Below are 218718 nucleotides of genomic sequence, written 5' to 3'. Positions count from 1 at the left end.
GAGGGTATGAAAAGGGCTGCCAAGAAACTTTGGAATAAAAGGAAAAAATATCAAGTCAAAAATCCGGGAGCCATGGACAGTATTGTCCCCATGGTTTGACCTGTCTCTCGAGGCCTCTGAAGGTTTGGTATTGATCGTTTGTTTTAAGCCTTCAGAAGACACATACTGCACTGACTACAAAATAACAGAATGGTCGTGTTTTTTAATATGACTCGATTTGATAACAAAATGTCCGATCACTTTTCAAGTTAGTGCGACAACGTTACATTATGTATACAAAAAGCAAGTGCATACCTTCCTGACTCTTTGGAGAGGGGGGATGGGGGTGGGGAGGAGTGAATAATACTTGCGTGAACGATAAAGTTACTCTATATCAAGATCAAATTTCATTCTGCTACAAAGCAAAATGAAATTAATTGATGGAGACAGGCTAAAGGCTTCTTCCCACAGGCTTCTTTCTACCAGTAAAATCCAACAGGAAAAAAAAGGAAAAGGAATCGAATTTCTATACCATTACAGTATATATATTTCAATCTACAATATTATTATTATTTTTTATTATTGTCATCTTTAATGAGGGTAGTCCTGCTCAGTGCAGAAGCACTGCTTTCCAGAGCTAGGAGTACTCAAAATTAGCTTTATTTGTTTTCTCTCATTGCGGCGGTTATTGTATGCAGTACATTAAACTTAACTGCCAGTGTAAAAGTATATATGATACTAATAATGCAATCGTTTCTATATAAATTGAATAGCCTTGTCGTAAAGTCTGGTTTTGTTAAAAGCTTTAATAGTTCTCTTAATCCAGCTGGCTGGCCGGGTTTGCAAAGTAAAAGCAGTTCGCGACGGATAGAAATCTGAATAAGGACAATATCAAATAGCTGTCATGTCTTGATTATGTTCAATTGAGATATCGACGTAGGTTCTCTAATGATACTACATGCATAATTAAAATGTCATAAATACCAAAAGAATCACCTCGACTCCTCCAGGCGTTTATCAATGGGTTTACTTTTATACAAGGATAAGCAAGACAAATATAAAGCAAACTGTAAATAAGTAGGTCTTGTTAGGCAGTTTTCCATCAATGGTTAAACCTTTAACCGGGTGTACATTAATACTTCTTTTTTTTAAAGAAAAGTCACTCAAGAAAGTACCTCGGCACGAAAAACCAAACGGTTGATCCCATCTCAATCCCAGTCCCCTTGCATCGAGACTGCGACTGTGTGATCATCGTCAAGTGTGTATCACGATTCCCCATACAAGGGGAACATAATGCTGCACATGATCTAAGACAAAAGGCCGGAAGTACATGTTAATACTATGATGCGGCACCTGCACAGCTTTAGAAAACCCTGTCATATACAAAACATTGGCGGTATAACCTTATCATCACAAGTTGGAGGTCAAAGAGTCAGAAGGTTTCCAAGACAAGCACTCAATTGGATTACAGTTGAAACGAACGTTATACATACTGTTCATGGTATGTTACTCTTGTCATGCAATCAATAAGCTTGCCTTTGTATTTTATGCATACCTTAAATGTCTCTTTTGTATCTTTGGTGTCTGTTTTGTATCTGTCGTTTAAATGATATAATAACAGAGGATCGACGGATAGGAAAATAAGGCGTTGGTTGGAAGCGGACGCACAATACGGAATGCATATAAATGGGAGAGTATAACCCTCAGTTCGACTTGACTTATATTTCGTTTACATTTCTCATATATCCCCATTCGCGTGACAGTACTGTAAAGTTCGTTTATCAATAAAACAATAAATCAATTGTGCTTGTTTTTATAGATGTATCTTAAAATATATTACATGTTTAGTTAACGTTCGTGACTTATTCCAACATATACGCAATGACATGTTAGTATACCTATCAATATTATTATAATAAATTATATAATAATTATTATACTATATTCCAAATAGAGAAATCTTTGCAAGATAACTAAAGAGTAAAGCTCAGATGGGCGTCATACAGAATTACCATAGACATATAATTTTATCCGGTATGATAAATAAAAACAATATAAAAAATAATTGCATTTTTCTTAAAGTATTCTATAGCTTTTCTCTCAACAAAATCTCATGTTAAGTGAACTTCAAGTCAGAAAACTGTTCATTTTTGTAATTCTCTAAAGAATACGTCACAGTTTAGGCCAATTCACCGAGCAGCGTTGCTTGGTTACGATACTGAAAATGGTATGAATGCAAGTTTATCTATAGTTACATTATTATGCTGGTACTGAAGTGAAGCAATTTAAGTAAAGAACTTTGTTTTTTAATTAAAACACTGGTCATCCGAGGTTTGTAACCCAAAAGTGTATTTTATTGAAATCACGACTAAACTATTTTATTGCTATTCAAGTAGGCTATAGCCCTAAGCAAAATTCATTCATTGGAAGATGTTTACTGGACGGACGATTCTGGGACGAAATGAAGAAACTTAATATACAGGTTTGAAAGTATTATTATAAACTGGAGTGTATAATTACCGTTTCGGCTCATTCTTAACTGAGAAAAATTTAAATTACCTTCCTTGTTGAAAACTAGTTCTTCAGATTCTCGAAGATTTCATGTAGTGACCTATGCTTCAAAACTCGCTTGGCAGGTAGACGGTAGAAAAACCAGCGGAATTTCAGGCTGTTTCCGAAGATATTTTACTTGATTTTTCTGACTTTTTAGTATTTTTAGTATAGCTAATTCATGTGTCTTACTGTAGTATAGGATATAAATACATCTCCCGAAGATAGTTCATTATGAAGTATTTGAGACTAAAAAAAAAAGTCATTTGATTTCCTTGCGCTCTCAGCTGGATACTTTTCCAAGTGTCCAGCTGCATTATCCATCAACGTGTGGTGGAAAAGTTACAAACTTGGGAGAGAGGGAAAAGCATAATCTTGTACCCCTTCACTCCCAAAAATTGGCTCAAGAGACCAATCCCATCCGCTAAGTGACTACGCTTATTAACTTATTTTATTATTTTAAATGTAATATATAAGAAATTTGACAAATAATGGCAAACACGTAGAAAGCAGAAAAATACACCAGTGCAAAGTAACTGATTTAGTTGTCACTGTTAAACTTGATTTTAAGACTTTTTCCTTCATTAGTTTTTTTTTTAAGGTAGAAGTTAACATGGATAGCTTCAAAGAAAACTCCAAGTAAAGTCAATGAAAATGACTTCTCAGTTCCTCGATGAAACGAACGCCTCAGTAGGTGGAACTAACGGCATTGCGTATGATGATGAGGTCATCTACGCAAACATTATTCTGTCCATTTGCTCGAACTTTATTTCAATTTTGTTCCTTTTTGGAAGCTTATGGTGGAATAACACTTTCAAAAGTTCCCCAACATCATCTTTTTACCTGAAATACTCTGGCCATGAATTCCGTTGGATTGCTACGTTTCTCCTGCTTCTGCTGCATCTCGCGATGGTCTTGGAAAGTTTCTTAGCTGGTAAGTATCCCTAATTTATCATTCTATTCTCTGTTTCGAAATTTCAGGTAAACGATGTCGCAAAAGTGAGCTAGCAAGAGATAAATAATGAGAAATTTAAACAACCGTATATTTTCGTGAATTAAATGACACGTCGGAAATAAAAGTGATGGTGATGATGATGTTGGTGGTGATGATGATGATGATGATTATTGTGATGATGATGATGTTGGTGGTGATGATGACGACGACGCTGCTGGGATGATAACGATGATGATGATAATGATGATGATAATGTTGAAGATGATGGTGATGGTGGTGATGATGGTGATGGTGATGATGACGATGACGATGACGATGACGATGATAGTGATGATGACGATGACGATGATGGTGGTGATGGTGATGATGGTGATGATGAAGGTGGTGATGATGACGATGATAACGATGGCGATGATGATGATGGTGATGATGATGATGATGATGATGATGATGATGATGATGATGATGATGATGATGATGATGATGATGATGATGATGATGATGATGATGATGATGATGGCGATGATGATGATCGTGGTGGCGACGACAAAGGTGATGATTACTATGATAATGACATTATTCCCAACCAATCATGTATTTAGTGAAATTTACGAACGTTATACACATAACGTATCTTTATTTCCCTCTGAATTTCTTACAGACCCAGAAATACCCTTTTCAGCATTTCGTCTCAGTCTTCATATATCCGATGTAACACCCGTAGCTCTGGACGTTGTTACACTATTCGTGGCAACCCAAATGGAAAAACTGCACTTGCCATCTCTGTCTTCGGCTTTAGCGGTCACGTGGCTTGTGCCTGGAGTAGTTCAAGTAGCTCGAGTTTGTTATGTAGTCATTCGAGTGGATATGTTCTACACATTCGTTCGTTTCTATGGTTACATAATAACTTTGGTCTTGTACGTAGGTCTCTTCGTTAACGATGTGCGCATTTATTTTTTGAAAGTAAGTTTGCCTTCCTTCACATCTTTGCTTTACAAAAACTATTAAATGATACCTCCTCTTTTCTGAGATGTAGGGAGGGGTGATGGAATAGGCTAAGCTATTACCTAACTTTCCATTTCCGTTCACCTTTTGCTGTATTGTAACTTGGTTTTGATCATTGATGCCACTATGTCCATCTTTTTTACGAGGGATATGTCTGTTAGAAATATTTGAAAACCTTTACTGTAGGTTTTTTGTCTGTCTTGCATCGTATAGGACTAAACGTGGGAACCATTGGGTGATTCTCAGTGGTTGAATAGCAAATTTATTGCCATATAGCTTTATCGTAAAGGGTATTTTAAAATGGTCATTTTTAATTTATCTTCAAAAGGTTTATAAGAATCCGCTGGACAAATACGATAGACAACGTTTCCAAAAACAACTGGAGAAAGAAGGTGTTAAATTCGTAGATTCGTATTCAATCTTTCCGATCAGAATGTCATTTTGGTGGGTCTGGCCTCTATTGAGACAGACAAAGAAAGCTCCTCTATCGAAAGAAGACATTGGTTCCATTCCACAGAGAGAAAGAGGGGTTTTTATCCATCTGGAAATGCGTAACAATCTCAGAAGACTGCAGCAAGTAAGTGGTCAAGATTGACATTTTGCTTATGCCTAATGGTAATGCGAATGGTAAGGCGAAGGTCAAAGGTTATTTTTCTCATATCACACGGGTACATCGACTATTGAATAAAATTGAAGTGTTGATTAAAATCGAAAGACTGATGGAAACCTGTAACTGTTTTAATAATGCTTCTCCATCCTGACCGTAACCGTCTACTGTGTTTTTGTAAATTTCAATAAGTCTGCCTGAAAAATGATCTTTGGACACAACATGAATCTTAAAACACCAATTTATGCTGTTACTATATTTTCACTTCTTTATTCCCGATTCTTTTGTTGAAGCCTTAACATAATTTATGTAACAGTTGCTATTGCTATGTATATGTTTATCAGAGAAAGAATCAGTATGGGTCTAAGATTTGGTACGTCTTACTAATGAAGAGTGGGGGCGCTCTGCTTCACTCTGCGGTTCTCACCATGCTTGCTGGAGTTATGAGTGTCGTGCCACCGATTGCTCTAAAAAGAATAATTACCATCTACGGAAACCATTCTCACGAATCTTCTGTTCAAGAGGTACGTCAGAATATCCATCCATCCGTCCATCCGTCCATCCGTCCATCCGTCCGCCCGTCCGCCCGCCCGCCCGCCCGTCCGTCCGTCCGTCCGTCCGTCCGTCCGTCCGTCCGTCCGTCCGTCCGTCCGTCCGTCCGTCCGTCCGTCCGCCCGTCCGTCCGTTCGTCCGTCCGTCCGTCCGTTCGTCCGTCCGTTCGTTCGTCCATTCATCCATCCATCCTTCCCGCCATTTATCCATTCATCCATACATTCATCAATCCATCCATCCCATCCACCCACCCACCTACCCATCCATCCATCCATCCATCCATCCATCCATTCATCCATCCATCTATTTATCCATCCATTCATGATTTCGTTATCAATAACAGTCTACAAACAAATCGTTTTGCTCTTTCCATGTTCTCGTTGCTCTGTTTTCAGCTCACTCACGTTAAAGGAAACTACTTTACGTCAGTGGAGGATTATTTTGGTAACGGATTTGTACTCGTGATGGTCATGACGATCGCTCAGCTTTTGGTGCAGATTTGTGAGAGTTGGAGTATGCACATCAACCTTATCGAGGGATGTCGACTAGCTGCTGGAATACAGGTAACACGTACAGATGTGCCTCGGAAAGAGACCTTAGTTTCTCACTTTCGGGGAAAGATTTACTTCACCGCCCTTTTGGACTACGTCTTTGGCTACTGCCTGAGATCTTGTGATAAGGTTTTTCTCATTTAAATGAAAAGTATAACACTGTAAAGGTAAAGGAGAGTTGTGCGTTACGATCCGATAATTCTAACTCGCTTTTTGGAAGCAACGTAAAATAGATTTGCCAGTGATGAAAAATGTTGTTACATCAGTGATAGCTAAGAGAGAGTGTTCAACCAGTTCAGACTAATCTTATAAATCTCCTACTTTTTCCTTCCGAGGATAAAAACGTAAAACATATAATCACCAAAAATCCTTCTCATTATTCTCTCATCATGATATTCTTAACGCTTGTATATCCGTACTGAATATTAAACACTATAAGAGCCCTTTATTATGTTTGTTCGATTGATAAACAGGGTCTTATCTGCGAGAAGATGCTGTACCTTTCAAGAAGTAATTTGAACATTGGCAAAATAACGAACCACATGACCGCGGACTTGCAAAGACTTCGATTTCTCGCCCTAGCTGTACATGCAATGTGGTCTGTACCATTAAAGGTAAGACCGCATGTATATGTACGTTAGAAGTGTTCTATGGGTCTCGCATGACGTCACAACTTTTAGTCACGTGATGACTATGGTTGTCATTACGCTAAAGCAATTTGTCTTTGAAAATAACATTTTCTTACGACACTATACGTTTTACATAATTATTGACAGTGTACAAAATATTTGTAAGATTGAGTTTTCGTAGTGTGTCGTAAACATTGGGCACTAGTTGAAATGCTAACTATGATGTATCAAAATACACAATATTCATGTTTACCATAATGCACATAGATACATTTACAAAGTTGTAGCAATATTTGTTTTCAAATGTATTATTTACTCAGTAAATATCGTTCAAATGGTTCTTGTAAGATATTGATGGTCTTATCAACATGATAATGAGCATGTATTGTACAAATTAATGATGAATAATGATGTATATATATATATATATATATATATATATATATATATATATATATATATATAAGTACTTAGTTTGCAACACGATAAAAATCTCAGGATATGCACTTAGCCATATAGCCTATACTTCTAGTCAAAACGAGGGGTTTTGGTCAATATCGATCTTACGTATAAACGTGTGATTATTTGTAAAAACAAACATACATACAAACAAAGAAAGAAACATACAAACAAACCAAGAAACGAATTCTCCATAGATCGTGATTGCCGTTGTCCTTCTCTATGGAGAGCTTGGCGTAGCTTGTTTCCCTGGTATTCTGCTGGTTTTCTTTTCGATATTGTATCAGTTTGAATTTGCGAAAAAGGCCGCCAGGTTTGAAAAGGAAAAATTGGTGAGTTATTCGTTACTTATACATCAGAAAGAAGCATTTTGTCATTTGTAAAAGACCGGAAATTTACTCTATAAAGTTCTTTGGAGAGATAGAAAACACATCATTAACTGCTAGAGATCTTTAGCAATCACCTAGTTTGAAGACTGCTATAATTGAGAGGACGCTCCTCTCTGATGATGAGAAATCATTGTTTTTCTGTGTTCCTTTCTTTGTTAATATTTCCAGTATTTGCTTCTGCTAAAAAATTTCATTCGAAATTCAAAAAGTTGAGTATTTTTCTGAATTCTTTCAGAAAAAACTCTGAAAGTAAAATTGGTTTTCTTGTCAGGTTGTGGATGATTGAGATCGATATGTGGTTTTAATTAGTAATATTAATGATATATTAATAAATGATATTAGCCACCAATTGTGCACGACTGTTATTAACCTCATGGTCAATAGATTACGCTCTTAATAAGCTACGTGACCCAACTGCTAAAATTGGGAATCTATTTTTTTATTTTATTTTTTATCAGGGATTGTTCCAAATAATACAGAGAAAAAAAAATACCATGTCATTGATTGTGCTGCACTTAAAAAAATATTTCTACGTCAATGATGCATTAAAATATCATTTCATGTGGTCATTTCTTGTTGATAGAGAGTGTCCGATAGCCGAGTTAAACGAATCGGAGAGATGCTTTCTGGAATGCGCTACCTCAAAATGTCTGGATATGAAGACTTCTTCTCTGAGTCAATCTCTAAGATAAGAGGGAATGAATGCCACCATCTGGGCTTAGTACAACTCTGGAACTTTATATTAAGTAGGTTCATCAGTCCTAATTATCTTTCTTTTAATTTTTTTTGGTGTTGGTATAGAACGGATGAGGGATAGGATGGGTCTGAATGAAGGGTTGGGTTGTGCCAAATTCGTTCCCTATAAATAACTGTGTCGAAACGGGACAAAGAGGGACGTTTTTGATCTGGTTAATAACTAAGTCAAAACAGATCCAAACTTTACTGGAAGTACATGTTAAGGCGGCTAAATGTCCTTCTGATACAATCTGGGCAAGTGGTTTTGTTTCATTTACATAATTTAAATATAACTAAATTCCATTTGCCACCTGACTCACTCACGTGAGTGGATAACTATTAGATAGTTTTTTCCCCCTACCAGTCAACAACTTTAGTTGATAAAGGACAATTAAAGGCTACCTCGATACTTTCATGCACAATATGGCAGCTCTACAAATATCTGCTTTGAAATTTTTTTCAGGTCTTTGCAAAAGAAAACCATGTTAACTAAGTAGCATTGATTTTATTTCACGTTATTCAACAAGTTGCACTATTACAGTTACACACTATGTATTTTGTGATCAACAGCATTATTATTTATGACTAACTACATAACATTTCGAGCACAAATGATCTGTGTTGAACATTATACAGAATTATAACTACACCAGCACCACTGTGACTACTTTCAAGCAACCAAATCTTTCAAGATTGGTTGTTTCCCTATAGTGTAAATAAAATATTCTGTTTTCTGTATGAAAGTATTCTGTTTTTGTATGTTAAACAGGTGCCGTTGGTGAGGCGACTCCCTATGCGGTTTGCATCATAGTACGTATTCATCTTGTAATATTAAAGGAGATTTAAGTTAGTACACATCATTTGTGACCATGCGCGTAGCCAAGGGGGGGGGGCAAAGGGGGCAGCCGCCCCCCCCCCCTTGAGAATATTTTTTTATATATATTTTTTTATTTTTTAAATATTTTTTTTTAATGTTTTTATGTTATCGCTAGTAATTTTAAAAGAGAAAATGCTAAGATGCAACTTATTAAGCCTGGAAAGTGCCATTTCCAGCGATTTGGGAGGCATTTCAAGCCAAATATTTTTGGTACGCTTCGTGCCAACCATGGTGGCGCTAGGCTTAGATAGTTTGCCTACATTTTCGCCCCTCCCTTGGCACATTCCTGGCTACGCGCCTGTTTGTGACAGATGCAACCGACTCCCAACACCCCCCCCCCGCCCCTCTACCCCTTTCTCTCTCCCCCAGCATCATTAGTAAAGACTTTGTTTCGTTGAGGAGATTGGACTTGTGATTATTAGCTAATAAAAGCTAATAACATTTCTGCATATGGTTGTAAAAGCTTTCCTTCACTCATTTAGTCTGTGTCCGTAGTGTGGGACTAGCTGCAGGGGTAATTTAATATTAAATTTACTAATGAAAATATATTTCTTTGGTGCAAAGCCTAAAACATATTTAACGAAAGGTCAGATTTGATCGCAGTTGACGACTATATGATTAAGAACCAACACAAGGAAATGATACAAAACTGCTGGAAATCCTAAATTAATATGAAATTAGCACGCAGTACATATTGTCCTATTTCATAATGCTAAGCCACCAAATTAACAACGTCACCATCAGTCAGTGCACTGTGGCTTTGCAATTATTTTTGGCACCACGCGATTTATCTGACATTTGATATTAAAAAATATCGTTGACATCAAACCAAAGTATGAAACCATATTTCATTATCATGTTATAATAGTGAATCATATGACGAAAATCTTGACTAATTAACATCGACTTTTAAGCATTTTGTGATGTCACACACGAGAATAAGGAACACTTTTTATATCCACTTGTGGGAATCATTCTCTCAAATTAACTTCAACGTTACATACTTGATAGTATGTGACCGTGTGATGTATATGATTAATAAGTGTTGTGTCTTAATCCGGTCTTAGAAACCTGCATTCGGGGGGGGGGGGGGGTGTAACGTGATCCTTCTTCCGACCACCTAAAATTTTCAATCTTTGCTACCACCATGTTTTTGGTAGATGTTTTTCTTCTCAAACTGGTACAACGAAACGCTACTGACACCTGCCAAGGCATTCTTCACGATCACTGTTCTCAAAAGTCTACAAGAACCATTGACAAGCTTTTCCAGAGAAATGGGAACATTATATTCCTGCATAATCAGTTTTCATCGCATAGAGAAATACTTCGACTTACCAACCAGGAAGCATCACGGATACTTAAAATGTGACGTCATTGTAAGTAATATACAGTTTCCCATCATAATGAATCTTACATGAATGTTAATATTAAAGCTGGTAGGTATAGTCTAATATTACCAAGACAAAACCGACCTAAAAATATACCAATATTAGCCGCTTAAATGTCCTCTCATATAACTTGTGAAAAATATGTTTTCTTTAATATAATTGGTAATTGAGTGTCATCTGCCATCAATTGATTTAATTACAATTTACTATTATAGTAGACTGTCAGTATCATTGATCCACGTGTTTATTTTTCACCGCTTTTGTTCACTTGAAACGGTTTCCTCTTTACACCGAGTAAATAATATTACATTTATGAACAGCCTTTATATATGATATAAGCACGAAAGCAAGGCCATGTGTAGTCACCCTCACTGTATCATTCAAACATATTTGTGTAAAAGTAAGTTGGCCTGACGCTTCGATCCTAGCAGGATCTTCTTCAAAGTCTAAATGACAAGTAACAGTATAACAGAAGGGACAAAAACACGCACAGAATACAGACAGGTTAATGAGCATGGTGAACCTATACACAAGCGAACTTACATGGTGAACCTACACAGGCGAACTAAGCATGGTGAACTTACACAGGCTCTCTAGTGGATAAGCAGTTTGCTAACAGTTTTATTTTATTTAAATATATTTGTATACAAATATATACTGTGACGCCTCAATTGGTGTTACAACTGCATTTAGTGGATATCATGATATGATAATTATAAATATAATAGAATGATGTATAGTCCTGATTGGACGACATTCTATAGGCTAGTGACATCATAGTCCATGCAGAGATGTATTAATATAAATTGCTGAAGTTACACGTAAGATAAGATGTTTACTGCATGGAAAGATTGATCGATAGGTATACGGTAGCGTACACTATATATAAGTATAACTTATGTCTTCCTCTGACTCTCTCCCAGGTACAACAGTCAGATGTCAAAACACAATTACAAATGGAGAAAGTTGGTAATTTACTCATACCGGAAGTTGAGAGAAGTTTGATCGGTTGTTATGGAAGCAGTATGGGTGAAGAGAGTGGCTTAGCAATTAAGGTACATAATTAAAATGGAAAAAAAAGAAGGAAAAAAAAACCCACACAATGTCAATTTGGTGGAATTCGTATATAATATGTAACCTGTACAAAAGGGAACATATATGGCTAAAACAAACTAAATATATGAAACGTTTTGTTACATCCGCTGATTATTAATCCAGTCGTAGCTAATGTCAACATCAACACCGTCTGATTGTTATGTATAAGGTAGGATTATGACCTTCGTTTATGAAATTGTTGAATATCTAATCTGAATGGTGAGATCTGCTTTGAGAGTAGTAACACAAAATTCCGAGCTGTACAACAGGCAACAGATATGCTTGCTGCTCGAGTGCCGACCGACCGATCGAATACGATGTATAAAGATCTTGCAAATTGAATGACATTAATATATATACTCTTCCACAGATGACGAACGCAGATTTTGCTTGGGACGATATAGATAAGTCAGTAGTTCTAAGAGATATCAACGCGGTATTTCCGAAAGGTAACACGACTGTGATAACATATATATATATAGTCTACAGGGACTCATGTTGTATGTGTGACTGAGTGAGCGAATGGAAGGCCACGGGGAAGGGTTTGCTAGCCAGTTTGAGGGAATTTCTGACCACTAAGATAAGCTTTGATCAATCATGTTGTCCTATCGATTCTTCAACGAAAAACCTCATAACAAAGTCATACATTATGTCATACATTAAAGGAGTGTTAGCTCAGTGGTTAACGCCGGTGCCTTCCAATCATATAAGGTCCCCGGTTCGAGTCACTCCCAGATTAACGTATGTCGTCCAGTTACAGAGTTGTTGACAATTGATAATTCATAATCATGGACGTTAAATATGAATCTAAGATACTGACTTCGGTCAGCTTGCGGCTTTGATAAGCCAATGAGTCTTCTTCGCGAGTTCCTGCTTGCAGGAGGCTCTAAAATACATACATTATAAAATGTTTCGCAAACTCTCGATTCGAATTTGTCCATCTGGCATCGACGTTGCTAGTTCGGTCCTATATTGTATTCCTGTCTCAGCTCTTATCTTCGGATGTCAAGAGAGGGTCGCAAGTGTATTCACAACACCCATGTTAGCCAAGAAAGAAGAAAAAAAAGACATGATAAGCGTACCTTCCTAGTACACATAGATATTGTAATATATATTTAGAAGTAAGGGACCAAATCAATAAATAACACATAATTCCTCGCAGAGACCCATGAAATATGAATTATATATATATATATATATATATATATATTATATATATATATATATATATATATATATATATATATATATATATATATATATATATATATATATATATATATATATATATATATATATATTACTTAAAAACGACTATATGGTACTGAGTTTACTCTGGTAGTTGCTTCGTTTTCCTATAAGCTAGTGGATTATTGTGAACACGAATCACAAACGCTTATAAATAGAACCTTTGGCATCGACACGGTTTTTGTCCCGCATATACACATGCTGCTTCTCAATCGATCTTCGATACATCAACGAAATTACTAATCGTTATATTTCTAATTGAATAGTTCTTCGCCTTCCTTAAAGGAAAACTGACCATGGTTGTGGGTTCGGTGGCATCAGGGAAAACAGCCTTACTCTTAGCTATTCTCGGAGAATTGGAACCACTCGCAGGATCTGTGAGCTTCTCGACGTAAGTGATTCTATTCTGTCTGGTTGGATTTGTACGCTTTCTAGGATTTTACTTGGTATTAAATATCTAATTTATCGATATTGTCAATAAAATAATTACTCACTGCGTTGTGTACTGGACTTTTCCTTAATGTGAAACAGTAGCAGACTACATACAGGTGAAAGTTGAGATGTTCGTCACGGTGGTCATTCGTTACAGTGCTAAGTGACGTCACCTTTGTGACGTCAGAGAAATGTACTGAACAAATCTCTGACGTCCAGACAAAATATCCTAAAACCCACTACGTCACGACCACGACTCTTTAATCTAATCATCATTTTGTGGCATATATGTCTAGTATATCAACATGAATCCTTTATACATTATAGATCTAGGTTTGTAGATTCAGTACACGCATAGTTGGATGATGTGTGGGTTTTGGAGGTTTCTGTTGTTATGTTTTTTGGTCTATGAAGCAGTTGTCAAGAAGGGTTGTGGGGTAGGGGGGGGGGGTCGGTGAGGGGTTAAGCGCTAGGGCAGTCATCAAGGTTTCACTTTCATACATGACTAAAGCGATATTCAGTCTCCTTGTCTCTGCAAGCTTATAGCAATTACATACGCCACAATTTATCCAACAGGCATCACCATACAAAGGATTGCTTTCATGTTAGAAATCTTTCTATTTCTGCAGGATTCACCCTAAGCTAGCTTATTCCTCCCAAACCCCTTGGATATTAAACACGAGTCTTAAGGAGAACATTACTATGAATACATACTTCGATTATCAAAGGTTTGTATAAGGTCAACTTTATTAATGGCAAAATGAACATATAAATCATTACATAATCAACGATTTGTATATATTCAACATCATTTATCACACAAGCAGGGTTTATTGGACCTACAATAACACACTTATAGCCTGTCACATAATTCACGTCCTGGACTGATGTTAGGATTAAGAAATTCCGACGCTTAAAAGGAAGGAAAGGCAAACCCAATCATAATCTTATAAGCTTTATGATAAAATAGATCCCAATTATATGAAAGGATCTTGCTAGTTTAAAATGCCATAACGGGATCTTACGTGTACCGTGTGCTACCGTTCTGTCGATATATAAGTGACATGATTGGAGGTAGAATTTATCACTTTCCCTTTGTAGAAGCCGCTCTCTTTAAACAATCCTTGTTAACACCATAGCGTTAGTTATAGACGACCAGAGAATTGGGTTTAATTGTGGGCAAGGAATCTTTTAACAGGGCACAATAAAATTGTAATGTAAGGATCTATGGAAAATAATGTTCAGGGGTGAAACTTTATATTTGTCATTATTAATTAATTTGTCATTATTATTAATTAAATGGAACACGCGATGTTTTTGTAAGGTTGATAGGATGTTGTTTTGTAGATGATGTTGACGTTTCTGGATATTATAATGTAACTTTATGTGTGTTATTATCGTCACAACTCTCTGAGAACAGCACAAATTGAAGTCTTCCTAGATACTATTATTGCTTTATTACGTAGAACTCTTTGACAAGAGAATTTAATTTAGGCGTAGTTTCAAGGAAGGTATTCGTTTGTATAACCCTTTCGAGGGGAATGGTACACACCCGTATACACACCCGACGATGATCACACAGTCAAAGTCTCGATGCAAAGGGACTAGGGTTGAGAGCGGATCAGTCGTTCGGTAGTTTGGTTTTCATGCCCATGTTCTTTCCTGGATGACTTTTCTTAAAAAGTATTGGTTTGTATAACTTTTGAAACTGATGACATTAACTCGGTCGTCCGTATGTACAGGTACGAGAACGTTATCAAGGCCACAGCCCTGGAGGATGATCTGATCCTGTTCCCGGCAGGGGATCAAACTGAGATCGGTGAGCAAGGGATTAACCTGAGTGGAGGACAAAAGCATCGGGTTAGCTTAGCCAGAGTACTTTACAGTGACTGTGACATCATCATACTGGTGAGACACACTCCTAAATACTTTCGAATTTTTCATGAACAAATAAACACCCATGACAATAAATTGTTGAGTTGTTTCGTCACAAAAAATTATACCTCCAATTACACGGATCGAGGGAATGGTTGGAACGTACCACGTGACGTGACTCGCTCAGTTCATGAAGCTATTGAATGTACGATTTCCATGACTTAACAAACCATCGAATACGTCTGAAATTCTGTGCCACTGTCCATTCTAACTCTTCTTGGCGGAATCTTTTCACTTGTAAATTTGGTTTCATTGACTGTTATACTGTAGACGTCTGCAAATGTTAATTATGATAAAAAGAAGATAGATCTGTACATGAATCGTGTGTTAATGACTCAAAGGTAGGCATATACTAACTGTAGTTGCAGAAGTTGAAAAGCTGTATAGGTAACCGTTTTTTTTAGCGTTCACCCCAATGGTGACCTTTGACACGGTCAGTACCATTGTAAATTGTCTTTGTATAGCGAAAGTTTGTTGATTTTCAGACTTTGAGGTTGCTTATATGTTCATTGCATTGGATATTTGAGTTGTTATTGTTGTTGACCAATGTTTGTGTGTTAGAAGGTTCTGGACAAGATTAAACAAGTTATTCATATTTCATTGTTTATGTTATGTTTGCGAGCTTGTCTATTCTCTAACGACATATGTTTCTCACAAATTGAAACACACGTCTGAGACGCAACGCCGAATATGACCTTTGTTGACGTGAATCAACATAATCTTTCAATCTTCTCATCTAGAAATGTCCAAAATAAAGATCAAATATTTGTTGCGTAACGCACGCTCTATTATTAGATAGCCTAGTGTTATAGCCTACCGTTGTAATTCATATGTTAGTCGTTCCAACATGGTTCCTTTTTGACAGGATGATCCATTATCGGCTCTGGATGCTCACGTCGCTTCTTACGTATTCCAACATAGCATCTTGGATCTACTCATGCGTGGAGGGAACAAAACTGTTGTCTTGGTTACCAACCAACTGCAATTTTTATCGCATGCAGATCAGGTGCTGTATTAAGCAAGTTTACTCGTGCTAAATGATAACCTGTGGTTATAGCCTATACTAATTTAGTTAGTTTTATGTTTGAACCATACGGATTTTAGTGTACGACATAGTGACAACATGAACCTCTATCGGTTGTCGATGTTGACGTCGGGTGTTACCCTATGTTTTTTCAAGTGTTATCTTATCTTTACTCAAGATAGTGGAGGAAATTGCTGTATTGGTTACCGATCAACTGCGAATGGTATAAGACCCATAGTGAACACCACTATATTTAGATGCTATTAAACGTTATGTGAATGTCTTTTCGGAGGGCCAGTTGTTAATGTCTTTCCAAGATGCATTATAGAAATGAATATATGATTATATTCTGCTGTCTCTTTGATATGAATGGGCAGATAATCTTGCTTGAAGATGGCCATATATCCGCTACTGGCACACCGGAAGAGATGCATGACTTGAAAGTATGGGATGGCTTGAAAGTATGGGATGGCTTGAAGTCCTGGCAGCCGCATAGATACGACAAAGATAAACCCAGATTACCTGTATCAGAGAGTCTGTCGACGGAAAGGAAAACGTTAAAAATGCACGTGAAACAGTCGGAAAGAATAAAAGAGGCCTACAACGAATTTGAAAAAGCAGCAGTTGAGAATAAACTATTGGGCAAGGCAAACGGTAATTGTAGGGTTCTTTCTTTCAAATGACATTGCTGGGTTGGTCGGGAACAGCGAGGAGTTTTTAGTTGTAATAACTACCTACTTTAAAAAGTGCTTCAGTTTAAACTCACTGATTTTACTGATGAAACTGTTGCTAACTTTAAAGAAAAGAAAAGTTGCTGATAATAATCTTTCCAAATGGCTTTGGAAGGTTCACATTAGCAAAATAGTTTTTTTTTTTTTTTAAAGAAAAAATAAAACAAAAACTTTTGATAGAATGTGACGTCCTCGGTAGGCTATGCATAACCTGTTCAAGAACATATTTTTAAATCTTCATTCTTGTCAACTTTACTTTCCACAGACAAAGAAAAAGCGAGATTAATTGAAAAAGAAGACGAAGAACGAATTGATGTACGACTGTATTTATTCTATTTAAGTCAGTTTAATTCCAGTGTACTTATTGCGTTAGGAATCAGCATCATAGGGTTTGTAGTCTGTACCGTCGTGTTTGAATTTTGGCTCTCTGCTTGGACTTCTCATTCAGCGGATAAAAATACGGTAAGGACAGAATGAAACTTCCCTGATTGATGGGAGCTATATTGTGAGATGCGATTGAAGAATAGTTTGCATATGTCAATGTGTCATAGTTCGAGAGTCTGACGTAATATGACGTATTGTGACGTATTAATTGAATGTGTCAGTTGGAGAGACTAATTACTTGCTACAGTTTATTTTTAAATAGCGTAATAATAAATCAAATAATTATAAATATCATCATCATAATGACAATCAAAGTACATTATCATCATCATCATCGTCATCGTCATCGTCATCGTCATCGTCATCGTCATCGTCATCGTCATCGTCATCGTCATCGTCATCGTCATCGTCATCATCATCATCATCATCATCATCATCATCATCATCATCATCATCATCATCATCATCATCATCATCATCATCATCATCATCATCATCATCATCATCATCATCATCATCATCATCATCATCATCATCATCATCATCATCATCATCATCATCATCATCATCATCATCATCATCATCATCATCATCATCATCATCATCATCATCATCATCATCATCATCATCATCATCATCATCATCATCATCATCATCATCATCATCATCATCATCATCATCATCATCATCATCATCATCATCATCATCATCATCATCATCATCATCATCATCATCATCATCATCATCATCATCATCATCATCATCATCATCATCATCATCATCATCATCATCATCAACATCGTCGTCGTCGTCATGATGATCATGATCATGATGATCGTGATCGTGATCGTGATCGTCGTCGTCATCGTCGTCGTCATCGTCGTCGTCATCGTCGTCGTCGTCGTCGTCATCATCATCAACATCATCATCACCATCATCATCATCATCATCATTACATCATCATCATCAGTGGAATAGAACACAAGTCGAAACATTACAGAGTACAAATGGCTTAACCACTTCTCTGTCTTAAACTGCAATTGAGAACATTTGTACCGGACAGATGAGTGTAGTCTGTTAGTCTAAAAGTAGATAAAAGTGGGTAAAAACTAAGAAAATTGTGGGTAGGTAATTACCATTTACCTCTCGTGAAATAATACGGAACTGACTGCAAACGTAACACAACAATATACTTAGTGGAAGATATTTTTATATTTCGTGAGAGAACAAAAAAACGTACATGGTGAGGTGAATTTTTTTTTTTCGTTATCATCAAGTCACGTTTCCAGTCACGTTTTCATAGCATAGCTGAGTATGATAGAGAGGGCGTTTCGCTGTTCTTTTTGTTGTTGTTCAACGCACAGGACAACCTATCAACACACTACTACCTAACTGTATACGCCATTCTCTTTGTCTGCACCACTGTATTCAACTTCTGCCGTCGAGGTATTCTTACATATGGAGTTTGGCGTTCTTCGTGTAGACTATTTACAGCCTTGCTCGAGAACATCAATCGTGTTCCTTTAAGGTAAATGATTCGATTCAATACAGTTTTATATTGTACGTGACCATAAGTGACTATAAGTTCCATAAGTGACCCTTAGTGACCATAAATTCTAATTTTGAAAACATTCCATCTATTAAGCATCATCATTATTCTGCGACAATTCTTTTCCTTTTTGTCAATTTAAAGTCTCCATTTTCTGTCTTGTTTTTTACAGGTTTTTTGACGTCACGCCTAAGGGTAGAATCCTAAATCGGTTTACACAAGACGTAGCCATTGTAGACTTGGTAAAAGTTACATTTGACTTGCCTATCGCCTGTTGTTTCTTTCATATGTGCCAAATTGGCAAACTTTAAACCAGTGTGAAGGTACATTCTAACAAGATTTACCCAGACGCAGTTTTAATCACCAAATGAGCTGTCAAGTATGTATTTATGTATATTAGATCCTCCTGCAAGCAGGAACTCGCGAAGAAGCCATCATTGGCTTATCAAAGCCACAAGCTGATCCAAATCGTATTCTTCTGCTGTAGGATGGTTTAAAGTGTCCTGATGAATTAAGACCAAAAGAGCACAAAAAACCCGTAAACAATCTCGAAAAGAAACCAAGCACAGCCACAAAAAACTCTTATCCCCACCTCACCCATACATGTAATAATAGTTATAGAAATGACATGTTTTGCTGTTTCTCGACAGATGCTCCATTTTGTCTTATCGTTCTTTCTGGGGGTGTCATGCTTACTGAGCGTGATCTTCGTTATCAACATCATCATTTCACCTTTGACCCTGATTCTCTTTGCTACCTACGTCACTCTCTACATTGCCACTTACGTTTCAGTTATTAATACCACAAGGTAAGGAAGGAATCAACATTATTGAAAATATCTTACCCTCCCCTCCCCCCCCCCCAGGCCCCAGGTGAGCAATGCAGATAAAAGTGAGAATGGGTAAAAAAAAGCCCAAACACTGATTTTTGATTAAGGGATTGGGTTAAACGGATCATGCACCCAAGTATATGTATTAATCCGTTAAGTGTAGTGAAAGGGGAGTGAAGAGATGGAGCAAGATTGACTAAAATGGGTATTTTTAAGGTGGGATAAATGGAAATACAACCATAATTGCGAGGAGTATTCAGGATCACACATAAACATAATTTATTTAAAATTTAGATTCGTGTTAGTTAATCTTTATAGTATTGTCTTCGATAGACACAGATGTAAAACATATCGTCTTTTAAATGTATTCATAGCTGGTACAGTAACTATACCGTTCATGTCCTGTAACACAGGTTACACATGTTACGAAGACAAAGTAGTAATTACTGATTGCACTGTTGTTGGACATGAACAGTAGTTGCTGTACCAACAATTTAGTGCGAGTTCATTAATACGCGATTCTAAAATGAAGTCGTATCTAGTCGTTTCATGCTATAAGTATCTGGCCTATAGGGATAGACTCGAACATGGCCTTTCTTCGTTCTCGGCATGACGAATTGGCGTAATCTAAAGAGAGTTGTGAACTGGAATGAAGCGGTACCGTACCTCCTATACTTCATCTCGTAGGCATTCTCATCTTCATAGACTCCTTGTCCAGTCGCGCAGTTCTTTGTCTTACATGGGGACACGATAAAAGCTTTGCAGTTGTTACAGTGCCACCTGTAACACATGTTACCGTGTTACGAACACAAAGTAGTAATTACTGATGCACGGTTGTGATACATGAGCAGTAGTTGCTGTACCAGCTATGGGTATATCGGCTGATTCAAGATTAAACCATTTCAACTATTCCATTTCTCGTCTTCTCTTCTTGTGTTAACAGAGATGTTACCCGTTTGGAAAGTCAGAGTATATCTCCTATCATATCCTTGATCTCCGAAACTCTGGTCGGAATCGACAGTGTTCGTGCATACAGGTGATAGCCGAGAAAGAAAAAATAAATAAATATCGCCTATGTTTGGAGCATTTGGAATGACCAATAAGAATGCGGGGAATTTCCATCGATGACAATGTATACAGAATAAGTGTTGTCAATCTGTGTCCTACTTAAATGTGTTTCATAGGGCGTTGTGGGAGGTTCATTGTGGGAGTTCTGCCATGGAGGGATCATGAGTGTTTTGGGCTGTGATATCATAAGATAGTTTCCAACATCAAATATGAAATAGTACGGGAGTTGGAAAATAGTAACAACACAAACGTTCAGATGCCATATTACTCTTAAAAGCAGAATTGATACTCCTTGGACCGTCAAATAAGTGGTCAGTCTTGCTAATGACATAACTTAATGTAACTAAATGAACTCCTCATAAAAGACAAACATACAGCTAAGAAAGCTATACTAATAACATGATAATGACTTGTATGTTAGCTGTTGCTGTTCCTTGTCCTTTCAGAATGAGGTCAGCAGTTTATGTTTCTTTAATGGAGAAAATCGATCATACCATGCTCGTATCATTCTTCCAGCGAACTCTGAATCGCTGGGTTATGTTCAACTTGGTAAGTAAAGCCTGAAACAAAACAAAAATACTAACCCATAGCTTGATATGTGTGATAAACACACCGTGTACGACGGAACCATTGCATATGCCATCGCATTACGAGAACATAAGTTTATCAATGTGCATACAATTTTTCATTTCGCATAGATGTCGTTCTCGAAACAGCATGCAACGCGAATGAATAGATCAGTTTTCTCAAACTGCGAAACGCCACAAAATGTTACAAAAATATTTCTTTCATTACATTGTACGTATTCATAACCTTTTGAAGAAATTTGATATCACTCAACAGACAATTTTTGTTGCTTTGGAACAGTTAGTATTAATTTTCAACCCTTACTGATCTAAGATTTTGCGTGAGATTGTGCCATTTACAACTTGTATTACTTAAAAGTGTCGCACTATTTCAATGCATTGCAGTGTTTTAACAAACAAATCGTCGTACAACGACTATGTGCAGGAGCTTTCTTCATTGGTTGCTATACTCTTTGATTCTTTTTTAAGTCTTTGCTTTCAACACTCTCGTTGCTCGCGGTAGCTCTTTCAACGATCGTGGCAGCCAGTTACTTCGGGTTGTCTTCAAGCTTGGTTGGTCTGGCGTTATCGTCTGCTCTCGATGTAAGTATATAAAGTCTGATGCAATATAACAGCAAACGGGACTCTTTCCCTTCCCTTGAAATATGGACCAGATATAACCTGTCTTCAATAATCCAGATAACCCAAACCGGCGACGAAAGTCTCAATTTCGAAGTTGATATATTAATATGTCACTTTCGGTACAATGTGTTATCTTCCACTGATATATTGGTTAGGTACGTGGTGCATGTATCAGGTAAAGGTATGAACTTGTAAAGGATAGACAATCACGAATAGCTTTGGTTTACAATAGTTTCATAACTGCAGCTTCAAATTGAGGCGGATTTTCACCGTTTGCAGAGACCCGTATTTTCGGGACGTTGGTTTTTGGGGTCTGGGGGACTAGTGGGCCTACGCCCCCCCCCCATTTGGACTGTTGTAGAACTTGACGTCTGGTTTGTCGTGGGGGTTGGGGTGGGGAGATGATTGTGTTGCTGAGAGGTTAGTTTCTCTCGGGATCGGTTTTTTGGTTGTTACTGCCGTTTTTGGCATTGACTTTGTTGGGTTCCGTTGGGCCGATCACGTGAAAAGCACTAAATACTAACTGTACTGGCCAAATATCTTGATAAATAGCCAGCCGGAACTGTCACGAATAACCTGATCAATGTAAATGTCTCTCTGTCTACAGATCTCATCAGTTGTGATGAGCTCGATGATATGCTTTTTACTAATGGAAACATCTTTCGATGCTGTACAAAGAATCCATACATACTCGTGTATACCACCTGAAGATCTCTCAGGTAAGCTATTTACGAGGCGATCAGATCTCGTCAAAGAATATGCAGGCTGTAAAACAAAGACAACCAATCAGGTGAAGTCTGGTACAGTCATGCAAAACGGTTGGGTTTATTTTAAATATAGTATGATTTCTCAGCACTGTATAAAGGTACGGACTCACCAGCCGCGCAATCGAACAATGTCCGAGAGCACTTTAGAATCCACTATAGCAGCCACAATTACCTCCAACCAAATCCGCAATTTGATTTACCCTTCCAATCCTACAATACGCATGTATGTGTGTGTGTATGTTTGTATGTGTGCATGTATGTATGTATGTATGTATGTATGTATGTATGTATGTATGTATGTATGTATGTATGTATGCATGGATGTATTCAGAAGTGAGCCATACATTAACAACATGTCAATTTGGAATGGAAGTCAGGGATCCCTCACTTTTTATAGCTAGTACATCATCTACTGCATCTTTGTCCTACGGTTATAATTGTTATCCAAACGTTTACATTCGTCACATCTATAAAGGTGTTGAAGTTAATGACTATTAAATGTATGCGTTTGAATGGCTCGCAGCTTGGTACATGGTGTAAATCACGTATAGATTTAGGTTATGAATGAACGTGCAACAGCTCCACATATCTTTGTCACAACATGGCCTGGTTCCAGGCTAGCTTGTTACAGTATTAGCCTTTTACAATCATCATCGCAAGTATATTAACCATTAAAATGCGTTTTATTATTAAACTGAACATTCATCACAGAGAGGAATATTAACTGACTTGTTTATTTTGCTTCTAGTAATAATAATAATCATATTAATAATCAGGTAGTTATTTATTCTAGTATTATTCGCTATAATGTAAATAATGTAATAACTATCCCAATTCTTGCCTATACAGGCTACAGACAATTAACTCCTTTTCCATCTGTTATAAAGTTGAAATATTATATCACAAGTATGCCCCTTAGTCTCTACAAACTTCCAAAAGTTGAGATATTTCACAATTGTACTTGCCTTAGGGATTCTTCAGCCGCAATAATATATCTTTGAAAACCTCGCGGGGTTGCAAATAAACTTCCCCGTGATGTGTCACACGCTGCGAGCCCAAGTTTTTTTCCAACGTCCTGTGGTTTAACTTATACACAACCAAGGAATTTCCTCCCATACATAGGTTATTTTGGAATGTTTTCACAATCCTGATAATATTTTGCTTTATTTTACAGCGATATTAATCAGCAGTGTTTATTACTATTTTACATAACTATATGTGACGATAGACCAGAGAGAGTCATCCTGGCTGGCGAACTGAGTAATGTCACCTGTTAATTCCAGAACAACGTTTTAACCAATGAAACAGCATTTTACATAATGTACTTTATTTTCTAATTTCTGTATCAACAGGAAAGGAACCGCCTGCAAACTGGCCTAATGAAGGTCGCATCGTTGTCGAGAATTTGACAGTGAAATATGCAGTACACCTGAATCCAAGTATCAGGGACGTGTCCTTCGAAATACAGCCCAAACAGAAGGTAAGAATCAACAATGACGAGATGCATGGAATTATAGTCTAGCGCCACTGTATTCCGTTTATACATTGGATTTGTATCTTATGTAAGTATACGTGTTCTTTCGTTTTTCCAGAATTGTGAATTGCTAAGGAACAAATGGAACTGTCCGAGAGGCCAGGCTAGAAAGCTGGTTTCAGTAAATAGTCTCACCAAATCCTGTTTGAGAGACAAAATTTGTGAATTTCTTCAAAAGATCAATTTGAACGTTCGTAGGTAGGTCCTTGTGGAGTATAAGAAGAGAAATCCTAAACCCTCACGGCCAAAACGACCCCACAAAAAACAGAAACACACCATGAAGCAAATCCACCTTCGACTGGCCGATCCGCCGGCAGGCTAAGCAACGCCACACCCCAGGCAGCACCAACGCACCCTAGATTAAAACTGAATAAAAATAGAGCTTTTTATTGTTGCTTTTTTATGTCATGTTTTTAGATCGGTATCTGTGGTCGGACCGGAAGCGGCAAGTCTACGCTCATACTCAGCTTTCTAAGACTATTGTTGCAAACAAAAGGTTTGTCACCATAGAAACTGATATATTTTGTTTTTGGTAATTGGTAATTTTCTTTCTTTGAAGTAGATGTGACTCTACTCATGTTGATAAGATGCTGTTGTCAGATGTCATTGCACTTCCATTGTTATTCTGTCATATGATGTTTTTACTTGTCACAATCTTTGATTATGAAAAAGGTTATTGCCATATACTCCCATATAGTCATTATATTGTTTTACCTCCATTTTTAAGTTGTAACTCTAGGCATGGGACCCATGACATGTAGTGCCGTCTGGGTTCAGCTGGTTGGGTTATGTAAAGAAGTATACATTCGAGGAAATGATGGCTTGCATTGTACCCGTGGTATATACACTGCATGAGTTATTTAAAATGCAAACAACATCTATCACCCTGTGTTCTTACAAAGCTGCATGGGTGGGCGGCAAGTTTACGATAATGGAAATAAGTCAATATTTCCTTTTTCATAATTAATTTGTCAGGTCGAATTACCATTGATGGGATAAATATTGGAACCATCCCTGCCAGACGACTAAGGAGGTGTATATCTATCATACCACAAGACCCGAGCATATTTAGTGGTTCAATCAGGTATACCCTTCTTTGGAAATATCCAAAGATACCTACATAAGTCCGTGTATTTATCATATATGAGAGGATATCCCAACATGTTTTGTTATTTAGTTTCTTACAACGGCGTTCGTCATAGCTTTCCTTGTTATTTTGGCGTTCGAAGAACCAACTGAAGTGGCAGAACAAGAGACGGTGACAGTTTTGGTTCCGCTGGACGGGTCACATTAAAAAACAAAAACAAGTAGGCCTATTATATAAGGCAAGGTTTAAGCGAGGGAAGGGTTGATATTATTGTGTATACAGATTAACAATTGGGGGGGGAGGGGGGGAAGTAAACTAAAACAAAAGCATTCGAGGTTTGATCAAGAGCTTACGCCCTGAAACAAAAAATTGAAAAGAAAAGAATACAAACAGAAGAAAGACAATAGACATAAGTCAATTAAATAAGAAGCACCGATTGCAAAAACCCATCCTTAAGCTGACAATACCAATGCCCCAGTTTTTGCCCCTCCCCCTCCCTCCCCCCTCAATAAAATACATACACAGAGATAACCGTTATGATAATGTTGTAGAGATGATGGTTTATTAAGTAGTGTTTATACTTTTTATTTTATTTTAATATCTTTTATTTTAATATCTTTCAAAACAGGGACACGATAGACATCAGCAGGAGAGTAAGAGATGATGTTATCTGGGACGCTCTCGAAAAAGTGAAACTAAAAACCAAAATATCCAATCTACCGGACGGGCTAGGTACGTTACTTTATTAACACGAATTGAAATCAGTTTTATAAAAAAGAAGAGTCATTGTATCCTGTCGAAGTAGAGATGTATACAATTGTCAGAAAAGGAAGCGTACAAAATACGGATGACAGAATTACTTATACCTTTTGGTTTTTACACTAACAGCCCAATAATACACCTAAATATGGTATTATACCCTCGTCGATATGTCGTTTTATGTTCCCTGTCCAGTTGCCATGATTTGGTACTTCAGGGGAGAAGCTGCCATCAGGTGGTAGGAGCCGGGTGGGGGGTTCGGGCAGTGGGGGCACATGCCCCACTTTTTCCACAATACCAAATGTGCCCTGCTGGCAAATAAAATGTGCCCCTTTGATGAAGAACTGTCTTTTGGATATCTTAATCCTTTGTGAATTTTAATATTTTATTTTAATTATTTATTTTTAGTCTGTACATGCTATTTTTACAATGGCATCCCATATCTTTTTATAGCCCCCCACCTTTTTGGAAGCTTCCTACCCCCTGGATGTAATCATGTTGTTTGATTATTTCAGACAAAATCATATTCAACATATTTTAGCTGTCACTCGAACTGATCTTCTTCAATATATATGCTACATGGTCTAAATCTTTCACTTAGGATTTTTTTGATTTCGTAGGATCTCATAAGATCCGAAAATGATGTGAATTCATATAACACAAGAGTAATCGCCATTTTGAAACATTGTGCGTCTGATATTGTTCGGCATGTTTTAGGTTTGAACTTAAATTGTAACGATTTTGTGCTATACCACTCTATACTATATATAGATTCCTACACAACCGCGGAAGGCTCCTGCTTTAGTATGGGAGAGAAACAGCTAATATGCATCGCAAGAGCAATAGTGAGACGTTCTAGAATTGTACTAATGGACGAGCCTACGGCCTCGATTGATCTCGAAACGGTAAGGCATATGAAACACATTATTATGATGATGATGATGATGATGATGATGATGATGATGACGACGACGACGACGACGACGACGACGACGACGACGATGACGACGACGACGATGACGACGACGACGACGATGACGACGACCACGACGACGATGATGATGATGACGACCACGACCACGACGACCACGACCACGATTATTATAATCGGTTTGGTATACCTCAAATGAGAGAACTATTATCATTATTTTATTTTATAAAAAACTGATAATCCAATGTTCGATTTTACGGCATGAATGGGACATCCCTATGAATAATGGGTATCTGCACCCGACATGTACTCGGAAACGAGCCGGTGTTTTACCCTGACGTCACAGATCCTGACATTTCCTCTTACTAAACTGTTCAGGAATGAAGACATATACAGGTTCTGACAAAAAACATAAAAATTGTACCAGACTTGGACAAAGCTATTTTCTCGCTCTGGTATATGTCTCCACCTTAATGAGCATAAAGGGCAATGTCATGTTTGGTTTGGTTTAGGCAATCAATTTGATATTGTGAGGGTGCAAAGCAGTGGCGTAGCCAGACTTTTCCATCTGGGGGGGCAAAGGAGGGGGGGCGAAGGGTCTGATTGGTGGGGCAGACTAAGCTAGTACAAAAGACATACCAAACAGTTTGCATGACAAACTGTTGCAAATCGGGTATTGTGTCAGCAATGTAGGGTACAGATGGTCACTCTAGTTAGCTGACGTTTTATGTTATTTCCACATAGGTATTATTAACGATAAAACAGATCACTGAAAAAGTCATCGATAATTCTCTTTAAAAATCTGAATAGACTATGCTCTTTCTGTCAGTATTCAAAGATGATCAGCATGATATCTGACTTGCCTGGGAGTGTAACCACCCCCCCCCAATCAACAAAAGATGTGATCATTCCCCATTCGGGCCCTTCTTTTGCACTGTCTAGGGCTCACTCAAACAGTCTAGCGAAGGTTCATTCGCCTATTCTGATGACTGTCTGCGAACTTATCGACGAATTTGTCCAAATTGATCCCCCGGACAGTTCCCTCTCGGTCGCGTAGGCGTAGCAAAACTTGTAAGTTTCAGTCAAAATGCAAATTGTTTCTAAATACTGTGATATTCATTCTGCCATACACGTCACTCACGTGTGAATCATTTCGGAACACAATCCAGGGATCAGGGATAACCATGTGAACATAAACTGAACGTAGCCTCCGCTTGTGAGTGCCGCGGAGACCGTTTAATTAAATTGCCAACCCGTTTCCACATTTGACAATACAGAAACAGTGGCGTTTTTTGCGCTGCTGCTTGGGTCAAATTCTTTTTCAAGGCAATGTTCCCATGGAAAGTGATTTCTATTTTGGCCACCCAATTTCGCAGATAGAGAATTAGGTAAACGGTAAAGAATAAAAATTGCATAAAAACCATGGTAATATGCACATAGAACCAGCAACATATTTAGTGTGCATTCAAGTTTTTTTTCTCACTCAACAATTCCATTTGGGGGGGGGGGGAAGTGGGGGCGAGCATTTCAACTGGGGGGCTCCCGCCCCTGCCCCCCCCCCGCTGGCTACGCCACTGGTGCAAAGCATTACCTCACTGACATACACACACACATAAAAGTCCTCAGCGGGCAACCAACGGAACCAACTTATAACCTTCTAGACTGTTTTAAAACATGATAACAATCTCTTTTGTAAAATTCGTCGATAAAAACCGCGTGCTACTGAAGTCAATTACCAAACAACAATTTACAAGGAAGATATAACTTTATGAATTAAATTTTCTGCTCGCTTTCGTTTCGTAGGACGAAAAACTACAAGAAGTTATATCCAACGTTTTCCAAGACGAAACTGTGATAACTGTGGCGGTGAGTAACTCAGAATATATGTATATATGTATGTATTTATGTGTGTACGTATGTATGTATGTATTGTATGTATTTTAGATCCTCCTGCAAGCAGGAACTCGCGAAGAAGCCTCATTGGCTTATCAATGCCGCAAGCTGACCAGAGTCAGTCTCTTAGATTCATATTTAACGTCCATGATTTTGAATTGGTTATTGTCAACAACTCTGTAACTGGACGACATGTATCACATTAATCTTGGAGAGACTCGAACTGGGGACCTTATATGATTGGAAGGCACCTGCGTTAACCACTAAGCTAGCACTCCTTTAATGTATGACATAATGTATGACTTTGTTATGAGGTTTTTCGTTGAAGAATCGATAGGACAACATGATTGGCGTTAACCATTGAGATAACACTCCTTGGGGCTACTGATATGGTAGTAAAAAAAAGATATTGTTGGTGATGGCATTAGAGAATAAACAATGAACGCTATAGCTTCATCATCACACTAGACTTAAGAGACGACTGATGCCTCCTTTAGCTTGAATTTATAATTCTATTTCGGCACTTGGCAACTAAAAGAAATTTAACAGCTTGCTAGTTTTAATACGTGTCTACTCAAGCAACATACAATATTCAGGTATATGTACATTGAAAAATGCTTAGCAGATAGCAGATTGCACATGATGCTTAGCAGATAGCACATGAAAAATTAGCAAATGTATGCCTACTTGCATATATATCGTTAGCGAGATAATAAACATGTAGTTTTGGCTGCACGACTTACAGTGGGTGATTTAATGCAAAGCTTCATAGATGAATCAAAAGATGACAGAAAAGGGCGAAGGAAAATAATCAATTAAAAATCAGATATCAATGTTTTCATTTATTTTCAGCATCGAGTGAAGACTATCATCAATTCAGATAAAATATTAGTTTTGGATAATGGTCGCGTGGTTGAATATGACGATCCCGCAACGTTGCTGGCCAGGAGCGACAGTGTATTTGCATCGTTTGTGCGAGAAACAATCCAAGAATGATTATGAGCAAGGTCATAGATTGGCTGGTTGTGTGCCGCCTTGTCGTAGACAGTGATTGGTTAAGAATGGCCCCGCAGAGAAAAGACAATCGATGATGAAACTTAAGCCCGGGTCACATCTGCGCGATTCAACACGCGATTCAACTCGCAACTAAAATCACGCGAATCAGAAAAGTTGCTTCTGAGAAGTTGCGCTGATTAGGACATTGCTCTATTGCAAATCAACCCAAATCGACGGCGCAACTTTTATTGCGCAACAAATTGATACCCGTGTCTTACTACGCGATTCAACTTTCAATTGTATTGTGAGTTGAATCGCGTGTTGAATCGCGTAGATGTGACCCGGGCTTAAGCAACGCCAACGTATCAAAGCATACATATAGATGGAGACGTTTGCGCTTAAAACTTTACTAATATAACTCAATTTTTTCTTTCCTTCCGCGGTTTGTTTCTTTCCTCTGAAAACTAAACTTCAAAGGACTGAATACAATGGCTTTGATTTGCATGGTAAAACGGTCACATAGCTTGAAAACAACCAACATGGTTTCAATATTCTCTTGAAGTTGAAACACTAGAATATTCAATACGTTAAGAGACGTTTACCGAAATTGTTTTCCAATGATATAAATTGAAGAAGACATTCCTTGATAATTTGTATTTTGAAACTAGGCTTGTTTGGACTACATCACATGTAACTCATACATGTAGTTATCGTTATGCTGCATTAGCTACATTGTACCCAAAGGTGGTGGAAAGGTGAACTCTTCTTGTAAAACGCAAAGACTACTTGCCGCTTAACTTACATCTATAAAAAAAATGAATTGTTCGATAGTTGTGAACACATTGTGACTAACTATAGCAAAATATAGTATGGTAACTGTTACAGCTTAACCTTGCTCATTCCTCGCTCGTGTCACAGTTACCATAGCCACAACTTATGTTCATCACTAGCGACTGTTACCTTAATAATTGGTGAAGGGTGTCTGTTAATACGCAAGTAGTATGTCGCAAACTGCTACGAAACGAATGGGCCTGTTTTTTCCACGATTGGTAGCAATGCGCGCATCATGATGGGAACTGGTTTCGCCTAGACTTCCCACGACGAAAGGTCAACAAGTAATTACTTGCTTCATCTCCAAGGTACATCACCAAAGATTGTTTAGGTGTACATATATATATATATTGGTGTGATTATCTGGATGACTAAAATAACAAGTTATGACTCCTTCTGTTTAACAAATGCATTTCTGCCAAATGTCTTCTGGATGCTATAAGATTCAAGCTCATGTAACTTCTTATTTGGGAAGTATGGGCTGTGATAACATATTAGGGGGAGACGGGAGAGTTAATGAAGTGCTTCACCCAACAGGAAAGATGTCTGAATGCTCCTATACGGTTCGAAAGTTACTTCACAATAAACGTTTTCATATCTTTGCTGGTTATTGAAATACTGAAACTCACATGGTTGTCTTTTGATCCAATAATATATTATCTGTATATACAAATCCGGTTAAATACACAAAATGGGCATCCACCATGTATAAAAGATATATGCCAAATTTGCCATACAAACGTGAGAAAAAGAACTACATACGGTCCATGAAATAAACGTGTTCAAGTGTAAAGGTTGATAACAAAAACAAGTCTTCAACACGATTTTAATTAAGAAGATATTTTGTATTTAATCTTATTTACATAACTGTTCTTGAATACGTCAGTGAGGCTGAAAATCCTTCAGTGTATGCTCAGGCACCGTGCCCAAATATCTATAACTCAAATCTCCGGTCAGATGAAGTAGAATGTTCCCGGTTTCTTCAACGTGATGAAAATTCATACTCCGTCGGTTTTCGATGTTTCCGAACTTTCACGGACAAACGATGCAAAGATACTTCCTTCCTTTAATAGCAGGTTTGTAGGTGAGTCGTATTCCACAATGTGACCATCTTGTAGGACCATAATCATGTCTGAATTTAAGATTGTTGTGACTCGATGCTGATAATGAAATGAAGGTAATGCAATTAAAGTCGTGCTACATTCGAATTGCGGAAGCCTCCAGAAGTGACTTCAAAGCTGTTATTTGCCGAACGAGGCTAGGTCAACTTTTATGGGATACTCTCTAAAAGTGATGATCGAACACGAAGTTGACATCACCTCTTCTCCACAGTAAGTAATATCTTATGGCATTCCCTTATTATGAGAGCGGATCTTAATTTTTTATTTTAACAATCTAGGTTATCCACCAACCACGCATTCATCAATCAAACTGTGAATGTGCAGTGACTATGATATTTAGCCCTTATGGCCTTCCAAGTAAACTTTATTTTATTTTTAGCGTGACGGGTTTCCCAGTCAGGGACCCGTATAAAAGGAAAAAGCCATGTGTTTTTCGAAGTACACTATTGGAACCGCGAGTCAATCTATAAGTATAGCATTTACAGCAACTCGCGTTTACCTCCAATCCAGCCAAATTTAGTCTCCTTCCGCGAGCAATTATTTTCATATACCTATATAAGCAATCTATTTTATAAGTGACACCATCATACAGTCACTCGGAAGTAAAGTCTCCAACGCGCCCTAGGCCGTCCAAGTATTTATATTGTTGAAGTTTAGTTCCGCCATCTTAGCTATTCTTTCGCGTACGTAGCCTACCGGTATACCGACTCAACGGTTGGCCATGAGACTAGTGCTACCGAACGGTCGAGTATAGCCTAACGCACGACTACATCGTCGTTAGCTGGATATTTATCTTCGCGGGATATTACTTTTCAAGGATTTACGTGAGTGCAAATACCACTACGAGATAGTTCACCAGAAGTCACAAAGAACACATTAGGGGTAAGTCATAACCTCTACCCTTAATTATTATAATCATTATAAATGTTTGTAATTAACAAAATACGAGCTGTTTTTTTTTCTTTCTGGAAAGCTTGCTCTAGTACAATATATACTTACAGCTACTGTTATAACAGTTTTATCGTGGAAAACATCCTTCATGAAGCGTTGCAACTGATAACTCTGTTCAGGAATAAATAATTCAGTGAAAAAGTTTTTTGAATCACAATTTTGAATAACAATCAGTTTTTTATGCATATATGAATACAGGTGGAACATTCAATGAAACTTTACCTTAAGTTAAAAGAAATATATAGATCCTTCATCGATAAGGTATATTTTCCTCCAAATGCATTCCGTTCCACTGTATCAGGATGAAGTCTACACGATGTCTATTTGTGAATGCTGTAGCAGTAAAAGACTGAACCTAATTGTAAATGTCATTAAATTGGCATCGAAAAGATGTTTTTACACTCAGTGAAACCTAACAAGGTCAAGGATCCCCGATCCTCATAGAAACTAAAATTGTGGCATCGAAAAGATCCCAATAAGAAAAATACCACTATTTACCTAGGCCTATACAGAAACATTACAATATAGCATACTTCATGAGTTACTACACTAGACTTGTACAGGTACTCAATAGATTTCATGGCGATTTAATCAGTGGCGTTTGTTACTTTAGCAAGACCTACCGTGTTTGTGTCAATGAACGCCGTTGGTTCATCCAATACAATTATTGTAGACCCTCGGACAATAGTTCTCGCCAGACATAGCAACTGTTTTTCGCCCAAACTGAAGTTCGATCCACCAGCGGAGATAAATGAATCTGTCGTTTAAATATGAATAACAATTATCGTTAAGAAGAGACACTTGGTGTTGGACATTTGCAAGATAGCCGACGTATTTTATTGACCCTCACGATTCAAGATCCATTTACACCGAAACTGACATTCATCCCCCCCCCCCCTTTCGATTCTGCTCCGGCCATCCAAACATTAATAGAAACCATTACTCACGTGTCCCAGGGCTTGCTAGAATAATTAATCATTCTCTGTAGAATATTTTGTACAATAATGAGTACAGAGTATGCCCACTGTTTACTGATCTTTGATGAGGGGTGAGGGGGTATTTAAGGCTTGTGTTGTGTTCTGCATTGTGTCAGATACTGTTATTAAGGGTCGTTTGAGTTCATTTCATAATACATTACCTAGTCCAGTATGAAGACGAGCAATTTTATCTTTTAGTTGAACTTTTTCCAAAATGTCCCAAATGTCTGCGTCGGCCAATCTTCTATCGAAATCTATATTCTCCCTTTAGAAGGGAAATGAAAAAAAGGAGATATAGACAAAAAGAGTGGGAGAATAATAGTATGAGTGGTTATTTTAGGTGATCCGCCTAGCGGAGCTACAAGGCGTCGTGACTATGCGGCAATTCGAAATGAGAATGACCCCCGCCAAAAACAGTTACACAGTAACAAGAAACATTTCTAGGTTCCTACCACACATACGCCATCCAATCACCAGTTACTACAAACCCACGTACGGTATGAGTATGAAAAAAGATAAACATAATCATATCATAATCAAAACTTTTGTTACCTTATTGTCCCGTTGAACAGGATGGGCTCTTGAGGGACGACTGAAATTCTACTTCTAAGTGTTTGTAAGGGAACAGTCTCTATGTCTATACCGTCTATTGTTATCCTTCCTGTAATAAACAATAGCATGGTGTAAGAGGTTAAGGTCATCGACAATAGCCCAAACAGGACTGTATCGTCATGAGGGGATCTGTGCACTGCTTGTTTCCCTAACAAATAAGGGCGAAACTTCTTGTTGAGAAAACAATAGAGCAAGGGTTCCCTAACTGGGGTGCATGAACCCCCAGGAGGTGCGTGAGTCCATCCCAGGGGGTTCGTGTGACGTTTCTGAAAGTCAAAACTATAGTACTATTTGTTGAACTATCATCTGATATCATCTGACATCATATAAATTTAGTAATGTACAAAAGTCGTACCTATCGACAAACTCTTTTCCCGTTCCATAGGCATATGTTGCCATAGTAGTACAGTACCGTGCATGAGATAAATAACTGAATTATGAAACAGACACAGGCCGCATGACTTTGGTGAAGTTGGTGTACGCATGACAGTAAAATATTACACTATGAACTTGATCTTTTACGAAGCACTGTTATGCGTAATATAGTATAATAATGACTCAGATTTTGTCTCGAAAAGTAAGGGGTTCGTGGACAACTGTGACATCCACAGGAGGTTCGTGGAGGGATAAAGTTAGGGAAACCCTGCAATAGAGGATTAGGCCTACGTAAGCAATATCCGAAATAAACCATTTCAGGCAGAGTTATGATGTAAGTGTGGGTACCTAAGTGGAATCGAAAACAAATGACAAACAAGCAAAGACAGAATCACTGACCTTTTGTCTGGATCAATAACCTCAGTAAGCTCATGGTCAAAGTTGACTTGCCACTTCCGGTTCGTCCACAAACACCAATCTTGTGTGGATAAAGAATAGCATACACAGTGTGTTTTATGATATTGTAATAGCAATGACTTTTCATGGAAACTATGTTTAACATCACCAGAATACTTCCCTACTTTAGATAATATCATAACATATGATTGAGGGAGGTATTGATCCGTTTTTGCGGTACAACTCATCATGTGCAAACGGGAAATTAAACGGCACGACCATACGGCACCAAGGAAAGCAAACGAATCAACAGTAAACCAAACGAAATGGTTCCAAATATTACGGAGATATACTAGGCAGGCTGTGCACATCACAATTCGCACGACTTATTCCGTCGGGTCATCATTACAACACACCCTCTACACACAGCAGACATAAAAAAATGTTTTGTACTTATTCTGATAAAAGTATTAAACATTTGACGCAAATACCTTTTGGCCACCGAGAATTTCGAACGAAACGTCTTTCAAAACGGGATCGAGATGTTCAGCATATTTTATGGTGACGTTCTCGACAAGAACTTTACCTTTGGACGGCCAATCTTTTGGTGGTTTACAACCTGTTGGGAAAGAAATAATTACTGCTTGAAAAGGACGTGGGACTGAACATCTGAGGCGATTGTGGTGTTGCTTATTATAATATGTCATTATTATGAAATACAAATAACCAATCATAATATTTGCCGACAAACATTCTTTAGCTAGTGGCAACATCTCTTTTCTAAGGCTATCATACAATATTCTGTTCTTACATTACAAATAACCGTTCGTGGGTTTTTTTTCCGGCAGTCTATACATGATATCAAGAAGTAGTAATTTGATAAAGTATTTCTGCATTTGACTTCTTTTCAGCTGATTTGATTGGACCATACAGTAGAATTTGTAGAGCGCAATCTTATTATCTTTTTGAAAGTGTGCCACCACTATCCCATTTTCGAGATAGCTAAAGTCGGCAGTAAGTGATAAGAAGGAAGTTTAACAATCTTAAGTAAATCGTTCATAATCTTTATCTAAATCCACTGGATCCGAGCGAGATATTTTCTACCATTTATCAAGGAAAGCGTATATCGGTTCATTAGATTCATAATTTGTGTAGATTTCAACATCATATTCATATTTTTCCCACTTGAGAATTATATGCGAGTAGGACTACCGTATATTACCAGTAACTAATTGTTACGTCAGTGACGTTTTTGTTTAACATTTAGTTTAATTATAAACCTTACACTGTGCACTGGTAAACCTTGTCATAAATACGACTCAGTTTACAATAGCAGCATTTTAATTGCATACACGTCCAGCTAAATTTCTCGGTATTTTTGTGTACGCACGGCAAGGAGTGTGCGTGGATTTCTTTTCGGACTTGTATACGATCAATCTTAAGGAGGATTTCGTGCTTAGAGAAGGTAGCAGGACCAAGCCATTTATTTACCATTCAAGTGGATTCCTCTCACGGAATGCGGACCTTTATTGTGTAGCTACCCTCATGAAGATTATCGAACAATAAGTTGGAGGTAAGAAATTTTCATTAAATATCTATCCAACAAACTATGCCGACAATGAAATTTCATTGCAGTTCCATGAAGCAAATCGTCTACTACATAAAATTTATTCGCAAGAAATATATATATATATATAAATTAAAGCGGTAACGCACTGAAGTAGGTTAGGTTAACGTAGAAATGTAGCATTTGAAAAAAAAGCAACAACAACAGTGTATTGTACTACTTTCTTAAAATTCGGTTGCGGTTGCTTATGACGTCACAACAGACAACTGCGTGGAAAAGGACATTGACTCTCGGATGATGCAACACGTGTAGAGTTTTAGTTTACCTAATGTGTAAAATCAATGGAACTAAATGAATAATAAACCCTTAGATGGTGGCTTAAGTAGCTATAGTTGTAAATAGGAGCAATTGCTGCATACCCCGCAACTGACAAACACACACACCAATTTTGTTTTTATTAAAACGACAATAACTTATTTACTATAGGGACTTCCAGTAATATTCTATGAGATTCAAGAGTTGCGGGGTATTCTGCAATTAGACATGTAAATATAATAATAAAACTAGGGCCGGTACCATTTTGATTTTCAGTCTTGACATCGATGTACGTCTTGACTCTCTCCACAGAGGTCATTGATGACTCCAAATGAGCGAATGAAATCACAGATGAAGAGATAATAGATGACATCTACAAAAAGAAAATGAACGTGACCAGTGCAGACGGTTATTAATGTCGTGGAACTGATGTATATCGGTATGTATGATTGTTGATTAAATGGTGTGAAGACTCGCGCACAAAGAAACCTAGTTTCGAATGAGGTGTAACAGAAGTGTTATAGACACCCCCATTGATCCCAGATAATACACACACAGCTTGCTACCGTCGCTAATTAGACACTAGTGTACAGTCAGTACATACAGTTGCGGTCAATACCCACAGCACAGTGTAGAAACGATACAGCGATGGACATCCCAGGTCCAGCTAAAGATAATAAGGTATCACGTTTCATTACTGTCTGCATTTTGTAGCGACACGAACAAAACGTCACTTGCAAGCAACAGAAAGTTAACTTTTTCAGATGGCCGCACGCGGTTTGGGGCGAGTCTTCAATGCCTTTAATATGTTTGGTTGTAGTACATGCGACTCGATTCTACTACTCATCCGGCTTTTATACTGTTACATGAATATTACATGTGGCAATTATTATCAGTCGTGGCATGGTTATTACATTATGAATACAACGTATGTTGATAGAAACGTATAAGGAATGATATAGACATAACTTACTTCGAGAGCAGAGGCAATTGCCAACCCGACCAAACTCGGAGATAACTGGAAACGGTATGAGCCAAGAACCGCCAGGAAAGCAATCACAAGGAATGAAGCACACGACAGGAGCAACTGTGATGAACAAAAGATATATCAAATAAATTGATTGTCAAAGTTTCAATATATAAGAAGGCATAACAGGTCATAGAGATACACGACTCTAACCACTTAGTGTAAAACAAGTTTCAAGCATCAACAGTGAAGATTTGAAATTACATCATCTATAAGATATAGCAGGACAATGTATATTTAATTACAAGTATTGGGTGACTTTATATAAGCATACGGACTTTGTATAATCATTTAATTTGAGACTGTGTGTTTTATGTTATATTTTTTTATTGTAGGCCTAAGTTACTCAACCCTCTGAAACATATCTTTAGCCTGTTGTAAATCACATACCAAATTTAACACTACCCACTGGATGGTGACGATCGTGAATTTTGTAACCAGAAGGTAGTTATCTACTTTATCCAGGAATTTGAAGTACGCATCCTTCTCTCTCCTGACGGCAAAGAATAATAAAGAATCTCGGTTGAGTTTCAGCTGGTTAATAAAGTTATCAATTACATGAAGTAAGAACAATGAAATGAATGTTATATGAAGGCAATTTGGAAAGACATGGTAACGTGGATACATAATCCTGTGCACTCTACTCTGGATGGCAAGGCCCTGACCCTTGTCAATTCAGTAACTTGACTAATTGGCCAGGATGGCAGGACTGACCCTTGTCAATTCAGCAATTTGACTGACTATTTTGTATGGCAAGGCCCTGACCCTTGTCTATTCAGTAACTCGACTGAAACGTCAGGATGGCAAGGCCTGACCCTTGTCAATTCAGCAGGCTTAACTGAAACGTTTTTATGTTCTGGTGAAAAGTAATCGGTGCCACTTTTTGATGATACGCAAAGTTAATGATGTAATGACATGCAACGTATATCTGATAACTCGGGTCTCAACACAAAGTTAATTAGGGTTAAAACATATTCAAACTTTCCTGAACTTGATTTTAAAAATAACACAAACAGAAAATGGATTCACCTGTACGCCCGGGCACTGGAAAGACCGTGTAGAGCTTCAGCAGCCAAGGATAAAATAGGAGACATGCTCTTATTCTGCAGACGTGTAAGATCTCTTTTGAAATAAAAATGTATCAAAAAAATGTGGATTTTATTGATTACGTTACATAGATAAGGAGCTCAATGATCATGTAGTAGTCATTTGAGGTCCGTGTGAGGAAACAATGAAATATGCTATATTTGTTTCATGAATATTGATGAAACATGGGCAGATTGATTCTTGGATAATATAGCTATCATGGTTGGTCAATATCTTAAAGTTAATCTTAATCAGCCAGCATGTACAAAATTCACTTTCTCTGGAATTGTCAGAAGTTACATAAACTTATGAATATAGTCATGAATATTCATGAATATGGTCATGAAAGAGCTACAAATAGTCATATGCACATGCACAACTTGATCAGCAGTATCTTGCTTATATAGGTTCAACATTATTGCTATAAATACTAGAGAGCCAATGCGGTTAGCACGGATGCATATTATGTAATCGAGAAGACGTCTGTTACAATATTACATCGGGGGGGGGGGGGGATTCGGGGGCAATGGGCCAAAGTTTTCTTTTCAAATTTATGGATTAAGTAATGCCTCTTCAAACAAACAATCTGCCCCTGTAAGTTTGACAAACTGGCTACGGGCCCGATTACACCCCTTCCACAAACATTGGGACTTGAAACCTGGGAATGTTGCGTGAAAGAAAGGATTTCTTACCTCGATGCATCAATGAAATAAACGTAAACTCCACAGTAAATGATGATGTAAACAATAAAGAGCAGGATTAATGGAGGCGAAATAACGACGTTGGTGAGAAATACCACGCATAGGAAGACAACAACACGAAAGAATAAACTCCAGACTTTAGTGAGCATCTGTATGTATAAAGAAGAAGAAGAAGAAGAAGAAGGGTTTCTTAGTTTACTGTACTTCCTTTCACATATTTTACTTATTTGCAGTTCTATTGTCTTGTTCACCTTGTTATACTATGTGATAAAACAAATAATAATAGTAATAATTTTGGAGTTATCAAGTTATGTCCACCGAAAGTAACTGTGTGTACAGCTATAGTTGTATTCATGAAACGTATTATGATAAATTAGACTTGTGGTTGAAAATACAACATGAATGAACTTACTTCTTCTAAAATAGACAAATCTCTTGAAAACCTGTTAAAGATCCGACCCTTTGGTGTCGTGTCAAAGAACCTGACGAAGAAAAAGCGGTGTTAAAACGAAACATAAAAGGGGTCTAATAAACTCACCGGTTACCCCGAAAAGGCACACCAGAGGTAGCATTTACATAATCACATGATATGTAAACCGACTGGGCTGAGAGGGTAACATTTGACAATTGTGAAATCATGCTTGGGCTTCGCGCAAAGCTTGTTCCCTAGGTGACTTTGTTAAAGTGGTCTAACGATACATATTAAAGCCATTGTAATTATCAAATCACCATGTACTGAGATATTATATCCACTGATTTGGGTTCTTCTTTCGTGACTTTCTTAGAAAGTATAATACGTCATTTACAATGTAGCAGGCACATACTTGCACCAGTGCGACATTGGCCAACGTTTTACAGGAAAACATAGTTATGATGATACCTAGCTCACAAGTTGTGAGCGTCACATATGATCACATAATACGCTGCTGGTTGAAATTGTTTAGAATCATACTTTGAAGCCTTCGGAATGTTTCCTACCTCAGCGGTGCTCGGATGAGATTGTAAATCATCTTATCGTGTAGTTTACAGGCCGATGACCAACACCCGTAAGTTAGGAATGCTTCGGTAACATACTTCGTAAAGGTAACACACAGGAATAGAATTGTATAGACTGTGATGTAATACTGTGTTGATCGTTCCTCCTGTACAGACAAAATTAAAATCAAAACCGTTTGCCATAACATGCATCCAATTATTGGAAAGACCATTCTGTTCAGTTTAGATTCAAAATAGTGCAGGTATTGGAGGAGGAAACAACTATAAAGATGATAATAAATGATAACAAAATACACAGATCATAGTTGAAGAGTAGAGATCTGCTGGTAACGAATATGAATATTGGTTACGTGGAGGTTTATTCAACATCATGGATGGAAATATGACATGGCTATGTCAGAGTACGTTATCAAACGTTACTAATCGAACACATGATATTTCATTAACGTGCCTTTGTGTATTTAATTTGTGACAATCTCGATAGCCAATACCCATAATAATACTATGATACACACACTTTCGTTCTACAACTTTTTAGATGTGTCAAAAACTATGAGAGAACATAGAATTTTGAGCAGGACAAATCACTGATTGAAAATGGCTGGCATGGTAGCTTACAGTGTTTCTTGAAGTCTCATAATGAAATGACATTCTAGCATATAGTTAGAACCATACTGATCAGCAAAAAGGCATTGAAGACTCGCCCCAAACCGCGTGCCGCCCTCTGAAAAAGTTACTTTACGTTGCTTGCAAGTGAAGTTTTCTTCCTGTCGCTACAAAATGCAGACAGTAATGAAACGTGATACCTTGTTATATTTTATCTGGACCTGAGATCAGGGAGTTCCATAACAACTCCCTGCCAGTGGCGGCGGAACCGGGGGGGCTTGGGGGGGGGGGGCTCAGCCCCCCCAATGAAAAAGTTGAGGGGGCAAATGCATGATAAGCCCCCCCAATATTTACCAAGGCTCCGAAACGTGCATCTGCCCATTTTTCAATGCATACTTGTCGATCTGTCCGATGCAGACGTATACTATATAGGTGTAATAATTTTAGTAATTGCTGGGGGACCCTGGTTCCTTTGGACCGTCCCTTGCTATAGACCACATTGTCACCCCAACCGCGTCTTCACGCCCCGTGAAAAGTGGAAGCAGTTAGTGTGAGTACCGGTAAGCGTAACACAACTTCGTCTTAGGCCAATGACTTGCCTCATTTCAGCCAGTTCTCCAACATCCCCTTACTTAGTGGCGGAGCGTCCATATATACAGTCAGGGGGCGGATACCCCCCCCCCCTCCTGACGGACTCAAATGGACTGCTGGCGCCCTTTTCAGCTTTTCACTACTTTTAACTTATTCGCGATTATTGACTATTTTATTGCGCTCTCATATACCTATTGACATTTGTCATATTCTGTTGGTGTAATTTTCCGACAAAATGGCGACGACACCTATTTATTCTCCGTTTATCTGCAAATTAGCAAGGCCCGGAAAGGGTCATTTCCTGCAATCTAGGGAGTAACTTTACTCAAAAATTGTCTGTACGCTCCACGCCAACCTGTGGTGGCGCTCCGCTTAGATAGTGTCGAAAGCGCCCTTACAGACCATTCTTGCCCCCCCCCTGACCAATACCCCTAGCTCCGCCACTGCCCTTTCTACACTCAAAAACGTCTTTGCGAGTACACTACGAGTAATAGCTACTCTCTTAAAACACCATCGAATATACAAATTACAATGTTTTTACAGACTTTTACGTGCAATCTGAGAAATTGCAGGCTTGAAACCCATATTTTAGGGCTAGGTATTCGCAGCATAAAACACTCGGGAAGTGCCGTTTCCGGCCATCTGGGGGTTTGAAAAAAAACCAAATTTTCTTGTACGCTCCGCGCCAACCGATGGTGGCGCTCCGCTTAGATAGTCTCCACACATTAGCCCCCCCAATAATTTTTCCGTTCCGCCGCGCCTGCTCCCTGCTGATATGCCCATCGCTGCTATGTACACTGTGTTGTGGGTATTGACCGTAGCTGCATGTATTGACTGTACACTAGTGTCTTATTACCGACGGTAGCAAGCTGTGTGTGTATTTTCTGTGATCGGCTGTGGTGTCTAACACTTCTGCTACACCTCATTCGAAACTAGGTAAGATTACCGGCAGCAGAAGTTTCTTTGTGCGCGAGTCTTCACCCCCTTTAAGGTACAACTGTAAAAGGTTAAATAAACTAACGTCCTCTCGTACCTGCAAAATAGAAACACCTCCTCCGTCTGACGAGCTGGTCCAAACAGACAAGCAGAAGTTAAACAGAGCATTGAAGATGATAACGCAAACGAGACAGATGAATATGGAGACTAGGATGGAAGACCCAAAATGCTTGAAGTAAATCCAATAAACATCCCAGGTTACTCTGCCTCTTATATGCTTCTCCTTCTCAATTAGCTTTGCCTTCTCATTATCTGCGAGAAAAAGAAACATCCATTTTATATCCATTTTAGTCAAATTAGCTTTCGTTCACTTTCATATATAAAAATAAACCATATGCGCAATTTTTGTATATTCTTCTAGGCGCAACATTTTGCGTTTTTTTTTTTTTAATCAATTTGTAGGTGGATCAGTTTCAATCTTATTTTGTATATAAATGTGTACTTTGTAAACTAGCTACTTTGTAAAATAGCTACTTTGTAAAATAGCTGCAGACAAAAACGGTCAAAATGTACCACAAAATAATCTTAGGCAACGCTTAGAAATGAATACAAAGTAGAAGTTATATTCGATCGATGTTTACGACACATGATTTCATTTTACGCTTGTCATCGACGACACAAAAATAAAAATCGAAAGTATTTGAAAATTGTTGAATTTTTCTTTTAAAATGAAAAATGAAACAATACACACACACACATGTTTGTATTACATTCAGACCGAGGACCCTATTGTATTTTCAATTGTTCAAATCCACGTACCCTACCTTAACAATACCCCATACAATAGAATTCTTCCGAGGACGTGGTGATTCTTTAGAAATCACAACCGAGGACCTGAAATTGTTTTGTTCAAGTCCTCGGTCAGATAGCAAAGCAAACGCACACACACACGCACGCACGCACGCACACGCACACAAGACACTGACCTTTGACACTGAAAGTATTTTCAATGCAATCTGTTTTTATCAACTCAAAGTTCTGTTTCATTTACACCCAATTATACCTCATATCAGTTGCCTTTTTTTGCCTACCCTTATGGCCATGTTTCATTGGCGTGTGCTTCTTCAGAGTCACGTGGTCATCTTCCACATGATGGTGTTTACAATGATGATAATGACCCACGTTGTGCTGACTTCTCTTGAATTTCTTATTATTTTTCTGCGATTTGTGAGGTGTATCCAACTCTCTATTAACATCCTTCCAAGATGTGCAAAGATCAGAATCCGTGTCGAGGAATTCATCTGGTTTTCCAACGCGAGTCACTTTTCCGTCTGCAATCAGCACGATCTGTCAAAAGTTGGGAGACTTGTATAGGTAATTTTTGAAGTATTAAACGCTTCAAGACGCTTCGACAACTTCCTTGGAATAAAGACGTGTTGCTAAAGGGGTGCGTGGGCGGAATGAACGCCTACGGACGGTAATTGATGATGCAATTTCACACTGTGGGAGGGAGGCAAAGCGTCATAACTTCCTATATAGGCTTAATTAGTTCTGTTTCTTCTAGATCGCAGTATTGAAAATGGAGCATATTTATACATTGTTTATAATGATTATTTCCACACTCAACTATTCTTTATTCACCGATAGACATGCAGATATGTTAGAGGAGAATGAAATATTCTACGAATACTCTTCTAAACCAAAAGCTGAAAATTTAAAATGAATATCAGAATATTTTTGTTATATTTTGTCTGGACGATTGTGAAAATCTGTGGAATAGTATTATTAAATATCAATACTTAGACCGACTTACCTGGTCTGCTTGTGATATAAACTTCATTTGGTTGGTTGTAATGACGATAGTTTTCCCCTCTTTTTTCAAAACATCGATAATTCCATGTTTTAATACAAATGAAGCGACTTCAGAATCAAGGGAGGATAACGGATTGTCCTAAGTAATAAGAGAGTATAAACTACATTGATATGCATGTTGTCACATTTAGTGCCACCAACATATTATTTACATATAAATATAAAGTAATAAGGCGCAGTAAGCTTATGTGAGATTTCTTTCATCGTTGCGGCGGGTTGAAAGAAAACGAATGCTGAAGAAGATATGAAAGGAGTCATAACTTCGAACTTATCGCTTTAGATGACTAAAATATAATAAATTGCACATCCAACCGTAGTTAGTCTACCACACCACAGGGACGAATTTGAAAGGGGGGGGGGTGAAGCAGAATTTAAAAGGGGGCACTTCTCAAAAAGGGCGCATTATTACACTTAACGGAGCGCCACGATGTACAAAGAAACTCTTTGCCCAAAATGCCTCCCACGTTGAAGGAAATATACAATAATAAGAGTATTGTATTACATAGCAGACGAACTTTCGGGAAGGGTCGCTTAGCTTCTTCAACCTGGAAAGAGGGCTTTAATGATACTTCCTGCTTTTCAGTTAAATTTATTTTTTCGGGGTTCTCAAAGGAGATGAGGGCGATCACTCCCATTGCCCCCCCCCCCCCGTCATGGCTACGTCCCTGGTGTATCACGGACGCGTTTAAAGTGACAGTCACTGAAGTTGACATTGCGCGTCTATAGGAGGTATTAGTTAATGTTTGGCGGTTGCTAACAATAAACATTTAGCTAGGGTTGGTAGTACCCAAAATGCATCTTACCAATAGTATAACGTCGCAGTCACTGTACATCGCTCTAGCTAAGCTAAGCCGATGATTTTGTCCTCCACTCAGACGGATACCCTGCTCACCGATCTCCGTCTGGTCCCCTGCCGGAAGAAGACGCAGATCGTGCTCCAGAGCTGTGGCTTTAATTATTCTTCGATATCTTCAAAAAGTAAAATATATATCCTTCTTAAAATTCGGTCAATGACTGTAAATTCAGACATATTACCCAAATATGGGATACAGAATCAGTACCGATAGGCAAGTGGCAACAGAAGATAAAGACAATTTTTTTTTTAAATTACAAAAAATCACACGCACAATGGAAGGAGTGGCAAACAATGAGGTAAGAAATGACGTCACGGACTGTCAGCGAATCACCTGCCGGTACCCTCAACTTACTGTGGTACATAAGTTTCCCTTACATGACATAGAATATGCATATATGATATATACCTGCTTGTATTTGTATAACTTAACCTGACCTTGGCATCCGACACTTGAATGCATATTCTAGGTCATATACCTCGCCTGTATGAATACACCAGCCATCTCTATTCCCTTGTGGCCTTTTCAGAAATATACGATGAAAAACCAACCTTTCATAATTGAAAATTCTTCCCAGAGTGATGTTGTATTCTATACTGCCGTTTAGGATCCAGGGAATTTGGGCTGAAAACGCTATCTTTGGATATTTACTGAAAACGAAAGATACATGGAAACCATCGTGAGGTGGAATAGGTGAAACGGCATGTCATGCAGTTATCGACACAAATTATTATTAGTTTAACTGACTTCAGAACAATATAATTGGTCAACAGATAGTAACAGTTTTCTAAAGGATAAACGTTTCTTAATTCAAAGCCAGTAGTAAAGTTTATATAGCCTTGGTTGGATCTCTCTATACGTAATCCCCGGAGCGGAATTTAAAACGTCACGACTTACACTGCAGCTCGAACCAAATCCTTCCTTTTTCACGTATACACTGTTACCCCCGATTTTCTTAGAAGGAGGGACGGGCGAGGGGGAGGGGGGGGGGGCTGGTACTGGTAGCGTTCGGGAAAGATCTCTCGAAACAATGTCGTTCTCTTTGAATTCCACAACCGTTCAGATCTCCAATTTTAAACTTGAAACCCTTAATAAGTAGCGAATCAATTTTGATCGATACAAGATTATGGAAGTTTATCTTTTACACAACGAAATCAGATACATTCTCAATATCCAGATATAGGCTTAAGATTTCTTTTACATGTTACGAATATTGAGACCTTTCAACTACGAGGTTGGTTATGTAGGAAGCACGGTTCCTCATAAACAATGGAATACTAAATCTCACCAGGAAAAGCGAATATTCCCACGAGTTGTTTCCATCTCTCCTAGGATTGCACTTAACAGAGCTGTTTTACCAGACGCGACTGCCCCGATGACCATAGTTAGGTTGCCTGCAGGAGAGAAAACACAGCTGTTGTGTTCAGTTATATTGTAATGACATTCTATATATGAGATGATATGTATTTATGATAAGTATTCTTGAAGTACGCCCTCTGAAAGATGGCCGTACTACGCATATATGAGTAAGAAATAAACAGGCAATTAATCTTCATGATTCAAGGATATGTCATTATTCATAAAAACTAAACACTATAGCAACCGAGCTGGTAGGCCCTAATTAGTTTTTGCAGATACTAAGTTATCCGACTGTTTCGAATGTATTTGACTTAGTTGTGAACAGTGGCGTAGGAAGGTACTTTTGAGTGGGGGGGGGGGGCTGAAGACTGATGGCCGGCCTGGGGGAGGGGTCTAAGGGGAGGGGGTGTCCCACTCTCCCCTTCCCCTTAGTAATTTTGTGCATTTCCAGGTGGCCTCAGATGCAATTTGGTGCAATATAGCACACTTCAACCCACCCAATTCATTTTGTATATAATTTTGCATTTTCACCTGGCCTTAGATGCAATTTGGTGCTCCAAATGAGATTTTTTCTCATTTGGAAATGAAAAACGGGTTTTCTGACTTGCGAAGCGGGGGGGGGGGGGGCGGAATGATACTTCCGCCCTTCCAGTTTTTTCACTGGGGGCTGGCGCCCCCAGCCCCCCCGGTTCCTACGCCCTTGGTTGTGAATATCATTATTCCGAGCAAGCTATGTAATGAGTATCAAGGCCAAGCTTAGAGTGAGATCTGATCGAGTCTCACCAATGTGCCGCACTGACGTCACGTCTCGACGTAAGTCAGTCCTTAGATTCGAATGTTTTGGCAAGACCGGCCAATATTTCAAGCACTCTATCACAGAAACTACAATTCATGACAGGGCAAGGCTTAGTGTGATACAAGGACAAACGGATGATGTGACAGATAGGACTGGAACTCATTTTTCTCTTTAAAAAAATTCCTTTAACTGGTTATCCCTCAACATCAAGTAATGGATCAATAGGATTCCCGTGGCTCAAGGAGTGTTAGCTTAGTGGTTAACGCCGGTGCCTTTCAATCATAAGGTCCCCGGTTCGAGTCACTCCCAGATTAATGTATGTCGTCCAGTTACAGAGTTGTTGACAATTGACAATTCATAATCATGGACGTAAAATATGAATGAAAGAGACTGACTTTGGTCAGCTTGCGGCTTTGATAAGCCAATGAGGCTTCTTCGCGAGTTCCTGCTTGCAGGAGGATCTAAAATACATACATACACACATACATACATACATACAAGGGTTATATACCAACAACATCATTACTAGTCTCAGTGGCAATAGGAGATACCTCTGTAATGTTTGTAAGCTGCAAATTCTTGTGAGATAAGACTGCAGGGGACACAATAGACCTCCAAGAGAGGTGACTGTATCTAATATATTAGTATCTAGTGTATTATTGCTATTAAGATCCATGATTGAGGTATATGTAGGATGCTGGTCATCCTACAAGCTTATTCTTTTAAGTTGTAGTAGATATACCTGACAGTCCATTTAGGGCAATACAACAGGTACATCTATCATATTGGTGGGTAGGATGGGGTCTAGTGAAAGTGTGTTAGAGGAAATCACACACTGAATCTATTCCCTTTCGATTACGTGGACGTGTTCTAACGATTCTCTACACAATACACAATGTGCGCATTTCTGATGTGCTTTAAGAAAAAAAAAAAGGATTTTTTTGGCATTGTTCAACGAAGCACATTCATTAAAACAAGCGCTTTTTACTTGACCGATCCAATCTGCTATATGTGAAGAGTATTTGTGGTTGCATTCTTTACGAATTATGCAGTGGCGTAGCCAAGGGGGGGGGGGTGGGGGAGACAGCCCCCACCCCATGAAAGCTTGTCGCCCCCCAGTCGCCCCCCACTGGGATTTTGGGCGTCGAAAAAATATTACATGTGCGAAAAATATATCATTGATCTGAAAATTTTCGAATCTCCATGATGACCACTCATGAACGAACCTTCGACCGCGGACCGGCAGTAGGCTATAGTTGCTGAAAAACCGTACATGACATAGCGCTTATGCCGGGTTTTCACTTCTGGGACGTACCCTGATGCTCTTAAAACCGCTAAAAACCAAATTTTCAAGAAAGGAGACAATGCTATCGCTGAGAATCAGTCTATTACCCTAGTATAATGTTTCAGACGCAATCTTTGATCATGTCAGTTTGACATATAATTCGGTCATTCAGTATGTTACTTGGATGAAAGCCGCGTCAATCTATCCTTATTTTCCACGCGCAATTTAAAGATTTGTCGAAAAATGTCAATGCCGGTGTCAAACTCACAATTTAGTGGTATGACTCTCAGAACGGCAAGTCGAGAAACTCACATGCAGTCGCGGCGGATAGCTTCCTTCGCTTATAGTATCCCCGGGGACATTTTGGGGCATCGTTCCTATAGGCCTATATCTGAGGCCCTGGGGTCATTCATTGACCGACTTGGTGCAATATAATGTGCCTATTTCGAAGTAAATGTATTCACAGATTGTTAGTTACCATGGTTTAAAACAAATGAGGGGTATTCTATCCTGAAACATAGGGCAAAATGGGGCTGGGGTTTCCAGTTCGCCGCATCATTTGTCAACTTGCACTGGGTTCTATTGCTGATGTCAATTGGAATCACTGATAACAGAAATAATCCAACAAAAAGTAAGGCCGCATGAACTTTATTGCAGATTTCCTGAGTGACGAATTTGTAATTTTCTCCTGAAATCACGCAACTAGATGGTTGTTATCCAGCCTGGCAAGTGCCATCTCCAGCGATCTGGCAGATATTGAAATCTGAAATTTTCTTGGTACGCTGCGCGCCAACCGGTGGTGGCGCTCCGCTTAGATAGTACTTGCGGCCGGAATACTCATACTCGAATCAATTACGTCCCCCCCACCCCCACGTTTCAAATCGGATTGACGCCCCGGCTAACAAGACTCGGGAAGTGTCATTTCCGACGATCTAGGAGGCCTTTTTAGCTAAAAATTTCGGTACGCTGGGCGCCAACTCATGGTGGCGCTCCGCTTAGAAAGTAACAAGACGCCCTCCCTGAAATGGTCAAGCCACCCCAGCGCCCCCCCCCCCACTGAAAAAATCCTGGCTACACCACTGGAATTATGATACCGTCAGGTTACCTTTAGGTATCATCAAGTTGATATCTGAGAGAGCAATGGAATCTCCATCCCTGTTCCACGAAAAGGTAGCATCTTTAATCTGAAGAAGATGAGAAATGTTTTGGGACTGGGAATTTTGATACCAAAATTGTAGCTCGCTTCCAATCATGGTTGTTTTGTGAATTTGCGAAATCTTGTCAAATAAAGCAAATGTTCATTTTCAATCAATGTATCAGAGTAATAATTATAAATCATATCATACAAAACCGTTGCTTCTATATAGAATGAGGAGTATAACGTTGAACAATCATTTCAAGATATTTCCAACGTGATATTTCAAGATCTTTTCAATATTGTTTTTCCTCTTTTTTTTTCTCAAGATGTTTCAAGATCTTTCAAGATATTTCCATCGTGATATTTCAAGAAATTTTCAAGATTTTTTCTCGAGATTTTTCGAGATGTTTCAAGACCTTGCAAGATATTTCCATTGACAATTCCATCGTGATAAGTATTAAGCATAAGCATAATCCTGTAACAGGATTTATTCCTGTTGTGTTGTGGGTTATACCTGACCTGTACCTGTACCATACCTGTATTGATATCTTCTTTCCTGTTGTCGTATCACTGGTGTCTTTGTCGTAATCCTCAATAACACACTTTTCAATCTTGGGGAATAGATGTTGACCAATTCTCTCGAAATTATCAACTTCTTTTTCATCATCTTTATCGGCGAGCTGCAAGAAAATAAGGTATACAATTGGTAACATTCAATTTCGGAATATATCAGATCAATTCCTATGAATAGTTTATACTCTTATAACCAAGACATCCATAAAGAATTATAAGCTTATTTTGTAACATGTAATCTATACATAACAGCCAAATTTTTCATAAGTTCTATAGGGTCGTAGAGTTTTCGAGTGGTTTCCAACTCTCATGCATTGTTTCATAGCCAATAGAACAATTGTGTACAACTAGCACCATTGTGAACCAGCGGAAAGTTGCTCGCACATAACGCACACTACGATTACACAGTAGGCCTATAGAGTACACAGAAAGGATTGGAATTTTGGACACCTGAGAACTTTGCGGTAACAGTGCCCAGATCCATTTCCTGTTTATAGCTAAGGATGAGAATGTCACATTAAAGGAATGAATCTGTTGTCGTTAGTGCAGAGGGCAACATTGCTTTTATTTTTAAATCGGGGAATACGTTGAGACCAGATTAGCGGAGAGAATACCTTTAAGGGAAATATTTCATCGTCGTTTTAAAAGCTCAGATTGCAGTTTACAGAATCCAAAATGGCCGACAGGGGTAATTTTCCCAGAATATCATATAATCTTTATACTTACATCAGTTTTATGTCTAAGATATCTCTGCCCTGATATCACAGGAGCTGTAAAGAATATTTCTAGTCTCTTGAAACTAACGATACAACTGAGGGTGTGAGTTAAAGACCGCGAAAAGGAGAGCAAGGGACTCGATAAATTCTGGATGATCGTTATGGTGAAGAATGCTTTATCTGACGTCAGCGGAAGTCCGGTGTACCACGTGTACAATATGAACGTCTGCAAAAGGTAAGCACAAAAAGTTGTGTGCAAAGTCAACGTCATCTCCATCATCATCATGTCTCTTATATTTAACTTTAACACAGTTGATCTGTACGGTAGGCTGTTAGGTATAGGCTCGACTTGATACCTTCGAAGTTGACTATGCATGAATATGGGTAGAGTGGTTGAAAGGGAAAATGGGGTATACCTGTATGAGTCACATCTACATACGATGTGTACTTTCAATGTGATCGATAATAACCCTTCCCCATAGAGAAAAAGGTAAATACGTCTCCCAAAACAGGTTGTTTTTCATTTTGTTTTGTCTAATTTAATCAAAAGTTCACTAAAACTGTTAGTGGCATTTCGCCATATACGCAAATTTCAGAACTACGATCCCGCAATTAAATAGTAGTCATGTATGCTAAAGCATGGCTATTTTTCTCTTTCATCAAGCTCTGTGTTTACTGGCTAAAGCCAGAAGTGGAAATATTAATTCGGAGGAGGCAATAATTATCAACATGTAAAAAACTTACGATAATACACACGAAGTAAGGCATCATAGTAGCAGTAACCGCTGGTTATTAAAACAAAAGAAATAAATGGTGGTTGTTAATTAATAAAGAATAACAAACAAATAAGAAGGGCAGTGTTCATTTCTATTGACTAATTAAACAATTACATTCCTTTGTAAGGAATATACTGGTTATTCAAACACGACTATGGTCTTTTGTTTTTCACGCTACTGTTTTAAGGACCAAAAATGCAGTAGGTGCTTGCGAAATTGTGTTATTTCCTTCCATTGCAAGGAATAAACAGGTGTTTTCAGACGTTTACTCCGTGACATTGGGTCAATAAAATGGACGATACGAGTATATATAGATTGCATTTGTAATAAACATGCTGATAAGGGCGGTCGCAGTGATTTTTCGGTAAATCGTTCGCGCCATAAGGGCAACAGAAAAAAATTCCTTTCTTTCGATTACGACAGCTTTCCTCCATTAAACCCATCTGGTCATAGTGCGTTTTGAATAAGAAACATTCAATCTGCTTCGGAAGTTTGTTTTCCGAAATTCATCAGCAAACACGTATTGAGACTTTTACTTACATTCAATGAAGTTTCCAGTCAGAAACATCAACAGTTGCCAGCATTCGTTTCTCCTAATTTCTGCTATCGACTTACAAAATGACTCTTCACATCCACACATTTTCAGGAACCTTATCGCTGACAACATCTCACCGAAGCGTTTCAATCGCTTGTCGGAAAATTTCTGCCGAGTAACATCATAATCATCGTATTTATACATGATTAATTAATAATAAAAGAAATGGGTCGACGGTTGAAAATGCAATGTAAGGTATCAAATTAGCTTATCTGCATTAGTCCAAACCAAACTAGCATTAATAACTGTTGCAAGAAACATCAGACCTATAATGTTTCGGCCATTTCGTTTAAGGTTCTGTCATTTGGTGTCCTTGCTAGCTGGGGAGGGAGGGGGGGGTAGGGGTGTTACCGGAAATATTTGTGAAGTGTTTGAGAAAATGAATCAAGTGACCAAGAAACAAACAGAAAGGACTTACCAACTTTTTCCTTTTGAAATGTGCAACGATTCGTGAAAATTGGTACTGAACCGGAAGAAAGAGAACAGCCAGGACCATACCTGGCAAGCAAGACGCGCCCAGCTCTCCATACAGGAGAAATATGGATATCATAAGCTAGAAGAGGATCATGACAAACGACAAAAGTGCATGCGATTAAACTGTGTGAGCTATATTATTCGACTCCATAAACAATCCTAGTTTTACATGTAGGTGAAGTAACATGTGTCAAACAGCAATGGTTATCGCCCATTCCGTAGAATGTGAGGTGTTTCAATTCCACTCATCATAAATTACCCCAATTATGTTATCCGCAAGCAGCTATGGTATACTGAAGTCACACATACTAGATACTGCAACAGCCCCATGTAAAATAACATTATTCCTTCTACTTTCCGTTGCTTGCTAGTGACGTTTTGTTCGTGCCGCTACAAAATGCAGACGGTATACTACAGTAATGAAACGTGATACCTTGTTATCTTAAGCTGCACCTGAGATGTCCATCGCTGTATCGTTTGTATACTGTGCTGTGGGTACTGACTGCAGCTGTATACAGACTGTACACTAGTGTCTAATCAGGGAGCTGCTACTCTAGTAGCAGCTCCCTGGTCTAATTACCGATGGACGGTAGCAAGCTGTGGGTGTATTTTCTGGGATCGATGTTGGTGTCTTACACTTCTGTTACACCTCATTCGATACTAGGTCAGATTACCGGCATTAGACGTTTCTTTTTGCGCGAGTCTTCACATCCTTAAGCTTTTTTCTTTCATCAATTGAACGACGAAGACGCCGAACATTTGCAGAGAAAGATTCTTTGACAAGGTAAATCACTTTCTGAACTCTTTGCTCTTTTGCATAGTAGTTTACATGATACTGATTCTTACCTTCAATGGTACTGACCACACATTATGAATATTCACTGCCAGGTTGCCAAGGTTAGCGAGGTCAACTGTCAAGTGGTTGGCGATTTCCCCAATGGTAAGTGTTCCGTCGTCGATCACATATTTCGGTAAGAATAACATTTTCTCGAAAATTAAAGTCTGATGAGAGTTTCAAAATACGCAAAGAGGAAGAGAGAACAAAGATAAGAGGAAAAAACATTTCATTTATTGATAGCAATATTATACATATTTTGTTCCTATGACGTGTGACTATCATATATGGTCTACATGTTGTTTAAGACAGTAAAATGCATGGTCCATGTCGCGGAACCCCTATCAGAACACGTACGGGTATAATATACACATTGATAATGTAAACTGAATATGTTGAACTTAAACATATCTGTTATTGGCCTTTGATCGATCTCCAACGCATTAATTCTTATACCGTACTACTTTTCTGATGGAAGCAATGATGATCAACACACGTAGCAATGGATGTATTTTGCATTGATTCTGACTTGTGATGTGGGGTTGGATAGTCAGGGGCCTCTTAACAAATGTCCTTTATTTTATACAGTACATTGCTTAATAATAAGGATTCTTTGTGTTCTCATCTCCCTTCAGTGATTCTCAGAAACAAAACTGAGCAGACGACACAAGGGGCGATAAAAGACGCAGATGTTCATGTTACCTGAATTCCTGAAACAACATGACTGCACTGGATCCTGTTAATGTACGCAGGCCACGAAGAAAGGATTGATTGTGCCAGTTGAGCAACGAACATCACTATGACGAGGACATAAGCGTTCTGGAAGTATTCATCCACAGAGATAAAGTAGGTCGATTTGGTAGCGTTGCTCTGCGCAGCCAGCTACGGGAAATACAACACAAAAATAACCATGGAAGTAAGAGCATTTATAACATGTATAGCGTATGCAAGCAATCTTGTTAGCTAGACTCGTATGTAGTTAAAACTACAATTAAAACAACTTTCCGATTTAACCCACCTTGCAGCGATAACTAGAGATGCAATGTTGCCGAAGTTCAACTTACTTTGGACAGTGTTAAAAAGGATATTTCTGAGGCTGAACAATATTGCTAAAATAAATGTTAGATATTTAGCTGAAAACTGCATGTCACAAACACTAGCAAAGATAAAGATTTCTAAGTTATGGACAGCACTTCGATGACTTCAGAGCGGAAAATGAAATACTTAAGAGTTAAGCTAATCACTATGATTTGAAGCTCTATTCATAGCCACTTTTCAAGTGCAAAATCAGTACTGAAAATATTATACGTTTAACTTTTATATACAGTAGGCCTATATAGGCCCCATGTAGAAATAGGGACAAAAAATATATTTCCAAAATTGGTGAATTTTTTCCTACTCAGAAAAAGACCAGTTCTTTGTGTTTACTTGTGATATCGTACCTGGTTGTCAGTGACGTCACCATTGGTAGCATATAGGATAATTTTCTTGATTCCGATTGGTTGTACAAAAGTAAGAGCATCGGCCAGAAGTTTCATTATTCCAGAGATTATGATAGTCCTGTAACATTGTATCAGAGCCACTCGCCATAGTGGTGGAGATCTATTCGTTTCGCCCGCTTCTTTTTGCTGTAACACACAAAATGACGTCAAAAATTACTCAAAGAAAAAAATGTGTTAGGTATATTATATCTAACTGATAAATTGAAAGGATACTTCAGTCTACCATTCGATTGAATAAACGATGTTTTCATCAATATGGCTGCAAGTTAAGACTGATTTTATTCAATGGTATGCATTTTTGTTAGAACCTCATTTCTCTATCGACCGTACGTGTTGTAATGTATTTAAATCTTACACTAAATGTTAGATTTTGAACTAAATTATAGTCATACTCTGAATTGAATATAAAAATGCTAAATTTTCTATCTTTGTTTCCTTACCGGATTGAAGGGATTTGCTTTCCTATTAACCCACTATTTTAAGCACCCCACCCCCTCCCCCTCCAGCATGCAGTTTACAAAGCAGTACATAATTTTGTCAATATTACTTTGAATTTCCCGAAGTCATCACGCATGCGTAAATGGACTCTAAGTGTTCGACTTCTTGCTGCAATCGAGCCGACGTCATCAGACGTTAAAGTTCTTTTCCTTGCTTCTTTTAAGAGTGGAAACAACCACCAAATAAAGATCTTCTCAGGTAAAATACAGTAATCCTCTTTAAATTTAACGTTAATTTCTTCCAGCCTGATTTGCATTTTTCGCCGATATGATTCATCACACTCTTGCCCTTTGCTGCCCTGTATAAAACAAAAACAAACAAAAATACTATTTTCGTTTTTGATCCATGAGAGCTTATTTTATTCGTCCAATGCATTTATATTTCATATCTGCACAATGTATGTATGTATGTATTTTAGATCCTGCTAGCAGGAACTCGCGAACAAGGCATCATTGGCTTATTAAAGCCGCGAGAATTTAAACGTCCATGATCATGAATTGTCAATTGTCAACAACTCTGTAACTGGAGGACATACATTAATCTTGGAGTGACTCGAACTCGGGACCTTATGATTGTGAGGCACCGGCGTTAACCACTGATCTAACACTCCCTAATGTTAAACTCCCTAATGTACACTCCCTAATGAAAAAAAGCTATTGAGGGAAGACCTCGTTATTGGTCTCTTTTTTTTAACAATTGTAACAACCGTATGTGGCAAATAGCCCAACCTTCGTCTTATAAGATGGAAAGATGAAGCAACTCTTTCCCTCTTTAACATTTAATCGGGAATTTAAGATATCTTAAATTGTTTCTTATTTTAGATATCTAAAATTCTATTTCAGATATCTTCAATTCAATTCGAGATATCTGAAATTTTATTTCAGATATCTGAAATTGAATTCGAGATAACTAAAATAGATTTCGAGATATCTGAAATTGAATTCGAGATATCTGAAATTGAATTCGAGATATCCGAAATTGAATTCGAGATATCTGAAATTTATTTCAGATATCTGAAATTGAATTCGAGATATCTGAAATTGAATTCGAGATATCTGAAATTGAATTCGAGATATCTGAAAATGAATTCGAGATATCTCGAATTCAATTTCAGATATCTGAAATTCCCTGGTATTTCTAGATATCTGAAATTGATTTTAAGATATCTGCAGTTATTTGTAGATATCTTAAATAAATTTGAGATGTCTGTTATTTAATTTGAGATATCTGACATTATTTCGAGATATCTGAAATTCCTTATTAAATGTTAAAATGGCTTTCCATACGGGCCAGCATGCGTATACCCACTTCCGTCCAAACTACTAACGCACGTACTGCTTGGCACGTTTCTACACTAGCTAAATGGCGCCCGTTACAAAAAACAAAGTGGCGGGAAATAGCTATTTACTTCCATGTGAATACCTAAGTCTTACCTTATGGAAATAATTCCGTAAATCTACATAGGCTAATACTGCGTATAACAAGAAAGATACCAACAAGCCATCCATTCGAAGAGTTTGCAAGAATTCCTTTTCCAAGCACAGAACAGTCCAAAGACGAAGAAATTGGACGAATCCAGATGCAATCCAAGTGACTGCTAATGCCAAAGCAAAAGATAACCGGTGTTGTTTCTCCATTCGTGTCCCTACGTACAATGTAACTACGTTCATAACCATGGCAACGAGGTCTGGGGCGTACACGTGCCATCGACTTTGGTTACTTGCATCTTGCACATCTACAAACAAAAAAAAAAAAAAAAAAACGTGACGGAGATAGAATAATTCAATTGTCATCCGTACTGCATCCATCCATGTCTTAACCTCATGAAAAGGCTTCCTGCAAGATTTCAAGTTGCAGATAACATTTTCCCAACCATTACTTGTCTTCAAACAAAGTTGAGGCCAATGTTAATAACATTTAAACATCTCTTTCGATGATACAGGTATTTCATCCGCCATTGCTAACCATGAAACTGTATTTATAGGTTGTGTAAATTAACGCAACACCTTGCCAAGTGATATTTGCATATTAATTTGCATATCTAAAGATATCGCTATTGCATTTGACAGGCTATCATCATTTGGCAACTATTCATTTTAACTATACCTTTTCCAATAATTAATGTCATATTGAGTTTATAATTTCAAGTCTAAATCTTTATTGCCTAACTTGACATTTTTTCTGTTGCAATTATCAATCTTATTTTCTCAATGAAAATCATAAAAATCATAAAGCCATATCTTCGTAGCATTTTGTATGGCGAAAATATTACCTTTAAAGATTTCAAACGTCAGAGTAAATTACACCCTGACGGGAATGTATAATTTTGTCCTTAAGATCTATATACTATGATAATAAATGTGAACTGTAATTACGTCTGTACCTGAAATAAATCTCTCGGCAGCCATAAAAGTATGTATTAGTATGAGAATAACGGTCGCCATCCAACGAATTTCATGTCCAGGATACTTAAGGTGATAACTTGATTTCGTCGCTACCGTTTGCGACATATAACCCCAGCACAAAATAACACACAGCAGCGAGACGATTGCAACGGCGGGTACGAACATCGATAAGAAATCAACATAGAAGAAAGTGTTGTCGTTAAGCAAACGGCTACTTGAAGTTAGTGTATGAGTTGAGATATTTCCAGCCACACATTCTCCTTCACAAACTGAACACAGAAAGTCAGAAAACATTTTCGCGATGATTTAGTTATCTCTTTATGTATCTTTATTCAGTAACCGTCCAAGAATAATACTTGTCATGAAGGGTTGAAACCATTTTCCTTCCTCTGAACGCAGTTACGTGCTAGACAAGTTATTGCGTACCTAAAAATCATTCGTCGCAAATTTCCAGTAGTAAAATTTAACGACTGTATACGAAGTTCTCGGGATTTTCTGTTATTCTGCTGGTAGAAATAAAAAGACCTAACATACATTATGATAACAGTATTGCATGACGACAGAAACCTAGCAACCACTAAAGATAAGACCTCTATAGGAATACTGTCTTTGGCAATACAATAATTCTTATGTCAGAATTTCTTCCATATTTGTATAGTTTCTTCATGAAATCATGAAATCAAGATTAAGGAGCCTGGACATAACGGTCGAGAGGTCAATGGGGGGGGGGGGGGTTCGTGGAATCATATATCAGATATTTTTTGCAATTATTGTACCGTATTTACCAAACCTCTCAATGAAAACCTACATAGGCCTAGAGTAGATATATACGGCTACATCTGTAATATCCGATTCAGAAATTCTTTCCATAAGTGTGACGGTATGTCACGGTTCAATGTAGATGCGGGTTTCTTTATACACCTCGATCCGCTGTAGATATACTTCAAAGAACGCATAGTGAAAGCTCATAGAGATAACTATACAGTTTGTGTTTGCGTATACGTTGTGTAATATTGAACTCTATGCAAAAAAAAAATGCTAGACTTCGGCCAAGGACAGTGCTTTGATTGTGCATGTGACGGTAATGTGTCTTGAAGTTTGAACTTTCTATGTTATTTTGGGGGACACGTATACTATACGCTATTGTGTCACGACCTAGTCACCGCTGTATATGCTTCATAAGAACAGTCTTCCACAACAACTTCCACACATGTCACAGACATGCGGCTTTTTGTAGTGTAAAGATACGGTACAACATTAATCACACTTATACATCTTAACGAACTTTAAATCACGAAAGGGCCTATTTATAAAACTGTACAGATTTTTTTTCTGGCAAACTATAATCAGATCTCTTTGATGAAATATGTCTGATGTTGGATAATTGTCAAACAAAGCTGGGACAACCCCATTATGCCTTTGCTCATGGTATACGGTTACTCTACAGGTATTGTAACGTACCGGTCCCCATGCCGCAAACACAAACGGCCGGAGAAAACAGGTCTCGACACACTTTTCGTGAAGCCGTAAGTGCACCCTTCACCGCCGCAAGGACCGGCTCACACGGATGGGACCCTCCCACGGAACACAATATCACATCTGTTACGCCATGTCACATGCTAAAAAATCTGCTTTATTGGCTCCAATTATAGCACACTATAGCTAGGAAAGTTTTGTGATGACGTAATCGACCTGCAACGGTCGTAAATCGACCTCAATTAGCATACATAGCTTCTTAACACCGTTAGGCTCTTTATGTAAACACTGTGTGGAAATATGTTCATGTCTACAGTGTATAGGCTAGCTAATCAAACTGCGTTCACACAAAGACCCCCATACAAGAACAAATTGGTGGCAGGCGTTGCAGACTAATTGGTAGAAAGAGGTCATTTTACGAGCAAGGCAGGTCGATTACGTAATCTCAAGAAACTTTTTCCATGATAGCATGCTATAGTTGGGGTTTATATAGCAGACCTGTAACTAAAAGTGATAACAATAAATACGAAACACACCAGCAGGACAATTCGGGGATCAACCCCCGTATGAAACAAAACCATACCCCACTCACGATCATCAGTAATCCTGTCAGAAAAGAGCCTGAAGCCAATCCCATAACCCATGTGCAATGCTTTTAAGGCTACCGCTGTAAGTTCTCCAAAATAATCAGTCCCCCAGTCGCCGCTGGTGACCAGGGCCCCATGTACAATTTTCTACCCAAAGTCACGAATCCTAGCATTATTTTTAACCTTGAGGTTTTGTCAAATTGGACCTTCTGAATATCCCAAGCCGAGACAAATTCACGGAGAAGGTAACAAAGTTCATTACCCAAATATAAGGGAAGATATTTATTTTAGGGTCGCTATAGTACGAAATATTGTTGGGTAAAATTGACATATCCCTTTGTACGCGATGCTGTCTATGTACAGAGCTAATAAATAACTATTTTCCGGCGACACATGCAATTTGGTTATGATTTCCTGACTGACACTATACGGTATTAAATGTATAGGCATGCTATTCATGATTTGGACATGTTATATGGCTTTCACACAGGGGCGTATCGGGGGGGGGGGCGCAACAGGCGCGCGCCCCCCCTATTGGCCGTCACCAAAAAAAAAAAGGTTAGCAAAAAAAAAATTGATGACGACTTTTATGTGAGATGTCGGTGATTGCTCAACCCCCCCCCCCCCCTTCCCGTATGCTTTATTTTTTGTTTGCCAAAAAAAGGTTCTGGCGAAGTTCGGCGGCATAATAGTTTTAGAAACAGATGGTAATTGTGTTTGTATTATCACTATAAACACTAAGTGACATGCCAGCCATACTAAATTGTGCATTTTGTGTCCATATTTACTGGAAATGTTGCTTATTATTAAGGTCGAAAAATGGATCACATATATGGCCATGGGCGGCGATCCTGGGGGAAGGGGGGGATATATCCCCCCACCAAATGCCAGGGATAAGAATATTTTCATGCCTACATTTATGCATCATCGTTAATGTACGGCTCTTTTTTAGCTTCATTTCTCGCCTACCATAAACGCAGTGCGATCTTTTCAAATAAAGCGTCTTTATAAAGCAAGAATAGTTGACTGTAGGCTTCATTGGCCCTATAACAAAAAATGTATTATTGCGCCCACGGTATTGATATAGTACATATATGCACCCTCATAGTATTCATATAGGCCCTATAGTAGGCCTACACACGTAAATGTTCCCTCGAACAGCTGAGAATCTCATGTTACATGGGTAATGCTTAATACACGTTTCACCTGGATGCCCTAGCAATCGGTACCTAGGAATGTAACTATGTGTAATTGTGTATTGCATGTGTATAGGCCTATAATAGCCTGCATGAGGCCATTTTCTTCATCGAATAATATAAAAGAGCTCTCGAACATTCTAACGTTGCGCCTGAAACAAGATTGACAGGGGCAATTTTCCCAAAATAACACCCGAAATTAAAAAAAAAAGTATTTTGGATCCTGATTATGAGATATTTCGGACATGACATCCCTATTTTAAAGTTGGGCATATGCCGCTTGGAAACCTCGGGAAGTGCCGTTTCCGGCCATCTAGAGGGTTTCTTAATCCCAAAATTTTCTTGTACGCTTCGCGCCAACTCATGGTGGCGCTACGCTTAGATAGTCAACAAGGTCATATCCCCCCCCCCCCACTCGGAAGTACGGATCGCCGCCCATGCATATGGCGCCATTTTGCATTTCAGCCCTTCTTCGAAAGCAAAAATTGTCCACCCCTCCCCTTAGACCCATCCCCCAGGACGGCGATCATTCATGCCTGGCGCCCCCCCCCTTTTGGAAAATCCTGGATACGCCCCTGTTCACATATGATAAATAAGCCGTATTTCGTGCATCATGTTACGGTATACAACCAAGTAAAAAATGGTAACGGAGGTCATTCTTACCTTGCTCTCTAGACTAGAGCCCTATTGGTCGAACTTAGACGTGTAGGGTATTTGTAGGCCACAACCACACCCAACACATACGAGACAGCCAACTGCATTCTCACCTCGCCCTGCTTTCTCTCTATTGCTTCCATTTGAATTAGATCATTACAGTATAGTTACATGCAGGATACAGAAATGGTAACTACGTCACAGAGATAAGGATGAGTTACGGGTCTAAATATGTTGGTACCGGCACAGTTATGTTAAAATTGTAGGATTGACTCATCGCGTCTTGTTGTGTTCATATAGGAAGAACGTACCGTGACGTCACTGTTAACATACCAAGATACATGACTGGCATAAATACCGGTGCTCGGGATGTTACGTAACAGGTCGCTCCATTGATATAGTGACAGGTCTATGCTTGGATATTGGGTGTACACATATAGACGTATATGTTTGTTACAACCCTGCAGTATACCGCGAGCTCCGATCAAGATGATGTACCGACGCTTCTATAAGAGTGAAAAGATTGCTACTAATCGACAAATGTAATACATTATAGATCCCCATGATCATAAACTGAGACAACAAAACTATCAATATTCAATGAAGGTGAGTTGAACAATAAACGTTGAACACGCTGTCCCTGATCTACTAACACACTATTTCAGCCCAGTACTATATGATCCTTTTTTTCAAACTGTATGTAATTGTTCAACTTTGAACATCGAAGTAAAACCAACTTTGAACTTAATATATGCAGACTTCAAAGACTATAAACTGCAGACTTACTGTGTAGGCTACACATGTCTTTTGTATGGCTATCATTTGCCAGCTCTCATTCTTTACTGCTGCCCCCATATTACCGAGCCACCACGGATTTGGTCGTTTGGTATTTCACAACATAGCATATCAAGTCTAGCAACCGTATTTATCTGAAAGAATATCTAGTGTGTATAGCAATGACTCCAAACTTTAGGCACAAATTGTACATTGCGATTTGGTTGGCCTTTAATGTATTTATACTGCTAGTCTTCCAAGACCACCTTTTGGTTTTCGGGAGAATTGTCCCCGCTTCCAATTTCTGATGCACATCACTTCAAGGGTGTAGGACTACTTTGCCTAACGCACATACCATTACATAAGTTTCTCCTATGAAGTGAAAACCTCTTTAGCAAGGCACACATTGTCCTTGAAACACCCATTTTGCAATACATTCTAAAGTTGACCCTAGCGAAATGGTACTTTTTTTCACGAGATTTGTTTCTGCTCACCAAATACTCTACATGAATTCTTTGGAAACTACTTTGATGTATGAACTCTAATAGAGTCTTGGCTCGAGCTTGATTGCTAGTTTTGAGCGAATCAATTTACACTACAGTGACACGAAAGGAAAGAATGTTATAGTTGTATCAGTATGTTGGAAACACTTAGCCGTGAACGAGTTTTTTCGGGTGAAGTAGTTGACGTCACTGTTAAATCGCGAATGCTAGCAGTCCATCTCTAGTTAGAATGTCAGAGACAAAGTGGTGGCAGCATACAACTTCCTTACGTGTACAGAGGCGATGGTTAGACTAGGCTACAGCAATTTGCAGGCTACACTGCCGTTATGCCGTTTGCGAAGTCCTGTCGTGTCTTACGGTAGCTTTGACGATTAACAGTAGTCATATGATGTACAATCAGGATAGGTTAATCGGAAAAGACGACTATAGCATGATAGGCCGTCCTCTGAGAAGACACTTTCTATTTAGGAATTGGGTCGCTGTATGATTTGTCAAGCCTTAAAGGGTGTGAAGACTCGCGCACAAAGAAACGTCTCATGCCGGTAATCTGACATAGTTTCGAATGAGGTGTAACAGAACTGTGAGACACCACCATCGATCCCAGAAAATACACACACAGCTTGCTACCGTCGGTTATTAGACACTAGCTATAGTGTACAATCAATTCATACAGCTACGGTCAATACCCACAACACAGTATACATAGCAGCGATGGATATCTCGGGTCAAGATAAAAAGATAAAAATATATCACGTTTCATTAATGTCTGCATTTTGTAGCGACAAGAAGAAAACTTCACTTGTAGGTTTGGGGCGAGTCTTCAATGCCTTTAATTGTCACGTGAACTCAAATTCTTGGTCAATATGCAGAACTTTGATACATAGCGGATAATTGTTCAAAAAAAAATGTACACCTTCGTACCATGTCTATGAGATCACCATGGTCCCCCCCCCCCCCCCGCTGACTTGTTTGCAATGCTCGTAAGATATTTTTGAAGGTGCTGTCATTCATCTACATAAATATTATATTATTGTAGGAATGATGTCACAAGGATGTTATCTGAAACATCCGATCTGGACCTGTCCAGCAGCCACGGAAAAAAGAAAATAATAAATGCTAAGAGGTTAACATGAAAGATGTATGCATTGAAACCCCTTTGCTAAGTTTATGCGCACTGCTCCACAGATTTCTTATTCCAATAGCATATAAATTATTCAGTTTTACTAAAAAACTAATTATGATCCCAGGAAGAAAATATGGGCCAAACTGCCACTGTCTTATTGCCAAAACCAATTTAGTGGCGCTATGACACTAGTCAGCAATCTCCATATTTTGTATTGAACTTTTCTGTAGGGATTTTTCCCCCATCAAACGTTTTACTACTCAAAAGTTTTCCTACTTTGTATCGATTTTGGGAACTCAAGAATGTCACAATTACGAAATCAGTCCAAGGATTCAATAATCAATTTCTTGTAAATAAGAGACCTTGATTCAGTTTTCCAAACATAACCCGCAAAGTTAGTTTCGTCCTCCGCAAAGAACGCTGGCTCACCGAATTCGACAAACAGCGTCTGGAATATTTACAACCTATTAAATTGGTCAGGTACTCTGCAGTCGTATACGCCTGCTCCGCATCTATGAATAACGTTTCTACTTCGGAAAAACAACGAAACAGACATCGTCAAGCTAAAACTTACCCCTTTATCTCCCGAAATACAGTTGTTATATAATTTATCTTAATACAGTGGATTTTTTTGTTTAAAGAGTCGTCGAAGGATCCAAATATTTCAATTTAGTGTGCTAATTAATTTCCGGAAGCATTCGGATAATTGGGTACGCAGCATTCGCGCCTGTTGATGTTTCAGGCATTTTAATATGCAAAATGGCAGACAACGGCGTTGAAGAAAAGACAGGTGAGGCAATTTTATACATATTCATATTTTTGCATCATGGCCTTTTGAAGGTCTAATGTCCGTTTAAAAGTGGTCAAAACACTCCAGAACACATCTAACAAGTAGATTTAATGAGTTTATTGTGTAGAAAACGAATATTTCTGTTTTATTTGCCGGTTATCTGTAGCGTAGTGATTTCGGTATCACTGAGCGTAAGGAATGCAATGAAGTGTCGTTGCTGTACTGAACGATAGAGACGTGCCTTCATATTATTACTATGCTAACGAACAATATTGTGCCTTAGTTTGCTAACAGGTCCATCGGTACTTTGTAGGATTAGACGTGTTAGTATTCATCATATTCCAGCTTTGTCGGTCATTTTCATCAGCAATTTCTGTCCATGTTAAGAAGCCTTTCTGACTTGGATATTTGACCATAGTAAGCAAAGCCGTAGCGTGTTCAAAACTTTCTCATTGAAATTAAGTGATAGGCCTAACACAGTAAAACACCTACGACGAGTACAGTAACAGACTCGCAATTCACGTTAGGACAAAAAATGGACAAGCAAACAACCCAACTGCCTCTTCCAACTGCTAGATAAAAATTGCAATAACAAACTATAATGATTATAAATCGAGGTCTAAACCAATCACCTCAAAAAATACAGTTCGACCTAAAATCGAAACGACGATATAATTGATTGCCTATACTATTGAAATGAGTATCTTGAATGAATGTCAGTTGTTGTTTACTCTTGTATGGTAATTTACACTGTCAATACGTTATTACATATGCATTGTGTGCTACAATATGAATATTGAACAAAAAGTACGTGATTAGTCAACTACTTCGCTAGTGCACGTTGGAGTTCCCAAACCTTAGTTGACAAAAGGGGAGTTACTAGTAGTACATGAACTTTTTAGTTAAAGTTCATGTAGGAATGACTTTCATTGTATGTTAAGTGATGCACTTGCAATAAACAATACGACAAAGGGGATATTGAAAATGTTTCAACGTTACGATATGCCCTAACTTAAAATTCTTGGAAGCAAGCAACAATATAGACCATGCAGTCCAACTTGATCATAACTTCAGTGCTTTTTGGCAGTTGTTAGGGCAAAAAAGTTGACCTAGCTAGAACTTTTGGAGATAGTTTGGGGGAATATTTTCCTTAAAGCTATATCTTTACCATATGTTGGCACAAACAATTTAGTTAAAAGACAAAATACCATTTGGTATATATGTGCATATTGAACCATGCTTTTCGTATATATATTACTATTTGATTGAAAATTGGCCAGTAGTATTGGTCGCCGCAAACTGAGCATAAGCCTGTTATTCCCACATCTGGCCTAGCTGGGCTTGTGACTATGAATGAAGGAATACAGGCCATATCTGTCTAAATTTAACTGCAGGTGACCAATTCAAATTAACCCTCCAGTGAAACATGGTCCTGATGGGAGGCTAGCTTAATTACACTATGACTTAAACTTTTCATTTGGAAGCAATAATTAATGTAAGTTTTCAGATCCCTGTGCATCCTGAAACATACATTTTGGCAAAACATGTAACTTGCAAATATATGTGTGTATTGTATACTGTATGTTATGCAAAACACTTTTTTTTTAAGGAAAAAAAAAGGTAGGAAAAATGGGTATGTCAGCATTCCTTTACAAGAAATTAAAAAAAAAATTGATTTTGACAATGCCATTGGGTAAAAAAATTCCCAGCACAGAAAGATCAATATGATGATATTTGGCTGGTTTGCTTATCCTTCAAGTTGGGTTGTACGGCAACTTAAATCCTATACAACAGCATTGAGCCACCCGCTGTATCCATCCCTGATTTCTGGTAAAAGTCATACGTGCTGTTCTGCAACATTATCAGCTGTTTCGTAAAGCTATTACTTTCACAGACAATTGAGTTAAAATTGTTGAATTGGAAGCCACTCGACTTTTCAGTTACAAGTAATTCATAAGCACTTGCAGGTTTCTCCCACATTTGTGGTCGCTTGAGGGTCGTAAAAAATTACTGCTGATTACTTAAAAAAAAAAATTGGTGGATACAAAAGTGGCGTTTTTCACAACACAAACTTTTCATGTTGGTCAAATATTTGATGGGTTAGACTCTTTTCCTTTGTTGTATAGACTATATAGGCCTAAGTTTATACTGTGTAGTGTGTACACAAACCATGGTGAGCTGGGATGTAGACTGACTGGGTAGGCCTAAATGTTACAGTACTTTATACAAGCATGTACAGGTACATGTTATATGTTAATGATGGTTGATTCTCCAAGTGCGTAAAAAAAGGTTTTGATTGGCAATTCTGCATGAAAAAAATTTTCCAAACCAAATTGTAGTTTTCCTATTTTTTTGAGACGGCATTTGTCACATAATTACAGAAATGTGACTAAATATGAATATTTCTAAACATTAAGCCAAACATATACCAGCCATAGATATATGTACTTAAACAGCGACTATGAGTAACATTGTACTTTTCAACATTAAAGTATATCACACCATGTAGAGAATTGTAACATAAATTCAGGCTATGTGATATGAGCCTTCTACTGTATACTTAAGTGTACATAGTAACTAGTAACCCAAATAATTCAAACTTCTGACCCTCTCCTCGTCCCCACCCCCCTATCCCACTCCCTCGTGCATATATTGATAAATTAAGTAGATAATTTTGCTGTTGCTCTCCATGCATCTATACGCATACTGTACTTGTGTACATATCTGTGGAAGGCATACCGAATATTAAATTAATTAGCAAAAGTTATCATTCGCAAATAAAGCACTGTTCAATGTGAAGTCTTGATTGTACAGTAGAGACCGATTTTCAGGATGTGACCATTTCAGCCGATCCACTAGCAGTTCGTTTCAAATCGTTGAATTGCGAAGAAAAGATATATCGATCGATTTTTTTTCCGGCTTTTTGGTGAGAAGCGCTGTACACCCTACCCTCTCTCGCGCCTCAATTTGATCAAGTTGTCCAATCTTAAACAGTTAAGTTAGACTTGCGCCAGAGTGGCTGCCGATTTGCATAAGCAGAGTGAGACTTTGCATCCGACTGCGACTTGATTTGAAATTCAATCATAGATTTCTCCTTCTGTCAGCAATATGCACAGGCACACTGCTGTCTATGCATTAGTTGCACAGTTAATTGCTTTTAAAGGAGCTGGCAGGACCTACAGTCTGTTAACTGAGCTATTAAACATCGACAAAGTTCTTAAACCGATGTCGTTACAGTACTGTACTGTATGTCTTATGATGTATTATTAATAAATGAATTTTTTACTCTGTACAGTAGATAGAGAAGTTTCCCTGGTCTGATTTCTGATTTGTTTGTTTGTTGATTGTTAAGAGTTAGAGAGTGTTGACAGACTTGTGTATCATTTCCAAGATTTCAAAGGAAAATGGAGAGAGATAGTGGCCCTGAGGTCATTGAAGCAGAATTCCCATACATGTGGAGAGGTCCAACAGGGGTCATCCTGCAACCATTTAAAATGAAAATGTTAGACATGTGAAATGGTGTTATGCATACATTCTGAGGCATAGTTAGGCTATCAATAAGGTGTAACTTGGTCAACATGTTAGAATGAGCTAGTACTAGTCAGTTTTAGTATCTATGGGGATGAAAAGGATTTGGGAGGGGGGGGGGGTGAAGGGGGAGTGCACCCCCACTTTCTGGATCTGCATCTGGTTGACTGTTGGATGTGATGTGAGAGGAATATCTTACAAGGGAGATAATGATTGAAGCACGCTTGATTTCGACACAAGTTGCAAAACTGAAGTTCTCTGTATTTTACTGCTAAGATTGATCTCATTATGCCATTACAGTACAACTGTTTTTACCCATGTTACTAGAAAGACGAATAATACAGTATAATACTTCACATGACATCTGATTTTTAGGACATATGAATTATATACTGTTTATAGCATAGAAGACCCAGATTTGTACAGTGGTATACATACATTACCAGGACTCGTTAATTACCTGAAATCGTAAAATTCAAATTTTGTTTTTTTTACATACAGATTGATGACCCCCCTCCCCCCCATTCTTGAACTAATTTCCAAAATTGTGGGTTTCTTTGACTGTAGTGCCTGCTCACTCCTTTAAAGCCTGTGAATAGAGGGTGTTAACCATTACACTGCTCAGTTTAGGCTGGCTCTTGTGTAAAGAGAGTATTTTGGAATTATTCAACAGCTTCCCATTGTACCCTTGAGCCAGTGCAAGTTATTGTGTGGCTAGCTTCGTTTGCATATTTGCATTATTCAGAGCAAGTGAACTGAGAGTTTAGCTAGACTGGCCTCTATTACTACTAGGACTTATTGAATAAAGATGGCTTAATGTTTACAAAGTAGTTTGTAAGATTCAGCCGAGAAGACGGGATGAATACTTTGCGTAAGGAGAGGCAGAGAAGCTGAGATGCTAATTTGCACGCCTTCAAATTATTCTCCATAATTACGGGATGGAATGAAAGGGGTCTCTTCAAGGTGCATGTGGTTATGGCAGTGCATATATGAGACTTATTTATTTTAGACTTTTGCATTTTCTATGCATAAATGGGTCGGAATTTAAGTCAGATCATCGGAGCGGACTTGTAGGGCTACCGGCAACTTTTGAGTGAAACTTTATGTAAATTGTCAAACGATTTTGAAAAACAGGCATTTTTGCAAATTTGGGTACAGTAGTATTGCTGCGGAACAAGGTTGCAAATTAATGAAAGAAAAGAACTTATCCCAATGTTGGATGTTAATAAGTTTAATGCTAAATGATTTGAGACATTTTAGTCCAGATACGTAGAATTGAAGTGATTTGAACAGAGTTTAAACTAGTGTTGAAGTTGAAGAGATAAAGTTGAACTACAAATTTCGTCCATGCAATTGGTATTTTTGACATAAAAAACCTTGACTCAAAATAAAACAAAAACTGTAAGCAAACTTGCTTATCCACTAAAGAGCCTGTGTATTAAAGAGCATTTGTGAAAGTAAAAGTAGGCCTGACGTTTGGATCCTAGCAGGATCTTCTCAGAGGCCCCTGCAAGGATCGAAACGTCAGGCCCACATACAGGTACTTTTACACATAAAACTTGACTAACATATTTAGAGACAAGCTGAGCAGTTCACTGCATGTAATGCTAGTATTAGACAGAGAGGTAGTATATAATAATTGTATCAATAATAATTCATTTAACACAATACAAAAATTAAAATCATATCAAGAGAAATGGATTTTTTCTTCCTTTTTATAAAAAGAAAGTAGAAACCTGACAGGAGAAGCAAACCCTACCACTATCTGTGATTTGATTGTCAAAGAATAGATGACCGTTGAGATAAACCTGAACTTCCACAATCGGAGCTCTGTTGAAGAAAAATCTTATTTCATGGTGTATATTTATCACACATAACTCGGTCCCAACTGCCATTTGATTATTAAAGGGAATGAACTCTTGTCAGGTGACTCTCAAAATTGACCAGAATGTGGAAAAAAAAAATTATGAGTTGTTTAGATTCTTGAATTTGTTTGAGAACCAGTACTTATTGTCATGGTAACACAGATTGGATTAGGAGTGAATTTTTCTTTACCATCACTTACCTGTAATACTTAATACTCAGTACATACTTCAATTACTTAACACCACTTAACAGTTACAGTAGATACTTAATACTATTTAAATACTTTACATTAAATGGTCACATTATTTAAACTGCACTAGTAATTTTAACCTGAGCCTCTGTACCGAAACGTCAGGCCAACTTACTTTTACACAGGCTCTTACACAGACTCTTTAGTGGATAAGCAGTTTGCTAACAGTTTTATTTTATTCAGTTATTTTAACTGAAGGATTTGTTGAGAGATGGTAGATTTGTTGAGAGAGGGGCTATTTGTTGAAAGATGGTAGATGTCATAGATCAGATTTAACTTTTAACTGTTTACTCACCTGCCACCTTGGGATTGTGATGGTTGTATTGTGAAGACGGCCAACAGGGTACTCTGCTGAGCAGACTTTACAGTATGTTAGTCTTATCTGTTGGTGTTTATGGTGTGTCAGTTACATATAAACCCCAAGAGAGGATGCTTCCTATGAGCGCACATCAATTTTAAACTCACTGGGATTCTGATCAGTGGTGGGAGGTGGTGGAAGGGAGGAGAAGGGGGTAAGAGGAGGGAACAAGTTGTGGTGGGGCACCAGAGGGGTTAAAGTGGGTCATTCTAACTGAGTTTTAACTGTTAGTCTTATATGTTGTTCTGTATGGTGTGTCTTTATCTAGATTCTCAAGAGGGTGTTCTCATCATGAATACATCGGTTGGGAGTGAGAGCCAGGCAGCATCTCAGGATAATCCTGGTAACTTTCTATTTTTTTTGGCAGAGAAAAGAAAGAATTGGCTAGAACAGGAATCAATAATCCCAGCGGGATAAATACAGGGCCTGTCCTATTATGTGACCCATACTGTACATAGTTAGTAACCAGTGTAATTGTTACTTTGCTTGGGGAGGGGGAGGGGCAAGGAGGGGGGACGTGAAAATGGTGTCAATCAAAAGTTACAGTATACAGTAGAGTACTGTACAGAGTACTCTTAATAAAATTCAATAATGAAAACAAGAATGTACATTTCAGGCACTTCTCCATTCCTTTTTTTCTTAAAGGAACTGCACAGATAGGAACACATGACATTCATTTAATGGTTCAAATTGTACATACTGTACAAAAAGAAGAAGAAAAAAATACACCAAACAACAAACTAGTGAAGTGTAGAGCCATGTAAACCCATCCCATCCCCCAACTTGATTGCCTACTCTGTTGTTCAGACAATATATTGAAATTTATTCATTTCATAAATAAATGTATATTACATATAATAATTTATGATGCTATACATGGACATCACATGATCAAAATATATTTGATTTTCTGTGTTTTTTTTGGGGGGGGATGAGGGGGACTAAAGTAATTGGCCCCCCTCCACACCTCCACAATTGAAATAATCAATTATTTAAGTCTGGTGACGTGACTTGATTATATACAGTAACCATGGTAACATAAATTAACATCCTAACAGACAGTTGCATATTTTTTTCCAGTGAACTTTGTATAATGATCCATTTTCACTGGGTTTTTAGAGAAAAACAAAGCATTTCTTGATTAGTGCAGCCCATGATAAAAACACAGATTATTGCACAATTCGCTCAAGATTTCAACAGTGGAATTGTTCTAAATATTATTATGAAGCTGGACTTTGTATCATTGTGCTGAGAACATTTATAGAATTTATCTTTAAACTCTCTGACAATGTTATCCCTTTATCAACACCTACAGTAACTGTATATTTAATGGATGGGTGGAATTTTTCAAGGCAGAAGGGGTTCGATGGGTCGAGTCGTAAAATTTGAGTAGATAACACAAAATACACAACTTTTGGACTTGAGTTTTTAAAAATAGGGTCAATGCACTCCTGAAAAATGGTATTTAAAGAAAAAATGAAATTTACCCACAGGCCCAAATTGGACCCCCAATTAGGGCCAGAAGTGAGATTTCTTAAGTTTGAGGGCACTGTTCGTAAAACGTACGACCTGCTTGACTTTTTTTTTGCATTTTTCCTGTACAACTACCACTGGACAAGGATCCTATGCAAATTAGAACTCAAACATGCCTTTGCTTGTGAATATAGAGCACACTCAAAGTAGGGCCAGAAAAGGCCCTTATCTCATTTTCTGCCATTTTAATTACTTGTTACGAAAAATTGAGACTGTATATTTCCTCAAATTTAGTTAAATTCGAAGACTGGTCACATGTCTTCCACAATATCTGCAATATCAGACATAAAATACTTAACATTTATGCAAAAGATTGCCTCCAAACTTGACACAATCTTTGTGTCACAAAGATGTGTCAAAATCTTAGGGCTTTTAGGACACAAAGTTAGGGCTCTTAAAATGCAATCTGGATTTGGTTGCTAGACGGGGCCGTATCATAGCAACCAAATGGTTTTCAAAAATTCTTTTGCCCAATTTCATCCTTTGAGACATGTGACAAGACACCATATCAATTTCAGGCGATTCTGAGAGGGTCGACATGGAATCGACCCAAAATTCTGTTGATTTGGCATGGATTATGAATTTATGATCCAATATTTTTGTATGATACCATGTGAATTGGGTAACACTACAGCATATATGCAACAATATTATTGTGTTTACATATTATGATACAGTGTTTTCGTATGATATAATATGATTGTTGATGTACAGTATATTATTATGATTCAATGTTGTATGACACAATATTATTGTGGATATATATTATTATGATCATACAATATTTTTGTATGATGCAATATTATTGTAGGATGCTTTGTGTATCGGTGCATAAACTTATACATAGTTGCACTTATTGACAGTACTAGGACTATGTGGTACATACTGAATGTTATCACCGATACCTGTACATAACAGTACAATGTGGTACTGTATGGCACAGTACTGAATGTCTCTAGTGATTCACACACTCTCCTATATAGAGCTGTACAGCGGGATATGGTTTACAGTAGTTACAGTACAATATACCAGTACTGTCGGTACAGCGGTACTAATATAACCAAGACTCCATTTGTCTAGTGTTGGACTGGTCTTATTCTCTACCGCACAACCCCAGTGAAACCTAAATCAAAAGAACTGCATCCAATTTGTTGTTTCAAATATTTCACTTTAGATATAAATTGTTTATTTAACATTTTACATATTAATTGTCAATCCTGCATCTAGCCAAGAGTGAAAGCAACAGGTAGAAACAGATTGTACCATAGAAATAAAATGAGATATTCTCATCTCTCAGATCAGTTTAGGTCTTCACCTCTCTTTAAAGGTTAAACAATATCTGTTTTATTCTGTATGTATGTAGTCAGTGAAACCAAGTAAAGAACTCCATACAGTGTAGCACGTCATAAATTTTGTCACTTTTTTTTGCTTAAATTTAACATTTGACATACTTTTAACATAAATTTCTCATTTTACATTAATTTCACATTTTACATACAGTTCAGTATATATTATATTAATTAGCCAATTCTAGCCAAGCATTTAAATAATGAATAGAAGCAGACCGTTGTAAATTAGATTTATAACATGAGATGTTTCCTGCTTTCAGACTGTTTCTTTAAAGGTATTCTCTCCCTCGCTATTACATGACATTACAGGGAGAGGCTTAACTGGTTTGTGAGACTGGAGGGCAAGAGCATAACCTTAGGGGGAGGGGGTGTCTGGGGGCATGTTTGCCCAGAAAATGTTCTTAAACACCCTAATGTCAATCGTCCTAAGTTCCTAACAATAATTTAGATAAAAATGCTATGATAAATATGCAGAAGAACATTTCTATGTTGCTATGATTTAGTGTTCACAGCCAATTTTTCAATGGCAGGTGATGGCATGGGTAAAAGAAGTTGGATTGGAATCATTGCATTGTTAAATTCCTTCTCTGAAACAGGGAGGCGACTATGTTGGTAATATATTTTTGCGAGGGGGTCGCAAAAAACAGAGTGGCGGCCACCTCACAAAATGAATACCAGAACAAATCTCGGAAATTGACTATTCTTTAAAATCAAAATCTGCCCTCCATTCATATTAGAAACAAGGTCAGAAATAAATCACATTATTTACGTTCAGTAACGAGGGGATCATACTGATGTATGCACACCCCTTCTCATCGCTAATTTGTCAGCACGTTTTGTTATTAGTAGAGACAGAATATGCATATTGTAATGTACGTATGAACTAACGGTTAGGTACATTTTCGTATACTTCTTACACTGAGGACCCTGGTGGCCTCATCCTCACTTGCTTTCTCCCTCACGGCCGCATGCACATATGACAAGCTACAGTAGCTGGAGTACAACGTGTATGCAGTACTATACTGTGCATGTGGGGATACCACATGCACAGTTCTGTCCAAGATTCTCGCAGTCTATCTCCGTAAGACTAGTCATTAAGAGTAAGATGTAAGCCTCATGTCGATAGACTAGGCCTGCGTAGCCTAACATTATGGTACTCACCTATAAGGCTAAATCTATACATTGTAGTATTACTGTACTTACGCACAACTCTCGCACAAGGCACGCCACTTTAAAAATCCAAGTGTTAGAAAATCGCAGTGCGTACGTACCTAACATAATAGTCCCTGGGCATATACAGTATTTACTAACTTAAGTGCACACGATGTGTGTAATGTACCACGTCAGGTAACCCCAGAAGTATTTTGTGGTGCTTTCATTGGACGACCAAAAAATCCTTCGGACAACCTCTAGAATATGAAGGTAAGGTTTTTTAAGGTTGGTTCGAAGGACAACCATAACATTTTCTTAAAAATGAGCTCTGAGGTGTTATAACTGTACTGTATGCAATACAGAGAGAAATTGGACCAAATCATTTCAGCATTTATCAAAGTCTGGTGATCTCTTTTGTCTTCCTTCCGTCAGGTCAAGAGGTGATCATCACCCCGCAAGCTGTGGTCTCGACGGTCCAGCAACAACAGCCTATCCAAGCACAACATGTCCAGGCCCACCAGGTGCAACAACAGACTCTTCTCCCTGCTGCGGTCCAAGGCATCACCTCGTTAGCCCAGGGGCAACTGTCGGGCGTCTCTGTTGCACCCTCGGTCACCACTAGCCAGGTCTCGGCAGTATCACAGGCCCAGGTCCAACTTGCTGCAGCAGTGGCCCAGGTTCAAGCGGCCCAACAACAGTTGCAGCAACAGCAAGCCCCTCAGTTCTTAGTTAATGTACGTACATGTATGTACTGTACACGTATGCTACGCGTACTGGACATTGCATGGAATTTAGCTTAATATTAGTACATTTGACGTGTTGGTGATGATCAGTGACAATTCGAAGTACAGTAGCATTGATGATGTGATTTGATAATGTATGCAAGTTTGTTAGATTTGCTTAAATCACTTAATGTAATTACCTAAAGCTTCAAATTCTGATAATATCTTGGAAGTAAAGACAAACACAAAATTATGTTTTGATTTATGGAGAGTCTTGAGTCTTAAATGAAAATGTAATTGATTCAATTTTTTTAGTCAACTGTAAGAACTTCATTGTCAACAGTCTTACATGAGTTATTCAGAAAAACTACTCTCTCTAAATTTGGAAATTGATGGCAGGGAATAATTTACCCGGTATTGCATCGCAAACTGCTTTGCAAAATTGGCAAACTGCTATATAAGTGCAAAGATGTATTGCAGTTTATTTTGTATGTTTTTACGCAGCAACCATATTATTTGATACCAGAGTCAGAACCTTCAAAAACTGCTATGTACACAAAATATGACCATGAAATTATTCCCTTCCATGCAACATTATTTGATTTCAGTCATAGAGCTCTGAACTAATGAATTAATATTACTCATTTTGTGCTGTTATCTTTGTGTGTTACAGAGGACCGGTGCAGCCCCTCTGATTCTCCAGGGGGGTCAGGTGGTCCAGGCCCCCATCACCATTCAGAACCTACAGAATCTGCAAGCAGCCCAGCAAATGGCGGCGGCCGCTACAGCAGTGCAGGTAAGGTGCACGGTAATCTGGCCACGGTAATCTGGCCACGGTAATCTGGCCACGGTAATCTGGCCACGGTAATCTGGCCACGGAGGTTAAAGTCACCTCTGACGGACAAAAAAAAAACAGCCAAAAAGAAAGCTGAGCTGATATCTTAGTTGGTTCTTCAAATTCTGGGTTTGGTTGAAAGGTTATTATGTCTGTCTGATCAATCAATCACTCAATCAGAAACATTTACATTGCACCAATATCAACAAAGGTTATTCAAAAGGCGCTATGAGACACTTACGTGACATTAACTATCATACGCTTGTTCAAACAGGTAATGTTTTATCAGTTTCTTGAAAATATCAATAGTCTGAGCGTTTTTGACACGGTCTGGAAGACTGTCCCACGCTTAGCGACTGAAACAAGAGAAAAGAACGATCATTTAACGTCACACTGTGAGTTTTGGGTACGATGAAATTCAAAGGCTAAATTGTCTCTGGGATCAAGCCTATTCTCCTCGAATCTTGTTAAGGGACCTATGTAGAGCTCTATACCCTTTCTGCTGCTGCTGCTCATTAGTGAATTCTTGACCATTCGATCCCAAACCCCAAAAAATTTGTACCCCACAAATTTCTCTGTGCCACAAAATATTATTTTGATAGTTTGATATATTTTAAAGTGTCACTGTCTGTCTGTCTGTCTGTCTAACTTTACCATTCATGGTGTGATTTTAGCAGATTAAACTAACAGATTATCTCTTCATGTACGTGGTCTTTCCTTCAATGGCTGGATGTCAAATTAACAAAAATCTAAAAACGAGAAATAGATTAGCAAAATTCAAGAAGGAAGGCGGAGTGTATAGCCTAGTGGTTAACGCCGGCGTCTCCCAGTCATGAGATCCCCGGTTCGATTCCCCGCCGACAGCAATGTGTGTCGTCTGGCAAGGGTGTTGTTCAATAACAACTTCCCGACATGGACGTTAAATGGATGTGTGCCGAGAGATTGGCTACGGTCAGCTTGCGAGTCTATAAGCCTCCATGGCTTCTTTCGCGAGTTCCTGCTTGCGGGAAGATCACTATACATACATACATACATACATACATATATATTGTTTTAGAGGGAATATACTGTAGAGAAGCACTGCCCAACTTTGCTAGATATATGCAAAAATTGGGCCATAATGCATATATAAAAATGCACAATGGTGTGTACAGACATTTGAAAACTTATCTTTTTAGGCTTGAGTATGGGCATTAATCTTATTCGTTGTTTTATTCACTTTACTGTGCCCATTTTTATATATATATTTATAATTTTATGTTCTTTATTGTGGTTTATAATTGTGTCTTATATCATTTTTTACTTTTATTGCTGTTGTTATTACTTTTAGGTTACCAGGTATTGGTTCTTTTGTACAGTGCTCTTGAGCATGTTTTATTTCATGATAACAGCACTTTAATATACTGTATGGTATTTATTTATATATTTTATTATTTATGGTATTTATATTATTCTTGAAGTGCTGTGAGGATTCGACACTTTAATGATATAGTTTGTAACTTTGAGAGGCTCACCATCTGTAGTACTACTGTCACGGGTTAGAGACACGGGCTAAGCAATACTTTACTCTCCCGTAGTCTTGTTGTATTTATGTACCAGCAAGTTTCCCTCGGGGAGGCTTGCTACAGCTTATAAGGATTCTGCATTTTGAATATTTAGACCTAGCTCTTGGAATAAGAAAAAGACGAAGCTCGATTGCAATTATCATCTTGAGAAGTTCACACTACCTTTACCGGAACTGCAAAAATAGGGCTGTTATTTTGTTTCTTGAAATCAAAACAGAAAAGTCTGGTATTCCGCAACCTAGTGCTGTTACGATGACCTTTTACTATCTTGCTATCATTACACTTAAAAAGGTTTTACCTATTTATTTTATTGAATACAAAAAAATGGCTATTTTGAATTATTGAATAAAAATATTAAATAAAAAATATTAAATAAAAAAAAATTGAATAAAACAAAAAAATAAATAAAAATGTATTATTGAATAAAAAAAATTGCTATTTTGTTTGCTTTTGTTTTAAGTCCCAGCCTCAGCAAGCTCTGCAAGCATCTAACCAAATCAGGACCACCATCAGCCAACCGTCGATGGGTTCGTACGCAACCAGTCTAGCTCAAAACCAAAACAATGCCGTAACCTTGGCATCTGGCCTTAACGCCCAACAACTACAATTACTGCAACAGCAGCTGCAAGGCATACAGGTGGTCAGTGTGAGTAAGATAACCTCTATCAAGAAATTTCCTAGGGACAGCAGTGAATTTTTGATCGGCAAATTTAACGAAAAACGTTTACCCCCTTTTTTTTGGCATCCCAGTTTGCTCAGAAAAGTTTTTAACGTTGTGGATATGATCTTTTAGGCAGAGAAAAATAGAGGTAAGAAAATTGTGAATGTGGTTATAGCAAGTAGGAACAACCAAATCCTGATTAGAAGTGGTGAGATGATCTGAAACTAAAGAGCGTTTTGTGTTGTAGGATTTCTTTTTTACTTTTTTTTTTTTTATCGTTATTATTTTTTGTGTGTAAAAGTAAGTTGGCCTGACGTTTCGATCCTAGCAGGATCTTCTTCAAAGGCTATATGACAAGTAACAGTAACAGAAGTGACAAAACATGCACAGAAAACAGACAGGTTAATGAGCATGGTGAACACATCTCCTACCTCTCCTCTTCCCCTGTTGGTTTCTTTCTTTCTTCTCTCCATCCCTTGTCAACTAATCCCCTTACATCCATCTCCTTGTGTTCACCATGCTCATTAACCTGTCTGTATTCTGTGTGTGTTTTTGTCCCTTCTGTTACTGTTACTTGTCATTTAGCCTTTGAAGAAGATCCTGCTAGGGTCGAAAAGTCATGCCAACTTACTTTTACACATTCTCCTACACAGGCTATCTAGTGGATAAGCAGTTTGCTAACAGTTTTATTTTATTACTTTTATTGTCTTTTAAGTGACTCGTTCCATCTTCTCCTGAAGGTGTCTATAGATATAAATAGGATAAATTTATGAATTGTCTGTTTGTGTGTTTGTTTAAGTTAGAAGGGTTTGAAATTCTGTCAAAGTCAAATCCAAATGACAATATTAGTAAATCATGGTCAGTCACAAGACATGTATACATATATACATATATATATGTAATGTACCTGCAAGCTGTACAGAGTTACCAGACAGGTGCATGGTATATAGTGAAAGCCTTGCATAATTTACCCCCATCTTCAGGGAATCAGGAATAGAAGTCAAGGCAGGCTAATTATTTTGCATCATTGTTATTTCATGAATCTACCGTAGAGCACAGGTTTAGGTGATGATAGGCTGTTTTTAATATCTGTCAGAGTTCCATGTTTGTAACAGCGAAGATATCGTGTGTTTAGATCTAGAGGAGAAAGTTGCTATAAGGGAGTGGTAATGAGCTGTCAATGTTTGCATGTATGTAACAGCCAGTTATTCAGTGCCACACAACATTAAAAAACACCTTAAAATTAGAACAGTAAGTTACTATAATGGGGGATGTCATGTTTGCATGGATGTAACAGCCAGTTATTTAGCGCCACACAACATTAAAAACACCTTAATGTTAGACCAGTTAGTTGCTATAATTGGGGTTGTTGTCAATATTTGCATGTTTGTAACAGCCAGTTATTCAGCGCCACACAACATTAAAAACACCTTAAAATTAGAACAGTAAGTTGCTATAATGGGGGATGTCATGTTTGCATGGATGAACAGCCAGTTATTCAAGGACACACAACATTAAAAAACACCTTAACGTTAGAACAGTAAGTTGCTATAATAGTGGATGTTGTCAATATTTGCATGTATGTAACAGCTAGTTATTCTAGGACACACCACTTAAAAAACACCTTAACGTTAGAACAGTAAGTTGCTATAATAGTGGATGTTGTCAATATTTGCATGTATGTAACAGCTAGTTATTCTAGGACACACCACTTAAAAAACACCTTAACGTTAGAACAGTAAGTTGCTTTTTAGGGGTTGTTATTGTCAATGTTTGCATGTTTGTAACAGCCGTTTATGGACAGTAACAAGCCGTGGACTCCTTCAGGGAAACAGGACAGTCCAATGCCAGAAAGTCCAATGAACCAATACAAACAGGTTAATATCCATGGATGTCCATGTTTGTTTCATAACTATGTGTTTGTGGCTTTTGTGTTGTATTAAAAGTTGACGTGTTTTGTTAATTGTTTACTAATATCAGTGCAATTCACTGACATCCCTTTTGTTTTTCATTATGACTGTAATGAGATACGTGTCTTCTCATTACATTTAATGTGATACGGTGAAAAAAAAAAACATTTATGATTAAACAGTTTATCCGCTCTGCACCCACCATTGCTTCAGTGGACACATTTCAACACACTGTTAACTGCATTACTCTCTGGCGCCTGGATCAACTAACCATGTCATGCATGATGGATAATGTACCTGTAGAATGCCTGTCATGTACACAGTATGCCCAGTTCTGTCCCACCCCCACCCCAACCCCACCCCACCCCACCCCACCCCACCCCACCCCACCCCTCCAAACTGCATTGGGAATATATCAGGATCTGAGACCCACCTGGATTTGTATGACCTTCAGAGAGGTTTTAAGATGATGTGTGTGTGTGTTTGATTCTGTCCTTTGGATGGTTTAGTTAAGAGTTTGAGATTGGGTATAAGGGGTAAGAGGTGGGATGGGGTGGGGGTGTGGATGGGGTTTTGGTGTTGAATGGGGATGTTGGGCTTTATGTGTTTGAATGCTTTTGGCAAACTTCATCTACACTCTTGAAGTATAATCTTGACATTTTTTGTATTTTGTTTTTGTGTAATTAATCTTGTCCATTTTGCCTGTTACCTGTTTGTTAATGACTCTGAATTTATTGATTGGTAAGGCCGTTCAAAGCTGTACAATGTGATATACTGTAGAGTCTACGCAGTGACTAACCAGTTGGATATCCCAGACTCATGGATCCCCTGAAAATCAGCCTTTACGTAGTACCTCAGTACTCTTGTCAGGAAAACCCTGAAAGAAATGAAACTATATTCAAAATGGCAGAATGTTACTTCAATGTTGTTCCCTTGTGGAAAACAATTTTCGTTGGACATTTCGTTTGTTTTTCGGTACTTACTGTACCCTAATTTCCTGTAATATCGTAACTAATCAGTGAAATATGTCTTTATTTACAAATCACATACTATAGTCCAGATTATCCACTAATCCCTTATAATTAATCAATTAATTAATCAATAATTAATAGTACTAATTAATAGTTTATCCTTTGATTGTTCGCAATGATCCGAAATCATACTCACAGCTTGGAATCCAAATTGAATATTTAAACTATTTAAGAAAAAATATGTCAACGCAAAAGACCCGAACTTCGTTTATGTTTTACCGAGTGATGTGTTTATTGGTTACAGAACACCGTTTAGGGCTTTAAAGGTTAAACACTTTGATGGCGGTATTACTCGGGTGCACCTTACAGCACCATGTAATTACAATATTGTGTGCTGTCTCGATTCGTTGCTGATCAATGCGGGGTCGTTGTAGGTGGTGCTAAGATTCACAATACACCACCATTTAGTATAATGTGTCTTAATAAGTTGCAAATCTAACTGAAAACATTTATCGTACCAGAGCAGTGTCGAAATATTGTCTGCCTTCTTCATTGGTAGTACAGAAACTTAACATAGGTTGGTGTTACTAGGATACTTCATACCATTTAAGATAATATTGCAGGGCATAAATTATCTGTTATCGCATCCCAAAATGATTTGCAAAGAAATGTCAAATTGCTATACAATTCCAAAGATCTATATCACATTTCTTTACACAGGAAAACATAGTATTTTTTGTAAGAGACCAAATTCAGAGCCTTCAAATCTGTTACACCAAATAATAACACCAAATTAATCCCTGCAATTTCTACTGTTCTTATTGGTTATTCATTGACATAAGACAGGTCGAAGATAGGTCGTACAACACCGTTTATTATTTAATAATATCGTCTGGTATCATTCGTTGGTTGCAGGTCAGTCCCCATAAGGGTGTTGGTTTTGATACATAGGTAGAGCCGAACAACGCCACTTACAACGCCATTAACAACGCCACTAACAATGTCTGTTGTTTTTATTGTTTATAGATCAACCCTCAACAAGTTGGTGTCGGAGGTACGCAGATACAGCAAATATCATTACAGGATTTACAGCAACTACAGCAGTTACAGCAACAGAACCCTAGCCTACAGCAGTATGTACTCCTACAGGCTGGTCAGGTCAGTTTGAAAAACAACAGTCTTAATTAAATTTTTACAGTTATGTCAATTATTCTGTAGGTCTGCATGTAACATATTCAACATAATTTTCATAATTAAGTGATCCTGTGGTTAATTTGACATACTCTGCAAAATTCCAATTGCTTGGAGGTGAGGGGTGAAGTAAATTTGGGTGGAGGGAGGGGGGGTAGGGGGTTGATACCAGAAATGTAGTTGTTGCTAAGAAATGAACATCTGATTATTCCTACTGTACAGAACAGAGGGATGGGGCTTGTGGGGACCAATCAGATTTCCCGGTTTTAATTTTATGCTGAATTACATTCATGTAATTGATTAAAATTAAAATGTTTAATTAACATTTATTGCAGATGGGTAATAATGTCATCCTGCAACAGAAGCCCTCGGTGGTCCAGCAAGCGAACCTCCTCCAGCAGGTAAGGGCCCTCCATTGATCTAAAGCCTGGCGCATCTATAGCCTAGCTTGGTGCATCTATAGCCTAGCCTGGCACATCTATAGCCTAGTTTTAGTTTGCCAGTCCTCAATTACTTCCCTACTAATTATGCACTGCAATCTTTGATTTTCAGTTCGTTTCCATAGATTTTGAGCAGATCTATAAAAGAAGCCATATTTAACAGATTTTGGGCAATTTCAAAATTAAAAGAATGAAAACGGAGTTTTTCAAACAGTGTAGCCTTCGATACTCTCTTCCATTTCATAGTATTTGAGGTATAGGCCGTAGGAACCGATTTGTTTCGGTCGTATTCCGCCATTGAGCAATAATCTAACTACTGTCACACATGAAATGATATGCCAAAGAAACCTGCATTTGTTTTACCGTAACCACATCCAAATACAACGAATAAAACTTCAAAGTTTTACGTATATTCATTGGAACTGAACATGCAATCAAGGTGGGGAGGTTTGACAAATTTGTTTCTATCCAGTCGGGCTTGTATTACATATGTTCGTGAATTTGCAGACTTTGCAATACGCATAAATAATCTTGAGAGTGGAGAGGTACAGTTTTAATCACTGATGGCTTTATTCCTCTGTGTCTCTTTGTTATAGGTACAGGGCCAGTTGAATCTCTCCCAAGGTCAGGTGATAGTGGGAGCTGCTACCCAACAGCTACAGCAAGCCAGCAACGCTGTAGCACAAGGTGTAGCAGCCGGGCAGGTACGTAGAACTCCCTTCCGATTGTCAGGTTTCCCTTACTCAAGTTTATTTCTTTCCATAACTGTCAATTTCCTTACATTGGAAGATACAAGTTATTCACCTAAATATAAAAGAATTGAGCAGCATTTATACTTCAATTGTCACTTTATCAAGTCTTTTGACTGGGAACTAAGTTCCTTTTGAACATTTTTTTTCGACTTCTGTAAGCTTCTCTGAACATGTCTCTATTTTGCAAATGTTCTGAAATGATTCGATATACCCAAAAAGGTTGACAAACCTCACAACCAACGAATGTTGGTGATAACCGATTACCCTAGTTACAGAAAATTGAATGGAACCAATGGAATGTACATTGGTCTTGTGATATTTTAACCCCTTTTCTCTAGGAATTTTACCCACAAGAAACATATATGTTTATCTTGTTGATATACTAGGAGTGTTAATTTTCTGTTTTTTTTTTTATGATATTTTGTTTTGTTTCCAGCAGACCCTTCAAGCAGGGAATGCCTCTACCATTCAGGTACAACATGTCCCTAAAATTCAGACAGTTACCCCGGGAACCACCCACGTCATCCCCCAGTCGACCCCAGAGGAACAGATGGATCTGGAAGAGTTAGAACAGTTTGCTAAAACCTTTAAGCAAAGAAGAATCAAACTGGGCTTTACTCAGGTAGGTTCACTCTGTAACTTATATTATTAAGGCCACAGATGTCTCAAAGCGACTCATATTAGGTCAATTTCTCAAATCAGAGTCCCCCATATGTAAAATATAATTCCATTTATATAATTCAAACTGGGTAAATTTTTATTGGAACACTTGGAAAAACTTGGAAAAATTGTCATAACTGGGGAACTGGAAGTGCTAAATCCACACCCTCTTTTCACCCTCTCTCCCTCTTAATAGAAATAATACCAATCATAATGACTGTATTTGATCATACAACAATTGATAATGGGCCTCACCACCTCCTCCCTCACTTTGCGCTCCCCATTTCCTACCCCACCCCCCTTTTGCCCTTAAACCTTTTGATTTATTGGTTTAATTAAAACATTGTGTTTTGTTTCTCTTAACTCTAAGTTTCAAAATTAGCATTCATAGACATTAATCCTCTTTCTCTACATATGCAGGCTTGGTCAAACATGGTCTTATCAATTATGAAAGTACCCCCCTCTCTCCCCCTTCTCCCACCCCCTCCTCTCACAATGGGTCATCATATAAGAATCTTTCACTACAAGTGATGTTGTAGAAAGCTTTATTCCACACAGAGGTGTAACAGCAGTAGACCTAATCAGTTGACATTTAACAACCATATGTATCTTACTTATATCAGATGTATCACATATCTAAATATCATGTCAACCTTTTAACCATTATTGATAAAAGGTGTAAATTTTCATAAAATGGAAAGGCTTCATTTCTTGGAATCACTCTTCCCTATCGGTCTTTGTATTCTAGGGAGATGTCGGCCTGGCGATGGGTAAACTCTACGGAAACGATTTCAGCCAGACGACCATATCCAGATTTGAAGCTCTGAATCTCAGCTTCAAGAACATGTGCAAGCTGAAACCGCTCCTGCAGAAGTGGCTGGACGACGCGGACGTCACCATGGCCAACCCGGAGCTGCTGGGACCCCAGGCCACCGCTGATAGCATCGCACGCCGGAGGAAGAAACGCACCAGTATCGAGACGAACATCAGGGTGGCCCTAGAGAAGAGCTTCCTTCATAATTCAAAGCCCAGTTCGGAGGAGATCGCTCTCCTGGCCGAGCAGCTCGGCATGGAGAAGGAGGTGATAAGGGTGTGGTTCTGCAACCGGAGACAGAAGGAGAAGCGCATCAACCCGCCCTCCATGATGCTACCCGGTGGCATACCCATCCTGGGCCCGCTCTCGCCGGGTCTACCTTACAGTACCTCTCATACCTCGTCACCCACCACCCACTTGACCTCTGTGTCCCTGTCTAATAACTCCCTGGGTGGCACTCTTCCAACGAACATTTCGAGTATCACCGGGACCGGTAACACCCAGACCATCATCACCACACCGACCAAACAGATTCAGCAACCCAACATCCTCAGAACACCCACGAGTATTCAGAAAGTAGGCGGCCCACACAGTATAACTGTGTCGCCGGCGTTAGCGGCTACCCTGTCTCCCAGCCTGATCAATGCTGTCACCGGTAAACCCCAAACAATTACCATAAACGCTGCCAAAGTGCCATCCAAGATCCAACAACCACAGGCTTACACCATCACTACCTCCGTGGGCGGCACCACCGTCACGGTGGTGACCACCAAGTCGGTGGCTAACACCACCGGCTCTGGTTGTGTGGTGACCCCCGTGGCTCTGACCGCCATCAATGAAGCGGTGGAGTCTTTATCCAGACCGGGATTAGTCACCAACGTTGTTCAGGGTTCCAAGATAAGCAACGGCCTACAGGGTACGTTTACCATCGGGTCCCCTGCCATGATCAGCGAATCAGGAGACGGCACCTCGGACAACCCTGGTGAAGTAACAGATGGTGAGGTAACAGATGTCGGCCAGGGAGTAGCTATCCACGCAGGCGGCCAAATCCAGATTTCCGTAAGTTTTACCTGGCTAAATCCAATCCTTCATCGTTCAACATTAAGATTAAAAAAAAAATTTAACAAGGTTGGAAATTCTTATTATTATTATTATTTTTATGATTATTATAAATATTTCTTATGGCAAATACTTTATAAAGAGAACCATGTAGGCAAGAAAAAATGTTTTTTAAAACATTTTCAAATGTAATCAAAAAAGTTAAGGTTTGTAAATGATGTATATCTTAAGTCAAATAATTTATAAAGGAAACCATGTAGGCGAAAAAAAAAAAATTCAAAACATTTTCAATTGTAATAAAAACTGGAATAATCTATATTATTTGTATCATGTCTTATTAAGATTTGGTAATGAAAATTTTCTGTGGAAGCCAGATATAACATGAAGTTATTTGAAGCCAAAAATCTAATGCCTATGTCCCATGTTACCTAAGATGCCATTGACAATATATAAATGACTTCAATCACGAGAGAGTGAATAGAGAATGGATATATCCGCCTCGGAATACATTTAGAGAGAAGCTCACCTAAGCTTGGCGAAATAGCTGTATTTCAACATTCATGTGCTATGTTTTAATTTATATATATATATATATTTGATTTGATTTGATTTTACAGAACGTTAGCGGTAAGACGCCAATGGGTGGGATCCCGATGGTGGTGACTCGTCAAGGTAACGATGAGACTTCGGAGGGTACAGAAGTATCGACAGATGTTACCATGGCGGACGCCGATATTTCCTAAAGGCATCGCCGGTAGCGATACTCCGGGCCGACAGCCCAGAGAAGTATCAAGCCAGGAAGAAAAAGGAAGCTGAGGTTATGTGAAGAGTCAGTATGGTACATGTGTGACCAGATACTTACTGAAGGGAACTGCCAGGAAGATTGGACACACAGCCAGAAATGAGTGAAACGGGTGTGTGGATGAAACTACCTCGAACTGTTGATGTTGGATTCAACAGAAGGTGCCGATGTTTGTAAAAGATTCTGGATGATGGTCATACCACCATTCTAAACAGTCTTTGAGTGGGGTTGGTGGACATACTGGTAGAGAAAGATGAATGAATGTGGGGCCCTGCAGGGGGTGGCATAATAGCACCATTAGATAGCTGAGTTTGTGGTTACATGGAATCACATTTTATATGGCTTAGAAAGGATACCTGATAGGGTAGGCCAAGATTCCCAAAGATTTATGTCTTCTGAAATACAACAAGTTCATAAATACGTTCTTATTCAGTGTACTACTCACATTGTGGTATAATAACAGAGTCAGATAACCATGGGTGGATGGTTGGACTGTTGTCATAGTTTGTTACGGGTTCATACCTAATTAGGTCTACCCTGAAAGCACCGACATCACTTTTCTAAGAATATAGGCTCACCAGTCGATTCAGGGTTATGTTCAGTCAGGCAGTCAGTGTGTGGTCAGTTTTATAGTTTGTACATCAACATGAAATAACACTTATGTCACTCTCCAAGCATATCCACTGGCAGAAGCTGTCACAGTCAGTCAGTGTGGCCAGTTTTATAGTTTGTACATCAACATGAAATAACACTCACGTTACTCTCCAAGCATATCCAATGGCAGAAGTTGTCACAGTCAGTCAGTGTGGCCAGTTTTATAGTTGTACATCAACATGAAATAACACTTATGTTACTCTCCAAGCATATCCAATGGCAGAAGCTGTCACAGTCAGTCAGTGTGTGGCCAGTTTTATAGTTTGTACATCAACATGAAATAACACTTATGTTACTATCCAAGCATATCCAATGGCAGAAGCAGTCACAGTTCAAAGCAATCATCTGGTTTTAACAGGCAAACATTCTTGTGTAATGTGAGGTGTGGAAAGTGAGTACACAGTAATTTGATAGTTGATTAGTTGGTATAAGAGTGAAGAAAGAAAGACCCTATTAACTGAAGGGGTGAGTTTGAGGCAGTTTATAACTTTGGTTGCATTGGAGACATTGAAGTAGATAACAAATCCTCAAAGATTTGATCTCCATAGACATTTGTTTTCTGTGTGACTGGTGCAAGCATTGAAACTCATCACTAAGGTGACAGACCTTTGTTTTAATTTAAGAACATTAGTTTCGTTTGTTTGTTGAGATGAACGCCAGTAGGTCATTATTTCTTCTCTTCTATATTTATAACATCTAAGAGCAAATATCTACCAAAATGGAGTGTTATTAATTTCTTCATTTAATGGACTGATAATTGTTTTAGTGGGGACTTATATGAAGTACTCCTCATATATCATGCCCAATGCTTTGGCGTTAAATGTCAGCACATGTTTATGGAAGAGAGGGGCTGGTTTTGGCCTGACAATGGGGGGGGGTTAAAGACCCACCTGGGATGCTGAGTTGCTACACCACAATGATGTCAGTTAAGAAATCAAAATGACAAAGTAATCAATGAATTTTTGATATGTTTACCTTATATCGATTTTTTTAAGCTGGCAGAATTATTTTGAGGTGTCGTCCTTCAAGAAAGTTATTTCCCTGGATGGTTAAATGAAAATTATCATTTTCATTACTGAATTTCTGAATTATTTAAGAATATTACAGTCTGACCACTTGAGGTTTTGCTAATATTACTTTCATCTGTGGAAAGAAATAGTTAATACCTTTCAATTGTTACCAGCAAAAATCTTGACATTACTTCAGTTGTGTGCAGGTTTTGGAGGGGGTGTGGGAAGGGGGAAGTGGAGTGTAGAGCTGGTGTACTTAAGTTTTAAAGAAAAAGAGAAAGAGTTATAATGTATAAGAACGTTTACTAAAAAATGCCTTGATATGAAGTAACTCAGATTTCATAGGTTAAACTAGATTTTGTTTTTCATATTTTTATTCACTTTAAAGTTTTGTATCTAACCCCCAAAAAGTGCAGGTTGCCAAAGTGAAAGTAGATGGCTCATCAAGAGACAGAGATGGAGAGAAAGACTGAAAGGGGGGAGGGGGCGGGAGGGGGGTAGGTGTGTAGGGAATAAAGAAGTGGGTAGAGAAACAATAGTTGAAGCAAGGGGGAGGTAGGGTTAAAATACTAGTATTATTTAGGAAGGAGGATTGTAGGAAGAAACAAGTAGGGGGCGGGGGGTTGATAGATGGTAGGAAGCCAGAATAACAATGAAATAGTCCTTTTGTTCCCAATCACAAGGTGACTTTAATCTGTGTTGTTCATTGTTTGTGTATGGAGAGAGCATCTTGAAGTATAATAAAGAAACCTAAGTATAGGTCTATTCCTAACACTGAACATTTCATTTATATATATCATGGTCCTCTTTACTTTTTTTTTGTGTCTTTTCGTTTTCTTTTCTTTCTTGTAAATAAATTCTTAATGAAACAATCTGAAAAGCAAATAAATTTCATTTTCATGTAACAGTCCATCTTGTATTGTATGTAATTTTGTTTTAGTGTCTATCATAGAAGTTACTGAAATAACATAATACTTATATTAGGCTGTATATGATTCAATTCATTTAGTTTTTGGGAAAGGATTGGTGAGGGGGGGGGGGGGGGCTGAAATCTTATCAAAATGTGATCATTTTTATTTTATTTTGGAAAGTTTGGAAACTAACTTTCTGATTGAGATAATACATTTACCATTTATCTCTATAACATATATAATCAAAATTTATTATTAAACACAATATTGCATTTAGACCAATTTTATGACTTAATTTTTAATCTGCATATATGCACCCATTGATGTCAAAACATTCTATTTTCTGTGGGAGGACCACAAGAGTAGTCCTTTCAAAAGACATTGACAATCATCATTCTTACTTTCATTGAATTAATTTGAAAAATGTATATGTTTAAAGGTCTCCGTAAGATTTATTGAAAATTGAGGGGGCTCTCTCAGTATGTACAAAGAAGTAAACGTGAACGTATGTAATTCAAAATGGCGGCCACCACGGAGAAACCGAAGCACGACATGGAAAAACATTTTGCCCAACATTTGGCATCGAATGAGAAGAAAATTCGAGACAGAGCTGTCAAAAAGCTTTCTAAGTGGATGAAGGCTCGATCAGGCAAAGAGTCAGGTAACTAAGACTAGCCTATTGTGGTGTCAATTGATTTGATTAGACTAGTGTTATTGCTGTTTTAAGATCACATGTTAAGTTACCTATCGTTTCAGCTAACGTTATCATTTAACATTAGGCTGAGGTTCTTCGTACCGGAGTGGCAGCGGCACGAGGTGCCATGTTCAAAATTTCTAGCAACACACACGGTTTGTCACTGCCATTAATACATTATCCTTGTAGCCATTATAATGTTCATTCAATATGAATACCTCAAGACTTATTTTCACATGGTATGTAGTATTGAATTTAAAACTTAGTAACTAAGTTTTACAGAGTAGACAGCCTAGGCCTAGGCCTTAATTCAAATTTATTTATTTTTTGAAATCCACTTGCATTTAGCCAGCAATACTACTCACAATTTCAAGGCCTATTATTGTGCCTTTTTTTAAACTGCCCATTGATACAGTACCCTGTAACAGTGGCGTAGGAAGGTACTTTTGAGTGAGGGGGCTGAAGACTGATGGCCGGCCTGGGGGAGGGGGTGTCCCCCTCCCCTTTGGAATTTTTTTGCATTTCTAGTTGGCCTCAGATGCAATTTGGTGCAACATAGCACACTTCAACCCATCCACTCCATTATGTATAATTTTGCATTTTCACCTGGCCTTAGATGCAAATTGGTGCTCCAAATGAGATTTTTTTCTCATTTGGAAATGAAAAAGGGGTTTTCTGACTTGCGGAGCGGGGGGACGGAATGATACTTCCGCCCCTCCATATTTTCCACTGGGGGGCTGGCGCCCCCCAGCCCCCCCGGTTCCTACGCCCTTGCCCTGTAATGCATGATGCATTCCTTTGTGATTACTTTTTCATGGAATTTAGGTCAAATCCTCAGTTCCAGACCTGTTTTTATGTTTCATTATGTTAGGAAAAACCTAGTTTGATAAGATAAGACAATTCAAAGTAACTGCAAGCTAATAGCTGAGGTATAATCAATTCATAAAAATTTTCTTGTGAAAATTTTTGATTCCAATGACAACACTGAGCACACATCTTTAGCTAACCACAGGAATATTTTGGTATTGAGTTCCATTTGGCTTAATGTTAGGTTTGTCAATCTGGTAATGCAATCCTACTTCAGGTGTAAGTACAGCTGATGAAGACTGTGTAGTGAACATCATTCGAGATACTGTACCACACATCACATCACACCAAACCACAACACTACAACACCAAATCACATCATATCACATGACCACACCACATAATTATTCAATGCATCTGTGACATAATACATAAATACATCAAGATTGTAACCTTATGACCATGATAATGTTACGTCAAGTGAGTATCACCACTTCTTTGGAAAAGAAATAGATACTACGCATGATTAGGCTATTGGTTGAAGTAGGTGATCCTGTGTGCTGTTTACTGTATGTGTGATGACACCATGTGATAAATCCATAAGAATGTTACAATGGTGCAGTGTAAAGTAGCCTGAAATGAAAATACAGTAGGTAGTGCATCGTGGGTACATTGTAAGTATTAATGTACAGTGTATCCATGGAACTGGAAATAGCTTGTTCCTCATTTCATCTATGTGTAACATCTTGTCACAGGATTTGATCAAGAGGAGATGCTGAGAATATGGAAAGGTCTATATTACTGTATGTGGATGAGCGACAAGATGCTGGTGCAGGAAGATCTGGCAGATAGCCTCTCAGAGATGGTGCACAACTTTCAAACCCCTGAACAAGGTACAGTCCTCAAGTCCATACAGAGGGAAGGGGCAGGGGGGGGGGAGAGTTAAGGGTTGTGAGATCCATGACTGTGAGGGTTACTGGATGGGTACCAGTGACAAGATCTTGGTGGAATATGATTTGGTGAAGTGATACATTACTTACAAACTGCTGAGCAAGGTACATTGCAAGTTGCATAACCAAGGACTTGGCAGTGAGGGGGGGATGGGGCAGGGGGAGGTAGAGATAAGGTTGTGGATTAATGAGCAGGGGTTACGGTAGTGGGATAAGCAACAAGATATGATAGAAGAAGACTTAGCAGACCGCCTCTTTGAGAAAAATAATTTACAAAGCAAATCTTGAAGCAAAGTAAGGAGGAGTACATGACTATGTAATGAGCTGAGGTGGAAGAGCTGGTAAGACTGACAGTGTGTAAAGTATGTGGATGATCACAAGATTTAAAATGTGTTTTTCTCTGTTTAGGTCTGATGTATTTTGAGACGTTCCTAATCACCATGAGGAGAGAATGGTACGGCATCGATTACCTCCGAGCGGATAAATATTTCATGGTGAGATTTTTGCGTTCTTCTCTGTATATTTTTATTATTAAAAAGAGAACCATACTGTCATGAAATACTTATTAAATGTACATTGATCTGTTCAAGTTGACCTCCAATTAAAAGCAGGCTTCATGGTTTAAAAAATTCATATTAAAACATGTACGGAAAATATTGCAATATTAGCCGAAAATGTATATTCTGCACACCAGTGACAGGAAGTTTGCAAACCGTTTGGAAAATGAATGCAACTTTATACTACAGCAAGTTAATTTTGTTATTACTCTCTTTGTGTCTGTACTAGTCTGTTGCATTGTTAGGATGTTGAACATTGTTTGCCAGGCGACAACTTTATTTAATGAGGCATTCTGGTTTTATATTGCTGCATGTGTTTCTTAATGGAATTTACTTGCTCTTTTCTCAGCTGTACAGGAGAATTTTCAGACAAACTTTGATCTTGTTGAAGAAGCAAGGTTGGGAAGAGAGGTAAGATTATAGTCAGCTTTATCCTTCAAGATATTTGAATACAAAAGAGTCACTGTTTGTGGAACAAGCAAATACTGGCTCAAAGCCTACAGTATATATATATATATATATATATATATATATATATATATATATACAGTGTCCGTTATTTACTTTTTCACTTTCTCAGTGATTCTTCCGTAAATCAACAGCCTGATTGCCACCGAAACAAGCTTTATATGAGTCAGTAACTCCCTGTAGACCTCTCACTGTGTTAATGTTAAAAATAGTAAATACATTGATCATGTATAAGTCCAGTCACAATCCGGTAGATTATTTCCCGTAAATTATTTATGTAGTCCAATTACTATCTCACCGACTATTTATGTAGTCCAGTCACTATCCCATAGATTGTTTATGTAGTCCAGTTACTATCTCACAGACTATTTACATAGTCCAGTCACTATCCAGTAGATTGTTTATGTAGTCCAGCTACTATCTCGCAGAATCTCACGTTACTGTCTTTTCTTTACAGCATGTTTAAGGATTTGATTGCTATTTTGGAGCGTCATCCATTGCAAGCAAGCAAAGCCACCTGTCCTGATGGATTGAGGTTCTTTCTGCTTGATATCTACATTGAAGAAATCTCCAGGATTGGTGGAGAGGAGGTACGTGAACGTATTGATATGTAGAATAGAGAGATATGTTATCATCATACATGTATATCATTGGAATAAATGCTGAATAGAGAAAAAGGAGAGATAGTTAGATTCAATTCTTTGAAATGGCTGATACAAAAAGTAAAAATAAAATAAAGCAATTTTTAGGATTATAGTGTAAAAGAGAAAAAAAGATGACATGGCTGATACGCAAAATAAAACAGATTTTTTTTTTTTTTAGGATTTTAATGTAAAAGAGAAGCACAGATTGTGCTTCGTTCTCATTCCTGATGTCACTCTTTGGCAGACCACTTTTTTTTGCTCTTTTACAAGATATTGTGACAATTTCCCAGTCTCTGAGTTACGTACAGTATGATTTGCTTGAATACAGTTGAGTGGTATGCTCATCTTGGAATTCCTGCTGCTCTCTCTGTGTTATTGTCAAGTTATGTTGTATCAAGATGTATATATATGTTCCTTGGTTAATCATAACTGTATAATAATGTGCTGCAAGTTTTGCTGACTCCTCTAGCACTGGCCTGTGGCTACCATAGAATGTCATCAGTTATGTGCCTGTGGGGTTGGGGGGGGGGAACTGTATATCAAGGACCGTCCGTGATTAGTTGTGATATAAAAAGTTGTCATAATAAGTCTTGACACTCTGTAATATATTTAATCCATCTTATAGACAATCTCTATCGATTGGTCTTTCTTTGTTTGCTTGTGAATCAGAATGGACATGGTGGTTCTCTCTCTCTCTCGGTCTCTCTGTTAATCTCAATTTACCTCATTATCTCTTCATTTTACTGTAGCTCACAAGGGAGCAAGTCTTGGCGTTTTTGGAACCACTGGTGAAACTAGCATCTCGAACTAATGTGTAAGTGAAATGATGATACACAGTAAACCTCATATGAAAACCATCGTTTTAGCTTGAATGTCTTTTGTGAATGCTGTGTGTGGATTGATTTGTATCGATATCGTAGAAATGAAGAAGCATTCCATTTCTTCGTAGGTGTTTTCTGCATCAAATCTGCTGTAACTATGTGATATCTTAATCTTGCACTGTGGTTGATGAATTCTTTATAAAATTACATTCCAATTTCCGACTTCAAACTCGTAATACATCTCCAAATTGTGAATGTTAGGTTTTAACCAGTATGGTAGTAATATTTACCTCTATCATTACTGAAAAGTAAATTTCCTACTTTTCACTTTGGTCACAGCTATGCTAATTACTGTGACTAACAAGGCATGAATATTCATTAATGTTACCTGGTAACCAGTATGGTAGAAGTATTTACCTCTATCATCACTGAAAAGTAAATTTCCACTGAACTTTTCACTTTGGTCACAGCTATGCTAATTACTGTGACTAACAAGGCACGAATATTCATTAATGTTACCTGGTAACCAGTATGGTAGCAGTATTTACCTCTATCATCACTGACAAGTAAATTTCCACTGAACTTTTCACTTTGGTCACAGCTATGCTAATTACTGTGACTAACAAGGCACGAATATTCATTAATGTTACCTGGTAACCAGTATGGTAGCAATATTTACCTCTATCATCACTGACAAGTAAATTTCCACTGAACTTTTACGTTGGTCACAGCTATGCTAATTACTGTGACTAAGAAGGCATAAATATTTATTTAAACAACCTACAGACAGTCTCTGACATCCTCCATCATGGTGACGATATTTGAGGAGATTGTAAACCAGGCTTGGCTTGGCCTGGAGGAGGAGGAAGATGAGGAGGAGGAAGTAGATGAGGAGAAGCAGGGGGTATCGGAGGAGATGATGATCTTTGAATCTTTTGAGGAAAAAAACAAAGCAGTCCAAAAAGAAGGGGTGAAAGTCTTTGAAGAACTACCAATGTTGGAGGTAAGTGCATGTTATGTGAGGAATATAAATGTAATGGGAAAACAAACCAGCCAAGAAAGGTGAAAACCTTTCAAGGAGTATCATTTGTGAAGAGCGCCACCGACGTTAACTGGTAACAACCTATTAAGACAATGCTAGAAACAGACTAGAAGTCCCTGTTCTTTCTATCCTCAGTTTTCTCTATATTCTCCGGGTATACTGATCACCGTCCTGAGGCAGGGGTCTAAGAGGGAGGGGTGTCCCCCGCCCTTTTGAGAAATTTTTGCTCAGATGCCAAATGTTGGCACTTGTGTAACTTTTTAAGCACATACACAGTATAGTTTTGCTAACAATTTACATTTATAGTGAAATATATTACGTACCTGATTAAAGTTATTAGTTTGTATCCAAGAGATTTTACAAGGGACCGATTGAGAGCCGTAAGTAATGTTTCTCGCATGCGTAACTGATGCATTATTAGTCTTTATGATTTTGGCATAGGCTAGGCCCAATTTATGTTGAATATATTGTTAGGAATGTCGTGATTTTAGGTGAAAATAGTGCTGGGGGGGATTCACAATTTTTTAAGACAGTGCTGGGTGGTAATTTTTAATGCTGGGCGGGGCCGCCCAGTGCCGCCCAGCGTGGGCACATCCCTGAGTATAGCTCTAGCCTGGGCTCGGCCAACGTTTGTTTTCTGGGTGTTCACTTTCTTCTTGGATGCAGTCAACTTGGAACAACTAAAGTAGGGAACTATAAGTGTAATATTTGTGAGTGTGGCTGCTTTATTGTCAGTCTTGTTGCAATCGGCTTCAAAGAAATATTCGTAAATCGGTGACGCAGAGGAACAAGAAGAAGAAGAGTAGAGGAACGTTTTAAATAAATCGTTCATCCTGCAGTATCTCTGATGAGTTATGATGTAAGAAGAACAATGTGAGAAAGTTAGAAGAAAGAAAACTGAATTGCTTATAAATGATGCAAACACTTTTGAATATTTAAAGAGTATGATGTAAAGGAGGATTGCTGAAAATAAAAGGGAGGGGAGGGTAGGCAGGGGGAAGGGGGTAGGTAAGGGGAGGAAAGGGGGCAGGGGTAGATGAGGGGGAGGAGAGGTGGGCAGGGGGTAGATAAGGGGAGGAGAGGTGGGCAGGGGGTAGATAAGGGGGAGGAGAGGGGACAGGGGGTAGATAAGGGGGAGGAGAGGTGGGCAGAGGGGTAGATAAGGAGGAGGAAAGGGGGGGCAGGGGAAGATAGTGGATTAATCGGTATGTGTCAGTCTAGGTAGACTCTCAGGGATGGAGGTAGATGAGGGGGAGGAGAGGGGGGCAGGGGGAGGTAGTGGATTTATTGGTAGGTGTCAGTCTAGGTAGACTCTCAGGATAAGTCAGATATCATTCATCAGTCAGCTCACTATTTATTCCTTCATTTTAATTTCCATTTGTCTTTTTTTCTCCTCGTTAATTCTTGTTTTTCACAGTTTGACCATTTAGAGATAAAGAATTTGCTTCTGAAATATGCCAGTCAACCAGATATCCAGTCCAGGAATAGGAGGCGGATGTACAAAACCATCTTCTTGTGAGTCTTGCTTTGTCCTGTTTTGTTTAACCTCTTCCCATAATTCAGTTTTTTTTTAAATTTTTCTAAAGGGTGAAAAATCTAAGCAGGTTTTGCTATGTTAACACAGTAACATCTCTTACACATGATTGTGCAAAGATTACAGACTTAACTATTATGTTAATTTGTTTTTCAGTAAGCTCACAACTCACGTTGAAAACCTGCAGGAAGTCTGTTCCCTTTTGAGATATTAAGAAAAGCTCTGTTACTTCTTAAAACTGAATCACAAATCTAGTGTTTAATAATCCTGGAGACTTGAGTAAATTGTTTAAAAATCTGTGGTTTTGAGCTGATGAGACTGTTTCAATCAAACTGCATGCAACTTTAATTTGTAGCTGGTCAATAGCTGAGATAACAGCCTTGCTGTTTTCCTAGAGGCCTTCATATGTTAACCTCCCTACTGTAATGTTAGTTTTATATTCTTGTTCTTGTACAAACATATGAGAAAATAAATTTGAAATTGAAATTGATACTGCTTTGCTTAAGATCAGAAACCACTGAAATTTTCTCGCTTCGTGCTTCTCCAAACGTTGCTTAGATAATATATATTTGACTGTTGCCTACATCACTGACGTATAAGGGTAAGGTTATGGAAGTTGGTATGCTAGTGTAAGGAATACTTTAGAGATATAGTTATAATCATCATATCCGGTTATGTACCTAGTCCTCTACATAAAGAATTAAATCTGTCTGGAGATTGGATGAGTTGCTACTAGGAGGTGAGGATACTTCATCAACTTTATCAACTTTATCTCCTCATCATTTTTATCTCATCATTTTTATTTCATCTTTCCCAGGTATCGTAATCTCCTGAACGGGTTCCATCCGTCAAAACTGATCAAGGACGACACGTCCGAGAGGCGGGACGATGAGTTTCTGAAAGTGGACAACCCAAAGCTGGCGGAGAAGCTGAAACTGAGAAAGCAGCAATCGAAGGAGAGGAAGAAGAGGAGGAGGCAACAGAAACGACAGGAGAGGCAAGCTCTGTTAGGAGGAGGCAGCGGGAAGAAGGAAGTTACCGAGGGAAACAACAACCAGGAGGATGGAGAGGAGGAGGATGACAGCTCGGCAAAGTCAAAGAATAAGGAGGAGGGAGGAGGAGGAGATTCTGAGGATCATGCGGAGGAGGAGGAAACGATAGAAGAGATGGATGAAGTGGAGATTGGAGCGGCCGGAGCAGATCAAGAAGATGCCGAGGAGAGGAGGACAACAAGAGGTGCTCGCCAGGAGAGCGGATCCAGAGAGGGGAGCGACGTCATCCCAAGGAGGAAGAGTAAGAGGAAGTCTAAAGCTTCAAAGGAGGAAGAGAATGAGAAACTGGAAGGTTCAGCCGAAGAGATTATCATAATAGATGAAGATGAAAGAGTGGAGGCAGCGAGGAATGAGGAGATCCCAGCAAAGCAGAGGAAAACTAAACGAAAGTCTGCTCGGGGAAAAGAGGGCAAGAGGGATGAAGATGAAGGAGCCGAGAGGACAGTGATGTCGGAGGATGCAAAGGAACCGGAAGAGATTGTAGTTGCTGAAAGGAAAACGCCAAGGCGAAGAAAATCCAAGAGGATGACAGAGAACGAGGATGGTGTCGAAGAGAAGAACGTGGAGGAGGAGGAGGAAGAGACGAAGAAGAACGAAACAGGGAGAGGATTGCAGCAGCAACAGAAGAGAAGTAAGAGGAAGTCTGCCGTATCGAGAGAAGACGATACAGGGCTAGACATGACCGAGCTTAGGGAGGAGATAGAGACGGAGTTTGCACAGATGCAGGAAGAGAGAGAGGAGGCCATGCAGGAGGATGGAGCTGTCTCCAAGCAAGCTAAAAGAGGGAAGAGAAAGTCAACAGCAGCAGCCTTGAAAGATGGGAAGACTGGAAGAAGTAGTGATGAAATCAAAACTGTTTCTGTGAGTACATTAAATGTCGGCATTTTATGATTATTGCTGATTCTTAATATCATCTACGATGCGTGGTTTGAGTAGATTCAAAGCTCCCATCTTATTGTTAGTGGGAACCCCAGGAAAATTTGAACGGCAGTCACAGTTGTCAGGTCATTTCAATGCTTCGTACATACAGATAATGTTTGTTCAGTCAATATCATAGTAGAGGTTTCTGAAAGATAAGTTAGGTGTATTTGGGAATTGCATGGTTAGCATCATGATTGATCTCTATAGTAAGGCAAAATATGTCACCCAAACAGAACTAGCTTTGTTCCATACAGGTGGCAAACCCCTGGTGTAATGACGACCTTCCTTCCTGTTTTTGAACCTCATACAATCAGTGTCCATACCCTGGTTGGTTAGGTTGTCTGCATAAAAAGCGGGAGGCCCGGGTTTGAAGCCCGAGAACGTCCACTTATTCTCCAAAAGTCAATAATATTAGAAAAAAGCTTAGAAATAAGATATGAGTCTGAATTGAAAAATAAGGATTACTGTTTGAGAAAATATAGTGGAATTTTCGGTCCCCCTGAGACCGTCGAATTGCAGAGGAAGGTCCCAGGGGGACCAAAAAATTCCAATACATTTTCTAAGACAATACTCCTTATTTGTCAATTATGAGTCATATCTTATTTCTCTGCTTTTTTCAAATAATATATATATATAATTATATATATATATATATATGTAAATTAAGATAGCAGACCTTTGAACTTGATATATTTGAAAGCTACAATAGTGATGCAAATTTATTATTCTGACCTTTGACCCTAACCTTTTCAGAGTGCCTCAAAAACCAGTGCTTACACTCCTCCAACTCTCAGGAAGCGAGTCAAGATTGCTTTGGCTAAGAATGAAGAACTCCGTAAGTATCCAGCGTCGATTTCTCTTACGTCTAAAACTAGACAGACGAAGATGGTGATAACTTGATGTAATGCCCCTTCCATTTTATTCTGCATCCCTACTACAAACGTGACTGAATAGAAGTTTTAACACAGAGTTGTTTAGAAATTTGCTGACCATTTTTTTGGGTCTAGCCTTCTATCGATGGCTAGTTTTATCCATCTGCTCCGAAGTGATTTCTTTTCGATAATTGTCTGATAGGTTTAGTATTAAATTGTCCCCCACCCTACATAGTCTCACTGCTCTCCTCCTCCCCCCCCCCCCCTCTTTGCACCCTTATTAGTTCTTGATTTCTCAAACATATAAGTGGGTTAATGTGATATATTATATGGTCTGTTTACAAATGTAGCATACTCTCCTGCCCGCCCCCTCCCCACCCCCTCAACCTTCCCCCTCCCCTCAACCCATTCTAGTATTCCAGTTACCCTATGACAACATGTATCCATGAATATTTGCTCTGAATATCACAAAACACCAGAAAGAATAGAATGTAAAAAAAAAAGCATTGTCAGTGAGGTCTCTGTTAATACATTGAACATTCTGTTAATAAGTGTTCCTGTGTTTGACCTACAGCTTCTACCGACTATCACAAGAGGGTGCGAGCCAGTCCCGGGATTCCATTCGACGGGGAGAAGAAACCCGAGTCCCCGGCGATCAAAGCCATTCCCGCCACCCCAAGAACTCTCAGGAGTCGGAGAAACAAGAAAAAGTAAATCGTCAGTAGGATGGACCGTCTCTGAGATTGTCTACTCTAAAAGAGGTTCATAGAGGAGGATGATATTTCTCTGGTCTGTGGTAAGGACGGTGGACCCCCTCAGCGCCGAGTGGAATGGCGGGAATCAATTATTCTCAGTTAGAAATGAGTAAGATCAGTCGGTGTCATCAAGCCATTCCTCGGCTACTTGAAAACGATGACGGTTTGCGTATATGGAAGGAATTTGGTTCTTGCGTTGCCACTGCTGTATCAATGTCTACTACAGGGAGAAGTCTCAATGTAGGTAGATGAAATGTTATGAGGTGTCACTGAACAATATACGAGCTCAGTATCGAGTGGACGGCACAATATTTAATGGAAATATCAGACTACATTCTATGAAGGAGAATAGGCGGAATAAGCAAATCTTGGTTGCCCGTAGACAGAATCGTATGAAAGATTAAAGTGGTATATGTGAACTCATTACCTGGTAGATAAGATTTTAGCACAGAGTGCAGCGCTGTATGAAAACTCAGTATCATGCATTCAACACAATATGTCAATATCTAAATATCAGACGACATACTATGAAGGATCAAGACAGATTAAGCTAATCTCATTATAATCAGGAAGACTTGACTGTATGAAGGATAACATTGGTGTGCCTAATATCATGTATGTGTTAAATGTCAGTATGAGATTCAACATGGAACATAAAAGGGTTATTTAATTCTTAGTATGCATAAGATTGACCACATTTATGGGAAACAGAAGTGTTGATAACATTATCTTACAAACAACGGGAATTCCAAATATTGTATCCCTCAAACCTGTAGACGAAGGCACAGTATATAGCTTATAAACATGTTATTACAGTGTTTGGAGTAGAGAGGAATTGTTATAGCAGTACATGGAGACTGAATGGACCTAGTTACCTTTAACCTGGACTTAATTACCCTTTTACCTGGACTTGATGGACATAGTTACCTTTAACCTGGACTAAATAGACTTAATTACCTCTAACCTGGACTTAGTTACCTTTTACCTGGACTTAATGGACCTAGTTACCTTTTACCTGGACTTAATTATCTTATACCTGGACTTAATTGACTTAATTACCTTTTACCTGGACTTAATGGACGTAGTTAATAACCTTTTAAGTTTTTCCTTGAGATGTTTAACTTGTTGATGGTTATGTGATGAAGACAAACAATTGAATAATTCATAACAGTGTAGTTCTGAACTAAGTTTCAGCTGCCAGGATCACTTAATCAGGATAAAGATATTTAGGTTTTAAAAAGTTTCTTAGTATTACAATGTTTCTACTTTGCTTTGCAGACAATTAACAGTGTGTAACATTGTCACAGGACTCTGTTTGGTCAGTATTTTAGCCAGCAATAAACTCTTTGATCCTATTAAAGTACTCAGTATCTTTAATTATGCCACAAAGGGGTGACTTATATAATTGGTTTTGACCATTACTTTTCACATATCACTAAAATATCTCTTCTTTCATTAACAAGTTCCTAGTTTTTGACTCTATGCTGAATTCAAAAGGAATCTACGGGGTGGTGTATATGTCCCCTCTATGGGATGGTGATGATGTATATATCAGGCATGAGCAGGAATTCGCAGAATATCCGGGAAATCTATTCTACCTCGGGGACAAAAAGTATTATCCTAACACACTGTAGCATACACAAACTGGGGCCTATACCGCAATTTTTGCAAAGTTGTGTGATTTTTCTTACCCTGATATATGTGCCCTCTATGTGATGGTAATGTTGTATATGTGTGCCCTCTACGGGGTGGTGATTGTGGACTTGTCAGTTTCAACAGACAACAACCCCAGGGCCCACATCCTGGATCCACTACTAGATTCATTGTGCAAAATGTGTGATCAAACAAAACACATCTGCTGTCATAATTCAATCCAGAATACAGCATGACTGATATACAGTACCACAGCATGTAATACTAATATTCTCTTCTTCAAAATATGAAAAAAAAGTGTGATATTTTGTATATCAATTAATACAGAACATTGAAGCTTATTATTGTTCATTCTTGGACTTCCTATTTTTTAAAACATCTACAGTATCTCCTTGTGTTCACCATGCTCATTAACCTGTCTGCATTCTGTGTGTGTTTTTGTCCCTTCTGTTACTGTTACTTGTCATTTAGCCTTTGAAGATCCTACTAGGATGGAAACGTCAGGCCAACTTACTTTTACACTTTCTTTTAAAACATGTTTAATTTATTATTTATTCATGTATATGAATAAAGACAGTTAAGTCCGGTTAGCAACTGATATTTAAGGCCAAATGTTGTTAACTTGGTAATAATCACGAAATTGCAAGTTTTGTTGCATTCTATTTTAGACGCAATTGTGAGTAAATAATATTCTTACTATTTAAGTAAAGCCTTTGAAGACCCATCAAATAAATAACCATTCTTTTGTTCCAAAATGTTCAAAATTTTATGACAGAATTATTGCAGAACTGTATTAAAGAAGAGAAGTTATTCATGGCTTGCACTATGCTTTTGTCGACAACTTGTTTTGGGACAGGTAGTTCAAAGGTGTTTACTCTAGTGGTCAAGAAAAATTCAATCAGCAAACTGATTTGACTTGAAAAGGTTTATGCTGTGTTCAAGTATCCATTTATCAGTAAAATTATATTTTGAAGCAAATGTTGTTATCCTTCTCTAACAACTCCTTGCCCATACAAAGGACGGGCTAAGAGTAATAAACTGACTTCTTCTGCTTGGTTAAAAAAAAAAAAAAAAAATAACTGGATTCAATATTTTAGTAAATGTATTAAGCTTATATGTTTTATTTTTTCATGGATGTGTTGTTTCTAGGCTGCTAATAAAACCAGAATGCAATATTCATTGAGGTTTCGATGACTTCAGTGCACTACACTTCTGCTTGTTAAAACCAAAAGTAGCTGTTACAATAGAAATAGCCTGAACTACTATTTTGATGTACAATTACACAATGGCATGATAAACACAGGTCAGTATACTGTACGTGGCAATTCACAACTCCACCAAAAACAAGTATGAGAAGTATCCACGATTCCCAATGTTAGATATCATGTAAAAGGTTTTAGAGTTTGACCTCTGGTGACCTCAAATGAGATTTGACATCACAAGCAACAGATTCTTTCCTTTGAAAAGTTTGTATACTATAGTTTCAAATCAAAGCTTCGATGAACTCTTAACTCAGTACTTGGATCAACTTTACTGAGGACCAGAACCAGAGTGTTTATCATAGAGGTCAAAGGTCATTTGAGGTAAACCTTTGAAAGATTTGTCAACTCTATAGTTTCAAAACAAAGTTTGGATGAACTCATACCTCAGTACTTGGATCCACTTAAGTGAGGACCAGAACCAGAGTGTTTATCATAGAGGTCAAAGGTCATTTTAGGTCACCAGACGTTTAAGTTTGAGAACCTTGCAAAGTTGGATGAATACAACTGCAAAGTTTGGATTATATCTATAATTGATATGTAGATCCAACTTTGTATGTTAAAGAAATTGGCCTAGGGATCTGGGGCTGTAATCCAACTAACCTCCCCTACTTTCAGGCCTGGCTTTTAACCACAACGCTTTAAAGGATTAACTCCTCATGACTCGAAAAGATTTTCGGAATTTAAAAGGAAAGGTGAGAACTCTTTAACAACCAAAACAAGAATTGCAAGACAAATATTACAGTTCTATATTTTTTATTGAAAGATAAAAAGGAAATAAAATGTTGCACAACTTTTATCTGTATACAAGATAATGAATGACCACAATATGAATAAATGTACCATGATTCATTAAAAACCAAACAGAAAAAAAAAAGAAAAAGTTAAAAGCATTAAGACTTATGAAGGTATTTGTAAAAATCTTATAAACTACTAACGCTTAACCTATTAAATTTCTTCCCATTGTTGTCCATACTAGTTACTGGCAAACGCAAAACAAGATGTTAATGTAAACTCAGAGATGTATGAGGTCATTATTTTTCTTTCTTCAGTGAAATGAAAAAGAAATTGCTTGTGAATGAGCACATAATAAATGCAGGTCAAGGACGTAAATCAGGAGTTAACAAAAAAGAAAAATCGTCTTAAAAGTACCATTACCGTGAAATATAGATATAAAGATATTTGGTTCAAGAGAATACTATATTCAACATAAACTGAATCTATATTTTCTCGCTCTGAAAACAATGGCAGTGTTTCATAAAACCATGATAGTAAACTTTAAAAAAACTCATCATCATCATCTAAGTTATGGGATTATCTTGCTGATGTTATCTTTGTTGTTATATTCAATATTAAAATCAATTCTATTCGTGTAGATGCCAACCTTGCATGATAACCCCATTGGTTATATCATTCATATAAAAATACCCCAGCATTGACAAATCAGTAAATACCACAAGAACCAGTTCAAAACATTTATAAGTAAGTAAAGTGAATACTTTATTGAGTGGACCTTATATTTGCGTCCAAACAAGTTTTAAACTTTGGTTTAGTTTTTCTTTCCTCCTTTCGTACATTGCCAGCGTTCTGACAAAGAGTAGGACCGACGAATAAACATTACAATATTACTAAAAACATTATTAGCTACTCGTTATATACAACGTAGAATATGAACAACAAAATCTCATAAGAATCGAACCGTGGATACATTAAGAAATCTATTGGGTATTAATTTTAATTAATCAGCATAATTCGGAATACTTTTAAAACATCCTACGGATATACCTTCAGCATTTTAATTTTTGATTTGCAACTTTTTCGATTTATATAAGTGTGCACTTTGCCTTTAATTTTACCATTAGGCTGGCCATGCTTTGCTTGTACTATCAATAATATTATCATAAAAAAAAGAGAAATTTTTTGTTGTTGATATTAATCCAGTAATCACATAACTTTTTTCATGATTTTGGCCTTTTTCACAAAGACCTTTCTTGTGTCCATTTCATTACATTCCAGTATAAATATTAAAATATTTATCAAGAGGAAACAGCTTTTTTTTCTTACATGACAGCACAAAGAAGTATGGAATCACAGACAGAAATCACTTTGGTAGAGTTTGAAACTTTTGACAAGACAAGCTCCATTTTACATCTCCTTGACAACACAGACCTACCATGGCTATGAGTCATCACCACTATTGCCGTAAAACTGTTCTTTCCTCTGATGGAGATGTGGGATTTTAGGGACCGAAGTTATCCCTGAGCTTAGTTAGGAGCTACAAAGGCACTGCTGGACTAAAGATTATTTGTAAAAAAAGCCACCCAGGAAAGAACCTGGGCATGAAAACACCAAACAACCCAAGGACTGATCTGCTTCTCAACCCCGGTCTCCTTGCATCGAGAGTGTGACTGTGTGATCATCGTGAAATGTGTGTCACGGATCCCGAAAGCAAGGGAACAGGTACTACGCATCATCTTAGCCAACAGGCAGAGAAGCTAGACTAGATGTTAGACTAGACACTAGACTAAAGGTTAGACTAGACACTAGACTAGAGGCCGAGACTAGACAATAGACTCAAGGCTAGAATAGATGCTAGACTATAGGTTAGGCTAGAGGCTAGACCAGTGGCTAGACTAGAGGCTGAGACTAGACGCTAGACTAGAGGCTGAGACTAGACGCTAGACCAGTGGCTAGACTAGAGGCTAGACAAGACGCTGAGACTAGACTAGAGATAGAGACTAGACTCTAGGCTGAGACTAGACTCTAGGCCGAGACTAGACAATAGACTCAAGGCTAGAATAGATGCTAGACTATAGGTTAGGCTAGAGGCTAGACTAGAGGCTAGACCAGTGGCTAGACTAGAGGCTGAGACTAGACTAGAGGCTAGACCAGTGGCTAGACTAGAGGCTGAGACTAGAGACTAGACAAGACACTGAGACTAGACTAGGGGTCGAGACTAGAGATAGAGACTAGACTCTAGGCCGAGACTAGACGTTAAAGTAGACGTTCACAGAAATAGTAATTTACACACGAATCAATTTAAATGTGATATAAATTCTGACACCTGGGATTAGTGAATTAAGGCTACTTGGAATAATATATCAAGGTGATTGTCTACACTTTACAGAAAGTCATTTATATCATAATTTTCTCCACAATATCCCAAGCCTACCACCTTATTCCCTTGAAGTGGTCACGTTAATATTGACTGGTGATAAGATATGCATAGTATGGATAGTACTTGGAGAAAGTACACCTGTAGAGACATGAAAACTACTACTAGTACTAGTAGAGAGTACAACACACTAATATACATTAGTTGTTTGTACTGGTAGTTACTAGATATACATAGTGTGGATAGTACTTGGAGAAAGTACACCTGTAGAGACATGAAAACTACTACTAGTACTAGTAGAGAGTACCACACACTAATATACATTAGTTGTTTGTACTGGTAGTTACTAGATATACATAGTGTGGATAGTACTTGGAGAAAGTACACCTGTAGAGACATGAAAACTACTACTAGTACTAGTAGAGAGTACAACACACTAATATACATTAGTTGTTTGTACTGGTAGTTACTAGATATAAATAGTGTGGATAGTACTTGGAGAAAGTACACCTGTAGAGACATGAAAACTACTACTAGTACTAGTAGAGAGTACAACACACTAATATACATTAGTTATATGTACTGGTAGTTACTAGGAGAAGAACCATCCTAAGGGTTGTAAAACTACGCATGAAATATTTCATGCCATTGCACCGTTCTTCCAACAAATGTTCTAATTATTAAAAAAAAAAAAAAAAAAATGAAAGAAAGAAAGAAAACAAAATCAATATTAGACTTTCCCATAGTTATCTAAAAAGTGTGAATATTCATTACATTAATCATCTTCATGAATATTCAGTACTAACAATCTTCCCAGTACTCCCCCTTCCCCCTGTCCTCCCTATCATGAGTCCTGATACCCCCAGCACCATTGAAAAATATCAATCTGGCTATATACAATACTCATGAAAAACCCTACTTCAAAGTGTCTTGAAAAGGTTGATCAAAGGTCAAAGGTCTTCTGTTAGGCAGTAATGCATGTCGGTGTCTTCTTCAAGCTGTCCGAAACTCCGAAATCGTTTGTGTAGATGGTGAACACAACTGATTGAACTCATGACTTTACCAAGAATACCTTTAAGTTTCCAAGCGACTATTCTTATTCTTGTGAATTAGTATACTGACACGCTCTTGCGAATGTCTTTCCAAACGTCGAGGACGGCCAGTCACCTCATCTCGTTCTATCCGAGAGGCAGGGAGAGCCAGCTCTTTTTTTAGTAATGGCAGCACATACCTACATCATCCTACACTCACAAAATTTCACCACTTTGGCATTTAGGCAAATTTATATTCTTTGTTGATGAGATCTATAGAATTTTGTGTTTGAAAATGAGTTGTTCGAATATCTTCCCTCTCATCGTTTACAACTTCTTTTGCGTTATACTTAAAAAAATATTCTCAAGGTTCAAACACAGTTTTGGATAAAAAAAATGAAGAAACCTGGCATGATTGATTATCAGTTCGAATCGTTTTGAAAAAATTGTCAGAAGGCGGAAGCTGCTCGGATCATTTTTCATGTTCGTATTTTCTGTTTGCCGCCCTCTGTTAGTAACTGTATTCCTTTTTCGGTTGGTCAAATCCACCAAAGTCGCTTTCCGGATAGTTATAAGGTTCCCTGAGGAGTTAGAGACAAATAATGAAACGGTTGAAAGAATGTCGGTAAACATGGAAATTAAGTAAACGTGGAAATTAAGTACGGCCGACAATAACAACTTTGATCAGTATATCTCAGACCATCGAAGCATTAAAGCAGAATGATCTTGTATTTTTCCTCTAGAGTAGAGCAACTTCACATATGAAATATTTAGCGTGTTTGATCGACCTGAGTACGATCGTACCTAGTACCGATCAAACTGATAATTATTTCAACTGAACAGACTCAGATCTACACTTCTTAAAATCTCTCTCTTCACAGTATTCTAATAACGAAATGCTGCCCTCTATTGATGTCAGATTTTAAGTCGATTCCCATTTGAAGCCTCAAACCCACATGCACCGATACAAATATTTTACTGTTTTTTTGCTACTGTGCTATTTCAATGCCGACACCATCCACTATACGAGAATTAGCTCTCTGTAGCCAGTTCAGATAAGTTTCAAGCTATGCCCTACAGTAGCTGTGGGAATGCCTACAAATTCCATAAAATAAAAAATCTTCCCTTTTGGTGGAACTTACAACCATTGGGAGGGACCAAATGTTAGGTATTGGTGAAAAGGATGATTATTATATAAGACCTTTTCTTCTAATAAAATTGTAGGAATGATAAGAGAAACATTGGCAACTCTAGTCTGAATTAGGGCAAAATTTGACAGAATGAATCACATACAAGAACACACAGCCAAGACTCAAAGTAGGACACCGAGTCGGCTGCTGGATGCAGTGTATCACAGATGCAACCTTTCGTACTGTGTAGTAATACATACAATAGGCATTGTCTGTATCCCAATATACACTCTATTGTTTGATATTTTAAATTGGCAGATGTAACCTTTTGTACTGTGTAGTTACACACAATAGGCTTTGTACTATCTCCCATACTGAACTCTTTAGTATGATATTTTGAATCAGCATTGCTGCAGTGGGATCTTGCAGCTGCTGCAGCCCCTTTCATTTTTGGTGCCTTAATAACTGGCTCATTACCTGTGACACAGCAAGCTGTGACACAGTGGTACAGTGACAAGCTAACCAGCTGTACCTCTGTCACACTAGTGTCACCTGTGACACAGCTATGCATACCGACATGATTCACCTTTCAATTTCATCACTAGATGCTGTCTTTACTTCAAAACTGACTAGAGACCTGTTTCCCCAATTAACTTTTATAAAGAGAATAAAAATGCAACCAAAGCTTAGATATAAGACTGGCTCGTAAATCTTAGAAAGTTGGATAAATGGCAATCTGATGTGTGCTCATGCATATACATATAAATGTGATGTTTACTATTCATGAATTCGGTGATGATCTGACAATGATGAATATTTATGAGATGAAAATTAATGTCCTGCATCTAAATCATGCATGCTGTTAGTATACACTCTAGGGGTCTCCATACTGTGCTTGACTGATCCACAGAAATTGCAGGGGTAGATCAAGGGAACCGGCTGCAGATCGAGGCTCCCCACACTGAAATATTTTGGCACATTTGGTCCATTTTTTTTTTTATAATACGAGGGTTTATAGTGGGCAAACTTTTTGAATGATCTAGATTCTTGCAAATTAGTTCTTGCTTGGATATCATAAACCATCGCCAAATTAATGGCAGATATTGAGGGGGAATATTTAAATCAAAAAAGAAATATTTCAGAGAAAGAAATGCCACTGAGAGTGATAATGGCTGTAAAATGCTTGCTTGGACATGAATGGCCTAAACTGGACAATTATCACTGGATAATTATTGCAAGCAGACTTGCATATTAAAGAAATTCTCTTTTTTTCTAGAATTGCATTTTTCTAGTATTGCTTCGCAGCAGAAACACCAAGCTTTTTACAAATCACCCATTACATGCAGAGCATAGCATTAATTTCACTTTACTATGGTACTGTTAAAAGTCCTCTACATTTATGCTGAAGCTGAGCCTCAACTTTTGACCTCTGCGACCTGGGTGGCGAGAACACTTCTTAATCTGCCCTTTGCCAGATTATGAAGTGTTACATACCCGAAAGTTTTTATAAATAGAGCTGCACGATGAGCGACTTTTTCAGAAGTTGATTATGGAAATACTTATCATCTATGCCTTTTCTTGAGGGTAATTCACCTCAAGTCCCCACCACCACTAATGCTCACGCATGCCAATTTTTGCATTTGACCTTATGACCTCCACCGTATACAAAACCATGAGGAGAGAGGAGCAGAACTTTGTGTATAGGGACTACCATTCTTGCCGTATGTAACTTTGAACAATTCACTTTGAATCATTCCCTGGAATTGATAAATCCCACCAATGAATAATAATTACTTTACCGATCGTACATGACCTTAGACCTTCACGACACTGCATCACATTTACAAAAGTAATGTAACCTCATTTCACATGTTAATAACAGTCCAAAATTATATCCCTATTTTACAACCGTGGGTTAAAATCTATCCTCAGCTGAGACATGCAAAATTTTTTCTCCAATTTCTACCGTAACCTTCAACCTGTAACCTCTTCCTTTTAAATTACATATTCATGACCACGCATCTTATTCATGCCAACATCGAATAAAGGATCTCAGTGTTTCAAACTTTGACAATTTGCAATATTGAGACAACAACACCACTGGGTTCCCCCATTTGGGCCCCAGTCATGCAAATACCAAATTATGGTAAGTAATTGTAACCTATGACCATTTTCATATTGTTATTTCTTGTTCACCCTGTCTGTGTACAGTCATGCAACATCCAACAAACTTGGGACATAAAACCAAGGACTCTTGCTTTCCCCCTTTCCACATTCTTTACCTTGTCAACCCTCATCACTCCACCGCCCACTTCTCAAACCTGACCGTGTGGCGACTGGAAATTTCGGAAATATATTAGAAAGAGACGAGAATGAATATTCAGTGAAATTAGCTTTCCGTGTACAAATTAATACGTTAATGCATGTGATGTCACAGGTGATGTCACAGATTGGATCTTATTTTGATCCAATTTTCAGAATTACTGCTCTGTATAAATGATACGTAAATGATATGTAAATCATATAATGTCAAAGTTTACACAAAGAACACATACTCAATCAGTCACATTTGGAGAGCTGTATCTTTTGTTATGTAAATTATGTAGGATGACCCTGTAGTGTCAAAGGTTATTCAGGAATGAATATTCATTCAGTCAAATATCCATTGTTTTAGAATCTTTAATTTAAGTAATATGCTAATTATGCAATGCCAGAGTGCATGCATAAAACATTTACGTGGTCACTTCTTCAGGTGTGTCCTTTTGTATGAAAATGATTTGCTGATAAATATCTCGTTATAGCTTAATAAATACTTCAGGTTGCATTCACACAAAATTAAGCTTGTAACTTTGAAGTCACACACCTTTTCCAAAATGTTAATGAATTCCATAATACACCTCTCTGTTTACTGCATAGTGGTTGTCCTTTGGACCCCTTTTGAAACTTAAAGCAATATACTTTGAATTATATAAGTCAGTGTATAATTTTGTTAGTTTGGTGGCGGCCATGTTTAACCCAAACACAGTGTTGTTGTAAAGTAAAAGACAGGTGGTACAAAGGAACTGAAAAGAACAAGCTGCTGCTGGTGGTGGTCATTTCAGGTAGTCGTTGATCCGAAAAAAGGCCGAGGGGTAACAATGTGGGTAAGATAAAATTACCCAGACACACCATGCGGGGTAACCATGTGGCATATTGAAGGCCATCGTTAGCAACATATACTAACACTTCCGATATACACTGCTGCAACATTGAATAATCATGTTAGCAAAAATGGAAGTCAAATCAGTTGGTTAGGTCAACAAATCGACACAAATTTTCTTTAAATAATCCAACACCCAATGAGGTACATATTTCAAATTAAAGTCTGTGAAAATGATTGGCTTTGGGTAATCCTTTGGATAATCCCCAGGTTCAAACTTGGGTTTACAGTGGTCCATAATGACCATCTACCACCCTTCCCCCCTACCTCCTCCCCAAGCAAAAAGCAATACATACAAGAGGAAAGAAACATAAGTATCTTGGGAATTCTGTTGAAATATCTTATTTCAAAATTTGGTCAAGCATACCACACTAGAATAATTAAACACAACTGCTTAACACTACCCTACAATAAATTAAACACAACTGACTAACACTAACCTAGAGTAATTAAACACAACTGATTACACTACCCTACAATAAATTAAACACAGCTGACTAACACTACCCTAGAATAATTAAACACAACTGACTAACACTACCCTACAATAAATTAAACACAGCTGACTAACACTACCCTAGAATAATTAAACACAACTGACTAACACTACCCTACAATAAATTAAACACAGCTGACTAACACTACCCTAGAATAATTAAACACAACTGACTAACACTACCCTACAATAAATTAAACACAGCTGACTAACACTACCCTAGAATAATTAAACACAACTGACTAACACTACCCTACAATAAATTAAACACAGCTGACTAACACTACCCTAGAATAATTAAACACAACTGACTAACACTACCCTACAATAAATTAAACACAGCTGACTAACACTACCCTAGAATAATTAAACACAACTGACTAACACTACCCTACAATAAATTAAACACAGCTGACTAACACTACCCTAGAATAATTAAACACAACTGACTAACACTACCCTACAATAAATTAAACACAGCTGACTAACACTACCCTAGAATAATTAAACACAACTGACTAACACTACCCTACAATAAATTAAACACAGCTGACTAACACTACCCTAGAATAATTAAACACAACTGACTAACACTACCCTACAATAAATTAAACACAGCTGACTAACACTACCCTAGAATAATTAAACACAACTGACTAACACTACCCTACAATAAATTAAACACAGCTGACTAACACTACCCTAGAATAATTAAACACAACTGACTAACACTACCCTACAATAAATTAAACACAGCTGACTAACACTACCCTAGAATAATTAAACACAACTGACTAACACTACCCTACAATAAATTAAACACAGCTGACTAACACTACCCTAGAATAATTAAACACAACTGACTAACACTACCCTACAATAAATTAAACACAGCTGACTAACACTACCCTAGAATAATTAAACACAACTGACTAACACTACCCTACAATAAATTAAACACAACTGACTAACACTAACCTAGAGTAATTAAACACAACTGATTACACTACCCTACAATAAATTAAACACAGCTGACTAACACTACCCTAGAATAATTAAACACAACTGACTAACACTACCCTACAATAAATTAAACACAGCTGACTAACACTACCCTAGAATAATTAAACACAACTGACTAACACTACCCTAGAATAATTAAACACAACTGATTACAACTATCCTATAATAAATTAAACACAACTGACTAACACTACTCTAGAATAATTGCAATGGGTTTCAATTGTAGGATTCGATATTAACCAAACAATTGAATGAATTTTAATACAGGAAGAGGTTCTCTGTACGTAATTTCCAACTTGGACATTGCAAGCTTCCGATATAACAAACTGTTTAAGGAATATAAGCAGAATAATGTTATTTTTTTTTATCGTATTATACGGCATATTTCTAGAGATATCATCAAAATTTTGGTTACGATCGGATGGTGCAAAGCGTGAAGAAGCAATCGAATATATAGACAAAAAGAGAAAGCAAAAACGATTTATATTTCTTGCTCGTGAAATGTTTGAAATATTGATCAATCTTTGTAGCAAGGAGAGAGATGACAACTGAACCGATTCGATCTTTGCAAAGCAATTACTAGTAGAGTATACCTCGTGTAGCCGATTCCACAAGACTTATGGATGACACCGTGAAGTGATTGCGATAGAAGCTGAAAGCGATGTGGAATAACAAAAGTTTGAGAGAGAAAAATCTGGAAGATCATCGCCAAAGAATTTATTGCAGCAAATCTTTTTCACGGTGCCAAAAAACATTAATGCTACGAAGCTGACAGGATTCAAAATTACACTAACGGGTTTCCAAGTATAAATGCAGTCTTCACAACCTGAGGTTTCAATCATTTTTTTAAGATGTTTTACCCCGGGGGAACTATCTTATTTGTCATATTTCCTATTTGTCATTTGATATGCCAGTCAGATGCTAATAGACCGATAGAGTAGAGCTACGTATTAAACCAAAAAAAGAGATTGTTAGACAGTTCACGTGTGAGAGGAACCTTTCTTTTACTACGAAAAGGCTTTCAAACAACTCGTCAGATTCTTGAGACTTCAATATTGGCTTTGCGAATATCAAGGAACTGGTGTTTCACAAGTAACATTCCCAACTTACGCTGGTTCTCTTAGAAAGAGGGGGTGGGGGGGGACAGGAGGGCCGACTGGCACGAGGAATATGCAATGTACAACTGACGATTAGACAATCCTTAAAACACTCTCCCGTTTTGTTTTCAAAAGTGTACCTAGTCACAATTTCCATAAAAGAAATTTTGTGATCAGTACAGATCAGCTTGTGATTTCAAATCTGCCAGGATCTTAAAATTAGGACAGGAAATCCCCCAAAAGGAATGTAGGATTAAAGTTAGCTGAAATTTGAGTAAAGAAAAGTTAAAACAAACAAACGAGCTTTCATGGAGCCTTACTCGGTAGCGGTTATCGAAGTTGGCATTCTTCTTCGGCTTTTTAAATATTTACGTCTCTCACCTTACGTCGGCTACGGACCAGATATCTGCATAGCAACAGCTTTACCGACCAGATAGAACTGTGGTTGGCAATATGTTTTGTTAAACGACTCACAGATTTTTAAAATGCAAATACCTTGCTAGAATAAATTCCTTAGCTTACCTTAAATCACATTTTGTACTAGTTTTGGTTCATGCAGTACATTCTGTTGCTAGGGAGAGGGTATCATGCAATGTTTCAAGGGATTTGACTACAGAGACAACCACTGGTTTGTACACCGCTTGACGTATCAACAGTAGACTAATGTTTTAGATGTTACTGGTCACTGTTAACAAGATTTCAAGTTCTATAGAGAGGAATTTAGCTACAACATGGATTCCTATGGTGCACATCTTTACAACCCTTTTGTACTACATCTATGTATTAGTGGCTGTTCTATTCTGGCAGGTTCGATATCTCTATGGGCATGCATCGTTGCCGGGGGCAACGCAAACAAAATGGAGTACGCTCTCATCACGTAACTGGCCGCACAGATCATCTAGCCCTCTGAGATATCTGCAGTTAATATTGTATTCTGGGCAAAGATTAATAACTATGGACATGCATCATCAAACAGAATGGAACACAGTTTAGCACCAATCCTTTATATAAAATGTAACTCTCATGGGTCCATCTAGTAGTGGTTTAAAATCTCTGTGGATTGTTTCAATTTGGAAGAATCGATCCACCTATTCATAGACTGCTCCACACAGAATTTAATTTCAAAATGGAGCAGCACAGTGTGACATTTGGAGCAACACAGTGTGACAGTTGTAGCAACACAGTGTGTCAATTCGAACACCACTATGACAATTGGAGCACCACAGCGTGACATTTGGAGCAGCACAGTGTGACAGTTGGAGCAGCACAGTGTGACAGTTGTAGCACCACAGTGTGTCAATTCGAACACCACTATGACATTTGGAGCACCACAGCGTGACAAATGCATGGTGACTTCAGTTTTTTTTTTCTTTAGATGAAAAAAAAACACAGATTTATCATGATGATATGATACGGATTAGACAAAGCTGCAAATGAAGACTAACAATCAAGCTGGGGAAGAAGAAAGAAGATAAAGCGAATATGAGAATAAAAAAGTAGAGAAAAAAGAGGGAGACGATGGAGTTAAATTTGTTAGATGTCATGATGAGATCTTGTCAGACTATACCAACCCCGTCTTTCATTAGAGTGTCGGCCTCTGACGGTTCCGATGGTCTCGCGGTCGTATCATCCCCGTAGCTGGTAGTTACGTCGTCTCCCATTTGACTGCAGGCGAATGAATTGCCAAGAAGCAAGGGAAGCAATATGACAAATCTTTAGTGAAAACTTTAGGCAGATTAGAAATAGGGTGACAGACCACAACACTACCAAATGTGCAGATATTACTCTCTGACTCCTCCCAACTACACCCCCCCCCTACCACCATTCACCACCACCCCAACCTCGCCTGAGCCTCCTTACATCAGAGAGAGTGTATGGAGACAACTGCTGCTAGGGGGCTTAAAATAAACAATTCTTTACCACTTTCACTACCAGAAATTCATAACAACTTTAACAAGGATTACAACCAGCGGTTCAAAATGTCCACTGCTGTGGGTTTTTTTTCTCTCCATACAATCTTGGTTCAATAGGAAACACCTTTCTGATGATGTAGAAAAGTTTTAATCCTATTAATAGGCAAAAAGACAGATATTACAACGTTTTTATCTGGGCAATACTTATCAGTGACTAGTGTCTTTATAATGTGCGATGTCATATTAAGATCACTGAATATTCATCAAAAAATAATTATGCCCGCCAACTGAATATGCACTAATTCGATATATCATCGGTAACTGTTGAAGCTATACCAAAGGTTTTTTTTATACCCTCTTCCACCCCCCCCCCTCCCCCATCCAACCCACCCCTAACCTGAAATATTTCTAAGATTCTTTTCACAAAAAGGCATTCTTGTTTAATTCACTACAACAGAACTTGTGAAGATAATACCTCAAAAGTACATTTATGAGGACAGACCCTCACTGCTATCATATGATTTGCTTAAAACCCTTTTTCAAGAATTTTACACATGCTTATTAGATATATATTTTAAATTATTTCTATGATTGCATCTGGCAATTGCAGGATGAATTACTAAATCACAGCAGGAGTATCCAAACACAAAGCACGGCCATTATTTCTGTGAAAATTGTGGACATTTAGCAACATTTTTTTTCCAATTGCCAGGTTTTATTTTATTCTCATAAATGGATGACAATGGCTGATGAATGAGTGATTCCAGAAAGGAAGGCATGAATTTTAAAATATTATGCAAATAAAGAAGCACCCAGCTATACTAATGATATGGCTACGCTACATTAAAATAGATCTCGCTGTATACCGGAGCATTTATGAGTGCATCCATGAATTTGAAATGTGATTTTAGGTAAATAAAGTACCATATTAAGAGGAATGACAACCTTGTTGGTATAAATGCAGAAATTTTAGATGATTCTTTTTTTCAGTTTTGCCCCCTGTACGATATTCAAATTTACAGACCATCTGTGGTCTGCTCCATATATAACAGGCCTATAAAGTTTGTAACAGCTCCTGTGTCCTGGTTTCAAGGGATGTAACAAGGGTTCCTCCACAAGGGATCAACTCTTACGAAAAGTGGCCCCTGCAGGGTTCTGCCCAGGGTGGATTGAGTGCCGGCAGGACTATCTAAGCGGAGCGCCACCATCGGTTGGCGCGGAGCGTACAAGAAAATTTTGGGTTTTGGAAACCCCCCAGATGGCATGAGACGGCCCTTCCCGAGTATTCTGAGCCACATGTAGACAGCTTTGAAATGAGATCTCATTTCTGGAATTTTTCATAATTAATGAAAAAAGTTAGGTGGTGCCTATTAAATAAATCATTCAGGCTGAGATGATAATTTTAGATGGACAGTTATTTACGACAGTTATGATATACACACTGAGCGACTAACGCTGCTTCTCATGCATCGAGTAGTGAGTACAAAATCTGAGTGTAATTTCATGTACAAATAAACAGTAAACTAGTGAATAACTCCGATCAACTGCGCGATATCATGCAGTGAACCTGCGAACAGCGTTTATTACTGCAGTGTTACTGTACGTTCGACCCTCCGGCTATGGAGCTGTTTTTTGGAGTTCCTCTCGAAAATAAGTGCCGGTCGGAAAAGTCACTCAGGCAGATTGTGGCGGTCGGTAATTCAGCGTGCTGATCGGGCCCGACCGGCGCCGACCGGCAGCGGCAGAACCCTGCCCCTGATACAAGGGTATTATTGTTGAAAGCAGGGGGCTACTTTATTGCACCCCTGGAGCATTTTTTAAAATCTAACGTTAATACTCCTTTTTGATGAACCAAACTATCATGGAGCAACAAGAGTTACATGTATGTATTAGATATATAAGATGTATGTATTAGATATATTTACATGTAGGCACTACAGATATTACATGTATGTACTAGAGATATTACATGTAAGTACTAGAGATATTATATGTATGTATTAGATATAGGATGTATGTATTAGATATATTTACATGTAGGCACTACAGATATAACATGTATGTACTAGATATTGCATGTATGTACCAGAGATATTACATATGTATTAGATATATTACATGTTCATAGTAGAGATATTACATGTACGCACTAGAGATATTACATGTATGTATTAGATATATTCACGTTTGTATTAGATCTATTACATGTAAGTACTAGAGATATTATATGTATGTATTAGATATAGGATGTATGTATTAGATATATTTACATGTAGGCACTACAGATATGACATGTATGTACTAGATATTGCATGTATGTACCAGAGATATTACATATGTATTAGATATATTACATGTTCATAGTAGAGATATTACATGTATGCACTAGAGATTATATGTATGTATTAGATTTATTTACATGTACGCACTACAGATATTACATGTATGTATTAGATATATTTAAATGATTGTATTAGAGATATTGCATGTATGTACTAGAAATATTACATGTATATACTAGAGATGTTACATCTAGATATATTACATGTATGTACCTACTAGAGATATTACATGTACCTACTAGAGATATTACATGTATGTACTAGAGATATTATATGTATGTACAAGAGATATTACATGTATGTATTAGATATATTAACATGTACGAACTACAGATGTTACATGCATGTATCAGATATATTTACGTTTGTATTAGATCTATTACATGTATGTACTAGAGATATTACATGTAATATGTATGTACTTGAGATATTACATGCACATACTAGAGATATTACATGTATGCCCTAGATATATTGGCTAGTTATTTTAGCTCACAAACAAAATTGTGTTCAAAAGATACGGATTGCGCTACTAAAGATTTAACAGATCCTTACTGACAAATAATCTTCTCAGCGACCCTTCTACCCCTGGTCACAGCGCAGTTTCGCTCTTGAATTTATTTTCACTCATTAGCTTATTTTCACTCTTGACCTTTAAAACACAGATAAAAACTATTAATTTGGTCTTTTTGCAACATTTGAATCATCGACCATTGGCGAGTGACATAGCAGTGTCAACTTTACTCAAAAACACCTGGCTGTCCCTCTTAGTTTGATAATAAAACCAGAGGTAATATATACACACAGCAGCTAATCATTGTCTGCATGCATGAGATGGGGGGGGGGGGAGGGGGGGAGATGGAATGACCCTAGCTTTCACCCACCATCAAAGTAACCTCTCAGATATATCTGAGCAGCTTTGCCTTCTAATGAAGTATTTTTGTCATTCACTACAGACACACTAAGCAATACATCTTTTAGGAACTCATGAACACAGCGGTGATCAGGATACCTTCTACGATATTAATTGACAGCATTGGGGGAGCTGTTACTAATGATAAGAGATATATACCAATTATTCACACATCACACCGGTGGGGGTGGTGGTCACCTGGTTGGGGCTATTCGTTACTAGACGTGTCATCCAACAGGAGTCAACTAAGGTACTCGAAGTGAGTGTCAAGAGGGGCAACATTGAAAATACTACTAAAGGATGGACATTGACCGTTGATAAAGGCCAGAATGGGTAAAGACATGGTACAGCCGCACTAGTGCAACAACATCAGCCATTGATCATCAGATAAGAGACTAGAGTATCTTAAACAGGCACACTTGAGAATCAGTCACAGTGTTGGCAGCCATTGTCAGTGATGTTGCAAGAATCAAAATTATTTCATGGTTTCCATTTATGTCTTTATACATCATGGTCAAGAGTCTAGGTAAGTGTTGTATTTTCAAAATTGATTAAGCTAAGTGGGGGGAGGGGGTGGGGGTTGGGCTTGGAGGGGGGCGGGGCAGTGGTAAGACATCAGTGAGCAACGTACAAGTGGTAGCTTGATCACCCAGGGTTACAAATTAGGAGATGCCCAGCGACTAGTTAGGGAAGGTATTTGTAGGTGAGATGGTCTTAATCATAGCGATACATTAGAATACGTTTATTTCATAGCGAAGAGACGAGAACTTAACGGCTCATTGGGAATATGCAACGGTTGTATAAACCAGGTATGACTGCGAGCTATACAAAACAATAGCATAGACTTTGGCAGATACATATAGCTTCGCTTTCATCCTTGATACTTTCAACAAATCATAGTATTTCAATAAATTATGTAATATACGTGATGTACCACCTTCCTTACTGATTTCTAACCTCTGGACATACAATCAGTGTCCATAGCCTAGTTGGTTAGGGTGTCCGCATATAAAGCGGGAGGCCTGGGTTGGTATCCGAGTGGTGGCTAGAGGTTTTTCCACTGTTCTGGATTTTCCAACTCATTACCGTTTCAAATATATATGATCTATATACATATATATATATATGATCTATATACATATATATATATATATATATGATATAAGGCAAAGCAAAGAAATAAGATATAACTCATCATGGACAAATAAGGAGTACTGTTTTAAACTATAGTTATAACTATATAATAGCTTCTTTTGGAGTACCCCATGGATTTTCTTCATATGTATATACATATGGCTTTCACTACGATCATCAGGCAAGGAGATATAAATATATATATATCAACACAAAGTATACAAAACTCACTAGGAACATGAATGACCCTTGACCTTTACAGGAATCGTACACACACAAATCATACTTGCCTCTCGCTGGATGACGATGCGCCTAAAATGCTGGAATAGAAGAATCAATGCAGTGAAGAGGAATGAATGGAAGGAGACTTGCGTAAAACTTACGAATAGTCCGCGGCTAACTCCACGTCGACTTCGTGCGTGCCGGTGTGCTGGCCACAGCACTGTACGCATAGACACATTAGCAGGCCGCAGTCGTTAACACAGTAGCAACAAACATCGATGAGTATGAGAATGACAATGAAAGCGGCCACCAGGACGGCTACCACTACTTTGGCTTCCACTTTTAGAAATGATGGAGCTAGATGGGAATGAAGGAGAGCAAAGATGGATGGTGATCGGATTTTGCAAGCTTATTATGATTAGATGATAAATGAGGTCACCCTTCATTCTGGCCTGTGAGATTCCCAGGCTTTACGTTTACCGAGGTAAACGGAGCGCGATTCAATTCGCAATTTCATCACTGCTTTCAAAAGGTCTTTCTGTGTGCTCGCTGACCAATCTGCTTTACAGTGAATGAATTATGTCTGTGGATGAAATGTCGAACGATGTGATTCTAGCGAGCTTAAGCTTCCAAATTTTCTTCTGAATGACGAAACGACAGAAAAACTTGTCAGCTGCTTTTGGGCGCAGCGTGACTACATGTAAAGAAATGAGCTGAATGAAGCGTGGCTGGGAAACCAGATGTCTCTGAGACGGTTGATGGTTGTATGATCACAACTTACTCGTCGATCGATCTTTCATCCATCTCAATGTCTGGTTTGTGGGCCTCCCTGCCGCAACACTTAACGCTCAGGATGAAGAAGACCCCGCAGTCGTTAAGGAAGCAACAGGACACGTCCACAACGATTAAAACAAAGACCAATCCACCTACGATAACTCCGATCAGAGCCTCGCCCGACAGTTTCCCTATGTCGCCAACTACGGGACGATTACCTAGAATTAAAATCAAGACACAGCATTTTCGTAACATAGCTTAACGTATGAAGTATTTCAAACCTTTTTTTTCAAAATTTTTAAGTTCCCAAATTTGAAATTGGAATCAGAAAGGTCTAGTCCGTGATCTTCTTGATAGTCTGTGTAGAGAATCTGGAGGACTCCACAGCTTCGAAAAAGGATTTAGGAAACGCTCACGTGAGGATGGACAGTTGCATCACCTAACGACTTTCCTCTCATCTTTGAACCACTTGCTGTCCGACCTATCCATCCACCTCCCTCCCCTACCTCTTCTCCCCCATCCATACAACCCCTTTCTCCATCTTTGCTCTATTCAACCGATCATTGCTCTGCTTTTATCCTCAGCTAACGTCTTACATCTGCGAGTCTTTTCACTGGAACGTCTTTTCGTCCAACCGTCATTTGTCCTGGCCGGCTCGTCAGTTTTCTACAAACTTGTTCTATACATTTGATTAATGTATATGTGATAGATACATCGTACATAAATATATAAATATAAATATTAACCAATTATCATATCTGTCTTTTCTCAGATTGCAGATTAACACTATCGCTGACTAGGATCAAATCATCAGGCAATCCATAACTTCTATGAATTAAAGGAGAATTTTGTTCATCTATTTCCGAATACGCTACGCAAGGACAATGTAAAATTCTCTCTTATTTTGCAAGCAAGCTAAGTACGTTTTCAATTTTGTTTTGCATTTAATCTCAGCTCAATTCAGCTACTGACATTTGGCTATAATTGTCTGGCGAGAACCCAGACGGACGAAAGGAAAAAAGAAGGGGGGGATGTAGGGGGGGGAGAAAGGAGTAACAATCCAAAGAATAAATATTATACTTACTAGGTTTTGGAGTTGGATTCAGATTACCCTGAGCAGTTTTAATGATTTTTTCCGCTGGTTCTCCAAACCCCAGGGCACTGACTGCCCGAAGCTCGATAAAGTAGAGTTTGTCTTTCTCTAGGGGGCTGATGATGTGGGATCTAGCTTCTGCTCCTACTTCCGCCTCTTCGTAACGATCGGGAATCTCCTCGACATCTTCGCTACTGACCTGTTATAAAACACAAGAACTCTGCAATTAGTGTATGGCATGTTTGGCTTTCCAAGCAGATAACCAGATTAGGTCAAGGGTCACTGAGAAGACCGAAAAAAAAAAATCGTTCAATTTGTTCGATAAGTGCTAATCCTGACGACACCACATCAGATTTTTAACTGCATGAGGTCAAAGGTCACTGCAACTTGCAGCCAACACTGGCACTGTATACACTTAGGCATAGCAGTTAACATTAACACTAGGCTCACACTCTACCATGAGTGTTATTGGTAACCTACCAGAGCATGTCTGATGATGTACCCATTGATGGGACTGCCACCGTTATCTTCTGGTTCCCTCCATTCTAGATCATATTTGGTCGGATGGCTGGAAATATCAGGGCTCATAATGATTGGCTCTCGAGGGGTCCCTGCAAAGAGAAGGTAAATGTTGTTACTAAAAGAGCCACCGACTACTTGAACACCACAAAGGGGGTCCTCCTCTCCAATCAGTCAAAGGTAAATTTGTAATTTATATGAGGTAATGTTGGTTTGAAGAAATTAGATATTAATTATACGGGCAATTGTTCCTATGGCTGAAGTGTTCAAGCTGCCTATATCAGGTACAAGGATAACCAATCGTATGTTATATGGCTGTAGTGTTAAAGCTGCCTAATGATAAGTACATGGATAACCAATCAAAGGTTATATGGCTGTACTGTTAAGCTGCCTATGATAAGTACATTGATAACTCATTACATGTTGTATGGCTGTACTGTTAAAGCTGCCTATGCTAAGTAAATGGATAACCAATTACATGTTATATGGGTGTAGTGTTAAAGCTGCCTATGATAAGTACATTGATAACTCATTACATGTTGTATGGCTGTACTGTGAAAGCTGCCTATGCTAAGTAAATGGATAACCCATTACATGTAATAGGCTGTACTGTTAAAGCTGCCTATGATAAGTACATGAATAACTCATTACATGTTGTATGGCTGTACTATTAAAGCTGCCTATGATAAATACATGGATATCTCATTATATGTTGTATGGCTGTAGTGTTAAAGCTTTCTATGCTAAGTACATGGATAATGCATTAACCCATCCCATTTAAGGAGTGTTAGCTCAGTGGTTAACGCCGGTGGCTTCCAATCATAAGGTCCCCGGTTCGAGTCACTCCAAGATTAATGTATGTCGTCCAGTTACAGAGTTGTTGACATGGATAACCAATATGTTATATGGCTGTAGTGTGAATATTACTCTATTAAGTACACTAGTAACTCACTGAATGTAATTGTTTTGGCGGTAGCATTCTCAGACCACAAACCAAGACCGACATCATTCTCAGCAGACATCCTGAAGTAGTACGTTCTGTCTGGATTCAAACCTGTGAGTTTGACTTCCTCGGTGGCTAAATATTATAAAATGAATAAAAGCAGAAGAGATGTATCTTTTAGATTACTTATCGTGCACAAGAGAGGAGAGAAGTCAAGGAGATGAGAGGTGATGAGAGTAGATGAGAGGAGATGGGAGGAGAGGTGAAAAGAGAAGACATGATGAGAAGAGGAGAGGAGATGAGAGGTGACGAGAGTAGATGAGAGAAGAGGAGAGGAGATGGAGAGGAGAGGAGATGGAGAGGTTGGAGGAGAGGTGACAAGAGAAGACATGACGAGAAGAGGAGAGAAGTCAAGTGGAGATGAGGAGAGGAGATGAGAGGTGATGAGAGTAGATGGGAGGAGAGGAGAAGAGATGGGAGGAGAGGTGAAAAGAGAAGACATGATGAGAAGAGAGGAGATGAGAGGTGATGAGAGTAGATGAGAGGAGAGGAGAGGAGATGGGAGGAGAGGTGACAAGAGAAGACATGATGAGAAGAGGAGAGAAGTCAAGAGGAGATGAGGAGAGGAGATGAGAGGTGATGAGAGTAGATGAGAGGTGATGAGAGTAGATGAGAGGAGAGGAGAGGAGCAGAGAGGAGAGGAGAGGAGAGGAGAGGAGAGGAGAGGAGAGGAGAGGAGAGGAGAGGAGAAGAGAGGAGAGTAGAGGAGAGGTTGGAGGAGAGGTGACAAGAGAAGACATGACGAGAAGAGGAGAGAAGTCAAGTGGAGATGAGGAGAGGAGATGAGAGGTGACGAGAGTAGATGAAAGGAGAGGAGAGGAGAGGAGAGGACAGGAGAGGAGAGGAGAGGAGAGGAGAGGAGAGGAGAGGAGAGGAGAGGAGAGGAGAGGAGAGGAGAGGAGAGGAGAGGAGAGGAGAGGAGAGGAGAGGAGAGGAGAGGAGAGGAGAGGAGAGGAGAGGAGAGGAGAGGAGAGGAGAGGAGAGGAGAGGAGAGGAGAGGAGAGGAGAGGAGAGGTTGGAGGAGAGGTGACAAGAGAAGACATGACGAGAAGAGGAGAGAAGTCAAGTGGAGATGAGGAGAGGAGATGAGAGGTGACGAGAGTAGATGAAAGGAGAGGAGAGGAGAGGAGAGGAGAGATTGGAGGAGAGGTGACAAGAGAAGACATGATGAGAAGAGTAGAGAAGTCAAGAGGAGACGAGGAGAGGAGATGAGAGGTGACAAGAGTAGATGAGAGAAGAGTAGATGAGAGAAAAGTAGATGAGAGGAGAGTAGATGAGAAGACATGATGAGAAGAGTAGAGAAGTCAAGAGGAGACGAGGAGAGGAGATGAGAGGTGACAAGAGTAGATGAGAGGAGAGTAGATGAGAGGAGAGGAGACAAGAGGTGAGAAGAGAAGACATGATGAGAAGAGGAGAGAAGTCCAGATGAGACAACGAAGGTGATGAGAGCAGATGGGAGGAGAGGTGACTAGAGAAGACATGATGAGAAGAGTAGAGAAGTCAAGAGGAGATGAGGAGAGGAGATGAGAGGTGACAAGAGTAGATGAGAGAAGAGTAGATGAGAGGAGACGAGAGGTGACTAGAGAAGACATGATGAGAAGAGGAGAGAAGTCAAGTGGAGATGAGGAGAGGAGATGAGAGGTGACGAGAGTAGATGAAAGGAGAGGAGAGGAGAGGAGAGGAGAGGAGTGGAGAGGAGTGGAGAGGAGAGGAGAGGAGAGGAGAGGAGAGGAGAGGAGAGGAGAGGAGAGGAGAGGAGAGGAGAGGAGAGGAGAGGAGAGGAGAGGAGAGGAGAGGAGAGGAGAGGAGAGGAGAGGAGAGGAGAGGAGAGGAGAGGAGAGAAGTCAAGTGGAGATGAGGAGAGGAGATGAGAGGTGACGAGAGTAGATGAAAGGAGAGGAGAGGAGAGGAGAGGAGAGGAGAGGAGAGGAGAGGAGAGGAGAGGTGACGAGAGTAGATGAAAGGAGAGGAGAGGAGAGGTTGGAGGAGAGGTGACAAGAGAAGACATGACGAGAAGAGGAGAGAAGTCCAGAGGAGACAACGAAGGTGAGGAGAGGAGATGAGAGGAGTGATGACAAGAGGAGATGGGAGGATAGATGACAAGCGGAAAGGAGAGATGATGAGAGGTTGACAAGAGTAAATGAGAGGGGATGTGATGAAAGGAGATGGGAGGATTGGTGAGGAGAGGAGAGGGGAGGATAGGTGACATGAGGAGAGGAGGTTACGAGAGTAGATGAGAGGAGTAGTGACAAGACCATAAGAGAGGATTGTGGAATGTTTCTTTATCTGATTCAAATGGAGACTTACAATTGAAATCGTCCCTCATTGTTTCGTCATCATCGAATCCCCAGTACTCCACCGTGTAGCCGATGATGGGTAGGTTTCCATCGTATTCTGGTTCTTCAAACAGGATCTCCAGGGTTGTCGATGTTACTTCACCCTTCTTTACACCCAATGGCTCGGTAGGTACAACTGAATATGAGAGGGAACACGAGGAAAGTTAAATGGGCATTTATACTAATAAAAACATTTGGAGACATACTTGTGAAATCATGAAACATGGGCTGCGTAATGGAATACTGTCCACTTTGAGGAACATGAAAGCAACATGAGTGGTGAAGGGACGAATACCTTACATGATAGGAACATCCCGTTTACTGTCGTAATCAGATAACATTATCTATGTTACTCACTCCCACAACTACGCCGTAGCCAAGAGGGCATCGGCAATTGTAAGATTGGTACAACACTCATACCCAATAATGTGTCTGTACCCATGATTGTATCACCAGACTGGGTGAGAGGGGTACGGGCCTGACCTCCTAAAGGTACTCACATTCTAACCCCCCCCCCCCCGTCATCTCTCACCGTTAATTCTTCCAAACCGGAAATCATTGGAGATGCTTAATAACACAACCCTTCCTTACAAACTTCAAACATGAATCATGTGGGAAACCTGCCCAATCATCCAAAGCCCATAACTACCTCCCTCAAAACATGGTTCTCACTAGTTATTCACTAATCAAATGATCAGAGACCCACTGCTTTCTCAAACATGGATAATACTTGGCATTCACATGTGCAACTCTCATCAATCCACCTCCACCCCCCCCCCCACCCCCAACGCTCGCTTAAAAATACCTCATTTTGAGATAAAGCTAACTCCCTCTCAACATAAATCACACACTACTCGATACTCACATGCTTGGATAAGATCGATTGTATGTGTGTTTTTCGCCACTTTGTTGGTTGCTTCACAGACGTACGAGCCAAAGTCCAGAGGACCGGGTGTCACCTTCACGAGGGAGGAAGGACCATAAATTGATTAAAGGACCATAAATAGAATTAATAGCCAGATAGAAGATGATTAAAACCATGAATGGCCAGCCTACTGACAAACCAAGTATATGCTACAAAATCAATCCGGTCGTGGACTACGAGAGAAAAAACACATTTAAAGGTGATACATTGGCCATCTGTATCCGGTGTTCTCCCATTTGAAGGGGGGGTGGAAGGGGGGTGTTAAGATGATATGTTGTCCTGTGGAAGGGCAACCCTCTCCCCTTGTAGAGATTTTGGTAACAGTTGAAACAAAACTAGATGCAAGATGGTTTCATCTGTTGCAGCTTTTTAAACTGTGTTAAATATTCAACCATTTTCAGTTTTACTGTACATACATGTTTTATATTTATTGTGAACTTTTGAAATATACTGTCTATGGAGGAGTGGGGGGGGGAGTGCCGGGGGGGGGGGAGAGAGGGTACCCAATTGATATCCAGGTTGCACAAATAGTGAATCAAACATCCACCATTTTGTCAGCCAAAAACTTTTCTGCTACCACTATTAACCATTTGATGTAGTATTTAAGGAAATTTTAATTATTAATTTCGATCTACGTTACTTGATTATTTGAAACGAGGCAAGCCTAGCTAATGTACTATTTTTGCTATGAGATTGGAGAATTGAATAGCATCGCAAGTTAAACTCAGATGGTATCTCACCTCAGCAGAACTGCTTCCATTGCCATAGTTATAGAAGTCAGCATCTGTACTATTCAGCTTCCAACCTCCTTTCTTCCAGATGATCTTGGGAGTGGGGTAACCCTCCCAGTGACAGGTCACGTTGGCAGGGTTACCCACCCAGGAATAAACTTGGTCCTTGGTAATCGTGGTGTTGATGGTAGGCTCATCTGAGGAAGCAAATGAGGAGCAAAATGAAAAACTGGGCTGGGTGAGGGAAGAGACAATGTGTGTGAGTGTGTGCGAGGGGGGGGGGTGGGGGGTGGGGCATGACATCTTATCAAAATAAACTAGACAAGTATCGATGGAACGGTAGAGTGGTAGTGAATAAAGGCAGTGGCATTAGAGCAATGGATTCTACCATCTTTGAAGTTGAGTGTTTAACCCTGGCCCAGCTTTAGCTTTAGCCCTAGCCCCAGTCCTAGCTCCAGCCCTGGCCCCAGTCCTACCTCCAGTCCCAGCCTAAGCCCTAGCTCCAGCCTTAGCCCTTGCTCGAGCTGTAGCCTTAGCCCCAGTCCTAGCTCCAGTCCTAGCTCCAGCCCTAGCCCCAGTCCTACCTCCAGCCCCAGCCTTAGCACTAGCTCCAGCCTTAGCCCTTGCTCCAGCTGTAGCCTTAGCCCCTCCTCCAGTCCTACCTGCAGCCTATTTTTCAGCCCATTTTTGACAATTTGCCCAAATAATTCAAACTATCCTTTGAAGAAGGGGAAAGAACATAAAATGTTATCAAAGATGTTTAGGGAATCTTAACTGCCCTTTGAAGATTGATACGTTATTAACTGTTTCTCAATTCTTAACTAGGCCTTTGTAGTGCTTTACCCAGCCCCCCCCCCCCTCTCATCTGGAGAGCTGGGTCGGATGTATTAATAAGCTTCCTAAAATGGAAAGCCAGAGATCATGAGTAAACCCTTACATTCTACAAAGAGAAAGTGGGTGACCCTCGATATGCCCACTTCGTTCTCAATTTCACACGTGTAGCCTCCCTGATCAGAGCGTTGAACACCGGTAATTGTCATTGTCAACTGGGTGCCCTGTATGGATTGTGAGACTGTTATCCTGGAATTTGTCTGCGAGAGAAAGTCGAAAGACGTTGCTTTAAGCAATGATCCCAGACAAATAATCGCAAAGTATTAGTTATCAAACATGCATTGTTCTGCTCCCAAGGAATTTGTCTTCTAGTTCCAAGGAAACAAAAAGACAAAAAAGACAAAAAAAATAAATCCAAGGCAGAGATCTGTTTGAAGGTCTTTTCACATTTTGAACCTATTGTCACCTTCAATGAACTTTGACCTCCAACACTTGTACATCATGCATTGTCATTTGTATCCAGACCAGATTCAGCCTGAGGGACAGTCATTTTATAACGATTCAACCTTTTCAGATGACCTTTGACCCGCCAACCTTGACAAGTTTAAACGGTCTGCATTGACAAGTCTTTACAATTGAATGTGACAGGTGGATACGTGGATATACTGCTGCGACACAAGCTGGTTGCTTTGGAAAGCCAACTGAGCCAAAAATGAAAATTGTGCTAATCACGCGTCTAGAACATTATAAATTTGTTACGTTCTGGAATTCACTAATCACAAACCCACATGACATTACCAAGTACACGACATACACCCTCACTCCTAAGTCCTATTCGATTTCACTTTCATTCGCAAGGTTTCAGTTTTGCAGCGCTCCAAGTCACTATTTGGTTTACGAGTTATTCACCATCACTCCTTAGCTAACGCTGATCTTCCCACTCACCGGTTGCTGTCCAATCACCATCTCTCGCCCCTCGTACTCCCATAGCAATAAGCTGGACTCGCCCTGGACCACCGTGCACTGCAAAACTACCGTCTGCCCCTCTGTAGCTGTCCTGTTGTCCTGGTCGTTGCCTCTCGGCGGGAACAGGACGCTGAGGTCCGCAGCCTCCGAGATGGTGTTCACGCCGTTCGCCGCTGCGCAGAGATAAGCGCCGTCGTCGTTCGTGTCCAGGTTGTTTATGGTCAGGTATTCTCCATCGTCGCGGAGACGGTATTTGTCACCGTCGTCGACGATGGGGTTTTGCCGGTAAGTCCAGGAGTAGGACGGTTCTGGATCTCCATCTGCCTTGCAGTGAAACTCGACCGAGGTTCCTACCGCACGGACCTCGTCGGTAGGAGGAAAGAGCCAGGATGGAGATACTACAAAGGATAACAAAGGAAAAATAACAGGTCTTTTTAGTTTTTTTTTTTAAACTCGAATAAATCTATTTCTTAGCATAAATGAGTAGCTGGTAACTTGTGGTTATCAAGTAACTTGGCAAAAAATCATAATAATGTTCGATTTATGTAGAGCTTTAAACCAGCGAATGTTTTCAAAGAGCTTTATGTAGACGCTATATAACCCCTGGTCAAAGATAACCTGTCCCAGAGACAATCCCGCCAGACGGCCAAGCAGTCAAAAAACTTAACTCACAGTCACAACCTACAATATATGCAAAATGTATATTTCAGATTTTACCAACCTTGGGTTTGAATCCTGGTGGATGCAAAAAGTTCATATGTTGTTGCATATATAACTCCCTGCCTAGTTTTTGCATATTTTAAAATCTGTTTCCAAGGAGGATGGAATGTTCAGTGTTCCTAAAAGTGTGCTTCGTTTCACCATTTATCATGCACTGTACACAAACGGAATGTTCAGTCCTTTCTCAAAAAATTATCCAAGCATGTAACTAAAACATGCAGTACCAGTACCAGATATTAATTTATGTCTACATGAGGAATGGCTACCAGCATACTACTTCAATACATGGAGTGTATTGAATGTGGAGTGTTAGCTCAGTGGTTAACGCCGGTGCCTTTCAATCATAAGGTCCCCGGTTCGATCACTCCCAGATTAATGTATGTCATCCAGTTACAGAGTTGTTGACAATTAACAATTCATAATTATGGATGTTAAATATGAATATAAGAGACTGACTTCGGTCAGCTTGCGGCTTTGATAAGCCTACGAGGCTAATATATACATACATACACCATGTTATTACTATCTGTTAGCTACTGTACTCATTTGCATAATCAGGAATGGATAAAAACAAAAAAAACACTGCGGTATTGGTCAAGACAACACCGGTGAAGGTGTGGTGTAGTGATTTAAGTGTGGCACCATGCAAATACGTGGTGGAGTGGTTTAAATGTGGCACCATGCAAAGACTATGTCTCGGTTCGCACCTCAAAATCTTGCCAGGAACCAAAGTCTTTTAAGAATTTTTTCTTAAAAGTTTCTGCTGTGGAATGCCGCTGAGTGGAGTCACACACGGAAATGTCGTAAATTTCTCAATGTGCAAAATTGTGGTTTTGAAATAACTTGGTTCATCATAGCTGCACTGCAGTGAAGATGAATGAGATGAACAGGGTGCCACCACCTGGCTCCGTATTTAATGGCAAGATGCTTTGGTACACTCCCAACCATCGGATAGGGACGTTAAAGGGGGGCGGTCCTGGGAGCAGAGAGGGGGTGAGACAATTACACGCCTGCCATACCCTGTACTTCTTTGCATGTCCAATATAATGAGGTGTGACTGACCCGGGCTGGTGTTCGTCCACGATCATCAAATGCTCTACGGATTCATAACCAGCTTCTGTTGGCTTCCAAACCCTTCAAGGATTCACTTAACTGAAACCTAACTTTCATAACACTTACAATGTCCTGTTATGTTATCAGATAATCCGGTTATCCAGTTCAAGTCACTCCCAGATTAATGTATGTCGTCCAGTTACAGAGTTGTTGACAATTGACAATTCATAATCATGGACGTTAAATATGAATGTAAGAGACTGACTTCGGTCAGCTTGCGGCTTTGATAAGCCAGTGAGGCTTCTTGGCGAGTTCCTGCTTGCAGGAGGATCTAATATGCATACATACATACACACATACATACATACATAATGTAATAGTCATCATACCTTGTACATCTACTTCGATATCCATGGCTTTTGTTTCAGAGAGAGAACGGATCGTGGCTCGACACGTAAATGGACCCTCGTCGTCTCTGGTGATGTTACTAATGGTCAAGCCCACATCTGGATCAATGCTGTACTTTCCATCTGCGATGAGAAATCATGAATGGAAGGTTTCTCTTATAAAGGTACATGATTGAAGCGAGGCATATGAAAAAAAACATGAGGTTACCACTATTCATAACACCTAACCATCGCACACCCTGAAGTTACTGCTATCCATAACACTTAGGTACCATCAAACACCCTGAAGTTACTGCTATCCATAACACTTAGGTACCGTCATACACCCTGAGGTTACCACTATTCATAACACCTTACCATCTTAAACCCTGAGGTTACCACTATTCATAACACCTTACCATCGTAAACCCTGAGGTTACCACTATTCATAACACCTTACCATTGTACACCCTGAGGTTACCACTATTCATTACACCTTACCATTGTAAACCCTGAGGTTACCACTATTCATAACACCAAAGTACCATCGTAAACCCTGAGGTTACCACTATTCATAACACCTAAGTACCATCGTAAACCCTGAGGTTACCACTATTCATAACACCTTACCATCTTAAACCCTGAGGTTACCACTATTCATAACACCCAAGTACCATTGTAAACCCTGAGGTTACCACAATTCATAACACCTTACCATCCTACACCCTGAGGTTACCACTATTCATAACACCTCACCATCGTAAACCCTGAGGTTACCACTATTCATAACACCTCACCATCGTAAACCCAGAGGTTACCACTATTCATAACACCTTACCATTGTACACCCTGAGGTTACCACTATTCATAACACCTAAGTACCATTGTTAACCCTGGGGTTACCACTATTCATAACACCCAAGTACCATTGTAAACCCTGAGGTTACCACTATTCATACACCTTACCAACGTACACCCTGAGGTTACCACTATTCATACACCTTACCATCGTACACCCTGAGGTTACCACTATTCATAACACCTTACCATCGTACACCCTGACGTTACCACTATTCATAACACCTAAGTACTGAACCATCGTAAACCCTGAGGTTACCACTATTCATTACACCTTAGCATTGTACACCCTGAGGTTACCACTATTTATAACACCTTACCATCGTAAACCCTGAGGTTACCACTATTCATAACACCTCACCATCTTAAACCCTGAGGTTACCACTATTCATAACACCTTACCATCGTAAACCCTGACGTTATTGTGGTACCACTCGATGGATGGTTTTGGATTTCCTGTCACGGAACATTTGATGGAGGCTGATTCAAACTCTTCAAAGGCTTGGTATTCCTCTTCAGCCCTCTTGACAAATTCAATTCCCACTGAAATGTGGTGGGGGAAAAAAAAACATAAAAACAAGTGTGCATCATCATGGTTACTCTCCATAAAATGCTACTTTGAGCATTTAAAAGAATTGTCTGGTAGCCCTTAGAAGTTACCTTAAAAAATGATCAACAATTTCCCAAACATTTTTTTCATAGTATGAGAACGCTAATATTGCATTTGACAGAGAGACAATTTTTTAATCAGTTGGGATGGATAGTTTAAATCTATGGACTTTGAACAGTAGTGAACTTGACATCATCTTTGCAAATGCAAATTTTGACATAACCCATGCTGTGACAGTAATCACAACAAAAACTGTGTTTGAATACAGATTAATTTCTTCCTTAATTTTCAGTGAAATTTCTTATCAATTGGATATGTTTTGGAAAAGGGTGTATCTTCAGAATGATAGCTGAAATTCCCTACATTATACACTATTAATTAGCCTAGGGTACATCGCAGAATGCGAGCAGCAATTCCCTACATTATACACTATTAATTAGCCTAGGGTGCATTGCAGAATGAGAGCAGCAATTCCCTACATTATACACTATTAATTAGCCTAGGGTGCATTGCAGAATGAGAGCAGCAATTCCCTACATTATACACTATTAATTAGCCTAGGGTACATCACAGAATGAGAGCAGCAATTCCCTACATTATACACTATTAATTAGCCTAGGGTGCATCGCAGAATGAGAGCAGCAATTCCATACATGATACACTATTAATTAGCCTAGGGTACATCGCAGAATGAGAGCAGCCATTCCCTACATTATACACTATTAATTAGCCTAGGGTACATCACAGAATGAGAGCAGCCATTCCCTTTATTATACACTATTAATTAGCGTATAGGGTGCATCGCAAAATGAGAGCAGCAATTCGTTACATTATACACTGTTAATTAGCCTAGGGTACATCGCAGAATGAGAGCAGCAATTCCCTACATTATACACTATTAATTAGCCTAGGGTACATCACAGAATGAGAGCAGCAATTCCCTACATTATACACTATTAATTAGCCTAGGGTGCATCGCAGAATGAGCTCAATTCCCTACATTATACACTATTAATTAGCCTAGGGTGCATCGCAGAATGAGAGCAGCAATTCCCTATGTACTATTAATTAGCCTAAGATACATCACAGAATGAGAGCAGCAATTCCATACATTATACACTATTAATTAGCCTAGGGTGCATCGCAGAATGAGAGCTCAGCAATTCCTTTCATTATACACTATTAATCAGCCTAGGGTGCATCGCAGAATGAGAGCAGCAACTTCCTACACTATACACTATGAATTAGCCTAGGGTGCATCTTCAGAATGAGAGTAGCAATTCCTTACATTATACACTATTAATTAGCCTAGGGTACATCACAGAATGAGAGCAGCAATTCCCTACATTATACACTATTAATTAGCCTAGGGTGCATCGCAGAATGAGAGCAGCAATTCCCTACATTATACACTATTAATTAGCCTAGGGTGCATTGCAGAATGAGAGCAGCAATTCCCTACATTATACACTATTAATTAGCCTAGGGTACATCGCAGAATGAGAGCAGCAATTCCCTACATTATACACTATTAATTAGCCTAGGGTACATCACAGAATGAGAGCAGCCATTCCCTTTATTATACACTATTAATTAGCGTATAGGGTGCATCGCAAAATGAGAGCAGCAATTCGTTACATAATACACTGTTAATTAGCCTAGGGTACATCGCAGAATGAGAGCAGCAATTCCCTACATTATACACTATTAATTAGCCTAGGGTACATCACAGAATGAGAGCAGCAATTCCCTACATTATACACTATTAATTAGCCTAGGGTGCATTGCAGAATGAGAGCAGCAATTCCCTACATTATACACTATTAATTAGCCTAGGGTGCATCGCAGAATGAGAGCAGCAATTCCCTATGTACTATTAATTAGCCTAAGATACATCACAGAATGAGAGCAGCAATTCCATACTGTACATTATACACTATTAATTAGCCTAGGGTGCATCGCAGAATGAGAGCCCAGCAATTCCTTTCATTATACACTATTAATCAGCCTAGGGTGCATCGCAGAATGAGAGCAGCAACTTCCTACACTATACACTATGAATTAGCCTAGGGTGCATCTTCAGAATGAGAGTAGCAATTCCTTACATTATACACTATTAATTAGCCTAGGGTACATCACAGAATGAGAGCAGCCATTCCCTTCATTATACACTATTAATTAGCCTAGGGTACATCGCAGAATGAGAGCAGCAATTCCCTACATTATACACTATTAATTAGCCTAGGGTTCTCACCGAAGACATCAATAAGTATGGTTTGGCCGAGGGATCCGGACAGCCGACAAGTATAGGACCCTTTGTCCTCCACTTCTAAGTTAGTTATCTGTAGTTTGGTCTCTTTATTCACCGTATCTTCCTCCACAAAGAGATGAGTCGTTGCCCCTAGAAACAACAAATATTCATGAATCAAACGATCACTAGAAAGTCAGTTGGCTTGGCGATTTCCTGCCACATTTCGCATGTACAGTAAGGGCATGGACAGAGAAACTGAAAAAAATCATTTTAGATTGTAAAGGTGGTGACCATTTCTGATTTCATACGATCAGCCAGGTTCTTACCTATCAAGTGCAAAGTTACTTCAAGCTTTACCTGACAGTTGATCATGTTCACAAGCTTTTCAGACTTGTCGACCTCAAATGACCTTTTGACCTCCACCTATGTGAAGTTCAACTTCACTTTTCAAGGATATCATATAAAGTCATTGGTGTGAGTAGGAAGGAGAACTCGGTGTGGAGTACCTTGGTCTGGGTACATGTATGAGTGCAAAACCATGGGTGTCAGTACTTACTTATACTGTAGATGTACATTGTCTGGTGTACATATCGTACACATACACTTACTGTACAAATCTATGGGTACAAGTACCATTATGGCACATTTCCCAGACCACAAGTACATACATCTAGTATTTGTATTTTTATATACATATATATATATATACATATATATATATATATATATATATATATATATATAAACAAACACCATGGGTAAGAGTCCTTCTAGTGTGCAATTCAAATTTGCAGAAAGCAAACTTGTAGAAGTACATTCAGAGTAAAAGGTCAAAGTTGACCTGATCACCTGTACGCTGTTCATTTTCTTCTAATTCCACTTACGAGTACCAACCCACGAGTACCCATAATGCACCATACCAATTATAAGGATGCACCCCACAGAAGACTAGAATCATGGACTTGAGTAGTTTACAAACTTGTCTGAAAAACTATTATTTAGTAAGACGCCTCAACCTCACCTTGATTAATGGTACCGATTAAGTTTCCGTCTGGTGCGACCCATTCTGGTTGTTCCTGGCCTTGTCCGACATTTGTGCAAAAGACCGCCACATCCTCACCCTCAGCTTTGGTCAGTGGTTCAGACGGCTCAAGCACAAGTTGACCATCTGAAAATATTAAAACAGAAACAAATACAGTATTAATTATACAATTTAAGTATGTCATATTAAGTTTTAATACAGTATTGGCTTATTTTGCGGGCAAGTAATACCACACGGCTGGCATTTTAACCCCTGAGACAACTCCAAATAGCAAACTTATGTCCAATGCATTTCAGCTAGCCTTACAGTAGCTTTACCACAGAGCACACACCCGAGTGTCATGTTTGGGCCATTAAGCTATATCTTCTTCTCCTAAACATTTCCCCAAAGCAAGAACTTGAGTCATTTTTTTAATTTTAATTAACAATAAACGAGAAAGTTCTAAGTGCAATACTGTGGTACCTTATATTGATCATAATAAAATCAAACTTTCTCCAACCGATTTAGGTAATGTAGAGGCCTGAAACTTTATGGAATGCCCAGAGGTGAAATCAAGTATTTTATGAAGTGGGGATACTCGCCCTATGGTCATTGACACACATAGGGGATTTGGGGGTCCTCCCCCAGAAAAGTTAAAATGTTTAGAACATCAAATGTTGCAATTTTAGGGCATATGTATTCAAACTATAAATTAGATCTATATACATAGAGCTCCCAATCACATGGTTGTGACAATAATTACTTTGTGTGTGAGGTTAACGAAAGGAGGGTGATGGGGGCAGGGAGGGAGGGGGGGGAGGTGGAATGTACCTCCAAAAGTAGTGGGCCACTTCTTCCCCAGCTAAATGCAAACATTCCCAGACTGAACCATTTTCCTGGACTGACAATGGGTGGTTGGGAGGAGCTCATTAAGGCACACTACTTAAGAGTAAGCTTTATACACCATTCACGACTAACGACCATTACATGAGCATTAATTAACAGAGAGTTGAAAAAAAAATCAGAGAATATGTAACTTAATGTCCACCCAGGTTATACCATTAACAAGGTATCATGTGTCGCAATTTACATACCAGTGACTAACTAAATGTATATTGAGCTGAACATTACACTAAATCATTTAAGATTGCACCATCATAGTGCCACTCGATTACACCATGAAACAGTATTTTCTTGAGAATGAATTAATCTCACTTTCTGCCAAGTGAGGATATCCTGGTTCCCTCAGTGATACAGCATAACTTTCGACCTGGTGTAAGTAAGCAAGTTTCCATTGCTGCATATGATGAAATTACTGATTGTTCTGGTTCAATGAAAATAACTGACTTTGCTCATTACAACGGATAAATTTGGCTTGGGGATTCCTGTTTAGAATTTTTTCTTCCTCCAACTGTTGCAAGAATAAATTCCCCCACCCCCCCACCTCCCCCTCATATGCTTATATGCTTTATTTAGACTATTATGTTAGATATATAAACTATGAAGCATTTTTCAAGTCAATATCTGCCTCTGGTAGAAGCAAATAAACTGGCTCATTTTGGGTACATCTCCAAGCAATGATATGACTACTACACCTACCTACTCACTACTTTTGCACTTCTCATTCCCAAAAGTTAATCCTCTCGCTCAATGTGTGAAACTCTAGAGTAACAACTATTAGTGTTCCACTAGTCCCAACTCCCAACTAATTTCACCTACTGATAAATACATATAGAATAAGGCAAAATATGTCACCAAAACAGAACAAGCATTGGTTCAATACAGATGGCAGGTGCCTAGAGTGGACTGGTGACCTTCCTTACTGGTTTCGAACCTCTGGACATACAATCAGTGTCCACAGCCTAGTTGGTTAGGGTGTCCGCATATAAAGCGGGAGGCCCGGGTACGAATCCCGGTGGAGGCTGGAAGTTTTTTCACTGTTCTTGATTTTCCAATTCACTACAATATATATAATGTACACATACAACAAATTGACATGGGCACACTCACAATCACTAAAACAATTTATACTAAAAGTCAACATTTATCTAGTTAACTAGTTCTTTTGACCCCCAAAAAAACTTGTTTTCCAACTTGCAGGATTCACGAATATTCTTTTAACATGCATTCTGACTGATTTATTTATTTATATTTTTTGGGGAATAACCTGCTTAACTTCCACCCTCGCCCCCCCCGGGATTAGATGCTAATTTTACTCAATAATAGGAAGTGAAAGTGGCATATCCAAGCTTCCTGATCTATTCGAACACAGGAAACCTGGGAAATGCTAAACTACTTTACACAGAAATATGCGGTACATCTAATAATGAAGAAGGAACAATGTACCGATTAAGTGATGACCTAGATGATATTATTCTAAATAATAAAACTGAAACAGGTGGATACAAATGGTCATCGAAACCAGGATCAACCTGTTTTTTTGTATAACAAGTTTTAAAAATTAAGCTTCATTTTGTTTTTATTACTTTCTATCTTTATCTTCTTCCCTGTCCCATGAGAGGTTTTGTTTTCTGGCATTTATTGGTCGACCAACGAACTTTCATTTCTGCTGATCTTGAGATTCCATAAAACAGGAATCATTTAAGTGCAGTATTTTCAATACTTGGCTTGACTGCCTATTTAGATGATCCCCAATTGTGGGTTCTATAGGTCAAAGGTCAAAACAACACTAACAGTCATGTGACATCATTGGTACAGTTCAATCTTGCTATGGGACAGGACTTTGCCCAACATCACCCAAACTTACTAAAATTCATACCATAATTACTAGAAACTGGTATATTTATTTCTTTTTATTTATTGATTAAAGTATATTTACATATTTATATTCATATTTATCTTTTGTTATGTTTATGTACCCATCTCAATATTCTTTATTAGCCAGCAACGCTATTAACTACCATACTTTTCAACTTGAAAGAGTACATTAAAAAAAAAAAACCTTTCTAAAAGTTGATGTCTTTATGCCATTAATTCTATTGTACATGTATGTAGTATGGATGGATTGCTATCAAGGATAGATATTATACAGTAACTGTACATTTGTTTTCAGGGGTACAGTACCTTACCCATATCAAGTTCCAAGTGTGATGTTTAACTTAATGACACAAACTTCTAGTACTCTAGTGTGCTTCTAAGCTTTATAGAGGTATCTGGAAATTACCCAATTGGTATATATAGGTATTTACTTTCAGTAAAATTACTTTCAAACACAAAATGCAGAGTCTTGAGTTGTTGACCTGAAAGGCCTACACTTGTGGTCCACCAATCTAAACTAGTTTGCTAAACCTCAAAAAAAAAAAAAAAAAAAAAAAAAAAAAAAATTGGACAAAGGTAGAAGCTACCAGTCTATATTTTCTGCTTGATTTATTCTAAATGTTTTACAGAGTTTTTTGCAGTTACTCTGTCTTTAAGATCACGTACTACCACCCATAACCTATGACCTACATATACAGTACATACCAGTGGTGATGTTATCATTGATCAAACAAACTTCCTCATAACAGCTAATAATACTTAGGAACATCACCAGTTTAATGCCATGGCAGTGCTCGATTAAAAATCCTTTTGTCATTTAAGTTCCATTTTGTAGGAAAGACACATAGTTTGCTATACAGTAAGTATACAGTACTATATACTAAATGCTTCTGTACATTGACGTAAAGTATTGGAACATAAAGTAAAACAGTTTGACGCAAAGGACACTAAGTACATATATATTTATTGGACTGTAAATAAAGTTGTATTGTATTCAAGTGTACAGTGGCCATACACAGTTAATGTTAAAGGATTAGTTCAGGTGTCATACATGTTTATCTTATATGAAAGAAGACAATAAAAGAAACACAGTGATGAAGAAACTGTTCAAATATCTTATTCCGTTATGGAGATATTCAAGTTTAAAGTTCTATCTGATTGTGTAGAAACTGCTGAAATCAGACTAGCTGTGATGTCACATCCTCACATTTCTGAAAAGTCTTTGTTATTTTATTAAAATATTTTGTGAGATTTTATGACTTACAACCAAAAGATATGTCATGTGGATCTCATATTTGTCGAGGGAAGTATCAGAGACTAAACATCTGAAGAATTTTTGATTATATTTCTTTAGATTTGTGAAAAAAAATGTAATTAATTTTTATTGAAATATATTCACACATGTTCAGAAAGTGAGGATGTGACATCACACCCTCACAGTTAGTCTTTCTACACCAGTCATTTGCAAAGAAATTTTGAAATCTTCAAAGTGTAGTTTCTTCACTGTTCTGTTTGCCTTTTTGAGCTCTTTCATACAAGACGGACATGTCAGACACTTGAACCAATCCTTTAAGTATATTACGACATTAAGCTTCAGGAAGTACTGTACATGGTAGAATGTCCTATTAATACGGTATTGACTACATTGCAATGCAGGACCTTGTCACAACATCTTAAAAGTACAGTAAAGTACATATTTCACTTAAAAAGTAAATCTACCGAGTCATCTTTAAAGCCGATGATAAGAAGACGGTAACAATACAGTGATCCTCTTACCAATGTTTAAGTACTGTGTACTACTGTATGTAGTCGGCAGCTGTTTCTTTAGCCGAGTTCATTCTTTCTCAAGTCCCCCCATTAAGTCTGATCAAAGTTCAACCATTTGTAGAGTTTTGAAACATTTCAAGGAATGAAGATAACTGGTGTATGTGTGTTGTAGTCTAAGGTATACATACAGTGTATACATGTATAATATACTGCACATGTGTATGTGATACCAAAGATAAAGCAGAGTGGTGATGCACTATATGTTAGATAACAGGGGGCTGCTGCTAGTAGTACTACTATACCAGCAACCTGCTTATAAATCTTGATATTACAGTGTAATTGATTGCACACTGTCATTTCAGCAGGGGCTTGCTGAAAGTAGATTAATGGGCCGGACACAGCACTCTATGTCAGCTGACATGGTGGTTATAAATGCACATACTGTATACACTGGGGCGGGGGAAGAAGACTGAATCTGGAGTAGGGGAGGGGGGAGAGGGAACCACAAAATAATCTCAAAGCTTCCAGAAAATATGAATGCTCTATGTTTACCCACAACGTCCTTTGCTATTAACAAAAGAGCCCATTGTAGTAAACCAGTTTAGATAAAAGTATCCTTAAATTATTTTTAAAAAAAATTAACAATTGTTCTTTGAGATCTAATTATAGACACGTTTTGAGAGTGACACTTCATAAAAGTGAATTGAAAGAATGGGGGGGATGGGGAAGGGGGACCACTTGGAGAACAAAGGCACTTCTGTTTTACCTTAACAGTATGGCGAGGTGCAATATCTTAGTCACTATGTGACACGCTCCACTATTAGCGTGGGTACTGTACTGTATGTGACATAACAGTTACATCACTACACTTACCTTGTAGCTACTGAATAGAATGAGAGATACTGTACAATACTATCAATAAATTATAAATGGTTAATGTATGATTCCAAGCAGACAAGACTAAAGCAATCCACATATCTAAATTTCCAATTTGTAGCTGAGATGTCATTCATCCCCTTACTGCAGGTTCCTGCTTATAGAGATTTAGGATTTAATGGCAGTTCTTACTGTATATATGACAGTTATACTGTACAGATGATTAGATAATCTATTATTAGTTAAGGACAGACCACCCAGTAATATAAACATCTTATAGTGGTCCAGCAGGGCTACTATATAACTCTTCCCATACTGCCATGAACAGCTAGATAGTAACTGACGGGTACTTCTGCTACCAGGGAGATGTTCCTCCCTAACAACTCCCTGCTGCTTCTACCATCTTGGAGTACTTTGATGGAGTAAATATCATCTCGATCAGAACCAAAGCCACTCTTCAAATACTGTCCTCCTTATCATCAATATTAATCACCTCCAGTGCTATAGCCCAGTTAAATTACAAATATAAACTCTCTTTACATGGAGTGACACAGAAGACCCTTTGTCTTATTTTAGCAATTTCTGATATTCTTCCCCCCCCCCCTTACTTACATATATTCATTGACCATTTGGTCAGCTAATAAATACCAGGGCACATATTTCTGGTGATTGCAAATTGTAATTGTTGGCTCTTAACATTTTACAATGTCAGTATATATACTGTACAGTGATAATGATGACAAATTGAAAATGGAGGCCTCTTATTCATCAATCTTGAACAGAGCAGTTGCTTCCTGATTGAGCTAGCTTTAGGTCAAAGGTTAACATGTTTCCTATATAGTATATAGCAGTGTTGTACATTTTCTTATACTGTTGGTGTGTTAAATATGCATATATGGTGTTGGTGTCAATACAAACGGTATTGGTTTTAGAACAGTGCAGTGATGTAATTACAATTAATTACAGTTTTACAAGTAATTAAAGTGCACTGCATTAGAGGTAGTATATTACTGTCTAGAGTATGGTACTACAACTTGAGGGAATAAGTTACCTGGCATCACAAAGCAAACTGCTGTGCAATATTGTCAGGTTGCGGTTATATACACAAACTGTGTTAAGTTGCATCGACTCAGATTGTGTACACAAGAACCATTGTATAAATATATTTTATGAGAGAAAACATTTCAAAGCCTTGAAAACTGTTGTTCAACACAGGAATTATGCCTTCCACTTACAGTTTTTACTACATACTGTAAGTTGTACCAGTGTCTTGTTGGTGTTATTACGTAGAGTGCTGGGGTATCTGCACTGTACAGTATCATGGCGTAACGTAAGTTGTCAATAAATTTCCCATATTGTTGGGAAGCTATTGAAAGGTGTAGTTTCATGCCTACTGTCTTTCAAGGACAGAGCTGTAAATATTTTTAATCATTGATTAATTATTAGTCATAATTAGGAAAATAGGTTCGGTTTCAGATTCATATTTTTATCGCTTTCAATCAACCATAATATTAAAATCAGTCCGAGCTATTTTTTATACATTTAAAAACAAAAGGACCTAGCATGCATGCTATAGTACGTTTATTTGAATTAACTGTCACAGGAATAACAGTGCCCAGGGTAAAAGCACTTTGTTTTTATATTTTGGAATCAGCTTATTGAATTTCAAATGAATTTGAATTAATTGAACTTCATATATTTTTTTATTCCCACTGTTATTCCAGCTATCATATAACAGAATTTAGAATTAATTGCTAAGGAATGTAACCAAGTCGGTAAAACAAAAACAACCTGGAGCCCATATTTACAGCTGAGTTATTTCAATGTCAGTCACTCTTTATTTGAGCTTTCTGCCCCCCTTCCCCCCCCCCCCAAATGTTACATTCTCATGTTGTTTCTTTAAAACCTACAATGTAAGTAAATACCACTATATCAAACTTAGTCACTTCATTTTTAATTAATTTTTTTTTACAACTCCATGGAATTCCTACAAGGTACATTATTATTGGCTAACACCTGTTAATCCTGCATGGACTGAAAACTGACTGGGAATTGAAAGATTTCCAGACATTTCGAATCCTAGTGGGATCTTGAAGGTCAATTGAGTAGTACTGTAAACTTTTGCGAGAGAGCTAAGCAATTATTTGACTGCCACTGTATGTGGGATGAAATATTGAGGTACATTGAACAAACATCTGGCCCTCAATAAGCTTAAACAAATATGATATGATTCATCTATATTTGGTATGACTATGATTCACCTAAATTTGAACGATGAATTTCAACCTTTGGACTTTTTGCTCTTATTCTTTGGTAGCTCAGCAATTGACTTAAATATTTGACTTATAAAGTTATGTGTAGTCAAGTGTTGACTCTATACTGTATATGAAGCAGATTAGACTTTTCAAATATCTTAATGACCTGTCATCATCACCTTTTGAGCCTGTATAAACACAGAGAGTTGTTTTCATTTCATTATTCTATTTCATAAATTAATCATCCACCAGGCACTGAGATTCACAGAAATATGATCAGAGAAAGATTGCAATGTCAATATTTCTGCGACTATTCATGAGATTGAAACAAATGTAGAGGTTGTTACACTCGTGAACTGGCACTTTTTACAAATTTTAGTAAAATTGATTGAAGCCGAAAAAAAAGAGGCAACCAATGTTTTTAGTCTAAGAGTTCCCTTATAAATATACACAGTTCAAACTGATTGAACAATATTTTAAAAGTGAACACCTGTAAACCCAGCAAAGGAACCCCTTACCCCACCCTCCCCTTCATCGAAATGCAAAAAGGTACTTCAAACCAGCCTACTTCATATGTTTTACATCCTGAAAATGATAACGTACATCGACGGATGAACCACATGTTACACAGTATCATATACTAATGTTCATCATATCTGTGTCAATGCCGGTAGTTATTGACTGCTAGAGGCCAATTAGTGTCAAAAGCTTGATTCCAAAAACCTGTAGACTAGACGTGTACATTAAACAGTTGTAATCGGGACACTCATGAAACATTAAGCCACTACAAATGTTGATTTACAATCTCAAGAGTACCAGGAAACATTTATAATGGGTTTATAATTTTATCTGTTGTGAAAACAGCCTCTTATAGTCTCTCCATGTAGCTTCTTCATTAACAGTGATGAGAATCACCCTTTGTATACTGTGCTGAAAGTCTCCTGCACAAATAATAATAATAATATATAATAATCAGTTATATTTAAGAGGCTTAAGCGACCACAACATTTCTTGAGAAACCCGCAAGGGCTTTAGATTCCAACTTACACATTGGGTGGCTTCCAATTCAACATTTTAACTAAATATATGCAATTTTGCTTATGATAATTGACAAAGATATGAACTGATAAGCCCATCTTGGAGGTCTAACGACACATAATGGCAATGTAGCAAATTTCTTCTATGAACCTTTTTCCTAAGAAACTGAAGTACAAGTGACTCCTATTCTGCATTATATGAGGCTAATTAATATAATTATTTTGCCCCCAAATTTGACAAGATCTCTAAAAATTGCCAGCAGTTTTCAAAAGTATATATCTCGGTGTGAATCAATGCTTTTATAGTGGCTGCACCTACATGCTTTCTCTTCCCTTCAAATTTGAGCATGGAGGACCATCATCAGACTGTCTATCAGATAGCTATTTAAATATTTTTGATGGGGGAGGGTTCAACAAGGTTGAACTACTATATATACCCACACTATGATAATCCCATGTGACTTTTTCTAGATGAGTATTTGCCTTTACTTTAATCCTGCATCAAGGCTAACTGAATATAACAGTCATCAAGGGAGTCCTATCAGGATTTAACTAGGCTATGAAGGGTATTATTATCAGAGCTTGTAGTTATTGTAAGGTGATTGTAATAGGTTTAACCTGGTAAACACTGCACAGTAGATAAATACAAATGTCTGCCTCTTGTGTAAACTGTATAGATTTATTGTGCCATGACCAAACCTGCCATCAAAGGCTGTCAGATCTTATAGAGGTCTTCAGTATTCTTTGGCACCAAATTTAGCAAACTGTGTCAAATTTGCTAGACATGTCCTTTGGTGGCGGTCAACTGATTCTCTCCATATTAACTCTCAGAGGACATTGAGTATTGAACATTCGAAAATAGAAAAGACCATTAACTATCTCAGGCTGGAATAACAACAACAATAATAATTATAATAATTTATTCTCATATAGTGCCTTTCACCAAAAGTCTATGTCAGAAGTGGTATTTAAGTTATTAACATGTTGTCCAAATGTGAGCATATGGGTGAATATTATATGGGTGCAGGCGCGCGTAGCGAGGAATTTGCCAAGGGAGGAGCAAAGCCTGTAGGCATACTATCGTAGGCAAACTAAGCATAGCGCCACTGGTTGGCTCGAAGCGTACAAGAAAATTTTGGCCGAAAATGCCTCCCAGATCGCTGGAAATGGCACTTCCCAGGACCATGGGTTAACGCGAAGCGTACAAGAAAATTTTGCCCGAAAATGCCTCCCAGATCGCTGGAAATGACACTTCCCAGGCCTTGTAAGTTGCATCTAAGCATTTTTTATTTTGTAATTACTAGCGATATCATAAAAAATACACAAAATATGCTAAACGGGAAGGGGGCAGTTGCCCCCCTTCCCCCCCTGGCTACGCGCCTGTATGGGTGAATATTATTTGACAATCTAAGCATATTTAGGGGCATTTACTAGTGGTGTACCCTTCAAGCCTCACATGATCGCCTGCTATGGATAAAACAACTGTCCAAAAGTTGCTTTATCGACTGAGTGAGGCTCTCATTCTCCACATTATTTTTTAAGTGTTTAATTGTGTTAAATAAGACAATAAGAATTAAGAAGAAGGCAAATGCTGTGTGAAGCATGGCAAAGGTAAAAGGTTCATAGAAGTGTGAACATTCGGTGACCATTATTTGACTTTCCAACATATCTTTGTGGCTAACTGATCATTAATGAATAGGCAAAAGTGGGGAAGGGGAGGTTCTTGCCCTGTTAGACAGACAAATGATAACAGTGACAATTTGAAATTGAAAGCAAGTCTATACACAGAGGGAACAAGTGTAAATGGAAAGTTCAGCTGTTCACAAATAAATGTCTATTTTCCTTATTTACTTCCTCCCTTAACACCTAAACATAATCAGCAAAAATACATAAATAAACAGATAAATACTGTAAATGGGAAAGAGGGATTTAAAGTATTTGATTTTTCCTACATGAGTTCATCATGTACAGGATGCTATTAAAATGTAGCCAAATTTTATGTCAAAAGTTGTAACTACTTTACTTGGATGTTGTAAAGTGCCAAATGGTTCCCAGATGGAGAACAGGTGGGTATAAAGTTTCACACTCAAACGTCAGGAAGAACAAACATCGCCCACCAGTAAGTCTTTGTAATGTTCAAAAGCCGACGTATTTGACCAATGATGGCCATTTTGTTTCAAGCATATTATGGGAGCACAAATACTGTATGTCTGTCTGGTCTGCTTATTCAGTGACAAAAACAGAGATATTTGATAATCTTTGCCACACTGTATTTTCTGGTATCAACTTATGAAGTTGTCATGTCAAAAACTAATGACATGTAAAAAGAAAGAAAATCTTGGAAATTTTAGACTTCATGTTCAAAACATGTTTGAATAGAGGAAAATAAGCAGAGAGAAAAGGAAAAGTGCGAAAAATGAAAGAAGAAAAAAATGTTGGAAAAAGGAAAGGCACAGAAAGTGAAAAGAGCAGGGTTTCCCAGGCTGGTATTCATTGTGTGAGGCGGCCACCTCTCTGTTCCCTGCGACCGCCTCGCAAAAATATTGCCGACATCACTGCCTCACTGTTTCAGAGGAAGGAATAAAAATTGCATGATTGCAATCCAACTTTCTTAACCCATGCTATCATCTGACATTGAAACAAATTGACTGGGAACACTGATTAGCAACAAATTAAAACCCTTCTACAAATTAAACATGGCATTTTATTTTAATTTAATGGTGGGTTGATTGACATTGTGTTGTTTAACAGATGACCATGGCCCCCAAACCCCTTACCCCCCCACACCAGGTGAGATCACAACCTCCCCCACCAGCCCCCCCAGCCGCCCCCCAAGCTAATATTGAGCTTGCAATTGACTGGACACAAAGGTAAGCAGAGGATGACATTTATTGACCAGCAAATTCTAAAATTAAATGATCAAAATATTGTCCAGGTTTCTTGTTACATCTGTCCAAGAAATGACAGATTTTCTTGTGACGGAACACTCTCGATAGATGTGTAAGAAATGAAAATTATGTCACATTATACCAATCAATATGGAAATTAAATTATTCTCATCATCTCCAGTGAAAATATCATATATAAGATTATTTATTGAGTGATCAACAACCTATCATCACTTTTCACCAGCAACCTAAACAAATTCCGAGGTCGTTCCTAAGGTCAGCTTCTTAACCTGTCTCTCTCTCTCTCTCTCTCTGAAACATAAGAAATAACAACACCATTCCCTTATTAGACATTTGCTGTAGGTGATGAAAGATAAATACATGCATGTTGGTGTATTATTTCAGTGACTATTAGGTGAATTATGATAGAACACACCCATATGCTGGTAGAACCCTTCCATCCAGCTTTTATACTATTTGGAAAGTAAGAATACCAGCAAAAAGTCCATACACACCAACATATCCTTGAAGTCATTATTTTATAGAGAGATGCTCTTGCAATGATATGGATCTGTTATTTCTTGATGATAAGTAAGATGTGTATGTGGGTATTCCTTCCATGTTTTGTCGTTGAGTAAATTAGGCCCTCCAAATTATGAATTCACTGTCATTAAAAACAATATATATATTGTTAAAAAATCATGAAAAACAATATAAAAACAAGTATATATTTATGTTTACAATTAAATAGGAAACATAACTTGCTATCTAAGCATCCAGTAAGCTTCAATTCAATTCTGAAAACAGTTGCAAGTTCGTTTCCTTTATTTTGAATGATAAAATGGACAGCCGACTGGGAAATTCTGAACAAATTTGAAACAGGCAAAGTTTAATGTGCTTTAAAAGATTTAAAAGTCAGATTAACTTTCAATATTTAATTTTCGTTTGGAAAAGTTGTTACATCATATGTTAATTTTCATCTATGAATATTCAATGACATGTAACATGTTACTCCTCCTACTCCTCCCCTTTTCCCCCTCACCTTCTCCATCTACTGTACATCTCTCCTTATTTCTCATTCACCTCCTCCTCTTGCTCAATTTTCCTGTCTCTCTTAGGATATACTGTGTTACATATAAGCACATATTAAAGCAGCATTTTGCGTCCTTTTCTATGATTTTTCTCAACCTCACTGATTCCACTTTGCCATAACGACATACATAACTAGCTAATCTATTTATATTTTACTTCAAATGGTGGCATAAAAGTCGAAAAATTTGCAACTTTCAACTTTGTTGTTCTCCAAGATATTTTCCGTTGGGAACCCAATAAACCTCGCCCATAATATGAATATTTAAACACTACGAACGTCATTGACAGATACGTAATATAACACCACGCTTGATTTGTGTACAGTCTATATGGCAGTTGTACCAGGGAGTTGCATAACAACTCCCTGGTACAACCAACACGAAGTCTTGAATCTATTTTTAGCAACGGCTCATAACTAAACCTGCATCTCTGATTGGTTGAATTCAAACTACTGGGTTTTAGCGGAATTGTATGCGATTAATTTTAACTGTGAAATTTGTCGAGGACACTCTTCTCATTTATCGACATAAATCGTTAATTACTCGCTAATTAACGCTCTTGGCAGGGTGAAACTTGGATGGTATCTTAGCTGTTTTATGATTGATACATGTAAAAAAATCGATGCACATGTTAAAAAAGTGGAAAAAAGCGACCCAACGCAAAATGCTGCTTTAAGGTAGATAGATATTCACCACTCCTATCATAGCTTCAAACAGTATTACAGTTTTTACATCATCAGCTGATGTACTGTAATATGGGACAACTTTCACACAGGAATAACCTAGAAGGTTTTAGTCTCTTATCATCACAGGCAGGCCAGCCATTAATATTATAAACTTATAAACACTTGAAACTGTCACATCAGCCAGGGATTTGCTTCCTGGAGGAAGACCATTGATCTGAGATTTAACTATCTGCTCAGGGGTTATAACTCACTCATTGATAATCCCTGACTCTCCGAATACTACAATGTGATTGGTTCATATTCTCAACAAAAAGTAATTCGAATCACAACAACTGTCAGGAACCTCAAAGAGTTGTCCTAAAACATCTCCCATGTGTATTCTGCTACTCAGTTATATCATACCTACTGAACTCCAAGGTTCAGTAAATAAAGTTTAAAGTGATAGTAATCAACTGCTTGGGGTCACTAAACCCAAATAATAGCAGAGCGTTGGTACTCTAAAAATGCTATCATCTGATTGGTCAGCTTTCTCCAGAATATCTGGATGTTTTCACATGTCATGTGACTTCTGCGGTATCAATAGGCCCTATAACACATTTACAAACATGTAACACACTGTTAATAAGGGATGTTTGTCACAAACCCTAAATGTGAAATTGTGTACGGTATACAGTAGGCAAGATATATAGTTGTTGTTTGTATATTATAAATTCATTCATGTGTGAAGTCCAAATATTGTGAGATGTATATATTATAAATTCATTCATGTGTGAAGTCACAATATAGTATTATATTTCAGACTCAGTGTTTTGCTTGCCTCCTAGACAAATGCAAAACATCCAACTACCAGTATAAAACACTAACCTATAGATATATATGTACGCTGAAAACAAGTAAACAAGAATATGGGTCTCCAGATATAATGAATATTAACTGTATGAAGTTCACCGGTAACATTTTTTTGTACTTTTTGGATCAACTGTGCACAGCGTGTAGACACAGGGTCAAGTGTGAATCATGATGGTACAAACTTACTACATGACTAGACACACTGGAACCTCTGTACAAATGTGTACTGCAATATATACAGTACACACTGTATGCTAACTACTGTATCTGAGTGTTACAGTAGATTAGGGGAATACATATGCTAGGTGCAATGACATACCCTACAGTACTTACTAGTACAAGAAACTAAAGTCTTGTACAGTATTTACGAGTACCAGGGGTACAGCTCCCACACACTCCTACATTTAGAGATATTTATTACACCATTAAACAACTAATCCATTATATTTCGATCTCCCTTGCTGGTTAACTTTAGATATTCATTAAAGATACTGGTCCTGTCATCCCTTTATATGCCCCCCTAGCTGGTCCTCTTTTCACTCACACTAAAAATAGCACTGCACAGGTACAAGGACATAGTAAATTAATAAATAAACAGTATATGTATAGATATACTGTATCCCTTCACCTTGGTCCTCTCAGTAGAGATATTGGTTACAAAGTGAAACAGTCAACCATTACACCCCCTCCTGCACCCTGTTCTACTTGTAACTAGAGATACCACACTACAGACACACAACTCAAGTGTCAACTTTCCACATCTTCCACCCATCCCTCCCCCTCCCTCACTCACTCAGGGGTGATATGGGCCGGTGGGGAAGGATGGGGATTAACATCCGTGACTGATTAGATAGAACTGCAAGATTAAGGTTTTCATTTTATACAGACATGTACTGTATGGTGAACAGTAAGTTAATACCTACCCTGATATATAAACACAATAATAATGAAGCAATTCATACATACAGGAATTATAAGTCTTCAACCTTTGACCCGTACATACAGGAATAAGTCAACCTTTGACCCCCTCTTACAGTAGAGACAAAAATAGTCATTAAACATGACAGTTCACAATTCACACCCAATACCCCAGGACCTTAGGTAAAGTAACAAACAGTACAATGTGTGAATCTGTAATAAAAGGTTCAACTCTACAAGAATCTCACAGAGAATGCGATGTTGAAAAGAAATATTGACATTAATGACTAAAGCTGGAACATGTACAAAATACTATTGCTGAATCATGACCATATGGAGTCTCTTTTTCTTTAAATTTCTCTTTGTTTTTACTTGCAGTAAATTCATCTTTTGTTTGTTCAAATCTCACAAGGAGACAATAGAGTCAGATTTACAAAGATTCACAATGTTATTATCCCTGATGGAACATTCTGGTTTCCACCTCCCCCCCCCCCAGCCCCTCCCCCTTTGCTATGAATCTTTCTTGTCTATCTGACATTACTGTTTATTTATTATTTTCTCAAAACAACATACATGTGGCTGTACCCGAGATCTGCTATTATATCTAGCAGTTCCCTGATGGTACTCTACAAAGAATACACAGCACTTTGATACATGCAACATATTACCTAACTTAAATGTTAGCATATTTTGAGGTCTTTAAATTGGTCACCATTAGCTCATTGCTAGGTTAGAAATTTGAAAGTATAGTTCGTAACTGTACTTAATTAAAGGCCTAAGCTGTAGGCAATAGTGTGTTCTCCTCCATTGTCTTTTTAGCCCTGTCAATTCTCCACCGTTCTCAACCATCATGCTCAAGTAGTGAGTCACCAACACCTATTAAAAGGCAGCACCCCTAGGCTTAAGAGAGGTGTACTGGTGACATTACCCTCCTTAGAATGGGAAGAGATTGGAGTGATATTATGAGAGATATACTGTACAGTAGTGTGTTGATGACCCTTCACAACATCTATTTGACAGTGTAGCTTAAATCCTCAGTGATTGTAGTAAACCTGACATGTCACACTGGCTGGTAATCCTAACCAATCACAGGGCTGCTCAAGTACCACTTAAAAATACCTGCAGTGTGATGGTCTTGGATTGGGAGATGTTATCAGTACTACAGAGGTAATACAAGCACATGATATAGAACAGAAAGACAGGCATCAAAACAAAGTCTATCTTAAGCTTTTGAAGTTTGCTTTGGTTTTCATACATTGCCAAAAGTGAGTTATTTCGAAAATGAAACTTTGTCAACTTCTGTTAAATAGAGTTTCGTAAAAAGCTGTAATACACACAGGCAACCTGAAGAGTTCATACAGCAACTCACAGGTACTGTACAGTAGCTAGCCACACAGGTAACCTGAAGAGTTCAAACAGCAACTCACAAATACTGTCGCTAGCCACACAGGCAACCTGGAGAGTTCATGCAATCCAACTCTACATGACCTGCAATGAAAGCAGTTAGTAACCGCGGAAACCACCTCAAGGCAGACAGTAAGATTCATTACAGATGTCAATCCAGAGTAGGGAATGCTTTTAGGCCTCAGGGGTCACACACCTTGTCAAGGTCAAACACCAAAACAATCTAGAGATTAAAATTATCATCACCTTTATGAGTTTTGTTCTTTAGCTTAGGCTGTTGGCAGCTCCCTGCACCAACAGTAGCATGAACAGGTTATTCCAAAGAGCTGCACATGCTCTTAATGACATCCAGGCAGGGTATATCATGTGTGGTATAGTATTTTATTCATATTTTGCAAAATTTAACCAAGAAATTGATTTTCTCTTCGTTTTCAACAAGTCACCAATCTTCATATTTCTTGCATAAATTCAATATTAATGAATGAGAAATTGTGAAGATTAATTACCCTTTTCTTGATCAATTTGAATTTTTTGTTGTTGTTGTTGTTATTGTTGTTAACTTCAAGAAATGTTTTGATTAGTTTGATACTATTTGAACATTTGATCAACACTTGAAAAAAGATAATGAATTTACAAAACAAATACTGTTATTACTATTTCTTAGGATTAAAAGTAGCTCTCTGAGTTCCAAACATATGAGTATTTCTTGAAAAAAAGGATTGTAATCAACCAAACTACGAATTCCTTCTAGATTTTTCCACCAAATTATGTGATTGGGTGAAATTCATGAAATCCTCAACATTTCATCAGGAAGACACTTATCCTACAGTACATGGTTGTATAAATATATAAAACACACTTAAATTACAAAGTTCAAAATTTTCAACTTTGGCTTTCAAAGTTCAAAATTTTCAACTTTGGCTTTGAACACTTAAACTTGATATGGCACCTGCCTAACAAACTAATCAGTAACTTTTGTTGTAAGATTTTACTGTGGACATTTTCAACTCGAAAAAAGAAACCCCAAAAAAAGCTGCTTTTAGAGAAAATTTAATTTTGATTTCAATAAAAGCAGGAGTGGCTACTCAACTCTGAATTGATCAGCTACTCAAACTTTCAAGGAGGAGTCTTAACCCTGATGTAGATTTGAGTTATTAGCCAGATTGAAGCCTACCAGTTACTGTACTGTACATGCCTGGATGCCAGTAACCATATATGATCAATACATCACTGCGGGTCAACAGTAGTACCATTAAACATTATTAACACTGTACAGTAGATATATAGTGTCCCCAATCCCCTACAGAAGAGTCCAGATGGATTACCTCAGACATACATGAACCAGAACAGGCAAGTTCATGTTTAAGACAAAGAAAGAAAAACACAAAACTGACTTAATGGGAAAGTTATCCCCAAACAAGTTTAAAAAAGACCAGACATTTTTTTTCAAAATTTTGTTTTAAATGACCCAGAAATAGCAACATGTGGTTTTAGTTTCAAAAGAGAGAGCTCCTATGTATGTATTTGCCCTTTGGCAATCTTTTAATCAAAGCGAGAACAAAGCTGGTTGAGGAAAGGTGTGCGACGTCAACACAGTTTGAAATTTGAATTTGAGTTGAAGAAGGAGAGAAATGGAGCCAAAACTTAACCGAAATTTGAGATCTTGATAGCAGTAGATTGTTGACTGGATGAGGTAATGTGCATATGATAACTTTTAGTGTGGAGGATAGCACACAACAGATCTTATGCAAACACACCTTAACACTTGTAAGTATAAAGTGCAGGTGGGATTTACACAACAAGGTTGAAACTCCATATATTACTACTGTACTGCTACATAGACCTGTACCAATTAGCATCATTCAAACAGACAAACATATTATGCAATATAACCTCAGAGACTTGGGACTTTTGGTGTTGATTTATTTAACATGTATATATACCCAACCCATTCATGATGAACATGGGACAGTAATAATGCATGGATCAATTAAAGGCTTAGTGTGAAAGATTCAAAGTAATAAAATGATTTCAACATGTTTTATCGTGTTGCAGCAGCGTCTATTAATGTGAAAGGAACTTAACACTGTACAGAGCTCTAATGGATATAAAATCACTGACGGCAATTTATTAATCTGCTAGTTGATATGCTAGAATGTGATATGCTAGAATGTGATATGCTAGAAGGTCAGATAAAGGTCATCTTATAAGCACTTTCTAGCTCCCAATCTTAAAAGTAGTTAACAACATCAAGATGACTACTTCATAATTTCTATTTTTTTTCCACCAAAGCAACAGAATATTTAATCACAATAAAAATGTCCAATGATCAAAGTTAGTAGAACTAATTGTGTTTTCACCACCGAATTGGCAATTTTCCATGTATATTTTTTTTTTAATTAAATTATCTTTATTACCTGAATGGAAGAAACTTTACATGCTAATGAATTATAAAAGACATCTCAGCAATATGGAGAATATATTGAAGCTAATTAAATTATAAAACTGCACTGCTCACAAGTAGAGGTTGGGTAATGGATGAGAACAGGGGGAGGGGGTTGGGGTGGGATTGGGTTGGGCTGGGGCAGGGGAGAGTGTGAAGGGTAAAATGTGATGTACACAGAAAAGCTGAAGTCTTCCTTCCTGTATATATGAGTCACTTGTTTACATTTAATACCATCTGGGACCATTATATCAAAGACACCCCATTTTTTACATTAGAATTCTTAACTTTTGGCGCCGATTAAAACAATCTCATTGTAGGTACTACCGTTCTTTTTAGAATCATTATCTGTTTACAAACTTGCCGGGGCTGTCAAGTTATCTAGATTCTTTTATCTTGCCATCGGGGGGCGAAGCTTGCACGAGTATTCACAAGAATCCTACTGTACCAACGTGCAACCCTCACTAATGCACAGATGTACACAGAACGAGATCTGCGTTGGCAACTGTCAATAGCTAAGGGTTTTACATACATATCGGTTATCATTATAGTGGATGGTATCTAGATCTGTACAGTGGGAGTGGTGCAAGTTCAAACTTTGTAACTCTTGAATGTATGTGAAAACAGGCTCAGCCCATGTCAAAACGCCCCGCTTTCTATGCATATGAATTAATTAAGCACGTACTGTAACTATAATATTTCAGTACTTTGTTATGCTTATATAGCACTGTAAATCTATTATACTAATAAATTTAAGGGAATGTAAAAACTTGATTAAATTCCTACCTCATTCCTCAACCAATCATCTCTCTATATTTATATATACTTTAGGAAAATCGCTTTGACGAATTGTGGATTATTATTTCAATTTTTGCATAATTTTAATATTTTTGAAATTTCCAACTTTTTAATGCATGTACACTTGATGTCATAACCAATAAGAATTTATTATGAAATTTTAAACAATTTTTTGGCTAGAAAGGGATTTAGCGAACTGGTCACCATACTTGCTGCCTGCTGATACAGGTCTAGTTGTCCAAATTTAGGCGATTCATACATTTTGCTGCGGGGGAAAATTTTATTTTATTTCTCGCAGCCATTGAATGTTGAGGACAATTGAAGATCTAACCCATCTTTACAGATATGATAACCCTAATGCGATCTGGCATGCTAAGTCTACCTAAACCAGGCAAATCCTAGAGAGATTGATCAAAGCAGGGGAATCATTAGATTTCCAGCTATAAAGCTAGACCTGAATTAACTCTCATCTCAATCCAACCTCATCTGTACAGTTTAATAATACTGTAAGCCTCTTGTGTGAGTCACAGGACATTTAACAAAGGGGCAAAACATGCAAGATTGACTATTTAAAGTAAGTATCCTAAAGATACTCCTGGAAAAGAACCTTAAATTCTAAGAGGTATTAAAGAGGGTTTATTATGCAATGTATGTTAATGCCTTTGCTACCCTGCCTGCTCAATGTAACAGTCTTTGAGTCCTTTTGAAACCAGATTTAGTCAAAATGCTTGCAGCATCTCTTTTAACTTTCAGTTTTGAGGTTCATGGATGAAGTTGAAAGTCCTGACTCATCCAAGTACTGTACAGAAGTTGAGCAAGCTTCACTTAGCTTCTTCCATCCTTCGATCTCCCAGAAGAGACGATCTCACATGCAAGACCTACAGTATGGAGACTGCAATTTCAATCCACGTTTCAAACTTTTCGTTGAAAAAAGGTTTTTTTAAAAGGAAAAAAAAGGCCAAAAAAAGAAGAAGACAGATCTAGAAGGTGGTTTTCTTTAGTAATATTACTGCAGGGAACATTAGGTTATGTTACCCACTGATATGGGTACATAACTGTACATTATATGTAAAATAGCTGAGGTAATAGAAACATGTTTAACCTTCATGGTTATGAATGTCTGTTATATATATTTCGGTCGCATTCTTTGTAGCCTGATAAAAACGTAACTTACAACTTTGCATACAGATGTAAACTCTAATTGGGAACAGTATATAATATCCACGAACGACGACCTTTCACCTCCATCAGATGACAAGGAGAGGGGGAGATAGATGAGTACCATTTTACATCATATTAATATAGACTGTGACTGATGCTAAATGTCACCAATTAATTTCTCTTCAAGTTTTGTGCGTGGAAGCAGCTGTCGAAGAGGAGGAGGGGCATACAGATCTGTCAAACCCCAACATATAATGGTAAGAATTTTTCCTTAAGAAAGTAGGTCATGCCTTTCCCCCCAACCCCCTCCCCCCTTCCCAAGAATAGTATTGGCCCCACATAAAAGCAGAAGTCTAGCACCCCTGGCACGGATGTGCGACTGTAGTACTTAAACCTAAAGATTTATTGACCACAAGTAATTGCATAAATAGGTTGTAATGTTTCCACCAATACTCTTAATTGCTGGAGCGTCATGCCCCACCTCATGCTCTCTCTTCATAGGTTACAGTACTGTATGTGTTAACTAATAGAGATCTCTACTTCAGTTCCTCCTGATAAACTTCAGCTTTATTTATAATACACATTAACTGGACTCATGGATGATTTAAATCTGTCATTACCACTGATAAGGTAAACATGTTGGAATCCATGGAATGTTACTGCCACAATGGCTTTCTTTGTTGCCTGTTCCCGAATGACTCATTGCTTACAAGTTCATATGAAAGCGGATTTGATTGGATGGAGGTTCAGGTACCAACTTGTGTCCTTCTGGTGGGGAATGGATCAGGACACCAGGCTAGATACAAAATAAAGAATGTGTTCCTAGATCTCCATCGAAAAGGGGGGGGGGGGGGGAGAACTAAATGGATTAGAGGCTTCAAACTGATGAGAGATGTCTTGGTTTAAGTAGCAGAAACATTTTTTGATTTGTTTAAAGGCTGCCTAACATGAGGAGGAGGCGAGCATAACATCCCCGTTTCTTTCGACCTCAGATCTTTGTTCCACAATTTGTCTCCTTGTTTTTTCCCTCCTTTTTTTGGGCGGATTCAGTTGATTTAAAATTACCAGTGCTGTTAATGTGATTGTATTTTCTCCATAATTTCTCCCATGCTGTTATTTTCAATCTTTGTGGTTTGCTTTTATCGTAGAACCCAAAGTTCTTTGATATATCTAAGTTACAAGTCAGTTACTACTGTATGATATCCAGGGCTGCCACAAACATACAATACAGTGCATTACAGTGGAACCTCTAGCACTTGTAGTACAGTCATTGGATAGCACGGTACTGTATTGTAAGTAAGTAGTTTGCGAATCAAACACAGTGCAGTGGAACATGTAATATATTGCACATTGTGGTCCTTACATAATATGGGTTGGGGGTTTTCTGTTTGTGGTTTGGTGTTGGCTTTTTGGGGCTGGTTTGTGGAGCTTTATTGTTTTGGTTTTCTTAGCCTTTGGGTCCCTGTCCTTTTCACGTCACGTTAAACGCTATATTTTATACATTTGTGGGTTAGTGAGAGATTTCTGTTTGTGGGTTTTCAGTTGGGTTTTTGGTGGTTGTTAAACAGACTGGGATTGTTTTTGGTTTTGTTGACCTTTGGTCCGTGTCCGTTTCTTTGCACGTAAAAAGCACATATATTGCACCGTTTCCTTTTCTTCTAAGTTCCAAATTTTAAGAAAATGGGAAGAATCCTTTCAGAAGCTTGTTTATTTTGGCAAGATAAAAGAATTGTCAGAGCTGGAGGCGCATGGTGGGGGCGGGGGGGGGAGGGGGAGGAGGCTGGGGATTAAACCATTTGAGAGGGGTAAGTTGTATGTATGAGATTTTGAATCTATCCATAATTTCTCAGAAAATCACAAATTTAAGGGGCACAAACTTGAGCAGACTCAATTCAGACTTCTGACAGAAATTCAGGAAATAATTTTTAGTGTTCAAAGTTTGCATTTATAGTAGTTTTGAAGGTTCTGAACTTTGTCTCTAATAAAATAATTATGGTTCCTGTGTACAAAAACTTGCACTTGTACACAGCAAATTTCCCATTTTGCATAGCATTTTGCATATATGCGATACAAAGCAATTTCCCAATTTTGCATGGCATAAATTTTGCTTTGCAATACAAAGCAATTTCCTCATTTTGCTACATGAGATACCGGATGAATTGTTCCCTGGCATTAGGACCTGTTCTTCTGTCAAGGGTACTTAGTTTAAAGACCCCATAATTTTGTACATAGAGGGCATCTTATATACCTTACAGCCAATGGACTGACATCCCCCCCCCCCCCCCGCCAAAAAAATTTGTTGTTCAGGCAGAAACAATCAACTCACCATCATATATATTTATTACCCTTCATTCAATAACTCTGTACTCCGAAAGATCGACTACCATCTGAACTTTGCAAAATTATCAGGCTGCCACGTTTTATTACAGCATGGAGCTATAAACTGGGATAGCTCCATGATTACAGTCATTTCATTTAAAATTTGACAACTAATTGTGAGCATGTTCAGTACAGTCTCCATGCAGTACAGTAGCACGTACAACACGTAGACTGTACTATGTACAACAAAGAATATGAACAGAAAATTCAAACTGATATTGTTGCAGCTCAACTACCTGCAAAATTGAAAGGTTCGAAAAATTTGCTCTTCAGTTTTAATTAAATTCAACTGACTTTTATTTAGTAGTAGAATTGAAATTACTGTCATAACATTATGAATCAAAAAAGTTGAAAAACAGATACATTAAAACAGTACATTTATAACTGTTCTCTCTCTCTATGTACTGTACATACACAAACATAAGGAAATATCATAATTGATATTTACAAGTCATTTGACACCATTTGTAAACTTTAACAAGCTCCCGTTTGGATTAACAGTTCAGTAAATATGTCTTATCTTGCTTTTGGCAGTACTGTAAGTCTAAACGTTTTGAGCTGCTGTACTATATCTGTCAACGCCAATCTAAGAACCAGCAAATTTTACTCCCTGGGACAAACTCTCTTTGGAAACTGAGGTGATCAAAACAGGAGGAAAGCAATACTTTATTAATAATATGAAATGAAAAATCTAATTAGATTCAACTCCTGACAGACCCATAGTATAGAGTTTAGTGCAGTACTGTTCAGGATTTTGAATGGTGGAGATTGACAAATAGATTTTGAAGAGTTGGTGACACAAAACAACAGCCCATGCCGAGTTAATGATGTCAATACCACCCGCAATAAAGTGAAGAATTGTCTTAAACCTGTCTTCACAATGTCTAGATGCTTCATCCAACACGAAAATATTAAATATTCTTCTGATTTAGTGTTTTAATTTTGCTGGCAGTTTTGAACACATTGTCTAACATTAATTCTATGATTTACTGAAACTGCTACATATTTTTGCATTTGTTAGAGCAAATTGCCAATTTTCAGTATCATTTTGCGATGGGTTACGAATAAATAGCTGTAAATCTCTGTTCTTACAAACAAGTGAAGGAGTATGCCATACATCAGTTATGATAAATTATGCAGCAAAACATCTTTGACAAGTATACTGTTACAAGCATTCTCAATCAATGTTCACCACATTTGGAGTTTATTATTAAATCAACGATAATAATGTAATATTATCAAATTTAGGAAAGTACAGAACCGCCTTCGAAAAATATCGGTCGTGACTTGCCACCTAAGTACAGCTGTATGACCCACTTTACCGGGTAAATTATAGAAAAGGTTGCCACCCCCAACCACCGGTGTGTATAGAATTATGAATCAGACACTAAACTGTGTAGAATATTTTGCATACAATTCATATCAATTGTCTGCCGCACAATGGGAAATATATACCTTTCCACATACTATAGTACACTGTGCAATAAGGCAGGCACACAGTACACTGTCATTAAGTACTGTACTAGTAAGGACAGTGTTACCTTACAGTACAGTGTAAACAGCATGCTTTTGTTTGTATCGTGTAGACTATCAACAGTAGTACTGAAACAATGATATACAAAACTTAATCAAAACACTTGCATAGCACTTCACTTTTCCTTCAGGCACTACAAACGTTAGTCACTGCCTTTGAAATGTACAGTATATATAGCCTACTGTATGTCTACAGTGCATAAAAACCACAACAGAATCCAACATAAACTTTAGCCTACAGACCTGTATCAAAACATCACTGGAGATAGTACTCAACCAAAGGGAGCAGGTAATAAATCAAAGGTCCCTATTAAACTAATGCACTTTAAAATGTCAAACTGAATGTATGTTAATCGAGACTAAGGAGTATAGGTGGACTTGTCCATCTAACACACTAATCTGTATTAAATATGGAAATAAACTTTACTTCAAGTTCACAGTTTTGAATGCAACAAGATAAATGTTTACTGTATATGTACCATTTAACTGTACATACTGTACTGTAACAACATTGCAATTAAAGTCAGTCGATGAAATGGCAATTCTATTCCACAAATGTTCCATAAATGACTCAACTCTTGACTGTTTCTACAGGATATTTTGTACCTGAAGTGCATACAGTAGGGACTGCACAGGGTACATCATAACTCGCTCAGTTCATATTTCATAATTTTTTTATTTTTATTTCCTTACTGTCAGATAATGAAAGGTGCTTCCAATATCTAAAAAATAAAAATTGCAAACACAAGATATAATGTACTTTTGAGAACATTTTAAACAATTTGAGCAAGTTGTAGCTCACCTAAAATTTTGGAATAAATGTACACCCCTGAGAGAGGGCTCATATTGTTCAAAGAAATTTAAAAAAGAATATATCAGTTTTTAAACTCTCAGGATAGAATAATTCTATCTGAACCACAAATTATCTGTCATTAAACACCCACCACATATATTCACAGTACTTAACAACCAGCAATTATGAAGACCCATTGACCTCCCCACAAAACCTTAAATATGTCAATAGCATAAATAATATCTGCAATCAATTCACTTAATCCTGCAGCATTGTCTGAATTCTTTTGTCCACAACAGAAGTCACTTTCCTGGTGTTTGTGTAATATTAGCAAGGAGGGAGGGTGTTGTGGTACAGGGCTCTATCTATACACTGTAAGGAAAAATTTGGCATTTTATGACCCCATAAATCATCTAGCTTAGTCACCACATTAGGATTTGGTCAATTCGTCCAATGAAAAGAGCTCATTGTTCTGATTTGAAGAGATTTCTGGGCAAAGAATGTTGAGTAGATGGAAAGTCAATTGTAAGATATCTAAAGAACTAAATTTGAAGGAAACATGTTAGTTTGGCAGTCTGGATGCTTGAGAACTGATTTAATTGTCATGGTGATACACATTAACCAATCAGCATGCTGCACACTACTCTAGTCTGAAACCAATTTTTTAAATTTTGTTTTTGAAATCCGAAATAAACTTCTTTAAGTTTTGCTGGTGAAATTTCCCAGGTTTCAAACAGCACTAAATGAACATATTGACTGCACAGTTTCTTACTGTACAAACAGTACTTACAGGCTCAATAAACATGTAACTTAGGGCTTTCATTAGGATTTAAGTTTTACTAAAACCTCTTCACAAAGTTCTGTTTGCAGGGAGACCAAGAACATGTATTTTGTTAGTCTGTACTGATGCCTAGTTCTACAACAAACCCTACATATATAATATACATGTATACTGCACAATCAACACTTACATGTATACCGCACAATCAACACTTACATGTAGGGCAAAAGAAAGACACACATTTAAACACAAACTTTTTACTTACAAATAGGATAAGATCACTTTGATATTAATATTTTACCAGATCAGTGAACCAGAACCATTGACCTGTACACTTATCAGGCGGGTTAGATTGTAGGCTCCAATCATTCACTGTTCACACTATACATTACAATAGCTACTTACAGACACAACAAAGCTAATGGATTCATAGTGTTGAGAAACTTTGACAGTATTTTATGTACAAATTGTACAGCCATAAAAAGCAGCTTGAGGTGATGTTTTCTAGCCTTGAAACAAGCAGTCTGTGGTGATGTTTTCTAGCCTTGAAACTAGCAGTCTGTGATTATGTTTTCTAGCCTTGAAACAACAACAGCATACAGTATTAAGGGTGTTTACATATGTTAGTTACATAGTATGTGGAGAACTGTAGTTGTAAACTATAGTTGACTAAATATACAAATTCTGCAGTCCTGATAAATTATTCTCAAAATATCCCCAAAATTAATAAGTTATATTAAGAAGGGATAAAGAAAACATTATCTGACATTTGTAGACTTTTTGTCTTGAGTCAAGCAATCATACTGAAGGTGAGAGAATTCCTCAAATGAGGAATCTTGGACGGACCGACAATCCTGGGCACACATCTGTGGAGTGTTAGCTCAGTGGTTAACGCCGGTGCCTTTCAATCATATAACATGTCCCGAGTTCGAGTCACTCCAAGATCAATGTATGTCATCCAGTTACAGAGCTGTTGACAATTCAAAATCATGGACGTTAAATACAAATCTACGAGACTGACTTCGCTCAGCTTGCGACTTTGATAAGCCAACATTGATGTCTTCTTCGCGAGTTTCTGCTTGCAGGAGGATCTAAAATACATACATGCACTTAACCACCCGACTCCCTTATTCACACAGAGTGTGACATATTCCAGCTACTGTCTATTCAATTTCACATCTACAGTTCTCCGCTTAGCCCGAGCTTCAGCTTTAAAGTGTCAGTAAACCTTCTGTATATCTTCTCTGAAATTTATAAACTGGAATTTTTTTTAATTTTAAATTCCCACTGTAGTTGATCACTAACCAGTGTACAGGTTTGCTAATAATTACTGTCAAAGACGAAGTCTTTTGTAACATGTTTTTCCACAACTACTGACCTAGGACATAGATTGCGATACACCTTTGGTGATCATGCTGAAACAGTATAGATCGTGCGCATTGGCACCGACATTACAGCGCCCTAAGCAGAAACTTCGAAGGTCCCCATTTCTAGTAGTACTACTGTATTTCACTTTAAACTTGTGTTCAAAAATCTGATTGCAAAATTCCTCCAACAGAGAGAGCGAGAGAGATAACATTGCTGTGTGATAATAACAAAGATAGATCTACAAATTTCACTCCAGAGCAAAGAGTTGCTGGTACAGCAGGTGTTACCAGGAAAAAAATGTTATGGAATTTGTAATATATATTAGCACTATACATAAGAGAGTAATATAGTGAACTATAAAAGCTGCTGAAATCATAATTTCAAAGTTGTTGTTCAATGACTTGTGACAGACTCTGTACGTTACGTGTTGGGAAAGATGAACCATAGATTAAAAGTACTTATGTACTGTACTTGAATACAGTGTGCCAGTACTGTATGGTGAATACAATGTTGCTTGAGAACATGGAATGGGTGTGGGATGGAAGGGAGTGGGATGATGAGGAAAAGAGTGAGGGGAGGGGGAGGGGATGCATATGTGGAGGGTACACGGTGACTAAGAGAGAATTTAAAAAAAAATGCTCTAAAATTTAGATTTGCATCAAGATCAAACTGTTAGGTAAGGTTTGAAGGACTCTTGTTGATGTCCAAGCTGGCTCATCTTGGTACATACACTAGGGCCGACTGTACCAAGACATTAACAGTGCAAATAGCATATTTAAACATCATTGCAATACATGTACTACCTGGTATCGATGTTTCTGTGTATTTTAAGTACTGTATAATATCTTGAATGGGTATCTTGAATGAATATCTTGAAGGGGTATCTCGAATATTTCAGCCCAAGCGCTTCCATGAGGACTAAGGTCACACTGTGAAACTTCAGAACCAGTACTCAGAATGCACAACAGCTCTATGTGACTTAGACTATTGATAAGGACATACAAGCTACAATAACTGTAGATAGATAGTTATTCTCACTGCTGGAAAAGATATCAGGACCAAACCGACCAATGCTACCCAATGACAATTGTTCTCAACCTACCATTGGGGCTTGCTGCAAACTTTGCAGACCCTCATACATAGAACAGTGGTTTCATTATCATCAGACTGAATGTCAACTTAACAAAAGACTTTTATGTAGACGAAACGTAGACTTAACACAGACTTAGTGTAGACTTAACATAGACTTAACATATATACTTAAATGTAAACATAACATAGACCAGAGTGTAGGCTTAATACAGACTTAACCTAGACTTCATGCAGACTTAATGTAGACTGAACATAGACTTAACGTAGACATTTGTATACTTAATGAAGACTTAACATTTACACTTAATGTACACTTAATGTAGACTTAATGTAGTGGACACTTAAGATATTCTGACCCTCTGGATAGAAATCAGGACTATTTCTTTGTCTCCAGGGGAAGTAAGGAAACATGTCATGTTATTCAGTTCCATACATACAATCAGGAAGAAGTTTCTAGTCCTTGCCAGTATCAGCTTTGCTGCCAGACTAATACATCCCATTCCCTTATTTGCATGTGGACTGGTCAAGATAAAACAGCATTGAGTAAATGGAACTGTTAGTTGCAATGTTTATATTATAGTTTGAAACTTGTACTGCTACTCCAGGACTGCAGGAAAAATGTTTCTTAATCCAGTACTGAAGACTGGGTCATGCTGCATAGTTGGCATACCGTCACCTTATAGTGCTCACATTTTTTTCGTTAAATTATGGTGTACCATAGAAACCGTATATATATAGAAACGATAGTAACCATAGAAACCGTATATATATAACTTGTTCAGCTGTTACAATGATCGGTGTCTTAATTTCCTGCTCAGAGTCCAATCCATTCAGTTGTTCAGGATACCAAGTACACTGCACTATAATCTCATTAAATAGAGTACTGCTAGTAATACAGGAAATTGTTAACATGTACTGTATCAATATTGTGTTGCAATGAGTTACGGTAATTGACTCAAACTATCTCATTCAAGAAGAACCAATTTTGAAGTGAAAACTGATGCTTTGCTGTTACTGTTAGTACATTAATAAGTCTTTCGAGAAGATTTTGATGAAGTTACTGAATTATTAACTTGGCATGTATGTGGTGGCAGAAGTTTTCCAACATGATATTTACCAAAATGAGTTTTGAAAGCAAAAACTTCAACGAGGCCATTGTAATAAAAATCTTTGTGAGACATACCTCAATCACCTAATTGATGTATTTTCCTTATAAAAGAGTTTTTCCAACAGTACGATGTGACCAAAGGTTAGCATTTCTTCTGACCTTGAGATGCTTAAGGAAAATAATTTGGGACTTTCCATGCCACTGTAACTGAAAAGCTTACTGTAGGCCTAAGCAGGTTACTAGAATAGGACTGTTAAAACATTCATTCAATTCTACCAAAATTTCAATTAACATTAAGAAAGAAAAAACAAACGTGTACAACAATGACCTAGCCTAGCCCTGCGACTAATGTTTACGGTTATGTCACTTAGACCTGACCTGGCCTACAGTAAATCTAGCTGAGAGGGCTTAAGCGTAATGCTAGACTAGTTTAAAATAAAAGTATTGATTATAACTGTGGCAATGGTTGTTGTGACCAACATCATTTCATTTTTTAGCTGCTTCCATAGTTTCAATAGACTAATTAGAAGAACTGTTTGGCCTTAGGCATAGGCTAGTTCATTTCAAGCACTTTTAGGCCTAGGCCTACTGTAACTTAATTAAACTAGGCCGAAGTCTTGTCACAAAAAATTATTACTTGTCTCCTGAACCCTACTGTTTGCAGCCTAATCGAACTTTGCATAAAAAATGGTCAAAATGCTATATTAGGCCTAGAAACTAAGTTTAACTTACACGTACAAGAATATAGACCTAAGTAGTAACTAATAACAGTTCTACGTTACAATGTAACTTACATTCCATTGTCAAAACAAGAAACCAAAAAACCTGTTAGTTGGTCAACGAAAATACAAGATTCGGTTGGGAGATATTACAGGAATCTACATTTAACTTACCCGACGTAATAAACATAGTACTAGTTAGAAAAGCAAGTATCCAAAAACGGTGATCCATTTTAGTAAGATAAAGTGTGGCGAAAGAAATTGTAAAAAAAAACGCGCTGTTTTTAAACACTTGTTTGCCTCCGTAATGTGGTGTTCAACTGTGGTTGTAATAATATTGCAATGAGTAATATAACTGACAACGGTTGATTTTATCGTTTGATCTGACCATTTACGTAGTATCAGGATTGGATAAGCTGGTTCCAAAATTGAGGACGCTCGTCTGAAAACAATTTGATAATTACATTGTGTTTTGTATGGGGTGAACTATTATTTAGGATAAACATATGGAAGACATTCCGTGGAACGATTTATTGAAATTGAAAACTATGTATTTCCACTTCACCATAACATAGACAAAGTGAACAAATAACATTTCAATATACATTACAAATACATTCCATAGGAATTAAACAATTGATATATACAAATGATGTGAAGTGGGGGGAGACCTGGCAGAAACAGAGCTTATCAAGCCTAGGCCACCAACAAAAAACACTCACAACCCCCCCCCCCCCCCACCAAATTACACCTAAACATAGGAAAAGAAACTAGAAACTTTACACGTGCTTATTTAATAAAGGCCGTTTTAGTTGTTTTTTAAAATGTCAAAGCGATTTTGAACTATTGACCTGGGATCTATTGGGTATTCCAAAACCTATAGGACCAGTGTATCTAACAGTTAGTTGTGAAGTTGCAGAATATGTATGTTCACGAAATAAATTTGATAGCTGTCTGGTATTATGGTCATTGTCTCCAAATTCGGTAGTAGCACTGTTTTGTTATTGTTTCAACCGTAACCTACGCCCCACTGCATTCATGATTTTAACGCATTGGGGTTTAGGGGAAGGGGGCGATCACCCAAATTTAAATGTTTAGACTTCAATGATTCATTCTAGAGCATTTATAGACAATAACTTGGATCTGAGGTCTAAACGAAAAGTGATTTTAACAATTTTCTTGAAGTGTAATAAGAAGAAACCATTCACGGGGTGGGGTGGGGGGATATCCGAGTTTTTCTCGAGGTGAGGGTGGGTGGCTGTGACACAGTTCAGATACAACTTTAGCAGTATTGATTTTCGAAGACGTGAAGTTACAAAAGTGGAATTTCTCAAGTAGTATACTAACAGCTGCCTATATTTAACCCCCTGTCAGTTTGTTTTACTTTACGAGGCTGTGAAAGTCAGTCATTGAAGACTCGACCCAAACCGCATCTGAAAAAGTCTACTTTCCGTTGCTTGCAAGTGACGTTTTGTTCGTGTCGCTACAAAATGCAGACAGTAATGAAACGTAATACCTTGTTATCTTTTATCTAGACCTGAGATGTCCATCACTGCTATGTACACTGTGTTGTGGGTATTGACCGTGCTATATGTATTGACTGTAAACTAGTGTCTAATTACCGACGGTAGCAAGCTGTGTGTGTATTTTCTGGGATCGATGGTGGTGTCTAACACTTCTGTTACAACTCATTCGAAACTAGGTCAGATTACCGGCATGAGACAATTCTTTGTGCGCGAGTCTTCACACCCTTTAAACTCGTGGTTCCAAGTTTAGGATATGCAGAGTTGTATTTACATGGCAACGGTCTCATTCACAGCTGTAAATTGATGTTTAATTTGTAATACCATATGTTTAGGAGAGCAATAAGAAGAAGCTCAAAAGAAAAATGTAGTGTATTTAGAGATATTCGGTGATTGTCATTCCTAGTAGGTCATTTCTGCATAGACCGGCTGAATATGTTACTCACTAACGTCTTACTGAGTTAATCAACCTGTGCCTCCCATTTTGAGTTCCTTCACTTTTGTTGCACTAAAACACTTTATGATAAAGAGAACTGACATAGAAAGTACAAATTATAATTTTGGATTTCTGGCACTGCTTATTTTCTTTCGGTGGTAACATGAAGGATAAAAAGGATAAAAAATAAAACAAATAAAAAAATAATAAAACACGATGCAAACATAATGAGCTGTGAAAAAAAATAATTGTGAGCAAATATCATATTTTACAAAATGATTTACAGAAATGCCAAACAAATAACAACTCAATAGATTGATATATTATTAACACAATGATACAATACATAAGTATTAATAACTATTTCAGTTGACAGATGCATGACTGGCAGAAAAGGCGATTAAAGATTGGACATAATACAAAACATTTCATTAATATTTCTGGGCTGGTTTTACCTCGTTTTTTATTCCTTACCCAAGGCAATGGTAGAGTTATGTGTGTCTATGTATCTATGTGAGTGCCAGTGAGTCGCAATTACAAGTGGTTTCAAGTCCGGAGGTTAAAGTCTGAAACTCTTTCAACAGTTTATCTTCAATTAACCCTGAATAGATTGCATAATTAGCAGGTTGTTCCATTGTACAAATTACAAGAACCTGATTGCTGTTTGTACAGGTCAAAGGTCAATTGATGTCATCAGTGGTCAATATCTGACAACTTTGTTAACTCAATAATTCTAACATTAAAGCATTGATGAACTTGATACTTAGAGTGAGAACATGATCCATGCTGTTGATCATATTTTTTTCCCAACTGAAGTTAAATCGACAGAGCATAACACAAGTCAAACTCTAGAAACCTTATAGATACAATACATCCAACGGTAAAGCTTGAGTGCGAAGCTTGAAAGTTGTACATAACGTATAGATCAGCCTTCTAAGTTCATGACATATATTGGTATTTTTATGGAGGTCAAAGGTCTCCGAAATAACCAGAAGTCAAAGTCTAGAAGACTTGTAAATAATTTGGTTTAACCAGAATGCATTGAGGTTGCGATGAATTTTTTACAATAGACAGATCCCTTATTGAAGTGCCCAAATAACGTCGAGAAGGGCCTAAGGCCCTAAGGACCGACCTGAGTAAAAGGTGACAATTTCCCCCTAATCTACCACCAAAACGAAATTGGATATCGACTTTAATTTGCTATTGGCATCGGGCGTGTATAAGGGAGTAAGGATAAGGTTTTTAAGAGAGAATGACTAGACGAATTAAGGAATGTCATAAAGATTTCATGATGTGAACCAGGGGTCAGTCGTAGAAGCCAATGTCCCATTCCCTCACCCCCTCCCGACGCACGCATTGGTATCTTAAAACGTTGGCCACAATCGGTTAAATTCGCCTGTAACAGATTCCTCTCACGACGTGGAAGAATAGGCATACACCGTATATGGTGCACTTCATTGACTAATTAGTTAAACTATGGTCCCTGAAGACAATGTGATGCGTTAAAACACAGTGAACTGCTTACCGAAGCTTAATGGTAACCAAATGAATGATACGTACAAATGGTCAACGGAATCACATTACTCAAAATGTTATCTATTTGTTTTTACAATGATACTGCACAATTCCAGTTTAGCCATAAATAGAGGGCGCCCTATTCTTTCGTTTTTATCTTCCTTTTTCCACTTATATTTAACTGGACAGTTCCTTCGGTGTTAGATAACATGTATATTAACAGATGCAATACACCCCATTATACATGTTGTACATGACAATTACATTTTAGGCTTACTATTTCACATGCTTGCATCCTAGTGCCCAAGAATCACCTGCATGCTTATCCCTACATATATTGTTCTTCTCAAAAATTTAGTGTATCATGTTTCGTTTTTTTGAAAAGTGAAAAGTATACGTAACCTATTCTGCGGTCGTTAGAGCACCAGGATCATGATTTGAAATTGATTTGTTTTCGTCGGGGAGTCGTTTCTGATTATCGATACTATATGCCCGTCAAAAAGAACAATTGGAATTAGTGCAAAACATGAACAGTATTTGTAATCGAAGACAGTAATACTGTGTGATACCTAGGCTAATTAGGTATGGTAGCATAGTTTTGATTTATTTATTCACTTCATCCTGGGATTTGGAAGACCCTTTCCTTACGCCCGATGCAATCATAGGCAAACGGGAATAGCACTGCACGGCTTAATTTGATTTTCCGTTCTATTCAAAGTAATAAGGCTTCGGACCCGCTTTTGGACCGTAAGTAACTCATAATACCACCGTTGTTTTGAGGATACTACGGAGGAAATTAAGAGCCATAAGAGGATTTCGGAATACATGATAACATGTTCTCTATAAACCGTATCAAGAAGAGTGCCTTAAGATGATGGTATCATACATTATCATTAATACAAAGGCTACGCAAAATTACAAAGCTGTGAACATAACTTCAGTTTATTTGCAAATATTACTCCTCAAATAAGTTACACTTAAGACTAAAAAATAACTCAAAATATTACATTACTATAAACACAATTACGACACATACTTAGAATTATTAGTGTTGCAATTTCAGTTGACAAGTACGTGAACGGCAAGAACAGTGATTACATATTGTACAGATAAAAGAACACTTATAGTTTTACTAATATTTCAGGACTAATTTAACTTCCTTTTTTACTCTTTGCCAAAGGCAAAAGGAAACTTTGCAATGATGGTTATCTGTTGTTTTAACTTTGATTTAACTTCATACTTGGTATCTGGACCCACCAATGTGAGTTGTAGCTAAAAGTCATTTCAGGTTAAGAGAGGTAAACAGTATATCTTTCAATAAATAATAATAATAATTTATTCTTATATAGCGCTTTACATCAAAAGAATGATCTCAAAGCAGCTTCACAGAAACGCATAAAAAATACAACTATTACAGCTTAAAAATACAAGTATTACAAAATACAAGTACAAAATACAAGATACAAAAATACAAGTATTACAGCTAAAAAATAATACAATCTAAAAATATTGCATCCTAAGAATCACAGAAATAAATAACTTAACAATAATTATTAAAAAACAATAAAATTCAGAAATTAAAGACAAAAGCAATAAAATATGACAGCATACAATAAAACTAAAATACTAAACTATTACAGCCGAAGAAATAGCAACAATAAGACTATCAAAACATAAATAGAAAATAAATTTCAATATAAAACAATCAAAACATGGCAAGATGGTAACACAATCAATATGACTGGAGGCTTAAAAAGAATACTACTTTCGAAAAAGGTGAGTTTTAAGGTGTGCCTTAAAAACATTTAATGATGGAGCTGCCCTGATGTCATTGGGGTGTGCATTCCAATAGGTTGAATGGATTTCATACTTAGCATTTTGATCAACTGTGCAAATTACCACAAATTATTGCTGTTTGTAGAAGTCAAAGTTCATTCGATCTCATTAGAGGTCAATGTCTGACAACTTTGTTAACTCAATAATTCCAACATTAAAACATGGATGAACTGATACTTGGCATGTGGGGATCCATCTTATATTGAGCACATGATCCCATGCAATTGATCTTATATTTTCCCAACTGAAATTAAATCGACAGAACTTAACAACTATCAAACTCTAGAAACATTATAGATACAATACATCTAAAGGTAAAGCTTGAATGTAAAACGTTGTACATAACGTATAGATCAGCCTTCTAGTTCATGACATATAGATTGGTCTTTTATGGAGGTCAAAGGTCACCGAGATAACCAGAGGTCAAAGTCTAGAAGACTTGTAAATAAAATAGTTTAACCAGAATGCATTGAGGTTGCGATGACTTCTTTACACTGGACTTCTGCCTGTTAACCAGAAATAGCTGTTACAATATGAATGGCCCGAACCACTATTTTGATGTACAATTACACTATGGCATGGTAAACACAGGTCAGTCTACTGCAGTAATACACACCTCCGCCAAAACAATAGGGGTCTTGTACTCACTGTGATGCATCCACACACCAAGTAGGAGGAATATCCCTGATTCCTACCTTGAATTTTTGTTTATATTTTACATGGTTTTGGCTCTTATTTTCAAACAGAGCAAATAAACAACAAACAAAACATGCAAATACTAGAACTACATATCAGAATAAACTTCCACATGATACAATAGACAAAAGAATGGTTGCTTTACTAAACTATGCTCATTTAGTAACAAACATTTCCCACAGCATACAATGAAATGAAGAAATGTTAATAGCAGGATCTTTATGTATCCCTATTTCAGTGGCTTTGCTATGATCTAAAACATTTCTGCTTTGTGGGACGCGACTTTCATAATCTACAATTTCAATTTATGAAAATCATTACAAATCTATTTCAGTGTTTGCATATAATTATTTGCAGAGTAATTACATTTAAAAGATAAAAATATTATTGAAACAATGGCACGTCAACCTCTTCCTATCTTAATGTTTCACGTAAATGTGATCAGTCAGATCAGTCAGTCTGAAACATATCATTTCAATTAAGATACCATAATATTTCTGACTGTAATCATCCAGCCCTCATTCGGTTCCTTTTATGCCATGACAGATACAGACTAAAAGTCAGATTTTTTTTGTCGGTTCCTTTAAACAGCTGCTAATGCTATCCTGACATGGCTCTTCCACTGCATCAGTCCACATAGAGGGATTATCTTTGAAGTTATGGTACAAAGCAGACTTTGAGAGACAATGAGTCTCTTAATTGTGGCATCAGAATTTAGCCCATACCTAAAATACATTCAACTTAGATGTACAAGTATAATCAAAACCTAATTAGGATATGAACATTGTGCATTCATTGCCATTATTTGGTAAGTCTAATTATTACCACTTGATTCCTTAACTGTGGGCAAGGTGAGTAATTTAGTTTTTAAGCATTCCTGTAGAAAACTTAACAAGTTAACATGTTGAAAAATTAGTCCATCTCTTAGACGGACACTATGATATATGTTATGACCCACAAACAGCTGCTTCGGTAAAATTGAGAATAATCTAAGTAGAAAGATGTCGACAATAAGAAGTATTAGAAACATACAAAGTAATAATAGAATCATTCCTTTAATGTCGCCAAAGACTTTTACAACCTATGGCCGACACATTAAATCATAGTTATCTATTTGAAAATTGTTTAATATATCCTTACATTTAACATTACTTGGCACACCATTTTATTGCATATTTAGAATGTAATTGCACTAAGAGAAACTAAATATCCATTAATGACAAGTTATGTCATTGTTGGCAACGAAATCCAAAAATATTAGATAAGTCGTATTGCACTTGAGTTATCAGAAAGAACATGGGATACCAACTATACATCTCCTCAAAACATTTTCACACACTAATTGATCATACTAATCCATTCCATCTGGAATGACTTATTTGTCACGTACTTTGAAAGGTTTGTGGTAATGTACACCAAGGGCGTAGGAACCGGGGGGGCTGGTGAAAAATGTGGAGGGGCGGAAGTATCATTCCGCCCCCCCGCTTTGCAAGTCAGAAAACCCCTTTTTCATTTCCAAATGAGAAAAAAATCTCATTTGGAGAACCAAATTGCATCTAAGGCCAGGTGAAAATACAAAATTAAGTTTACAAAATGGAATCGGTGTTGAAGTGTGCTATATTGCACCAAATTGCATCTGAGGCTACCTGGATATGCAAAAAATTCCAAAGGCGCGGGGGACACCCCCTCCCCTTAGACCCCTCCCCCAGGCCGGCCATAAGTCTTCAGCCCCCCCACTCAAAAGTACCTTCCTACGCCACTGATGTACACCAAAACAGTTTTATCACATTTTCGTTTCAAATTTAAATGATCCGCTCATCCTAGGTAAGCATGATATATTCTGTCTCCATGGTGATGTATAACAAATGACTCTCTCTTATGAGCAGGAGTGCAATGATCTGATTGTTGCAATCCATTCATAAAGGGTTATATCGTAGAGTCATTTATTCCTTTTTCTCTTCTCCAGTGATCTATAAAAAATAAAAATAATTATAATATAACACTGTCAGTAACATTAAAACAAATAATCAGAGAAAATGAACATCAAAGCCTCTCAGGTCTTTGATCTGGGTGAGCTTGTCTAAATACTGGTGATATTTGCCCCTATATGACATATAGGTATTGTATCTAACACCTGCTCTGAGTATATATTTATTTAGCTATGAAGTGAAGTCATTGTGATGTATGAATATTGTAATCATTTTAGCAAATGAAACATCCAGTAATTATGCTTAATATGTAGTACTCAAACTCATCACCAACAAGCTTGAATAATGAAAGCATTCATATCAGACTGACGCAGTAGACATAACTGAAGAACCTAACAATGTATGAAGCCAGTGATAGCTGTCACAGGTGAAATTAACTAAACCGAGCAACTGATTAGTAAGGAAATTGTTCTTCTATGCTCATCACGACACCAAATGGATGTGACCGATTTGTGTCATTAACAGAGAGATGGTAAGAAAGCTACAAATCTTACAATAATTACTAATGTCTCGTATGATACATATTACGATTTGCATTTATACGGCAAAAAGAGAGAAAAGTGGCCCTTTTGCAATTTGGCAAAGCATGCAGTACCAATAAAAGATTTGAGAATTTGGAGAAAACTGGTACGTCACTTGCTACTATCTACTTTAGCTGCAGAAAACAAATGGAATAGTTTGAATAATTATTAATTACGTTTTTTGAACCTAATGGGCACCATAAGGTTGGAAATCAAAATTGAAATTTGAAATAAATTATGAAATGAGGGATGGAATCGAATAGTTTGAAATGAAAACAAGAAATGTCAGCAGACAATGGAAACTGAGAGATAGAAGAATGTGTGATACAAACAATAACCTATCAATGATTTATCACTGATTTTTATAAAACTATTTGTCATCTTAAAACAGATGAGATTGTTATTTAAAGGGATTGTAAATAAATGGATTCCAAAAGATCCAAAGACTACTTTTCGTAAGCTTCCAAGTAACTGTAGGAATGCATGATAGCTATCATAAACATAAGAACAGAAAAATCTTTCAAAGAAATCCTTTTTGTCCAGTTTAGTAGCTGAGCATACCAACAAGGACTTTTATTTCAAGCAACAAACTTCCAACGTACATGTTTGGCATTTCTAGAATTTCATTCATACACAAGTGCTTGTCTGCTGTTATGAATTGTTTTATCATCACACACCTTTCATACATAGACAAATGCTGGTCTGCTTTCATATAGTGTTCCTTTATCATCACACACACCTTGTCTCTCTGTCTTTCTTCTTGTATATTTTGAAGATAAATTCACAGAAAACTGTTGGAAACTGTTGCCTGAAGTTTTCAAGTACTTTTCCTTTGGTATCTCAACTGAATCCCTGACACAGAGTTGTTTAACATAAATACAGTAATGTGCAGCATATATTAATACCTTGAAGGATTTAATACACAAGAAAACAAAAGAACCATCTTCCCAATTGAACTGCAACCATAACGCAAAGATTACAAAGAAGCAGAAGGAAGAAGGAACATGAAATGACAAAGGAGGATTAAATGGAAACAAGTGATGAGAAAGTTCACACAGAATGAATGCACAACCACTATTTTAAACTTTACATTGCAAGAATAGCTAGCATTTCACTTATGGTTTCTTTGGGCTGCAAATTCTACTATTGCTTGAACACTGATTACCACAGTTATAACTACTGAACACAATGGTTTTAGTAAACAGTATAGGTTTGTTTAAAGCATTGTCTTTAAGCTCATACAATATTGCACTGACAAATACAAAGACTAAAAGGGACTACAGATGTAATTTTACAAGAACTGCATTAAAGCGACCAATTAATATCACAAATGGATTCTTCTATGATGAACCTATAAACAAAGAATTATCAATGTCTCTTAAAGTTTGCAATTTCAATATCTAGCCAAATTCTAGGAAATCTGTTACTACAATCTGGAGTAATCAGTTTTGAGTTAGAGTACAACTTTTAGCATTTTGTGTGTTTCAATCTCTTCTGCTGAGATCTTGCTGATAGTTTCTCTTACTGAAAGTAACAGTATGACACTTCATGTTGTAAGCATTATCAGGAGATTGTCCTACAGACAGCAACACCTTTCTCAGAAAGGAATATAGTGCTTGTACTCATTAAGACAGATCTTACCAAGTATAAAATTAATCCAACATGGAATATTTGAGTCACAGTGTTTACAATCAGGTGTCACATACAGTAACACACACATGCCATCACCATTGCATATATTTCTTTAGTCTCTGGCAAGAAATCAGAACATAATACTTACACTGGTGAATCATGCTAACACCATTAGTTGCAACTCCTGCCAAATTAAAGATAGATAAGTTTTACTAAACACTTTTTAGTCAGTGGCACTTTAGCTTCTATATTTGCTTTCCAACTGTATCATTATTAATTGTGAAAAGTTATGAAGAGTTTAATCTTGCGTTTCCAACTTCTTTAAAGTATGCGATCTAAAATTTCATCCACATTTTTGCAACCATGGTCACAGAGATGATTTCTTTAAACTTTATTAGAAATGAAAGCCAAACTGCCATCAATCATACTTGCAAGTTATCCTACATTCAAAGTGATTTGCCTTGTGTTTAACAGGAACTTTGTAACCATTAGAATTCACACAGCAACAAGTCAGACCAATAATTTACACTGCTGTCTGTACCAGATGCCAAACAATGATGACTGTTGAGGTTCTACCATACCTACATATACCATCATAATTAGGACTAATGATTGCAAAAGTCCCTGACTTTGTTGTTGTGTCGAAGTCCAGAGATAAGCAAAATACATTGGCTTATAACTTACCACCTATACAACACACTTGGTAAGTAAAAATATAATACGTCCAGGCTACTGTATTTTGTTCAAAGAATTCAAAACTATTTACTACTGAGTAAAGAAGTTTGTTTAAAAGTGACAAAAGCTTCAGGCGTTATTCATAGCGATAAACCTACATGGTCATGATTAGGGAAACTAAAGGTGCATATGAATGGCCAACATGTCAGCTATCCAGTGATGTGTAGCCTTTTAGCTAGTGAGAACTTCTGTAAGAACTATCAGTAGACACCACAGTACTTTTATGATTTAGTGTGTGAGTCAATAGGTATTTATATGGAGTATGTTACATTATAGAGAAACTCTTCCATTGCAATCACTTACTACGTTTCAGTTTTGACATAAACTTACTTTATAATAACATTAAAACATATGTGCTCTAAACACAAAAAACATTTAATGAAGCAAAGACTTGATTGTCTTGTCTCTGCTCTACTAACAAACATTAGGGTATACAAGGGAGGACTATAAAAAGAGCCTCCTCCTTCTTTCAAAAACCCATATTTTCAAATGGTTAGATACTTTTACAAACCATCGTTTAGAATGAGCTGTAAACATATTGTTCTTATTTACTGTCATTATATTTTAATATATATATATTTATTTTTCCTGTAAATTCAGGACTCTTAATTTTAATAATGTGATAATTATTTCCTCCTCGCATCTCTGAACATGCCAACTTTCAAATGCAGTTGCTAAACATGAAGTCATTTAACTACAAATTTTTGACAAGGATCAACGACAGTATTCATACCTGACCAGGAGATTGATCTTCTTCAGGAGGCTCAGGTGCAGCACTAAAGAAAATAAGGAAAACATCCAATTGAGCCACGTAAAGAATAGATGTATGTGCCAATTACAACTGCACCATCTTTCCAATTGAAGTACCACCATAACACAAAGATTACAAAGAAGTAAATGAATGAAACATGAAATTTAAGAGAACAAAATGAAAGCAAGTGATGAGAAAGGTCACACAGAATGAATGCACATCCACTATTTCTAACTTTACATTGCAAGTATAGCTAACAATTCACTGGGTTTTTATTGGGCTGGCTGTACATTCTACCATTATTAGAACACTGCTTACCACATTTATAACTACTGAAAACATTGATTTTAGTGAACAATACAGGTTTGTTTCAAGCATGTCTTTAAGTTCATACAATATCTAAGTAGTGCACTCACAAATACAAAGACTACCAGGTCCTACTGATGTAATTTGACATGAATAGCATAAAAGCGATCCATTAATGTGACAAATGCGTACTTCTATGATGAACATATAAACAAAGAATTATCAATGTTTTTTCAAGTTTTCCATTTTAATATCCAGTTAGTTCTATGAATTCTGTAACCACAATTTAGAGTAATCATTTCCAAAGGTGCAATCATTCATATAATGAGGGTGCACTCCTGTATTTTCTTCTCAAACTATTCTGTTAGTCGTGGAAAAATCATTTTCCAACAAATTTCAAATTTAGAAAGCATATATTTAACTGATACAAACATTTTCCTATAGCAAGACATCAGAACATAATACTTACACTATTGAATCAACCTGAACCAACATCTGCCAAAATAAAGAGATATATAAGTTTCACGATACACACATTAGTCAGTGACACTCTAGCTGCTATTTCTGCTTCCAGACTTTACTCATTATTCATTGCTAATAAGTACCTCCTCTTTAGAAAAGTAACAAAGAGTTTTATCTTGTGTTTTCAACTTCTTTAAGATATCGATCAAAGATGCCATCCACATTGTTGCAACCATGGTCATGAAAGGTTATTTCATTACAACTTTACTTTGTAATGAAGCCAACTGCCTTAAATCATATTGCAAGTTATACCTACATTGTAACCATTAGAATTCACACAGAAACAAGTCTGACCAATAATTTGCATTGCTGTCAGTACCAGATGCCAAACATTGGTGACTGTTGAGGTTCTACCATACCTACATGTATATACCATCATAATTAGGACTAACGATTGCAAAAGTCCCTGACTTTGTTGTTTTGTCAATGTCCAGAGGTAAGCAAAATGCATTGGCAATACCTCACCACCTCTAGAACACAATGGGTAAGTAAAAATATAACATGTCCAGGCTACTGTATATTGTTCAAGCATTCAAAACTTTGCAACTACAGAGTAAAGAGGTTTTTTAAAGTGACAGAAGCTTCAGGTTTTTCATAGCGATAAATCTACATGTTAACGATACGGGAAACCAAAGGTGCCATGAATGGCTAACATGTCAGCTATCCAGTGATGTGTAGTGATAGCTAGTGAGAACTTCTTTAAGAACTTACAGTAGACACCAAATTACTTTTATAATTTAGTTTGTGAGTACATGGGCATTTATGTGGTGTATGTTACATTACAGAGAAAATCTTCCATGGCAACCACTTACTACATTTCAGTTTTGACATATACTTTTTAATAACATTAAAACCTATGTGCTCTAAACAAATAAAACATTTCTTTAGAAAAGCAAACACTGGATTGTGTTGCCTCTGCTCTACTAACAAACATTAAGTTATCCAAGGGATGACTGAGAAAAGACCCTCTTCTCCCTTTCAACTACCCATATACCACTCCTTCTGTCATTCCTTTCAAATGTTTATGTACTTTTACAAATTAACTTTTAGAATGAGATGCACACATATTGTTTGTATTAACTGTTATAATATTAATTGTTTTCCCTGTAAATTAAATACTCCAATCATTCTGTCTCTCCTTTCAAACATATTGTTACAAATTATAGTTTAGAATGAGCTGTAAACAAATTGTTCTTATTTACTGTCATAATATATTAACATATATCATTGTTTTTTCTGGTAAATTCAAGACTCTTAATTTTAATGATGTAATAATGTACTTCGTCCACACATCTCTGAACCATTGCAACTTTCAAATGCAGTTAAAAAACATGAAGTCATTGAACTACAAATATTACATGCGGCAAGAATCAACCACAGTATTCTTACCGGTCTATTTGGTTGACCATCTTCAGGAGAAGGTGGTCTATTCATCCTTGCACCTCTAAAGAGAAAAAGGAAAACAATCCATTGAGCTATGTGAAACATAGATGAATGTGTCAATTACAACTGCATCCCAGTAGAAACTGATCATATTTCTGCTAAAAGATACTACTGTCACCTAAACTTCTTATCTTGTCCAAATCTTTTATCAGTTGTTTGGCCATTCCTAAATGTAAGGTCCAACCAAGTTTTCCATCTTTGATGGTGAGGTATTTTGAAAAATTCTTTCATATATTCTTTATTCTTCATACTCATATATATATATATAGATATCAATATTTTTTATAAAAAAGGGAATTTGTTAAATGTTTCATTATAAAAACTGCACTAAATGTTGCGATATGTTGCAGGAAAGTTGTAAAGAAAACCTCCCTCACCCCCCCCCCCCCCCACCCACAAATGAGCAAGAGTCATAACTCATTTCCCCAGCCAAGTGTTACTGTAGTCACAACATTTACAAACTCTAACATTGTATGTGCTAGCAAACATGTTGGTAGCCATACAGAGTGCACATATTTTAGGAAGAACATACTGTAGATATGACAGTACATTTCCACACAGCTCAACCCTACAGCAGAAAGCCTCCATTGTTTGTGTTAAACCTTTGTTTGAGACCAAAGAAGTGAAGACTTTAGCACAAAGGCCTAACTTCCTGTACACTTACTATTAATTAGCTATGAATTCAACTCAATTCCATTTAGTCATAATACAAATATGATTAAATGAAAACACAATTTTAAGGAGAATCAATTCGTTTTAATGTATCAGTTAACATTTATACATAGGCACATAGCTATGATGTCAAAGTAAAGAACTTGCCATATCTTTGTTTGAATTGTGGTTGTTGTCACCTTTATAACTTCTTAAAAATCCATTCACAGCAACAACTCAAGTTAACTAGAAAACCATTCATATATTAGCACCTAATGAAAATGTAACAAAGTTTTTACTACCAAAACCAATACAATTTCATTAACCAAGTGAACACAAGAAATATTTTCAAGGTGGTTGCTAGTACATGGCCAGTTCTTTTTTATTTAACTTGTTGTTACAAAATGCATGCAAAACCACTGCAGCTTTGAAACTATAAACTCGCTCTCGTAAATACAGTATGTGTAACAAGGGTCCCAATCATGAAGCTGGAAAACAGGTAAATGGACACTATGTAAGTTGCTATAAATGTAATAAATGCAATGACAATGACAGTTAGGCATACACCATTTTTATTTGAATTTTTTATTCCATTTGGTATGTGTTCTTTATGTCATTATCATATCACTATTAAAGACAGAATGTGCAGTTCTGACTATTCAGTATTGCCAGTTCTACCAATTTAAACATTTTAATTATTTTCGGTAATATTGTTCATGTAAACAGCTCCTCAAAATCATATCTGAGTTTTCACAAAGCATTCTTGACAATGCTTTGATAAATTAATATTACATATACTCATACAATGAAATTACTGTAATCCTTGGTAGGTAATAAGCAAAGTTCTTCTATTACCTACAAGACCTTTCATTGTAAAAGTAAAAATCCCTTAACACAGAAACAATGTTACAAAGGTCTGGTTCAAACAAAAACAAACTTCATAAACTTCATTACTGTACAAAAAACTTCATTGCTGAGCAGAACAGTAAGCTGTTAGGTAACTAGATCCCTCCGGTGTACATAAGTACATTGATTAATCTTTGGAATATATCAATTTAATAAAAATTCAAACAAAAGAGCCATCTTTCCAATTGAGTTACAAACATTATGCAAATATTAAAAAGAAGCAAAAGGACTAAAACATGAAAATTAAAAAAGAGAACAAAAAGGAAACAAGTGATGAGAAATGCTACACAGTATGAATGCACAACCACTATAACTTACTTTAGATTGCAAAAATAGCTAGTGTAGCATTTTACGTTGGGTTTCTTTGGCTGTACATTATACCATTGCTAGAACACTGCTTAATACAATTAAAACTACTGAGAACGTTGGTATTAGGTAAACAGTATAGGTTTGTTTCAAGCATGTCTTTAAGTTCATACAATCTCTAAAAATCACACTGACAAATACAAAGACTACAAGGGCCTACAGGTGTAAATTAACAAGAACTGCTTAAAAGCGACCCATTAATGTGACAAATGGATACTTCTACGATGAAAATCGGAACAATTAGAATTATCAATGTCTGTTAAAGTTTTCATTTTTAATATCCACTTAATTTCACAACATAAGTTAGGTTACTAGATCCCTCCAGTTTATATGAATAGTTTGATTGATCTTAGAACATATTCAGTTAATAAGAATTCTTACAGTAGTAAATATCAACAAAGAATGAGGTTTATCTGAGAAAGCCAGGAGAAAGTGGCCATAATGGTAATACTCACACAAAATTTGAGATGTGATCGATCCACAAAAACTCCATGATGCTGAAAAAGAAAGGAATAAAAGTTATCAAAGTTATAAAAGTTATAAAATAAAAGTTATCAGGGACAGAAACACAAATATCTTAGAAGCTTTAGTGAGTTTGATAACCAATCATGGCACCAAACCTATCAAATATTAATCAAAATAAGGTTGCAATTGAGACAAAATAACAGAATTTTTTCAAACCAATCGTGTGAATTAGAAAGTTATTGCATACAATTTTCTTCCTATTCTTCCTATTGATCAAACTAACGCATCCTCCTTGTAACACCTAAAAGGAAATCTTTATTAGAACATAACGCTGAATTCGACCCAATTCTCAATATCTTGTTGGAAGACATTTTTCATACTAGGATTACTTCCATGCAAATATCAGAAACTGAAACAAACTTGTCTGTTACTCTGGAATAAAAACTTATGTAGCCTCAATATGTATGTTGTGATATGTGATTTGGCTATTAAAATAAGTAAAAGTCAATCTTCGTCAAGCTTATAATCACTTAAAAACTGCTTAAAAAAATGGGTACAGTGATACTTTACTGAGAACGCCATTCTAACACGAGACAAATGTAATAGTTTATTACTCCTTTCCGACTTCCATGTTGTAGTAAAAAGGCTGTTTGTATAAACTTTTGCTGATGAATAAAATGACTTATTGTACCTATCAGGCACCAGTTAAACATTACTTTGTGACTTTTTAGACTTAATGTGAGCACCACTGACCACATTTGTTATATTAGCTTTCCAAAACAATATCAATGTTGGGTTTATTGGGATCTGTACCCTGAGTGTGCAGTCTTATATTTACATGGTTCTATAACTTCGCTTTACAAACACTAGTTTCAAAGCATACAATTTAGTGTTTAAGAATATTATGAAAAAGTGATATAATTTCAATGGATATAACTGATATTGGTATTGATATTGGAAAGTAAAACTAAAAGCTGAAACCATGCAACTTACGATTGCTCAGCCCTCTGTGCTGTGGAAATCAAAACAACAGAATAATTACATTTCTAATGTGACAATATGGTTCTTGTTTATTCTTGAGTCTATTACAATGTGACAATATGGCTCTTGTTAATTCCTGAGTCTATTCCATACCCTGTCACATCAACAGAAGCTTCAGCAAGTTTTGAAGGACAAGAACTTGAGTACAATAACGTTAGCAAATCAACATCAAGATTACGGTCTGAGTTCGTAATTCATCTTGATCAGTACATTCCATAACCAACTTTCTGCATTTTTGATTGTTATTAAACTCACTTAACTCAACAAGTTAACCTTTCTATACAGAAATGTACCTATCAACTTATTAACCCATTTGATAAGTTCCTCAACTTTATTACATATCTTGAAATATCCACTGTGACCAGCTGTAGACATGAAAGTGGAAAAAGTATCAATATTAAGTTCAGAAGAAATAGCTAACAATATTCCATTTGGTTGAAACATTGATGTACAATGCATTGTGGGCCTTTCACTAAGCAAATGTCTGCAACTTAGATATAACTTAACAAATATAAGGACAAACCTCTGCGATAAGTGAATATAAGGCCTATGCAAAGAACAAGTACAATAAAAGCTGCTGGAATAGCCACGATGAGAGCAACTCTTGTTGTTGAAGGAAGTTGATCAACTGTGTACAAGAAAATACATAAATATTAAATGTGTTACTGGTACAGTTCAATATTTTATTAATGTAAAGTTAACATGCTATTGACACCCTTGATTCTCTGTCAATATCACTGAGCTATTCAAACAACAAATGTAATGAATGAGATCTTTCTAAAGAAAAAGCTAACATAAAGCAAATTTTGAAATATGTGAATGAAACTAAATGACATCAAAATTCAAGGTACTCAATAAACCTATGTTTCTTTTACATCTGCCAACATTCACCAGTTTCTGATGTCAGATTCAAAATACATGACGACAGCCTTAATGATTTTAATTTAGGTCATTACTAGCAAAGAATAAAGACACACTGTAAAACCAGAATATCTGAACTGAAGTCTGAGGCCAACAGGGCAAATGCAGAAAACACTAATCCTTTATGAGTCTTGTCATCTCTATAAACAGACTGGGTTGAAAAGCTTAAACCAACTTTTCAGTTGTCTAAATATTTCTAAATACAACTAGACCTACTAAAACTTCCAAGTTGATCAACCAGTTGTGCTTATGCTTCTGTTACTGCAAGTTATCCAATTTGCTAACAAAGCAAATAAACAAACAGATGTACCACAATAAATCAGTAATCAAACATTCTTGCTTCTCACATATTTGCTCAAATTTAATTAATTTTTAACTGTCCTTACTTAAGCATTTTTGTTATCAAATCATGTTTCAGAAGCAATTTTCTCTCATCACAAATTCACTTTCCTTGAACAACACATATTTCAAATCATCAATTGATGCTATATCATTTTATACAAGCTATTGGTATGTTGTTTTTTGCTAAGAGGATTTCAAATTATTCCTTACCATGAAATGGGTCCAGTTTCATTTCTTCTGATGTATCTGTTCCTACATCATTAGATGCACTACATGAAACTATTGCTGGATCAGTTGACGGTAGTAACACTTCCTTTGTTTCTCGATAGAGGGAGTTATTCACCAATATTTTATAACCACTCACTACTGGATTTGCGTCACAGGCACAAATGACTCGAAACTGGTTGCTTGTTTCATTGGTAACCAGTATGCTACAAGAAGGTGCATCTGTAAACAAATTACAAAGCCATTAATTAATGTACACATAAAACACAACATTACAGACATGTTGGTGCTCATGTAGAAGAATGACAACACCAGCACTTGAATAACATGCAAGTATGAGTGCAAGGCTCTAAGGAGTATAAGTACTTGCTATTAATAAATACATATTCTACATTCCAACATACCCAGAGTACTAGTACAAATCTACAATGCTGACTAGAATATGAGTGCCAGTATGCGACTCACTAAAAGTCTGCGGTAAAATCATTTGTTTTTCCCCAATATAGCAATCACATTTTGTTCTCAATATGCTTAACAATAGAAAAACAATCATTTTAGTTCAATAACATTTGAGTCCAAACTATGGTTGTTTCTTGTAGTTTTGATTTTTGTTCTATTAATGAAAATTAACATGAACTACCCAAAAAGGATACTTAACCTTTGCCCAGCCCTACCCTGAACTCAAAGTTACAAAAGACAAAACAAAGGTTTGTCCTTTAAACATTTGGACTTCTTGGTATGCCTAACTGCCATCAGATGTCCCTCCAATATGAAACTATAACTACTCATATTAACCTATTGAAAGATTTATTTTTGCTGTTTCCTGGGAATGTGAAGCTTCTGGTTGGTGGTGTACAAGAAACTAATTGACCTAGGTATGTTGGTATGGGGTGATAGCTCGTGACGTCAGCTACTTTGGGGACCCCAATGATACTGAGTTACAGATTTGATTTGTTAGCCAAAAATCGTGTTGAAAACCCCCATATAAACGGTAGAGGAGACTTCGCGTCGAGTTTGGGCGTTATTAACTCCCTCTCTGATGACATCTTTTCTCAAGGTGGTTTTGATGGGGTGATAGAGAGGGTTGCCAGCTATTACTTGCGCAATTTGAAAACTTTTATTGTCTGATAACACACCCATGACTCTGTTAAATAAGTGTGTCAATTAGTTTAGTTTTTAAAACTTTACTTTTCCCCTTGTAACATTGGAATTGCCCTGAAACTTCTCCGTAGTATCATTTTCCCCTTAGTGTTCGCTCTTATTGTTCGCTGGTAATGGTCGCTGGTAATGCTTAACGTTCGCTGCTATTGGTCGCTGTTATTGGCCGCCAACTTCAGCCCGATTCGCTGGTAACGCTGTGACTCACCCGAGGATTTCCCTTTTCTACCGCGCAGTCATCATCCTGTAACTGTAATGTAAGTCTGTCTTAGGCTTGTAAAATTGGTACATCTTGGGGGATTTTTTTTCTTCAAATCTGTGATGGCCAAAACTTTATGATCCACATGATCTTATGATCCACAGGGATCTCTTCACGCAAAATCAATAGACTGGTTTCTGGTCATCCGTTACTCCGCCAACACACCACTAACGTTAGGCTAAAGCCGAACAATTTGCACGTAATTCTTTGTCAATTCAAGGTTAGGCTAGCCTGTCTTGTTCCTAACATAGGACTTACCGCGTTTAAATACACTTACACAGATTGTTCATACGAGTGTAATGCATATGGCCAGCTAATGCCAGGCCCATAATAAATTAGCACAGACTTAGCGTAGTGCTTACGATATCATTTCGGGTAAAAAGTTCGAGATAAGCACCGTACAGTATGTGACTTGATTCCTACAATATGTAGCCTTCATGCACCTACCATAAGTACAGTAAAGTGGCTCCATAATTGACACACCTTCGTAATTGACGCACCTTCAAGCAACTGTACAGCAGGCAACCATAACTTTTTTCAACAAAGCAGAGTTACATACTTCATGGGTTTTAATCCATTTCAGATATGTGCCGATCAACTTGTGGTCAACCCCCTCCCGCCCAGGTTTTACGTATACATGTTTGACATTTGGAAAACTTACTCCCTAAAAATAACCAAAGTTATCTCAACATGATACAGACCTATCAACTCTCCCGGTCTTACAGGGAGACTCCCGGTTTTTACCTGAATCTCCCGGCCTCCCGGTTTCATATTCTATTCTCCCGTTTTTTTTAATGTTTCATCACTTGCGACATTTCTGAAATTATAGCCAACAATTAGTCCTATGCTGAACAGGAAAGGCTATTCAGTGTAGTTCGCAAGAACAAGACAGACAGTCCGTCAAGTCTCAAGCTTGATGGGACTCTATCTAGTACTAGCCATGAAGTCACAGTACCCAGAGTCCACTCTTCCCTGTTGCAAATGGAAGCCTACTAAAGAAACCCTGTAGAAAGCGAAGGGAGCTGCTGTAAACTACAACAAGAAACACTGATTGGATGATTCTCTCACTGTATTGCATAAGTTGACTATTGTTATTTAGAATTATTTATATCATTTCAGTTGAAAATTACGAACCCCCCTATTTTTCCTTTGTTCTCCCTACTTTTTGGCCATGAAAAATGTTATTCTCCCTATTTTAGGGTCAAATAGGTTGACAGGTCTGATGATACCACTGCTCTCTGGGATATGAGATAATTAAGAGTCTCAAAGCATATACAGTAGCAAAGCGCATCCTGCAGAGTCAATGGATGTATGCTAACAGTTAGCTTATCGTCGTACAGTATTCGTCACTTCAGGTACGTATTTAAGGCATCGAAGACTCGCCCCAAACTGCGTGCCGCCCTCTGAAAAGTAAAATTTCCATTGCTTGCAAGTGAAGTTTTCTTCTTGTCGCTACAAAATGCAGACAGTAATGAAACTTGATACCTTGTTATCTTTATCTAGACCTCGCTGCTATGTGCACTGTGCTGTGGGTATTGACCGTAGCTGTGCCTGTATGTATTGACTCTACAATAGTGTCTAATTACAGAAGCTAGCAAGCCGTGTGTGTATTTTCTGGGATCGATGGTGGTGTCTTACACTTCTGTAAGTTCTGTTACACCTCATTTGAAACTAGGTCAGAATATCGGCATGAGAAGTTTCTTTGTGTGTGAGTCTCCACAACCTTTAAAGAACTTTGCACGGCAGCCATTTTGTGGTCAAATTCTGCTTCATTGCAACAGAACAATAAATATTTTGAGATCATTATGTACATTTCTGAGGAACTATAAAAAATACATACAGTTGAGTGATTTGGATATAACCTTGATAGATATCATTGATCAAATCCTTAAAGGGTGTGAAGACTCGCGCACAAAGAAAGTCTCATGCCGGTATAATCAAGGGGGTGCGGACTGGGGAGTGGGGATTTTAAATTGCTTTGTAATTTCCTTTTTCAGCTTTCAAAAGGGCACTAAGGCAGTTTTCCAAAATTTGGAAGGTAAACAACCCTTAAAGAAAACATTTTAATTGTTTGTAAACAGTGAACATTTCTGTGAAGCTTAGCTCTGCTGCTTAGCTTTTATTCGGCACAAATATTTCTGGAATGTTTTGAGGTGGTAGTTGACACTTGAAGGGACATACAATAACTGTAGCAGTTGTTGCCATGGTAAGGGATGAATGTAACCTGAGCAAGTGAAAGGGGCACCAATAGCGATTGAAAATATCATGTTTTGCATTTGACTTACAAACAAGAGACAGGCAGCATAGCTTGCATCAAACATGAAACCTCGTTCACTTTTGGTACCTGCTTCAATGATTAGGTAAATAAATTATAAATGTTGAAAGAGAGAAAGTCAAAGTAGCTCAAGTTTATTCAGTTTGTCTCTTAGTAACTGTTTTCCCCCCTTTCTTCTTCAACAGATGAATTGATTCAGAGAATTACAGTAAATTTAACCATTGAAACTCAGTGAAACCCTGATTATAACATCAACCTCGCAAGTCTTGATCCTGTAACAGGCATGTGTAGATGAACACTCACTGCTGGAACACCTAAACTAAGGAAAAAAGGTACACACTTTAATATGTACTGTACAACATGTTCAATGCTATGCCATTCATATTTAATGTTACCAGCAGTATGGTGAAAGCTTTAATATCAAAACGTCCACAGACAGGTTGACGGTGGACACGCTTGCATGGGTAGGATGCTGTTGTTCCGTGTTCAAAGTCATGTGTTTCTTGTTTCATGGTTGGTCAAAATTGGACTGACTGCAGGTGAACTTTTGCACCTTCAAGGCTTGAAGTATTGTTTGAAAATAAAATTGAAATGATTGTAGATGACCAGAGCAGGAATTAATTCTCAATTGATGTACATAGCAGGTTTGAAGTAGATGGATTCTGTTTCTTGTTCTACAATTGACTGAAAATGGCATTGTTCTGTACATGTATGCAAAAACTTAGCTGTCTCTTTATTTGTATAGCAGTTTGCCTATTTGATAGTGCCTCATTCACATTTCTCTTCATAAATTATTGCTTGCATAGGCTACCCTACCTGGTCTCATCTGATCTCAAAAGGACACCAAATTCTAATTGAAGAGGAGGGAGAGTGGGGAGTTGGGGGTGGGTGGGGGTTTGGGCGTTTGGAAGATGAGTGGGCATGGGGAGTAGGATAGTGAAAAGATGCCCATGTCTGCAGAAAAATTTGAGGGCATTTTTCAGGAATGTTTATCGTTCGTTTTTTAAGAGGTGTTGACAAGGTATCTCAAAGTAAGGTACAGTAATATTGATTGTGTTCATAAATGCTTTTATATTGTTTTACAGATGAGAAATTTCTGCGAAGTATCTCTGTTGGTGCTGTTGCTATTGGTAACAGAGTCGTATTCCGTAGGTAAGTGATGCTCTGGTGGTATTACGAGATACTGTCTGTAATGTGAAATTTAACCACAGTTTTCATGTACATTTAATACTCATTTCCTTCTACCTGGAGATTCAATCACAGCTATAGAGTACTACAAATTCATAGATTTTCAGCACATAAAGCAAAAACAGAAATGGTTTCTAAAACTTAACTTAGAAATTAGTAATAAAAGAGAAAATTCAAGTAATGTCAGGGTAAGGTGTCAGCATAAGAGTGTTAACCAATTTGTTTTCTCTCAAAGTGGAAAATGAAATGCAAGCTTCCAAAATCATACTTTTAAGCATATTTATATCCAGCCATGGAAGTAGCAAAGTGAGCCAAACATCTGGTACTTTGTGAAAGTTACATTTGGGTCAATCCATGCGAAATCAACAGATTTTTTGGTCAATTCCACGTCGACCCTCGCGAGAATCGCCTGAAATTGATATGGTGTCTTGCCACATGTCTCAAAGGATGAAATTGGGCAAAAAAACTTTTGAAAACTTTTTGGTTGCTAGGATACGACATCGCCTAGCAAGCAAAACCCAGATTGCATTTTAAGAGCCCTAAATTTGTGTCAAGTTTGGAGGCATCTTTTGAATAAATGTAAAGTATTTTATGTCTGATATTGCAGATATTGTGGAAGACATATGACCAGTCTTGGAATTTAGCTAATTTTGCGCAAAATTGACGGTGTCAATGTTTTGTAACAAGTAATTTGGCAGAAAATGAGATAGGGGCCTTTTCTGGCCCTACTTTGAGTGTGCTTTATATTCACAAGCAAAGGCATATTTGAGTTTTAATTTGCATAGGATCCTTGTCCAGTGGTAGTTGTACGGGAAAAGTGCCAAAATAAAGTCAAGGGGGTGGTACGTTTTACAAACAGCGCCCTCAACCTTAAGAAATCTCACTTCTGGCCCTAATTGGACGTGGAGGCTACTGTTGATTTGGCATGGATTGACCCATTTTAGTGTGTGTGTGTGACGCAATTGAAAAGTTGAAGAAATTTAGTTGAGATATGAGTATGACGTAGTGTTTTTTTCTTTGTATGTATTTAAACATGTGAAAGAACTTAAAATATATAAATTCCATTTAATTATTATATATTGTTCATGTTAATCTCATTGAATTTCCTTCAAAGGTCTCAGTGAAATAGAAATATGCCATAATATGTTGGCAGGGTACATTTGATGTTATAATTTCCATATTCATGTCTACACACATAGATCCATTATGTAATTTGGTTTACTATATCAGTTGAAGAAACTGACCTCAAAACCTGGTTTAGACAAGAATTAAAGAAAACAAGAAGCAATGGATTATCTACAGTATATAACACACAAAAATAGAAACAAATTATTATGAATTTTCCGTCAGAGATTCCTCCAAGGAGTTCTCACGTGATTTCAGAGACTGCAGCTTTTCAAGTTTCTCAGAACCAATATCACAGCGCCCTCTATTTATTTAGGGAATGTCTGGAGATTTTATTAGAAGGTGATGCAGTTTATAAGGCAAACTCTACACAGCAACATATTACAACCAAAATATCCAAGACGGCTTCTAATAAGTCCTGCCATAAACAAAATGGGTTGTAATTTGTTCTTATTACAATTTATTAAATTTATTCAACAGAGACTGTACGTGAAGTGGTCGAGATCAATACTTCTGCCTGTTTTGAATGCATTGTGGCAGAAGTAGACTTCACCACGTGGTCATTTCTAAGAAGAGGACAGTCAAGTGGTGGCAGTATTATTGTGCAAAGAGATCAGCCTAACGATAAGCAGAAATACACTGTTACGACGATAACCAATCCCGACAATACCGTTACAATGACTCTGGAGGTAATATCAGCAGATGAAGAAACTGAAGGCCAATACTCTTGCCAAGAACAAGGCAATGACATAGTCATTGGAAACCTCATAGTAGAAAGTAAGACCGATTTCATCTTATCACTTCTAGTCCTGCCAGGATCCATTGTATAGGTTCCTCAGAACAAGGCCTATGTCATGGTTAATTGCCTTTCAATCATAAGGTTCCCGGTTCGAGTCACTCCCAGATTAATGTATGTCGTCCAGTTACAGAGTTGTTGACAACTAACAATTTATAATCATGGTTGTAAAATATGAATGTAAGAGACTGACTTCGGTCAGCTTGCGGCTTTGATAAGCCAATGAGGCGGCTTCGCGTGTTCCTGCTTGCGGGAGGATCTAAATACATACATACATACATACATAATTAACCACTGTTGTTGGCGTAATGTCAATTCTGGTATGTAAGCTACCTCTGGCTCAATGTTAGCATGAAGAGATCAATAGAGTCCAGATGTAACTAGTCAGAACATAACATAATATTACTTGTATTTATAACTGGTCAGTACATACTGTAACACTTAACTTTTATAACTGGTCAGTACATTGTATAACTGGTCAGTACATAACACATTGCTTGTATAACTTGTCAGTACATAACATATTACTTCTATAACTGGTCAGTACATAAAACATTACTTGTATAACTGGTCAGTACATAGAATAATTTATAACTGGTTAGTACATAACACATTACTTGTATAACTGGTCAGTATATAACATATTACTTGTTTAACTGGTCAGTACATATCCTATGACATGTAGTTGTAACTGGTCAGTACATACAGTAACACATTACTTGTATAACTGGTCAGTACATAACTTATTACTTGTATAACTGGTCAGTACATAACATATTACTTGCATAACTGGTCAGTACATAACATATTACTTGTATAACTGGTCAGTACATAACATATTACTTGTATAACTGGTCAGTACATAACATATTACTTGTATAACTGGTCAGTACATAACACATTATTTGTAAAACTGGTCAATACATAACACATTACTTGTATAACTGGTCAGTACATAACATATTACTTGTATAACTGGTCAGTACATAACACATTATTTGTAAAACTGGTCAGTACATAACATATTACTTGTATAACTGGGCAGTACATAACACATTATTTGTATAACTGGTCGGTACATATCCTATGACATGTAGTTATAACTGGTCAGTACATAACACATTACTCAAAAAAAGATTTAAGGAGGAAAATGAAGCAATTGAAGAAAATGAATGAAAATTAAAAGAAGAAAATGAAGCATATGATGTGATGACATCACCGACTGCCAAATTTAATCCACTTCCTGGAGGAAGGGAGCGTTAACCTCATCAAAACCACATTGTGAGTTATGGGAAAGATGTCAAGATGAAGGGCTTGAACTAACAAAGTAGAATATTTTGTTCTCTTTTAGATGAGTGATACATTGCCTGTCTCTGGAATATCCATTCCAGAATTGTATCTGGTTTTCAAAATGATTACAGAACCTTTCCTTATATCATTGACTGTTTAATATTATTTATAAATGTACATATATCGAGATGCAGTTGTCTGATGGTATTTGTGTGAGATATTGCATGGGTATTAGTAGTTAATTTTTGAATTCTAAGAGTTATTTCTATGTTTGCATATATTATTAGTTCATGCACATTTTTGAAGTTGTTAATATTCCTTATTCCTTTCCCTCAGTTCCTCCACAGTTGATGTTAAAGAAAGATGGGGTTAAGCTGAATGAATCCATTGATGTTGTATTTACCGAGGAAGTTCAGATCCAGTGTGTCGCTGCAGAAGGGAAACCATCAGTCTCATTGAGTTGGCAGGTAAATGGAGAGGAGAAGACTGCAGGGGTGACTACAGATATGTCGAGAGAAGATGAGAGAATAATCAGCAGTATGATAAATTACATACCAAACAAAGATGATGAAACATTGTCATGTATTACCAGTGGACAGGAGGTCATACCAAGCCAACAGGCTACTGTTAGTATAAATGTCATGTGTAAGTACTACCTAATACTAAATATGGGAATACTATCAAGTAGATTCAACTGCAAACCAAATATAAAACTCTACTTTACCAGTGACAGAACAAACACTTACAGTTCACATTGGTTTTGAGTGTTGCGAGTGTAAAAGTGATAATAAGTTTACAACTACATAAAATAGATGAGAGAATAAGTTAACAAGTACATAAAACTACAGACCAGTTTGATATACTGACATGTGATACCAGTGGACATAATTTCAAGCTAGCTAGTTCATACTAGTATCATTGTCAGCTGTTTAGCATGAGTAAATAGTAATTATAAGAGAAATTAAAGAATAATTGGAACTTCAATCCAGACCATGCTGATGATGTATATTGCCAGTGCATGGACATTTGTACTAGGTGTTAACTTTGTTAAGATTTATATTCATGTCATAATATAGTTAATTGCAAACAGAAGTATCACATATCATCATGATCAAAGGCTTGGCTGGGAAAGTAATAAACCAATAAAAGCTTCATGTGACAATGAAACTTTTGGACTTGGGACTTACAGCCTTGTACTCACAGTTGTACTTGTACTTCTAGTTGTATTTAAATTATTATAAAAAGTAATTCTATATTGGAAAGAAACAAATGACTTTACCTGAGACTTTTAGTGAGTCACATACTGGCACTCATATTCTAGCATAGTAACCTGTACTTGTAGATTTGTACTAGGACTCTGGGTATTTTGGAATCTAGAATAAGTACCGTATAATATTGAGTACCCATACTCCTTATAGCCTTGTAATCACAGTTGTACTTGTACTTCTAGTTGTATTAATATTATTATAATATATATGTAATTGCTATATTGGAGAGAAACAAATGATTTTACCGCAGACTTTTAGTGAGTTGCATACTGGCACTCATATTCTAGCATATTAGCCTTTGTTGATTTTTACTGTTACTCTGTGTATTTTGTAATCTAGAATATGTATTTATTAATAGCAAGTACTCATACTCCTTAGATCCTTGTACTCATACTTGCATGTTGTTCAAGTGCTGGTGCTATCATTCTGCTACACGAGCACCATCATGTCTGTAATGTTGTGTTTTATGTGTTCAGTAATTAATGGCTTTTTAATTTGTTCACAGATGCACCTTCTTGTAGCATACTGGTTACCAATGAAACAAGCAATCAGTTTCGAGTCATTTGTGCCTGTGACGCAAATCCAGTAGTGAGTGGTTATAAAATATGGGTGAATAACTCCCTCTATCGAGAAGCGATGGAAGTGTTTCTACCGTCAACCGATCCAGCAATAGTTTCATGTAGTGCATCTAATGATGTAGGAACAGATACATCAGAAGAAATGAAACTGGAACCATTTCATGGTAAGGAAAATTTGCAATACTTTTAGCATAAAACAACATAACAATAGCTTGTTTAAAATGCTAAAGAACCGATTGATGATTTTTTATATGTGTTGTTCGAGGACAGTGCATTTGTGATAAGAGACAATTGCTTCCGAAAAGTGATTTGATAAACAAAAGCTCTAGTGTGGACTAGTGTTCGACCGATAATCGGTTAGACAATCGGCATCGGGCCGATTATCAGACAATCGGTAAATAATCGGCATCGGCAAAATCCATTGCGCTACCGATTATTTGGAACTGATTATTACGTTCCACATAAAGGATTGTATTTTTCCGCGCTTTTGATACACCACAACCACAACAGGAGAAAAATTTTGATCTTTTGATTCAATGCTATTCATAGCCGGGGAAGGTGCGCTAATCTACCGTGTAACGGTACCACAAGTCCCTCACGCGAGTTTGTACAAATGCTGTTCGATGCACTATCCAGTTATGGCAGTTAACATTATGCAGTATACCCGCGTAACAACATACAGTATACCCGCGATAAGCTTAGGGGGACGACATATATTTTTTTGCTTCGATTGTTACATCTAACAAAACCACCTGTCATCATGTTAAACGATTGATAAGAAAGATTAATTGTCTATACTAAATAAAAACACCAAATCAATATACTTTTTTACACTTTGGCCATTTCACCGTAGGTGAAAACTGGAAAGTGAAGACAGTAACATTAGACTTTGTTCATTGTGAGATCTACGTACATTAGGCTAGTCTGGCTGAAGAACGGTTGAGCTTCAGAACTGTTAAGTTTGAAAATGCGCCCAAGATTTTACAAATGACATGATAAAATGATGAAATCAAGGCTCCAAATACTACTAAAAATCCCTAAACACGTTTGGCGACAGTTCTCAGTAGTTCTACTGCATTACATTATTTTGTGATTAGGCAAACATTCTTACGCATATTTTTGCGAAAAACCCGAAGCAACTTTTTTCCAATGCCGAATGTACCATATGTGCTAAGTTGCTAACAGTAACCAAACTCCTTACCGCAACCAACTAAAAGCAAGCCTGATTTCCAGTGACACGCCGCGACAAAGTCAATGGGACTTTAGTGTGCGAATTCTCCCACATGTAGTTAAGTCAATGGAGAGGCGCCATTGACTTACTGTGTAAGATCGTTTGAAACAACGTTCGTTCGATCGGAAATTTTACCGCGCAGATTGTAATCATTGAAAACTTGAAGCAAACGTTCGGGATTGTTTGATTTTTGATAATAAAATAAAATTGTTAGCAAACTGCTTATCCACTAAAAAGCCTGTGTAAGAATATGTTTTAAGTAATGTGGCGTTACATTTCGATCCTGCTAGGATCGAAACGTCAGGCCAACTTACTCTTACTAGTCATAGGCCTGCACATTATTTTTCATATCAAATTATATTTCAATATCAGCTAACGAAATAACGAATATTTTATTTACGTGCGATAAACTTTTTACTCTAGTTACGTTGGAGTTTCAACACTGATAATGGTTCTAATAGCAGTTGTAAAAGCTGTCCCTAACTTTTTCGTTTTTCATTTCGGAGCCAATGGCTACTATTTTTCCCCCTTCTGTAGTCTGTACAATACTGTGTTGTGGCGGGATTGCAATATTGCGACTCCTCGCTATAACCGTACATCGCCCTATGTATGTATAACAGTGTTCTTCACTTGCTCCATTAATCTTTACTGTGAAAAGTTAAGTCGTTCATTTACATCTTTGATTGTATTGGCCTAGAAGTTGGTAATCATGCATAACACTAAATCCTACATTAGGCCAGTTCCATGAAAATTTTGAAATAATCGGTAATCGGTAATCGGCCGATTGTCATACAATCGGTCGAACACTAGTGTGGACAGTTTAAAATCAATTAAATTTGAGCAAATATGTGAGAAGCAAGAATGTTGGATTACTGATTTGTTGGGGTACATCTGTTTGTATATTTGCTTTGTTAGCAAATTGGATAATTGGCAGTAACAGAAGCATAAGCACAACTGGTTGATCAACTTGAAGTTTTAACCAATCTTGTTGTATTTAGACAACTGAGAAGTTGGTTTAAGCTTTTCAACCCAGTCTGTTTATAGAGATGACAAGACTCATATAGTGTTTTCTGCATTTGCCCTGTTGGCCTCAGACTTCAGTTCAGCTATTCTGGGTCTACAGTGTGTTCTTATTTTTTACAATTAATTTATTTTGAAACTGACATCAGAACTTGTGAATGCTGACATGATGTAAAAGGTGTAAAGATGTAAAAGAAACAGAAGTTATTGAGTACCTTGAATTTGTATGTCATTTTATAGTTTCATTCATAATTTGACTTTATGTGCTTTATGTTAGCTTGTACTTTAGAAAGATCTCATGCATTACATTTATTGTTTTGATGATATTGAGCGAGAATCAAGGCTATCAATCACATGTTAACTTTACATTAATGTTATTTTGTACGGTATCAGTAAGACATTGAATATTATGTATTTTCTTGTACACAGTTGATCAACCTCCTTCAACAACAAGAGTTGCTCTCATCGTGGCTATTCCAGCAGTTTTCATTGTACTTGTTATTGGCATAGTACTTCTTGTTGTTTATCTAAGAGGTTTGTCCTTATATTTGTTAAGTTATATCTAAGTTGCTGACATTTGCTTAGTGAAAGGCCTGTAATGCATTGCTCATCAATGTTTCAATCAAATGGAATATCGTTAACTATTTCTTCTGAACTTATTATCTTTACTTTGTTCACTTGCATTGTCTACGGTTGGTCGCAGTGGATATTTCAGGATGTGTAATATAGTTGAGGGAATTATCAATAAACTAATAGGTGTATACATACATTTCTGTGTAGACAATTCAAAATAGCAAAATACAACAATTCAAAATAGCAGACTGGTGGTTACAGCCAAACGGGGAGTGTAATAATCAAGTTGAATTATCAAGTCAGACCATAATCTTGATGTTTATTATCTTGTGGCTTTGCTAACATTATTACATTCAAATTCTTTTCCTTTAAAACTTGCTGAAGCTTCTGTTGATGTGACAGGGTATGGAATAGACTCAGGAATGAACAAGAGCCATATTGTCACATTGAATAAACAAGAATAATCAAACACCATAAATTGTCACATCGAAGTGTAATTATTCTGTTGTTTTTACTTCCACAGCACGGAGGGCTGAGAAATCGTAAGTTGCATGGTTTCAGCTTTTAGTTTTACTTTCCATACAAAGGCAATACCAGTTATATCCATGAAATTATTTCACTTTTTCATAATATTCTGAAACACTAAATTGTATGCTTGGAAACTAGTGTTTGTAAATCAAAGTTATAGAACCATGTAAACATAAGACTGCACAGTGTACCCAGTGTATAGATCACATTTCACCCAGCATGGCTATTGTTTTGGAGTGCTCTACTAACATATTTTGTCAGTGGTGCACACATTTAAGAAATAACAAAGGCAGGAATCAAAGATGATTGATACTATTTAACCTAAAAACTTCCTTATATTCGATTTTTAAGTGAACTGCTTCTTGTTTGACTGAATACGCTCGCTTTGAAAATTGTCTCCTAAGACCTCACCATAATACACAGTAAGCCGCCATTGATTACATAATATGCCTGAAATTCAGAACATGATGGAGTTGGGATAGGTTGCTTTACCTTGGAAAAATAAATCACAAAATATGTGGTCAGTGGTGCTCACATTAAATCTGAAAAGTTACAAAGTAATGTTTAACTGGTGCTTGAAAGGTACAATAAGCCATTTTATTCAACAGCAAAAGTTATATAAACAGTATTTGGACTACAACATGGAAGTTGGAAAGGAGTATTAAACTCTGACAATAGACTAATTTTAGAATGGTCTTTTTAGTTACGGATCACTCTATCCATATTTTGTCCAATATTAGTAAGCATTTTTTTTTATGCAAAAGTTTCGAGGATTGATTTTTACTTATTTTAATAGTTAAATTACATGTCACAATGACATATTTAGGCTACATAATTATTGATTCAAGAATAAAGGACATTTTTTTGTCAATTTTTTGGTTTCTGGTATTTGCATGGGATTAATCCTAGTATGAAAATGTCTTACCACAAAATGTTGAGAATTGGGTTGAATTGTACGTTCCCATCAAGATTTCCTTTTAGGTGTTATCAAGGAGGATGCATTAGTTTGATCAATGGAATCTCATATTGTGTAATTCACTGTAAATTGTCCACTAATTACATAAAGTTGCTTTAAAGGGGCCTCTTGAGTTAATTTTGTGATTCCTAGCCTGACTTCCAAACTTGGCCCAAAAGAGTCACAAAACTGAAAATATGATAAGTTGTTTGTATGTGAAAACTTGTATGCAATAACTTTCTAATTGACATCGATTGGTTTAAACAGTCTTGGAGGCATGTGTTATATTTTTCAATTCCAACTATTTTTTGATAATGATTTGATGGGGTTGGCACCATCATTGGTAACTGAAATCACTTATCTGCTGAGATGTTTGTGTCTCTGTCTGTGATAACTTCATTTCATTCCTTTCTTTTTCTGCTCTAGAAAGGGATACACTGACAAATCTTTACAGTGAGTATTACCATTATGGCCACTTCCTCCTGGCTTTCTAATATATACACCTCATTCTTTGCTGATATATACTACTGTTTGAATCCTTATTAAATGGATTAATTTTAAAATTAATCAAAGTATTCATATAAACTGGAGGGATCTAGTTACCTAAAAGTCTCACTATGCTGCTCAGCAATGCAGTTTGTTGTACAGTAATGAGTTTTATGAATTTTGTTTGTTTAAACCAGACATTTATAACATTTTTTCTGTTATAAGTTATGTTTCTACTTGTAGGTAATAGAAGACCATTGATTATTACTTACCATGAATTAAAGTCATTCCATTGTATGAGTATATGTAATATTACAGTATCACAGCATTGTCAAGAATGCTATTTGAAAACTCAAATTTGATGTTGACGAGCTGCTTACATGGACAAGAATTACAGAAATTTATTATTATGTTTAACATTGGTAAAACTGACAGAATACTGAATAGTTTGAACTGCACATGCTGCTGCAAATAGTGATATGTTAATAAAATCATGTACTTTATGATAAAACAACAAGCACTTTTGTCTTTCATGGAAAAAAAAATCTTTTGATGTGGCAGTTGTATGACTTCATAGTATAATGTGTGTATTACATACCATCAATTCTGCAGCCAGGTTCCTGTTTTAATTAATAATGCTAATACTTATACTTCTTTGAACTTGTAAAACAGAACACATTATATTGATGTCCTTGTCATACTTTTATGTTAGTTGCTATTGTACTATTAAGACTTAACAGTCATTGAGAATTCTTTGTAGAAGGTAAAATGCTGAGAAATATAGATCATCAGAAGCAACTTATGCAGTTTTCTTATATGATCTATTATTAACATCTGTTTATTCATCATTGGGACCCATCTTATACATACTGTATGTAAAAGAGCTAGTTTTGTAGTTCCAGGGCTTTAATGGGTTTTAAATGCAATTTATTACAAGTTAAATCAAAGAGAAATAGCTGTGTAATATTGACCACCTTGAAGATCCTTTCAAAACTATCTATTGTGTTCTCTGATGAAATTTGGTAGTAAAAACGTTTGTTACTATTTCATTAGATGCTACTAAATGAATAATTGTGTAGTTCACTTGTGTTGTTGCTGTGAATGGATTTTTGAGAAGTTTAAAAGATGAAAACAACAACAAATTCAAGCAAATATATGGCAAGTTCTTTATGTTGACATTATCATTTTAACTATGTGCCTATGTGGTGTTATGTTGACTTATACATTACAACAGTTTAAGTCTCCTCAAAAGTTTGTTTTCATTTTATTATGACTAAATGGAATTGAAGTTTATTTAAGAGCTAATTAATATTAAGTGTACAGGTAGTTAGGCCTTTGTGCTGAAAGCCTTCAGTTCTTTGAAGTTTGGTCTCAAACAAAGGTTAAACACAAACAATGGAGGCTTTCTGTTGTATGGTAGGGCTGTGTGGAAAATCTACTGTAATATCTAGCATATGTTCTTCCTAAAATATGTCCACTCTGTGTTGCTACCATCATGTTTGCCAGCACATACAATGTTAAACTTGATAAAAGTTATGACTATAGAACCACTTGACTGGGTAAATGAGAGTTATGACTCTTGCTCATTTATTGAGGGGGGTTGGGGGGGGGTGGGTTTACATCTGATTTTCCCTTGTGTTTTTGATGCTTACACTGCTACAGCTGTTCTCAGAGCAAGCAGTCTCTAATGCATTCAAAATCAAAGACCTTATTGTAGATGATGGTTTTCTCTCCAACTTTCCTGCGACATACCACAGCATTTTGTGCAGTTTGTGTAATGAAACATTCAACAGATTTCATTTATTATAAAAATAATGATGTATATGAGTATGAAGAATAAAAAAAAAATAAATAAAAAAACGATTCAATACCTCACCATCAAAGTTGGAAAATTTGGTTGGGCTTTACAAAGTTTACATTAATGAAGGACCAAAGCAACTGATAAAAGATTTTGGACAAGTTAACAATTTAAGGTGAGAAATATGATCAGTTTCTACTGAAATGCAGTTGTAATTGACACATTCATCTAGCTGTATGTAGCTCAATTCGATGTTTTCCTTATTCTCTATAGATATGCAATGAATATACCGGCTCCTCCTGAAGGAGATCAACCAGATAGTGAGGTAAGAATACTGTGGTTCACTCTTGCCACATGTAATATTTGTAGTTCAATAACTTCATATTTTGCAACTGCATTTGAAAGTTGCCATGGTTTAGAGATGTGAGGAGGAAGTAAATTATTACATTATTAAACTTAAGAGTTCTGAATTTACAGAAAAACAATTATATATATTAAAATATCATGACAGTGAATAAGAACAATATCTTTACAGCTCATTCTAAACTATGATTTGTAAAAGTATGTTAACATTTGAGAGGAAGAATTGGAGTATGGGTAGTTGAAAGAGAGAGTGAGGATATTTTTTTAGTCCTCCCTTGGATACCCTATTGTTTGTTAGGAGAGCAGAGACAACCCAATCAAGTCTTTGCTTTTCTGAATAAATGTTTTATGTTTTTAGAGCACATAGGTTTTAATGTTATTATAAAGTATATGTCAAAACTGAAATGTAGTAAGTGATTGCTATGGAAGAGTTTCTCTATAATGTAGCATACTCCATATAAATACCCTTTACTCACACACTTAATTATAAAAATGGTGTCTAATGTAAGTTCTTAGAGAAGTTCTCACTAGCTTAATGCTACACGTCAGTGGATAGCTGACATGTTGACCATTCATGGCAACTACAGTTTTCCGTATCATGTCCATGTAGATTTCTGGTTATGAAATCCCGAAGTTTTCGTCTCTTAAACAAACCTTTATACTTAATAGTAATGATTTTCGAATGCTGCTCTTGGAAGGCCTTAAGTGATAAAAAGTACCTCAATATTTGCACCACATGTACTTCAATTCATACTCTTCAACATCCAAGACACAAAAAGCCAGATCCTAATTTGTAACATATCGAAAGAGATGTTCTCTTGCTCCTTTTGGCCCTTTTCCTGCAGGAGAACACTCGGGCATATCTATAAAGGCTGCATATGGAGTATGCCACCATAAAATGAAAACATAACAAAACACATTTTGAATGAACATCTTTCATTCTTTCTCTTCAAAAAACCACAACTTCATAAAAGAACCAAAATTTCTACCAATCGTACATATCATACAGTCTGTTTGAAAATAAATATATCATAATATTCAACCGCAAGGTACAGGGTTTACAACATGCCATTACAGAGATTTTCATGTTAAAAATAGACAATGATGCTTTTCCAAATTCCTGTGATTTGATTGGCTAATAGTCCCTATCCATTGTCTGGAAACGTTCTTGCATCTGTAGTGCTCAATGAACAATTACTTGCAATCTTACTTTCACCTGTGTAGAGATAACAAATTTTGGTGTATAGGCTGTCATATGTGTGCACTCAAATATCATAACATTTGGCTTGTTGTCACATACCGTATGTAACTTTTGACAACAATCACTCCTGGTACGAAGATGCACTTGAATTGTTTCTGAGACTATCACGTAATATTTGAATCATTGTTTTGATAAGAAAATGTTATGAGTTGAAAAAATCTATGGATTTTGTGGGAAGCTAACATCTCTGATCCTGAAATGGATATTTCATCTCACAGTATGCTTCTTTTCTCCGCATTGATAGTTGCTGATGTATCATGTGCATTCATACCACATTAGTTTCTGTTGCAAATTTTTTCGAGGTCCCATTGACCATGTTTTCTGCAAATACTTTGGTGCAACGCTCGTGTGTAAACTACTGTACTTCATGCATAGTCAAAAGTAGCCATTGAAGTTTGACATTTTAAATCGATATACGTCAAAAGCTACTGTACTGTATTCATATAGGCCTACTGTCGCATTTTCTCAACTACACTAATAAAAGTAGGTCATACAATAAACCCAATCGCTGTTTGATCGGGACGCAAGCTTTTTTTATGGGACACAAAAAAAAAAAATTGGTGGGGGGGACCTTCCTCCCTGGGATGCAAACTTACTTACAAACACAGTATTGTGTAGTACTGTGTGGTTTATACTAGGTCACTAACACCGTTTTCATCATGTCTATGTGTACGTAGTGAACTGTTGTAAAGGACGGGTTGGTTTTCTTCCACATCATTTTCAATTCTTTCACAAGAAATTATCATCATTTTCTCAATCTTCAAAAAATATCATCTTGGAAAAAATTTATCTCTATAATAATTATTTTCAATATATTACCCATTACATCTAATGTGTGTATAGTGAAACTTATCGATCACTTTAATTCGGCAGAAGAAGAAAGCAACGGGTGAGGATGATTCACAAGTGTAAGTATCATGTTTCTGTATGTGACACCTGATTGTAAACACTGTATCTCAAATATTCCATGGTGGATTAATTTATACTTGGTATGATGTGTCTTAATGAGTACAAAGACCATATTCTATGATGAGAAAGATGTCGCTGTCTGTAGGACAATCTCCTGATCACTCTTAGAACATGAAGTGTCATACTGTTACTTTCAGTAAGGGAAAATATCAGAAAGATCTCAGCAAATGAGACTGAAACACAAAAAGGCTAACAATTGGTGTCTTTAGGATTGTGAAGGTGTTTGGCAATCAAATTGAAATAGAAAAGTTTTGTATCAGTTAAATAAAATGCTTCCTAATACTGAAATCAGGGATGACAATTTTTGGAGAGATTTTTTTTCCAGTAATTCACATTAGTTTGAGAAGATGATACAAGAGTGCACCCTCATGATATAAGTAATTGCACTATTGCAAATGATTATTTCAAATCATGGTTTGTACACATTTCTAGAATTAATGTGGATATTAAAATTGAAAACTGTAAGAGACATTGATAATTCTTAGTTTCTAGATTCATCATAGAAGTATCCATTTGTCACATTAATGGGTCGCTTTTAAACAATTTATGTAAAATTACACCTGTATGCCCTTGTAGTCTGTGTATATGTCAATGCAATTTTGAGATATTGTATGCTTTCTGTAAAAGTTGTGAATACAGTACCACTTGGCTGGGGAAATGAGTTATGACTCTCACTCATTTTGGAGGTTGTGACTTCTGATTTTCCTCTTGTTTTATTGCTGTTTAAACTACACCAAAAATCTGCTGTTACACTGCTGCATCTGTTCTCAGAACAAGCAGTTTCTAATAGATTCAAAATCAGATACCTTATTGTAGACGATGGTTTTCTCTCCAACTTTCCTGCTACATACCTCAGCATATAGTGCACTTTGAAAAATGAAACGTTTAACACATTTCATACGAAGTTCATAATAAATATTTTTATTATAAAAATATTGATATATATGAGTAATGGAAACTTGGTTGGGCTTTGTATTAATGGAGGACCAAAACAAATGCTAACAGATTTTTGACAAGTTAAGAATTTAAGGTGACAGTAGTATCTTTTGGCAGAAATATGATCAGTTTCTACTTAAAAGGAGTTGTAATTGACACATTCATCTATGCTTTATGTGGCTCAATTTAATGTTTTCCTCATTCTCTTTAGTGATGCAATTACAATACCGCCTACTCCTGAAGGAGATCAACCAGATAGTCAGGTAAGAATACTGTGGTTGATCCTTGCCACATGTAATATTTGTAGTTCAATGACTTCATGTTTTGCAACTGCATTTGAAAGTTGCCGGTATAGATGTGAGGAGGAAGTAAGTTATTACATTATTAAAATTAAGAGTCTTGAAATTACAGGGAAAACAATTATTTATTATAAACATGACGACAATACATAAAAACAATATGTTTATAGCTCATTCTAAACGATAATTTGTAAAAGTACCTAAACATTTGAAAGGAATGGCAGAAAGATTGGAATATGGGTAGTTGAGAGAAGGATGAGGGTCGTTTTATATTCCTCCCTTGGATACCCAAATGTTTGTAAGTAGAACAGATAAAACACAATCAAGTCTTTACTTAATTGAATAACTGTTTTCTTTTTTAAGAACACATAGGTTTTAATGTTATAATAAAGTAAGTAAATGTCAAAACTGAAATGTAGTAAGTGATTGCTATAGAAGAGTTTCTCTATAATGTAACATACTCCATATAAATGCCCATTTACTCACACACTAAATCATAAAAGTAATGTGGTGTCTACTGTACGTTCTCACTAGCTAATCGCTACCCATCACTGGATAGCTGGCATGTTGGCCATTCATGGCACCTTTAGTTTCCTGTATCATGATCATGTAGATTTCTCGCTATGAAAATAGCCTGAAGCTTCTGTCACTTGTAAGCAAACCTCTTTACTCAGTAGTTCCAAGTTTTGAATGCTTGAACAACGTACAGCAGCCTGGACAACTGGACATATTATATTTTTACTTACCCATTGTGTTGTAGAGGTGGTGAGGTATTGTCCAAGGTTTATACATGTAGGTATGGTAGAACTACAAAACTCACTAATGTTGGCATCTGGTACCAACACAATGTAAATTATTGGTCTGACTTGTTGCTGTGTGAATTCTAATGGTTACAAAGTTCCAGTTAAACAGAAGGCAAATTACATTGAATGTAGGTATAATTTGCAATATGATTTAAGGCAGTTGGCTTCATTACAAATAAAAGTTGTAATGAAATAATCTTCCATGACCATGGTTGCAAAAATGTTGATGGCATCTTTGATCGATATCTTAAAGAAGTTGAAAACACAAGATAAAAGTCTTCATTACTTTTCTAAAAAGGAGGTACTTAATTAACAATGAATAATGAGTCAAGTCTGGAAGCAAAAATAGCAGCTAGAGTGTCACAAACTGATGTGTGTATAGTGTAACTTATCTATCACTTTATTTTGGCAGATGTTGGTTCAGGATGATTCAAAAGTGTAAGTATTATGTTCTGATGTCTTGCTATAGGAAAATATTTGTTTCAGTTAAATATATGCTTCCTAAATTTGAAATCAGAATTATAATTTGTTGGAAAATGTTTTATCCACAACTTATAGAATAGTTTGAGAAGATGATACAGGAGTGCACCCTCATTAAATGAGTGATTGCACTATTGCAAATGATTACTCTAAATTGTGATTACAGATTTCCTAGAATTAACTGGATATTAAAATGGAAAACTTGAAGAAACATGGATAATTCTTTGTTTATATGTTCATCATAGAAGTATCCATTTGTCACATTAATGGGTCGCTTTTATGCAATCCATGTCAAATTACATCAGTAGGACCTGGTAGTCTTTGTATTTGTGAGTGCACTACTTAGATATTGTATAAACTGAAAGACAATGCTTATATACATATGGTAAGCAGTGTTCCAGCAATGTTAGAATGTACAGCCAGCCCAAAAAAAACCCAGTGAAATGCTAGCTATTCTTGCAGTGTAAAGTTAGTAATAGTGGTTGTGCATTCATTCTGTGTGACCTTTCTCATCACTTGATTCCATTTTGTTCTTTTAAGTTTCATGTTTCATTCATTTACGTCTTTGTAATCATTGTGTCATGGTGGTGCTTCAATTGGAAAGATGGTGCAGTTGTAATTGACACATTCATCTATGCTAATTTACTTGGCTCAATTGGATGTTTTCCTTCTTCTCTTTAGTGCTGCAACTGAACCTCCTGAAGAAGATCAATCTGCTGGTCAGGTATGAATACTGTTGTTGATCCTTGTCAAATTTAATAGTTGTAGTTCAATGACTTCATGTTTTGCAACTGCATTTGAAAGTTGCCATGGATTTGAGATGTGAGGAGGAAGTAAATTATTACATTATTAAAATTAAGATTCTTGAATTTACAGGGAAAATAATTATATATATTATATATATATTATGACAGTAACTACAAACAATGTGTTTACATCTCATTTTAAACTATAATTGTAAAAGTATGTTAACATTGGATACCCTAATGTTTGTAAGTAGAGCAGATACAACACAATCAAGTTTTTGCTTCATTGAATGAATGTTTCTAGAAAACGTATTCTTTTAATGTTATTATAAAGTAAGTTTATGTCAAAACTGAAATGTAGGAAGTGATTGCCATGGAAGAGGTTCTCTATAATATAGCATACTCCATATAAATACCATTGACTCACAAATTAAATAAACAGAGTAAATGTGGTGTCTACTGTAAGTTCTTACAGAAGTTCTCACTAGCTAATCGCTACCCACCACTGGATAGCTGACATGTTAGCCATTCATGGCACCTTTAGTTTCCTGTATCATGACCATGTAGATTTATCGATATAAAATCCAGAAGTTTTCATCACTTGTAAGCAAACTTATAATACTCATTAGTGAACAACTTTCGAATGCTGCTCATGGAAGGCCTTACGTGGTAAAAAGTGCTTCAATATTCCTCACTGTAAAGGAACAACATGCAGTAGCCTGGGCCTATTATATTATAACCTACCCATTGTGTTGTAGAGGTGGTGAGGTAGTGTCAATTGATTTTGCTTACCTGTGGACTTTGACATGACAACAACTCTGGGACTTTTGCAATCATTAGTCCTAATTCAATGCAATGATGGTATATACATGTAGGTATGGTAGAACTACAACAATCACCAATGTTTAGCATCTGGTTCTGACAGCAATGTTAATTATTGGTCTGACTTGTTGCTGTGTGAATTCCAATGCTTACAGAATTCCAGTTAAACAGAAGGCAAATTACATTGAATCTAGGTATAACTTGCAAGTATGATTTAAGACAGTTGACTTTCATTGTGAATAAAAGTTGTAATGAAATAATCTTCCATGACCATGGTTGCAAATATATGGATGGCATCTTTGATTGCATATCTAAGTTTGAAACACAAGATAAAACTCTCCATAACTTCTCACAAAGAAGGTGTTTATTAACAAGTAATAATTGGAAAGCAAAATTAGCAGCTAGAGTATCACTGACTAATGTGTGTATATTGAAAATTATCTATCACTTTAATTTGGCAGGAGAACAAACCGTTGGTTGAGGTTGTTTCATAAGTGTAAGTATTACAGTCTGATTCCTGCCTGAGGTGAAAGAAATCTATGCGAGGTGATGGCATGTGTGTTTCTGTATGTGACACCTGATTGTAAACACTGTAACTCCAATATTCCATGATGGAGTCACTTTGTACTGGATATGATGTGTCTCAATGAGTACAAGCATCATATTCTTTTCTGAGAAAGATGTTGCTGTCTGTAGGACAATCTCCTGCGAACTCTTAGAACATGAAGTGTCATACTGTTACTTTCAGTAAGAACAAATACCAGCAAGATCTCAGCAGAAGAAACTGAAACACAAACAAGCTAAAAGTTGTACTTCAACTCTTAAATGATTACTCCAGATTGTGGTTACAGATTTCCTAGAATTTGAACTTCAAGAGACATTGATAATTCTTGTTTCGATGTTCATCATAAAAGTACCCATTTGTTACATTAATGGGTCGCTTTTGTGCAACTTATATTAAATTACATCTTTAGGCCTTTGTAGTCTTTGTATTTGTGAGTGCAATATTGAGATATTGTATGGGCTTAAAGACAATGCCTGAAACAAACCTATGCTGTTCACTAAAACCAACGTGTTCAGTAGCTATAACTATGGTAAGCAGTGTTCCAGCAATGGTAGAATGTGCAGCCAAAGAAAAACCTAAGTGAAATGCTAGCTTTTTTTGCAATCTTAAGTAATAGTGGTTGTGCATTCATTCTGTGTGGCATTTCTCATCACTTGCTTTCATTTTCTCATTATATTAATTTTCATGTTTCTCACTTTTGCTTCTTTGTAATCTTTTGCATAATGTTTGCACTTCAATTGGGTAGATGGTTCTTTTGTGGATTTAATATTTCAAGATGTTAATGTATGCTGCACATTACTGTAGTTATGTTAAACAACTCCTGTTGTGTCAGTAATTCAGTGGAGATACCAAAGAAAAAGTACTTGAAAACGTCAGGCAATAATTTTCAATATTTTTCTGTGAATTTATCTTCAAAATATACAAGAAGAAAGACAGAGGGACAAGGTGTATGATGATAAAGGAACACTTTATAAAAGCAGAATAGCACTTGTCTATGTATGAAATTCTACAAGTGCCAACAAGTTGGAAGTTTGTTTGCTTGAAGTAAAATTTCCTGTTGATATGCTCAGCTACTTACTGGACAAAAAGATTTCTTTGAAAAGTTTTTCAATTCTTATTGGTTATGATGTCTATCATGCTCTCCTACAGTAACTTGGAAGTTTGATAAAAGTAGGAGCAAAGTTTCGTTTGATATGTATTTTTCTCTTGCATGTTAACAAGTTAGAAAAACAACAACCAACAAGAATAATGATTGGTTGTTGTTTGTCAGTATGCTAAAACTAGATTTCATGGCAGAAATATTAAAAATATCAACATAAACAAAATGTACCATTAATTCATTTGAGAGTGTTGTAGGTGTGCTTTTGTCAGTTAAAACATTACACATTGTGACTGCTGAGACCACATATCCTTATAAATGCTAGAAATGTTAAGCATAGAATTGCAAATGTACTTCATGTTTCATCTGTTTATTTGCAGTGTTACCACAGTTTATTACATCTCTTGCCTGATATATCTGTTTTTCTTTGGACTGTTTGGAATCCTTTTATTTACAATCCCTTTAATAACAATCTCAACTGTTTTAAGCTGACTAATAATTTTATAGAAATCATTGATAAGTCAGTGATAGGTTATTGTATGTACTACACATTCCATAATCTATTTCCAAATTTCATGTTGGATTTCCAGTCCTAATGGTGTCCATAAGTTCCAAAAACAAAATTAAAAATCCATATATCATTATTCAAATTATACCATTTGTTTTCTGCAGCTGGAGTAGACAGAAGCAAGTGACGTACCAGTTTTTTTTCTCCAAATTCTCAAATCTTTCATTGGTACTGCATGTTTTGCTAAACTGCAAAAGGGCCACTTTTCTCTCTTTTTGCCATATAAATGCAAATCATAATATTATCATACGAGACATTATTAACTATTGTAAGAGTTGTTGATTGCTGACCATCTCTCTGTTAATGACACAAATCGGTCACACCCATTAGGTGTTGTGATGGGCATAGAAGAACAATTTCCTTACAAATCAGTTGCTCTGTTTAGTTAATTTCATCTGTGACAGCTATCACTGGCTTCATATATCGTTAGTTCTTGAGTTATTTCTACTGTGTCAGTCTGATATAAAAACGCTTCCATTATTCAAGCTTATTGGTGATGAGTTTGAGTATGACATATTTAGCATTATTACAGGATGTTTCATTTGCTAACATGATTACAATATTCATACATCACAAAGACTTCACTTCATAGCTAATGTGAAAATATATTCGGAGCAGGTGTTAGATAATAATAATTTAATACTTATGTCATATAGGGGCAAATATCACCAGTATTTAGACAAGCTCGGCCAGATCAAAGACCTGAGAGGCTGTGATGTGAATTTTCTTCTGATTATGTGTTTGAATGTTACTGATAATAGTATATTATATTTATTGTTATTTTTGTAGATCACCCCAGAAGAGAAAAAGGATTAATGACTAAAGGATATTTCTTTTTGTGAATGGATTGCAACAATCAGATCACAACGTTTCTGCTCTTAAAAGCATCATTTGTTATATATCACCATGGTGACGGAATATATCATGCTACTGAGCTTAACTGGGAAGAATGGATCATTTAAACTTGAAACAAAAATGTGATAAAACTGTTATGGTGTACATTACCACAAACCTTTCAAAGAACATGAGAAATAAATTACCAGTCACTTTGTCAAGTGTGAAAATGTTTTGAAGAGATGAAGTGTTGGTATCCCATGTTCTGTCTGATCACATGGAATCAGACAATAACATTGCCGGATTTCTTTGCCAACAATGACTGAACTCTACATTAATGAGGATTGGTTTCTTCCTCTGCTAATTTGGTGCAATTACATTATAAAAATACAATATATATATATATATATATATATATATATACATATATATTTATATATATATATATATATATATATATGTATATATATATATGTATATATATATATGTATATATACAGTTGGTTGGTTGGCGTCTATCTTGGCGCAGAGTGCTCTATGTCCAGTGGACAGAGCGGAATATTTGTTGATACTAGTTGAGACTAGTGGAACACCAGTAGTTGTAACTCGGAGTTTCACGCGTTATAGCGATCGTCAGACAACAGTCTGACGATCGCTATAACGCGTGAAACTCCGAGTTACAACTACTGGTGTTCCACTAGTCTCAACTAGTATCAACATATATATACATATATATATATATATGAACATATCTATCTATATATATATATATATAAAAATGATTTCGAGTTAGCATCATGTTTGATCTCTAGAGTAAGGCAAAATATGTCACCAAAAACAGAACTAGTATTGTTCGATACAGGTGACAAACGCCCACAGTGGAATTACGACCTTCCCTTACCGGTTTCAAACCTCTGGACATACAATCAGCGTCCATAGCCTAGTGGTTAGGGTGTCCGCGTACAGAGCGTAAGGCCCGTGGTTCGAATCCCGGTGGAGGCTTAAAGTTTTTTCACTGTTCTTGATTTTCCAACTCATTACGATTTTCATTTATATATATAAATATACATATATATATGTACATATCTATATATATGTGTGTGTGTGTATAATGATGTGCCAAATAACGTTAAATGTAAGGATATTTTAAACAATTTTCAGATAGATAGCAATGATTTCATGTGTTGGCCATAGGTTGTAAAGTCGTTGGCGACATTAAGTAAGGATTTAGATTATTCTCAATTTTACCAAAAGCAGCTGTTTGTGGGTCATAACAGGCATCGTAGTGTCGGTCTCAGAGATGGAGTAATTTTTCAACATGTTAACTTGTTAATTTTTCTATAAGAAAGTTAAAGAACAAAATCATTGGAAAATTAGACCTTCCACATAACGACAAAGAAAGCACAATGTTCATATCCTAATGAGGTTTAGAGTATACTTGTACATCTTACTTTAATCTATTTCAGGTCTGAGCTAAGTTTTGTTGCCAAAAGTAAGTGGCTCATTTGGTCTATTAAAAGTCTACTTTGTACAATAACTTTGGACTGCATTGGAGGAACCATGGCTTGATAGCATTAGCAGCTGTTTAAAGGAACGGACAGAAAAAAAATCTGAATTTTAGTCTGCACCTGACATGGCATGAAAGGAACCTGTTGAGGGCTGGATGATAACAGTCATAAATATGATGATATCTTTATTGTAATAATATGTTTTAGACTGACTGATCACATGTACGTGACACATTATGATAGAAAGACTTGCCATTGTTTCAATAATATTTTTATCTTTTAAATGTAATCGCTCTATGAATAATTATAGGAAAACACTGAAATAGATTTGTATGATTTCCATAATTGTAAATTGAAGATTATGTAAATTGCGGCCCACAGCACAGAAAGGTTTTTAATCGTAGCCAAGGAACCAAAGTAAATATACATGAAGATCCTGCTAATATTTCTTCATTTCATTGTATGCTGTGGGAAATACCATCATTATGTTTGTAACTAAATGAGCATAGTTAAGTAAAGCAACCATTTTTTTGTCTTTTATATCATTTGCAAGTTTATTCTGATATTAAGTTCTAATATTACAACTAGCTTTCGTTAGTCTATTTGTTGTTTATTTGCTCTGTTTAGAAATAGAGCCAAAACCATGTAAAATATGAAACATGATATTTCAAGATAGGAATCATGGATACTTCTCATAGTTGGTGTGTGATGCATCACAGTAAGTACAATACCCCTATAGTCTTTAGTGTTGTGTATTACCACGTACAGTAGACTGGCCTGTGTTTACCATGCCATAGTGTAATTGTACATCAAAACAGTGATTCAGAACATTTATATTGTAAGAGCTATTTCTGGTTAACAAGCAGAAGTCTAGTGTAAAGAAGTCATTGCTACCTCAATGCATTCTGGTCAAACTATTTTATTTACAAGTATTATAGACTTTGACCTCTGGTTATCTCGGAGACTTTTGACCTCCATAAAATACCAATCTATATGTCATGAACTTAGAAGGCTGATCTATATGTTATGTACAACTTTCAAGCTTTACCTTCAAGCTTTACCTATGGCTGTATTGTATCTATAAGGTTTCTAGACTTTTTATCTAAAGTTGTGCACTGTCTATTTAACTTTAGTTGGGAAAAAATATGATCAACGGCATGGGATCATGTTAACACTATAAGATGGATCCCCACATGCCAAGTATCAAGTTCATCAACCTTTTTTTAATGTCTGAATCCTTGAAGACATTGACCTCTAATGAGATCGAATGAACTTTGACTTATACAAACAGCAATAATTCGTGGTAATTTGCATAGTTGATCAACATGCTAAGTATGAGTTCCATTCAACCTTTTGAAAGATATGCTGTTTACTACTCTTTAAATGAAATGACTTATTTTCAGAACTCCTAAAGATGGGTCCAGATACCAAGTATGAAGTAAAATCACCATGCAGCCTTCTTTGAGAAAGAGTTTACAAGTCGAGGCAACACTGACACACCCACATATATACACACACAGACACATACTCACCATTGCAAAGATTCCTTATACATTTGGCAAAGAGTAAAACGAAGTAAAATTAGTCCTGAAATATTAAAGTATTAGTGTTTTTGCCTGTACAATATGTAATCACTCGTTCTTGCCGTTCACGTACTTGTCAACTGAAATTTTAACAATAATTACTCTTACATAAGTGTCATAATCGTGTTCATAGTATTTTAATATTTTGAGTTAAATTTAATCTTTTTTGCAACTGATGTAGAAAATGTATAAAGAGGTATGTAGCATCTGCAAACATAAATGTTATCATAAATAGATGTTAAAAACCGAAGGTTCTCTTCGTGTGAATGTAATTGGAAAAGGAAATTGAAAAGGAAATTTTTTAATTAGAAGGCGCCCTTTATTTGCGGCTAAACTTGAATTATGCAATAAAAAAAGGATAACATTTTGAGTAATGTGATACCGTAGATCTTTTGTACGTGTCATTCAAGTGGTTATAATTAAGCTTCGGTATCAGTTTACTATGTCGTAACGCATCACATTGTCTGTAGGGACCATAGTTTAACTAATTAGTCAATGAAGTGCACCATACCGTGTATGTTTGTGCTTCCACGTAGTGAGAGAAAACTGTGACAGTCGATTTAGCCGATTGTGTCCAACGTTTGAAGATGCGTGCGTCGGAAGGGGGTGAGGGAATGGAACATCAGCTCATACGACTGACCTCTGGTTCACATCCCGAGTCCTTTATGACATAGGCTTAATTCCTCTCTGGTCATTCTCTCTTTGAACCTTACTCCGTTAAACTCGCCCGATCCCAGTAGCAAATTAAAGTCGATATCGGATTTCGTCTTGGTGGTAGATTAGGGAGAAGTTGTCGCCTTCTACTCAGGTCGGTCCTTGGCCCCTCCTCGACGTAAGTTGGGCTCTTCAAAGAGGGAATTAACGTTAATATGGAGGCCTGTTGCCGGTCAGTTCGTATATTGCTGCACTGGTCTCGACAGCGAAATGGCGGCAATATTAAATTTCAGTAAAATTCGTCTTCCATACAAGATCAGAGTCAAGCGAGCCGCACATTCGGAACTCAGTTGCATCATATACTAACTTCTAATCGACAGCGAAACTAAGTATTAACGAGCGCTAGCTTTAACATGTGATATAGAA

At 37.3% G+C, this 218718-nt stretch overlaps 9 protein-coding genes and 1 long non-coding RNA gene across 24 annotated transcripts; 6 read left to right on the top strand and 4 right to left on the bottom strand.

Annotated features, from left to right (window-relative positions):
• The first annotated feature begins 3148 nt into the window (after nt 1–3148).
• Nucleotides 3149–11823, top strand: LOC139978028 (ATP-binding cassette sub-family C member 8-like). Of its 2 annotated transcripts, XM_071987947.1 has the most exons (11): nt 3149–3463; nt 4146–4447; nt 4818–5066; nt 5441–5620; nt 6044–6211; nt 6673–6813; nt 7485–7619; nt 8260–8422; nt 9181–9221; nt 10449–10664; nt 11600–11823. In XM_071987947.1, exons 1-11 carry the CDS (start codon nt 3178–3180, stop codon nt 11741–11743), a joined length of 2025 nt encoding a protein of 674 aa, XP_071844048.1. In that variant the 5' UTR covers nt 3149–3177; the 3' UTR covers nt 11744–11823. The 2 variants fall into 2 exon arrangements, with proteins under 2 accessions (XP_071844048.1, XP_071844049.1); XM_071987948.1 differs by lacking the exon at nt 5441–5620.
• Nucleotides 11824–13306: 1483 nt separating this feature from the next.
• Nucleotides 13307–30147, top strand: LOC139977502 (ATP-binding cassette sub-family C member 8-like). The gene is made up of 20 exons (XM_071986856.1): nt 13307–13410; nt 14081–14179; nt 15194–15359; nt 16252–16392; nt 16788–17064; nt 17407–17603; nt 18890–19053; nt 19247–19316; nt 19725–19882; nt 20847–20939; nt 21418–21520; nt 22027–22140; nt 22787–22898; nt 24299–24426; nt 24898–24976; nt 25456–25564; nt 26196–26299; nt 27098–27231; nt 29061–29123; nt 30003–30147. The coding sequence occupies exons 1-20, from the start codon at nt 13316–13318 to the stop codon at nt 30144–30146; spliced, it is 2550 nt and encodes an 849-aa protein (XP_071842957.1). The 5' UTR covers nt 13307–13315; the 3' UTR covers nt 30147.
• A 1264-nt stretch (nt 30148–31411) lies between these two features.
• LOC139977501 (ATP-binding cassette sub-family C member 8-like) lies at nt 31412–59369 on the bottom strand. Its single transcript, XM_071986855.1, has 32 exons — nt 58891–59369; nt 57941–58242; nt 56557–56805; nt 55950–56135; nt 55210–55389; nt 54519–54674; nt 53617–53751; nt 53144–53306; nt 52572–52612; nt 51838–52053; nt 51075–51218; nt 50506–50584; nt 47249–47354; nt 46512–46610; nt 45910–46075; nt 45048–45185; nt 44326–44581; nt 43332–43546; nt 41084–41247; nt 40518–40587; nt 40097–40254; nt 39348–39440; nt 38709–38811; nt 38265–38378; nt 37553–37664; nt 35901–36028; nt 35413–35491; nt 34579–34687; nt 34188–34291; nt 33673–33806; nt 33098–33160; nt 31412–32137 (listed from the first exon to the last, which is right to left on the bottom strand). Exons 1-32 carry the CDS (start codon nt 59204–59206, stop codon nt 31976–31978), a joined length of 4740 nt encoding a protein of 1579 aa, XP_071842956.1. The 5' UTR covers nt 59207–59369; the 3' UTR covers nt 31412–31975.
• LOC139977504 (uncharacterized) lies at nt 32150–55943 on the top strand. Its single transcript, XR_011796563.1, has 4 exons — nt 32150–32980; nt 36321–36982; nt 37604–37730; nt 55143–55943. It is a non-coding gene; the product is annotated as an uncharacterized lncRNA (long non-coding RNA).
• Nucleotides 59370–65723: 6354 nt separating the features above from the next.
• On the top strand, nt 65724–91007 carry LOC139977618 (uncharacterized). Of its 4 annotated transcripts, none has more exons than XM_071987062.1 (12): nt 65724–66015; nt 72286–72360; nt 76484–76785; nt 77447–77569; nt 79634–79819; nt 81625–81711; nt 83742–83873; nt 84242–84307; nt 84943–85050; nt 85538–85720; nt 86507–87631; nt 88249–91007. In XM_071987062.1, exons 1-12 carry the CDS (start codon nt 65985–65987, stop codon nt 88372–88374), a joined length of 2544 nt encoding a protein of 847 aa, XP_071843163.1. In that variant the 5' UTR covers nt 65724–65984; the 3' UTR covers nt 88375–91007. The 4 variants fall into 4 exon arrangements, with proteins under 4 accessions (XP_071843163.1, XP_071843162.1, XP_071843164.1 ...); XM_071987061.1 differs by having other exon boundaries at nt 85535–85720; XM_071987063.1 differs by lacking the exon at nt 72286–72360 and having other exon boundaries at nt 85535–85720.
• Nucleotides 91008–91508: 501 nt separating this feature from the next.
• Nucleotides 91509–108876, top strand: LOC139977619 (uncharacterized). Its single transcript, XM_071987065.1, has 11 exons — nt 91509–91669; nt 93265–93402; nt 93868–93953; nt 94366–94427; nt 94942–95074; nt 95878–95942; nt 96736–96952; nt 98409–98506; nt 99343–100438; nt 101252–101333; nt 101945–108876. Exons 1-11 carry the CDS (start codon nt 91528–91530, stop codon nt 102082–102084), a joined length of 2259 nt encoding a protein of 752 aa, XP_071843166.1. The 5' UTR covers nt 91509–91527; the 3' UTR covers nt 102085–108876.
• Nucleotides 105777–169797, bottom strand: LOC139977617 (neural cell adhesion molecule 2-like). 7 transcript variants are annotated; one of them, XM_071987053.1, is made up of 17 exons: nt 169628–169797; nt 138730–138876; nt 137712–137858; nt 135250–135390; nt 133993–134133; nt 131810–132228; nt 130971–131124; nt 130043–130230; nt 129243–129336; nt 128349–128513; nt 125991–126116; nt 125000–125130; nt 124511–124718; nt 123434–123644; nt 117700–117793; nt 115625–115683; nt 105777–109764 (listed from the first exon to the last, which is right to left on the bottom strand). In XM_071987053.1, exons 1-17 carry the CDS (start codon nt 169683–169685, stop codon nt 109695–109697), a joined length of 2553 nt encoding a protein of 850 aa, XP_071843154.1. In that variant the 5' UTR covers nt 169686–169797; the 3' UTR covers nt 105777–109694. The 7 variants fall into 7 exon arrangements, with proteins under 7 accessions (XP_071843154.1, XP_071843155.1, XP_071843156.1 ...); XM_071987054.1 differs by lacking the exon at nt 123434–123644 and adding an exon at nt 122814–123009; XM_071987055.1 differs by lacking the exon at nt 115625–115683.
• Nucleotides 126124–127554, bottom strand: LOC139977620 (uncharacterized). Its single transcript, XM_071987067.1, has one exon. It carries the CDS (start codon nt 127324–127326, stop codon nt 126124–126126), a length of 1203 nt encoding a protein of 400 aa, XP_071843168.1. The 5' UTR covers nt 127327–127554.
• A 7428-nt stretch (nt 169798–177225) lies between the features above and the next one.
• On the bottom strand, nt 177226–188556 carry LOC139977622 (uncharacterized). The gene is made up of 9 exons (XM_071987073.1): nt 188260–188556; nt 187310–187414; nt 186739–186757; nt 185736–185777; nt 183304–183358; nt 181862–181887; nt 181069–181111; nt 179749–179784; nt 177226–177429 (listed from the first exon to the last, which is right to left on the bottom strand). Exons 1-8 carry the CDS (start codon nt 188279–188281, stop codon nt 179758–179760), a joined length of 339 nt encoding a protein of 112 aa, XP_071843174.1. The 5' UTR covers nt 188282–188556; the 3' UTR covers nt 177226–177429; nt 179749–179757.
• Nucleotides 188557–189538: 982 nt separating this feature from the next.
• Nucleotides 189539–201637, top strand: LOC139977621 (uncharacterized). Of its 5 annotated transcripts, none has more exons than XM_071987068.1 (9): nt 189539–189689; nt 190891–191046; nt 192152–192298; nt 193052–193118; nt 194760–195056; nt 196702–197010; nt 198139–198375; nt 200892–200996; nt 201559–201637. In XM_071987068.1, the coding sequence occupies exons 4-9, from the start codon at nt 193052–193054 to the stop codon at nt 201579–201581; spliced, it is 1038 nt and encodes a 345-aa protein (XP_071843169.1). In that variant the 5' UTR covers nt 189539–189689; nt 190891–191046; nt 192152–192298; the 3' UTR covers nt 201582–201637. The 5 variants fall into 5 exon arrangements, with proteins under 5 accessions (XP_071843169.1, XP_071843172.1, XP_071843170.1 ...); XM_071987069.1 differs by lacking the exon at nt 189539–189689 and adding an exon at nt 189872–189890; XM_071987071.1 differs by lacking the exon at nt 190891–191046 and having other exon boundaries at nt 189563–189689.
• The last annotated feature ends 17081 nt before the right edge of the window (nt 201638–218718 follow it).

This window comes from Apostichopus japonicus, chromosome 12, assembly GCF_037975245.1.
Source record: "Apostichopus japonicus isolate 1M-3 chromosome 12, ASM3797524v1, whole genome shotgun sequence".
NCBI classification, from domain to species: domain Eukaryota; kingdom Metazoa; phylum Echinodermata; class Holothuroidea; order Aspidochirotida; family Stichopodidae; genus Apostichopus; species Apostichopus japonicus.
This window is presented reverse-complemented; position numbering and strand designations above follow the sequence as displayed.

Coding starts and splice junctions, on each gene's coding strand:
- LOC139978028 (XM_071987947.1), top strand. CDS start 3,178: ATGAAAATGACTTCTCAGTTCCTCGATGAAACGAACGCCTCAGTAGGT. Junction 5,067..5,440: donor ATCTCAGAAGACTGCAGCAA/GTAAGTGGTCAA, acceptor TATGTTTATCAG/AGAAAGAATCAGTATGGGTC. Junction 7,620..8,259: donor GGTTTGAAAAGGAAAAATTG/GTGAGTTATTCG, acceptor TCTTGTTGATAG/AGAGTGTCCGATAGCCGAGT.
- LOC139977502 (XM_071986856.1), top strand. CDS start 13,316: ATGGTTGTGGGTTCGGTGGCATCAGGGAAAACAGCCTTACTCTTAGCT. Junction 13,411..14,080: donor GGATCTGTGAGCTTCTCGAC/GTAAGTGATTCT, acceptor CTATTTCTGCAG/GATTCACCCTAAGCTAGCTT. Junction 24,977..25,455: donor ACTATTGTTGCAAACAAAAG/GTTTGTCACCAT, acceptor TTAATTTGTCAG/GTCGAATTACCATTGATGGG.
- LOC139977501 (XM_071986855.1), bottom strand. CDS start 59,206: ATGTTTTCTGACTTTCTGTGTTCAGTTTGTGAAGGAGAATGTGTGGCT. Junction 54,675..55,209: donor ATGTTGTTTCAGGAATTCAG/GTAACATGAACA, acceptor AACTCTCATCAG/ACTTTAATTTTCGAGAAAAT. Junction 35,492..35,900: donor AAATTCTCGGTGGCCAAAAG/GTATTTGCGTCA, acceptor TATCCACACAAG/ATTGGTGTTTGTGGACGAAC.
- LOC139977618 (XM_071987061.1), top strand. CDS start 65,985: ATGGCAGACAACGGCGTTGAAGAAAAGACAG. Junction 76,786..77,446: donor CCCCTCAGTTCTTAGTTAAT/GTACGTACATGT, acceptor TGTGTGTTACAG/AGGACCGGTGCAGCCCCTCT. Junction 85,721..86,506: donor TCAAACTGGGCTTTACTCAG/GTAGGTTCACTC, acceptor TTTGTATTCTAG/GGAGATGTCGGCCTGGCGAT.
- LOC139977619 (XM_071987065.1), top strand. CDS start 91,528: ATGGCGGCCACCACGGAGAAACCGAAGCACGACATGGAAAAACATTTT. Junction 93,954..94,365: donor GAGCGGATAAATATTTCATG/GTGAGATTTTTG, acceptor CTCTTTTCTCAG/CTGTACAGGAGAATTTTCAG. Junction 95,943..96,735: donor CTAGCATCTCGAACTAATGT/GTAAGTGAAATG, acceptor AACAACCTACAG/ACAGTCTCTGACATCCTCCA.
- LOC139977620 (XM_071987067.1), bottom strand. CDS start 127,326: ATGTCTTCTCATCTACTCTCCTCTCATCTACTTTTCTCTCATCTACTC.
- LOC139977617 (XM_071987053.1), bottom strand. CDS start 169,685: ATGGATCACCGTTTTTGGATACTTGCTTTTCTAACTAGTACTATGTTT. Junction 134,134..135,249: donor TAACGTCAGGGTTTACGATG/GTAAGGTGTTAT, acceptor TTCTCATCGCAG/ATGGAAAGTACAGCATTGAT. Junction 131,125..131,809: donor TGGTGATTGGACAGCAACCG/GTGAGTGGGAAG, acceptor TTTCTCTCGCAG/ACAAATTCCAGGATAACAGT.
- LOC139977622 (XM_071987073.1), bottom strand. CDS start 188,281: ATGAAACTGGACCCATTTCATG. Junction 181,112..181,861: donor GTTCAGGTTGATTCAATAGT/GTAAGTATTATG, acceptor TATTTTCTTTAG/TGCTGCACCTGAGCCTCCTG. Junction 179,785..181,068: donor AAGATCAATCTCCTGGTCAG/GTATGAATACTG, acceptor TTAATTTGGCAG/GAGTTGCAACTAATGGTGTT.
- LOC139977621 (XM_071987068.1), top strand. CDS start 193,052: ATGAGAAATTTCTGCGAAGTATCTCTGTTGGTGCTGTTGCTATTGGTA. Junction 197,011..198,138: donor TGTTAGTATAAATGTCATGT/GTAAGTACTACC, acceptor ATTTGTTCACAG/ATGCACCTTCTTGTAGCATA. Junction 198,376..200,891: donor GAAACTGGAACCATTTCATG/GTAAGGAAAATT, acceptor TCTTGTACACAG/TTGATCAACCTCCTTCAACA.